Genomic DNA, 266,749 nt, shown 5'->3' with positions numbered 1-266,749 from the left:
TAACTGCAGTTTCCCAGTCCGCACTGGCCTAGATGTTCCTGAGGGCAGGTGTGGGTGCACTGAGATCTGCACAGCTTGCAAGGTGATCAGTGGCAGGAGAGATCTTGTTTTCCTGTGCCCTCCCCATGTCCACCTGTCCCAGGGGGAACAAAGGATCACTGGCTTTGTCTGTCTGGGCACCCTGGGATCTGGGGTCCCGCACTGCTTGACCCATGCTCCTGGGGCCTGCCTCTCCCAAAGGGAATGGGGTACAGCCACCTCCGTCTGTTGCCAGGCTCTGGGGTAAAGGCAGCTCTGCTAGGCGTACCTGCTCTTTTAGTGACTCCAGGAATTTTGAGGCATCACTGCCCCTCCTGCAATTCTGCCTGATCTCCCCACTAAGTACTTTCCCCATTTTATTTTAAATAGTTATTTAATGAACAAATGTGGTGACTGTTTTTATTTTATAGCACACCATACTGAAAGGATGTTACTAAAAGTTAGAAGAGGTTACCCTTGGTTGATGGACCAAACTATTCAGCGATTTTTATTTTCTTTTTAAAATACTGTTGCTTTTTCCTGAATTTCCACAGTAAGCACATATTACTCCTACATTCATAAAATGCCATTTCAAATTTGAAACATAAATAAAGTGGACCATAATTCTTTCAATAATATATATTACACAGCACCCATGAAGAATTTCCTCCCTATTCAACCTCAGCAAAAAAGCACATATACTATTAATAGCCATCTGTGCTACCATTGAGATATGTTGCATTTTTGATGTGGTTAATTGATATTTCTTTTCAGAAAAACAAATTAAAAGCAGAACAGTTTCCTCATTTAGAAGCTTGGTATCATGAAAAAGAATGTCTTCTTCCATCCCCATATGCTCACCCAAGAACCCAATCCCTCTACGTCCAACTTTGCGCAAGTTAGCTAACATTTCTACACATATGGTGGAGCCACTGTATGGGTTACTGGCTAACTGCCTCTTAGGACTAAGGCTTTCATATCTCTCTCTCTCTCTCTCTTGTTTCTTTAAGATTTTATTTATTCATGAGAAACACAGAGAGCGAGAGGCGGAGACACAGGAAGAGGGAGGAGAAGCAGGCTCCATGCAGGGAGCCCAATGTGGGACTCAGTCCCGGGACTCCAGGATGACGCCCTCGTCTGAAGGCAGACACTCAACCACTGAGCCACCCAGGTATCCCTAAGGCTCTCGTCTCTATTCTGCTCTGGGATGCTGAGTCTGGGACTTTAAAAACTACATATCCCAGATTCCTTGCCAGCTGGATTCCAATGAAGATTTGTCAGTAGGAGTCACTTGCTGGTGACTGGAAGGTCTCTAGGTTCTTTCAGCATCTGTGCCTAACCTGTATCTCCATTGTAGGTGACCCTCCAGCTCTAGCTTCTCTTAGCACCCCTCCCAGCACCAGGAACACTAAGACCATCCAAAACACCAGCCAGCTGCTTTGCATCAGGGATCCAAGCACTATGCAATGTGGGTCCCAGAGACATCAGCACGGGCCAGTCTGTGTACACCTTCTGCTATGTTCTCCTCCTGGAAGATCCAAGCACCACTGGTTCATGCTCTCACTTCAAAGGTCCAAGCACCAACTCTGGAGGGAGCAGGGATATCTCTCCTTTGAGCCCCTGTGTTCTAAGAACTTAACTCTGCCCTTCATTTCCCCAACCTGAATAACTGCTAATATATTTACATAGATAAGAAATACCCTTCCTCACTCATACTCCCAGTGGAAAATCACTCAGATTTGTGCCTCAGCAAACCATACATTTCTGATCCTTTGAATTGCTTGTGAGCAGTCCAAATGGCATGTTTTAAAGTCTATCATGTCAAGGGTATACTGTATTTCTGAAAATTGTTCATATGAGATTGATAATAAACCTAGCTGTATCTGCACATCTGCAAGTACGTTCCAAAATCTGTAATTTCCTACATCCCTTGAAAGAACAATTTTACTGCCAGGAAGTTCCAATTCCTAAGTGGATGAGTTCCCAGTTAATAAGAGAATTGATTTCCTACCCAAAAAGTGTTACTCCTTCCCCCAAATACTAACTGTTGGTTGACTCTTCACACTTTCATCCCATTTTCATCTTGGAGGAAAGGAGCCAAGAAACTATAGTAAGACAAATTATGTTATTTAAAAAGACCTCTATTTTAGCATTCCCTAGAGAGTTCCTTAAATCGTAAGAAATTCCCCTAAGATAATGATCAAAATACTAAGTTTCGGGATGCCTGGCTGGCTCAGTCAGTAAAATATGTGACTCTTTTTTATAAAAAAAAAAAAAAAAAAAAAAAAAGATTTATTTATTTATTTATTTATTCAGAGAGAGAAAGGGAGAGAGAGAGAGAGAGAGAGAGAGAGGCAGAGGGAGAAGCAGGCTCCATGCAGGGAGCCCGACAGGGGACTCCATCCCCCGTCTCCAGGATCACACCCCAGGGCTGCAGGTGGCGCTAAACCACTGTGCCACCGGAGCTGCCAAAATATGTGACTCTTAATCTCAGGGTTGTGAGTTGATGTACTGAGTGTAGAGATTCCTCAAAAATAAAATCCGTAAAAAAAATAAGATACTAAGTTTTCTGTGCATATAGCCAACTTTCATTTGTGACAGGACACTATACCCTCAGTGTCTGCTCAAAAACCTTGCCAGTCTTTCCAGGCAGGTTAGCAGCCTTTTGCTGTATCTTTCCCTATGGATTAGATTTTCAAGGCCCTTTGGTCATGTCTGCTACTTATTTCTAAACTCCTTCCAATTTTGCTTCTATCTCTCAGGTAATGAGACGGCCAAGACTGAACACATTACTCATCAGAGTAGGATGGAAGGAACATACTGCCTCCCCAAAGGATGGAATTCCTTGGGTTATGCTTTTAAATAACTTAAAAAAAATCCATCTCCCATTTAAGATTTGAAGTCTTTGTGTAAATTCCTATTTTTCTTGTGTAGGAATAACTTCAGTTGGATTTTTGTTCTCTGGGTTTATTTTTCTAGTTCAAAAGTTATTTGTGAAAATATTTCTCTGGATGGATTGGCTTCAGTTTTTAGAGAGTATCATATAATTTGTATCATTTCAATATTCTTAATTTTTCAATTTTCAAAAAGTCATTTTTTAATCTGAACGTGACCAAAATTTTGCATAAGTGAAAAAAAGTACTTTCTAAAAAGTGAATTCTTTTTAGGAATACCCTATTAGAAATCATCTTGTTTAGAGAATGCAAAATTTATTTACATAACAAATTCCTACAGATTACCTTTTAAAAACAGGATTGAAAGGCATTATAATTAACCTTTTGCTTTGACATAGCATTAAAATAACAAAGCGCTTTGCAATTTACATAGTCTTCAATTGTTTTGTTGGGAAAGAAGCTCTTAAGTGTATCATACCTAAGAGTGATTATTCTATTCCTGACAATTTGAATTATAGAATTTCATATACTTTTAGAATCTTTAGGCAATGTGAAATAATCATTAAAAATAATTTTACAAAGAATGTTATGAATTCCCAAGGGATATGTTCTTACTGACTTTTTTTTAAATAAGAAAGTACGTGTTGTAGTAAAAATGAAAAAGCCCATTGGTTCCATTAAAACAAACAAAAAACAAGCAAACAAATAAACATCTTCTTATCTATGCAGGCAGCAGAGACAGACATCAATCCACCAAAGACCAAAAGTTTTACCAGAAGAAGGAAACACAGTCATTAAAACCATAAAAAGAACTCTCAGAAACAAGAAGCCTGATGTGATAAGGAAAAGCTGTCAGTCACAGTTGAGCCTTAAAACATTTGCAAATGGTGTCTTTGGATAATAAACACGATATTTATCCACAGTGAATGAAGACTAAGGAATTATTCACAAAGGAGAAATTATATCAGAAAAATATCTATCTAAATAGATCTGGCAAGGAATATTTTTCCACTTAAAAAAAATAAGTCACAGGTCAGTCCCTGTCAAAGAGCAACATTGATTCATTTCATTTAACTGAAGCATTGATTCATTTTTTAGCCCAAAGATTTCACAATATTCTTTGTTCATTACCAAATAGATCAAGTATAACAAAAATGGATCATCACCAACCATCCTCCTAAGAAAGACTTGAGTATAAAGTAAATTAACTCCTGTGCCTTTGACAAAAAAGATATATACTGCAGTTAATTCATTCTTCCCATGGACGGTGTAAATAGCACTGTTTGTGTAAACAGTTGTTTACACAACTGTTACACTGTTGTGTAAATAAGTCACAATAAGTGACTTATTGTTGGCATTCTCACTAAAGAAGTTAGAAAGTATTTCTAGGTAGACATTAATCAATAATGTTCCATGTTGCTAGTCTCCAGTTTATTTAAATCTGGTTTTCTACCTTTTGGTGACTCATTTTGACTTGAGGACTAACCAGCATAAGAAAATTCCTAAATTTGTCTATGGAGTAAAGATGCTTTGGGGTTTTCCTCCCCACTCACTTCATATTCAATTAATGTAAGGCTGACCCCAGATATTGTTATTAACCAGGGATTTTAGTTGCGAGTGACAGAAGGTCAACTCAAATCAGTATGAGAGGAAAACAAAATGGCTCATATAGCTGAAAAAGCCAAGGCTGGAACAGGTTTAGGCATAGAAAGATCCAGAAGTTCAAGGTATCATCTGGCCTTAATCTCCCTTTTTCCTCTCTGAGTTTTACTTCCTTCTGTGTTAGCTTTGTTCACTGGCAAGGCCCTCTTCATTTAATAATCCCGGGCATTTCCAGCTTCTCTTTCTCCCTAGTTCCAAGGTAGAGTTGGTATCTATGTGATAAAACCCATTTTTCTTTTTCTTTGGCTGCCAAAAAGATGACACACATTCTTCTGTTATCATTTCAGTAATACTCTGGTAAGTGAAACCGTACAGCTAGCTCTTTTCTCTCTTCATGTGATATCTGACTTATCTTTTATATGTATATTTTACTTATCGAAAGCTTCAAATTACTGTTGGAGGCATAATGGGGCATATGTTACAACAAAATACAATATTAAAATGCTTTAGATATTTATAAATATCACACCAGAAAATGTTTTTCTAGACCCTACATCTTATTCCTTCTAGGCCTAGTCATTTCTATTACAGTGCAAGTTAGACCTTTCAGGAGTTTCTCTATATCAAGGAAGGTCAAGAAACAAATCCATGGTTCATAGAAGCTATTTTACCTCAAGAATATATATGTGTCAGGGGTGCCTGGTTGGCTCAGTTGGTGAAGCATGTGACTCTTGATCTCAGGATTGTAAATTCAAACCCCATGTTGGGTGTAGAGGTTACTTAAGAATAAAAATCTTATTTTTTAAAAAAGATTTTATTTATTTATTCATGAGACACACACACACACACACACACAGAGAGAGAGAGAGAGAGAGAGAGAGAGGCAGAGACGCAGGCAGAGGGAGAAGCAGGCTCCATACTGGGAGCCCGACGCGGGACTGTATCCTGGATCTCCAGGATCACGCCCTGGGCTGAAGGCGGCACTAAACCGCTGAGCCACCTGGGCTCCCCAAGAATAAAAAAAATCTTAAAAAAAAAGAATATGTGTCAAATTTTGATACAAAACCTCTACAAACTCCCTGTGACACAAAAGGAAGAAAGAACCAAAGGGCCGTTTCTTACCTAATGAGAACCTGAAATTTATGTTTCTCTCCATAGTATGCAAGGTAATCTGGTGAAATGGTCAGTGTCAGAGCTATTATCATTAGCATTCTTGGGTTTTGTTTATGAAAATTAAAGTATTGAGAGGCCCAGCAATTCATTCAAGGCCACAAATCTTTGAACCCACGGCCTGTCCAACCCCAGAGCTCCTTCTACTAAAAGACTGAGGCTTTCTCTAGCAGACTTCCAGGGGCTGCTGTAGCTCTGTGGGAAGACTGTGCTTTGTCTCAGATTTGTCATTACCTTAATGAAGAAATTCTGGTAAATCATGACTTCCCAAGGCTAAAAATCCTCTACCAACTAAACACAATGCCTGGAATTCATTAATGCATTCAATATTTATTTTGGAATGTCCACTCTAATGCATTCACATGCACAGGTTTACCTGGAAGACACAGAAAAAGCAAATGCAAACCCCTAAAGATGGGCTGTGAGGTTTTCGTCCCTCAGTTTATCATGATATGGGGCAGTTGACTTGGAAGACTAGAACCAGTCTCTTGCTGAAGATATTACTCTTTGCTGAACATTTTGTGGGGTTTTTTTTTTTTTTTTGGACTCATTCCCTTTGTAGTCATCATGAAAAATGCTGCTGTGTAAAAAATCATGCAGGGGAAAGAGGCATGCCCCCTTAGCAGTGAATGATCTTTTAACTCCAATAGGTGCCTCACATCATGCGGGTGAACTGAACACCAAGAGAAATGGAAAAGAAGGCCAGGGGAAGAAAGTCTCACCACGGGCCTGCCCAGAAATTTAGCATCATGGCATTTCTTCACATGCGCTCTTCTGAACACTTTGCTCTCCATGAAAAGAGAAGTCCTCGCTTCACAACCTAAGAGACACAAAGGAAACCCCAAAGAGCATCCCTCTGGAAAACGACCTGATACTCTAACTTTAGGCTTTGTATGAACTCCAAAGGAATCACTCTCAGGAACTCCTGTGATTTCTCTTTTTACTTCCAATTACCTTCTTTAGCCCCATCTCCCATCCACTCAAGACGTCCTCAAACCATAAATCTTCAAGGGGCCCTCTTAGGATGTTTAGCAAAGCAGAACAAAGCATTCTTCCCAAACTTGCAAACCTGTTTTAGAACATGTCCTACATTGGATGTGCCCAACTAGATCTGGTTTATTTGTCAACTCAGGAGTTTCCAAAAAAGGTTAAGTTCATATTTTTTTCATTTTTAAGCTGATTATTAAAAAGATTGCTAGCTACCCAAATAGAAATGAATGGTGTTATCAGTCCAAATAGACATATACATTACCCTCTATGGCACTGGAAAAATGTGTTATTTTCTGGGCCAGTCATGAGGTTTTTGTTTACTCTGATTGGGAACCCCTTTCTGTAGCTAACATATGATGTGAGGCTCCAGTCAGAATTTTCTGAAATCACCAATCTTTTCCTAAAACTGCTTATTTTAAATGCTAAAGCAGTTGCACTTAGTAGGAGACATAGACCAGAGAAACTAGCCAACATTCATATTTCTATAGGGTCCAACAAGATATATTTAAAATAAGGAAAAGTTACATTAATCATGGTTCTCCAAGGAAGCAGAACCAGTAGGAGATCTACACACACACACAGACACACACACACACACACACACACACAGACACACACACAGATTTACTATAAGGAATTGGCTCATATGCTTATGGAGGTTAACGAGTCCCAAGATCTGCAGAGTGAGCCAGCAAGCTGGAGACCCTGAAGAGCTGAAGGTATAGTTTCTGTCCAAAGGCCTACTATCCTGAGACCCAGAAGGAGCAAATATTTCAGTTGGGGTTCAAAGGCAGGAAAAAAGCCAATGTCCTAGTTCAAAAGCAGTAGGGTGGGAAGAATTCTCTCCTACTGGAGGATAGGTCAGCCTTTTTGTTCTATTCAGACCTTAACTGATTGCAGGAGACCAGCTTACCTTAGGGATAACAATCTGCCTCACTAGATCTACTGACTCAAATGTTACCCTAATCCCAAAATGACCTTACAAAAACACACCCAAAGTGTTTGACCAAATACCTGGATACCCCATGGCCCAGCCAGGTTCACACATAAAACTGAACATCACATTTACAAATATAACTATAACTTAAGCCACACTCCAATATTAATTGTTTGACAGAGGTTATGGAGCCAGAGGGTTGCTTTTCTCGTCAAATATTACTGCTACTTTGAGTCTGGACACATGGTTCCAGGACTTGTTTGGAAAGCATAAGCAGGACTATAGTTGTATTAGTTGCATTATTAACTTAGCTCTACATTATGTTTTGTTCCCTAATTGTCTTATGCACCTCTTAACCTTATGTACAATCAATCATCAACTATGCCTTTTCACCCCTACCGTCTGTTTACCTGGTTGTAGAAACCTACTAGGGACCAGACTATAACATCTGTCTTGAAATTATCTGTTGTATCTGATCGTACCAGGTCCAGAATAGAGCCTCACTGTCCAGAAGAACGCATACCTCCTAATTGTTTCAAGCTCCCCTACAAGATTTCAAGAAACCCCTTATCCCTCGCTCTTGTATGTGAATTGTCCCTCCACTCAATGGGACAAGGCAGCTTTCAGAGTGATCCCCTGTCCTTCTGATAATAAAGTTTTCTTTGCTTTAAAACCAGTGTCTCAGCTATTGGCTTACTGTGATTCAGGTGCATTGGACAGACAAGTTTGAGTTCAGTAACAACTTTTCTCAGGACATTTTCAGAGGGATAGGTGTGCTCTTCATAAATATTGGAAGTTCTATGTTATGATTATTTTTTTTTTGGTACAATCTGGATTATACCTCATGAAATTTTGTGCAACTAAGACTTATTAAGGTTATTTGAAATTGGGGATTCTCTTTATACTGTCCCTGACATTAAGAAACTTGTAAACTTTATGACGAACCAAACAGCCTGGGGCATCTGGGTGGGTCAGTTGGTTAAGCACCTGCCTTCAGCTCAAGTCATGATCTCAGAAATGAGCGATGCATCAGTAAGGAGTCTGTTTCTCCCTCTCCCTAGCCCCCTCCTCATTGTTTGTGTTCTCTCCCTCAAATAAATAAAAAATCTTTTTTTTTTTTAAAGAACCAAATAGCCTAGGTGTCCAGCCTCAGAATAAAAATTAGATAAAATGTTGGGGTGACTGGGTGGCTCAGTTAGTTAAGCATCCGACTCTTGATTTCCACATAGGTCATGATCTCAGGGTCATGGGATCAAGCCGTGCATGGGGCTCCATCTTAGCACAGAGTCCACTGGAGTTTCTCTCTCTCTCTGACCCTCCCCCTGTTCTCTCTCTAAAATAAGTACATAAAATCTTAAAAAAAAAAAAAAAGTAAAATATCAACCAGAAGCTTTGATTAAATAGTATTTTCTATTTCTATATTTCTTTTAGAAGAAGCAAAACACAGTTAATGAAGCACCAATCATGTCATTTAGTCAAAATGTCAACCACAAGAGAAGACAGATAACAGTTGATCTCTTGCACCTATACTGACATGTTTGAATGAGAATTCTGAGAGTGATGACTCTGAGTTACTATAACATCTTTAATCATTGTCAAACAACAAAACCCCCTGGATTATCTACCAATGAGTGTGCATTTACCAGACTGAGATGTCTAGAAATATCTTGTCAATAAATACTGAACTCAAAGGGTTTGGAGATGCAGCTTGAGTTTTAGAGTCAGATAGGCCTCAGTGATATCAAACATCAGGACATATGCAAGTGGAGCAAGCTATTTAGAAGGGTCTTCATGTTTAGCTGTTTCTCAAAAGACAAATGCCCATGGGATTTTTGCTTGGTCTCAGGCTCAGGAAGGGGAATAAAGCTGACTTTCCAAAAGAGGAAAGGACTCCATGGGCAGATGAAGGAAGAAATGTCCTCACCTAGGAAAGAGTAGGTCATCCCTTTATGTCCCAATTTGTGCAAGACTTTGGATGGGGATATGAAGGTGAGGAGCTTGTGGAGGGTGGCTATAGAGCCTTCAAGTGCTGTGGAAGCCTCTGGGTCTGAGCCTTTGATTTGTACAAAAGAAACGTAAGTAGGTTGTCTCCGCGGTAAACTCAGGTATGAAGTCCAAGAACACAGACCAAGAACCAAACCATGCAGCAGCATCTGTAATGGCCAAGGGTCAACTGACCTTAACCCAGCTTTCTGAAGCCACGCAAGTCCCTATAATTCCTCCACAGCCTTAGTAGAGACAAGGGATCCAGGAAACATAACTGAAATTGAACTTCTTAATTTCTTGACAAGTAGGAACATAAACATATTTAAGTTTTTTAACAGCTTTATGAGGCAAAATTGACACAATAAACTGCATTTGCAATTCCTCAATAGCCGATGAATTAGAGCATCTTTCCACATGTTTATTGGCAATCTATATATCTTTTTTGGTGAAATATAAATTCACATATTTTGTTCACTTTTTCAATGGAATTTTATTTCCTAATTATTGAATTTTGAGGGTTAATATATTTTAGACACAATTCCTTAATTAGATGTGTGATTTGCAAATATGTTCCCTCAGTCTATAGGCCTTTTTTTTTTTTCTCTTAACAATGTCTTTCAAAAAGTTCTTAATTCTTATGCAGTACAATTTGTAAATTTCTTTTATGGATCACACTTTTGGTACTTAATTTAGAAAATCTTTGACTGATCCAAGGTTACAAAGAATTTTTCCTATGTTTCTTTCTGGAACTTTAAAAATTTTAGGTTTTATATTTAGATCTAGAATCCACTTTGAGTTAATTTTTATATATAATGAAAGCTATGGATTAATTATTTTTGTTTTGTTTTGTATATAGGTATCCAACGGCTCTAGCACCATTTGTGGAAAAGACTTTCTCCAGCAAATAGCCTCTACACTTTGTTAAAAAGCAACAAACATATAACCACAAAAGTGTGGGTCTATTTCTGGAATTTCCAATCTGTTCCATTGGTAGATATGTCTATATTGACAGCACTACTAAAACATCTTGATTACTATAGATATATGAGAAGTCTTGAAGTCAAAGCGAATAAGACTATTAAGAGCAGCCATCCTTGCTTTGCTCCCAATCTTAGGGAGAATGAATTCAGTCTGTCACTACTAACTGTAATATTACTTGTAGCACTTTTGTAGATATTCTTTATCAAGCTGAGTTAAATTCCTCTCTATTCCTTTCTCTGACAGTTTTCATCATGAATGGACAATGAATTTTTTTCAAATGCTTTTTGTGCATTGTCCTTTCTCTACTGAATCAACTCCAATGGAATCAAAGTGGAATCAATAGCAGAAAGATAGTACAAAAATCTCTAAACACTTGGAAAACTAACCAACATACTTCTAAATAATTTTTATGTCAGAGAGGAATTCTCAAGGAAAATCAAAAGATAAATTGAACCAAATGAAAATGCATCGTATTGAAGCAAACAGAAAGAAGAAATAACAAAATAAGAGATCAATGAAATTGAAAATAGGAAAACAGAGTCAATGAAATAGAGCTGATTCTTTGCAAAGATCAGTAACATGGACAAACCTTAACACAAGAATTAAAAGTGAAAAAAGAATCGGGAATTAAATAATAGGTGTACTATAGACCCTGCAGACACCAAAGGTATTATAAGGGAAAGTTATAAAGAATTCCATACAAATAAATTTGACAGTTTACAAGAAATGAAGCAAATACTCAAAAACACAAACACAACTCATTTTGGAATAGATTATCAGAAAAAAAATAGATTATCGGAATAGACCTATAAATGTTAAGGAAATTGCATTTGTAATTTAAAATCTCCCAAAAAAGAAATCTCAAGGCCTAGATTGTTTCACTGGAATGAACACCAATTCTGAATGATCTTTTCCATAAAATGGAAGAGGACGAAATATTTCCTAACTCCTATAAAGTTATTATTATCCTGATATCAAAACTTTACAAAGTTTAAAAAAGAAAACTATAGACCAATACTTCTCATGAACATAGACATACAAAAATCCTTAAGAATATTAGCCAATAGGATAGAAGGGTGACATCTATCACCACACTGATCACCAGGATTGATATGGCTGATCTGGCTGGCTTAGCTGCTGTTCTCTACCTCCCTCACTGCTCCGTGGGCATCCCTCCTGAAGCTGCATGCTGGGTAGAAGAGGACGACCTTCCTTGATAGAGGAGGACTATTCTTTAGGTCAAGGGTATGTAAGTAGCTGCACTCCTCTCCTAGAACATTCAGAGAAGCCACCAAGAATATTAACAAATAGAATTCAATGATAGATGATGATGATGATGAAGATAGATAGATAGATAGATAGATAGATAGATAGATAGATAGATATAAAGAATTAGGCACCATGACAAAATAGGGTTTATTCCAGAAATAAATGGCTGATTCAGCATTTCAAAAGAAATCAGTGCAATGTACACATCCACAGGCTAAAGCAAAAATTACATGTGGGTTATGTTAATCTTACTAGTCAGAGGTACAATTACATTACAAACCTGGAAAGGCTCTAGGAATAGACATGTCAACACAAAGGCACTTTAGGGTTGAGTTTTGGTCTGCCTTGTAAGATTCCTAAGATACCGTAAGTGGTCAAGGCATTGAGGCTTGTGCTACCTATTTGCTCTATTGTAGGTTAAAATTATCAACTCATATAGTGACTAAGTCTATTAGAAAGCAAGCTAAAAGGAAAACAGAAAACAACACCCAATTAAGGGTTAATAATAATAATACCAACTTACTAGCTGATAAGGCTTGCTTTCAGAATAAATCCTAAAGCACCATTTTTTTTTAAAAAATCAAACTGCATAATGACTGTTGTAGAGCAAATGTGATGAGTCCTTCCTAACCTGTCATCTCCTTGAACTGGTGGTGTACTAGGCAGTTTGAAGAACACCTTGCCCCATGTAGCAGCTTCCATACTCTCATGCTGATGGAAAATATGGAGATTGCCTAAAACAAAGAGAAAGCCTACACAGGCTTAAGTTTAAAAGTGTTTATTATGTGACTCAGAAAAATGTTAACATATCTTAGAGACATCATAATGGCTCACTCATTTACTATAAAGGCACATTCTTCTTAGAGAAGTCTAGGAAATTGACACAAAGTCAGCTAAACTCATTACTATCCACCTGCAAGGCTGTGGAACATACAGCATCCCATACGTATTCAGCTGCACAGCCTGAAAGTGAGAGGCTGAGGTGATCAAAGTAGGAATCAAACCACACTTAGTGAGAAGGCAACTTGCCCAAGAGAGGTCAAAGATCTATTTCCAACTGCAGGTGATATTTGTACATATATCCTATATTCCAATTTGTCCTTCATCAACTCTATCCCCCCTTCTTTACAATCTGGATTCCACTTGCTCCAATGACAGTACAGCATAGGAGTGGACCTCGATTCTAAAGACATGCTCTATAAGGCTTATTCTGCTAAAGGCAGAGGCACCTAAGGAATTCTTGCTTTGCCTTGCTGACGGTTTCGTCCTTCAGGAAGGAACAAGGACCAGTGTACATGCACTACACAGCTGTAGGAGGCACTATTACCAGCATGATCCATTTGAGTGTTGCCCACTGCACTTGTGTAGGCACCACACACAGCCCTGGAGGCAGCGTTTTTATACTTCAAGAACTGATTAATAAAGTGGAGATGATGAAAATGCAGGAAGAACAGAACCAAATTCCTAGGATTCACAGTAGCACAGTCAAATACAGCTCCTGGGCAATAATAATAACTAATATATAATATCTCATGTTGGGCATTTTACTAAGAATTTTACATATTTTATCTCATTTAATCCTCCATAAAATGTGACATTATTCAATTATTCCAATTTTATGGATGAGGAAACTGAGGCACAGGAGGTTAAGTAACTTCTCTGGGTTCACCTAGCATGCTATACTCTGAAGCTGAGATGCTTAACTACTATTTTGTATACTGTCTCCCCTAAAACAGAGCAAGTGTGAGAAAATGGTCAGGAAAAGATATCACAGTCCTGTGTCCAGAGACTGAAAAGGAATCCAGCTCTAGAAAAATATTTTTAAAAAGAAAGGGAGAAAAAGAGAAAAGGAAAAAAAAGGAAAGAAAATCTGACTATGGAGTTCCTAGCAATCATTCTGAAGGAGACAGAGTTGTCTAAAGATGATTGGGTGCCTTCGCAAGAATATTCTCCTCATCTCATTGCAAAAAATAACGAAAGATGAAAAGAAAGGTAGGTGTATAACCAGAGTCAAATACAAGAGTGATATGGGGCCTTTCAGGAAGTTAAAGCATAGTATGACCTGAGATAAAAGAAACTTCAGGACAACTCTAAGGGTTTTTACATATGTGTTCCCAGGAGAAAGAAGGAGGGAAACATCACTGCTTGGAGCATATGGAGTAATATTAATTAGGTTTTTTTTTTTTTTAAAAGAATGTTCATTAGAGTGAGAAAGGGAAACACAAACATGATTAAGATAAATGGAAATCAAACAGAGGGCTGATGAAGGAAAGGGGGAGAAGGGATGGGGTAACTGGGTCATAGGCATTACGGAGGACACATGATTTAATGAGCACTGGGTGTTATATGCAACTGATGAATCACTGAATCCTACCTCTGAAACTAATAATATACTATAAGTTAATTAATTGAATTTGTTAAAAACAAGACAAATGGAAACCAGAGATGGATAATATTCCGAAGTACACAAACACCTAGAGATTTACATGAGTTCAAGCTTTTCTCCTGTGGTGAGAAAAGGAACAAGAATTAGCAGAAATTTAAGCACAATTATTTGAATGGTGGAGAGATGTCTGAAGTCTGGAATTTGGTAAATAATATTCTAATGTATCGAAAGAAATTAGGCTTCCCACATGATCATTTGGTGAGCTTACCATAGAATACTTGGCAGAATTCAAAAATAAAATATTAAAAATAGTTTGTGAGCACTTATGAAATTTAAAGGTTATCATCAAAAGCCTTTATGCGAGGCTTTTGTTGAGGACAGGAATATCACAATATTTTCACTTCCCATTTTGAAGGTGTTGCTAGTATTATATTCCCAAATTTCACAAAATTTCATATTACCTTATGGTCAAACTGGAAAAACATGGGGTAAGTGATTAAAGGTAGTGCGTTCATGGCTCTTATACACTTGTTCAGAGTTCTGATTACTGGAGCTGCCTTGTGCCAGGGCTGAGAGCTCTGTCCTTGGTTCTGTCCCACTCACATTCTTGTCCACCTGACTAAGGACCTACAAGAAATACTTCCTTGTCACTTGGTCAACAAAGTAAGACATGTTTCATGTTTTAAATGATAGAATCTGGAACCAAAAAATTCCAAATAGGTTGTAACAAGGTCCAAAGTAACAAAATAATATTTTTTAGATGAAAATTACATAAGATCTTAAATTGGCATTTAAAACAATCTACTGAAAAAAAAAATAAAAAAATAAAAAAATAAATAAATCTACTGTACAAATGCTAAAGAGGACAGGATTTTAACGGCACTGAATAAATTTAAGTTCTTTAGTTGGCTATAAGCTCAAAATGAGCTGACATTCTGCATCTGATCCGGTTATCATCAGTCAATGCAGATATTCATAGCATTAATGGAAAGGAGACAGACAGGTTTCTATGTTCTTCCTGGTTATAGGGTATAACAGAAGACAATGAGAGTACGTCCCATGGAGTGCAGTTTCAGATCCGGGAAGATGTCTGATGATCAGAGCTTGTGAAAAATTGAGTTATCTGTTGCTGGAAATTCTCACTTAGTAGCTAAGACTGAGGAGGAATGCTGTAAAAGTTATCCTCCTTTGTGAATACCAACAGGTTAGGACATCCCTAACTTTCCTACTGGAAGGTTGCACTAGGTAACCTCTAAGCTCCCTACTAGCTTTAAAACTATTAAGATTTTACTCTGGAAGCTTCTCAGCACTTTGTTTTCTTATTCCCTGGGGCTACATATTAAGATGCCTGCTGCTGAGTGCATATGCTGCCTCCAATATAGATTCACTGGATCCTAGGTGAACAGGATGTTACTGGACTTTGGGTTTACAGACTCCTGGACAGTTCCTGCCTACTTGTCACTCTCCCAAATCCATGAGATCCACTGTGGACTCCTCAAGTCACGGTGAAGAGATTAGCGTTTGTCTTTTTTCTGCATGCTCAATTGTTACCTGTTTTTACTAAAGTATTTTTGACTCTCCAACTCTACCTTGCCAGATGGACAATTCTAGTGTGATGCGGTCACTGTTAAATCTTCCTATTTCAAATTCTATAGTTCTGCCATTTATGCATTATTCCTGAAGCTTAGGGCACAGCAGCTCATCACACTAACTGGTCAATACTTGCCCACCTGGACCTCTGCACAAAGTCTTCTATGCCACCATCATTTTGATTACATCATGATGTCTTCCCAAAGTTCTCCTGAAGATGAAATCTAAGAGCTAAGAAAGCAAAAGAAGAGTCAAAGAAAAAAGAGGAGGATTCAACTTCTAACAAAAAACAAAACAAAACAAAAAAACCCAAGTCTATTTTGGCTTAAAATGAAAAAAAGCAGCCATCAAAGTGCCTTAAGCCGCAAGAGCCAAGTTCCCATTATTATGGTTAAATACTTGCCAAACAACACTTCAAATTGACAATATGTTGAAATCTGCTATAAAGTGCACATGGTAAGCAATGGAGCTTCACCTAGGAGGATCACCTTGGCTTTCCTCTACAAGATGCTTAGAAAAGCATTTAAACCGGCGTCCAACAAGTGAGTTTTTAAACATAAAGACAAAGTACTTATTGAGAAAAATATATCAGGTACTGCCAAATCTCAGTCCATGGTGTGCGCTAATTGTAATCCCATTTACAATTTTATTATTGACACACACTTAAGTCTCAGAAACAAAACTGCAGGTAGTTAGCTTGGAACAAGATTGTCTCAAAGATTAATGACTCAGAAGAGGTAACCAATGGACCTCAGCCCAAATAAAGTTTAAAACAACCATTCCATTATCTGAAGAAACAGATACCAGGTAGTACATTTGTTTGTTCAGTCGATGAAGATCGGGGTGCAGGGAGATCTGTGTGAACATATGAGCCCGGAGAGGAAAATATCTGGTCCTTGCATTTGTAAATTTACAACCGACAAATAAATCTACTAAGAGAACTGAGAGTACTTTCCTGGCAATCTTAAGATACTGATAAATGGCAAGGTTATACCTCTGGTAATGCCACTGTTGTTTTTCTGTGCTTCTGTTGCTTTTCTTTGGTTCTCACTAACATCCAAGTACCATTTTTCCTCCTTCAACCCTCAAAGAAGCTGAACTAATGAGTCTAAGGCACTCTTAATTTCAGTGTGAACAAAAATGTGCCCACTTATAGAACTACTTCTTCTGTTCCCCAACACTTGCTAAGACTGGGGCTAGAGAAAGAGGTTGCAATAGGGTGATTGGGATGAGAAAGGAAGAAATGCAGAACAAAGCAGAAAATGGTGAAAGGAATCCCGCACATGGGCAAGAGAGCAAAGAAGGGACTAAGTGCTGAGCTGCTCAGTGTGGACACTGCTATTACATGTGAGCCACCTACCACTACCACTTGAGAGCCCCAGACTTAAGACTTCCACATGGAGAAAACTTTCCCCACACCTGAGGTGGAACTGAATAGAAGACCTGGAATTTCCTAGAAGGTAATATGGCAGCACAAACACTACCACTGTCACATGAATCACACCTGAATTTCTTAAGAGTCAGAAGATCCCTTGGATGGTTTACCAGAAGAATGAATGAAGGAAAAGACTCCTGAGCAGGTGCCTGTCATAATGGCATAAATACTGATTCTCACTTCCCCAAGTCAAGACACATCATTCACCTGTAATAGGCTCTGCTATTAAATCTGGAAGCACTAAAAATGTAAGGAATTCTTTTTTTTTTTAAGATTTTATTTATTTATTCATGAGAGAGACAGAGAGAGAGAGGCAGAGACACAGGCAGAGAGAGAAGCAGGCTCCATGCAGGGAGTCTGATGTGGGACTGGATCCCAGACTTCTGACAGTCTTGCCCCAAAGAAACAAAGCAGCACTTTAGGACAGTTGAGAGGAATTTAGTTTGAAGGGGTGGGAGTATTTGCATTCCATTTGACCACTTGACCCATGATATAGTTTTGAGCTAAGTAAGAGTCGGGGCTAAGTGCTGTTAAGATATACAGGGGAACACACAGGTAGATAGATGTTCTGGGAAATTCCCTCCTCTATACAGATTTTCTTCTCCCCATAGCTGATTGGACCAGTGGAGGTCATTCATTCCTTTGGATGCAGAGATTAAAATTCTACAAAATTCTACTTGGAGTGTCTGAGAGTACAGACAGGCCCGCGTGGTCCCCATCTCAAAATGCCTGTCATGCATTATTGAATAAGATCTGCTGCTTTATTCATCCTTGTCTCCTGCTTGGCTACACAAACTAAGTTTGTCATAGTTCCTCGGTCTTCTCAGTGACCCTCTCCCTGCCCCTTGTGTGCCAACCACACTGCCTTTTCTGTTCCATCAGCCTCCTCCCCAACACCTGTTTTTTTTTCAGTCTCCACTGGAACATATATTCCTCTGTGTAGTCTTTCTTCCCATTCCAGAATTCTCCTTTGGAGTACTCCCCCGCATGGAATCCATTTGTCTTACATCTGTTTATCCTACTAGATTTAAACTCCTGAGGACAGGAACGATTTATCCAATCCACTAGAGCTTGGCTAGTGTGTGACACAAGACAGGACCCTGGTGCTCACTCTGGTTGCCTGAATGATGAGCTAGCTAGGAAAAGGGCTGCACCAGAACTTATCTTCCCCGAGGAGATGGCTTCTGCTTCCCAGCCAAATAACTATACTGTCCACAGGCCTCAGGTCACTAGGTGGCGAGTTGTTCTCACATTTGTTAACACAGCCCCACAGAAAATCTCTACATGCTCCCAGCCCTGTCTCACCTCTCACAGTGACAATGCCAAGGGGGTGAGAGTCAATGACTGCTCTTCTTGCTGTCCCAGGCTTGTGAGTTTCCCCAAGAAAGCATCTTCCTTAACCTGTTCTGTGTGATGTGGAAATTGTCCTAAGCTCCATTGCAATGCAGATGGCAACTCTAAAGGGACAAAACCTCTATGAACAATGCTTAACAAGATTCATGGGCCAAGTATGATTCCTGCTTCCTAAAGAAAGCTTTGGGTTTATGCTATATGCTGATAACTCCTACATCTACAGCTCTCCTCCAGACTCAGGTGCACAGCCACTTTGATACTTCCAATGGTCTCTCTTAAATTCAGCTGTCCACTGTTCTCTCAATCATCTTCACAAACCCAGTTCTCCCAAAGGCTTCCACTTCCTCATTAGAATCATCTTTAAGGGATCCCTGGGTGGCTCAGCAGTTTGGCACCTGCCTTTGGCCCAGGGTGTGATCCTGGAGACCCGGGATCAAGTCCCACATCAGGCTCCCTGCTTGAAGCCTGCTTCTCCCTCTGCCTGTGTCTCTGCCCCTCCCTCTCTCTCTGTGTCTCTCATGAATGAATAAATAAAATCTTAAAAAAAAAAATCATCTTCAATTCCTCTTTCCGCAAACATTACATCAACCAATCAAAAAACCCTGTTTCTAACTTTGAAACACATCTAGAATCTGATCACCACTCACCACATCCAGCAAAACTCCTGCAGTCTAAGTCTCCGTTACGCTGTTCTTGGCTTCCTATAATAAGTTGTCTCCTTGCTTCAATCCTTGTCCCCCTATAGCCTTTTCTCAAACACAAAAGAGCAATTTTGCAAAAACTTAAGTCAGAACTCAGGTATCCACTCTGCTCACAATCTTCCAAATGCTTTCTAACTGAAAGTAAAATCCAAAGTCCTTTCTGTGGTTCACAGGCCTTCACTCTGTGCGACTCCTCCTATCATATCCTTTCCACTCCTATTCTTTCCCACTGGCTGTGCCAGGCCACACTGGTCTCCTTACAGTTCTCAGAGCAGAAGCCTTCACCCTAAGCCTTCACCTTGTTTACTACTCCCTTAGCCTGCAACTCTCTACCTGAGATAACTGCATGGCTGGCCTCCTCATTTCATTCTAAGGGAGATATTTTGCAATCTTCCTTGTTAAAATTCTGTAACAACCACAACCACCACTCCCTGTCACTTCTTCCCTAGGGCACCTATTCCTGAGAAGGACAGGTTTCATGGAAAGTATAACATCTTGGTTGGGTTCTAAAGATGGAATTGTGATAGGAAGTAGGGATAACAGAAGTAAGATAACACAGGAGGCAGTCAGCAAAAATTGTCTTCTAATAGTTACCCGAGGGTGTAATTGCACTTCAGTGGAGGCTCCAGAAAGGACTTCTGCTGAAATGGAAACTCTGACTAAAATGTCTCTTCTGTCTAAGGCAAAGATTAGCATGCTATTTGTGGTGATTGGACCAAAGTACTCACAGTATGGAAATATCTTTTCTTCAAAACATAAATCCTTTTGGTTACTGGTAGTCAGAATAAGGAAACAAGGGATAGGGGAAGAAACAGATTAAAATATAGGTTGTAGACTTTTTTTTTTTTTTAGGTTGTAGACTTTTTAAAAAATTTCCTTTCTGGATTGAAAGATTCAGTTCAGTGTGAAAAACTCTGTAAAGAGCAAATCTGGAGACCCTCAGCAGGACGGAGTCTTCTCAGTCTTGAGATCCAGATGTAATCACCAAAAGTTCTTGGGCAGCCCCAATGGCACAGCAGTTTAGCGCCACCTGCAGCCCAGGGTGTGATCCTGGAGACCTGGGATCGAGTCGCACGTCGGGTTTCCTGCATGGAGCCTGCTTCTCCCTCTGCCTATGTCTCTGCCTCTCTCTCTCTCTCTCTGTGTGTGTGTGTGTCTCTCATGAATAAATAAATAAAATCTTTTAAAAAAACGGTTCTTGGGATCCCTGGGTGGCGCAGCGGTTTAGCGCCTGCCTTTGGCCCAGGGCGCGATCCTGGAGACTCTGGGATCGAATCCCACGTCGGGCTCCCAGTGCATGGAGCTTGCTTCTCCCTCTGCCTATGTCTCTGTCTCTCTCTCTCTCTCTCTCTCTCTCTGTGACTATCATAAATAAATAAAAGTTAAAAAAAAATAAACTCGATTTAAAAAAAAAAAAAAAGGTTCTTCATCAAAAACAAAAAGCAAAACAAAAAATGTTCTAGATAAATCATATCAGTAAAGTACCAAAATCCCAGAGAGAGATTAGTTATCCTTCTTTCCCAAATTCCTGCTCCTTCCCTCAACATCTCTAGAAATAAAAGAGAGATTTTATTTTTTTTTTTAAATTTTTATTTATTTATGATAGTCACACAAAGAGAGAGAGAGAGAGAGGCAGAGACATAAGCAGGCTCCATGCACCAGGAGCCCGACGTGGGATTTGATCCCGGGTCTCCAGGATCGCGCCCTGGGCCAAAGGCAGGCGCCAAACCGCTGCGCCACCCAGGGATCCCCAAAAGAGAGATTTTAATTACGGATTTGTTTTCAAACTGAAAAAATGATGCAAGTATCCTCAGCAGTATTCACAAAAGGATGCACCAATCAAAAAAATTATATCAGAGTTAATGGACTGTTTTCCCCCCATTATTTTTGAACCACTTAAGAATTCTCACGTATAAAATCTGACATTGGGAATGTTGTGCACTTTGGACGTTCTGATGGCCTTTAAAAATTTGTGGATGATAAGAATTGAGCAAATATTTTCCATAATACTAAAAAAGAAAATATGCAGAAAGCTGCAATGATCTTAATATTTATAAAGATCATACCAGAGTATTAATAATTTTCTGTCATTAAGCATTCTCAAGAGTTAAGTACCATTTGTTTTAACTACTAAGTCTGTATTAAAATTACCCATAAGAATTAATATAGAAATATAAATATTTTTCATCTGGACTTCTTGATTTTGCTCTGGGCACAATTTGTATTTCATCTTCAGGTCCAATTATTCATTACAAAAGATAACTATGCTTTCAAAGTGAATTGAATTACAAGTCTTTTTTTATGACTACATTTCAGTGAGCAGGTAAAGCAGCAGCTATTCAATCTAACTTAACGTTTCACCTTAGCACTCAGCTAAATAGAAATTTTCAAAGGAAATTATGCTTAAAGATATGATAAAATACCTTATGGTCCTGGCTTCAAGCAAAATACTGTTTCATTTTGTAAGTTGAGCAAATGAGCTTACTAGTCAGAGTGAACTTATAAGATCTCTGTGGGCTTTATAAACTGAAGCAAACTCATTCATATGATTACTATATATCTCCTTAGCATCTTTTAATGCAAGACAATGCATTTATAGAAATCATCATTCTTTTTCAGGGGATGCTATTTTACTATGCTCCCATATCAACTTAAAATCTTGAATTTCATAGGACACTTTCACATAAAATGTCAAAGTTAAGGAAAACTCAGGCACAAAAAAAAATTTTATAATAGTAAAGATTCTGGAACACAGGCAATTCCACTTATATTCTCAAGCTTTTCAATTCTATTTATCTTAAAATTAGTCTCACAAAATATTATACGGTTATAATTCATTATCACTGCATCATGTATCTGAGAAATGTCTGGTAACTCTTGTTATTACGTAATTTCACAACCCAAGTATCCTGTTACTGTTTTGATGTTAATGAGCACTTATTAAGCTACTTTGAAATGGGGAAAAAAATAAAAGCTTTTTCAAAAGTATTTATCAAAGCAGAGTAAGAGGTAAGTTAAAAGGTCTGTCAAACTGCATGGTTGATTCCCTAACAAGTAATTCTTTTCTATCAATTCCTATCATCCTGGAAAACACTCTACCGGGCAGGTGATTGCTGTTCATACTACCTAGGGCAAACCAAACTAGAAATTAAAGAAAGCCAACTATAACATCCATGTTAAAGAGAAGAAATAAGCAGCTCCTAATCAACTGAGAAATAAATGAGACTGATTGGCTCTTTGTGTCCAGCTGAATATGTCATTTAAGCACGGGGACCAAGCTTATTTCCTATTTGTTTTCTTCCAGTGGCTGCATATGGATAATGGCTACTGGCAAAATCTGCCTTATGAGTACACACTCTAATGCCACAAGCAGACCATTACAGCATCAAGCTCATATCTTTTTATGAGAAGGAAGTTTTTCTGACAATATTGACAGTAAATGAACTACAAAGTATGAGGCTGAAAACAAAATACTCATTGTACAGACACACACACTAACACCCACACAGAGATATATTTTAAAAGCCCTTTGCATTATATCATGCCAGTTATGAACATCTGCAGGGACTGGCAGACACTGAGTGGCAATCACCCCCTTATTCACCTCCGTGCTTGATCACATGCCACCCTTTGCCCTCCACTTCAGCATCTCAGTTCCTGTGATAGGAAGACTCACAGAGGACACAAGGCCTGTTTCTCATGAGATGATGCTTCAGAATTCTGTGAGCTATTCATGTTACAGGTCATACCCAGTAAACCTGTACCAATACCACACAAATTTAAGAGTCTTCTACCCTCCAGTAACAAAGAACATGCAAAAAATTCCTTATCAGACAGTTGGCAGGAGTGCATGGGAAACTGACTTTTATGTCATATATGTTGATAGATCTCTGGTTTCAAAGCAAAGTACACAGTTACTAAAAACTAATTAACTGAGTTCCAAAGTTTATTCCTTGCTAGCTCACATTATTTTACGTCTGTGATACAAAGCAGATATCTAAGTAAGGTGAATATATGATCATAAACTTATGCTTGACTATTATCAGTTCTTTCCCTAAGTCAGCTAAACCAGGTTTTCCTGTCCTAAGATAAAAGCAGAATTCAAAGAGAGCAACGCTTATGTGAAAAAATGTCCCACATTTTAAAAAGGAAGGAAGGAAGGAAGGAAGGAAGGAAGGAAGGAAGGAAGGAACTAAGAAAGAAAGGAGAAAGAAAGAAAAAAGAAAAGAGAAAAGAAAAAGGAAAAAAAAATCCTATAATCACTATTCTAGGTGCTACTCAGGCTCTGAAAAGATAGACGAAACTACTTTTCACCACTGGTACCAGGACATAAGATCATTAAAATTAGAACACAACAAAAAATTCCATTACAGTTTCATAAACTCTGCTTACTGTGGAAAAATATCAAAATTCAGTCTCACATAGGCAGATCATGTTAGAGTATAATATTTATTCAATTTCATCATTTATGATCACTGTTATAACCAAATTAACCCCAACATAAACTCTGACATTTAAAAACACAGAGAACATACTGATTTTTCAACTATTTTGCTTATGTATACTTTTCAATTCTCATGCAGAGCTCATAATTAAGAGATGCTATACATAAACCCTCTCATTTATATATTAAGAACCAAGTAGAGAGGGCAAAAAATATCAACATAAATTCATTCTCCAAAAACTGCCCATGGATGTATTATTATCACTAATCATATACTTACAGTATATTCCTCAGTAAAATGTGTAATTGTAGTCACAGAACAATAGTTATGACAAGGCAATAATATACTTTCAGAAAAATAATACAACAAATGAGACTTAAGAGTTGAAGAGAAGGACCAGAGCATATAAAAGTCATTTCAGAACACCACACAAATTTCAGTGTTTTCCACTTTCCAGTTGGAAAGTACATGCACAAAGATTTCTTAGCAGACAATAGTCAAGAGTGCATGAAAACTGGCTTTCATGTCATATGTGTTGAGAGAAGATCAATGCCATTGAGAAAGAAGAATGTATTCATTATCTTTTGGGTCTGTCTATATCATCTATAGCAGCGAGGAGTTTTTGTCTTGCTTTCTTATTGATATGAGATCCCAGGCAAACATTTACCAGATTGGTCAGCTGCTTCGTTGAATATTCCTATTCGAGGTACATTGGGGGGGGGGGGGGGCGAGGAGAGAAAAAAAAAAAGATCCGAATTTAGTACACTGAAAGACATATTTGACCAATGCACAGAAAAGAACAAGCAGATATTTAGTTTTCAGTGGACAGTGACTGAGCACTACAAGTCAGTGAAAAGCAGGGTAAATCATACTTTGAGACATGGAAGACAAATTGTTTACTGAGCTGTAATAAGGACACTGCAGGACACATTTGAAACAGAAAGGAGTAGAGTTTCTTCAATATGGCAAAATAATCTGCAGTGCCTATGCTTTTGTTACTTTTAAGACCAGACACTTTATGCTTGTTTCTGTGGCAGTCTTTATTAAGTTATTAAAATATACTGACCTCTCAAATTTTTAAAATGCTACTAAGTAATTATTTTCTGGCACTCTACATTTTGCAAACATTTCAGGCGAAAAGAAAAAAATCTCTAACCACAGAACAACTTTTCTAAGATATGACAAATGAGTAGAGTAACCAGGATCAGAAAGTTACTGGCTTTTAAACCCTCATGTTGCCATTGTAGCTAGTAAGTAAAATTAAGACTGTATGTCTTTTATGCTGTACAAATCTATTTGGTTTCCCAAATTTCAGATAACGAGTTGCTAGGGTAAGAATGAATAAGGATTTATCAGAAAGGTTTGCATATTGATCTGGTTCTGGAGGATGAACAACAAGGGTTCAGATATGGAAACGGAGTTCTATACTACCATCTAATAAGAAAAGTCACCTGTTGTCATTGGAGTTATAACCACTAAACGGACAATTTCAAAATATGAAAAAGAATTCATTTTAAAAACTCAGCAAGCTACTCAGTTTCTGTATCTGAGCTCTGAGAGCATCTGGTAACATCTAGTAAATTCTCTTAATCAGTCAGCATTTAACAAGTATCCACTGTCATCAAGCACTGGGCTAGACACTGTCTTAGAAGATGGGGGCAGTCGGCTCCCAAAAAAATTTCACTGAATTACAAATACCAGTTAAAGTTCTCATAAGATATTAAGCTAAAAATTTTGGTTCACTATATTAAGAGAAAAAACTCAAAAATGGGGATCATTCTTGCATCAAATAACATATGTCTAAGACCTATGCTTTAATCCCCTTGGTTACTTGTCCTCTTTCCCCCAGACCCCTTCCACAGGAGTGACTTCCAAGTGTTTACAGCTTACTTTACTAAATGGATTCCAGCAACATTCAGCAGTCCATCTGTTCCTGGTTTAGTATTCTGGCTTTCAAATGTCAAAAGTCAATGGGACTAAAAGGGATGACATTTTTCTCAATTCTGATGTACTAATAAAAATCATTGAAAATAATATGTACATTTCTACTTTGCTCCTAAGGATCTGGAACTGACCTACAGTGGGCACATTTACACAAAACTCAGGCTAATATTCATTTCATTTCTCTAGAGTATTAAAATCAGATAGGATGAGGCTGATAAGGCAAATATAAATAATGCCTTATTTCCTTACCCAGATGAAATAACAATCTACTTAGCTTTTACCCATGATGTTTACAGCATAAGTAAATGTGATCACTAGAGTTAGTGAAGGAATAAAACTAGGTGATAATTTTAATACTTGCCATATTTTCTTTTCTTTTTTTTTTTACTTGCCATATTTTCATTTTCTATCTCCACATATTGCCTTACCTAGACAAACAGTAGAACAATAATATAGGAAAGCTCCCCATATTGAGCATGCTCTGGTGAAATATGTTGCATTAAACTATGCCAAAAATTCAGCATCTTAAATAACACTTAATAAATAATATTTTTCTCTACTTATCTATATTATCTACACAGAAGAAAAATGACCCCATCTATACTCAAGGTAAAATCTAATGCAGGAAGAAGTTAAATTTAGTTATTTTAATATTAATACACTTAATCATCACTAATACATGTCAGTATGATGTCAATTCATTGTTGAGGACAATAAGATTTAAGTTATAGAATAGACATTAGCTTGTCAATCACAAGACAACGTTGCTGTCTTCAATTTGACTTGATGTTAACCAATGCCAGGCTTTTCCCACAACACAGCTGCAGGATAAACACAGCTAAAGTTCAGGATCTGGCTACCTTTTCAGATAATTACTGTTGCAGTTTGGAGAGGTCTCAAAAGGATTTGATTATGCAAAGGGCATTGCATAGACACAGTGCAAATATGGTAAAGAATCAGCTGTTGCTTTACACTGCACTCTCACAATTTTGAATTATATAATACAGCAGACAAGAACAGCACAGAGGAAAAGGAATAGAAATCCAACGGACTGCTTTCCAGCTCTCACCCTGTGCTCTTTGATCCAGCGTTCCATGTCATTCTCAGTTAGGTAGTAGGCTTTAATATATGTCTCCACAAATTCTTTATCAGGAATGGGTCTAATATCTGTTAGTTTTTCAAGTTTCATTAAAAACTGTTGAAAATCCAATTGCATCAGGGCACGACCCTCATTACTACACTTCTTGACGTTGGCATATCTAAGATATACAATAATAATAATTAAAAAAAACAGAAATGATAGGATGGAAAAAGAAATCTGTAGGTACTTAAACTCTATTTTAACCCATATCTCGATAGATTCTCCAGAAATGAGAGGATTATAGGAAAAAAGAGCACAGGAGTCTTGTGTTAGAAGGACTGGGTTCAGCTGGGGCCCCAGCACTCCACACTCATTTTACCAATGAGGCCTCAGCTTCCCCGTTTGCAAAGCAAAGAGATCCACTAACTGCTTAAGTTTTTGGCTGCTCTACAGTTCTCTCCCCCTGTCAATTAACATAATTATCTGTAAAAAAGTAAAACTGGTATTCCCGGAAATCTGGCTGCCAAGATTTATTTATAAGAACTAAGCTATGAACGCTCCAAAGTAATCTTAGTTTCATAAAACTGTTCAATATTGTAACTACTGGATGCAGAGGAAACAAATGCAGTAATTCCCCCAGGAACAGTCAGCTAAACCTAAGAAACGTGTGAGCATATAAGCAAAAAAAGGACATACATAACTTGTCATACACTTTATAGACTTATTCTGACACCCCACACTCCTGAAAACTGTGTGTTCCAGGATAGAGTAGTAATAAGAATGTATTAACCCTAAGAGTACGACATGTGATTACTCATAAGTCAGTGCCTCAATCCTTCAATAATACAAAACATGGAGAATCCAACCCTAAGAATTTGGCACTTCCCCTAAGGAAATTTGCAAGGAAGCTAAAGCACATATTATTTGAAGTGATCAGGCTTCTTCTTCTTCTTTGATAAAAAAGTGTTTTGCACAGAAATATAACATTATTCACTTTTCTACTTTATTAAACAAATTTATTAAAAATACTTTTCAGTCATGACTATTGACACTGAGCCATTCTGTGATTTACAGCGCTGTTGGTTTCAAAACAGAGTGCCAAAAGTGTTGGCAGCTTGTCACTGTTCACCTCCCCACTCTCTAATACCTTCTTCTTTATATCAAAGAAGAGCTTAAAAGAAATCAAATAAACAACAATGTGGAAATTCAACTGATGTGCAATTCCAGACCACTATGAACAGTCTTTGAGACTGCAGCTTGCTCTCCAGCAAGCTTTTATAAGCTTTCTTATATTCTAGATGTAAGCATAGTCTCTGAGTAAGTGGGAAAATTAGTACTGATAGATCTTTAAAGTCAACATATGAAAGATTTATACAGTTTAGAATGATATAATGATACCACTAACAGACAGTAGTTATGAAGCCTGATTTTGCCATCAGAAGTTCATAAACCTTCTTGGTGTAGGAAAACTATGTGAACTTAGACAAGTTATTTAACCTCCTTGATTTTCTGAAGCAAGGTTTTCTCCTTGAGAAAAACAGAGAATAATGGTTCCATCAAAGAGTTTATGTTAGGGTTCAGTGATAAAATCCTGTGAGGTATTTGATCCAGTAAATGACACGTGGTGCTCAATAAATGTCATGGATAATCATCATCATAATAATTATATTATTAGGTAATAATAACTATTATGAGTTTAATTTTCAGATAACCATGAGATGCTACTTTCTACACTGCTCTACTAGGTGGTTCTAGGTAACCACCTAGAAAAGAAAGCTCAGATGGAGAAGGCACACTGGGGTATAAGGGTTCTTCAATTATATTCTAAAGTCAAACCTCAGTTATTACAGGATTGTCTGCTATTTATGACTTTCTCTACCTATTCTCTCCAATAATGATAACATGCAATGTTTTCTATGTATTATGCTTGATCATTGAAGACTCAGATAATGCTTTCATGAAAACTTACCCTTCCACAATAGTTCTGTTGGCCAGCCGTATACAGTGTTCCCAAAGTATATTAGACACAGGCAGAGGTATCCGAACTCTCTTAGAAACCTCATTTAACCTCCTGTTAAATTGCTCAAATTCCTAAGAAGACAAAAATCATGGCCATATGTGAATATAATTATGTCACATTGCTTTCCAATCTTACCAGCAAACAAAAAGATTTAGAAAGACTCAGAATCAAACCAAGTAAAACAAAGAGAATGCAAAAGATAACTTGAACTTAGAATGAAGAGGGTTTTTTTTTAAGTATATCAAATTGAATAAACTATGTTGTGATACAGAGTACACTACATTTCATCTCAAAGGAGATATATATCATTAACAGATTAAACAATGCTAACATGTTCAAATGCTTCTTCATCTCAAATTTTTCCATGACTGTCGGCATGGATTAAAAGAGCTTAATAACCTAATATGTCTTTAAAATTATCTTCAAGAAACCCAGGTTAAAGAAATATTTTGATAAGCTTTCAACTCAGAGTGAATCATGAACCATTTGTAATTTGAGGCTATACTCCTCAGAGAACAATTGGATAAATTATCCTCTTTCCTAAACACTCTTTACAAGTAAATGTATTATTATATTCTGAATGATTTGAAAGTCATATAATAGCTGCAAATTTTAAATACAAAGGAAATAATAAAACAAAATACTTCCTGTTTCCTACAGGAAAACTGAGTATTTTTATTACTTATTAGTAACTTTTATGATACCACTCCACTAAAAATAAAAATATATGAAACTAACTTAGACAAATTCTAACAATTACATGAAAGCAGGGCAGCCCAGGTGGCTCAGCGATTTAGCGCTGCCTTCAACCCAGGGTGTGATCCTGGATACCAGGGATCAAGTCCCGTGTCGGGCTCCCTGCATGGAGCCTGCTTCTCTCTCTGCTTTTGTGTCTCTGCCTCTCTCTCTCTGAGTCTCTCCTGAATAAATAAATAAAATCTTAAAAAAAAAAAAAAAAAAGAAAGAAAGCAAATGGTTTACCCTTCAATAAACGTACTTCTAGTTTCTTTGGACTATTATCATCTAAATACATTCATTTACAAAAGTAAATGCTATTGACCCTTCCTTAACAATACATTTCAGGCAGCCCTGGTGGTGCAGTGGTTTGGTGCCGCCTGCAGCCTGGGGTGTGATCCTGGAGACCTGGGATTAAGTCCCGCATCGGGCTCCCTGCATGGAGCCTGCTTCTCCCTCTCCCTGTGTCTCTGCCTCTCTCTCTGTGTCTATGAATAAATAAGTAAAATCTTTAAAAAAAAAAAAAAGCTACATTTCAAATATATTTAATAGGTTTAAAAATGAGATTTTTTTCTTTAGTTTCCTCAGGACAGCAGCTACACAATGTTTAACAAGTCAAGACTGATATGTGTTCAAATTCTCTAATAACATACCAGAGGGAAAAAAATCTAATATAACCATCACCACTCAAGCTACCACATGATTACTTATTATCCTTCTGCTCTTTTGCTAATCACAATTTTTTGATGATTTATTTTTGACAGTTAATTGCTTTTAATTATATGAAAAAGTGAATTTTAAGTCCACTAAGCTTACTTTTGAAAACCAAAGTTAAATAAGTATCTTTATCCTCTTCATGTTATGAATCTAGTAGAACACTAGTATTTGCTATTGCATTTATGCTTCACTGCAGTAAACTCTGCTTTAGATTTCCAGTCACGATTCAGTATTTTCCACTAATATTTTAAAAATAAAGTTATATCCTGGACCATCTGGGTGGCTTAGTCACTTAAGTATCTGCCTTCTGCTCAGGTCAGGATCCCAGGGTCAGTGGGGAGCCTGCTTCTCTTTCTTCCTCTTCCCCTCCCTCTCACTCATGGTCTCACTTTCTCTTTCTCTGTCAAATAAATAAAATCTTTAAAAAATATAAAGTTATATGCTAACTGTAAACAATGTCATCCTACTCATTTCTAAATTAAATGTTCAAGAATGCTTGTTAAATGAACAATAAAAACACTTCATTTTACTTAAGATTTTTGGAGGCCAACAAATGCAGATTGCTTTTTACCTAAAGGTTTAGACTTGGAAAAGTAATAGCATGAATAGAAGTTATATAAAAGCTTTCTTAGGAAAGAAGGTTTGAAACTCCTAAAAACTGGGTTCATGTTAATAATCTGAATAACATTGGTTCTTTCTTACAATATTAATGTTTCTTATAATTAAAAATAACTAGGGGCACCTGGGTGGCTCAAATTGGTTCAGCATCTGACTTTTGGTTTTGGCTCAGTCATATCTCAGGGTCGTGGGATCAAGCTCCGTCCAGCTCAGTGTAGAATCTGCTCGAGATTCTTTCTCTCTCTCCATTTCCCCGCGTGCACACACACACACACACACACACTCTCTCTCTCTCTCAAGTAAATAAAATCTTAAAAAAAAAAAAAGAATAACCAAAGCAAGTAGGCTCCTTTAGAATACATATTCACTGAGTGCAGAAATCTTTCTTCTTGCATCCCTATGAGGACCATGGTTAGCATGCCATTAAAAAATGAAATCAACTTTTCAAAAACAAAATTGTTTTAAAAAAAAGATGCATGATTATTTATAAATTATATTTGTATCACATTCCAAATTAAAATTCCCAATTGAAATATCATGGGGGTCCTAGAAATCAAAGTTCTCCCAAGGTGGCAATTACAGAGCACCTTTGTCACTCACCCCTCAGACCTGACACCAACCCCTAGACACTGCTAACTGATCTTCCACCCTTAGTTCCCCAGTCCGGGGACGACCTCGCAGTCTCCATCACAGAGCTCAAAAAGGTACCAGGCAGAGAGATAAATTCCACTGCTGTTTTTTTTTTTCTTTTAAGATTTTATTTATTTATTCATGAGAGACACAGAGAGAGGCAGAGACATAGGCAGAGGGAGAAGCAGGGAGCCTGATGCAGGACTCAATCCCAAGACTCCGGGATCATGACCTGAGTCAAAGGCGGATACTTAACCACTGAGCCACCCAGGTGCCCCCTGATATCTGTTTTGATCTTTGGCTTTGCTTATTGGTTTGCAAGTGTCCCCAGCTACCATCTGTTGCCCTGGACTAAGCAAGTAAAAATGTTTGTGTGAACAAGATAAAAGTCAGGATCTTAAGAAGGGCCAATTTTCTTTTCACTGACAAATATGAAAAACAAGACTTTTCTGAAAGCAGTTTTCATCTCTTCAGATGCCCTTTCCTCACCTGACATACACATGGCTCATCTCCTGGCTTCCTTCGGGCCTCTACCCAACTCTCACTTTATCAGAATCCTTTTCTGACCACACGTAAATAAACAATATTGCCCCTAACCCACCCCCTGCCACTCTCTATCCCTCTTCTGCTGCTTATTTACTTGTTCACAGGACTATTCATTATCTGACATATTTTATCATAACTTGTTTCCCTAATGGCACATAAATTCCTTGAGGGCATGTAAGTTCCTTAATTCACAACTATGCTGTCAGCACCTAGATCAGTGTATTGCACGTGTCAGGTGATCGACAAATATCTCCTGATGCATAAATAATTAAAAAAATGTACAATTCTTCCCAGAAAACTTTTATTTTATTTTATTTTTTCCCAGAAAACTTTTAAATGTGAGTTTTAAATGCAAAAATTTTGCGTGACACGTTGCAAAAGTAATGTGATTTCTGGAAATAACAACAACAACACCGAATCATCAGGGGCCTGGTCTCTTGCTAATAAATCCATATAACTACAGATATAACTTCTAATAAATAGAAATATCTTCTTGTCATCATTGCCATCGTTATTGAAATTACTTAATATGAAAGTCAGCCAAGACATGCCAATCAAACTCTAATTCAAGACAGGAAATTAGTGAGCAAAAACAAAAAATTTCTTGGGTCTTAAAGAACACAAAATTCAAAAAGCAAATCTGTTCCAATTCAGGGGCTTTAATATCATGATGTTAGTGATGTAATAACTATAATCTTACTACTTGAGAGCAAGTACAATGACAGGAATAGTTTTCCTGGTAGACTCATCTTTAACAAAGGCCTTTCTCGCATACTTGCCTTTAGCAGTGCATCTACATAGATGTTGTGCTGTGACATAATTTCTTTTACATCCCACTTCACATTAGCCATTAGGAGCAGCATCTGTTCATAATCAATAGCTTTACCGGCTACGATCCAATAAATTGGTTTGCGTAGTTCACTGGCAGTTGAAACTGTCTGAAATAAATTTCACAGAAAGGAAGACGAATATTTTCTAAAAGTATCAAATTTATAAAAAATATTTTATGCCTATTTCTAGCATACATCACATCTTAAAATAAAATATATATACTATATATCTTGAGATTTAAATTATGAAAACACTTTCATTTCTAGGCAAAGGTCTCAAAAAACATAATTTTTAGACATACAATCAACTTGAGGCCACTGATAGCATAACAATAAAAGAACCGTGGATTTTTCAGAGACGAGCAAATATTTCTCATGTTTTTTTTTTTTTTTTTTTTTTTTTACTTCTCTCCATTTCCATTCCAGCTGCCCCATCTAAAGATTTTATCATCTCTCAACCATATTTCTGTAGGATCCTTCAAGCCGGTCTCCCTGCCTGGAGGCCTGCCATCTACTGCTGCCAACCACTCTTTCTAAAACACACTGTCACACCACTTAAACTGTTTCAGGTCCTCTGGGACCTTCCCAGTACTCTCAAAATAGAGTCCACCTCCTGGCTGAGAGCACCATGACCATGCGGCTCCTGCTTTATTACTCCAGCCATCTCTAGCACCACTAGCCCTCTTCCCTGCTGTGACAATCAGAGTTTTTTTCCCCTCAGCCACTTACATGCATCATGCTTTGGCTCACTGGCTGGTCTTCACAGAAGCCATTCCCTTAGTTTGGAATATATTACCAATGTAGCTGGCTGCCCGGTTTAAATATCCCTCCTCTAGACAGTCTTTCTAGGCAACCTTTTCCTGACTACACCTCCCTTCCTTCTCCAGCCAAGATTAAATACCCTGCTGCTGTTTCTTTCCTCTTATCATACTTTATTGTAAATAGTTTTTTTTTTATTGTAAATAGTTTTAATGGGTTTTCTCTCTCTCTCTCTCTCTCTCTCTCTCTCTCTCTCTCTCTCTCTCTTTCTCATTAGACTAAAAGTTATGCAAGGTACTCAGGAAGTATTTAATACAAGAATTCATGAGTGAATAAGCACATTCTAATCATTCTCCTGGAATTTGGAGACTGGTCATTAGTGAAAAAACCCAAGATAATGTGCTCACAACTGAAGTGACATCCAAGAGTATCTCTGACCTGAGAATAAAACTGCTGGAGAAAGGGCTTTTTGACTGCAGGCATCACAGCATCCAGATGAGGCTGAAGGAACTCAAACTGTTCAGCCAAGAATACCCTAAAGGGAATAAATAACCCACCATGAGAGCAAAGTGCAGGATCCACAGCCTGTCAATACTTTTATATAAGTAATCATTAAGATCTCTAAGCAAAAGTTCAACCATTACAGTTCTTTTCCACTTGAGTGAACTATCTGGTAGTAGCTCATTTACAACCTACAACGGAATGTGAGCAGAGGTGGAAGAAGGGTAACTTCCAATCAACTGCTCTGGGAACCACACGGTGCAGAGCTATGCTGTTCTGCAGGCAACACAGGGGCACAGACCACATGAAAGACTGAAGAAGAAATACAACAGTATTGTTTACAAAGATTTCCTGTAAAGGATCCCATTAAATTATAGAGAACAGATACTTGAATTCACAGATTTAACATCTGGCATTTCTTATAAGTAACCTCATGCAACCAACCGTAACTTGGCTGAGACATACATGTGAATTTCCGGTCAGGAGGCTGGTGTGCAAGAGTGTAAGTCATTTGCCCAGAGGACTGCCAGCAGCTGCCCTGTTTTTCCCTATGTTTTGTTATGTACACAAAAGCTCTTAAGTTTACTGGACTACATTTTATGGAAGATCATGCGCTTCACCCGTATTAAAAATTGGAGGATTTAATAAAGGTCAAGAAGCATTCTTGCTGATGTCAAGGGCTGACTATATTTAACACTAAACTGACAATGTAACTAGTTTCTTCAGAATCACAATTTAATAGGAAAATATAAAATATGCTATAGTGTGTTTTTTTCTTTTAACTTTTAACTTTAAAGCATGGATCATGTTGCCCAAGACTGAAACCTAAAAGATTTCCTTTCTTCCATATATGTAACTGAAAACCAACCATGCAGTTTTAAAAATCGATTGGTAATCTATTTTAGGACATACTCCTCAGAAATACATTAAGTGACACTCAGAAGTGGAGGATGGATAAAGCTAGAAATCTAGTTTTACAATGCTTACTTTTATAACTTTTCTTAAATACTTAAAGGCAAAACAACTGTTTTTAAGAACTTACAAGGATTCTGTGGCTACCACTCTTTCCGCCAGCCCATATAACGTATCCCCAGATGTCAAAACCACTAGGTGACTGAGGTGTGGGCTTGGTACCTTCTCTTTTCTCTCTTCTGCTGCGGTAAGGGTGGCGGTAGGATCAGCTGAAACTTCCTGAAAATACAACACACAGCCTGAAATCAAATCTAATAGCAATAAACCATGTGGTTTTGCAAAACTGGACCTATAATTAAAACACTTTTAGGCATACATGTTAATTACATTTAGTTTCTCTTTTTTCTTTTCCTTCTTTTATATTTTCTAACTGCTGGAAATTTTCTTTTTATACTAAGTGAAAACGATCCAGCTCCACGTGTTATTATCTGCACATGACCTAGAATTGGCCAACACAAGCCATCTTTATGAATTGGCAGATGTTTTATAGAAACAATAGTGAGATGCCCCTCAGGAACCTGAAAATGAGAAAAGAGAGACAGCCTCTGGAGGATTGAGCTGGTACATTCCAAAATTATGATGTGATTAACCATTTCACATCCACACTTTAATCAAGGTAACTTTGGTATAATCTCAAGAAGGCAGGACTGGAATGCACTTATAAACTGAAACTGACCTAACTGCATTGTAGGTGTCTGGGGCCACATTACTAATGGTTAATGAGAATAAAAGAAAGGGATGCCTGGAGAGCACAGTGCATTGAGCTTTAAAAGATCCTCCAAGAAAACTGTGGAACAAAAATTGGATACAGACAAATCTAAAAGTATACAAAATGTAAATCTAGATTATTTCTTAAATCAATTACATAGTCACACATCTCTAACACTTGCCTTATAAATGAAAAAGACATCAAATGCACAGGACTCTGGAAGCATAACAGGTTTATAAATTTAGCAAAATGGAATTAAAACATTGCAAAACTTCCAAGTTAGAAAATACTTTTATTCTTCTTTAGTTTTTTTATTTTTATATCCTATCTTCTACTAAGGATATTATTTCTCTTCAATCTCTAATTACTTAATTAGCATTTAAAAGTTTTTTGGGGAACTGTACTTTCTCTAAGGGAGAATCAAGATAAGGAAGCTATGCAAGTTAATCAATGTCACTGCTCCATTATTTACTTCCTTCTACTAAAACAGAAAATAATCACCCTCTACTGCATACACACACACACACACACACACACACACACACACACAATGTCACAAAATTTCATACTGTTTGGTACCAACTGGTTGCCTGTGCTATTTCATTTAATGCTGGTGGTTATGTAATCACTATCTACCACACCACCCAAGTTAGAAACCCTGGATCATTCATGCCTCCCCACCCTCATCATGCCTAAACACACACCTCTCCTTTGTTTCTTCCCCTGTCACTGGAGCATCAGGACCAAGGCCCCACAGCATTCTTAACAGGGCTAATAGTCCCTGAACTGAGACTTTTCCCTCTGGCTTTTCCTATTTCTACTTCACTCTGCACACAGTTCACTGGCTGATCTTTCTAGAACATCCAAGTGGTTCTTCTAAAATGAAGATATGATCACACCACTCCCCAGTTTAAGTCTCAATTAATTATCCATCCCTTATGGACAAAAGTCTAAACTTGTCACCATGATATTACTCCTCTACAGTGATACCAGCTACCCTGCCAGCTTCATTTCCAGACAATCTTCTATGCCCCTAGAGTCTAAATGCATTGGACTACTGTTATATCTATCTTACTGACACTCTTATCAGCTCTCTGCTCCTTGTCTGCCTAGCTCTCTACTCCTCGTTTTTTAAGTCTGAGGTCATATTCACCTCCTTTCTATAGCTTTCTCAGTCTCCCAAAAATTAGTATCTTACTTGTGTTAATGCGTTAATGCTACCTACACATGTACCTATGTCTTTATAGGGCATAAAGTGCACTTTGTCAGTTGCTTCCTGATCCCTCCACCTCTCTCTGAGTTCTTGGGAGGGTTGAGATCAATTTCATCATCTTTATACCTCAAGACTTAGGCATGCCTTCTGGCATTGGCAGGCCATCATATAGTTCAAATGATGGATATGATAAAAGAGTCTTTACTTTCCCCTATTAGTCTCTTTCAAGCACATTCCAGTCAGGCTTTCATCTGCCCTATTCCAAAGAAACATTTATCAAGGTCCTCAGTGGCATTCTATGGCCAAGTCCAATTGTTAATTCTGATTACCCATTTTATTTAACCTACTGTAGCATTCCACATGGCTATTCTCGAAAAACTTCCTTTGCTTAGTTTCCAGAGTACATACCCTCCTAGTTTTCTCCTACACCATGAGTCACCTCTTAGATTCCTTTGCTAGTTTGTCTGCCTCTCCCTGACCTTTAAACACTCGAGTGTCCTAGAGTTCAGTCCTCAGTCTTCTCACTCACATTTCACTCATTAAATGATTTCATTCCCCATTTTAAATAATAATATATAATATATTATAATATATTAATATATATTAATATAATTATTATATAATATTATTAATATATAATTATAATTAATATAATATTATTATATATAATATAATAAATATCCTCATGCCAAAAGCTCAAAATTTACATGCTAGCCCTGACCTCTCTCTTACACTCAGTTCATTTAACATATCTGAAAACTGAACTCAAATGTGTCCCTCCTAAAAGTCTTTTCCATATCATATCCAGCAATGGCACCTCCATTCTGCAGAAGTTAGGTGTCATCATTGACTCCTCACTTATGGATGGGTCTACCTTCGAAGCAGATATAGAATCTGACCATGTCTCACTACTACTTCCTCTAACACTGGTACAAGCCACCTTATCTCTTTCCTTAACTGTTATACAGTATAACCAAAATAATTCTATTTTACCTAATTAAGTCAGATCATGTCAACTCTTCTGCTTAAATAGCTTCTGGTCTTCTCAATACCTTCTGGTTTTCCTAAGAGTAAAGTTCAAAGGCCTTATATGGTCTAGGATCTGGCTACCTCTTTGATTTTATCTATCATTAACTGTCCTACTGGCTTCATTCTAATTATACTCACTTCTGTGCTGTTCCTGGAATAGGCCAAGCATGGTCCCATCTCAGGGCCTTTGCACTCCTTGTTCCCTCCACATGAAACACTTTTCCCTAAAATATTCCCTCTCTACTAGAAAACAAGTTGCACATAAGTAGGGAGTTTTGTCTGACTGCCCTCTCCTCACCAAAATTGTATCCTCAACTCCCAGACAGAGTCTAGCATCATATATAAAGTGTTCAATAAACAGACACTAAATAAATGTGAAATAAATGAATTCTTATTCAGGTGGCTTACTCCTATTTCTTCCTTCAGGGATTTACTTCAATGTCACCTTCCCAGAGAGGGCATGTGTGATCACCTAAACAAAATCGTACCCCTTCTCTCCTCTTCCTATCCTTTCCTAGTTCTTTGTAATTCCTGATGTGATCTGACATTAAATTGGATACTCATTTATTCCTTACCTGCCTCTTGTACCAGAAGGACCATTCACTGATCTTCTACAAAGTACTTCATCACTTAAGGTGTGTTTGTTGAATGAATTAATAATAAAGATAGCTATCTGTATCCCTTGAGTCTTATACTCTCTCCTCACATAGCTCCCTGCCTTCTATCTACTTCCAATACCTCCTATAATACTCTGTATTTTCTTCTTAGTTCAGAGTTATGCATATCCATCTCCGAGCACATCAATGGATAGTGAGGAAGAGAACTGAAACCCTGAAACAAGAAAAACTAATAAAGGAATTAGAGGAAGAGTTAACTCACTTGGGCATAATGGCTAAGCTCACCAAAGTGGTCCAATTTTGTAGGAATAGGAGTAACTCATAAAATCATAGAAGAAAACTTATCTATGCTCATTTAACCTTTACATTTTTTATACATTCTGAGTAGCTAGCTGTGAGCTTCAGATTGAACCTCTTTCCAATACAGAACTTATAATCCTTTCTGCCTTACACTTCTGCATGATAGAAAGTGCTTTGTTGTGATGCAGCCAAATCTACCTCTCTGAACTATTTTCTGAGTAGAGACTTAGAGAATTATGCTCTACAAGTATATATTAAGCATCAAACATACCCTCTTCTAAAATATTTTCTAACTGAGCACCTGAGTGGCTCAGTGGGTTAATCCCTGTCTTCAGCTCAGGTAATGATTATCACGCTCCGAGATCAAGCCCCACATCCATTCACTGGGTTCCCTGCTCGGCGGGGAGTCTGCTTCTCCCTCTCCTTCTGCCCCTCCTCCCCAACTCATGCTCCCTCTCTCACTTGTGCTCTCTCTTAAATAAATAAAATCTTTTTAAAAAATAAAATAAAATAAAAGTAAAAAAAAGTAAAAAAAAATATAGTAAAATAAAATATTTTGTGATTAAACTGACAAAAACTGGTGAACTTTCTGCCAATATTGCACTCAAAATAGCTCCAAGATAACCATGAATATTACACATTTATAATAGCAGAGTTACTTCTGAATTTCATTCTTTTATGATTAGTATCACTCTCTCTATATATACATTACATATAGATATAAAATTTATTTAAAAACTAAAAGATTCTGTGAATGCAGATACTAATTAATTTGGGATAGAAGAGGGAGGTGGTGCTAGAAGGTGGTAGAAGGCAAGGAGAGGTTCTATCTATAGCCTGAGAGAAATTAAGTTTATCTCTGGGTATGACAGGAAAGGCCACAAGCACTCACCCACTTCATTCGTCCTTACCTACTCCTTACCCGCCTCCAGAACAAATGTGCTGAATTCCTTCCTTACAGAGCTCTTTCATAAAACATTCTTGCAGTGATCACTGCAATTGCTGCCCCAACTTCAAAGGGTTTGCATTAGGATGCCATTCTTTGTTTCTAGTTAATACTGGCATTTTAGGCATAAAAATTATGGTAATTATCTGCTTAAAAGCTAAAGTCCTGTGTTTACATTAGGGAAATATGCTTGAAGAGAGTCACAAAAATGTCAAGCTGATATAAATAAACGGTATGGGCTTATGGCACACTTCAACAGAAAAGCTCCTAAACAGGATCAGTGTTTCAGATTATACCAGTACAATAAGGAAAAGATATAAAACCCTTTGAATACTTTGAGAAATAAAACCTCAATCAAAACCTTTAGTTTCACAGTGAAAGCCACAATGCTGCCACTAATAATTTGCTACTATAAAGAGAAGCCATTTTGTGGACTTTTCTGGGTTGATTTAAAATATTTTTTTATTATCAAAGATCTTAAGTTAGCCAAAGATCTTAAAGCAAAAAACTTAGCATCACCAAGTGATCACCAATTCTCAGTTCTGGTACCACTATGACTTACACCAGACTCCTGTTCTTGAACTTCTATTTGATGTGTCATATTTTCTTATTTACATTGAATATATACGATAAACGATTTCAGGTGGCATTAAGACCTGTAATGATTCCATGATACCTTTTACAACTTGAAAGGGAAGCAAAGCTTAGAAAATATATATTGAGAAAATGAAATCACCAGAAATGTGCTTATTAAACTTTTACCTAACACATAGGGGAAATAGAGGAGAAAGTACAACTTTCATCTAGTGGTTCCAGATTGATTAGCCTATAAATTACTTTAATGGCCAAAGAATGTATTGAGTAGCAAGAAACCAATTAATGTTCTCTGCCAACATAGATGCAAATTAATGAAATTAATGAAGTGAAGAAAAATTAATATACCAGCTTTACAAAAACCTGAGATCAAGGTCTAGCAAATGACAAATATATTTTCTTTTTTTTTTTTTTGACAAATATATTTTCTAAAATAATAAACCAATGCTTATCAGCATGAGTAATAACTGAACACATAAAACATAGGAAACCAAGAGAAAATTTGAGAAAAACTTCTGTATTGCTACAGAAGCAGTAAACACTCTGGAGAGACCCTGAAAAAAGGTCAGCACGCCTCACAAACTGGAGAAGGAAGGACTGCTCGCATACCCTTCCAATCCGAGATGCAATCTTGATTTCAGAGATGGTATGGATGAGGACTTGAAGAAAATATATCTTTAAAATACGAAGTGCCAAAGAAAAAAAGCAGGCATAGCTATCTTTCCATTTATTGGGGAGGGGTTTTTAAAACCATGTTTCTAAATCTAACTACCAGTTCTGGAAAAACTGTATCTAATAAACACAGAACTGGTCAGACAGATGCTATAGATACACTGTTACCCATTGATGGGCAGGAACTGGTTTGAATAACTAGTTTGGTCCCATTGTTTATTACATCATGATACTTCATTACACACCAGACAGCAAAACCTGAAGCATCAAATCCATGCCTTAAGGATCAAATTTGGAACTGCAGTTTGACAATCATTATAAGCTAGTAACTAGCTTATGATAATGAGAGTGAATGACCCTAGTGGTAAATTTTGACCAATCAATCTTTTTAACAGTAATATTATTATTTCATTATTAAGGAATCTACACATACAACTCTCAAGAAGCCCAGATTACGTTAAGAGTAATAGGTTCTAGAGGTAACTATACCCCACTCTGGACTTTCTGATTCAGTCCATCAATTTCAAGGCTTTCAGCCAGAAACAAGAAAAACTTAAGCTGTGGACTAAGATCTGGAAAACAAGATGTTATGTCAAGGTTATGCTAAGTATCAAACAAAGAAAACCAAAACTGAAACACGGATAATTTCCAAAGGGGTTGAAAGCCAACAGATTTTACAAAACAAAGACAAAAAACAAATACATAAGTGGCTGGGTCAAACAAGGAGTCTTAACGCTGAACATGAAGATCAGAATTAAATGGATAGCAAAGCCAAGAAAACAAGCCAGGTTAAGCCAGGAGACAAGAAACTCATAGATTGGATTTTCTTCATTTATTCTACAAACATTTACCATGAAATGCAGTTTACTAAGTTAGGTGCTATGAAAATATATATATAATATGTACTGGGCAGAAAGACCTCCAAATTATAAGGGAGATGGATGAGATGGATACTATGTGATTTTCTCTGTGTAAACAGTACTCACCTGAGACAGGAACCTATGCCTCTTTCATCTTATTCACATCTCTGCTCAGAGACCAGTGTTCTAATCACTCTGCTTCACTTTCTTCTTAGTGCTTCTCAGTATCTGACACTGTATTACAGATCTGCTTTTCTGTCTCTCTGCTTCAATAAAATGTAAGTTCCAAGACAGGAATTACCTGTCCTGTGCACTGATGAATGCCCAACACTACTACCACACCCAGCAAATAATTATTTCAGTAAGTATTTCTTAAAAGAATGATTACATTCTTTTATTAAAAACTTCAGTAGCAGAAGTATATACATAATGAGAAACGATGTAAATGACTGCTTGTTTGGGTAAGTGAAGAAATAAAAAGTCGAAGGGTTAATGTAGATGCAGAGGAATGTTCTGAACAACAAAAATCTCTGGCTACAGTAACACATCGCAGGAAAAAAACTGTTACTTTAAATGCTTATGTTAGCTTAAACACTACAAAGGCTCAGCCCTGTTTTGCTGCCTAATCAATTTTCTTAAAATATGTATTATATCATGCAACACAATATTCAAGAATCTGGACCCCTACTGCATAGCTGACTACATCCAAACCTCTTCCTTGAATTTCAAAGTCATTTATAAAATGGTCCTAAACTCTCTCTGTAATACGACTCTTCGGTATATAACCAGTATCCCAATCACAAAGATGACCGAACTTTGGGCCAGGCCTGCTCCCACCTCAAGACCCTTTCTCAGCTTCTGAACCTTAATTTGAATGTAGGTCTTTCTTTTTCCCACTAACCCCATTCCTGTTCTTCAGAAACTAGCACAAGTAAGTCTTACTTCTTTCTTAGTCATTCTCTGAAATTAAGTCTTCGCATAAACTTTTCCTCTCTTTGAGCCATACTGGATGTATAGCCAACATCATACTCTTCCATGTATGTAAGTTTTTTCTCTCCAAACAGACTGTAAGAAACTTCCATTTACTTCCTTACAAGCATATAGTGTAATACTGAGGACTCAGGAACTCAATATACATATAGACACACATTTATACATAGTTGATTAGGTGGCTGATTTTTATTTTCTATAACCCAAAAGAATTACTTCCAGTTCATTACTTACCATATCAATAAGGCTTTCTTGTATTCTGTTAAGAGTTGTTCTCAATCTACTACTACTAAGGCCTAGTCCTGTGGATTCCAGCTGAAAAAGAAAAAGAAAGGTATGCTACATCACTCTGAAGATAGGCTCAGTAAACATTTCACAGTATAGAATTCGCTTTACTGCATCAAAGCCGAAGCATTTATAAACATTCCCATGCAAGAACACAAATGAGAAGGGACTCTTGACTGTTAAAATGTGAAAGACTAGGGCGCCTGGGTCATGTAGTGGGTTAAGCATCAGACTCTTGGTTTCAGCTCAGGTCATGATCTCAGGGTCACGAGATCCAGAGCCTCACACTGGGCTCTGCATTCATCAAGGAATCTGCTTGTCCCTCTTCCTGCTTGTACTCACACTCTCTCTCAAATAAATAAATAAATAAAATCTTAAAAACACAAAAAACATGAAAAGCCAGTTAGTTGGCTCCTTCGGTGATGATTAAATTGATAAATATAAACTTAATTTAGAGGTAATCATAGATATATACAGACATCTGGAAAATTGTTAAAATGTTCTATATGAGCCAAAAAATGTAAAACATTCTGAACAGCAAACTATAAAATATATAGTCTCACCAATTCATTCATATATTCATAATATATATATTATATATACTTGTATATGGCATGAACACACATTTATTGTTCCTCACCCTTTCCTATCTGAGATAGGATGAGAACAAGGAATTACTTATACAACGTATGATAAGCTAAAATAGTTGTATGATGGTGTGGTGTAGTAAAACATGAACTCATTTTGCATGGTTATTTTATTTTATTTTTTAAAGATTTTATTTATTTATTCATGAGAGACACACAAAGAGAGAGACAGAGACATAGGCAGAGGGAAAAGCAGGTTCCCTGCAAGGAGCCCAATGTGAGACTCGATCCTGGACTGCAGGATCATGCCCTTAGCCGAAGGCAGGTGCTCAACTGCTGAGCCACCCAGGTGTCTCTTACATGGTAATTTTAAATATGCTTTACTTCCATTAGGTTTTATAAACTTTATTCCTTCATTTCCCCTCTTTTTTCATTAGGGTCTTATTTTTATGTAGTTAAATTCAGACACTGCAAGTAAAAATAGTTTGATGAAATTTGGTACTTGTATACAGTCTTATGACCAGTACCCCAATCAAGATACAGAATTTCCCTCACTTTTTAAAAATGTCATTTGTACTGATTACCTCCCTCCACCCTTAATCCCTGATCTTTCTGTCACTGCAGTTTTGCCTTTTCTAAAATGTCATATAAATGGACTCAAACACATGTAGTCTTTTGTGTTTGACTTCTTTCTTGCATTTAACATGCTTTTTGAGATTCATTCATGTTGTAAGCCTATTAGTAATTCATGCTCTTTCATTGTTTAATAGTATTCTATAACATGGATATATCACAATCTGTTTACTTATTCACCAGTTGATGAACGTTTGGGTTCCAGTTTCGGGCTACTTGAATAATATCACTACAAACATTCATGTATATGTCCTTGAGAAGATATACATTTTCTGTTTTTTTGGGTAAATATCTAAAAGTGTAATTTCTGGTTTATATAATAGGACTAATTTTAACTTTATAAGGTACTGCAACACTGTTTTCCAGTGGCTGTACCAATTTGCATTTCCATAAACAATGTATGTAAATTTTAGTTATTCTACTTATGGACTGAATATTTGTTGTTCCTTCAAAATTCATATGCTCAAGCCCTAGCCTCCAATGAGATGGTATCTGGAAATGGGGCCTTTAGGAGGTAATTAGGTTTAGATGAGGTCAGGGGAGTAGGGCTCCCATAGTAGGTTTGATGCCCTTTAAGAGGCATAGCACATAATTTACACTTCTTTTTCTAGTTTCTTAAGGTGGAAGCTTATCATTAACTTGAGACTTTCTTTTTTCTACTACAGGCATTTAAAGCTAGACACTTCCCTTTAAGCACTGATTTAGCTGCATTACTTGATATGCACTTGATATGTTGTTTTCATTATTTACTTTAAAATATTTTCTAATTTCTCTTATGTTTTCTTTAAACAAATCTTAGAAGTATGTTAATTTCCAAATACTTAGATTTTTCCTAGTTATCTCATTGTTACTGGTTTCTATATTAATTACATTGTTATCAGATAATATATTCTATATCATTTCAATCTCTTAAATTCACTAGAACATACTTAATAGCCCACAAAATATGTACTATCCTGATAAACATATCATGTGCCCTTGAAAAGAATATATATCCTGTTGTTGTTAGGTGTGTTGTCCCATAAATATCAATTAACTGAAAATGGTTGAAAGTGTTGCTCAAATCTTCTATGTATTTGCTGATTTTCTGTATACTTGTTATATTAGTTACAGTGGAGTTTTAAAATTTCCAGCTACAGCGGAATTTTGTTTTGTTTTGTTTTCTCTTGAATTCTGTTGATTATCGTCTTACGCATTTTAAAGCTGTTAAGCTGCTATCCCTTTCAACTGAATTGACCTTTAAATTATTATGAATGCCTCTGTCTCTGGTAATATATTTTGTTTTCTAATTTAATCTAATATTAACATAGCTATTGGAGCTTTTATAAAAAAGACTATTTGAGAGGGAGAGAGAGAAAGTGAGTAAGAGCAGGAGAGGGGCAAAAGGAGAGGGAAAAGCAGACTCCCCACTGAGCGGGAAGCCTGACTAGGGGACTTGATCCCACGGCCCCAGGGTCATGACCTGAGCCAAAGACAGACATTTAACTGAGCCACCCAGGCACCCCAACTACTGCAGCAAACACTGTTTACATGGCATATCTTTTCAATCCATTTGCTTTCAACCTTATTGTGTTTTTTATATTTAAAGTCTTTGGTTTTGTTTTAATCCATTCTGACAATCTCTGTCTTCTACTTTGAGTGTTTAGTCCATTAACATTTAATGTGATTATTGGCCAAATTTAAAGATACCATCCGTGATATCTCTTTTTTGTTCCTTGGTTCCTCTTTTCTTGTCTTTCCTGATTATATGAGTATTATTTTTTAGAATTCTAATTTCATTATCCTACTGGTAAAAGAGGTAAAGTCTTCAAAATTATTTTTCATTGTCTCATGAATTACAATATACATTCTTGATATTTCACAACCCATTTACTGTTTAACATATGTTTAACAGTTATTTTTAACATAATATGTTAAAACATAATATGTTAAACATATGTTTAGCAGTTATGTTTAACATAATATGTAGAAATCCTGACATATTATAGGTCCATATTCCCCTACATATCTTGTTATAGTTGTTACATGTAATACATTTACATACATTATGAACTCCAGAAAATATGATTTCACTTTTAAACAGCTGTATGATTTATACAGAAAGTAGAAAAAGAAACAAACTTTTGCATTTCCCCAAGTAGTTTCCATTATCAATGCTCTTGATTCTTTCTTGAGGATCCAAGTTTTTTGGTATCATTTTCCTTTAGCCTATAAAAAATTCCTTCAAGGAGTGCCTGTATGGCTCAGCAGTTGAGTGTCTGCCTTCAGCTCAGGTCATGATCCCGGGTCCAGGGATCGAGTCCCACATCAGGCTCCCTATGAGGAGTCTGCTTCTCCCTCTGCCTATGTCTCTGTCTCTCTTTCTGTGTCTTAAATCAATCAATCAATCAATCAATCAATCTTTAAAAAAAATTCCTTCAGCATTTCAGTATTACATATCTGTTGGTGACAAGTTCTCTTAGTTTTTTTTTTTCTTTTTATCTAAAAATGTCTTAATTTCATCTTGTTTTTTTATTTTTTCAAGACAGTTTCACCATGAGGTTGCACGCTATATGTTTCTTTATGCTTATTCTACTTGCTGTTCATTTAGTATCTTAAATCTACAAATCTTTGGCTAATGTTTCTTCAAACATTTTTTCTACCTCATTCTATCTTTCTTCTCCACCTGGTATTCCAGTTACACATATATTTGATCATTTTACACATATATCTGATCATTTTATATAACTTAACATGTCCCTAAGGCTTTAATCATTTTGTTTTCCAATTTTTTTTCTCTGTGTTCTTCATTTTGATTAATTTTATTAATTTATCTCCAAGTTCTTTCTTTCCTCTGCCATGTCTACTTGGCTATAAAGTACATTCAGTAATTTTTTTTTTTTTATATTCTGAAATTGTATTTTTCAGTTCTAGGATTTCCCTTTGTTTTTTATTACTGTTTCTACTAGAACTTCCTATTTCTCTACTGTGATATTCATACATTTAAAACATCTTTTGTTTTACTTTATTAAAGACTGTTCTAATAGTCTAAAATCCTTATCCCTTAGTTCCAACATCTTGGAGTCAAATTAAATTGACTTTCTTTTTGGGATTTCTGGGTAGCTCAGCGGCTGAGCATCTGCCTGAGGCTCAGAGCACGATCCTGGGGTCTGGGATCGAGTCCCATTCTGGGCTCCTTGCAGGGCGTCTGCTTCTCCCTCTGCCTATGTCTATGTCTCTCTGTCTCTCACGAATCAATAAATAAAATCTTTTAAAAAACTGACTTTCTTTTTACTTAAGGATATACTCCACTTTTTTGGTTCTATGTATGTAGTGTAAAGTTAGACTGCATCATCAATTTAATTCTGGAGACTTTGGATTGTTATTTTTTTTCTATTGGGTACTGTTTCCTTTGTTTTCCATATGCAATTTTCTTGGCTAGGCTTGAACTACAAACTGTCTCTTATGCAACAGCTTCATTCTCTTTGGCTGTAGTCTGTCTGTTTCATATAAACAGGTTACGGGTTAATAAAAAATGGGGATAAAAGAATTTGGGATCCCCTTTTTGCCTCTTTTTCTTCCGAACTTCCCCCTACTCTTTTCAGTATTCCCAGTTTCCTGGCTTTACTTTTCTGATTCCCCCATCCATAAAGACTGAAGGTTTTCCCATGCTTCCCTCCACCTTTGTGCTGTATGAACTGTATTTAATCCTGGGCTAAAAGGCCATGGAGATGGAATTTATTTTTATAACTCCCCTTTCCCCAACCTATACACTAACATGAACTGCGTCCCCACCACCCGAGTCATTATGCTTTGTGCACTCTCCAGTATCTATTGGTAGTTGCCTTTTGTATAACATTAACCTTTATAATTATTTTCTACAGGGAGTATCATTTAGTAAGATCTTAGTCTTCTAGCCAGAAGCAGAAGTTAATTCATTCTTAAAATTTTAAAAACTGAATCACAGACGCTCTATAAAAACAAACAAAAGTCTCATTAATGAAAGGTAACTTTAAATGATGCTCATAAACTGTTTTCAAGTAAGAACACTCATTAGATTTACTTGGATAAGAAATAATTAGGACATCAATACATATGTCCTAAGAACCTACTATATGCTTACTATTGTATTAAGGTAAGATACAGAATGGTCTTCATGAGAGAATATGAACAGGAAGAACCACAGAAAATATAGCTCAAGAGGTGAATAATGGAAGGCTGGGCAAGGCAAGATAAAGCAACACTAAAAGTAACATTATTATAATAGAACCAAATAAATTAGATTTATAATAGAGAGTGATATAGTAGGTTATAAACAGTTCAGTGAAGAGCAAGAGCTTCTGAAGGAATTAGTACAGACAGGAATAATTCCTTAGCCTACTGCATATAGTATGCCCCTCCCCCCACCCCAATGACTTTCTAGAAACCCTGAGAAACATATGCTTATTCTTCCACAGGCAGCGTCCATCTAAATTCACTTATACAAGTGTCTTTCTTCCCTCGGAGAGAAGCACGAACAACCATGTCCCACCATGTTCTTCCCATTCTACACATTACCTAATTAATCCTCCACTCCCACCACCTAAAACTCAACAGCTAACAGGGCAGTTTGGAGTATGTATGTATGTATGTATTTGAATATCAAAACTTCTAGGATTTCTGATGGATTGAAAGCTTATTTTCTTAGCAAATTAAAAGCTACCTCTTTGGGGCACCTGGGTGGCTCTGTGGCTGAGTGTCTGCTTTTGGCTCAGGTTGTGACCCCAGGATTCTGGGACTGAATTCCGCATCAGGCTCCCCCAAGGGTGCCTGCTTCTCCCTCTGCCTATTTCTCTGCCTCTCTCTGTGTCTCCCATGAATAAGTAAAATCTTTAAAAAAATTTTTAATTGAAAAAAAATTAAAGCTACCTCTTCAGTCTTATATGTTTGCATATACTTATTTATGCTCTTTATTTAGATTGTCTTACTCTAAAAGGAATTTAAAGTAGGTAATTAAGAATATAATCTTTCAAGGTAAAAAACCCCAAAACTTTAAATATATATAAAATTAAGCAAAACAAGGGGCGCCTTTGTGGCTCAGTCAGTTGAGCATCCTACTCTTGATTTTGGCTCAGGTCTTGATCTCAGGATGATGTGATGGAGCCATGCATTGGGCTCCATGCTTGGTGGGTAGTCTGCTTGAGATTCTCTCTCTCCCTCTCTCTCAGTCCCTCCTCTGACTCAAGCTCTCTCTAAAATAAACTAACCTTCAAAATTAAGCAAAGCAAAATACGAGTAGAAAGATGGAGTGTTTCCTTTTACAAATTTGTAAAACTCCCTTTTATAGAGATTCAGTTTTTGTTTTGCTTTAAATAGTGTTTCTTTCAGTTTTGCAGAATCAAAAATAGTAGGGTCCAAGTTATAAATCAAAAATAGTAGGGTTCTATTTGAGGAAGTGTATATTTTCAATATTCACACAGTAGATAAAAGCTAGTATTACTAAGCATACTCTAACAATAGGAAAAATCTTTCTTAAAAAGTACAAGAGTCAAAGTGCTATATTTATTCATACATACTCATAAGCACATTGTATTGGTTCGTATAATACAAAATGCTTCTAATATGACATATGGGTAGACACCCAGATTAAGGTCAGAAATGCTTAAAACTGACAGCTAATTATCTGATGAAATAGCTGTTACTGAGTCTTATAAGATTGAAAATGCCTTTAATACAAAATATAAAGTTAATGTGTTATTTAAAACATGGTATGTTTTAAATAAAATTTGCAGCACATTTTACAATAAGCACCTAACTATATACTTTGCTAACTTTCTCAGGTCCTAGTGAACTCCACTGTAAACAAATCTGTGCTAGTATATAATTAGCTAGAAAGTCATGTCCAAAAGCATTAGTTTCTAAAAGTCTCCAAAGGACCCTATTTTAACACATCTTATCAACAATGTGATCCACAAGTGTTCCATCCAATATGATAGTCATCAGCCACATGTGGGTATTTATATTTAGTGATAAATTAGCTAAAATTAAATACAATTAAAAATTCCATTCCTGGGGATCCCTGGGTGGCGCAGCGGTTTGGCGCCTGCCTTTGGCCCAGGGCGCGATCCTGGAGACCCGGGATCGAATCCCACGTCGGGCTCCCGGTGCATGGAGCCTGCTTCTCCCTCTGCCTGTATCTCTGCCTCTCTCTCTCTCTCTGTGACTATCATAAAAAAAAAAAAAAAAAAAAAAAAAAAATTCCATTCCTCAGATACACTAATCTATTGCAAGTATTCAATAGTCACATGTGGCTAATGGCTACCATATTTGATAGTACAAATTTAGAACATTTTCATGACTGCAAAACTTCTCTTGGATAGTGCTAGTCTGGGGGCTCAGCCCAAGAGAGAGAGTAAGTAAGGCCCATCTGGACGACTTCAATATTCTAACAATTAGCTAAAACTCTACAATGTCTTTTTTCTTTAATATTTATTTATTGACGTTTGAAATTCAGAGCAACAAATTAGTACATATTTTATAGTAACCTAAATTCTATAGCAACATTCTGTGTCTGATTTTATTAGTATTCTTTCTAAAATAGTTTAGAGGATTAAGAACAGAAAATTTAGATCTCATATTAAAAGATCATGTCTTTGGAGTGCCTCAGTGGCTCAGCTGGTTGGGCATCCACCTCTTGGTTTTGGCTTGGGTCATGATCTCTGGTCATAGGGTCAAGCCCTGTGTCAGGTTCCATACTCAGCATAGAGTCTGCTTGCCCTGGCCCCTACCCCTGCTCACACACATACACACACACACACACACGTGCACATACACACACACACATACACTCTCTCTCTCAAATAAATAAATAAAATCTTTAAAAAAAACGAATAAAAGATCATGTCTTTGATATAACTATAATCACAGCAAGGATATGAACATTTATGTGATGAATGTAGTTATCCATTAAAATTTACACGTTTTAAAAAAGATACAAAATATAGCATATGGAAAGTTAGTACCATTATATAGTCATAGGACCCAACAGTATGCTTTTACATAGAAATCTATCAAATTATTATGTGGCAAGGTGAGCCACATAATTACCAAATATCAAATAAGTCATCTGCCTAATATTATGTTGTGTTCTTTAAGAGTAGAAAAAGATAAAATCAATAAAAGCTTTAGAAACACAAAAAGGAAGTACAAGAAACAATTCTGTAGCAGACAGAAGATTTAGTTCAAAGGTTTTCCATTCTTTTAATAAATATTTGCCATTATCTTCTGCCTGCTAAGGTTTGTAAGCCAATATTTAAAATGTCTCATTTACTGTGTAGCAATTACACACTGGGCCAGATTTAAACAAGGCAACCCACACATTTTTCATTGCCAAAATATGTCAAGGTTAAAAACAGATGCTGTACTTTTTCTGCCAAAAATCTGAATAACATAAAATATGTTTAGCAGTTGAAAGCTTTAAAATTAATATATAAATAAGGTAATTAAGCAGACAAAAAGCTGACAGCAAAAATTTTTTTAGATTTGATGGATAATTTTCAAAATAATACTATTTGTGTATTTTATATAAAGAGAATGAAAAATTTTACATTTTAAAAATAAATAAATTTTAAAAGAAACAAACTTTCCCCTCAAAGGTGACTTACTGAATCATTCCGACCAAAAAAGGTATATATTGCATACAAGTAATAATCAAATAGCTGAGACATGAAATGGATAACATCAAAGGCAATTGGCTTAAGAATGTTCATCATCTGCATATATTTACCTGGAAAGAAAAAAAATCAAAATTAGAAAAAAATTACAGTCTCTTAGCCTGTCATTATAAAGAGATAATAAAAAAAACTCTTTACCAAAATACATATTTTTAATAAACTATTACATTCCTTAGTCCCACTAGCCATGTTTCAAAAACTCAATAGTCATTTGTGGCTAGTGGCTACTATATGGGACATAGATACAGAATATTTATATCATCTTGGAAAGTAATACTGGACAGCACTGATACACATACCTACAAAAATGTTTTTATATCATTATTATTTTACTGTTTGTCAAATATTCATGTAACATCTATACTCTTCTACAAATGACACTGCACAAACACATAACACAGTTCCATATTCCTGGAGATGTAAAATAATTTCTTCAAAAATGTTTAGGTATAAATAAATAAGACAATATATGTCAGGAAAAGCATTTTTTTTTCATAAGCTTATATAAACATAGCAAAAGTAAAAAAGCAAGAAGAAAAAAGGTACATGGAAGCGTCTTTCTATTCCCCTGAATCCTGGACCTGTGAAATCTTGTGTCAGAGGCCAAGAATATTTCTTTATCACTACATCACTCAAGAGCTCAATACTCTCAAAGTGCCAAGAAAATGTCCTCCTCATTCCTTCCTTTGGGAGATGTCAATATTACATTCTCTTTTCTCTAAACATATGATACAGTTATGGAAAAAAAATTAAAAACCAAAACTTCTGCATTTATAAACTTGTTAATGTATTTGAAGGGTACATGGGAGATGGGCTGAATCAAGAAACAAATAATAAGTCCCTAATTGTGTTTCTGTCTTAAGGGAAATAATAGGGAAAGGAGCACATCCATAAAAAATGCTATTCTGCAGAAGATGTTAAAACAGGCCATTTGCCTAATTTTCAAATGAGCAAATAATTCAGGTACTCACTCTACTTAATATAACTGTTATAAATTTTAAATTGGTACTACTAAAGACACCGTGACTCAAGAGAAACACATTAACTGCAGTAGAAAAAATGACAAATTTACTCTAATGGAAATGTCTACTATCTAAACCATTTCTTTATTATTTAAGAACTCAGTACAGTTGTCTTAATTTAAATGAAAGATGATTCTGAATAATATTCAGATAGTCAGGAAGAGAAACACACACCAAAAAGTAAACACCATTCAATTCAAATTCTATTCTTACTCTTATTTGCAAGTCTTTTGCTTCAGAATCATCTTTTATAACTATTTCACACAGGTATTTTTTTAAAAATCACAATTGAAAAATACTTGAAAATTATGCTCTTAGAACATTCTGAATCACTATGCAGATATTTTATCAACTGCAAACATGTAATTTTTAAACTGCAACTATTTATACATAAATTAATGTGACAATATGACAAAAAAAGGAAAAATACTGTTACTTTAACCTGTAAAAGAAAAAAAAACAGAGATAACAAGTAAAATGAGGTAGAATATAAATATCTGAGTTAATACATATCCAGAACACAAAGCTCCTCTCCAGTACTAATAATAAGATTAGCTACTGGTCATATAAATAATCTTAAGAATACATAAATGAATTATTAATACGTAAAAGCTATTTTTTAAGATTTTATTTATTTGACACACACACACACACACACACACACACACACACAGCACAATCTGGGGAAGCTGCAGAGGGAAAGGAAGAAGCAGGCTCCCTACCAAGCAAGGAGCCTGTCACTGTGATGTGGAGCTAGATCCCAGGACTCTGGGATCATGACCTTAGCCACAGAGACAGGGATGAAGACATAAAGGCGAGTAGGTATGATCATCAGAAAATGAGAAATCTCAAAAACTTTCTAAACCAAGAGTTGGCAAACCTTGGCATCCCAGTAAAAGCTATTTTAAATGTTGGATTCAAAAGAAAAAAAAAAACCTAGATAAAAACCCATCACTCTAAAAAACTTTTTAACATATTTATATTCATTTATTCATTCAATATTCAACAAACACTTTCTGAAGGCTTACTATGTCCTTGGCTTTGTGTTAAGACAAAGAATTAGAGTCCCTATCCTCACACCTTAAATGGTCATACAAGGAAGGTAGCAACTGGTAAGCAGGCTGCCAGCATATTAAAACATGTAAGAATATGTTATATTCCATAAGCTGTCTTTCCAGCTTACGATGGCATAGTAAGCCTTTGTAGGCATGAGGAGGCTTATGTACCTCCTCAGAATTACTGAATTAAAAGAATTTTACAGTGGATTAAGCCTGTACCTAAGAAGAGACAGGGATGAAGACATAAAGACGAGTAGGTATGATCATCAGAAAATGAGAAATCTCAAAAACTTTCTAAACCAAGAGTTGGCAAACCTTTCTTATAAGGAACAAAGAGTATACAAAGTTTTGGCTTTGCATTCCATGGCAACTACTCAGCTCTGCTGGTCTCAGTTTCAACTACTCACCTTGGTCTTTGCAGGACAAAAGCAACCACAGACAACATATAAACAAATGACAATGGTTGTATTCCAATAAAACTTTATTTTATAAAAATAGGTAGCCTAACTGATTTGACCTGCATGCTATCATGTCCCAAATCCTGCCTGGATAACATATAAGAGATGGGAGCAGGTTGATGGAAAAATGCAAAGATGATCACAAAGGAGGTGAAAGCTATTCCATAGGATAGTGGCTGCTTAGACATAGTGGGTAAAGCAAAAGGGCAGGAACAAGAAATGGAGCTGAAAAAGGATGGATTAATTGAAAGCCCATGTACGGGATGAACTACCAGTCAGCATGCCCTCCTCTCCCACTATCCCCCCACCAACATCAGAGCACTGGCTTTCAGAATGTTCCTGCAGACAAAAACAAAGGAAAGCAAAAACTTTAGGATTTCTCTCTAAAAGAAGGAAACAAACCAAACAACAACAAAAATTGAGCAAACTTTTAAAAATAATAAATTAGAAAGGTGAAGCCTTCTAGGTAGATGTTGAACCACAGATTAAAATCTACCTATTCTAGAAATTTGGGGATCTATTCCCCATTAAGTAAAGACTGGTAGTAAGTACACTCAGCCCTGCCCTGCTCTATACAAAGTTCCCAGTCAGGATTCCTACAAAGAGGGGCAGCAACAGCATAGCTCTCAATACTCACCAGGGGACACCCACAGCGGCTACTTAGGCCTTCTATTTTTGATACAAATAGGTCATAAAAACAAAACAAAACAAAACAAAACAAAACAAAACAAAACAAAAAAAAAAACAAGGCCCAGGAGGAAATCTCAGAAGAGCAAAGGAGAAAAAAAAAAAAAAAAAAAAAAGTGATCCCAGAGAAAATAATTAATTCAAGCTAAACAAATATAATAATTATGTAAAATCCTCTAACAGAAAAATATAGGGGGAGAAAGAGAATATGGAAGGGCTCTTAAAGATTTTTAAGGTGATTCTTAAAATTAAAAATTAAAGAAATTAAAAAAGAAGTCTCCTAGAAGGTACAGCAAAAAGACAAAAATATGTAAAACAGCAGAGAAGATATGGGAGACAGGCAGGGGCCAATCTATGGGACTAAACATTTGAGCTATGGGAAATCAAAGAAAAAGAAGGTAGAGAAAATGGGGAGGAGGAAATCATCAAATAAATAGTAGGAGGACAAGAGCTTTCAGACTGAAAGGGTCATGAACTACCCAACTCACTTAATGAAAAATAACTCACACCTAGACAGATCACTAGAGAATTCTGAAACATCAAGGGAATAAATACTAAAAGCTTTCAGAGTAAGAGAGAAAAGAAATTCCTCTACAATAAAATGAACAGAACACTAGAGTTTTCAACTTTCTGAGGAAAAATAATTTTTAATCTACAATTCTATACACAGCTAAATTGTCATTCAGTTGAAGGCCAAAATTCAGGCATATTCAGACAAGAATTCAAAAACATTTACCTCCCATCACCCTTTTCTGAGACATTACAACTAGGAGAAAAGACAAACAGAAACAGACCAAGAAATTGCCTATAGGCTGGTAGAAGGGAGACCTGGGGCGGGGCGGGGGGGTGCGGGGAGACTGCTGCTTTTCATCACAACCTCTTCTTTACTATTCACTGTGTAATGCTGAGAATACTAACTTAAAAACATAAAAGCATGGCTCTGAAGTTAACCTGCTTAGTTAAAAGAATGTGGTCAGTGGATCAAGATGTGGTTCAGATGCACTTCACCTTCCCCTTTCTTCCCTCTAGACTTCCCTACTACAGGTGTGCAGGAGTGGACACAGCATGCTTTGGCAACATGGAGGAAAGTTATTTAATACACAGCCCAGACTGAAGCCAGATTGGCCGACATCCCATCAGCGTGGGCCTCAGGTTCCTTGCTAAGAGGGCTCTTGGCTTCATGCGAGAAGGAATTCAAGAGCAGGCAATTTAGAGGGAGGGACAAAGATTTATTAAATGTAGAAGTAAGACAGGAACTACTTCATAGACAAGGTAGCAGTCTCTCCTCTCAGGTGAAGAAGATCCCCCTTTGCCTCTAACAAAGGATTTTATGTTTTATTTAAATTAGCTACTGTTATAGGGAAGGGCTTACTCTCTAACTTTGGGTTTATCATTCACATCAGGCAGTTAAGTTTTTCCATTGTCTTCAGGTTATGCAATTACCCTCAGAGAGCAATTTTAAGAATGTCCAGGCTGTGCGGCTTTATTGCCAAAGGGAACGGGTTCTGCAGTCCTCATGAGTCTGATCTTGTGACTCTTCATGACCTACTGACTTTTAGGTTAAGGGTCAGCCTAAAACCAAAATGGCTTCACTTTGGTGAACTTGTCTCCTAAGCCCTCCATCCCACCTGCCTCAAGATAACTAAGAAAAGCAGCTCTTCCCAAATGATCATCTGCAAGAAGTTCTTATTCTTTTTTTTATTTATTTTATTTATTTATTTATGATAGTCACAGAGAGAGAGAGAGAGAGGCAGAGACACAAGCAGGCTCCACGCACCGGGAGCCCGACGTGGGATTCGATCCCGGGCCTCCAGGATAGCGCCCTGGGCCAAAGGCAGGCGCCAAACCGCTGCGCCACCCAGGGATCCCAAGAAGTTCTTATTCTTATTTCCAATCTATACTGTAACCTCTCTGAACTCTGTCCAGGTAATAAGAATTAACATTCCCGATTTCCTCTACTGGTTGTGAAGCATGAAAAGAGCTTACTGGCTCTAGGATCATTCCGACAATCTGTCTGCTAATCTACCAGTTAGCAACTGTGTGACATAAGGCGAATTATTTAAATCGAGGCTTTAATTACTTGGTGTATAAAAAAGGTACTATGAAGAATTCCTGAAAAAATGCATGTAAAGAATTTACATACTCTAGAGCCTGTGACAAGGGAGCAAGAAATCTTAGCTATTGCTGTTATTTTAAAATAAGTATGCTTGTGATGAATGCAATAAGGGAGAAGGATAGAGTGCTATGTAAAAGAAACCCAATCTGATGAGGAAAGGCTTCACAGGGGAAGCACTGTTTAAACGATCGTCCTAAAATCTAGACTGTGAGTCCTGTACAGTCATGGGGAGAAGCCACAGAGGGATGTCGAGCAAAGAAACCAACCAAGGAACAGCATGGAGGAGAACAACCAAGAGGAAAAGTGGACCTGCCCTACACAGCTCATCAGCAGGGGGCACAGAGAGAGACATGCCACCTGAACAGTGGCCCTGGGGGAAACTCAAGTAGTGAGTCACACTCTTATGTAGTGGAGTAAATACGAGGGTACAGAGAAGGTGCTGAACGTGTGTTCTTCCACTGTGGATCAGGACAAGACAGGAGGAAAAAGTGTTTCTCCAACACTCAAGATTCTAAAAATTAAGGTTTGTCAGTCCAGTACATTGGGCACCTATAAAAGTGAAAAGTGCTCAGCTGGATACTCTATATGCTGTAAAGGTGACTCCAACTGTTTTCATCTGTAGGAGCTGACGATCTGATGAGGAATAGCAAGAGCAGAATCTGAGATGAAAAGATGTCAGTTATTGTTATTACAGCACACAAAGTTGAGACATCATCAATGGATATAAACAGCATATAAAAGCAACTGAAAATGCTATAAACGAGGCATAAAAGCAAGGAAGGAAAAGTCAGCTCAGCTCAAACAATTCAGAAGAACACATGGAATAATAAAGTGAGGACCAAAGTAATAAATTAGTAAGTGTGTTACCTAAGTCCCTAGCTGCTAGCTTTTATTCTTTTACTTTATTGTTGTTTATTTTTATTATTGTTTGCATATTCTATCTTAGCCCCCCAAATCTCCCAATATTTTTTTGTACATTGTACTGAAAGATGACACTTCTTGGATCTCTGTCTCAAAATATCATGTTGTATATACAGCTAGCAGCTCAGAAAGTGTTTTAAAATGGCTTAAAAATATTTCATATGAATAACAAATAAAATATAAGTATTTTTAGAGAAATAGATATATTGAAATGTATTCTACATTACACAATGATAAATTTTTTCCTTAATATGAAATTATTAAGTCTCTTAAAAAATAACTTTATTTTGGTTTCATGTTAAATCCGGACACATGATGTGTTGGTATGTTATTTTTTTCAGCTGCTAAAGTAATAATTTTGTCCCAAGGTCTGTAGCTCTCACAAGCATGAATTTGGCAACCTATCTTCTGCCCCTCTCAGACCTATCACACCTGCTCAAGTGAGAGCTGCCTCCAGGGGAGCCCCGGTTTAACGCTGCCTTTGGCCCAGGGTGTGATACTGGAGACCTGGGATCGAGTCCCACATCGGGCTCCCTGCATGGAACCTGCTTTTCTCTCTCTCTCTCTCTCTCTCTCTGTGTGTGTGTGTGTGTGTGTGTGTGTGTGTGTGTGTCTGTCATTAATAAATAAATGAAATCTTAAAAAAAAAAAAAAGCTGCCTCCAGGAGAGAGAATCTTTAATAGCTAGGCTATTTCAATGATGAGACACAGTCCTTAAAATTTCTCTGCTTCTGTCTGCGAGAAATTGTCAGGCTGACAGAATTTTCTCTTTACACAAGCAAGCATTCTGATTAGTTCTCCACACTTGTGAATGGCTCCCTGGGCCTTTCTAACAGATTTAGGTACCACCTGGGGGTGGGAAGCCCCATTAACACTTTTTTTGTTTAATCTCTCCTAAGTATCTGCCAAATAAATACTACTTGAAAAGGACATTTTAAATATGCCTTTAATGTTCTAAAATGTGCCTCCCAACTATTGAATAATTAGTTCCTTCATCCTCCCAGGCACCCAAAATTAATCAATCTTATTTACACAACTGTACTACTGGCTTTATAAGAAAAGACATTACCTTTGCCAGTTTATTATCTTCAAGCACCTCTATGCAATAATGGGGAATAGAATAGCATTTACTGGTTGGAGACCCCCTAGCGAGTGGTTCTCTTAAAGTTCTATTTTATGAATATATACAAACTGAAGATAAAGACATCCCAGGGAGAGAAAATGGTAGGCATAAAAGTCTACTGGAGGGAATAAATGACAGCACCTAATCCCAGGTCTCAATGGGAAGACATGAGAATTAAAATAGCATACTAGGCATTGTTTCTTAATTGCAATTCTAGTAAAAGATCTGGTGGTGGTGAAGGCTGAGTTTATAATGGTCAGATTCTCTTCACTGAGTGAAGATTTATTCGGGACTGTTCTGCTTTATAGGGTTGACCTACCAAAGGCCCATAAGAATGTAACTTTTCTCAGTTGCTTAAATCTACTATTAGAAAACAATGTCCACTATGTCAATCAGTAATCCTTAGATAAGAATTTGTTGTTACTGACCCTGAAGAATGAACTGTGGGCGCATGAGGAAAGGAAGGACAGTGTAACTACCACCCATGCCTGAAAAGTAATCACAGGGAAGAATAGGAGAAGAAAGTATAGACTGACTTACTCTTTTTTGCTTTTAAATGTAGAACTAAGGCCAACAGATAGAATTACAGAGAAAAAGAAATTCTGGTTTATCAGGAGGAAGAGATTTCTACCAATTAAATCAGTCTCATAGTAGAATGAGTGGTCTTGCCAAATAATATGTATCCAGTGACTGTGAGACATGAAACAAAGGCCAGTTGGCCACCAAAACTTAGGTGCATTAGATAAAGAAATCTTAAGTTTTATAGAAGTTTATACCAGATGACCTCTCAGAACCTTTCCAGTTCTAGTTCTATAAATTCCAGATAGTAACTCATGATGCTATGTTCAGTTAGCTCTCTTGGATAAAGAAGAAAAACTAATTTCCTTGGCAATGATCAGCCAAAAAACACTTTTTTAGAATTTGACATTTTTCTGTGTATCATGAAAATATACACTTTTTCTGTTCCTCCCAACTCATTACTTCTTTTCCACTATTTTTCCTAAAGAAAGTGGGGCTCCTACGAAACATTTTGTGTACTTTACCCTATTCATTAATGAAATTTAGAAATTATCTTCAATAACACAGACCATTTTATCAGAGCCAAGAGTAATCAAAGTAGGCAGCAGGCCATTATCATCTCCATATAAACAGAATACAGAGATTTTTTTTATAGAACACATTAAAATTCCTGACTGGTATAGATGACTTAATTAATTTGAGAAGACATCTCTATGACTTATTTGTCAAATGTACAGGCTTACTTGTGAGATATAAATGTTAAGATGGCATATAAAATACTGAAATACTGACATTAAAGATTCCACATCACCTTCAAACCTAAATATTTTAAATGGCATTTCTTCATGTTATTTGTTTCTATAAAATCATCAATAAAGGTCTTATCTGTAATAAGAACAACTCTTCCTATGGTGTGAACATTTAGCTTTTAGAACTCTTGTGTCTGAAAATGCCAGAGAATCACTATTCACTCTGCCTATCTGACAGGAAGATTGTGAAGATCAATGAAACAATTAAGCACAAAATATTGTGTAAATGTAAAATGGGTACTATCATTATCCTACACATACCTCTAACTCACATAGAGAATTTTTCATTACATTTCAATTAACTGGAATATTTTAGAAAAAGTAGAAGACACAAATACTATGAAGCTAACTGAAAAAGAACAACTAATAATAATATTAGTATTATATTATTTGGAATAATTATGATGAGAAAGCATTGACATATGACAATCTTTAAACCTCCCTCGTGATGAGCACTGGAATGTACAATGAAAACCTCAATAAAGTAACAAAAGTCAACGAATTTAACTAATAATGTTTTTTTAAAAAAAGTGGCTACTTACCAACAAGTCTTATTACATTCAATGTTGTATTGGTTAAGATGGGTGCATTCACTTTATTTAGACTATAATCTGATTTCTTCCTGCTTTTTAGAGTTTCTCTAGAAACGCTTAATACAGAAAAACAAAACAGAGTTGCAATTAGGGTTGTCAACTAGTAAATCAGTAAGTTATTGAGATTAGAATCTATCCTTCATTCACTAATCAGTTACTGAAAGTGTTACCCTATATCAGGTGGTGATATAGAGATGATCCTCCTGTCCTTATAGAGCTCACAGTCCAGAGAGGAAGAGAAATTCATAAGCAAAGAAATAAAGTACTATACTGTATTTCTTTGATCCTAAGACGTTAATTATCAACCATTAAAAGAAGTTATGTCACCTTAAAAAAACAGATGTTCCAGGGAGATTATATATCAAATGTACCAAGTATCCTGATTTCAGACTTATAAATATGAAAAATACCCTCCTTATAATCTAAATCTAATATCTAAAGTCTAAGGTAAGATGATAGAGTCTGGGGTAGGGGATGACATCAGGTTCAAAGAAAACGTCAAAGTTATATGGTAAGTACAAAAAAAGGGGGGGCAATGTGTAATAAGGTCAGAGGTAGAAGAAGTGAGTGTGCTTGGAGAAGCACAGAGTTCACAATGTTAGCATGGGGAACCAGTGGGCTGAGGGCAAAGTGACAAGAAAAAAGGTAAGGAGAGGCCAGACCACTGAAGGCAATCAAATGTAGAGAGTATGAACCTAAACTTGAAAGCAAATTTTAACCAGGGAAATGATATGAACTAATCTGTACATAATAATAAAAAAAATTAAAATTTGTATACAAGAGGGATTAGGAGGGGGCAACACTAGATAGAGACAGTGAGCCAGGGTAAGGGGGCTGATCCAATAATCTGGCAGAGATAATTTCTGCATGAGCCTGGATGGTAGCAGTGAAATATAAGATATTTTTATAAATTCAAGAGACCCTTTGAAGTTAGAACTGATATTGTTTGAATGCAGTTCATAGTTTATATTATTCATAGTTCTTAGTGGTAAGTTAGGACACTTTAGAAAGGTAACCACATAACCTTACCAAAAATGCAAATATATACACATATACTGGCAGACACTGTCTTATGTGTTCATTTCAGTTACAGCTTTTCTTTTAGCCAAAATATACCTGAAACCTCCAAGGAAGAAGTCTAACAGAACAGTTCTGTTCTGTTCATAATGGACCATAGATGGATTTAAACATCACACATACATAAAAACCAATGGAAACAATTTTTCCCAATTAAAATATCTACAATCACATGAGTTGCTCATTTTTGAGGAGACAGATTATATCAATCAGGGTTTCAAATTAAATAGGTACTAATTAGGTACTTTGGGGCAAAATATATTTAAATTTATCATTAAAAATTAAGTAAGTATACTAAATGTATGATAGTCATGAAGTTAACTCATTTACATATAAGAATCAGGCCATTTAATAGGGAGAAGGTGACAAAAAATTCTTATGTAATTATCACAGTTTTTGAAGAGGAGTTTATCACAGAAACAAAACAATGAAGGAACTTAATAGAAGGCCCAATCAATGAATGTAATTAACCTTGGAAAGGTGAGTGGAGACTTTCTGTATTTACTAGACTAAGGCAGGAATTCCACATACAAAACAAATAACTACTTCCCTCTTTGAGGTTTTCTAACCTACACAAAGCAGGAATTGCTCCAAATGGCAGTACTAATTTTATAAACCAGAAGTTTTCTGCAAAAACCACTACTCTCTAATTAGGAGTCCTCTGATGATGCTCAATCCAAAAAAAAAAAAAAAAAAACTACATTGTCAACCTTTCAGGAATCATTTTAAAGCATATTGATTTCTATCACCTGACATTATAACCTACAGAAATATTTGTTTTGACTGTTTTTTTCTAACCTTTAAATAAAATCCTCTATTTAAATGCACAACATAAAATATGAAATACCAGAATACCAGACAATCTAAGAACAATTACCTTTTCACAGGTGCATCACCCGTTTGCTCATCCACATAATCTCGTTTCAGTTCCTCAGGAACATCACTGTCGCTGTCATACTCCTGATAGGCACTTTTTTCTTGCTCATCAGATTCATACTGAAGAATACAGTATATTAAGTAATGGGCATGAACAGCCAACTTTTCTGGAGTCTTTTAACACACTAAGAGTAACCAATTTTTAAGAAGCAGTTTAGGGAAGAAAGTTCTAAATAACTTATCTCTAACTTTGCCATCAGGAATATTAACTTTTTATTTTCTCCTTCATCCATCTTAACCAGCTCAAAAGAAAAAAAAGGAACATGAAATACAAACATTTTATCTCCACAAAAGCTTCTAAATGTCTCCCAAAAAATCAAATCTCCATGTAAAGAAAACAAAAACAAACATCATGCTATGCCTTAGGAGAGGAAAAGCGTGTACAGTTGACTAAAAAAAAATTATTTTTTAAATCTCTTCTCTGCCTTCAAGTGTTTTCATCATACTTACTTCCATTTTGCTAATTCACTATAAAAAGGTTGAGTATACAATTTCTGGCACTGTGGAAATGTTAATTCAGCATAATAAACTCTTACAACACACATGCTAATTCTCATCTAATTCATTATGATCAGATTTAATTCCAAGGGAGCCTTAGAAAATTATATTGAGCACTGAGCAACTACTGAGAGCAAGGACAAAAATGGCGGATTTCCTCTTGAAAGGAAGGCTGCCTTCCTAACACTGTCATCATCTTTATGGCACCAAGGCCCTGTGCCAGCATGGGGAGGACAGTGGAATCCATGCACAGGAAAGAAAGCAGCAGCAGCATGATTGCTTAATAGTATAAATTAATATGACAGAATCATAGCTAGCATTTCTTGAATGTTAAGTATTAAGTGCTTTCATGAATTTCCCCACTGAATCTTCAGAACTATTCTATAACAAAGTTTTTACCCCATATGCCAGTTGAGGAGACCAGTATGAAGACAACATGAAAAGAAATTGGTCCCCTAATTCAATAACCAGTTTTTGAGAGCCTAAAGCAGTGTGACAGGCCATAGAAAGATGTGGACTCTGACCCTCAATGACTTACGTGATACCTGGAAAGATTAGGTTACACATTAATAACTGCAAATGAGCATTAGAGGCATTCTCACCCACATGTACACCATGTGATCCTGATAATATTCATAAAGGGGATCCACACAAACCAGGATCTCCTAGTTACAATGACAGAGCTTCATGATTCTCACAGTACCAGAGATCCTCATTTTTGAGGATTCTGTATTTGCAAATTTCCCTGCTTTCTAAATTTTATTTGTGACCCCAACATTAATACTTCGTGACACTTTCACAGTCATTCATGATTATGTACAGAGTACGCAGAAACTTTTGAGTTATCCTTATCTAAAATGCACATTCCTAGCTGAGCGCAAACAAGGTGATGCCCTCTGCCTTCTTGCTTCAGCTTTCCTACTTAAACAAATGTGTCCTTTTCATAATGTATTTAGTGTCACATTTTTAAAATATTTGTGCTTTTTGCTGGTGATTTCCTATTTAGAATGGCCCCTAAGTGTAGGACTAAAGTTCTGTCTAGTGTTCCAAAGTGCAAGACTGTAATATGCCTTATGGCAAAAATACATGGTTAAATAAGCTTCATTCAGGCAGGAATTCTAGTACTGTTGGCTCTGAGTTCAATGTTTAATACTATACATTGACTTAGAAGTCTTCAAACAAAGACACATATAAAACAAGGTTATACACCGATTGGTTAATGAAAATGTTGTGACCAAAGGCTCACAGGAACCTAACCCTGCATTTCACTTGGGAACGATGGTTCTGTATTTGCTAATTCAGTGTTCAGAGAAGACTTTATAGAACACCACTGCTTGGATAATGAGAATCAAATGCTATATGAGATTTAAATTAGCAAATTATCAGTACAGAGGGATATATTATTTCAAAAATACTGAAAAGACTTTTTCCTTTCAGTTTAGTCTACTTTAGAGAGGCAAAGTGTCACTAAGAATCACTAAATAATAATTATAAACATGGATTACTATGAAATAACTTCTACTTCACAATAAAATATGACAACGATATACTTCATGGGAATATTTTTTAAACTGTATCTTCACCAAACAAAAAAAGAAAATGTCAAAACTAAAATACATACAGAAATTCAACAGAATTTCATCAAATCTGAATAGTTTTCACTTCAGCTTCATCAAATATAAAATAAAAATCATACAGGGCCGCTCTAGAAATGATGCAGATCAGAAGGACCCATCCAAATTAAATACTGAAAAAACACAGGTAACTGTGAAGTAAACATTCACTCATTGTAAATACAGCAACACTGAGGCTCACAAAGTTAAAATAAGTTGCTGAGGGTCACACAGTTAATAAATAATAAAGGTCATATTCATTCATCTATCTTCAAATCCTTTCCATTAACTCACACAACCTCTGGTTTATATTATGTTTTCTGAACTGCTAAAGTATTAAAAAATTGTCTTCTAATCCTAAAAGCATCCCTGCTGGGTAACCAAGCAAGACAGTAACTACTCTTTCTCAGATAAAGGGAATTGAGCAAAATGATTCGGATGCCCAAGAGTGAAGCTGGGAAGTGCAGATGATCTATTCCCTCATCCATCTAACAACAAATCACAGAAATATGAGTGAAGAAACTATACTCCTGCCCGATTTAGTAATCTAGTAAGAACATACAGCAATCTAGTAAGAGCACAAAGTAAACGTAAAGGCAAAATGTATTGTTTAAAAGGACATTTTCAACAAAGCATGCTGTAAAGCCATTACTATATAAGTGTTATCACAGGTATTTAAGCATATAGGTAGGAAGGTGGGTAGCGAATGGATAAATAAATCTAGCTAAATTACCTTGCTCCTGGGTAGAACACTTTTCAATATGAAAATCTCACTTATGTTTCACAGTAGGTTTTAAAAACACTACATACCCCATTAGAAGCCAGGACATCTTCTGTTTCTTCATCTTTGTGGTTGGCCTGGATTTCAAAGGGATTCCCATCACTACAGTACTGCTCAAACAAGGTCACTGTTTTTGAGGAAGTTGAAGCTGGCTGTTTACTGGGTGAAACTGATGGGGAACGAGACTGTTCCATGAATTTAAATTCCTGGACATGAAAAAAGGAACCAGATACCTTTTAGCAACAACAATAAAATCCAAGTACATAACATAATTCCATCAATATAAATGTTGAATTAGTGAAAAAAAATTAATCTTGATTCTTCAGGTTATTCACTTTTAAATCTTGGAAGTTATCTGAAAGCAGAAATTTGAATATATGTGCTCAAAGGTTTCCCTAAAGACAACTCTGTTGCCGATATCACTTTTTAAAAGTGTTATCTGTATCAAGCTACTTTTGGCTTGGTTTATGAAACTGCACAGAAAATTTCTGAAAATAACTTAAATTTGAATAATTCTAAATATTTTAGCATAGCAGCAAAGACTAGCAGAAAATGGTTTTAAGCAATAAAAAGGTAACAATAAAAATTAATTGTTGTTAATAATAATTAACTATATGTTTTCACCAGTTAAGGTATTCTATAAAAATACATCAAAATGTTTATTATATTGATAAACTTTCTATAAACTGTCTATAAACTTTCATTTCTTTTTCTTCACATTGCAGACAACACAAATACACATGCTGAGGTCAGATGATATGTCATCTAGTCCTATAGTTTGCCATTAATCCATTATGTTCTATTAACTTCCTATGTAATGTTGGGAATGTCACCTGGCTTCTCTGTGCCTCAATTTCTTCAATAAAATGAGAGAGTCAAGCTACATACAGTAAGAGAATCACAATGCTAAAACTAAAGAGCTGTTTCCAGATGAGGAAACTGAGGTAGTCCAGATGAATTCAGGGCCAAGTTCAAGAGCACACTGCTCATTAGTGCAAGAGATGGAATAATCCCTAAAGTTCCTCTGAATTACAAAACTCCTGATGATTTTTCACAAAAATTTGGTATACATTTTTATTTTCTTAAAAAAAGATTTTATTTATCTATTTGAGAGAAAGAGAACATAGCAGGGGGGAAAGGCAGAGGGGAGAGGGAGAATCAGACTTCTCACTGAGCAAGGGGCCCAACATAGGGCTCGATCCTAGGACCTGAAGATTATGATCTGAGCTGAAGGCAGATGCTTAACAGACTGAGCCATCCAGGTGTCCCGGTATACATTTTCTTACACCTTTTAATCTTTTGAATATTAATCCCAAATTTAAAATCTTTCATATTCAAAGATAATCTTCATAAAAACTACGTTTGTTAAGTTTCAAATGATGTTTATTTTCTTTTTAAACTGCAGCTACACATTAAATCAGATCCATCATAATGCTCAAAAATTATGCCATTACTTTATAATTCTAAACATTATTTTACAACTTTATAAATTAATGAGTTGATTTTGTTTTTTAACTGACTCTACAGGAATACATGTGTCAAGAGAACAGTATCTCAGTTGTGAATAGTTTTCAAAGTAACTACTTTTTAAAACTATTGATAGAATACTTAATCTGAGATCTACTCTCTTTTTTTTAAAGATTTTATTTTTAAGTAACCTCTATACCCAGCATGGGGCTCGAACCCAAGATCAAGAGTTGCACACACCAGTGACTGAACCAGCCAGGAGCCTAAAGATCTACTCTCTTAAAAAAATTTTAAGTGAATAAGGTATTGTTAACTATAGGCAAAATCTTACACAGTAGATCTTTATCCACCTTGCATAACTGGAAATTCAAGGTAACTACTTTAAAGGAGATAATGCTTACTTGGGTGAAAATATTTCAAGTGTGTATCATTAAAAAATGTTTTGTAATTATATCAAGTATATGTGCTCATACACACAGATATAATTAGATGGTTAAACACAAATTCAAATAAAATTATTTAAACAGGAATTCTAAAATCAATGTTAGAATTCTAAATAATGTTAAGGAATCATTTTATTTAAGAATTCTAAAATAATGTTGGGGCACCTGCATGGCACAATTGGTTGAAGGTCCAATTCTTGGTTTAAGCTCCTGTCATGATCTCAGGATTGTGAGATTGAGCTCTATTATTAGGCTCCCAGCTCAGTATAGAGCTCCAAGCTCAGTCTGCTTGAGATTCTCTCTCCCTTTCCCTTTGCCTCTCCACCCACCCCAACCCACTGCAACACTGTGCACACTCTCTCTCAAATAAATAAATCTTAAAAAAAAAAAAAAAAGAATTCTAAAACAACGTTAAAATCAATTCTGTTGTCTTTAAAGCATTTATTAATTCACCGTATTTACTATTTCCACATTAGGAAAAGAATATGATAGAACAGATAAGTAAACTATTATATACAATATAAGCATGAAAACTATCCTTATTAAAAACTTTAAATCATGTATTCTTTACATGTATCTAGAATAAGAAAATTGCTTCTAAAAAAAGCCATTCCTTCCAAAAGCAAATCTAAGCATACTGGACCTTCTACACAGGGATCTAAGTTTATACATTGTGTTTTGACATTTGGTATTTGTAGGGCACCATCTATCGCACAAGGAGTGTTTATCTATGATGTGTTTCAACCAAGGGAAAACAAATCAGTTAATATTTTCACAGATTACATATTCTATGAGGATTCAAGGAACCAGTTAACTAATAAAAATGAGTTAAGGGTATCTTTTATAAGTACTTCTTTTATTTCTGAGGCATTGTCTTACTATTGGCACATTTATTAGCTGCAACATAAATTAAGAAGATACTAGTTCCTGTAAGAAATGACAAACAAACAAGAAATCACAAGCATCCTGAAAATAAAAGCTTTTCCATTAAAGACCATCAAAATACAACTGATTAATTTTTTTACAAAACTTAAAGCAGTAGATCTTCTTCTGAAACCAAAGGAAATGATCAGGCAAAAGAGTTTTCCTTAAGTATATAAAGTGAATTTATAAAAAGAGACAGATTTTGTCATCTTTACATAAAAGCATCACTCTTATAAGAGAGGCTGGCTATTAATCACTTTTAAGCAAGGAAGGAAAGGTGCTATTTCTTAATGATTTTATAAATGATTTTTTAGTAATATGTTGTTGTTTTTTTTTTAAAGACAACTAAATGAAAGATCCATTTGTTCCTAAGAAACACTTACATGAAGTTGCAGGATGCTGAAATTTGACTTAACAGGACAAAGCTCCCAGGTCTCATTCTCTAGAAACATTCTCAGTTCATCAAGCCGTGTTCTTAAAAAAAAGAAAAGAAACACTCCAAAAAGTTAGAGGAAGAATACACTACACACAAGAACTAGGAAAATAGAATACAGTTAGAGAATTATCATCATAATCATGATCAACTTTGAGAATCCATCCAACAACACAGCAAACACATTTACTTTTACGTGGTTGTTTTTTTTTTTTTAGGATTTTATTTTTAAAATAAAATAAGAAGAGAGAGAGAGGCAGAGACACAGGCAGAGGGAGAAGCAGGCTCCATGCAGGGAGCCTGATGTGGGACTCGATTCCGGGACGCCAGGATCACTCCCTGGGCCAAAGGCAGGCGCTAAACTGCTAAGCCACATAGGCATCCCTACTTCTACTTGTTAATATCATCTTTAAGAGAAAAAAATTCTCAAGCCTTTACTAAACTTCAAATCTCTCTACAATATTACAAAAATAATGAATTACAGGAAATGGTATTTTTATTAAGGGATGAAAAAAAAGCTACTCACCAATTCACGTACTTAAAATATCCCTAGCTAATCATATATCAATGCCAAAACACAGAGAAATAATTTACAAAGTTTATGAGATCATTAATACTAATAAAAGCTTTATGCTAAATAGCAAAGATCTTAATCATACTTACTAAGCCACAAGATTAAGATAATTATCACTCTCCAAATATATTTAGCTCAGTGCCTATCTCTACAAAGCATTTACAAATTAAATTACCAAATAAGGCACTAACATAGCCAGCACTGCACTAATCACTTACATCACATTGATCTCTTCTTTTTTAATGTTATTGTGGTTTACTGTCTATCCTGAATAATCAGTACATTATACAGACAGTTCAGAAAAATTACTTCCTTCCAGTTGACACAGGAAACAAAAGGGCAGGCCTGCCCTACTTTTCCCCTTCTTGTAACAGCTTCATTGTTATTACTAATCTGCTTTTTAAAAAAATCTAGGGGCAGCCTGGGTGGCTCAGCGGTTTAGTGCCACCTTCAGCCCAGGGCGTGATCCTGGAGACACAGGATCGAGTCCCACATCAGGCTCCCTGCACGGAGCCTGCTTCTCCCTCTGCCTGCGTCTCTGCCTCTCTCTCTCTCTCTCTATGTCTCTCATGAATAAATAAATAAAATCTTTTAAAAAAATAAAATAAATAAAAAAATAAAAAAATCTAGATTTCTTTTTTCTTAATTCACATCTGTAAAGTAAAGAGGCAATAAGTGGGCAAATCTGTAAAAAGCAAAAGCTGCTCCAAATATTAGAATTAACAGAAGGGGACTTTAAGATAACTATTATAATTAAGTTAAATAAAATAGAGAAAAAGATGTACAAAATGAATAGAAAGGAGAATTTCAAACAATTGCAATCATGAACACAAACAAAAACAGAATCCGACATCCTGTAACTGAAAAATACAATGACCTCAAATTAAAAACTCATGAAGTAGAAAAAGCAGAAGACAGGATTAAAGAACTCAATGACAGATCAATAGAAACTATATAAACTGAAGCACAAGTTGAAACAAAAATGGAAGCAACAGAAAAGATCATAAAAGATACATGAGACACAGTTAAAACATCTAGAATGCATGCAACTGAATGGAGAAGATGGGATGAACGGAAGCAATTCTGAAGAGGTAACGGCTGAGAATATTCTAAAAGTGACTGTGCCTGAACCTTACATATATAAAAATTAATGAAAATGGATCAGAGACCTAAAAACTAAAACTGCAGAAGTTTAAAACTCTTACAATTCAACAATAAAAGGACAAACAATCCAACTGAAGAATGGGCAAAGGCTTTAAACAGACATTTTTTGCAAAGATATACAAATGACCAATAAGCATGTAAAAAGATGCTGAATATCATTAGCCATTAAGGAAATGTAATAAAAAGATGCTGAATATCATTAGCCATTAAGGAAATGTAAGTCAAAAACATAACAAGACATCACGTCACATCCACTAGGATAGCTATAGTTAAAGACAGACAATAACAGGTGTTCATAAGGATTTAGAGAAATTAGAGCACTTATACAATGCTAGTAGAAATTTAAATCTTTTTTTTTTTAAGAATTTTATTTTATTTATGATAGTCACAGAGAGAGAGAGGCAGAGACACAGGCAGAGGGAGGAGAAGCAGGCTCCATGCACCGGGAGCCCGACGTGGGATTCGATCCCGGGTCTCCAGGATTGCGCCCTGGGCCAAGGAAGGCGCCAAACCGCTGCGCCACCCAGGGATCCCTGCTAGTAGAAATTTAAAATGGCAGAACCACTTTGGAAAACAGTGTGGTAGTTCCTCAAATTGTTAAATATAGAGCTACTACTTAACCCAACAATTCTACTTTGTATGGTTTCCTGTGGCTGCTTTAACAACCCACCAGAGAATGCCTGCCTGGGTGGCTCAGCAGTTGAGAGTCTGCCTTCAGCTCAGGGCATGATCCTGGGATCTGGGATCGAGTCCCACTTTGGGCTCCCTGCGAGGAGCCTGCTTCTCCTGCTGCCTATGTCTCTACCTCTCTCTGTGTGTCTCTCATGAATAAATAAAGATTTATTTATTTATTCATGAGAGACAGAGAGTGTGGGGGGCAGAGACACAGGCAGAGGGAGAAGCAGGCTCTATGCAGGGAGCCTGACGTGGGACTTGATCCCGGGGCTCCAGGATCAGGCCCTGGGCTGAAGGCGGCGTTGAACTGCTGAGCAACCTGGGCTGCCCAATAAATAAATCTTAAAAAACAAAAAACAAACAAACAAAAAAAACAACCCACCAGAAACTGAGTGACTTAAAACAACAACAAGAGAAATGTATTCTCTTACAGTTCTGGAGGCCAGAGTCTGAAACTAGTATCACTAGGCTGAAATCAAAGTATCAGCAGGGCTACACTCTCTCCAGGGAGCGCTGTACATCATCTACCAATCTGTTCCTTCCTCTTTCAGCTTATGGTAGTTACCACCATTCTGTGGCTTGTGGCCACAGCACTCGTCTCTGCCAATCTTCACATTACTTTCTCCTGTGTATGTCTCTGTGTCTGGGTCAAATACCCCTGTCTGTGTCAAAGCATGAGAAAACTTACGTGCCATTGTTGGCTTTTAAGATGGAAGTGGTCTGGGCAGCCCGGGTGGCCCAGCGGTTTAGCGCCACCTTCAGCCCAGGGCGTGATCCTGGAGACGGGATCAAGTCCCAGATCGGGCTCCCTGTGTGGAGCCTGCTTCTCCCTCTGCCTGTGTCTCTGCCTCTCTCTCTCTCTCTCTCTCTCTCTCTCTCTCTCTCACAGTCTCTAATAAATAAATAAAATCTTAAAAAAAAATTTAAGAAATAAGATGGAAGTGGTCTTGTGTAATGACTAGACAGCAGCTTCTAGAAGCTGAGAATGTTCCCTAGTCGACAGCCACCATGAAAATAGGGATCTCAGTCCTAAAAGCCACAAGAAATTGAATTCTATCACCATCCCGAATGTGCTCAGATGTGGATTCTTCCTCAAAACCTTCAAATCAGAGCCCCACCCTTCTGATACCTTGATTTTGCTCCTGTGAGAAACCTAAGAGCTGAGCATCTAGACAAGCTGATCCAGACTTCTAACCTCAGAACTGTGACATAATAAATGGATGCTGTTTTAAGCTGTTAAGCTCATGTCAATTTATTATAAAAAAATATAAAACTATTACAGTGATAAAGGTACCAGCTCCCCTGAGCTGGAGCCCTCCCATAAACTTCTCACAAAAGCAGCTTAGGGAACTCCCTACATAAACAGTATACAGGATATAAGATAGAAAGTAAAAGTATAGATAAGAACATATAAAAACACTAAATGCATAAGAGAAGATAAATGCAGTTACAAAGTTGGTTCTTGCACTATTCTGGAAGTATATTAACCTAAAGTCAACTATAACAAAATAGGGGTACATACTGAAATGACAGTAACTACTACAGAAATCTATTTTTTAAAAGCCGAGAAAAAAATAGTATTAAAATAAAAAATATGCATAATCAATCCAAAAGAAAGAAAGACAAAATATATATGGAAAAAGAATAACACTTTTAGAAATAAAACAGCAATATGATGGATTTAAACCCAACTATGCCAATAAATACATTAAATGGAAATAGAAAAAAAACCCAGTTCAAACAAAATATAAAAATCATCAGACTGGATTTAAAAACAAAACAAAACAAGATAACTATAAGCTGTTTACAAGAGACATACTTTAAATGTAAGGCTATAATTAGATCGAAAGTAAAAATTATACACAAACATGATTTCTTACAATTATGAAATAGGGTGGAATTTGTTTATCAAATTTTTTTCTTTACCTACTATGATGATTCTTATGGGATTTTTCCTATATTTTATAAATTAGTAAATTAAATTAATTTTAAATATTTAGCCAAACTTGTTCTCCTATAATATTACCTGTTTGTGATGTCATTATCCTTTTTAGATACCACTGAATGTGTTTTGTTAATATGTGTTTAGAATTTTTCCATCTATGTTCTTATGAGAAACTCCCCTGTAATTTTTCTTTTTTGTCATGTCCTTGTTATATTTTGGTATTAGTGTAATACTGGCTTCATAAAATAAGTTATGAAGCATTCTTTCTTTCTCTATTACCTAAAAGAGTTGGTGTTGATATTTCTTCCTTAAATGTTGGGTAGAATTTACCAGGGAAGGCAGCAGGTCTAGAGATGAAAATGTTTTTAAAAAGTACAGATTCAACTTCTTTAAAAGACACAGGTCTATTCAGATATTCTATATTTTATTTTGTCAGCCTATTAAGTTTGACTTTATAAGAAATTTGGTCAATTCATCTACATTGTCAACTTTTTTAGCATAAAGTTGTTCCTATCATTTTATTATGTATCTATATCGCTACCCATTTGTTGTATTCTTTTTCTTAAACTGAAGTATAGTTGATACACTATTATATTTTTAATGTCTAGGATCTACAGATACCCACTTTTATTTATTTATTATTTTTTAAAGATTTTTATTTATCTATTTATTCATGAGAGACATATATATACATATATATATAGAGAGAGAGAGAGGCAGGGACACAGGCAGAGAGAGAAGCAGGCTCCATGCAGGGAACCCGATGTGGGACTCGATCCCAGGACTTCAGGATCATGCCCTGGGCCAAAGGTAGGCGCCAAACCGCTGAGCCACCCAGGGATTCCCTAGATATCCTCTTTTAAACTGCTGGTATTGGTAATTTGTGTTTTTTTTTTTTTTTTTTTTTGCTCAGTCTTGTTAGAAGTCTTATAGAATTCTATTATACATTTGCTTTCTACTTCATTGCTTTCTACTCTTATCATTTTCCTCCCTCCGTTTTCTTTTGTTTAATTTGTTGTCATTTTTGCAACTTCTTGAAATGGAAGGTTATGGCACTGTTTTTCAAATATTCTTCTTTTCCAAAAAACTGCACTCATAGCTAGAAATTCTTCCCTCTGCTTTGGGTAAATCTCTCAATTTTGATGCCATGGTTTTTATCAGTATTCATTTAAAAAGATTTTGTAACCTTCAATATTATTTCTTCTTACACCACTGGAAATAGGTTGCTCAATTCCCAAAAACTGGTAGATTTTCTCATTATCTCTGCTATTTACTTCCTGTTTAATTTCACTGTGGTTAGAGAATATGAACTCTGATTTCAATCCTTTGACATTTTTAAAGAACTTGCTTTATGGCACAGTGGATGATCGATTTTGATAAACTTCTTGAGTGCTCTTGAAAAAATATGTACTCTCTAATTATTGTGTCTGTGTCTCTCTAACACGCACACAGACACACATACACACACACAAATGAGGCAAATGTTATAAAATGTTAGTCGAACACATATCCTGTGATTTTTTTTCTGCTTCCATTATCAATCACTAAAAGTGGCATACAAAAAACTCCTATGATTATAGACCTATTTCTCCTTCTAGTCTAAATATTTTGGGTTTTTTTGGAGTTACGTCAGAAGAGGCATACAAATTTAGGATTGTTATACCTTCCTAGTGAATACACTCTTATTATGAAAGTATTCTCCTTATTTTTAGCAATACTTTTTGACTTAAAGTATACTTCATCTCTTAGGAATTTCTTTAATATGAGATAAAGTACAAAAGCCAACCACACATATCATACCTAATGACAAAGCACTATACAATAAAGACACCCCTTGTCACCACTTCTATTCAAAATTCTACCAGAGGTCTTAACTAGTACAAAAAATAGAAATGAATACACAAAACCATCATTATTCACAAATGGCATAACTGTATACATAGAAAATTCAAAAGAATGACCCAATTACCAGGTCACAGGAATTTCAGGTCAACTAAATCAACATATTTATATATGTGTGTGTGTGTGTGTGTGTGTATAGGTATGTGTAATAAACGATTGGAAACTTTAAATAAAAAGCAAAACAATTCAGAATGGCATAAAATAATACTTATACAATGTTCAAAAGCAGGCAAGACTAATCAATAGTGATATAAGTCAGAATAGCGTTATATTCAGAATACGGCTCTGAATGAGAAAGGACACAAGAGATCCTTCGAGGGTGGTGGAAAATTCTGTATCTTAACCTGATTCATTTATGTGGTATACATATATTTAAAAATTTATGGAGTTGTATATTAAGATGTGTGTACTTTTATATTACACCATAATAAATTTTTTTCAAGAGAATAAAACCTTAATAATCCTCTCACTCCCCTAACTAAACTGTCTGCAATAAAGGCAGGCCTATTTTGAAAATATGGCTACAGAGAGCCTTAGGCAACATCAATCCACTTGTGATGGATCATAAGGTCATGACTAATAGACAGCAAAGAAAGGGCTCTGATTTCCAAATCTTGTTCTTTTCATTGCACCACTGTTGAAAAAACATAGTCAAAGGCAAACAGCTATTTATTTTGTGACTGTGAATGATAAATTGGTTAATATTATCCAAATTGATTCACTAGAGCTACAGAAAATTTCCTTTACATCTCTTTGCCCAAGAACATTTTTACACAAATTGGAAGATTTGCATTTTACTTTTTTCTATTTGACTCTACTAATACAGATAAAGAATGAAGTTATGATGCAAAAGCAGTAAGTACATAAACTACAAACTGCAATCAAATGCTGAATAACAGAAATGAATGCTGACATGTTATGTGGAAAGCAATCTTAATTATTACTATTTAAGCAGTTCAGGTGCCCCTATGTCTTTAAGAAACAAGACAAATAGGATACAAAGAAGCTCCTGTGGTGTACAAAAGAATAGGTACAATTAAAATAAAATTAAAAGATTTCCAAGGGCAAATAGAGTAAAAAAGACAATAACCAATCTAAGAGGCATCTCAAATACGCTGACCTTCAGATTAAAGGGGGAAAAATCTATGAATTAGAACTGTGTGAAATCTAGATCTTTTAATTAACCGACAAAAGACTTGATGCAATAAAAGGTAGGGTCCAAAAACAAATGATAAAATTAAGTACTTCAAGGAAGGTAAACATTCCACTACAAGCCTGTCTTATTTATTTATTTGTTTGTTTGTTTGTTTTAAAGATTTATTTATTTATTTACTCAGGATAGACAAACACACTCAGGATAGAGAGACAGGCAGAGACACAGGAGGAGGGAGAAGCAGGCTCCATGCTGGGAGCCCGACGCAGGACTCGATCCCAGGACTCCAGGATTGCGCCCTGGGCCAAAGGCAGGCACTAAACCGCTGAGCCACCCAGGGATCCCCAAGCCTTGGAAACTGATGTTCAGAGAAGAAAGAAAACCAAATTACAAAGATGATAAAGCTAGTAAGTAGAAAAGAGGTAGGAACCCAAGGCCACTGATAACACCACACTGCCCCAAACACTTTACCAACAGAAAGAAAACTCAAAATCAATAATAACGGTACAAACTAAGAAGAGTTAAATAGTGATCTACCCCCTATTATTATATACTATTGCAGAAGGAGTTAGTCTGATTTCAGATATACACCATGAAGACTTTGTTTTCATTTTAACCCCAAAATTTAACCCCTGTTTTATAGTTTAGATGTAAATGTTTCTACTTTCATATAATCTGGTTTACAATATTTTAAATATTAAAGATAACTTAATTATTGGCACCATTATAACCAAGTCCCAAGAACACTTGTTTACTAAAAAATATTTCTCTTACTTTCCCAAGGAATATAGCAAAGAGAGTTATAGCAATATCTCTTATCTCGCACACATTCTCTCCTACAACATGACCTCACCACCCCCACCCCCCATCAAATTTCCCTCCTTTCGAATCTGGGTAGTCTTATGACATGCTTGTATTCAGTGGAATATGGTGGAAAGACTGCATGACTTCTAAGCCTACATCAGAAAAGGCCATGAAGCTTCTGCCTGGGTCTTTTGGACAATTTAGTGCTGTGGGAAGCCAGCTACCATATAAGAAGTCCAAACACTCTGAGATCATCATGCTGGAAAAGCCATGTATAGGCACTCTGGCTAACAAACCCAAATGGGTAAATCCTTCTAGGCATCTCCATTAAGGTGCATGCAAACCAACTTGGATCCTCTAGACAAACCCTACCATCAGCTGAGTACTACTCAGTCACCTCAGCCAATCCTGCGAGGAGCAGAAGATTTATTCAGTTCATCTTTTCCTAAACCCCCAACTCATAGATTACATGAAATAAAGATAAAATGATGGTGGTTTTAAACCCTTACTTTTTAGGATAGTTTGTTACATAAAAACAGTAGTTAAAGCATAAGTTGGACATGGTAAATTTAAATCTATTTGTTAGATTGTTTCCTTAAAAAAAAAAAAACCCTTGAAATCTATCATAAAAAAAACTGATACTACTGATCACTTATTTACTACCCTCTCTGAAACCTTAACCAAAAGAGCTTATTTGGCAGAAAAATATATAGGGGGAGAAAAAGCAAGTGAATTCCAGAAAATATAAGGCCCAGTACTCAAAATACAAAGATTAAATCACTTGTTCCAGGTAGAAAACAAAGAGAAGTATATGGATAATAAACTTGATCCCAGAACACACATTTTAAAGATGCTTAAAAAAATAAACCTTTCTTACTCAGGAAATGGGAGTTAGGATAGGTGACTTCTCCCCTCTTTTCACACCTGTTGCTGGACCTTTAGGGATTTCTGCAACATCTGACAGAAGAATGATAGCTTTGGATGTATACAAACAGTGCTGAACATAAAGGAATTTGGGGAAATAAAACCTATATTTTTGTAAGATGAGAATTCACATTGATAGAGACTGTGCTCCCTCACAGTATCATATAATTTTGCCCTAGAAAAAGATGACTTTTATACAACTACCATAAGCAACATGACTATACTTTATAAATAGATGTTCCACCCAAAGAGTAAAATGTTTATATTTTCACCTTTTTAGTATGCCACCATCTTTATACCAATAGCCCAAGTGGACTCTAAGAATAATTCAGTCTAAGAATTTCTTCATTCTCAAGTGCTTTATTTGGCCATAGAGGACTATGGAACAAATTGTAAGCATATTTTAACACTTTCATTAACAAAACTAAAACCCAATTGATCTATATTTCATGTTTCACAGTGCTTTTAAACATTTATGTAGTATGATCTGGTGGAGATGATATTAAATTGGAATTTAATAGATTTAGATTCATCACTAGCTAATGTCAATTCAGTATTAGGTACATTGGCATCATTTCTAAACCACCTGTTAAGTTTATCTTGGTTTATAAAGAAAGAGATTACTTCAGAACATATTAATGGTTGGCACTAACTTTACGAAGTGATTTTTATCATAATTTGCCAAATGGCAGCTGTTGGAGAAATAATGACCATAGCCAGTATATAATAAGCTAGACTCATTTCGATACCGGGGATAGAGAAGAATACTTTGTAAAAAGTTAAGTCTTGGGGCAGCCGGGGTGGTTCAGTGGTTTAGCGCCGCCTTGGGTCCAGGTTGTGATCCTGGGGACTCGGGATCGGGTCCCGCGATGGGCTCCCTGAATGGGGCCTGCTTCTCCCTCTGCCCGTGTGTCTGCCTCTCTCTCTCTCTCTCTCTCTGTGTGTCTCTCATGAATAAATAAAAAATAAATAAAATCTTAAAAAAAAGAAAAGAAAAGAAAAGAAAAGTTAAGTCTTGGGCAGCCCCGGTGGCCCAGCAGTTTAGCGCCACCTTCCACCTTGGGTGTGATCCTGGAGACCTGGGATCAAGTCCCATGTCATGCTTGTTGCATGGAGCCTGCTTCTCCCTCTGCCTGTGTCTCTGCCTCTTTCTCTGTGTCTGTCATGAATAAATAAACAAAATTTTAAAAAAAGTTAAGTCTTTACTTTTTAACCTATTCTGATATTCTAATTTACAACACAGCAAGAAAAAAGGGCAAGATCTATAGGCAACATTTATGGAGACCTTTCTGTCTAGTCACCTCATTTCACAGTTGATAGAAACATAGCCCAGAGAGTTAAATGATTTGTCTAGTGTCAGAGAGCTTGCAAACACCAAATGTAGAATAAGAACCCAAGTCTACTACCTCTCAGTCCAGCTCTCCTTTAAAGAATACTGTACAGCCCCTTCAATGGGAAATGAATTTCATAAATATTTCTCAAGAGAAGTCCATTAAAATTTTGAGTGTTTTGGAAACATTTAATAATTCATTTCTATAATCTCTAATTTCACCAAGGTGAATTGTAGTGAGGAATCTCCATCATGGTCATGGTCTAGAAATGCCCAGACCTAGCTGCCATAGATGACAGACACCTTTTGACAAGTAAAATAGAATGCAGAATGGAGACTATTAAATAAATCAGGGTAGTTTTTATTTTTTCCACCGTATACATCGTGCAATCACTAAGAACACCAAAAGATCTCCTGGTTATCTTACTAAAAATAATCTTTGGGAAATGCACATCTGTCATGCTTTCATTCTAACAGGTAAGTGAGGCTTCTAGTTCCTTCATAGTTCCTTATCCTTTCCCATCTATGATTCACAAACTCTTCCTTTAGTACAGCAATGTGTAAAAGCCAAGCCATCTGTTTCAGCAGGGCTTAACTTTTAACAGGAAAAAAATATACAAATAAAGGCAGTGTTAGGGTTTCATGCTGTCCCCTTATCGCTGTTTTCCTGAGGTTTAATCAATTAAACTTTTTAAAAATTTTTTCTAAACATTCTTTTCAATTCAATTACAAAACTCAAAGGCTCTACTTTGCAACAGGATCAATTTAAATCTCTTCCAAAACATATTTAATAGTTCATAATAACACAGAACACTTGTACTTAAATTTATTTAATAATTAATTCATCAATGGTTTGATACCCAATAATCTCTCTTCTGACATGGCACCTATTACTGTGATCAGTTATTGACTCTTAACAAGGAGAAAAAGCAGAATTCAAAATATTTACTCTCCTTGGCACCAAATAACAACAACAAAATAAAAATTTAATTTTAAAAATTAAAATGCATGGGTGCCTGGGTGGCTCAATTGGCTAAGTGTCTGCCTTTGGCTCAGGTCATGATTCCTGAGTCTTGGGGTCAAGCCCCGAATGGCGCTCCTTGTTCAGCAGGGAGCCTGCTTCTCCCTCTCCCTCTGCCTGCTGCTCCCCCTCCTTGTGCTATGTCAAATAAATAAATAAATTCTGGAAAAAAAATAGAATAAAAAGTAAGATATAAATTAAAATGATAAAATATATATAAGGGATATAGTATACGTTCTACCTTATATCAGGAAAGGTCTAATATACAGCTCTCTCAATTTAATGCTGCTTTAAGCATACAATCATGTTGCTAATTAAACATTCTTTCTCACCTTCCTCCACTCCCAAAACCATTCCAAATCCCCCTTTCTAAAGTCAGTAATGACTGTTTTGCAATGTAATACATAATCTTGACTTTGTAACTAGATTCTCTATATCATGCCTTCTTTTAAAGCCTTCTTACTTTAAAATGCAGATGTTTGTTTTGTGCCAGTACCACACTGTCTTGATGACCACAGCTTTGTAGTACAACCTGAAATCTGGCATTGTGATGCCTCCAGCTATGGTTTTCTTTTTTAATATTCCCCTGGCTATTCGGGGTCTTTTCTGATTCCACACAAATATTAAGATGATTTGCTCCAACTCTCTGAAGAAAGTCCATGGTATTTGGATAGATCAATGGAACAGAATAGAGAATCCAGAAGTGGACCCCCAACTAATATTCGATAAAGCAGGAATGACTATCCACTGGAAAAAAGACAGTCTCTTCAATAAATGGTGCTGGGAAAATTGGACATCCACATGCAGAAGAATGAAACTGGACCATTCTCTTACACCAGACACAAAGATAAACTCAAAATGGATGAAAGATCTAAATGTGAGACAAGATTCTATCAAAATCCTAGAGGAGAATACAGGCAACACCCTTTTTGAACTTGGCCATAGCAACTTCTTGCAAGATACATCCATGAAGGCAAGAGAAACAAAAGCAAAAATGAATTATTGGGACTTCATCAAGATAAGCTTCTGCACAGCAAAAGAAACAGTCAACAAAACTAAAAGACAACCTACAGAATGGAAGAAGATATTTGCAAATGATGTATCAGATAAAGGGCTAGTATCCAAGATCTATAAAGAACTTATTAAACTCAACACCAAAGAAACAAACAGTCCAATCATGAAATGGGCAAAAGACATGAACAGAAATCTCACAGAGGAAGACATAGACATGGCCAACATGCACATGAGAAAATGCTCCGCATCACTTGCCATCAGGGAAATACAAATCAACACCACAATGAGATACCACCTCACACCAGTGAGAATGGGGAAAATGAACAAGACAGGAAACAACAAATGTTGGACAGGATGTGGAGAAAGGGGAACCCCTTTGCACTGCTGGTGGGAATGTGAACTGGTAGAGCCACTCTGGAAAACTATACGGTGGTTCCTCAAAGAGTTAAAAGCAGATCTGCCCTGCGACCCAGCAATTGCACTGCTGGGGATTTACCCCAAAGATACAGATACAGTGAAATGCCGGAACACCTGCACCCCAATGTTTATAGCAGCAATGTCCACAACAGCCAAAATGTGGAAGGAGCCTCAGTGTCCATCAAAAGATGAATGGATAAAGAAGATGTGGTATATGTATACAATGGAATATTACTCAGCCATTAGAAATGACAAATACCCACCATTTGCTTCAACATGGATGGAACTGGAGGGTATTATGCTGAGTGAAATAAGTCAATCAGAGAAGGACAAACATTATATGGTCTCATTCATTTGGGAAATATAATAATTAGTGAAAGGGAATAAAGGGAAAGGAGAAAAATGAGTGAAAATATCAGTGAGGATGACAAAACATGAGAGACACCTAACTCTGGGAAAAGAACAAGGGGTAGTGGAAAGAGAGGTGGGTGGGGGGTTAGGGTGACTGGGTGATGGGCACTGAGGGGGGCACTTGGTGGGATGAGCACTGGGTGTTATGCTAAATGTTGACAAATTGAACTCCAATAAAAAATTTTTTAAAGAAAAATTAAAAAATAAATAAATAAAATGCAGATGCTTTAAGTAATCCCTCAGTGAATGCTGCTTCTACTGATCTAACTTCCTTACTAGCCCACACCGTAGAGGATAGTGGCCAAATTCTTCTGGTGAACCCTGCAATAATAATCATCTTTCACCCTTAAAGAAATTGGTTCAATATTTAGTTCAACATTTTGAGACTCTCAAGATAAGCAACCTATCAAAATTTACAATAAATAAGGAGAATATCTTATAATATTTTTGGCAAAAAAAAAAAAAAAGTCCTTCACCATAGCAAAAAGAACTACAAAGTACAAATTCTTTCAAATTCAAAAGTAATTGTTTTAAACTAATTAATGCTATAAGGTTTAAGCATTAGACATAGTAAGTTTATTACCTAAGTAAATCTGTTCATATTTTATTAGAGTTCTTACCTATGGTAGTTCTTAAAATAATTGACACTTTGTTTTCTAATGGATTCTTGCAAAACTTCAGATTTGCTACCACAAAATTCTTCTCCAACTTGCATCAACCTAGGTGGATAAAAAGATTTATATAAATTTAGCAACATCCTTATTACAGAACAAAAGTAGTCCAGGTCATCTTTCTTCAAAGGTAACAAACCATAAAAATGGTTGTTTGGAGAAATTCTAAAGTTCACAAATTCACTATAGTTCACAGACATCTGAAGGGCAGAAATATTTAAACACACACACTCCCAGCAGAAATTTGATTATGAATGTTTAAATGTCTTCATATCCATGAAAAAGTTATACGTGATAACTCACTGATTCATGATTTCTTTGATTATTATGTTTGAATAAACCGAAGTAAAGAATAAAACAAGATCTCACATAGTACCTGCTGATTATATCCAAAACAAAGATGAAATCATCATATTTAAATATAGACAAATCTGTTCCAAGCAAGTAGGTTTTTACTTTTAGCTGAACATCCTATAAAACAAAACAAAAAAATATTTCAAGCTCAAATATAGAATGTAAGTTCCCAGAACCATTTATTCTACAGTTATACATTAAAATGAGACAGAAATACATTCTTAAGAATATACATTTAGGCAAATAACCAATATCCTTACAGTGATATCACAGAGACAATTCCATAACATCAAATATAAAAACAGTAATGGCGATAATCATTACTATTAATACATATACATATGCAAATAAAAATTATATCCTTGTGTTGGATATGAAGATAAAAATCATCATCATTTATGTGTGACTTGGTAGGCTAGAAACCTCAAAATAACCAAATCAAAAATAATTAAAATAATCAATTAAAAAATAATTAGAATTAATAACTCTGTGAAGTGATTATGTGCAATACATAAAAAATAAGTTTTCATGTACTTCTACTGTAGTATCTTAAAATAAAAGAGACTTCATTTAAAATGAATATTAAAAATATACTTAGGAATAATTTTAATAGGCAACATTAGGCCTAAATAACTAACAATTCTAACAGGATACAAAAGAAATTTCAATAAAATGAGAGTCAAGGGACTGAATCAGTGTAAACATGTCAACTTTTCCAAGTTAATGTAGGGGTTCAGTGAATTTCTAACCAAAATCACAAAAAACTTCTCCTATGAATAAGCATTCTAAAATTCACTGGAAATATAAATAAGGCAGGCATAACCTCTTTTTAAATTATAAAGCTTCAGAAAGACAAAATAAAAGTTATAAGTGATGTTGAAAGACTTTTTCTACCTGTATTAAATATATTAAAAACTTTTTTTTTAAAAGAAGAATACTATCAGTTCCCAAAGAATCAACAAAATAGGACAAACAACTCAGAAATAGTGCTAATATATATACAAGAGCTTAATAAACAGCAGTAAAAACTACTGCTTGCTGATTATTTACTCTTTGTCAGCATTATGCTAAGAACTTTACATATTATCTTTAATCCTAAAACAGCTCTGTTGAGCAGGCATTTACTATCCTCCTAAGAGAAGAAAAACCGCAAATAGGTCAAGTAATTGCCTAAATTCACATGCCTCATGAATGACAAGGATAAAACTGGAATCCGGATCTCCCTGCCTTCAGTCTCCTTTTCCCAAGGAGGCATCACACATAAAGACAAGAAAAAAGATTATTCAGAAAGTAGCAAAGGGAAAACCAACTAGATTTGGGGTAAAAACTCCTCTCTCCTTCCTTTATATCACATATCAAAAGACAGATAAATGGATTAAATGTTTTTGTATGTTTGTAAAACATTAAAAATTAATCCAATAAAGCAAAAATACTTTCCGAGTATTTATTAAATGTCCTACACAGTACTCTAGGTATTAGGGAGATAGCAATTAATAGAAAGCTTAGATAAACATCTATAATTACCAGATGAATATTGATCTGAGCTTTACATAGGAAAAAGTATTTTAAGAATAAATATATGGGACGCCTGGGTGGCTTAGCGGTTGAGCGTCTGCCTTCGGCCCAGGGCGTGATCCCGGAGTTCCGGGATCAGGTCCCACATCGGGCTCCCTGCATGGAGCCTGCTTCTCCCTCTGCCTGTCTCTGCCTCTTTCTCTGTGTCTTTCATTACAAAAATTAATAAATAAAATAAAATTTTAAAAAAAAAGAATAAATATAGCACAGATATTGAATTCAAATTGGAAGAGGTAAGTCTGGGCTCAAAACAGAAGTAAAACTGCTGCCCAGTCATGCCCCTCAGCCCAACTCCTGGGGAGTTGCCACCACTGCTGGGGAAGAAGGCCAAGATCCAAATGAACAGAGCAGTTGAGAAAACTGTTTGTTAGTGGTTTGAGTTTTGAAGCTACAGATGATAGTTTAAGAGAACATTCTAAAAAATGGAGCACACTTACAGATTGTGTGGTGATGAGAGACTTCCCCAAACAAAATGTTGTGGGGTTTTGGTTTTGTGACTTACTCTTGTGTTGAAGAGATGGATGCAGGATTGTGTGCTCAACTACACAAGGTTGATGGTCCTGTAGTCAAACCAAAGAGAGCTGTTTCTAGAGAGGATTCTGTAAAGCCTGGTGCCCATCTTACACTGAAGAAAATTGTCATTGATGGTATTAAAGAAGATACACAGAAGAATATAATTTGAGAGACTACTTTGAAATGTATGGCAGGATGGAAACCATCGAAGTTATAGAAGACAGGCAGAGTGGAAAAAAGAGGATTTGCTTTTGTAACTTTTGATGATCATGATAGAGCTGATCAAATTGTTCAGAAGTACCACACTATCAATGGGTATAACTGTGAAGTGAATTTCTTATTCTTTATAAATAAGAAATGCCATCTGCTGGATCACAAGACATCATGAAGGTGGATCTGGTAACATTATGGGTTGTAGTGGAAACTTCTATGGAAGAGGAGGCTATGGTGTCACGTAAAGGTGGTGGCAGCAGAGGTAGTTATGGAAGAGGTGATAGTGGATATAATGGATTTGGAGATGATGGTGATAACTATGATGGTGGTCCTGGTTATAGAAGTAGAGGAAGCTACGGTGGATATGAGCACCAAGGAGGTGGATATGGTGGCAGTGGTAGAAGATATGATGATTATAATGAAGAAGGAAATTTTGGAGGTAACTACATTGGTGGTGGGAATCATAATGATTTTGGAAATTATAATGGACAACAGTAATCAAATCATGGACCCATGAAGGGGGGCAATTTTGGTGGAAGAAGCTCAGGCAGTCTCTATGGTGGTAGTTATGGATCTGGTGGTGGAAGTGGTGGATACGGTAGCAGAAGGTTCTAAACAATTCAGAAAAATGGACTACGGATCTTAGCAGGAGAGAGAGTGAAGAGTTGTCAGGAAAGCTGCAGGTTACTTTGAGACAGTTGTCCCAAATACATTAGAGGAACTGTAAAAAATTGCCATAGAGGGAACAATGATCCATAGTCAGAAAAGTTACTACAGCTTTAACAGGAAAGCCTGCTGCTCAGGACTGCCACAGGTACAGTTTGCAAAAAGTGCAGCTATTGATTAATGCAATGTAGTGTCCATTAGATGTACATTTCTGAGCCCTTATACTGTTGTAGCTTTTTCTTTTTCTTTTCCTTTTCCTTTTTGTTACATCAAGTATATAGCCCTGTAAATTGTGGTAGCAGTACCAGGAAAAAAAATAAAGGAATTTTTAATTAAAAAAAAAAGAAACAAATTTACCATAAGTCACAAAGAATAAAGGTTATGGTTTGACCTCATAAAAATGGTGATCATCTGCACACTGAAAATATAATAAGTGAAAATATATGATTGCATACAAAAGATTACTCATTATCACATAGATCATTTAGAATTTATAAACAAAAAATGAGCAAATAATTCACCAATCAATAATTAAAGGATTTTTAAATGTTTAGCTTCTCTAACAAAGAAATATGAATTAAAACGCTAATAAAAAATAGTAATAAAATAGTAAAACACTAATAAAAATATAAACAGATTTAATTGCCCAATTAAAAGATAAAGTCTCTGTCTCAAAATAACATTTCTTTTACATTTATAGAGGATACAACTAAAACATGATCCAAAAGCATTTAAAATAAAGGGACAGTCAAAGAAAAAAAGGAACAAAATAAACACAGCAATGGTAATAATAAAGCAAACTAGAATTCACAGCAAAATGCCTCAGGACAAAGAACTATATGTTTTTTTTTTATATTAATGAAGGGAATTACATACAAAGAAGGTAGGTAAAGTGGTTATTAGCATAGCAGCATCAATCAACATAGCATCCAAGTATAAAAAGCAAAAGCCAATGTTAGAAATAAAACAAAAACCTGACAAAATTACAATCTTTCTGGAAGATTAAAACTCCTCCCTCAGAATTACACAGGCCAAAGAAACAAAGAAAAAATAAAGATACAGATTAGAATAATACAATTAATGATAAGCTTGCTTTAATATATACTTAGAAATTAACTCCCACCACAAAGAAGAAATACATGGTTATTTTCCAAATGCTCAAGCAAAAAATTTTAAAGTGGGTGGCATTCTAGGATGTAGAGAAAATCTCAAGTTCACCAAAAAAAAAAAAAAAAAAAAAAAAAAAGAATATTGCAACCCCAATTCTCTATAGTAAAAAGAAATAAGATGCATAAGAATAATATGACTAATTTCTTACATACATATCAAATGCTTAAAGATGAAAATGGAAATCTTGGAAGATCGAGACTTTCCATCTAGTTAGATCTGTAAGCTCCATAAGGTCAAGTACCATGGGTTCACCAGTGTTCTTAAATCCACAGTGTCTACCAAATGGTACAACTGATACAACTATTCTTCTTACAGATTTTCTATTGGAGTCAAAAATGCATGGAAAATAAAATTTTCATATAAAAAATCAGTCATTCTGATTTTGAGTTTAGTTTTTATGTCAAAAGGTTAAATATCTAATGCTTTTCAATCATTTTTCATTATCTCTATAATAAATTTATGATAAACGTATATAAATTGTCACATGCTCACTTGTGCTTTAGAATTCAAGATTTCAGATGTTAAAAATGTATTATGGCATATTATAGCATATACGTTTAACACCCTTTGGGGTCTAAGGCAGTATCTCAAAACAAAACACATTAATACTCTTGTGACATATAAATATTCACTTTAATGAGATAAATAAATACTACAAAAAAGCTTTATAACAATACTCTTCTGGTTCTACTGCTGAAAGAATCCAAATCTGGTCAGGCTTTGCCTGCTGAATGTGTTATGAAAGAAACATTTGTTTTTCAGAGCTTTTACTTTTTGCATTTGAATTGAGCTTTGTAATTTCAATTAACAAATACTCAAAAGAGTTCCTAAAGTATGCAAAATACTGTTTTAGAACTAGTTGAGAATGCGGGTGGGGGCCCAAAGAGACTTGGGAGTGGTAGAGATAAGATATTCTAAAGCTTGAAACCTACAACACAATAATCTATACTCAAAAGCATGATCACTTCCAAATGGCCAAATGCTTAAATAAGAACAGCTCTAAACTAAACCTCATATTTAACACATCAAGGAATATCAAGTTGCCAGACTGAATGAAAACTAGCTATATAAAATGCAAGGACAATATTTCAAAGGAACTGAATTACCAGAAATTCTATCATAGATACTACAATTTCAACTAAGTACAATTAGTGTCTATTAGTAGGAGACTAAATCAGGAGATTAAATAAGAAACAACTCATATCTGACCTTAGACATATACTCAATTAGTATGAGATTTCCCTTTCCAGTATACATAATATTCAGAAAAAAGTCAGCCCAAACCTACAATTAATGGTATATTAAAAAGTAGTTTAATATATAATAAAGGCCATATATGAAAAACCCACAGCTAACATCATACTCAATGGTAAAAAACTTTTCCTTTAAGATCAAGAAAAAGACAAATATGCCTACTCTTGCTACTTTTATTCAACACAGTACTAGATGTCCTAGCCATAGCAATCAGACAAGAAGAAGAAATAAGAAGCATTGATATTTGTAAGAAAGAATTTAAACTGTCACTGGATATTATTCATAGATATTATACAAAGACTAGACCAAAAAACTACTATAAGTAATAAATGAATTCAGTATAGTTGTAAGATACAAACTTATTACCTAGAAATTGGTAGTGTTCCTATAAACTATTAACAAAGTAGCAGAAAGAGAAATTAAGAAAATAATTCCACTTAACTATTGTGCCAAAAAGAATAAAATACCTAGGAATAAACTTAACCAAAAAGGTGAAAGATCTTTTTTCTGAAAACTATTAAACAATGATGAAAGAAACTGAAGACAAGACAAATGGAAGAATATTCCATGCTCATCAACCAGAAGAACTAATATTGTTAAAATGTCCTTACTATCCAAAGCAACCTGCAGATTTAATACAATCCCTATCAAAACACCAACAGAATTTTTCACAGAACTAGAATAAGTAAACCAAAATTTGTAAGGAAACACAAAAAAGACTCGGAATAGCCAAAACAATCTTGAGAAAAAACAACAAAGCTGGAGGTATCACAATTTCAGATTTCAAGATATGCTACAAAGCTATAGTAATCAAAACAGTATGGTACTGGCACAAAAATAGATACATATATCATGGAACAGAATAGCGAGCCCAGAAATAAATCTACATTTGTATGATAAATGATCATTTAATTGATCTACGATAAAGGAGGCAAGGATATATATACAAATGGGGGAAAGATAATCTCTTCAATAAATGATGCTAGGAAAACTGGACAGCTACATGCAAAAGAATGAAAGTGGACCACTTTCCTTTTTTTTTTTTTTTTTTTAAAGATTTACTTATTTATTTTACAGAGACAGAGAGGGAGCAGAGGGAGGACCAGAGAGAGGGTGAGAGAGAATCCCCAAGCAGACTCCTTGCTGAGTGCAGAGCCTGATGTAGGGCTCAATCTCACAACCCTGAGATCAGGACCTGAGCCAAAATCAAGGGTCAGGTGCTTAACCAACTGAGCCACCTAGTCGCCCCATAGACCACTTTCTTATACCATACACACAAACAAACTCAAAATAGGGTTGCCTGGGTGGTATACAGATATGTCTCCTCAGGCAAGGAAAACAAAAGCAAAAACTAGGTATTGGGACTACACCAAAATAAAAAACTTTATCACGGTGAAAAAACCATCAACAAAATGGAAAGGCAACCTACTGAATGGGAGAAGATATTTGCAAATGCATATCACTCCCTTCTGAAAATAAAAAAGGATACATTTTCAGATTTGTTTCACACATTTTTGTTTTCCAAAAAAAAATCATTTTAATTCTCATATATTGTAAGTTTATGTAAAATATTAAGGGGTTAATACCCAAAATATATAATTATTAAAACTCAACACCAAAAATTCCAAATAATCCAATTAAAAATGGGCAGAGGACCTAAGTAGACATTTTTCCAAAGAAGACCTATGGATAGCCAACAGACACATGAAAAGATGCTCAATGTCACTAATAATCAAGGAAATGCAAATCAAAACCACAGTGAGATACCACCTTAGAACTATTAGAATGGCTAAAATCAAAAAGACAAGAAATAACAAGTGTTGGTGTGGATGTGGAAAAAAGGAATTCTTATGCACTACTGGTGGGAATGTAAATCAGTGCAGCCATTGTGGAAAGCAGTATTGAGGTTCCTCAAAAAATTAAAAATAGAATTACCATATGATCCAAAAGAACAGTCCAAAAAGAACAAAAAAGTTATCTTCAAAGAAATCACACTTTTATCTAGGAAGCAATACATTTTAACAAATTAACAAATTTAATTATCTGATAACAACTATGCTATTAAACTGCCAAAAAAAAGTTAAGTAGATACATTCTGCCAATAAACATGTAAGATGACCTCAAGGGACAAAAATCATTGCCTGCGAAAATCTTTTTTCATTCTATACTAGATTCAGCCCAACTATGGGACCTATTTAGTTATCCTTTTCCTAAAAATAATAGAAAACACAAATAAATGAAATAAAAATAAAGAGTATCTCAACAAGAAAGCAGTTTCTTTAGGAAAGCATATATTTGCTAGGACACTAAAAGCAGAAATACAATCAAGGAATACACGTATATTTCCAATGGAGATTTTCAAATTAAAAGACTTATAGTCAAATACAATTGTGAACTTTAGTATAGAAATTGAATGATAGATTTAGTCCAAAGAAAAACTAACATAGAATTAACTCTATAAGGAATACAAATAACAGAAAATTCAAACACTGAATTTCTAAAACAACTTTGACATGAAACTTTCTATTGCATTTGTAAAAAAAAGATATAAAAAACCCAAACCTGCCATATTCGTGTAAGTCCATGTTCTAATTTCTTTTTTATGTAGCCACGATCAAAATTAGTCTCTTCAGTACCAATATTACTCCCTTCTGAAAATAAAAGAGAATACACGTTTTCAGATTTGCTTTACATTTTTTCCAAAAAAGTCATTTTAACTCTCATATATTGTAAGCCTATGTAAAATACAGAAAATATGTTTAATATTTATACAACCAAAACAATGTCTAAAACAGGTGTTAGGATTAGGGTGATCCCAGAGACAGGGTCCTCAATGATTTATATACTGCCTACTGCCAGGGCATTACAGGACTCATTAACCTAATTATCAGTTAACATCTATGTTGACAAGGGTACAGACTGCAGAACTGCTTGCACAGTAAGGTAATGATGCATATGGTTTACATTTTTCATGATCCAGAATAATCTTACCCATTCCAGATAATCTAACAATGCCCCACTTTACCAGGTAGACCTGTTTCAAAACAAATTTCCTCATAAAAGCAACTGAAATACAATTATATACATTTATATTAAAAAGATTATGCCCTTTTGAAGGCATGTGAACTGTATGGAATGAACTGTGTGGAACAACTGAGGATATTATTTCATCTCAGGCTAGCATAATGACCACTGGTAACCAGCAAAAGGCCCTTGCATTGGCCAGGTCCCATATTCATGACTAATGTACATCTGACCACTCTCCAACAGCTTAAGCCTTATTAACTGTATGGTTTGGCTATTAGGGACCCAGCAGCTCAGGACAGTTCACCTGGACAACAGTTTTAGAGTTTTACTTTAGAATGGTAAAATGTTAGGATACCAGTAGTATCACTATGGAGCTACAGCAGTTGACCTCTTAAGACCCTATCAGCTTTATGAAGTTCTGTGGAGAAAAATTTTCAAAGTACCGACTCCTATAATTATATTTCTTAATGTGAATATGAAAAAAATAATTTCAGGTGAACAAATGACTTTTTAGAGTTCTATATATTGTCACCTGTTAAGCTAATCAGAGTCCTGACCTTCTTAAGATATACAGAATCGGGTCAAGCAAGGAATTGTAGTGAAGAGGATTAAGTATATAAGGCTCAAACAGTGTTTTAAGTATGACTCTACACCCCAATGAAAATACATCCATATATACAACAATACACACAAACTATGAGCCTGAAGCAAAAAAGCAAACTTCACTATGATGAGTATGTGTTGTCCCCTAAACTCTCATCCTGTATCTGAAGTGTGTATTAATTTTGTTCCAAATTTTGTCTCTGGTTTCTCCTTAAATGATGTATTAGAAAAGAGAAAAGAGGTGCTGAAATGTCTTAAGAGTTTCTGCACCTAGAAAAAAATAAAAGTTGCTAAAAAAGGATAAACTTGTGAAGATCTGGAGTCCCAGCAAGCAATTCCCTAAGTCACCTGAGATTTAAAAAAAAAAGAAAAAAGGGTTTATGGACATTTCATCATCAACCATCATTATTAATATCATCTCTTGACCTATTTCCTTTGATATTAACAATCTACAGTGTAAGGACTTTACATTTTCCCTAAACTTTACAGCAAACCTACAGGTAGATGTGTTCCTGAGGTTTGTTTTGGTTTTTTTACCTACCATTTTAAGAAAGAAACTGAGGTCTCATTTCTCATCTTTGGAAAATAGCAGTAAAATCCGAAGCCAGGTATCTCTGACTGTAAAGCCCAGGCTCATAGAGGTAGTTACAGGGATGACAGCATAGGAGCTGGGTTAAAAACAGTCTGACCTAGAAACCTGACTCAATGCCCACCTCTTCTCTTGCTTTCCCCTCTTTCCCTTCCTTTATCATCACCCCCCCCCCCAGCAATATTTATAAAAGGATGAAAATGCTTCTATAAAATTTTCCTGTTATTTTTTGCTATCTATATTTATAAGCTTAAGAATCAAGACAAATATTAAACTTATGTCTTCTGTACTACCAGAATCCTACAATACTATTTGTATTCTTCCATCCACCCAAACATAGAAACCAAGACCTCAGAAATTAGAAGTTACTAAAATAATTTGATTAGCTACATTAAATTGTATGCAATACAAAAAACTTGTGCAGTATAATTTATTTTGCCCATATTAAACAGAACACGGATAAAAACATTTATTACTTTTAAAACTATTTTGAAAAAAAATAAAAAGAAAAAAATAAAACTATTTTGAATACTTAATCTATTGTTCAAGGATAACCACTTAAGATATATAATTATACAAATGAAGTAATTTAAATATATTGTCTAGTTAATATAATTTCTCAAATATTTGTTCTTTATATGTAGCTGACAATACCATAGTCATTTAAAGTGGTGTTTTCCATTCAAAGATTAATATTTTACAACCTTGCTTTTTATTAAATTTAAGTCCTGCTGTATTTTTTAAAGATTTTATTTATTTATTTGAGAGAGGAAGAGAACATGGTGGTGGGGGGAAAGGCGGAAAGAGAAGGAGGCTCCCCACTAAGTAGGGAGTCCGACATGGGGCTCAAACCCAGGACTCTGGGATGGTGACCTAAGGCAAAGGCTCACCCAACTGTGCCACCCAGGCACCCCAGAAAAATATAATTACTAATTCTTAGAATCTAGCTTTATTAGTACAACTTGAAAATTAGCAAATAGATTTCATATTAAACATTAGCATTAATCTTACAGCAAATTGGACAGACCTATGCCTTACGAAGTTTACAATTAATTTTTTTAAAAGCTCTTTGTTAATAATTTAGTCCTAAAGCTATCATTACATATTCCTGAAAACTGGTAATATCTGTACTTAAGAAGTCCTTTGGCCCAGTTAATCCCCAAAGGTAATGGAGCTTTTATAGAAGCTGAATGACTTTCTTCGGTGAGCATTTCACCTATGGTCACCTAAGTCCCTGAAATCCTAAAAGCATGGCTATCCCTTTTCTTTCTCCTTAGCCCAGCAATATGGCATATTTATAGTTGTCTTTAAATAAAATAATACCCTACCAGAAGCAGAAGTAGTATCCTCATTGTCATGCTTTTCATGCCATTCCATAGTCCTGTAATAGCTGAGCATAACTTCCCACAATGCTTTGCATAGGTCAGCAAGACATGGAATATAGCTGTCTGGTGTAACATGCTAAAGAAAATTTAAAAAGTCAACTTTAAAAATTATCACAACTTGCAAAAGGGAAATCAATCAATCATGTCATTTGTGAAAATTAAGTACCTTTGACAATCTCTAAATTCTAGAAATCACAAGGATATTATAGATATTCCATATCTATTAATAACATTTTAAATAATATTTTATATAACATGGCTATGTGGTCTCAAATCTCACTAATGAAAATAAGTAGAATTCCTCCCCCCCCATCCTTTGCATAAACTACCAGCTTGTCATTCTGCCCTTTTTTTTCTGCAGGTAGAGTGATGCCTCCAATCTATTTTGCTGGCTTTCTGGTTTTTTGGATGTTATAATGGAGCATTTGTCTCATCATTTAAGATTTCATAGCTTTTTTTCCTTTTTTAAATCAATCTACCACAACCAATCATGCTGATAAAGTACTGAAAGGCTAGTAAGACTGGTATATTAAGCCCTCCAAAGTAAATAGCTAGTAGAAATAAACTACATAGTAAATATAGCTATGGTGTGTTTGACGTTTAATATAGCACAGGTTGGTAGTGGTCCTCTCTCTTTCAAAATGCTTTTTCTCTCCGTAATGATCTTTCCCTCCTCTAAGCTCCTTGTTTATTAAAACATTCATCAAGCAACTAATAAAAATACTAACTTGTATGGCTCAGTTCACTTCTGTGCAAGCATGTCAAATCTCTGAAACTCAACTAGGAAGTTGTAAAATAAAGGAGTTGTTAAACTCCAGAGTCAGACTGTACAAGTTGGGCTTATGCCAAGAATGGCAGGATGGTTCAATCTTATGAAATTTATTAATATAATTCACCATATTAACAGTCTTACAAGAAAAACCAAATGATTATCCTAATAGATGCTGGAATAAACCTTTTGACAAAATTCAACAGCTGTTCCTAATAATAACTCCTAAAAAATAAAAATGGATATTTCCTTAAGATAAGGAAACTATGGCATAAGCACTGTGGTCAGGAACAAGATAAGGATGCCCACTATCCCCACCCCTATTTAACAATGTTCTGGAAGTATCTGTCAATGTGATTAGACTAGAGAAAAGAGTAAGAAGCAAATAAACAGGAAAACAAGAAATCAAACTATTTCTATCTGAAAATGACATGTTAATATATTTAGAATATAATTCGTAGAGAACCAATAATAAAACTAATCAAAAAATAAAATAATTCAGCTAGGTAGCAGGTTATAAAATTAATACAAAAAAATAACATGTATATATACAAATAATAACCCACTCCTCATACTATACATAAGAATAAGCTCCAAGTTATTAAGAGATTAAAATGTAAAAACTAAAACTCAACTAGCACTAGAAGAAAACTTAAGTCTTCTATCAGCTTGATACAGGGAAAGCTGTTTTAATTAGGACTCAAATATCAGAGATAATAAAATTTAAGATGTGATACATTTAATACATAAATTTTTTAAAAAGAATTTACATGGCAAAACAAAACACCATAAACAAAATCAAAAGACAAATGACAAACTTAAAAAGATATTCACAACATATATCATGACAAAGAATTAATATGCTGCATTTATAAAGAACTCTTAAAAGTTTTGGTGAAAAAGACCAAACATCCTATAGAAGAATGGAAAGAAGTCACAAGCAAACTGCACAAGTAGAGATACAAAAATGGCCATTGAACATATGAAAACACGTCCAATTTCACTCTTTAATAGGGCAAATGTACATTAAAATTAAAATAAGACACAAATTTTCATTCATCAGATTGGTGAGAGTTTTAAAGCTGACCATATCAAAGATTCTCTCCTTGACCAAACTCTAGCCAAGATCCTCTAAGCTCTCTTTTCAACTAGCCCTCATTCTTGGCCTATAAAGACTTGCATAAAATACTAACATCGGGGCACCTGGGTGGCTCAGTGGTTGAGCATCTGCCTTTGGCTCAGGTCGGGATCCTGGGATCGAGTCCCGCATCGGGCTCCCCACAGGGAGCCTGGTTCTCCCTCTGCCCCTCTCCATCTCTCATGAGTAAATAAATAATTTAAAAAAAAAAAAACAACAACAACAAACAAAAAACCACTAACATAGCTTCTAATAGCTCAAGGCTAGATCCCTAGGATGACCCTAGTTCCTGTTAAAGTACCTGCCTGAGAAAACTCAAGTCTGCCAAAAGAATTTACTGTCGTTTCAGCTAAGCCCTGAAGATAGGTCCCCTGTCTCCCAGCCTCTGAGGGAAAGAGGGGGCCTAACTTCAAGAAGCCACAGTTAGCAAACCCAGATGAGCTTCACAGGAACTAACCTCCACTTCCTGTTTTCTGTAAGTTTTCATTCTCTGACTCTGAGGCCCATCTCATCCCCCTCCCTTTAAAATGCCCTTGTCACCTCTGTACAAATGGAAGGTGAGCCTGTTTCACACCGGATTCTTTTCCCTGTTTCAACAGTAAACAATGGTTAAAATCTGTCCATACAACTTTAATTAGCATTTGGCTTTACTTATCTTTGACACTCTATATATTCTATTGTCAAGGCTGTGAAAAAGCACCCACTGTCATTCATTGCTGGTGGGAATGATAAATGATCTAACCCTATGGAGGGGAATTTGGCACTGTTTAACAAAATCACATATGTACAATTCCCCTTGACCCAGCAATCCCACTTCTAGGAATTTGTCCTGAAGATACACCTCAAACAATGCAAAAATACATATACACAAGGTTATTCATTGTGAAGGATTATTTATAACTGCAAAATACTGCAATCTATCTAAATGTCCAAACAGGAGACTGGTTGAATAAACTACTGTTCATACACACAAAAGAGCACTATGCAACTATGAAAAATAATAAGCTGATACATGCATACTTAAATTTTTTAATTAAAACAATTTCTCCTGGAAACCATCTGTTTGTTCTCTATACTTAACAACCTGTTTTTTAGTTTGTCTCTTTTCTTTCCTTTGCTCATTCTTTTTTGTTTCCTATTCCACATAAATTTCTTCTCTGATATATTTCACTTGGCATTATCTTCTCTAGCACCATCCAAGAGGGGAAGTGGGTGAGAGGATGGGTGAAATAGGTGAAGGGAACTAAAAGCACACTTATCTTGGGGCACCTGCGTGGCTCAGCTGGTTAAGCACCTGACTCTTGGTTTTGGCTCAGTTTATGAGATCGAGCCCTGCATCAGGCTCTGTGATGGGTGTAGAACCTGCTTAAGATTCTCTCCTCCTCTCTCCTTCTGCCCTCCCCTCTTCCCATGTATGCTCTCTCTCTCCCTCAAAAAAAAAAAAAAGAAAAGAAAAAGAAAAAAGAGTACACTTATCTTGATGAGCACTAATATATTGAATTGTTGAATCAACATACAATACACCTGAAACTAACATCACACTGTATGTTAACTCTATTGGAATTAAACTTTTTAAAAAAATTTCCCCTTTATACATACATACATGAGAAAGGGAAAAATTTTAACTTCTCTGTATAAGTTATATATATGTGATATATATAAAATATATTTAAAATTATAGACATAAGAAATAGGAAAAATTTAATGCACATATCTGATATAACAAAAATAAACATAGGGAAGATAAACAGGGAAAACACTGTAGTTAGTTACCTTTACAAGGTGGGGTCAGGGATGAAATAATGAAAGAAACATAGGAGGAAGTGACATTTCTCTAAATACACCACATTTGCTATAGGTACGTATTCACAGAAGTATTAGAATGACCATCCAGATTTACACATAGCTTGCAGAGGTTAATATAAAATACTTTTGCTTACTTATGCCATAATTTGAAGTGATTTTTTATGTCTACTTTCCATGTTTACTTTTGTAATTACCACCTATACAATGAACCAGTCTTGATTCTTTTCCCCCTTGGTTTATTTTTATCCCATCATTATGTATCTCTTAAAGCACACATGTAATAAAAAACTTGTTACTGATGCACAAGGTCAAGAAAAAGCTAAAGCAGAGAGGAAAAAAATTCACAAAAAAGTTCTGGGCTGCAACTCAGCAATCATTCACCTGAATAAAGGTATTCTTTTACAAGTCAATTTTTTTCATCTTCATAAACTCAACTTTACATAAATTTATATTTATATTATGCAAATAAATTTAATATAATTATATCCCAACATTCTTTTGGATAGATAAAAGGAAGACAGTGTTAGTCTTATTTCTTCCCAAAGAAAAATTATGACTATACAAATAATTGTTATAGTTCACCAATTAATTTTTATTATACTTGTCACAGTTTAACAAACCAGAAAATTGAATCTTAGAACTACTGCTACCTTCTATTTTCAACCCAGCCACTGTCTAGCTACATTATTTGCCTAGTTATTTGAGGGAAAGGAGGTTTTTTACTATGTTACCTCTTGATGATTTGCTGAAATTTAATGAGTTTGGAAGAGATACAAAGAGATGTATATGTAAATTCCTTTCCAAAAAAGTCAAAATTATTGAAGTTACAGAAAGCTTTTTCTCACCAAATAGTTCCAAGTGTAAAAATTCACAAATCTAGCTAAACCACTGCACATGCCTAAAAAGTCTTCCAAAAGAATCCAAATTTTATTATCTTCACAAATATGTTCATATGTACAAACCTAAGACTATGACATACTGAGCACCAAATAATAAGATGACTCTTGCCTAAATTTATACTCTAAAATATAAACAAATGTAGAGATTCATTGTACTACATACATATACAGTATATAGTTTAAGGAAAGAGGGCAAGGTAGAATAGATAAAAAGATATCATTTTTGGTGCATTTAAGCCTGGATATGTTAATTTCTGCATTTGAAGACAATGCTGGCAATAAGTTAAAAGTGTCATTTCATTTTAAAACTAGACTCCAAAACCGCTTTCCAGTATACCATATAACCAACTGGCATCAACTCTAATTGCAACAAATGATTGTTATGCTTTTAACACCTTATTACTAAAATCATTTCAACTAGTGTTCTCTCATTAATTTATGAAAATCACCTCTAAATTTCAAGTAGAGAATCTTATCACACAGACATAGGTGAATCACAACTATAACAAAAGAAATTTAAGGAAAACAGCAAATAAACAAATAACTGCATAAATAATCAAAAAATAAAAGGCAGGCCAAGAAGAGAATTTTGAGTGTCCTAATTAACAGCCCATCAAACTTCTACTCAGACATTTATTCTTCTTCACACCAGCAGGGCATAATAGAAAAAAGACTAGAGAAGAGCTGTCTGGTTCAGCCAGTACTAGTTCCACAACTTAGTGGTCATATGTCCTCAAACAACAAACCACTCAGGACTGAAGTTTCACCTTTCATAAAACAGTGTTAGAGATTACTGGCTCTGCCTACCTTGCCACTAGTTTAATCCATCCACCAGTCACTAAATACTAACATTTCATCACAGTTCAAGTCTCAATTAAGGGAGGATTCATTTAGAATAAGACCAGGAATACTGAAGGCAGAGGAGTGCCATATTGCAATTCCAGTTCCATGTTTGTATTACCTATCAGTAGTAGCAATGAAAGTCTTCAACTGGTCAATTTAGAAAATATTCACAAAGAGACATCCCAAAGAACTAAAATAACATGTCCTTAAATTGTTTTAAAAATTAAGAATATATTGAGAATATATAGGAAGTAGAAATTTAATTATCAAATATTACGGTGTTCTAGAGCTATTCTCCACTGCCATTCTTTGCTGAAAGCTAGTATCAATTTATTCAGCAAAAGTTGTGAAGTGAGGGGAAAAGAAAAAAAAAAGTACAGTGCTTTAGAAATATCTCAAAAAAATATGCAAAAAAGAAAGAATATTTTAAGTAATCTATTTTTTTTAATCCATAACCTCTATACAGATAACATATACATCTAGTAACCCTGAGGACTGTAAAAGGTAACAAATATCCTAAGGAGCAGGATTTGGAGGATATTCACAAATCTGGATGTTATAATGTAAAAAGTTCAACACTGCATTTCCATTATGCTTCACTATTCAAACATCAAAATAGGCTTCTTAATCAAATCCTAACACTTTCAAAAAATCCACAGATATGATAACCTATTTCATCACTGTCAGCTAAAAGTAACATTTTGCACCTTCCATTTCTGCTATTTAACCATCTCAACCTACCTACCTGGTCAAAATTTAAATCATAAAATCAGCTTAGTAAAACCAGCAACATCTTAGCCTTAATTATAAACAATAAGTAAGAATATAGAGGCTATTTTCAAAACATGTGAAATGAATACAAGCAGCCTTTCCCAATTTGAAGCACACAATGAAAAAAAAATGCCACCTTTTAAAAGTGGATTAAGTGCAAAGCTAAGTGGTTCATATGAAAAAAGGAGGCTACTAGATTTAGTTTTTTAATTCTTACTAATTTACTTTTACCCTGATCAGAAATCTCTATTACCAAATACCTAAAAAAATTTCAGGAAGATGATTTTTATGTTAAAACGTCAAAATAAAAATTCTTAGGAGTATCCTTAAGGTATTTTTCGTTCTTGCTTCACTTAGATTTAACACTCTAATCACATCCTGACAAACATAAAGGGAACAGATGTCTTGGCATCCACACAGAGATCCAAAACTCCCAGGGCTGCCATCCCCCATCCCCAACTTCATATACACACTGATAGATGGATTTCAAAAAACAACAAAGAGTTAGCAGTATCTTCAGATGAATGCTGTTAACACTGTGAGTGATGTAGAAGAAGCTGGTGGGGAGGACCACGGCTTGTCTGGGAGGCTTCAGGAAGCATGCTGCAGATCCAAACAGCACTAGGCCCAGGAGCTAGAAACATCTCTGGGGAGGCTGAACTCTGGACCTAAGAAAGTGGCTGAGCCAAGCAATTACAAGATCTCTCCAACCTCTAATTACGTCTATTAAAGGCCAAGCTGTATAAAATTGAACATCGTCAGTACTTTCTAGCCATTGGAAGCCAGAGACGTGCACAGTATAGTGGAGCAGATAGCACACGTTTGGGCTTAGGGCCCAACTTTGTGACTTACTTGGTCATGATGCTGTAATATCACTTCATTCATCTAGACACCCCTAGGGATGAAACAAATAACCTACATTCTCTCTGAAGCTTTAAACACTATGACTCTCCAAAGACAACAATTATACATATGCTATAGCACAACTTTCCTTGTACCAAACTGGATTCATTCATGGTATAAAAACACAAATATATCATGGTGAGAAAATAGTCACTCCCATCTCCAGGGCATTTTATCATTAATACTAAAATTGTATATACCCATTAAATCATATTTTCTGTATGATATAAATGATGCTAACTTGGAACCAAATAACTAGCATCTTTTAAATTGTAAAACAGAAGGGTTGCCTTTAAATGATTCTCAGGTTTTTCGAATTGCTGTTAAATATGGCCTGAATCAAATGAGACATCTTAATACAAATAAAACAAGCAAAGCAGGTATAATTAGAATACATAATTTATTTTTCAAAATTACAGGTGATAAAATGCTGTGAACCTCTAAGCTGAGATTGGCACCCAAAAAAGGGACAGTATTTAAATGTAAGAACACTATCAAATTAAAAATAGGGTTTCTTGACAGATCTCAAGAATGGCTTTCTATCAGTAAATTATTTTTTTGTTTCTGCTGGCAGTGCATGCCATGTCCTAAAAACAGGTTGGTTCTTTAACATCTATTCCCAACCCTCCCTCAACAACACACACACACACAATTCATCCAGGAGTCTACATTACATTGACAGATTCTTCGACTTGGACAGCCCAGAGGCCTCGCCACACAAGTGACCAGAAAACCCTTCCATTTCCAGCCAAAGAGGGAAGACTGGCTACCCAGATAACTACAGCCCAAAACGTGCACTCCAGAGGCACTCACAGTCCCAGATAACACTGTAAACAACTAAATCTTCAATACTGAAAATCCAGTTAAACCAAGCTGGACAACCTATGGTTGCTTTTGCCTGCTCTATGCTCTACTTTTCTCATGCCATTGCTCAGGATAGTACCTTACTATCCCCTGGACCCAGCCACATACATTGTGCCTATTGAAATCTAAGACCTAGCTCAAAACTTGCAACCTCCTATCTTATTGTTATAAGATAGTTTTACCTTCCTTAGATGCCTTAAAGAAAGGTGTTGAGCCCAATGACACTTTATGCTGTTTGAACTTTTCTTATCCTACCTCTGACCAAAATTAATGTTGACACCTTACTGGGTTATATATTCTGTAAAGCCGTATCTATACTTGTTGAACTGAACTGATACTTGATTAACAAAGCAGAGTAATGATAAGGAAACTGGTTTATACTTAGCAAGTCAGAGTATTAAGAAAATGGAGCGTTGTGTCTTATGCCTGCATCCATGAAAGGGTAACAGGCTAGCTTGTCAGTTTGTAAGTAGGATGAAATTTCAGAACCTTCATGGTTCTTGACAATTCAGAGAATAAACAGCATGGAACATTTTTCCTTACCTGTCTTTTGATCATTAAGTTTGAGTTTTTAAAAATTAGTAAAGCTTAGTTTTTATTTTATCTTAAATATATAGAAATCAATATATATTCATATGTAAGAAAATATAGGAGTCGTGATGGTACAAATATGTGATAATAAATCTGACAGCCTTATTCTTTGGAGTATTTTATTTTATTTTAATTTTTTTAAAATTTTTATTTATTTATGATAGTCACAGAGAGAGAGAGAGAGAGGCAGAGACACAGGCAGAGGGAGAAGCAGGCTCCATGCACCAGGAGCCCAATGTGGGATTCGATCCCGGGTCTCCAGGATCGCGCCCTGGGCCAAAGGCAGGCGCCAAACCGCTGCGCCACCCAGAGATCCCTCTTTGGAGTATTTTATAACAGATCTGCGGAAGCCACTCAAGGAAATGTATAATATTACTCTTCTAACTGAAAAGACTTCTCTCTTTGACCAAATGTTCAAATATGTAGTTTCCAATGAGAGAAATATCTACTCACCTATCCAACAAATCAACCAAATTAACCCCAACAATCAATTAAATATCCCAGTTTAATTTCGTCTACATCCTAAATATTCCTGTGTGATAAACAACATAAATTATTCTTGATATGCTACCTTCTGGTATCTGACAATTAAGCTAATAAATACAAAATAATCAGCATTCATGAGTACAGGGAAAGGATAAAAGCAGACATCACTGATGGGGAGTATAAATTGAAACACTTTCTAGAGGGCAACTTTGGAAAAAATGAACCAAAACCTTATAAATGCAAAGCCTTTGACAATGCAATTTCCTTTCTTCTCACTTACCCTCAATAATTAAAGATGTGTGCAAAGATTTAGCTTTAAGAATATTTACTACAGTGTTGTTCATAATGACAAAAGCTAGAAATAAAACAAATATCTAAGAATAGAAAATTGGTTAATTAATCCAGAAGATCTTACACTGAAATATTGTCAAGCTATTAAAAGTTATGCGGGTAGCATATTTACTTAAATGAAAAATTATTTATAACATAGAAAGTGGGGGAAAATGTTATAAAACTGTACAGCATAATCCTACTTTTAAAAGTTATTCACTTACATACACATTAAAAGAACCAGTTTTGCATGCATAAATATTAATTTTTATTTTCTTCTTTTTGCTTATGTATATTTTTCTACTATCAATGTTTTACTTCTATGATTTCAAATATGTATATTTTTTAAAGTAAACATCATGTTAATTAATGATTGCTTAATTTGAGCAACTACTTATATAATCTACATTCTAACTCTATAAAGACTCTAAGTAATGTAATAACATATAAATACCAGACTATTTTAAGTCAGAAAACAGTAAAAGAATAATGAGACAGTTACAGAGTTACACAGAAGCAAAAGCATGCTTAACTGATGAGAAAAAATATATTCTTCATAACATAAAATGTTCTGAGAATTTGGGAATAGAAACATGTTTTTTGCTAAAAAGAGGAATTTTCTTTAGGTTTCTATATGAACATCAAAATAAACGGTATGTTCAAAGATCTTACTAAAGATATTTACTAACCGTCAAAGAAACTGACGCTGAATTATAATTCAATATCGAGATATTATTTATAATAAATTTTTTATTTTTTTTAAATTTTTATTTATTTATGATAGTCACACAGAGAGAGAGAGAGAGAGGCAGAGACACAGGCAGAGGGAGAAGCAGGCTCCATGCATCGGGAGCCCAACGTGGGATTCGATCCCGGGTCTCCAGGATCGCGCCCTGGGCCAAAGGCAGGCGCCAAACTGCTGCGCCACCCAGGGATCCCTATAATAAAATTTTTAAAGCCTAGAAGAATGAAACATTAAACCAGCCTTCAGTTTGTCTTTCTATGATGTATGCATATAAACCATTTGCAAAAGTACATGGCAGAAGAGCACCTGGGTGGCTCAGTCGGTTAAGCATCTTTATTTCAGCTCAGGTCATGATCTCAGCGTTATGAGATGGAGCCAAGTGTTAGGCTCCATGCTCAGCTCAGTCTGCTTGAGAGTCTCTCTCTCTCTGCCTCTCCTACCCCACTCTCTCTCTCTCTCAAATAAATAAATAGAAACTTTAGAAAAAGTACACAGTACACAGAAGGTACACAATGTTGGTTCTCTTTCCCTCATACTTAACTTAAATTTGAATGTGTCAACATTATACCAATTAGTCTGAGACAAAGAGGACAATCCAATTTACTCAAGAAACATTTACTAAATACCTCCAGTGTGCCAGACTCTGAGAAAACACATACTGAAGGGCACCTCGGTGGCTCAGTGGTTAGCATCTGCCTTTGGCTCAAGTGGTGATCCCAAGATCCTGGGATCAAATCCCACATCAGGCTCCCCCTAGGGAGTCTGCTTCTCCCTCTGCCTATGTCTCTGCTTCTCTCTTTGTGTGTCTCTCATGAATAAATGAATCTTTAAAAAAAAAACACACACATACTGAAATTATTTCATAAAGTTTTTTAAAAAAAAAACAAAACTCAATTTTTCACCAAAGTATTACTACATTATCAATCAAGTTCATTTCAAAAACAGAACTCAAAACTCATTACGCTCATTTGGAAATGAAAAATTTTAAATGGTTGGGAAAATTTCAACCAGCTTTAGCCAGCTCTATTATCATAAATTTAATCAATAACATCCTAATTAACATCTTAGTATAAGCTTCCCAGGGAAATCCAACAGCCTGCCAAAGAAGGTTGTAAAAAAATTTTTTTAAATTGATGCGTAGTTCATAAACTTGCAAAAAATCTACAAAAAGTTTCTCTACAACATCACTAAATAAAGAGCATCCACTGTCTATAAATCTCTCCACAGACTGGTATAAACATTAAAGGTATATCTATGCAAATACTATCACAAACAAGGCTTAATTTTTTTCAGTAAATAAACCTTTACATCGGCCCTTTCCAGAAATGAATGAGGTTTGATTCTCATTTGAAAATTTTGCTAAGTATCAGAATTTGAGCTTCAAAATAATGTACACATTTTTAAAAGAGCCTAAATTACTGATCTAACAGCTGTAAGCCAATACATTCAAGAAAAACAGGAAAACCAGACTAAAAGATAAACTATAAAAAGAAAAATTGTGTTTCTAATTAAATCATTCAGAAAACATTGTTTGGTAAAGAAAGAAAAGTAAGTACATTCAATAACAAAATAATTTCAATAAGCTCAAAGCCAACTATGCTTTTAAACTCAGAGCAATGGCTGACAGGATACAAATGGCAGAAATGTCATAACAGGATAGGATGCTGATGGTCTTAAGAACTCTGAAGTTCTCCGTTTACCAGAGTAAATAGAAATAGAACCCTAATTTTGCCCCAGATTTCTTTGTAAAGGGATATCAAAAAATTTTAGTTCAATTTCATTCTAGCCCATTTAGTAATAGACAGATATGAGTGGTTTTTAAAAATACTATGAACAGGGACAAGCAGATGATTAGATCTCTTCATTTCCAATCTCTTTCCATTTAAAGGAAACACAACTGTTCCCTGTTTACAGGAACTCCATTCCTTTCAACTCTGATCAGTATATTATTTCATGTACTTCAGTTTTTAAAAATATTTTATTTATTTATTTGAGAGAGAAAGAAGAGCGCTTGAGAGCACATGCAGGGGAGCAGTGACAGAGAGAGAAGCAGTCTCCCTGCTGAGCTGGGAGCCCAACTCAGGGCTTGATCTCAGGATCCCAGGATCATGACCTGAGCCAAAGGCAGATGCTTAACCAACTGAGCCACCCAGGTGCCCCTTATGTATTTCATTTTTTAATGTTATATTGAAACTCTGTGATTAAGGACTTCCTTCAAAATACTACTATTATACAAGGAAAACCAACTGCTCAAATGCCTGAACTCTTTCTTCTCATTTCTAAGATCTACCAGTCAACACCTTATACACATCTCCAGAGGACTCTGTTGCTTCTTTCTTACCTGACATTCCATTGTCACATATACTCTTCCACTAGCACCACCTCAGTAAGTATTATCAATTATTTTAATCAGGGCTAAAATGATTCCCAATTGCTATGTATTGAAAAACCAAGAACCTTACATTCTAATTAAAGACTCCTTCACAAATCATCTCCCTTGCCTGAACTGTGCCATTCCAGATCCTTTATATGTGATCTCAACAGGAAAACATATTTAAATTTCCTTTCATTAGTTTATTAAATTTCTAAGGGTTGCTTCCATTTTTCCTCTCCTGAGATAGTTACCTCCATTTATAGAACTCAGTTACTAAAAGGCCACATCTTTTCATCAATCTGACAGATAGATAGATTTAGATAGATAGATAAATAGATAAGATGAGAAATAATTATTCCTAATTTTCCCTGGCTTAAACATGTCAAATTTGGGGCACCTGAGTGGCTCAGTGGTTGAGCGCCTGCGTTTGGCTCAGGTTGTGATCCTGGTATCCGGCGATAGAGTCCTACATCAGGTTCCTGCATGGAGCCTGCTTCTCCCTCTGCCTATGTCTCTGCCTCTATGTGTCTCTCATGAATAAATAAATAGAATCATAGATAGATAGATAGATAGATAGATAGATAGATAGATAGATAGATAGATCAAACAGAATTCAGTATTACAAAACAAATGAAAACTTGTTAGGTTTCAGAGTTATCCACATCCCTGTCTGCTTGTAGCAACACTGATGTAAATACTTCTAAGAGGCTCAGGGTAATTTCTGAACTTCTTTAATTTTTTATTGAGAATCATTCCAAAGAAAATGGGCCACCTTAAAATGTATCACATTCTTCATTTCATTATTGTACTCCTCTGAGTCTGTTCTTTCAACATAGTCTACCATACCTAATTCTGTTATATCCTTTCCTCAAATGAAATTCCTTCATGAAGCCATCAATATTTGCTACTATTCTTAGCACTTCAAAACTCCTTCAACACATATCTTAGCACAGCTTGAATGTAAACCAGAAGTGTACAACTATATTGGATGAATAATAACATATGTGCCAGCTGTTCGGGGGGGGCAAGGGTGTTCTATGACTAAGCTCTAATATACCAATAAATCACTTGTTTCCTTAATTTAATTATATATACCTCACCACTATCACACATAGATGGATAATATTATAAAGAATTACCAGATGTTTCTTGGAGTCCTTTTAACAAACATTAACTCAAAATAAAATTAAGAAAGATAAGCCCCTTGTTATCTGATAATTTAAATATACACAGCTACTTCAAAAGTCAACTTTGAGAAAAAGTGAAAAATTTTTTAAAAAGCTATGATGAACACTTTAAGCACAAAGTTTTGTTCATAAACATTTATAAGTTAAGTACAACTTTTAGTTTTGTGTTAAGTAAATGTATAGAGGATTTTCTCAAGAAGCAGAAGCACAAATATGTCTATGATTTTTAAAAATATATAAAAGTTTAATGGTAACCAAGTACACGATGCATATACACAAACACACACAAGATTTAACCAAAGACAACTGAAAGACACAAGCCTAATTAGTTTAAAATGTTTGTTTTAATTATTGAAAGTTATTTTCTGCTGTAACAGAGAAATCACTACCTTGTAATAAATTGCTTTACCATATAAATCATCTCTTCAGCACAACAAAACTAAAAGAATCAAAAAATGAAATTGATTGCTTGTATATTTAATTTAAATATGCTATCAACCTAAAAAAATATATGAATAACAAGATAAACAACACATTTCAAAATCACTGAAATTTAACAAATGATGGCTGTACTTAAAACTGGATATTTAAAAATGTAATTATGCAACTATATCACACATTAAGTTAACAATTATTGTATTTGTGACAGTCCTCAGGATTTATGAAATGATTTTTTAAAATTTTAGCTATATTAACAACCATCCACTGCCATTATTAACTTAATCCTTAATCTATCATATATAATCATATCCTCCTGGAATATTTGCTGTTGCTCAAATAAGATTTCTCCAGTTTCCAATGAACATGTAACTTTTTGATAAATTCACTAAAGAATGAAGATTAGCTTAATTTTATACTAACTCCTGGACATAATTACAGTAGAGAATAGATATCTACCTTCTAGAGCTGTTATTTTCCAAGTAGATTTTATAAATAATTCAAGAATCCTCCAGTGAGAGATACAAAACATTCTTGAACTAGAAGTAGAGACCAAGGTCAACAATGACCTTGGTCATTGTTGTCAATTCTATTATTGACACGTTGTCAATTCCTCCACGTTGTCAATTCTATTATATCACCTGCTACAAACTCTCAGAAACGTCTGACATAGGTTTACAGTCAATTCTTCTGGAAATACTGCCTTCTGTAGGCTGATCCACCACCTCTTAGTTTTTCTCCCACACAGCTAGCTATTCTTTCTCATATCCTTCTAACTGGTCTCTCCTCCCTACCTAATCTCTGAACATCACAAGGCCTAAGGGCCTAGAGGTCCTTTATCTACACTCAATCTTCTTACCAAATATCATGGCGTTAAGTACAATTAGATTCCGATGACTCTATAACTTCAGCTCTCATCTCCGTAAGTTCTTTTATCCAACTGCCTCCTGAACAAGTCCCCTTGAATGCTAATAGGTATGAAACAGAATTCATGCCTTTTCACTACAAATCAGTCTTCCTTGTAAATACAAATGACACCACTCACTGTTCTCCCAGTTGTTCATCATTCTCTTTTCCTCACACCCTCCATCAATCCATCAGCAGGACCAATTCTAAAACAGAGCCCAACTCAGTTCACTTCTCACCTGTGGTTATATTTCCTATAGACGCCTGTTTCTTTAAGGATGAAAAGAAATTGGTTACAGCACCTATACACACAGAAAGGCTGATTGAAAGTGTATACAGGAAACCAGCTAAGATGATTGCTTAGAAGTACCTTACATACAATCACAGAAGAGAATTAAAAACCTGAGAGAAAAGAGTAAAAGAAGATATGACAGAGTAAAGAGTCCATTTAGAAGTAACTGCACTCCATAAATCTGTACCATCTCATCTACCTTTACCATTTGTGTGACTGAATCTCCCATTATGAGAAAAAGAACAATATGGGAGAAAAAAATTTTTTGGCAAACATTTATTATTTTAGTAGCATCTTCAAATAGCATGTGCTATGAAAAATGGAATATGAATTTAAAAACTAAAAGAGAGGCAATATGAATAGAATTAAGTTGCTACATACTGTACAGAGATCCTTATACTGCAGCTTTTGGAATTTTGTATCTGTGTTTCCTGAACATAGCTCCACATAACCAAGAACAACTTGAAATACAGTATTATGAATGGCTTGAGTAAAGTGCATGTGAAGTTGATCCATTGCTGTCTGTGGAAAGAAAAAACACACACAACATAATTTCATGTTATTAAAATAGATAAATTTCAATGAATTTGAAAAATACAGGAAAAAATCTTTATCAATTATAGATATAGCACAAAGATCAATACTATTCATTAAATTATAATTGTACTGTTATTTGCAAATAATCCCTTCAAATAACCACATTATATCCCTAAAAATAAATCTTCATGGTGAACACTGGTCTGTTGCTTTGTGTTTATGACTGGTACCCATCCTGCCCTTTTCTAGACATGTCATGCATAATCACACCTTTGGAACCCCTCTGCCATCATTCCCTTACATTGTTCAGGATGCTTCTCAATGGTTACCTTCTCAGAGAACCCTTTCCTGACTATCCTATATAAATAAGTACTTTTTATGACTTGATCCACTTACCTGATATATATTTCTTTATAGCACTTATTGCAACCCAACCTCTTGTCCATTTCTTTTTTTTTTTTTTTAAGATTTTATTTACTTATTCATGAGAGAAACAGAGAGAGGCAGAGACACGGGCAGAGGGAGAAGCAGGCTCCATGTAGGAAGCCCAACGTGGGACTCGATCCCAGGTCTCCAGGATCACACCCTGGGCCAAAGGCGGTGTTAAACCACTGAGCCACCCTGGCTGCCCCATTTATTTCTTTAACGTTTGCTTCCCTTACTAGAAGATAAGATAGATGAGGGCCCATATTGAGGTGCCTGGAGCAAGGCACACATTAGGTGATAATAAATATTTAATAAGTATAAGAATTAGTTTAATAAAGGAAATTAGAAGTTACAATCATATTCTCAAGGGTCCTTAAACATGTCCAAAATGACCAAGAGTCTATCTTCTTGTAATTTTTCCAGGCACCAAATTTCTTTATTCAGTTTTTAAAAGTAAACGAAGTTTCAATGGTTTGGTAAATTCTTAGATCTCCTTCTAAGGTAGGAGACCATTTAAAGGAAGAAAACATTTACATCTATCCTGTTTAGCTGTTTTATAGATAAATGTATATCCTGCATATGCAGAAGGTATACTTAACTTTCAAACAATGACACTTGTGGCAAATTTTTCAAGGAAAGGAAGCCCTTGAGCAGTAAGAGTAGGTAAACCTATACAACATGGGAATAGTGGGGACATTTGGAGAGTGAGAGAATCCTTTGAAAAATCTGATAAATGAAATGGACCTTTTTTATAAATAAACATACACAATATACACAAGCTGACCTATCACTTTGAGGAAAACATGCTGGCCTATCTAGGAACCATGAAGCTTCAAATTAAGAAATTCTCACTGAGGACCAAGAGCTGAGGTAAAAACATACACATCCCTTCCAAAATGAATCCTCATCTAATACACTTAAAAAAAAAAAAAACCTACCTAAAATCGTGAAAATATTAAACCTGACAAACACTTCATAGCTCAAAACAAACTTCTGTAATGTGTCAATCACAGTCCATATACTGAGACTATGTGAATCTATATTAATATGGCATTAAAATGTACTTTGTTAAATGCAACTTTTTAAGGATGCTACATTAGTAATACTCAGATCTGAGCATTCATAAAGATCAACAGATTCCCAATTAAAAAAAAAGCAAACGGGATCCCTGCGTGGCTCAGCGGTTTAGCGCTTGCCTTTGGACCAGGGCGCGATCCTGGAGTCCCGGGATCGAGTCCCACATCAGGCTCCCGGGCGTGGAGCCTGCTTCTCCCTCCTCCTGTGTCTCTGCCTCTCTCTCTATGTCTATCATAAATAAATAAATAAATCTTTAAAAAAAAAAAAAAAGCAAACATTCTTTCAAAACTAACCTGTGTTTTTCCAAGAAGTCGATAAGCTTGTTGAACCTTAGTGTAATGGTTAATGTCAAAATTCTTACAGATTTTGGAAAGAGCTACATCCAACTGTTCCTATGGAATTAAGAGAGGAGGCAAGAGGCAGTTAAGGAATTATGTATTCAAGGCAATGAGAAGAAAGTGTTGAGACTAATTTGTCACTTTTAATTAATATCTAAAGACATTTACTCTTACACTAGACTTAACAGTCAAAAACAAATTTAAATAAAAATAGATTATAATTCTCATGTATTACCAACTATAATCAGATTTACTAAGATGTTATTAATATATGAGTATCTAAAGACCCATGCCTGTGTTTCAAGGGACAAAGAATAATAGTTACTAATGGAATTTTATTTTTTATTTTTACTTTATGTTTCCTCAAGCATCTGCTAAAATCTTACAACTATATTAACTGAATTTGTAGGACTACTAAAAAATAATAATAGCCCTTCTATAATCACTGAAAAGTAATTCACAATGATACTACATTGACCTTATATGTCTAAATGCACCAACTTTGTTTAAGGATTTCTATTTCAACTATTTCATTTCAAAATAATGATTCTCTACATAAGCACAGAATAATATTGTATATTGAGAATAAATAAATACTGAGCTTTCAAAAGAAAGTCTTCAATATTCAAGTGTTTATTTACTTAAGGGATTTTCAAAGCATTATCTTTATGAAATAAATTGTCATTCTCACAATCAGTAAATAATTGTGTTTATGATGAAAAACTACTTTCACAAAAGGTCATTTGAAAGTCCAACTTCAATTTTTATAAGTATTCTCATCTAGAAAATTATAAAATATCAGAAAATAACAAATAATTCTTATTACATTTATTAGAATTAATACCCTGCTTTGCAAAGATTGCCAAGGAAAGAGATGAATCGTGAATAAATGCAGGAGGAAAAGTAAGACTTCATGCTCATAATGACATATCTTTTCCTTTCCATTTATTAGAAGGTTTAGGAATTTAGGAAGGTTCATTGGTCAAGAATCATTTTTAAACAAATTAGCTCACTGAACTAAAAACGTTAATAATCAAAAAATAATCAATACATGGTAAATGTTTTGGCTATAATTTACATGAAAATATATGTATGACTAACAGTTTTGGGATCTTTCTGGATATGGTGTTTTTAGAAACAAAATGCCATTTTCAGATCGCATAACTCCAAAAGTATTACTGAGTTTATAAGTAGATTAACATTAACTTGACCATGCACAGATATCCCAAATAAAAAAACAATAAAGTGCTGTGATCTATAACACTGGTGATAACACAAAAATCAAAACATAAGACGCATATGCACTTTTCAAAAACCTCTGAAAAGAGAAAACCATTTTAACTTATGATGTAATTAATCCTTCTTACCTCAATTTGTTCTAAAGTATCTTGAAGCTTTGAATTCAATTCACTATCAAATAAAACAGAGTTAGATGTGACTATCTTTAAGGACAAACTAAGGGATATATATATATAAATATATATATACTAGCTGAATAAAAAATTCATAAATTCACAGTATGAACAGTAAAATATGCTGATCCTACAGACAGTGCAATAAAGCAAGAAAAATGAAAGGAAAAGAATTAGAAAAGAATAAGAGTCATTACTAGAAGCAACAGAACTGTATAGGTAGAAACTCTGAAAGAATCTATAGATAAAAACTAAGAATTCAAGAATTCAAAATTGATAGCAAGTTTTAAAGATTAAAAAGTATAATATAGATAAAAAGTACAATTTCAAAAGTAAAATCAATTTCTATATACTAAGAACAAAAAATTAGAGGACGAATATTTTTAAGATGCCATTTAAAAAAAAACAAATACCAAGAATAAATCTAATTTAAAATATACAATACAAAATTGAGCTAAAACAAGACATAAATACATGAAGATATATACCATTTAAACAAACTATAACCTGTAATATCATTTATATCAGTTCTCATCAAAATGATCTTCTAAAATAACTGAAATTTTAATTAAAATTCTGGCCAGTTTTGCTTTGTATGTGTATATGAAAACTGTCAAGCTGCTTCTAAAATTTATGTGGAAACTCAAATGGTTAAGAATAGGCAGGAATATCTGAAAAACAATGTTGGTGGACATATACTAAAATAGATAGCATGGTACAAACAGAAGAATACACAAACAGATCAACAGAACAAGAATAAAAATAAAACGCAAAATGCCTGAACAGATACTTGACAAAGGAGATATCTGATTGGCCAGTAAATATATACTAGGTACTCCAACTGGGCATTCAAAAAATGCAAACTGAAACTACAAGAAGACATAACAAACAATCAGAATGGCTAAAAATATTTTTTAAAAATTAAAAAAAAATGACTTCAACAAATGTTGGCAAGGATGCAGGACAAATGAAACACTGAATTCAATGTTGGAGGAAGGGGAAATTGATATAACCTCTGAAAAACTCTAACACTGAAACTCAATATATATTTATTCTACATTCCAGGAGTCTTAGATACATATCTTACAGAAATGCATACACAACTCTTGCAGCATTACTTGTAACAGGCAAAACTTAAAGAAACACAATTGTTTATGAACAATTAAAGTGTGACATAATTATATGATGAAATACTATAGCAATGAAAATGTATCACCTGAACCTCAAAAACATATTGGACAAAAGAAGTCTACTATATAGAAGTCAGTATATGATACCACTTATATGGTGTTCAAACCAGGCAAAACTAACTTAGTGACAGAAGCTACAACAGTGGTTATCTTGGAAGAAAAATGACTGGGATTGGGCACGAAGAAAGTTTCTGGGATAACAGAAATGTTCTATTTGCATTTCTGGGTTATAATTACACAACTATGTTCACTTTGAAAAATGTACTTAGTTGTTGAATCTGCCTTTGTTCCCTTTAATTTCCCTAGGTCAGTTAAAAAAATTTAAAACTAGAACCAATATTATTTGAATTATAGTATCTAATTACTAGAAAGGACCTGTGATAGCTAACAAAATAAATACAATCAAGAGAAAATATTCTAACAAAATTAAAACAAACTAAAACCAAATAGAACAAGTGAAAAGTATAATTTTATACAAGGTATTTTTTACAACTGTTTATAAATTTGACTCTCAAGGTCCTAGCAGCCAAAAAAACAGGAAGGGTCCAACATAATTCAGTATCCATAATATCAAAACATACCAGCACTCAAGGGATAAACAAAACAAAAAAGCCCAAGGAAACAAAAATCACTTTTGTTGGCATTGAAGTTCTGGGAGAATATTTTACCGGAGTCCTAGAAAAGGGTACAATGACCTTTTATCTCCTAATGCACAACACCCTTGACAATAGTCTTATAAAATATATAATGATGGATTCATGGATTCCTTGCATTTGCTTCTTACAAAACCTTTAATGCAAGCTAAGGAAATATCATCCCTCTGGTGTTATTTCATGTAGATACATGTAGATACAGATGTAGATACATAAAAAGCAATGTATCAGAAAAGTAAAACTAATAATACAAGTAATCCATTTTTTGATGGTCTCAGTGATATATGCCCAAACTATGTTGGAATTAGATAATTTGCTACAAATACTATTGATCATAAGCACACTTCTGATTAAGGTTGAGAATTGGAGACTACTCTAGTAAAAACTGAGAGTAAACAAAAGTATGAAGTTTGACAATCAACAGTATCGGGTTGCTATCTTATCGGAAAAATTAAGGTATCTCTGGGTTTATGCCTGAAAAATAGCCACAGCCACAGAGAGAGGTTAAGGGAATACTTGTAGGAAGAACTGAGATTTTCCTTTAAAAAATTTTTAAGGGATCCCTGGGTGGCGCAGCGGTTTGGCGCCTGCCTTTGGCCCAGGGCGCGATCCTGGAGACCCGGGATCGATTCCCACGTCGGGCTCCCAGTGCATGGAGCCTGCTTCTCCCTCTGCCTGTGTCTCTGCCTCTCTCTCTCTCTGTGACTATCATAAATAAATAAAAATTTAAAAAAATTTTTTTTAAAAAACCTAAAAAAGATTCTGGGATAATTTCTGTTCAAAGAACAATGGATGAATGATTGAAGAATGAGAATGAGACTTAAAGGCCCCAAAATAAAATACCAAAAATGATAGTCATGATAAGTACCTAGGCACTTAGAAAGAATTAAAACATTCCTCACCTCCACCTCTTCCCCCCGAAACAGTATCTTCGCCTGCGGTTGTTCTTTCTCCCACCTTCTCCCTGTTTTGATTCACATCATCACCACCCATTCAATATAAACTGGGAATCTCTATGTCATCTTTAATTCTTCCCTCTCTTTATGTGTTAACTGGTAATCAAATCTGAAAGTTCTACCCTTTCAGTATTTGTCATATCTACCTATGCTTCTCCTTTCTCAACTGTGTATCCTAACTCAAGCATTAGTACCTTTTGCTTGAATTATCTTAATGGCCTCCTAATGAATCTTGCACAACACCCACACCCACCCTTCAATCTCATCAGCCATTTATTTGACAAACACCATCAACCTACTATATACCAAGCATTGTGTAACATCTTCCAAAAAGCTCTCAGGGATAACTCTGAGCAGGGTCTTCATTTCAGATTGGATTTGGTCAATATTCTGTTTGACCTGGCAGACATAGTTTTCCCCAACTTATATGTGAAAGGCTTCAGTCAGGCCTGACTAGTTCTGTGGGTCTGACCATTTCCTGCTATCTAATATCTGTCAGCTTCATATAAGTTACCTGCCTGGTTCCTAAAGACATCTGAGTTTCCAGCTCCTAATGAAAGCAGAAATAAATTCGTATTAATCCACTGCTTTAAAACCTTTGGTGGTTCCCCCCAATAAACCAAAGGTAAAGCCCCAAATTAGTACAGCATCAAGATTCTTAACAATGACATGAAATACTACCTTCCAAGCAAAGGCAGACACTCAGCTGCTGAGCCACCGGTGTCCCTTTACATTAACTAATACATAGGGTACAGAATCATTTTAACCATAAATAATATAGGCAGTAAAACCATCCAGATTCATGATAATTTTATAAACAGTAAAACCTATTTTTTTCAATTGAGGAGTTGAAGAAATCATTACTCTCACCTGTGAGAGTGCCTACATTTTCGTCTCTAGACTAGGTGCAATTCCCCTAATAACCCCAGACCTCACAGGTCTGTTCTTGTATATAAGGTTCATGAGAACCAGAACATATTTTCTCCATTTCTTACTCACAAATGTCCATCTGTATTTTCAGGTCCATCCTAATGTCATCTTTTCTGGGAAGTCTTCCCCTGTAGACTGTTCCGCTCAGTTTCACAATGCTCTGTTTCCAGCATCCCAAATATCTGTGACCGTCTCCATAAGCAGAGACTGGCTTATTCTCCAAGATTCCCCAGGACTAACTAAACTCACTGTCTGACTCACTGCTGAGTCAAATTTGCACTTTAAACAAAAAGGGTAAAATTTTCCCATCACATTCCTTTAGCTCCTATTTTCTACCTCAATAAATAAAACTGCAGAAATAGAAAAAGAGAAAGAAGACTGTTTTAGAAGAAAAAGAACTTTCCTAAACTGGATCTACAGGTGGCTTAACAAGAGGAAAAGACAGTTAAGCAGAACTAAAGCAGTTCTACTCCTCTATCATATAGGGCTGAGAAGTTCACCGAAGGCTGAAGATAGAGATACAGATATAGAAAGGCAAGAAAACCTGGATTAATAAGTAAGTTAGAACTGGTAAGCATATTCCAACAGGAAGTATCTTGAGTTTGGTGAAAAAGACATATATCTAAGCTTACTCACAGTTGAGAGTAATGGTTTCTTCAACTCAATTGAAAAAAATAGGTTTTACTATTTATAAAATTATCACAAATCTGGATAGTTTTACTGCCTGTATTATTTATGGTTAAAATGATTCTATACCCTATGTATTAAGAGTTAATGTAAAGGGACACCGTGGCTCAGTGGCTGAGTGTCTGCCTTTGGCTTAGGACATGACCCCAGGGTCCAGTATTGAGTCCCACATCAGGCTCCTTGCAGAGAGCCTTCTTCTCCCTCTACCTATGGCTTTGCTTCTTTCTCTGTGTCTCTCATGAGTAAATAAATAAAATCTTTAAAAAAAAAAAAGTTAATGTAAACATGGCAATGTAAAGAGCATGTATGATACTTTAAATATAAAATCTATAAATCAAACATTTGGGCTTTAAAATGCTTTCAAGAGGCACCTGGGTGGCTCAGTTGGTTAAGTATTCCACTTTTGATCTTGGCTCAGGTCATGATTTCAGGGTTGTAAGATCAAGCCCTGTGTCAGACTCCACACTGGGTGTGGAGCCTGCTTATGATTCTCTCACCCTCTCCCAGTGCCCCTCCCCCACCTTTCTCCACCCTCCCACTACTAAAAAAAATGCTTTCAAAATCTACAACTGCATTTTGACGAGTTAATACTAATTGAAAATACATATATAAAAATTATATGATTAATCATATATATTATGATTATATATCATATATATATGACTATATCATATATATTATATATGACTATACTATACGTATATATATTGACTATACAGCCTTCAAAGAAACCTTTAGCCATCATTTAGAGCAACACGAATTCAAGGCATTTCAGTCAGTTAATCAAAGTATGCTAAAAGGATCTGTTCATAAACATTTGGATAAATAAAAGCTACATTACAGTCAAAGCTACATTACCAGTTCTAAGATGGAAGGCTAAAAGCTGCTAAAGGCTATTTGCAAACTGAATAGAATTAATCAAACAATTTTGGGGGGCATTTTTTTTAAAAGATTTTATTCATTTATTCATGAGAGACAGAGAGAGAGAGAAGCAAAGACACAGGAAGAGGGAGAAGTAGGCTCCATGCAGGAAGCCCGATGTGGGACTCGATCCCGAATCCAGGGATCACACCCTGAGCCAAAGGCAGAGGCTCAACCGCGGAGCCACCCAGGTGTCCCTGGGGGGCATTTTTAACATCACTATAGAAGATATTAAATATAATATATCCATAAATAACTAATATTCTTCTTTTAAATAGCTGATCTAGGACATATACACTCATAAAATGAGTCCTGGAAAGGTTGCATATAAATCAAAATTTTGTACAAATTTGACCATATAGGAAGACAACATGGTATAGAGATAATTAACATCTTAATGATCTTTCCCTGGTCTGTTATTAATGAGTCATGTGATTTAAGTCTCTTAATATTCCTGGGCATAAGTTTCCTATACAAAAGAGTGCTACAGGGATCCCTGGGTGGCGCAGCGGTTTGGCGCCTGCCTTTGGCCCAGGGCGCGATCCTGGAGACCCAGGATCGAATCCCATGTCGGGCTCCCGGTGCATGGAGCCTGCTTCTCCCTCCGCCTGTGTCTCTGCCTCTCTCTCTCTCTCTCTCTCTCTCTCTCTCTCTGTGACTATCATAAATAAATAAAAAATTAAAAATATATATATATAAAAATAAATAAATAAATAAATAAAACAAAAGAGTGCTAGATCCAAAGGGTCGCTTCCCACTCTAAATTTTCAAGATTCTATTATATGCTAAATATCAGTTACCCAATTACTACATCTTTGTATATGATTCAATAGAGTGCTAAAACTTATAAAATTATCTTAAGTAAAATTTATACTCCCAAGTTTATACTATATGTTAATTGACCCTGGATATTGCAGGTATTTAGATCAGAGATCTATTCCAGTGGTTTCAATCTAGGCACAGCTAGAAGAGAGTTTATTAACATACTTCAGAGAAAACCTGACTTTCAAACACTTTGAAGCTAGACCATCAACGGTGAGATACCATCAAGTGTCCACATGGCCCTTCTAACCACTAATAGACTATAAAAGAACTCCTAAGATCACTCTGAATCTACCCAGAGTTCTGTTCTTACTCTGTTCAGAAATCAGAGTCCACTACTTAATACTACAGATGTTCAAAACATTTTCAAACTTTATGAATTATAATTCAAGAGCAGAGTATCAGGCCCAGGAGCCAAATCTAGCCAACAGTCTATATCTCTAAATAAAGTTTTATTGGAACACAGCCACACAAACTTATTTATATTGTCTATGGCTGCTTTCAGGCTGCCAGGGAAGAGCTGAACAGTTGAAGGTGTTGAAGAACAGTTGAAGTAAGGGCACCTCACTGCCCACAAAGCTTAAGATATTTACTATTTGGCTCTTTAAAGACAGTTTGCCCACCCTGTGCTCAAGTTCAGCAGACATTTCAGTTGGTCAGTTAATCAGAGTTAAAACGAAAATATTTATACGTAGTGTGTGCATATCTGTTTACATGTATAGTGAATGTTTTAACTAAAATTGTATAATGGTACTTCATTTACCCATCTCTGATGTAGACCCAAAATCTTCTCATTTGAGTGGAGTTTTAACTTTTGGTTTTATGTGAGCCAAATCACACATAAATTGTCTAAAACTTCAAGTTTCAGTTTCTCTGTGATAAGGTAGGAACTTAAAGATAAATGCAAAACAATCCGTATATCAAATCACATTTAGTTACCTTCTATCCCCCAATTTTTATGAATTGTCTCATCTACTTTCAACAATCTATTTCATTTCATTAGTTTATTTACTTAACATAATTCCAGTAACAAATACAACTGGTAGAAAAAGGTTTGGGAAAAAAAATGCAATTAACTCAGCTACTAAAGCAGATTAATAAAAATTGGCCTCCTAAGGCAGAGCTTCTGAAGTACGTAATAGTTACTACATCATTGTATAGCGTAGTAGTGGTTAAAAGCAACAAGCTCTGCATTCCAAGAGACTTAAGTTTAAAACCTGGCTCTGCCACTTATTTTACAAAGCATCAATTTCCTCATCTATAAAACAGAGACAATAATAATACCTCTGTGGACTATTTTATCAATACCAAATAAGAAAAGGTAAGGGAAGTGATTAGTACAGTGCTTGACACAAAGAAAAGTTCAAAAAATGTTAAATATTACCACAACCATCAACACTATCACCACCATCAAGATTCAATTTTTAAAAGCTAAAAAATAAAAGCTTTAGTGAAAAAAAAAACCTAATTAAAACCTAATTTAGAATTACTGTACAGTCAGTCAATGCTGTCAAAGCTAACAGTGTCTCGCTGCTATTCACACTCTTATACGTGTCAATATTTCCATTCCTGTAGGAGTATAAGAAGCAAGCCATTCACAGCAGGAACACTTCTGATGGCCTTTTGTTTATATATTCTGTGCTCTTAACTGGCATATTATTCCACAGTCCTGCCTGTTAACTGACTGTTATTATAAGCTCCTAGAGAACAAATGCATTTCAAAAGCTCTTGGTATAACAAGTAACACAGCATCTCATGCAGATAAGGATTAAATAATACTTCATTCTTGTCTCATCATCTAGGAGTAAAGAGTCTGACACAGTTAACTTTCCTAAACAATTGGTGAAATTTCAGAACACCAAATAAAAAGAGAAAAATCCTTAAAATTTCTTAAAAAAAAAAAAAACACTATTTATAGAGAATAAGAATAGCATCTGACCCTGTCCTACAAGTGAAAGGCTAGAAAACAACTGAGCAATGCATTCCACTTTCTAAGGAAAAAATAACTTTTCCTTCAATCATAAGTATGGATTAAATTAACATCATTTCAAAATATGAAAATTGATCCCCCACATTTCCCATTTCAAAAAAAATTTTCAAAGAGATAACTGCAACAAAACCATAACAAACAAGACAAAGGAACATATTTTAAAAAAAGGAAACATTATAGAAATGACAGCAATTGAGTAGGACCTAAGAAAGGTGAAAAATGGGGCAGCCCAGGTGGCTCAGGGGTTTAGTGACGCCTTCAGCCCAGGGTGTGATCCTGGAGACCCGGGATCAAGTCCCATGTTGGACTTCCTGCATGGAGCCTGCTTCTCCCTCTGCCTGTGTCTCTGCCTCTCTCTCTCTCTCTCTCTCTCTCTCTCTCTCTCATGAAAAAATAAATAAAATCTTTATAAAAAGGTGAAAAATGTTCAATAAATTAAAACAAACACTAATGGATTTTGATTTTCATGTAGACAAAGGATTACTTTTCTTTTTTTATAAGTCCAATCACTCTACTTAGTCCTGCAGATAATATTTATATAATCATGATTTAGTAAATACAATTTCTATTAGGTTAATTTTTTTTAGAAGTAACCTACGGAGAAAACATCGAAGATTTAATTATAGCTGCAAAAAGAATATAAACGTTATAAACTTGACCAAGTAAAAATAAGTTTCACTAACATATCCTGGAAGACAGAAAAGTAAAAGAAAGTATACCAAATTCCTATCTCTTACTGGTATTTTAATATGAGGAGTAAACAGAGAATCAACAACTATCTACAAACTAATAAGCTGTGAAAGTGTTTTACTCCAGTGAGTAGGAAAGAGAATGGTAGGTAAGGCAGAAAGAAACTTCTTTTGTTTAAGACACTTTTGTTTAAATATTATGTTTTGCCATCAGTACATTTTACATTATTTCAAAATGGTGCCGCATGGGGGCAGGAGACATAGAAAAAAAATTAAAATAGAAGATAAGAAGTGCAGGCAGTTTGTGAATAGCATGCTGTCAATAATTTGGCTGATGCAAATGGCACAATAAGGACTCCAGATCTGCTTATGGGTCTAGCTAGCTGGGCCTGGTGACCCAGCCAAAACACTTAACCACTCAAACACTATCCCAGGCAAGGTTCCTAGGTTCCCTGAACCCAAATAAAGACAGAGCATGAGGTCTTACTAGAAAGGAATCAAGGGCAACAGAAGAAGTATACATAGTTCCTAGTATTGTATTTTTTTCCATAAAGCTGTGTTCACTATTTTATGATTCAAAGAAGTTCTATAACCTACAATTTTTATTCAACTGATAAATTCATATTCTGAGGGGGAAAAAAAGGTATTTTGAAGATCATGAGAAATTAAATTAAGTGTCTATGCTAAAGTATAGTACTCAACAGATATTCCAGCTCTGGTGGTATATAAACTTTTCAATGCATAATCCAGAATGCTCTCAGATTCCCTCAAGTAGTTTATTTCAAATGAGATGAAAAACAATAAAGTAGTTTTGACTTTAAAAAATAACTTTTCTTAAAACTAATTTAGATAAGTTTCAAGTGAAAAATAAATTAAACGCTTCATTCACAGACACACTTTAAATAAACACACGCTGATTCCTATTCCCAGTGAATCCCAAATATATGACTCTGTCAATCAACTCAAGAAATGTCAAATAATGTAAAAATGTTCCCTGTCAGTTATAAAAGTGAACAAAACTGGTGCTACAGTATCTTTTATTAAAGATGTTGAAACACTGTTATCTCAAGGAAAATACAAGGTACTGAAGAGGTACAAGTTTTCTTTCAGTTTTCAATCAACAGGGGGCATCATATTACTTGGTACTTTATGTATTAAACTACCCAGTCATATAACTTGAGACCTACAGTCAAGGGCTGTTTATAAAGAAGGAAATACATGAATTCTGTTTTCCCTGCTACTAGAATCTTAAAAGTCAGCTCTCAGTTGCCCCATGTAATCTACTCCTAAGACCACAGGATCTCTGCCATCTACCAAAACCCTTATTTCCAATAAAAGAACAATGTTACTAGCAAAGAAAAGAGGAACGTATGCTCTACATAGGAAAAATTAAGAAGTGGACAAGCAGGTACGTTGTGCACATGAACTTGCCTAAAAAAAAATTTTTTTAAGTTACACCAGAATCCAGAAATGCCCTGCATCAAGGATTGATCTCTTACAGACATTTCTAAAAGGAAAATACTTCATGATTCTCTAGTCATCATCAACAGAAATGAAAATAAATTTAAATGTTAAAGAAAATGAGAATATAAATATTTGGTAATTAATTACGATTCCTATGATGACCAGACTGTCCAATCATTTTTCACTCTGATTCACACAGGTCCAAGCAAAGATTAAATCTTGCCTTTGGTTAAATTCCACAGCTCTAGGTAAATTAAATGAATTTTTAAAGTGTTGATGAATCATGTCTCAACAGTCCGAACCAGAGAGCTCAAAAGCAGGTTCAGTATTGTACTTAGAAGACCAGAGGAAAAAGAGCAAAAGGGAAAATAAATGCACAAAACCTTAAAAGTACATTCAATTAATAAAAACAGAAAAGGAAGTCAGAATAGAATTCCTTTCACTTTTTGGGCTCAACCTGACCCACATGTCAACTAAGTCTATCACTATATCTTCTATCCCATTAAGTACAAGAAGTGAGCTAATTTCTCATGCTCTCCCAAGTAGGAATAAAAGCGTAAAATAAAACAATTATTACTTTAAGTCACCATTATAGATCTTTTCAATTTCTTTTTTTTTTAAAAGATTTTAAAAAATCTCCCAAGTAGGAATAAAAGCGTAAAATAAAACAATTATTACTTTAAGTCACCATTATAGATCTTTTCAATTTCTTTTTTTTTAAAAGATTTTATTTATTTACTCATGAGGGACAGAGAGAGAGAGAGAGAGAGAGAGGCAGAGACATAGGCAGAGGGAGAAGCAGGCTCCATGCAGGGAGCCCGATGTGGGACTCAATCCCAGGTCTCCAGGATCATGCCCTGGGCTGAATGAGGCGCTAGACTGCTGAGCCACTGGGGCTGCCCAGATCTTTTCAATTTCAATCTTTTCACCAGCTTAGATAACTGTAGTTACAGCTCTTCCACATATCTCTATATACATTAATGAGAAAGTACTTAGAAACCACTTCATGCTACCTTTAAAAAGCCCAAATAAAAATTTCATTAAAAAATATTTTGTATAGTTAACTATCATCAACTAAGATAATTACTTTAGCATAGCCAACATTTCTAATTATTGAGAAAAAACAAAGTGCCAACACATGTCACCCACTACCTCAATTCCCTGCCATCAAATTTCCACACTCATACTTTCCTATTATAATTGAGGGTGACCTTTTCAAAGTCAACTCTACCCCTACAAAGCCTTAGCATAACATTATATTCTCTATTGTATTTTCAACCTCTCATTTTCCCATAGATTTTCAAATATGCAGATTTCCCCCTCAATTCCACATCTCCCCTCTATAAAATTTCTTCATCCTATACTTAGATGAAATTTATCTCCAAACTGTAATTTAATGCCAAATGAAATACTTTTACTTCAAGTAAATCTGTCCCAAGAAAGTCAGCTATGATTTCTCTGTTACAAATCCAACAGAGATTTTCAGTCCTCATTTTGCTTGTTATTTTGCAACAAAGACTTCATCATGATACCCATTATCTCCTATCCACCACCCACCCTCATCCCTTATCTTAACTAACTCCTATGCCCCTCCTTCAAGTCCTTCTTAGTTCTGACCCTGAAAGTAGTTACATCCCAATACTTCCTCAACGCCCGTCTCCCTAAAGCTCCATCCCACCATCCCCTACGCTTTCTTCAATTCAAGCCCTTCTTGATAGATTACTTAGATTATCTAGAAAACCAAGGATTTTAACGATTACATTATGTATAGTTCATCACTATTCAACCAATTCCAAAGCAAAGCACCTGGAATATAATAAGCACTCAGTAATGTATAACTGCCTGAATTATGTTCACCTAGTCATATATAAGCTGTTCTCACTGTAACTGATTTATCACTACAAAACAAAATAAATGCGTGCTATGTTTCTTCAAGACCCAGAAGGCCCTTGTTAGAAATTTTCAAATGCATTCCACATATTAGTGCTAATTCTCTATTTATTCAATCTAAAAAATCTAAATAACATAATCAAGTCTTTAAATAGTGATAGTCACTCAGTGTTACAATGGATAAAAACAAAATATCGCTGGAATTATACAACTATGCATTTTCTAATCAAATAAAAAGTGTGTTCCTTCAGTATGCATGACCCTGAAGGAAAAAATATACCATAAATATTTAAATAGCATTCCTAGTGGGAAAATAGATATCTCTTATCCTACATCTTGCAGAGATCCATGATGTGAGAGTATATTAGAAAAAAAAATTTTATTAAAGCTGTATTAATGTTTTGGTCTACCCTAATTCTTTTATTTTTCAGATACTAATAATCAACATCTACAATAAGGGTGCATCATGCTCACTATCAGAATTTCCATACAGGAGAGATCGAGGAGCTATGTTCTAGGATAGGTATGAATTTCATTTGAAACTAGATTTTCTTGACAAGCACACGATTTTACTTAGGTTGTATGTTTACTTGAGATGGTTTTACAGGAATGATAGAAATTACACCTGGGGATTGAGCCTCCCCAAGGGACTAACACCAGTAATCCAAAACCTTCATTTGAAGCAGACCAAAAACCCACTAATAAAGAAAAACTAATAGCAAAGGCTGCCCTGGCCATTTTTACATTGTACATTTTATAAATAATTAAATAAAAGATATAACACATTAAATACATAATCACTTAAATATGACAAAGATGATTATTACATAAAATTAAACCACACTTAAATTTTCTTAAAGAATTCTTATCAGGGTAAGCCAAACACTTGAACCATCTGGTTCTGAAAAACAAACTGCAGTAACACTCTCAATATTTATAACCTGGCAGAGTTAAGGAGGAAAAATTCCCAAGAGATGCAAGAGAAACGTAAATAGATAAATTTATTCTTCTCTACTACTCTATAAATTGTAAGGAATATGAAAAGAAGAGTTTTAATGAGGTGAAAAGAAGGGGTATGATTATTAAAGTATCTGATCTTTCACGCCTTAAGAATTATTATTTATAACTTCATTGTACTGCCCATTTATGAACAAGAATGCTGAACTACAACACAGCACTTAACATTAATTTTCAATGTTCATTAACATTATGTTACACATCTCTTATGTTAAAAACTGACAACAGAGTCAGCTTTACAATTTTTATATTACCTTACCTTATGCAACTATAATGCTTAAAAGTGCTAGCGGCTTTCTGACATTCCAGGCACAACTGAATAGCTCCTGGATAGTCTTCCTCCTTAAGATAACAACAGAAGTCATTAGAAAGGAAACATTTTTCCTAAAGCCTCTAAAGAAACTGAATCTCCATTCATTCTCTATCCAAAAGTTCCAGAACCAGAAAATTTTAATTCCTCTTAAATAAAATTTAGGATACCAATGATAGATAAATAATGAAATATAAGGAGACCAAGCCTAAAACATATACATAGAAAAAATATTCTGTTCATTCATATACACAGTAACAGCCCTCTAAGACCATGACATGTGGAAAAAGCCTACACAAAATAATAAGCTGCTTCACAGAGAAGGTGTTCTTTAACTGTTAATATCTTTCAGTGATGTTTATATAAAAATGTTCCAAACCAGTATGAATTCCACTTGTAATCAACACTCAAGAGTTCTACCACCAAGAAATCAACAAATATTTTAAAATACAACCCTGCATGTGCCCATTCTCAACTGATCTTGGAAGTTAAGCAGGGTCAACCCTGGTTATTACTTGGATGGGAGAAAGTGAAATATTCATTAATGCCTTGGAATGTCTTTATCATCTAAGCTGTAATTTAATGCCAAATGAAATTTTTATTTGCATTTCTCAAATCTAAGTTTAGAGGTACACAGTGATTACTGAAAATCATAAAAGATTTTTCTTATGGCTCATCTCTATAATTGGACAAATGCACTTCACACCAGTGGGGATGCTGAGATGATGACAAAGTACCTACCTGAAGGACCTCAAGTATTATGGGAAATATTATATTATGCTTTATAAAACAAGTACATAGAGAATGTTAAGAAAGCATCAAAAAGAAAACAGATGGCTCACTCAGAAAACCAATTAATATATGAGAGACCAAACGTAACTCAAATATGACATATTCCTTAACTCACCCCTATTTGTTTGATACAAAAGATAATTTTATTACTATTTGGGTGCAAATACAATCAACATCCTGAAGTTAACATTCCCACGTTGCTACAAAGTAAATATTTCCCCAGATAAATTTTTCTAAATGAAATATTATGTCAACAGAAAAATGCTCTAGAGCAAATAGCCCTACATGGCTCAAAATGTTCTTTATACCATGTAGCAATTTGAAAAAATGCACTACTGACTGTTTTTCACTACAATTTTTCTATTTAATAGTACTAGGATCACAAAATTTCCAAACTTGGTTTTCTTACCTCAAGCATTTCACTTAAGCGCACATCGGTTCTTTGCTAGGGGGGGAAAAAAAAAAGGTAAAATCCGTTTCAACCATAAAATTAGGTTTTAAATTTTAAATAGTAACCTGTATATACCAATGTTTTTATAGTTCTCAGAGATTTCAGAAGTCCAATCAGCAACTGACGTTTCCTTTGATTTGCAAGAAGGCCTAAACTAGCTTGAGTGAAACCTTCCTTGGCAATATTCAAGTGTCTGCAAAAAAAACAGAAGAAATACTTAAATTTTTCTATTATATTAAGAACACTATTCACACAATTTAGGCAAGCGATGAGGTGGTGTCCTCAATTACTCTTAAAATCAGGGATTGTGACTACTATTTGACAAATTTATTCAACGGCTCAATCTCAACCAGCATTACTCAAAGCGTGGTGGGTGGACTGGTGCCAATCTTCAAACCATTACTGATCCATCACAAGAAAAGTAAGAAATTGATAATAAGTATTAAAAAACCACTTGGAGCAAAAAAATGACATAATAATTTTATGTTTGATGAGTTAATAAAAACAATTGAGACTATATTCTCTATGTCTTTGGTTATTTTTTATTTTCTTAGTATTGTTTTTATTGCATTTTACAAAAATAGTCTGTAGTAAGTTGGAACTTAAAAAGAATAAAATCTGATCCTTATACTTTGAGAACCACTAATCTAAACAATATAAAAACAGTAATGTTAAAGCCATAATTAGATTTGCAGACATTTCATTTCACACATACCTTCTTAGTGCAGTTTTTAAATCATAATATATGTTCAGTTAATGAACAATATTCTAGAAACCATAGTCATAATAAAAAATCCATTATCAATGACAGTTTCACAATTTTTCTTGAAATGTTTTCCAGCTTAAAAAAACAAAATATTCATCAAATGCAATACCTCCTCCCATTTGTGCAGATAACAGCAGCTAATTGAAGACCTGTCTGTAATGAGGTAACTCTTTCAAGTTCCTATGGAAAAATTGGGTATAAGTTATTGTTGGAGGCATTTTATTTTTATTATTCATATGATACTCTAACAAAAATTTCAGTGGGTTTCAAAGAAAAGCCTGCTTGGAAAACAAAGCAACAAAGATACCCCAAATTGAAAGCTGTTGGTATATCTTTCACAAAATAATTTAAAATGACTGCTTTCAAATGATTTCCACAATGACATATGATAAAATATTTATTCAGTATTGCTTATAAGGAAATCTAGACCCAACCTGCTTTATACAGGCATAAGCAAATACTAATAATATATCCATTAAAATGTTTCTACTCAACAGAACTTCAGAAGATAATCAAGGATATGACAAGTATGATTTCTGTTTGCTAAGATGCTTTGACAACAAACATCTTCATTTGAACACTGGCATGTATTTCAATAGATTTTGGAATCTCTGGTTTTCTGATGCAAAGACAGATTCAGCTATAAGATTCTAATTTTATTATATTTTAAATACAGATTGTTATACTGCTATTGAGCAGTCATTATTAATAACCTACATGTTATAAAGTACAAAGAAGCAATTTTCACTGGGCCTTCTAAAGTTTGGAAAAATCAAAAAGATTACTTTTTTAAAAAGATTTTATCTATTCATTTAAGAGAGAGAAAGAGCAGGAGAGAGAACACAAGCCAGGGGGAGCGGCAGAGGGAGAGGTAGTAGCAGACTCTTAACTGAGCAGTGAGCCTGATGCGGGGCTCAATCTGAGAATCCTGACCTGAGCCAAAGGCAGTCGCTTAACTGACTGAGCCACTCAGGCATCCCAAGATTACTTTAGAATCAATTCTAAAGCCTCACTTCTTCTGTTTGGTAAATTCCCCCAAATGAGAGAGAAAAACATTTTGTATAGCCCCACACACCCACATCCCAAATAGAGTCAATATGTTGCTATAGAACTATAGACAAGAGAATGAATTACTTCAACAGTTTCAAGTGTAAGTCATTCAGGCATTTTAAAAATTTTACTATTAGAAATGACAAATATCATCCTACCTTTACATAAGCAGGCTGTTTTTCAAGGATTAAATCTGCTACTTTTTTAGAGACCTATAAAAAATGCAGTCAAACAAAGGAAGTAAAAGAAAAAGCCACATACTTCCTATTCCATTTTATATTTTGAATTTTTATAAGAATATTCCATAGGCCTTTCAATAACTTCTACAGCAGATATTTGTATGCTCTGGGCTATGAACTTGGTAAAAGAGATACAACAGAGAGCATAATACTTGGTCCTTAATAGAAACTCAATAAATGGTCATTATTACTGTTAATAATATGAAAATCATTTACTAACATACACAAAAGTATAAGATCTTTAAGGGCACAAAATTTACTCTTAAAAGATGAACCTCTAAGATAAATAATTAGTGAACTTATGGAGACAGTATCTGGGAAACAGAACTTCCTATACCCCTTTACATCCTTTATACCACATACAAACAGTAATTTGGCCCTCTACTTTTGAAAACTTGAAAATGTGTTTCTTGGGGGGTTTTTCTGGAATGCTATGAACATACCTGAGGTTTCCTTGGTCAATTCCATGAAAAATATTAGTGTATGTAAGTTAGAATTGTAATGATTTTGAATATGAGGCTCTTACTTCACAGTTTCAGGGGCGCCTACTAGACTGCACTATGTGCCATCATGGCACATCCAAAGCATTTAGTGAATTTTTACTCAGGAAACTCAGTTAGTTGAGTTTCCCTTCCCCTTCCCCAAGCAACTGAGAACAAAGCAATACATACTATTCCATTAATCCTTCTATATTTTCTTAACTGCTTTGAATTTGTATAGATATGAATTTCATAGATGTATAGGCAGAAACTGATCTAATTTTACCAAAACTGGGTTTTCTACTTAAGTAGTCAATATAGTTGCTAGTCTGCACTGTGTCAGATAGTATACTAAGTGCTTTCCCTCCATTATCTCAATTAGTACTCCTGACAATCTATTAAAATGGGTGCCTCATTTCCCAGATGAATAATCTTACATACAGTAGTAACTGACCCACAGCCCCCACAGCAAGGCTGGGTTTCAAGTCCAGGCTTACCACATTCCAAAGGTCACTGTGCTATCTGGCCCGTGCGATGAGACTCATTCCCTAAAGTATACTACCACACATCAAGTACAGAGACAGATGGGTACATATGTAAACATGCTGAAACCAACAGAAGGCAAAAGATGCCATCATCCACCGAAATCTTGTTCTCCAAAAGCATGACAAACTTTTACCACACAACCCTCTATTGTGAAGTCCCTTCCCCACACCACTGCTGTTATGCCCAGAGAGATCCCAAGACCTACTGAGACCACTGAGTGTAATACAAAAGAAGAAGAAGTATATATTCCTTTATTTGTCAAATGTTTTATTAAAAGTTACATCTTAAATTCAAACAGATAAGCTACTACTTCTCCTTAAGTATTAAAAAAATTAACAAGATCACATACTAACATTATTTAATCTTCTAAAGTATAGTCTGAGTTTTATGAAAGGAGCTCAGCCTAATGCAAGGCAAATCACAGAATCACAGAATTTTACAGCATCTGAGAATATGCAGGCCTAACCCATCACTTCACAGATTTAGCAAAGCTAAGTGACTTTCCCAATGCCACACAATTAATCAGTGACTACATTTGAGACATTCTAAATCTTAGCTCTCTCTTCTCTTTGGGCCTATTTCAACTAGAAATGGCCTTTATTCTGAGATAAGAAACTAGAGAAGGGAAGTCATACATGCATGATAAGGAGCCTAAAGTTACCTAGCAATCTAAAAAAAAAAAAGTTCAAAAACCTTTGATCACATTCAGGATTCCAAAGAAAAAAACTCTAAGTTCTAGAAGCAAATCTATACCAAGGTAACATGAGGGAAACTGAAAAGGCATTCAATTCTTATATAAATGTATCGTTGAGTCTGAGTCACGTTAAATAATATTTGTTTAACATGTTAAGTTAAACCATAAAATCTGCAAACATTACACTTCCCCGCTGTTTCATTTATTTATGTCAGGAAGCAAGGTGTTTTTTACTTACTGCAGCTTGCTGTTGTTTCAATTTGTCTCTGTACTCCTCTAATTCTTGCAAGTTGAGGACGGGAGGGAGTTTCTAAAAATATCCATAAATGAAGAGTAGAAAATAGTTTACTTTGGTTTCATTTACCTGCACACCTCTGACTTATAAACTAGAATCTGTGCATGTAAAACAGGGTCACATCCCATTCCCACTCACTCCTTTTGGCCTCTCCACTTTCTCCACTAGACTTCAGACACAAAAGCTTACACATCTTTGTTACCTAACCTTCTGATGCTCAAGTTCCATCCCTCACCCAGCCCTAAAGTACAGGGAAATGAGATAAAGTCCCATACCCTAACATCTCCCTCTACAAGCCACAGGTATAGCCCTACTTGTCTACAACAGAACTCAAAACACATTTCCCCTCTGAAGTACTATGACTAGTAACTAAGCACTATAGAGTGACAGTGACAGTTGCTGGAGTACATTCTTTCCACATAAGCTTTCGGAAAATAGGATAGGAAACTAACAAAAGTGCATACCACTGTGTAAACTGGAAACTCCAAGTTTCAGTTAACAGACTGATGAAACTTCAGAATGAGTGGGGGCTGACTGTGTATGTACTGCATGTAAAATATGCGTGCATACTGTATTTGCTTTAATCTAAAACCAGATTTTACTACTTCTTTGAATTTCTTATAAATTTAAAATACCAACACTTTAAACATCATGGCATAGAGGTCTTCATCATGGGTAAATAATTATGTAATGATACATTCATGATTAAAAGTCTCAAAATTTCCCTAAACATATAGACAATTTAAAATAACACAGAGGCAGCATACCAATATACTATATGCTAACAGTTAAAAAAAATACATAAATGCTTTCTAGACCAATATTCTATAGTTGCACTTAATCTTATATTTTTTAGCAATAATTTCATGATTAAATAATATGAACAGCTTAATAAATCACTGTATGGTCATCATAAAGCAGTCCTAGTATTTTTTTAAAGCTATTTTCCAGGAAAGAAAGAAGGAAGGAATAAAAAAAGGAAGGATGGCAGGAATGAAGGACAAACACCCCAAAAAGCATTCAAATCTCATCCACAAATTCAGTCACTGAACAAGACAGAGTTTAAACAGGTTTTAATGAATTTTGTTTTACCTCCAGCTCATATTTAACAATATCAAATGAGTCCGTAGAAAAATATACTTGTTCAATACTATTAATTAGTTCTTGTTCAGCTTGAGGGTCACTAGGCTGTTCTCGAAGTTCTCGGAATTCCTCCTTAAAAAAAAAAAAATCACAACTATAGTACTTGTACATTTTATAATTAATTCTACCCGTGTGGAAATAAATAATCATTGTCTTAACCCTCACACATCTCCTGGGAATCATTCTGAGCTAGGAGATCAACTGACAGAAAACAGGAAAGTTCATGGAAAATTAGGACTACTAAAACACTAAAAACTACTCATCTGTTGGAGAAAAAAAACTAGCAGTTTGGAGATTCAGGTTTTATTTTCAATTCTATATGTGCCAACTGGTAGGTGAAAGAACTTAGAAGTTTAACAAAAGGAAAAAAAGAATTTAACAAAAGTTTAACAGTTATGTAATTAGCTATCATACATAATACATACTACATATATACATATTTTCATAATTTAACATTCTAAAATCTTCCTCAGCACAGATAACCAGGGAATATCTCAATGGCTTGTGGGTCACAATCAATACTGAGACCCTGAGCAGAGCAGACATCCATCCTTCCTTGTGCTAGAAATCTCACTGCTAGACTAAGAAATACTGGCTCCAGATATGATTCACAAGTTTAGCTCTGTAATCCTATGAGGCTTCCTTCAAAGTGTGCTGATACTGCAATTAATGATCTGATTATGAATCTAAAGCTCTGTATTTGATAAAATGTTTTCTTTCTAATGATACAGAATGGGGCTTCTATGGATTTACACAACTAAAAAGAGCTTGAGAGACAAATCCCTACCCTTAATGTCAGCATACTTATCCTATGTAATTTCACTGCATAATTGGATAAACCTTCAGTTAAATGGGAAATATCATTAATTCAGATTCTCTCTGCCATACTAATTAATCAACACATTATTATAGACATATAATAATTTAGTCCTTTGATTTTTTATTCATATTAATCTCAAATACATTTAAGAACACAAAAGAAATTCATATTTAAAATAATTTTACAGTGATTAAAATAATACTTAACAAAAATCCTTAATAAATCATTATTAATTAAATACTGCAAAATTATAATGTCAATTAGAGTACATTATTTTGCAAACAGAAATACTCTAGATTATTTTATTGCAGGACATAGGTTTTCATTTATAAAAAAGAAACTAGCTTATACATCTTTTAGACTTTAATTTATAACTTAAATATGTAAAATTATTAATTATAAGATTATCTCCTCTTAGATTCAAGCTAAAAGAAAATATTAGAGCAATAAATCTGAAACTCAAGAGAATAGTTAACTGTTTATATTTAAAATTCTAATAAATTTAAAAGAGAAAGCAAAGTCACACAAAAATGAAATCTGCATAAATAATTAAAATAGCATAGGAAAGAAAATGCCTCTTTTGTACCAGAACTCAACTTATAAAATATATTAACAACAACAAAAAAAAGTCTAAGATACAGTAATCAGTGATTTAGCATGCAATCCAAAAGAGTAAAGTAAGAAATCCAGCATCCTATAGTGGGAGCTGCATTCCTGTTGGGGGGCTGGCATGGTTATGGACAATACACATACTAATCTGCACCCTAGACAGTGGTACTGAGGAACAGACTTGGATTAAAACCACGCTACTTACAGAAAGGTTTTCAATGAGGCTACTCATGGGCAACCTCCAAGCATTTAATAAGAATTTGAAATGAGTGAGACACGGAAAACGAGATCAGAAATTCCTGGCAATCTCCCTCCCTAAGAGTCTACAGGCATCTGAAATAGCAGTTTCAGACTCTGCAAGCTGAGGCAGGGAAAGAGACCCAGATGAGGAGATGGCAATGTTGCCTCCCGAGGAATTTCACAGCACCACTAACAAACAAATATAGTTGGTACCGTTCAAAAAAAGAAAAAAATTGAAGATTCATAAAAATTGCTAAGACTGAAAATATCAAGGACAAAGTCAAGCAAAAAATTCAAATAGACTGCAATGAATGAACACTCCAATCTTAAATGTATAAATGCCAATGACATATAACTCCACACTGAGGTTTTTCATATACTACCTAATTAATTGATCTAAAGGTAAAGACCCTTAGGTTTTAGTTGTGACACTGGTATTAACACAGTCTCTCTGTGCCTCCTTTTTTTCACCTATAAAGGACATTTACACAAACACTGCCCCCACCATCATACACAAAATGACAGTGAAACAAATATCTAAAGTTATTAAGAATGTCAAAGGGAAAACATGATTTCATTTATAAATATCTCATAGGTGTACATTTCACAAAAGTAATGAATCTGTAAAAAGAGTACAATCTGTATATTTATATAAAAGGTCAAGTGCCATTCCTTCTTGGAGAACTAAGCAATTATATCAGAAAGCAGACTATCCCGTATAATTTCAAAGAATGGACACATAACACCTGACACTCTAAGTAACCTAGACTAAGAAGAAGGATAAAACCAAGAAAGGCAGAAAAAGAAACATAGCACACAAAGTAGAATTCAATCCAAAACAAATCCCCAAAACTATATCCCTATAAAATGCCCTCTCCTTCCAGACAACTTAGTGGCTTCCTGTGTGAAAATATGCATTTGAACTCATTCAGACAAACTTCATTCTAACTAGGTCCTGATCACCTTGTTCCTTTTACTCCCACTGCACCTGAAGGCTAGAAGACTCTGCTTGTACCTGATCATTCTCTGCATGTCTTGCTAATGTTAGCACGGCCTGCTCAATCCCATCACACACATTCTGAGAACTGAGATTTCTCCATAATTATGCGCTGTAGTGCCAAGGCACGTTGTAGATAACAATCACTGATCTAACTAAAAATTAATTTACACAGTGAACTGTATGAAAATAAGAACAAAAAAAAAGGAAAAGACCATATGTTGCCTTGATAGTCAAAACTTCCCACAAACTCTTAATAAAAGATCTTTCTTCTAACTAGAAATAACAACAAATGTTAAATAATTTTAGAGACATATTAAGCATGTAAATTAGAAAAATAAACAGAAAGTGCAAGACTGTATATTCTTACCACAATTACTCCATAATTTTGCCATTATATAAACTGGTTTCCTAGAATTGGAGATGGATAAAAATATGTAATTCTTCACCTAAAACCAACTTTGCAAGCCAATATATATGTATGAGGCAAAATTTTACATAAACAAAATGAACAAAAGATTTCCTGCAATAAAATTTAAAAGGCAAAATCAGGGGACCAGAATAACAAATGAAATTCCTTATACCATATTAAAATATGTGATTTCTTTTAAAGTTACAATAGTATTCGATAAGCTAAGTTTGAGAATAAAATATTTCAGTCTTACAGACTATTATAACAATTCTTTAAAGGATTTTATTTTATAGTACATTTTAAGTCACATAGTAACTCATAAATACATATTAGACTAGTATAAATGCTCTATAAAACTTGAAAATCCAGAGATTATATACCAAAACTATAGACCATCAAAATTCGCCACAACTTGCCCATTAGTGGTAATCAATTACATTTAAAGAACTACATTGCTCACTCCCAAATTAAAACTGAAGAAAAGGGCAGCCCTGGTGGCTCAGCGATTTAGCACCACCTTCAGCCCAGGGTGTGATCCTGGAGACCAGGAGTCCCACGTCAGGCTCCCTGCATGGAGCCTGCTTCTCCCTCTGATTCTCCCTCTCCTGTGTCTCTGCCTCTCTCTGTGTGTCTCTCATGAATAAATAAATAAAACCTTTAAATAAATAAATAAATAAATAAATAAATAAATAAATAAACTGAAGAAAAAATATAATTAAAGTAATGAACTTAACGGGAAAGGGGATAAGAAAATACAGTGGCAAAAAGGAACAAGTCCTTCTTCTATACTATCATTAGGAAATAACCTGCCTACTTTCAAAGTTCCATTACCATACCTTTCTCAATCAAGTCACGTATTTCAATTTAACATTTTTTTAAAAATTCCCACTACGTAAGAATTCCCTATACTAAGTCATACAGAAACAAAGCTAAGTAAAAAAAACAAACAAACTAGATGCTAAAGTAAGGAGAGATCAGATGCATAAGCAATCCCCTGGAAGGCGGCACATTCAGGAGAACACACAAATCCTAGGGCACCAAAGGGCACGGAGTTCACATTTGATGGAAAAGGTGCCATTTCGGGAAGAGACAGTATGTGAAATTTCAAGTCTTAGAAATTTGGGGAAATAAGGTAGCATATACAAAGCAAAACACAAATAAAAACTGTAGCAGGAAAGCACAGAACAGGTTAAATGGCAGAGGGTGGTTTCCCAGGGTGGAAAAATGTCAGGGGAGCATCTACATGTACGTCAAGAGGCAATAAAATCCAACAATTGAGATTTTTTTTTAATACAATATATTTTTATATATCCTAGAATATTTTGCCTTTACTAAAAATAAGATATCTTAACACATATCACTATGCCAGATGCTGTATCAAAAAAGTAAGCATAAATATTCAATATTTTCTTAACATAATAAACCGAGCAGGATTATTTTAGGAAAGGGGGAGAAAACAAAGAGGTTAGTCAATATTTTAGAGGCTGTCTTTTTCAGCAGTCACAATACACTGCAAGTTGCATCTAATTTTGCCTAGCCTATTTTCTTCCATTTTGATCATCTCTGGGATAAACCTATATGAACATAAATATCAAATGCACATCATAAATGTAACTTTATGAAAAATGAAGAAAAATAATCATAACAAAAAAAAAACAATCATAACAGAAATTTGAGTAAACATCTTTGTTTTAGCCAAGCCATCTGTCCTCTCAACATAACAAAAGGTTCATGAGAACTGGGGATTCAAGTTTATAAAACAATTGGAGCCCTCAAGTGTAAGGTGTTTTTTTTTTTAAGATTTTATTTATTTATTCATGAGAGTAACAGAGAGAGAGAGATTGGCAGAGACACAGGGAGAAGCAGGCCCCACACAGGGAACCCAACGTGGGACTCCATCCCGGGTCTCCAGGATCACACCCTGGGCAGAAGGCGGCACTAAACTGCTGAGCCACCTGGGCTGCCCAAGTGTAAGGTGTTATTAAACATTTCCAGTATATTTATGGTTTCTAAGGAACTAGGCTATAACTTTATACAGCTATTTCCCACTTAAGAGTTCATCTCTTAAGGGAATGTATTCAAGTTTAGAAGAAAAAAAAAGGCCTAGGAATTCTGCATTTGACTACTACTTTTAAATTATACAAAATAACACACAAATTAAAAATACCCGGGATCCCTGGGTGGCTCAGAGGTTTGGCACCTGCCTTGAGCCCAGGGCGTGATCCTGGAGTCCTGGGATTGAGTCCCACATCCGGCTTCCTGCATGGAGCCTGCTTCTCCCTCTGCCTGTGTCTGCCTCTCTCTCTCGCTCTCTCTCTCTGTGTCTCTCATGAATAAATAAATAAAATATTTTTTAAAAAATTAATGAATAAATAAATAAAATATTTTTTAAAAAATTAAAATATTAAAATATATTTTTAAAAATCTCTTTGTGTCTCTCATGAATAAATAATATTTTTTAATTATAAAATTAAAATTGAACCCACTCAAGTTCAAATTTTTTAATTCTATTCACTTTCATAAGCATGAAAAGTGAGTAATGACAACTTCACAGTTCTCCTTACCATTATGAAACTCAATTTTCTCTTTAATTTTGAAAAGCAATTTAACCTAATTTTTAAACTCACAAGAAAGCTTGGAAACATAATCTTCAGTAGTAGGCTTTTTAATCAAACAAAAAGATGAATGCAAAATCTCCATTTCACAGGTCAAGTTTTAAAACCTCACAAAAAAATGTATAGAAAAAATATGAAATGGAAATCAACTTCCATTTCTGTACTTAGTTTATTAGACTACGGTTCACATTAACATACCTGAATGGCAAAATGCATTGTGTTGAGAGGTAATGAGGAAGAAAAAAAAGAAATTTTATTCTTATAAAGCATGAATTGGGGTTTACTTACCAAGACAAATCTTATCAAAGGTTTTTTTTCTTACTGTTTGCATTTCTTCGTCAATCAACATAAAAAAGCTACTTTGTTATAATAAATTCTAAAAATAATTATAGTGTTATCAAAATTAATATTAGAGTTTTAAATGACAGCAAAAAATGTTTGGCTACCAAAATCTACACAGAGCTAGAAGGAAGAACAAAACCACAAAGTTTTCAATATCCAATCAGTATCATAAAAATCATAAATCACTGAACAAAAATAGGTTTTGTCTCCAAATGAAACAGGATTCAAGATCAGATACCCTAAAACCATACATATACCATATAAATTTTAATGAATTGCCAGATGTCGGATTATGTGGGGAAATGGTACATTTTCTTAAAATCCCATTAGAACAACAATAATGATCCATCAAAGCAGTCGGCTCATCATCCATTTGCGTTTGTGTATTTTAAATAAAACATAGCTTTTAAAGCCTACCTGGGGTTTCTGAGGGTTTTTTTCAGGCTTTCAGTGCCATCTAGTGGAATACTGGTGAGGTTACAATTTCAAGGGAGGTTTCTGTAAAGTGATTTATAGATTTTTCTAGAAGGTTATTAAAGTGGTATTATTTTAATCCAGCTTTATAAAACATTTAAGTGTTTGAAATAATGTATTTTAATGATTTTTTGCACAATAATAGCATTCCAAATACATACATATTTGTTTTTAAAGAAAAAGATCATAAGAATTGATTTTATTCAGAAATATAGCTATTAACATATATTAAAAACACAAAATTAAAAAGCTAACCTTTCATATGTGATACTCTGCCAGATATTTTTATTTACTTCTCTTACTCGTTACATATATATATTTTTTTTTTTTTTTAAGATTTTATTTATTTATTCATGAGAGACAGAGAGAGAAACAGGAAGACAGAGGAAGAAGTAGGCTCCCTGTGGGGAGCCTGATGCGAGACTTGATCCCAGGACCGTGGGATCATGCCCGGAGCCAAAGGCAGATGCCCAACTGCTGAGCCACCCAGATGTCCCTCAACAGTTTTATCTTTAATAGGTATTTTTCTAAATGTATTTCTATGAACAGGAAAACATTAAAGATAACAGCTTTAGAGACATCAGGTTTTTTTTTTTTTTAAGCTATCTTTAAAAATTTCTCAACTTCAGTGAACAACATCAAGCTGCCTGCCACATGCCTGCCCATTTGGAGGCTAATATTAAAGAAAAGACACATCACAAACTGAAGTAAAAATCGAGAAGTCCAGCGTATAATCTGGATTTTTTTCTATCAGTTTTAAAAACATTTCATCAGACCCATCCTCCAAAAGAAGAAATACTATCTATTCTGAGAAAAGACATCACAACACCTTCAATACCGTATCTAGAAACCAAAGTCTTTCCCATACCTTCACCTTCCACATGCAATAAAATCTTCAGTCCTAAATTCTGCTCTTAGTCTCTCAAATTTAACCCTTCTTCATTTCCTACACTTTGTGCTCTCATCTTCTCCTTAATCAGGGAATTAAGACAACTTCCCTTCATTAAGCTGACCTCAATGCTTGAACCTAGCTCTCTTGACTCTTATTCCAGCATACTTTTCTCATATCTTGGTAAAGTTCTGAAAACAAAAAGCTTGTAGTTAGTGTGTGCTTTTAGGATTCTTTTTCATGCAGGCTAAGAAGTGAAGCCAAATCCATTTATCTTCACATTAGTATTTTACAAGCAAGAAAATATTCTGCGAAAACTCCCAGAACATTGTATATGAAAAGATATTCAATAAATATGTGTAGAATGCATTAAGTATACAAACAAAATACCTTCTCATATTTAGACAAATATATTTTCCAGTTTTGACTGCAACAGAGATTTCTTTTGTTCCCTTGGCCTATATTTTTCTTTAGTGAAAAGAATCAAAGGCCTAGCTAAACCAATCATGTAATAGCAAACCTAGCTGAATTCAATTTGTATTTATGAGTTAGTCAAATCAGGGCCTTAAAAAACAAACAAAAACACTTTATCTTTAAAGAATAATATCAGAAGGCAGTAGTCCAGAAAAATTACGACATTAATATTAGTACTCTTTTTTATCAGTCTCTTTTCATGACATATAACCATTATGGAAGAACTATGGGAAAGTGTTTAAAGTCAAGATATAGATTTATAAGATTCTGATTACTGACATTTTAATCAGGATTCAACACATACTCTTTTGAGTGCAATCTTAATAAGTTCTGTGACTACTAACCCTGTAGTATTTTGTGATTATTATGTAGCTATTGTGATTATTATATATTATAATAAATTTTGGTTTCAAGTTTTCATAAGTCTTATAACCAATTATGTAAAATAAAAACCTTTCATATAATTCAAAAAGTATAAATTTCTTTACAAAGATAACAAATTTAGTCAGTAAATACTGTATAGATTAATTTCTTATATCCTTACCTCAGCATAGAAATCCAATTAATTTGAAATATAACAGAATCCATTACCCGGGAATGAAATTTTAGGTCATCACTAACTCTTTATTCTTTCCCACAAAAACTGGCAATAAAACTTCAGAAATTTTTTCTACAACAGTTCCTGTGGTTTCCCTTTCTCCATTCTTGTCATCACGACCTCCACTTGGCCAAAAGTTCCCAAACACTGCCCCACACTGGAATCATGTGGGGATCTCTAACCACTGCTTGCTGACACCTGGCTCCACCCCACAAACTGTGACTTAATTAGAATGGGGGAGGCCCTGGTTATTAGTGATTCTAATATGCAGCAAAGTTTGTACACCATTGATGTTGCCTCTGAACAATTTAAGCTAAGATTTTCAAACTCTCTCAGTTTCCTTTTCTATAGAAAGTTCAGGAGAAAATCCTAATTTTTATTCTTTCTATTTTCTCCACCAAAATTCCTAATTTCCAGTATATGGATTATTATTTGACTCACATCTCTTAAAATGGGATACAGTATCATCCTGTCCATAAAATGCAGAAATTGTACCAAGACAATTTCTAAGGTTTCTTCCCACTCAAAATTTATATAGTTCTTAAAAAAAAAATCAATCAATCAATAGTCCTTTCTGGATTCTCAAGCACACCTAACACCCTTCAGTTTTCCTTCATCATCTTCCTCTTTCTAGGAAGTCACATCACATGAAATTTTCCAATATTAGTTTATTTTTAACCTAAACAAACAGCCATTTCCCATAATTCATCCTAATATTTCCCTTCTATTTGTTCTTCATTATACCAGAACTTTAAAAAAAAAGATTTGTTTGAGAGAGAAAGCACACAGGTGGGGAGACTTAGAGGAAGAGAGAGATGGAGGTGGGGAGAGAAAGAGAAAGAAAGAGTATCTCCAAGAGACTTCCCACTAAGTGTGGAACCTGACTCAGGGCTCAATCCCATGACCCTGAGATCATGACCTGAGCTGAAATCAAGAGTCGGACACTTAACCAACTGAGCCATCCAGGCCCCCCATCCAGAACCTTTAACATAACACAACCCAAGCTAAACTATTTCCTTCTTGCAACATCCCTCCCCCCGAAATCTCAATTCCTTATTACAATGTAGACATTATGACAAGGGGAAAAAGAAATGGGTCCTTATCCTAAAGATCAAGGATGTCTTTTTTTATGTTCTATGTACATACACGTGAGTGAGGTAAAGCTATTAGATGAAGTTAACGCTTAAAAGTTTTGCTATAGGGCAGCCCGGGTGGCTCAGCGGTTTAGCGCCGCTTTCAGCCCTGGGCCAGATCCTGGAGTCCTGGGATCAAGTCCCACGTCAGGCTCCCTACATGGAGCCTGCTTCTCCTTCTGCCTGTGTCTCTGCTTCTCTCTCTCTCTCTCACTGTGTCTGTGTGTGTGTGTTTCTCATAAATAAATTTAAAAAATAAAAGTTTTGCTATACAAGTACTTACATTGACTACTTAAGTAGTATGAATTGGATTTGTTTCTTACTTTTTGCATTAGAATATCAGGGGAACCCAAACTAAGACAGTGATGCATTTTTTTTATTGAGAGGTACAAATGACATGCAACATTAATTAGTTTCAGATGCACAACATAATGATTCAATATTTCTATATACTGCAACATGATCATCACAATAAATCTAGTCAACATCCATCACCAGACATACAGAATTTTTCTTCTTACATGAGAACTTTATACAGAATTTTTCTTCTTACATGAGAACTTTTAAGATCTATTTTCTCAGGAACTTGAAAGTATGCAAAACAGTATTATTAACTACAGTCACCATGCTGTATATTATATCCCAACGACTTATTTACTTTGTAACTGGAAGTTTATACTTTCCCCTTCACACATTTTGCCCCACCTCTCCTCGCTCACCTCTGATCGCCACCAATCTACTCTCTGTATCTATGCACTTGTTTCTTTTTTGTCTTGTTTAGTTTTTAGATTCCACATATAAGTAAAATCATATCGTATTTGATCATATGGTCTTTCTCTGACTTATTTAGCAAAACACCCTCAAGATCCATCCATATTGTCAGAAATGGCAAGAATGTATTCTTTTTTTTTTTTTTTAAGATTTTATTTACTCATCAAAGACACAAAGAGAGAGGCAGAGACATAGGCAGAGAGAGAAGCAGGCTCCCTGTGGGGAGTTTGATGTGGGACTTAATCCCAGAACCACAGAATCATGAGCCAAAGGCAGATGCTCAACCACTTGAGCCACCCAGGTACTCCAGCAAGACTGTATTCCTGTGGCTGAGTAATATTACATTGTATGTATGTGTGTGCATGCCACATGCCCATATACACACACATTTTCTTTATCCATTCATCCATCTATGAACACTTAGGCTATCTCCATGTCTTGGCAGCTGTAAATAATGCTGCAATGAATGTGGGGGTGAATATACCTTTTCAACTTACTGTTTTCATTTTCTTTGTAAGTGGAATTGCTGGAACATACAGTAATTCTATTTTTTTTCTGTTAAACTGTACATATTATTATCTATTTTTAATTTTTTGAGGCACCTCCACGCTGTTTTCCAAGTGGCTATACCAATTTATATTCCACCAATAGCACACATGGGCTATTCCACATCCTCATTGACTTGTTATTCCTTGTCTTTTTGATAACAGACAATATGACAGGTATAAATCAAGTTCAAAAAATACCTATCCAAGCCAAACTATTGGGCAGCTTGCTTTTCAAACCTAATATTATACCATAAGCATTCTTTTCTGTACTAGATTTTACTAAGTTTAAAACCCAAGCTTCAGAATAATTTGTAGAACATATTGCCATTTTTGAAAAAGAAAAAACGGAGAAGAGAGGAACCTACACTGAGTAGTCCATGTGAAAGGGCCTCCAGCTTCAGGGTTTATCTCATCACCTTATTTCCTTCAAAGTATTTGTCATACTTCACAATCACCTTGCTTACTGCCTATCTTCCCTATACTTGAACTAAGCTCCCAGGCAACAGAGGAGTTTTGTTTTTCCACTGCTATATTCAGTCCCTACAGAATGTCTAACAGAAAACAGATGTTTAATAAATTTTTAAATATGCATAAGGAAAAGACCAAAAGGCAATGTTAACTTTGACTGTGTTGGTGATTTTTTAAAGATATTTTTTTCTGTTTACCATGTTTTCTGTTCACAGTATATATTACTTTTTTATTAAAGAAAAAGATAATTTTAAAATAATCACTTCAGGGCACCTGGGTGGCTCAGACAGTTTAGCACCTGACTCTTGATTTCAGCTCAGGTTATGATCTCAGGGTGGTGAGACCCAGCACTGCCCCCACACCATGCTTCAGCTCTGTGCTCAGTGGGGAGTCTGCTGGAGATTCTCTCTCCCTCCCCTCCAATCCCTGCTCATGTATGCATGAGCATTCTCTCTCAAATAATTTTTTAAAAAATAAAAATAAGGGCCATTTGGGTGGCTCAGTTGGTTAAGCATTTGCCTTCAACTGAGGTCATGATCTCAGGACCCTGGGATCAAGACTATATCTGGGTCCCTGCTCAGCAGGAAGTCTGCTTCTCCCTCTCCCTCTCCCCCTACTCATGCTCTCTCTCAAATAAATAAATAAATATTTTTTAAAAATAAAAATAATCATTTCAAATTAATGTTCTAGATTTTGTTGAAATACTTTCCATAACGTGGAAAACTCATTATAAAGGTCATTTTCTGAAGCCATAGAAGTTCAAGTGATCAAGAACTAGCCATGACATTAATTTTAAGGCAACTGTATAAAAAAACAAATCATCTAAAAATATATATCACCATTGCTCATCATTAGGGAAATGCAAATCACACTACAATGAGGTATCATTTCACATCTGTTAGAATGGTTATTATTAAAAAGAAAAGAGATACGAGTGCTAGCTAGGATGTGGAAAAAGGGAACTCTTGCACATGGTTGATGGGAATGTAAATTGGTGCAGCTACTGTGGAAATCAGAATGAAGGTTCCTCAATAAAATTAAAAATATAGCAATGTCATTTCTGGGTATATATCTAAAGGACAAGAAAACAGGATCTCAAAGAGATACATGTACTTCCATGTTTCCTGAAGCATTATAATATCCAAGATATGGAAACAACTTTTAAGTGTCAGTCAACAGTTGAATACATAACGAAGATGTAGTACATATATACAATGGAATATTATTTAGCCATAAGAAAGAAGGAAATCCTGCTATTTGTGATAACATGGATGGATCAGTAGGGGAATTATGCTAAGTTAAATTAGTCAGACAGAGATAGACAAATACGGTATGACATCACTTGTATGTTAAATCTTAAAAAGCCAAATTCATAGAAACAGAGACCAGAATGGTGGTTACCAGAGGCTACGGGGTGGGGTAAGTGGAGAGATGTTGGCCAAAGAGTATACACTTCAAGTGATAAGATGAAGTTCTGGTGATCTAATAAAAAAATTTTTTTTTAAGAAAACGTATCACCTAACTATAAAGTAACATCTAAATTATGAAACAGGGGAACCCTGGGTGGCGCAGCGGTTTAGCGCCTGCCTTTGGCCCAGGGTGCGATCCTGGAGACCCAGGATCGAATCCCACGTCGGGCTCCCAGTGCATGGAGCCTGCTTCTCCCTCTGCCTATGTCTCTGCCTCTCTCTCTCTGTGTGTGTAACTATCATAAATAAATAAAAATTTAAAATAAAATAAATTATGAAACATGCATTCAGCATTAAAGTTATATCATGCTATTCTGTGGGTAAGGGAATTTCCGAACAATGAGTCTCTTTAACTCTTCATTTCAATCCTGACTGGGAACTTAACCCATGTCAAACTTTGTGTACTGACTGGAGCTTTGCAATCTGGACCCAGCAACTCTTAAAATCTCAAAAATGCCCAGAATAGAAGGCAGCAGTCTGCTCACCCTATAGCACTTAAGATGTTTCAAGAGAATGCACAACGAGAACAAGGGGTTTATGAGCTTTCTTAGTGTGAAGCTACATTTAAGCTGATTGATTGCATTGATAACTTTTTCCATGAACTGTTCTACAGTTTTACTAACTTAGCTTCTTAGTGTATGTCAATCAGACCAATGCCCCAAGCTTAATCATCACCCAAAGCATTTACATTTGCTGACCTTGTGATCCCAGCCTGGCCTCTCTACCCAGAGCCAGTCATCTCAAATTACATACCACAGGCACCAGATGGGGCTAGGGTGGGGGGACAGTGAGAAGACTGGGTAATGAGATCATTATAAATTCACTACCTACCCCTACTGGAAAAACATCAAGGCGCATGGTTTAAAGACAAGCAAAGTTCCTGCAAGGTTTAAAAACAACAGAACATTCTTATGCAATAATGTATTTTTTAAAGAGGTTCTTATCAATTTTACACTGATTCTGAACCATCTAACTCACCCTAATTCAAGGCATGTTCCTAATGCATGATGGTTTGCTTGAGTCAAAGAAATAAAAAGAATTATTTTTCAATTAGGATTTATGGTTATGGCTTAGTTCCCAATTTCATCAGATGCAACAATCTTTTATAATATCATACAAAACTGTTCAAAATGCATCTGATGTTTTTGTCTGAGTCATTTAATACATATGGGCCAGTTAGAATTTTATCATATTTGTAGAATATGTTTGAGTCTGACCCAAAACAAAAGCTAAGCTATAAATACAAAATTCACATTAGGGGGTAAGGCTCCTCATAGGAATAGGATATCCCTCTCCTAAACAGCTGACAGTGAAGTGTCAGGAAAGGCCTTATGATTGCTGACCAAGAGAAACAAACCCTATGTATTAAGATGTCAGACACAGAAAACAAGTTATACTTTCAAATATGATCCTCAAATTGAAAATCACCAGAGCAGACATTCAGAAGAAGAAGCTTTGATGTGTGATGGAGCTGCTATTCACAAAGGCAGCTCCAAGTGGCAACACCCCGGAGTGAGAAACAGCGGGTATTTATTTATTTTTTTAAAATGGTTAATAATTCTTCTGAGGGAAAGCCAGCTAGCTTTCATATAACACTTATTAAATTTGTAAACTGAGAAGTTCACATGAATCGGAGGATTAAAATCTAAGATATCTACAATTTAGTATAAATTATGCTTTAGTTACCCTCTCAAAAATCTCTCCACCATAACAAAAACATAATTAACGATGATTTTTTGGTTCAGTGTTACAGCATAAAAAGTAATTTTTATTTTATTTCTCCAAATTACAGCGATAAATCGATAAGTTTCACATACATGTTTATATATATATATATAAAACAGCTTTCATGCTAAGAATTTGATACAATAATAAACTCTATTTATCAATTTTGCATTTTCTGCTTCACTATAATGAATCATACTGTATCTCAATGAGTAATGAAAGCAAAAACAAGCCCCAAGCCTACTATCCTATAAAAATTTACCTAGCTTTATCATAACTACTATCTGCCTGTGGGAAGGAAAAGCTTCTGTGAATCAATTATTACCCAAAGGCAATATTATTTTTTAAGGAAGTGAAAAGTCATGCTCACACATGTAGATCAATACCTTTCCAGGGACCCGGAGACTCTCAATGGCACCAAGATCACTAAGGCTCTCCGGAGGGCTTTTCAGACCCTTAAAAAAAAAATAAAATAATAAAATAAAAAAGAATTTTAATTATGCTGCAGAACTATAAAATAATAGAACATAATTATTAAAATAGAAATCTATTTTTTAAAAATAGAATTTTCCTGCTTTAAAATATATAGAACATACGCTGTAAAAACAACACTCACTACATATAGCACTATTATTAAATTAAGTAAAGACATACTTTTGGAAATTTAAAATAAAAGTATTATATGGCAACTTCACAACAATGGTTGAAGTCTAACTTAACCATGGTTTAAAAACTACCAAAAGAAAAGAAAATTGGATGACAAAAAGCATTCTATAAAAGCACTTATCTATTACTTATTACCAAATTCATCTGGTAAGAAGGACCAAGTATTATGATTTCCTGATACAATACACCAACCAGCTGAGCTCATCAAAGACTTTTAAATAATGCTAATCGCTTAATTAATACATAAATACCTTCATTATACCTGATTATCTCTCACCAATGCACCCAATTTATACTGCATAACTGAGACTTAACTCTCATTCATGTCTTGCTGCTTTCTACTGTTCTTTAGGTCGTTTCTATATTCACATCAAGTGAGGGATTCTGAAACTCTCACTTGTACCAGGGAAAGTTATCAAGACAGAAAGAAGCTTAGCAATCTCACTTTTCTTTGAAAGCTTCTTTTTTAAATACTGGCTATTCAAGGCAAATACCTAAAACTCCCTGTAATATTAGTCTGTAAGCAAAATTAGCTGGCACATAAATCTGAAGAGTGTTTTTGTCCTTTAGATGCCCTATATTGGCCCTCTGATGTCCTCAGTAAACAAAACATATGGTATACTTAGGTTGACTGAGACTACATCAGAACTTGCTTAATTTTAAATTACAGAGCCCTGTATTTTATCTTCCCTATTACAAAATATGACCAGTCATCACTACAGTTTTTTTATGACAAGGTGCTTTGCCTCACCCCCAAGTATTCCATTACTCCCAGAACACCCCACCAGCTTTCTCTCATTTTCATTCTCTCTTATATTCTCTCTCTCTCTCTCTCTCTCTCTCTGTCACACACACACACACACACACACACACACACACACACAAAGTGCCAAACTTCAAAATTTGATTCAAAATCATGACCATCCCGGGGCACTTGGGCAGCTGAGTCAGTTAAGCATATGCCTTCAGCCCAAGTCATGACCCCAACATCCTTGGATTGAGCCCCACATTGGAATCTGTTTCTCTTTCCTGCTGCTCTTGCTTTCTCTTTCTCTCTCCCTCTTTCCCTCTCTCCCGCCCCCACTCTCCCTCTTTCTCCCCCCCTCAAATAAATAAATAAAATCTTGTAAAAAAAATCATGACCATTCCAAAATACATTTTTTAAATATAACTGCCATGCCTTTTTTTAAAAAAAAGGATTTATCTATTTGAGAGAGAGAGTGAGTGCGCAAGCAGGCGGGCCAGAGCAGAGAGAAAGAGAAAGAATCAAGCAGACTCTGCATTGAGTGCAGAGCCTGAGGCAGGGCCCAATCTCAAGAAAGAAGAAAAGAAAAGAAAAGAAAAGAAAAGAAAAGAAAAGAAAAGAAAAGAAAAGAAAAGAAAAGAAAAGAAAAGAAAAGAAAAGAAAAGAAAAGAAAAGAAAAGAAAAGAAAAGAAAAGAAAAGAAAAGAGAAAAGGAGAGGAAAGGAGAGGGGAGGGGAGGGGAGGGGAGGGGAGGGGAGGAGAGGAAAAAGGAAAGAAAAGGAAAGAAAAAAAAGAAAAGAAAAGAAAAGAAAGAAAGAAAGAAAGAAAAAGGACTCAATCTCACAACCCAAGCTGAAACTAGAAGTCAGTCTCTTAAACTACTGTGCCACCCCGGAGCCCCTGCCATGCCTTTTTAAACAAACATTTTTATTTTTTTTTTTAACATTTTAAAAAATATAGATGTGTTTAACTAATCTAAGGAAATTCTTGGAGGAATATATCACATGTAATTTTCTTTTTCCGCAGAGCTAATGAGTAAAGAAATCAATACCTGAGCTGTAAAGAAGTGATGTATACTAATATATAGGAAAAGGCCTTACCTCCAAATTAGTCACCCCATACAATAATGATATGCTCCTAATATATGGCAACCCTCTACCAGATGTACAAAATAAAAGTAGTAAACACTGGAAACCCTATTATATGTTAGGAAGTAGGGGAGCTCAGTGATACACGGAATGGGCTCTGCGGTCTTGAACAACTTTTCTAACTTGCCTGTCTTTATGTTCTAATCAATGTAACAATAATGCAGAGGCCAATAATAAGGAGTAAAGGAGATAATGTGTGTGAGAGGCCAAAAACAGTGTCTGGAACATGGCAAGCATTCCTTACATGCTAGCCATTATTCTGAATATTATTACGATCTCACAGAGAAATGTTTTTCTTTGATCAAAACAGAAATGAAGAATTACATAAATGTCTCAGAGCACATCTGACACTCACGTGTATTTTAGGATTATACATCTTGAATCCTTTGATTAGCAACCTTATAAATTTCTATTGACAAAAATGAAGTCATGATTTTTATGCTCACTTTTCTAAAGCAGGAAGTCAGAGTTATAACAAAGCAGTACCTGGCTTTCAGAGTTATAACAAAGCAGTACCTGGCTTTTATGAAATTGAAACTGCCACTGTAATCTTTAACCATTATTTGATTTTCTTTTGCATTTGGTATTTGTTTTGATAAATTTCCCCCATTTAAATTTATACAAAATTCAGCATACATAATACCTGCCTCTGTACTTTATTTCTTTGGCCAAAGCAGATTAACACTTCAGACTACTTCTGTTACATCTACATCAATCTTCTATTTCCATTTACGAGACCAGCAACTTAATGTCCCAAAGATCAAAAATCAAGTGAGGTGATTTCTTCCTCCTCTTTTCAGTAAAATTCAACATAGAGGTTATACTTAGTCCTCGATTCCTCTCAAACCCACTCTAAACAGGCCTTCCTCCCCATCACTTCATGAAAAGTGCTGTTGTCAGGTACCTGATAACCTCTATGCTGCTCAGTCCAAAAGCTCATTCTCATCTTCTGTCATTCATCTTCAGCATTTAGCACAGATGATCACTCCCTCCTCTTTTAAATTCTTTACTTGGCTTCTGGACTTCACTCTACTTAGTTGTTCTTTTTATCCACCATGTATCCAACAAATATTTATTTAGGATCTGATATGGGACAGGTGAGGTGGTCTTTGAGATGCTGCAGTTTTACCTCACTGGCTGCTCCTCAATCTGCCTCACTAGATCCACCTTAACCTGCCTCTTCCCCTTATGTTTTTTTTTTTTTTTTAGATTTTATTTATTTATTCATGAGAGACAGAGAGAGGGAGAGGCAGAGACATAGGCAGAGGGAGAAGGAGGCTCCATGCAGAGAGCCCAATGTGGGACTTGATCCCAGGACCCCGGGATCATACCTGACCTGAAGGCAGACGCTTAACCACTGAGCAACCCAGGCATTCCTTCCCCTCATCTTTCAACATTGAAATCTCAAAAGCTCCAACTGTGGACTACTGTTTTATAACTACACTCATTCCATTGGTGATCTTAGCCAGTTCTACACCTTATATGCATTCATAAGTCCCAAATTTTTATCTATATCCCTGCGTTTGTCCTCAGAAATTCAGACTCTTAGCCAAGTGCCTACTTTATCTTGTCACTTAAATATTCAAAAGAGGCTTTCAAATGAGCAAGTCTAAAACCTTTCTGCATTCCCTGAATCTGTTCCTCCCTCGATCTTACCCACTTCGTTAAATGGCAATTCCAATTGCTGAGGCCAAGCCATCTGGAATCAACCCTGATGCTTCTCCTTCTCTCACAGCCCAAGTCCGATTTGTCAAGAAATCATGTTAACTCTATATCTACAGTGTACCACCATCAAGCTCTTCTCAACCCTTCTACCACTAACACTCTGGTTAAGGCCCATACTGTCTCTCATTTGGATTACTGCAATAGCATCCTTATTGTTCTCCCTGTTTTTGCTCTTTTTCCCTCTTCAATCTATTCTTTTAAAAGGCCAGAAAGATCTTTCTGAAGTCCATATACGTAAAATGACATCAATCTTCTGCTTGCTATTTCAATCAAAATAGAAGCATGGCTTTGCTTTTAGAAAAAGTAATAGGAGATGAGGTCAAGATGAGGTCCTGGGTGATCTGGCTTCCTGCCCTTAGCTCTCTGACCTCATCCATACCTCATCTCCTACTGTTTTCACTCACTTTATGTCAGCCACACTGGCCTCTGGCTGTTGCTTAGCCATGCTCCTGCCTGAAGGCCTCTGCATTTGCTCTTCCTTTCACCCAGAATGCTTCTTCACAAATATCCACATGGTTCACTTCCTCATGTCCTTCGGGTTTTTAACTCAAACGTCACCTTCTCAATGAGGCCTTTCATGGCCACACTATCTAAAATTATAAGTGATCCCAAACTGCCAACTCCCAGGCCTCCCTATCCTCTATTCCTCCCAAACATTAATCACTACGTCTGCCTGAGCACTTGTCTGTTTTGTTCACTGCTGCACCCCCAAACTTAGAATGGTGCCTGTCACATAGTGATCCGTAAACATTTGCTGAATGAATTGAAAGAACAGAGGCCAGCATAATAGAGAAAGCTGAACAACAGACCTCATCTAAATAAAGAGTGCTAACAAAACCCAGCCTCTCACTCTTTTCCAAACCCAAGATCCTTACAGCTGAAATGCCAAAATACCTAAGTTTCATAGACCCTTCATATCTCTTCACTTTAATGATACTATCAATATATTCTTTAGCCTCACAAAAAAGAAACATCTTTGTGTATATTTATTTGTAATACTACTATATTTAACCCAATGATAAACAGTACTAATTAAAAATCTCCAGTGTAACTTCAGGCAGCACCCTACTTTCATATCTCAAAGATTCATGAAACGTGTATTAGTTATGATTAAATATGTGGAAGTCAAGTCATAAATAATAAGGATGACTTTTAAAATCTGTGTAGGAAAATTAAAATAAAATAATAAAATAAATAAAATAAAATAAAATAAAATAAAATAAAATAAAATAAAATAAAATAAAATAAAATCTGTGTAGGGGCGTCTGGGTAGCTCAGTCAGTTAAGTGCCCAACTCTTTGTTTCGGCTCAGGTCATGATCTTGGGATCCTGAGAACAAGCCCGATGTCAGGCTCTACACTCAGCATGGAGTCTGCTTGAGATTCTTTCCCTCTTCCTCTGTTTTGCCCCCTGCTTGCGCTCTTGCTCTCGCATGCTCTCTCTCTAAATAAATAAATAAAATCTTTTCAAAAATCTGTATAAAACTCTTAATTTTACCTCACATTTTACACAATATAGTTCCAGCTTTTTGTATGTGTTCTTAGTTTTTTTCTATACCAATTAAGCAATGATTTGACCTGCTCAAGTCCAATAAGCAACGGATTGAGGCTGAAGAGTCACCATTTTCACAACAATTCCACTACATTTAGAAGATAAAAACGTATTATCACTGGTATCTGGACTTGTGTATTTTTTCTTACTGTTCATTATCACAAAATAAGGTTAAAAACAACAAAACACCAAAGTTGCTGTACAGTGATGATTACACAGAAATGCATAGTGTGCAACATGAGAGAAGACCAAACTTTACTGTTGTACAAAAGTCCAAATTCAGCATTCTAAAGTCAGGTTAGGGGGTAGTAGTGGTAAAATGTTCAAAAGTGTATATTGTTTTAAAAATCAAAAAGATGCCCCTCCAAATCAAACAGATACCAAAAGTCAGTCTGAAATCATCTATTGTTGTTACTGCAACAGCCTGCTTCCAGCTTTCCTGCTTTCCAGCATCCGCACAGCTGCTGAGATGACCTCTGTGATCAAGCACTTCCTTGATAAGACCCAGAAGATGTTTTACCTCCTATATCTCTTAATCTTCATCATATTATATGAACATCACCACCAGGCTGAACCCATGAGATACATGTTGTTATTCCTATTTTAAAGATGTGAAAACAAATGCTCTAAAAAGTTTGGTGACTTCCTCAAGGTCACATAGCTACTAAAATGAAGCAGGACCCAAATATTCTCAAGTAATAAGTGGTATGAACCATACATAACACCAGTACTCAACAAATGTGAGGGATCGCCACTTACTGAAATACTTTATCATTCATAGATCTGTAAAATTTTATTTTCATGACATTAACAATATCATTTAAAAGGAGTAAAACAATCATGTAGGACTCATGTATTCTTCACAAGATATCTACCATTTGTAACCTATTCATATTACCTTTCAAATAAGAGTTTAATTTGGAATTTGTAATCTCCTTCTAATCAACAACAACGAAACTCACAAATGAACCTTTCACTAAATGACTACTCTCCATATTCTCCAGAGTTCTCAAAATTCTCTGATTCAAAACTTTACATTCTACTTCTTTCATATAAAGATAATAAAGAATGGCCAATTCTGGTGAAATATTAGGGTTGAATAAATAATTGACTTCTAAAACCAACTTATAACCAATAAGAATGTAAAAGGAAATTCTGCCTCTTCTTCCTTGAAGGAAACTGAGACATTATTTGAAGTCCCTAACATATATGAATAATTAAATAAAAACAGCCAAAGCTTTTATTCATGAATTATCATTGTGACAAAAAAATAAATAAAAGGCCACTATTTTGCCATAACAAAGATTTTTTAAAGTATCATTTCACATGCATTAACTTACTTGTGACTGTCAGAACTGTAAGGTAAGGTTAACAAAAATAATTATTTCTCATGCTCACATCTGGAAATTTATGCTACAAGGTTTGGGAACTTGCCCAAAGTCATGAAGCTAGCAATTCTGTCTTCAACTCATCCGTTTTTTCCACTCTTTCCAGGTCATCTCTATTACACAGACCTCACCTCCCTACCCAGGCCATCTGCTCACAGACGACACACAGCTTAGATAAAGGGAGGCTTGCAGGGTCTGGGGCTGTCACCGGAAAGATGCCAAAAGGAAAGGAAGGGAGACAAAAGATAGCCCTCATTGAAACTCATTCATTGACCTTATCTAAAGGAACGCGACAGCCCGCCTGAGCAGGGCTCCAATCACGGTGACTCAGGAGAGTTTTCCAGGGTGCCCCCGACTTCCCAGTGCCCCTGACACCTGCCACCAAGCCATACCCTAGGTCTCCACCCGCCCCAGCCCAGAAACAGACTATCTAGGCTCCTCCACCAGCAGAGACGAAAGAGGCCTTTGTTTCAGCCTTCGAGACTTACCTGTCGGGTCATAAGAGATTTGATTTTTTGCATGTCGAAATCGTGAAAGTGGTACCCTACAGCAAAGAACTAACAAATCACGCCGAACCACCAGACAGCTGGCCAGGACACAAGGAAGCCATAGTGGGTGGTCACGTGGAGCTGCCAACCCGGGTCATCCTTTCCTGAGCTGAGCATGCTGGGAACTGTAGTCTTCCGGGTGCGACGGACACCGGCAATGAGGCGACGAGGACAGTTCAGGTACTACATTTCCCGAGATGCTTCAGTTAGCTTGCAAATCTTGTTGCTCTGACCACGGCGGCCGCCTGTCTTTACGGAGGTACTTGCTCTTGGTCACCCCGTTTCGGTAAGGCGAAACCCTAGCTCTTAGGTGGCCAGGCACTAAGCGACAGAAACAAGCATTGAAAAGACAGTATGTAAGGCGGCCTGACGTGACTTCCCGCTAAGAGTGTAGTGGAGGAAACCCAACCTAGTCTAGAGGGCGGGTGGGAGGACGCGAGAACTCTAGGAAAGGCGCCGTCTGTCCCAGAAGGGACCTGCGAAGCTGGGACTCTCCGTCCGGCTCTGGACTTCGGCCTGACGAAAGGCGTGGTCTAATAGGCAGCTGTCCAGGGTTAGGGCTGTTCTTCCTCAGTCTCGGGATCTCTGAAAAAAAAAAAAAAAAAAAACTCTAAAGCCCAAGGATTTAGCCCCCACCTATCGTTTCACTACCTGCCTAACAATAATGATAGTCGTCGTCTACATGCCACTTTGAAGTTCTCATTTCCACTTTTAGCCGTTTAAAGTGAGGAAAGTGATAGGAGAGATGTTCAGAGTTTAAAAGAAAGAACTGCCCCCCCCCCCCCAAAAGAGAAAGAACTTCCCAAAGGTGCCTGGCTGGCTCAGTTGGTGGAGCCTGTCACTCTGGATCTCAGGGTTGTGAGTTTGAGTTTCATGTGTAGAGGTTATTTAAAAAATAAAACCTCTAGAAAAAAAAGAAAATTATTTTACTATTCTTATTATCTTTTTAATCTATTCATGAGAAACACAGAGAGAGAGAGAGAGGCAGAGACACAGGCAGAGGGAGAAGCAGGCTCCATGCAGGGAGCCTAACGTGGGACTCCATCCCTGGTCTCCAGGATCACGCCCCGGGCTGCAGGCGGCGCTAAACCACTGAGCCACCCAGGCGTCCAGAGGAAGAATTTTCCGATTATGAGACTAATAGGGGACGGAAAGCAATCCAGAGCTAACAACAGGTAGCATTTATGAGCTTACCACATGTCAAGAACTCTGGGGCAGCCTGGGTGGCTCAGCGGTTTAGCGCCGCCTTCAGCCCAGGGTGTGATCCTGGAGACCCAGAATCGAGTCCCACGTTGGGCTCCCTGCATGGAGCCTGCTTCTCCTTCTGCCAAAAAGAACTCTGCTAATAGCTTTACATATATTACCCTAGTTATCCACATAAACATTCTATAGGGTTATACAATTATCCCCAATGTATTTTCTCTCTCTGCACTTATCTTCATTTTAAAGATGAGGAAACTAAGTAATGGAGAAACTAACTTGCCTAACATTACTGCAGACATGCAAACAAACTGAAGGACTGATTATCCAGATGTTGTTTTAAGTAAGAGTTTCATGTATGGTTTTGAAGAGTGAGTCCTGAAGTACCAATAATTTTTTTGAATTTACATTTAATTAATGTTTATTAGAAAGCCCATGATTTCAAAGATATTTCTTAGGACAACTGAAAAAGTGTTAAAGTGTGCCAAAGTAATCAAAAATATTAGGTAAACAATAATGAGTGGTGGTAAGATATAGCAAAATAATAAAAGTGGCTTGCAAAGGACTGAAATTTGGAAGCCACAATATAGAGGTTATTTCCAGATCTGAAATTCTGTCATTTGACCTCTGAGTTGTCGTTTGTCTTTGTCTCATTTTTTACAAATGAGGTTGTAATATTTGACCTAAGATTTTTGTAAGGGTAAATGAGGTGATGTAGGTGAATGCAATTTATAAATTGTTAAGCACCTTACAATTATGAAGAATTATGCTCACAAATCTGCCCAGTTCACTACTCCAACAGAATCATTTTGTACATACTTCTATCATTGGGCTTAACAATTGCTTTTGAAATTATGTTTGCCTATATGCTTCTCTGTTATTTCTAAGCCCATAAAAAAATTCCAGGCACTTTTGGGCAACTCTGGTTTAGTCCATTCCTTACCTACACTAGTCTTTATTGCCAGGCAGTTCTTATTAAGTGAAAATATTCAATATTTAGAAGTCCCTGAAGGGCCGCCTGGGTGGCTCAGTTAAGCATGGGGACTCTTGGTTATGGCTCAGGTCATGATGGCGGGGTCATGGGATCAAGCCCTATGTCAGGCTTCTCAATCAGTGCGGAGTGTGCTTGAAATTCTTTCCTCCTCCCTCTCTCTCTCTCCCTCTCTGCATCTCTCTCATAAATAAATAAATAAATAAATAAATAAATAAATAAATAAATAAATAAATAAATAAAATCTTTAAAATAATAAGTCCCTGAAAGCATCAAAAGAAACAGAAACTGCTGACTATATTAGCATGTAAAATGAAACCCAATTCAGTTTTTGATTGTTAAGCACTAGGCAACACTATATCCTAAGCATTTTAGTTAGTTAACATAGAGTTTTGGTCCTCAAGGAGTTTATAATTTAGTTGAAAAGCATATAGTTCTCAAACCTGACCATTCAAATGCACCTGAAGAGAATGCCATTGTTATTGTTTTCTTTTAGGTTCTTTGTTTCAGATCTTCAGTGATTCTTACAGGCAACCAGCTCTAGCATTTCAAATCCATTCTTAAGAAATAAGAAAATTGATACATGTATGATTTCAAGGTCACACATCTTAAAATCAGAGCTTGAATCAGAACTGCAACCCAGATCCAAACCCAAAATTTCCCCCTCATACAATACATGAAATTACAAGTGACAAAACAAAAATCTTTTTTATTCCATGTATACTTTGTCTTTTTCTATCACCCTAATTGGGAAAATTAATATTTTATGTGTCTATTTGACACTTAAAAGTCAAGAAAGCATTAAAACTTTGTTTTACTCTAATATTCTAAGTTTTAGCTTATTTATTATAACCTAAAAATAGATAAACAATCCAGTCTGCTAAAAGTTCAAATTATAATATTGAAAACATGTAAATCAGTGCTGTTGTCTAAAAAACTTGATTTTCTAATCCAATATATCCTGACATTATAGAAAATAATGGAGACATACAGGATGCATTTTTAACTTCCTAAATTAAACTAAAAAACAAACAACAGCAACAACAAAATCCTATAGCCCTAAAGAATACTTTTTAAAAGGGAAGCATGTTATTTCATTTCCATTTTTCAAAAATGCATGTAAGGCTTATTTATGACTTTTACATTTGCAAAGGTTGTTATTGATAGGCCAGGGCAACTAGCAGAAAGTTTGGATGGCCTGCCAACAAGTCTTGAGGAAAGCTTACTGCATGATAGGCCCTTGGTAAAGGAGTGCCAGCCCCTATTTTTGCAGATTGGAACATCAAGGCTGAGTTTCAGTTATTCTGATTCAAGGCAGCAGCATTAGCAGTAAAGTAGGATAAGGGCATATTCCTGATGGCCCAAACCAGAAGAGCCTTTGGAAACTTAAATAAAAGCTGGTTTGATTAAGAAGATATATTTCACATCATCCTATAAATAAATAAATACCAAAGCAGGACAAAGTTGTGGCCTCTCCAGGATTAGGTAACTACACTTACTAAGCAAGCAGTAGCAGAAAACAAACAGTTGATGAAGGTAAATCGGTGACCTGGAGAGGAGCCCAGGAAGGAAGGCTGCTGCATAGCTATTTAGCAGCCACATCAGTAAATCCAGGCTTCTGAGAGGCAGCACTGTAGATGTAACTGTAAAGGAGTGAATACCAGCAGAGGCATAGGACCATGAGATGGTCCTCTAGCGGCCAACTCTTCCCGGTAACCTGTAAACTATAACCTTTCCTAGGATCTATCTAATTATGACATAAGACAGTGCTTTCTTTCCCCCATTCTTAGTCTCCACTATTCTACATTGACCTTGGCACTGGCATTTTACCACCTTTCCAATTCTTACCGTTCCAAAATATTCATATCTACCAACAAATAATGAATGCAGGTGTTTAAAATGCATGTAGCTGGGGGCCTGGGTGGCTCAGTTAGTTAAGCATATGCCTTTGGCTCAGGTCATAATCCTGTGTCCTGGGATGGAGCCCCACATCTGACTCTGCAGAGCAGAGAGCCTGCTTCCTCTCTCCCTGCCTGCCTCTCCCCCTGCTTGTGTTCTCTCTCTCCCTCTGTCAAATAAATAAATAAAATCTTAAAATAAAATAAAATGTGTGTAGTGACTGCTTGCCTTACAAAATGAGACCAACCTTACAATTTAAACAAACTAGATAAATAAATAATAAGTAACAAAATAAATAAAAACTTTGAAGTGACAAAAAAGCCCACCCCCAAGAAAACTAGCCCCCCCCACACACACACACACAGCAGCTCCTTTCATTGCCTGAAATTTAATCACCATGGATATGGATTGCTTAAATTAATCAGACTTTTCACTTTAAATGTAAATATAACTAACATTAATAAACAGGCCCCTGAACAGTATTGTAGAGCAGAACCCCTCTGTAGGCTACAAGTCAGATGTGAGATATTGATGGTGGGAAATTTCTCATATAATAGTAAAACATTTAAATCATTTTAAGCAATCATGTAAAAACTGACAACAGTTGAAGTTCTATTTTAGCGTTACCTTCTATGGCTTCCTGTGTAAACATCCTGAATTCAGAAATTGCTCTGGCAGGTAAGACTTTATGCCTACCACCTGCCACTAGAGGGGGCTTTGTCGAGCCACGTAGCACTTTCCCAAGGCGTTTGGTACAAGTATTGTCATTTTTAATGTTTGCCGTGACATGAAAAGATCACAACTATGATTCACTTTGGCATTTATTTATGTAGTGGCTGTTATCAACCATGTCATAAAATAAAGGACATTTTAAAATATAACACGAAAGAAAACAAAAAAAAATCTTAAAATAAAAATCAGTCCTTTAATTTGAGTAAACCTAGCATTAAGAAAAACTCACTACGTTGTCTTTACTTCTCTCATTTGCCTACGAGCCAAAAAGCTTCATCATTAGTCAGCATTGCGTTTGAAAAAAAAACCCTGGAAAGAGCTTATTTTAAATAAGGCAATTAGAAATTAATATTGATTTAAAAGATGTGAGGAGAATCTATGTGGTATCTGTAGAACGTCTGTATTTCCGAATTGTATTTTGTGCAAACCAATATGCATTTCTTAACATCAACTGAGAATCAGAAGACAGTGGCCAAGGAGCATTTGGGGTTTGTTTCAAGGGGAACAACTTAACAAAAATACTAGTTACGCACCAGCAAGGTGCTAAGCATCCATAATTAATTAAAATGGTTTCTGTATTTGAGTTGCCCAGAGTAAAATAAACATGCAGCAAAATTAATGAGGTTAATGAGATAAGTGCTACAGTAGATGTATGTCCAAGATTTAGAGATAGCACAGAGAAATTTGTGATATAATCACCTGGGAGGAAGCTCTTGCTGTTTTTCTGAATCGTGGAGAAATTATAAAATGAACTCTGAAGAGGCCTCAGGTTTTCCAAGTCACTCACTCTCTTTACCTATAGGAGCACTTCTGGAAAAGTTGGGAGCCTTAATGCAAAAACTGTTTGCAAACTTAGATTATAAAATAACTATCATTCCTTTTTTTTTTTACCTTTATATACTTGAGGAATAGTCTTTTTTCCTATTATCATTGAACTCCTATAGTGAGCCTTTACTGTTAAAAATGATTTATGCAAAGAATTTTGCTTGATTTCATGCAAATTTGGTTACATACTTTATGTTACATGCTTCATGTTACATACGTTTGCTATATACTTTATGTAGTGGAACCTTTAGACTAGAGCCTTCTTGCAATAAATGAAATTAAATGGGAGTTAACTTATAACTTAGTAAATTAAGTGAAAGTGCTAAGACTTCCTGCTCCCATGGCAATGAAGAAGTCAGGCTGAAAAGCTGTAGCCCAGACACCTCAGTAGAGACAAGAGCTTCTCTGGGCCATTGGTTTACTTCCTCTATGCTTTAGCTGTGAAAATGTGGCTTCAGATATTATCTGTTTTCATTATAATTATGCATGGTCCATGATTCACTGTCACTTGGAAACACACCTGCGGTTTGCTTTTAAAAATAGCATGAATCCATAGATTGAATAAAACCATGCCAGATGTTTATAATGGAAAACAATACATTAAAAAATACATTTTAAAAGAATACTCAGGTGCTCTGTTTTGACACTTTGGTATAACTTTTACATGTTACTCAATGACATCATGATGATTTATAATACCTTAGGAGATACATGAAATACTTCAATGTTCACAGAAAAAGAATTTTAATTTAAAAATAATGGCACAATTTTGCATGATAGGAAACCAATTTACCTTTTCCAGGAAATTTCACAATATGCTCTCATTATGAAAGCATACAGTTTTTCAGTAAAGTCACCCAAAAGGATATTTTCCTTCACGTGATTAATAACCAAGAATGATTCACGACATATACTGACAATTACTGATAGTCTGATAACCGCTAAGAAGCTGTTCTAAAGTCATAAGCCTCTATTCTTGCAGAGCATGTAACAGGTGTTCCCACTCCCTGTGTCCTTTGTATACACATTCATTCTGTATTCAAATCACAGAAGCAAGAGACAGGATAGGGTCTGTTACCTCACTGCTAATTTCCCTAGCAAATAAACCAGCAGCTGCTGGTCCATGAAACACGTTGCCACCAGGAACAGGGCATTATATGCAGGGACAGGATGCTTTCATGGAGTCCTTCAGCAGCACAGTTGGGGGCTTTCCTTCTCTTAGGTAAGGCACTGCATGAATTGTGTTTCAGCTTGTTGTTTGTTTTGTTTTGTTTTTAATTGTGAGCATAAGGTAAATATTTGCTCTAAGCTGTAGATTCACTCAGATAATTGAAGAACAGCTCAGAACCTTTTAAACAATAACACACTTTGTTCCAGCAAAGAGCAAGAACATTTAGGAGAAATGAGGTTTGATAAACAGATGATTGTGGTTTTCTTAGAACAGCAATTATTGTCAACAGCACTCATTAAGACCTTCTAAAAACCTAGTGAGGGGGATCCCTGGGAGACTCAGGGGTTTAGCCCAGGGTGTGATCCTGGGGTCCTGGGATCGAGTCCTGCAACAGGCTCCCTGCATGGAGACTGCTTCTTCCTCTGCCTGTGTCTCTGTGTCTCTCATGAATGAATAAATAAAATCCTTTAAAAAAAAAAACTAATGAATTTCTTCTTTTTACAAACTTTACATATAGATTTCATAGCCTCTAATGCATTTTATTTTGGCAAATATTCACATAGGTCATGAATTTGTGACCGTTTTTAGTGAAACTCATAACAATTTATAAAAATGATTTTAATTAAAGTTATTATGATAAACTGCTTCATTTTAAATTACCTATCATGAAATGTGAGGAAAGGTGAGGTTTCAAAGTTACAAAAAACATTTTATACACAATAGGGAGAAAATGTGTTAAAATATTATTTCTCCAAAATATCGTTAGCCTTTCTCTTTGCCCAGTGGCTAGTCCTATTAACTATTTTTTTCTTAACTTTACTGTTTTCCTTTTATTCGTCTTTTCATTCTTAGAGTTTAAGAGTCTTTCTCTAACATTCCCATTGTTTTAATGTCATCTTTTTTTTTCACCAGGTGTTCCCTTTCTCATTCTTCTTATTGATCAGTTTTAAAAATCAAGTTCCTTTCTTGCTTTGTCTATAGTCAACAGATAGGGACTCAAAAAAGACTTTATTCTTTAAATTTTAAGAATGGATTAACTAAGCAATTTGTCTTAGCCTTTTGCAGTTTAGAGCCTCGCTTTCACTATCTTTTGTTATAGTTTTCATTGTAAATGCGATTATTATTCAAATTATATGTAACTATATATCCCACGTATTTTGAGGTGTTCAGTTTGTAAATTTTTCTAGAAAGTGTTTGAGTTTCCCATAGTTATGATTGCCCCAGAGTTGATGTTGTCAAATTCAAACCTATATAGATTTTTAGTTTTTGAGCTTTTAGAAAAAATCAACAATCACCATAACTGATGTTTTATCTTTGAGCATTTTTCTGGGCTCTGAAAGTATTCTGTGTGTCAGTGTCCCCACTTATTTTTAATTTTATAACAACGGGAATGCTGTCATTTAATAAGTAATATTTTTGAAATTGGCTTTAAGAAGAACTTTAAGACAATTTATTTGAGGAATTTGACTAAAATAAAATGTACAAAAGTACATAGAAATAGCATGTTCCTTAAGTTATCCCTTAAGTCTTTCTTACGCAAATTCGCTTTTCTCCATTGATAGTATGTTGTAAAGACCATATGTGATGTGGAAATCTTTTTGTCTTTAGAATATTAGAAACCTGACTGTTTTTCTTTTTTTTGAAAAAAATCTTAAAATTTTTGAAGCCCAAAATATAGCTTTTAAAGTGTATTCAAAGCACAACATAATTTCTATTTTCCCTAAGGATACAGGAGTTTATTTTCAGTCAACAATAGTTGTGTTATGCTTGCTAATATCATACATGATAAAGGGGAAGTAAATGCCAACTATCTTGAGGTACAGCTAGAGGTCACTTTGTGAAGTTTGATGTTTATATTCAATACAGTGAAACTGGTCTAGGGAGTCTTTTGTTGCTGGAATATAGATAAATTTTACAATATGACTTCAAGTGTTTCCTAACACCAGACATTCCTTTATAGTGCTATTGTTAAACAGTTTAAGGAAGTCTCTAAAAGGGAGATTATTGCTATAATGTTGTACGTCAGATTATTAATGTTCCTGCAAGTTAACATAATGCCTTATATGCAAAAAGTCTATAAGGGTTTTTCTTTTTTGGGGAGGGGGTTCTTTTTTATATTTAAAAAGTAGGTGTTAGTGAATCTAATAATAAAATTGAATTTTATTTGAGTCCAATTATTTGGAATATCAAAAAGAAATTAAATTTCATCCATTTTTGATCATTTATTTTCCTAAGGTTTATTTGTTCATTCAGAGGTTGACTTTCTAAAATCAATAGCTTTAGTTCTTTAGGTTTTCTCATACAGCTAGAAAAGAAAGCTTGAAAAATTCTCAAAATGAAGGTAATTTTTTTAAGTTAATACACTACTGTATGACAGCATAGCTTCATCACATCAATAGTGCAAAATACAGCAATGGCAAAAGAGTGTGTTCTTAAGATGTACAGAAGGTATCCAATTATCTGTTTATTCACTAAAGTTCACTACAAGTAAGGATTACATCATATCAATAGGTTCTTTCCTACAAAATGAAAATATTTTAGTAGCTGAGATAAGACACTGTATAAAGAAAATTACATTCTTTGCTGATATTCTTATAACTTGCTATCTATAATTTATCTGATAAAATGGTATAGGCAATCTAAGGAAAAAGCTATTGTAATAGCTGCACTATCTCTGTCATATGTATATTTGAAAAACTACATATATTTGAAAAAATTAAATGATATGATTTCATATGATTTGATGTCATATATATTGAATGCATTCAGAGATATTGGTAGTGGTGTATTATTTAAGGCACAATTACATGACACAATTTCTAAAATAGCCCAAAGAACTAGTTCACACCCCGTAGACAATTATTATGACATATAAAATGTTATTTTCTTCTAAAATAGTTTCATTATTCCTGGGCTGCCATATTTGTATTGTATTTAACCATTTATTAAATAAAATTAGCTTCCCATAACTTCAGTCATAGACTCTCCAATTAGTCTTTTCATACTTAAGACTCAGTATTCTGATTCAAGATCCCAAAGTCACCAACATTTTCTATTCTAGTCGTGCTAGCCCCCCATAGTAGTAAAGAGCCTCCCAACAATTTTCTGACTAATAAAATCTCAGTTATACTTTAAACTACAACTACAAAAAAAAAAAAGAGTAGAGGAAAAACAGTTCTTCCCCTTTTCCAAAAAACAAAGCAAAATAAAAGGGGGGGGGAAAGACATAAATAAGGACTTCTGACTTTCCCAAACAAGAACTGATTGGCCAGAATTGCATTCAGGCGATATATAACTACAACTCACTGTCAAAGTCAACTACTGAGTTTTAAGGCAGCAGCCATGCAGCTTTTTCCAGTGCATTCTCAAGACAATGATGTGGATTCCCACCATCCCTCAGAGTTCCTGAGCAAAAAAAACACCTTACTAAAGGACATCCAGGGATTGTAACGTAAGCAGACCAAAACCTGAGAGTCAATACTTCAAAATTCTCTGGGCCCTCTCAATTAAAAATGGGTCCTTCACCTTCAAATGTAAGATAGCTGCTACCCTGAGAAAAGCATCTAAGGATGTCAAGAACAAAATGTAAAGAGTAGGAAGACACTTAGACCTCATCTAATATTACCCTCCTTTCACACATGAGAAAACTGAGGTCCAGAGAATTAAAATGACTTATCTAAGGCCATTTACCTGGCCAATTGCTATTTTATCCCTGGTGTGTAAACTTTTACTAAGACCTTGCATTTCAGCTGATTTTTAACTTTATCAAAGTGTCAAATACAGAAATTTCTCTGCAAATTTAAAGATTAGGTTCCTAAAATCTCTTATTTCAAAGCAATTTGCAAGTGATGAATTTATGACTGAATGTTGAGAGTAGGACAAGGAAGTCCAAACCCAAGAGTGAACCATGAAACCTCATAAATACTTTCATATTCACTGGTATAAAAGGAGACAGCAACACACTTTATAAGTACAGTGAAAATTACATTTGATGTATCTCAAGTTACTGATCCTGGGTATTAAAAAAATGTTTTTGTTTCTCGCTTACCAGGATTATGTCAGGCACTTCCTACCCCCAACTTCAATGAAAAACATATAGATGCATGTTGTTTTGTACAGGTAACACATATGTTAAGAGGAATATTTTCCTTTTCTGGTCCCCCATCTAAATGCCCAGTGTCTTTCTCAATCTGTGACTTGAAGAACTTCACTTTCTTCTATTGGTCCCTATTTCACATATCACAGGCATTACTAGGTCTAGGTCCTAGATTTACTTTCTCTTTTTTTCTCTTAATGATTTCCTTGCAGAAACCACTACTCGTTTTCATAATCCACTTTCCCTCCTCTTTAGAATTCCCAGCACCAGTTCCTTCTTTTTCTAATGATTCAAACTAGGACCAACTACAAATATAACATTCTTACACTTGCCAGAAAAGAAAACAGAAGTAAATCCTCATACCTTTGTAACTCCTTTGTTATGGACCAAATCACTAAAATGAATGTGCAGGTACAACCCATTATCAGAAAAAAAATTATAAAATCCATCACAAATACAGAGTCCAAGGAGACTATAAGGCACATATTCATTTTGCCCATAGAGTTACCTAATTCTCAATTCATATAGTCAGTCTCAGGTTAGCACCTGGGAGTTCCTTCTCCTACTCACTTCCTGTGATCTTCATCTTTGTGCTTTCTCCTAAGTTTTCTAACTTGTCTGCCAGACCCAGGTCTCACTCTCTACCGACAGCTAACTGAGGACCAAAATGATGGAAATCTTTACCCTCATCTCCACCCTGGGAAGTAAGAGAGAGATTTACTTTTGGTAGAACTTGGTTCCTCATAGTAGCAGACCTACCTCTTTTAGTTTCTCCAAAGAAATCATTCACATAGACTTTTTTACCTTTCCTTTCCTAATATTGATGGACTTTTTTTCCCCTAAGATTTTTATTTATTTATTTGAGAGAGAGAGAGAGAGAGAGCACGCGCACAAGCAGGAGGAGCTGCAGAGGGAGAGGGAGAAGCAGGCTCCTCACTGAGCAGGGAGCCTACAGACATGGGGCTCCCTCCCAGGACCCTGAGATCCTGACCTGAGGACCCTGGGATTATAACCTGAGCCGAAGGCAGACACTTAACTGACTGAGCCACCCAGACACCCCTATTGATGGCCTTTTATAACATCACTTAGACAAAGCTTAAAGACCTTCTTTCTAGTAGGGATGAAAAGGAAAAGCAATCAAAGAAAATAACCATTTTTATATGGGAAAATTGAAATTGTAAGATATCTCTATTTATGCCCAAATCTCTTTTCTTATCTAGGATTTTATTCCATATTCAGCTTCATCAAGTTTTCTCTTTCTAGTGGATCATTTTAGTAGCTACAAACATAATGTTCAGCATCCATCCAAAGGAACAGAGAAGAAAGAAAAGAACATTTTGGGATGCCTAGGTGGCTCAACAGTTGAGCATCTGCCTTCGGCTCAGGGCATGATCTTGGAGTCCCGGGATTGAGTCCCACATCAGGCTCCCTGCATGGAGCCTCCTTCACCCTCTGCCTATGTCTCTGCCTCTCTCTCTCTCTCTCTCTCTCTCTCTCTCTCTCTCTGTGTGTGTGTGTGTGTATGTGTCTCTTATGAATAAATAAATGAAGTTTAAAAAAAAGAAAAGAACATTTTTCTAGTTCCCATTTACAACAAAACTTCCCAGAAGAATTATCAATACTCACTGAATATAGTTTCTGTTCTTTCTTTTTTCCCTCACTGTTCAAAATACTTCACATTTAAATTCCTGCCATTCTTTCCTTCACTATTTCAAATGTTCATATGCTGTCAGTAGTATATTGCTCCCTTTTAAAATGAAGATATCAAAACACATAGCTTTTAATTTAGGATTCCAGCAACATGGTAGTCTGAACTAAGGAAGATCCTCTTCTTAATTGCAAATACTAGAAGTGCTAAATAAAATTTTAATATATGTATCATGGCTCAAGGTAAAAGTGTGGAAATCTCCAGGGGCCAGAGAATAAGAAGAAACCTGCATACATAGCAGTGACTACATGGGCCCAAACAACACAGGTAGGTAGGAGGCTGGGAGCCAGGGCCATGCTTTGAGCAGAGCTCTATGCCCTAAGGCCCTCCTGGCTCTCATTCTCTCCTAAACCCACATTAATCAGGCTTTCATCCCCAGTATATCTTTTCAATATTACCTCTTTGATGTCAAATGGGCACTCAAATGAACATGTCCAAAATTAACTCCTACTCTGCCTCACAAAAATATATTGTTCCCAGGCTTCCCCATGGTTAATTTCTTAGTTGGCATCCATTCTTCCAGTTGATCACGTTAACAACCTTGGAATCATTCTTGACTCTTCTTTGATTCTTGTATTTCACGTGAGTGTGTCATCAAATCCTATTAGCATCTCAGCCTTTCTCATAATATCTTTACTACCACACTGGTCTATAGTACAAACATCTCTTGCCTACTTTACTGCAGTCACCTCCTCAGTGGTCTCCCTGCTCCTGCTTTTGTCCCTAAGTTCTATTCTCACAGGTGCTAGATTATACCAAAAAAAAAAAAAATTAAGAAGAAAGATTATATCCCTCTCTGATCACAAAACTCCAGTTTCACCCCCCATCTCACTCAGTGTAAAACTGCCAAAAGATTTGCCATGATCCTAAGATATTGCCTCATCTCTCCCCAGCCACCTTGCTGACCTCATGTCTTACCACTCTCTTCCCCCTCCTCCCCTCTGCTCCCTCTACTTCTGCCTCTTGCTATTCCTCAAACACACCAACCAGATTCACGTTTCTGGGCAAGAATGACTGATCATGAATCCTAATGATCTAATGCCACTCTCCTTGGGATATTTCCATGTGACAAGCCTTTGGCTAAAGGGGAAAACTTCTAATAATGGACTAGTAAGCCATTGCAGAAGACTTTGGAGGGATATTCTGAAGAGGAAGTAACTTCTCAAGTGTTTCTAGAATCACAGAGTTTAATTAGGATACGATATGATTCAAACACAATTTCATAATTTTTAGGTTTCATTGGACTTTAGAACTAATAATCTTTCCCAGTTCTCCTTTTCCCATTATTCTTTAACAGTCATAGATAATAACTTCTGCTTTTCCTTTTCATCTTGACTTTAAAGAAGCCATTGAATCAACATAGTCTTTGGGTGGAGTTTTTAAAATACAGAAGGTTTCAGAGACAAATATTTGCCTGTACAGGTCCTAGAATGGTCAGTACCTAGAAGCCTCTCTTCTTTGCAAGCATTATCGCCAAATCAAATTCTGTCTTTATTGCCCCTTAGGTTATGAAATGTGGCTCAGGGTCATTATGACTTTCCTTTCCTTCATAGCAGGTGCTTGCTCAGGGCTGAAAGTGGCAGTGCCCTCACACACCGTTCATGGTATCAGGGGTCAGGCCCTCTACCTTCCCGTGCACTATGGATTCCACACTCCAGCATCAGACATCCAGATCATATGGCTGTTTGAGAGAACCCACACGATGCCCAAATACTTACTGAGCTCCGTGAACAAGTCTGTGGTTCCTGATTTGGAATACCAACACAAGTTCACCATGATGCCACCCAATGCATCTCTGCTCATCAACCCTCTGCAGTTCACTGATGAAGGCAATTACATTGTGAAGGTCAACATTCAGGGAAATGGAACTCTATCAGCTAGCCAGAAGATCCAAGTGACCGTTGATGGTGAGTCCACTATAAGTGACATGGGCAGCTGGGTAGCATGGCAATTAGTAACAGCTTAGGAGATTAAACCACCTGGGCTTTAGGTCCTGGCTCTGTAACTTTGGGCAGATTAACTAACCCAAAGCCTAAGTGTCTCATGGCACAAATTACATTATCTATCTCATGAGGCTTTCTGAAGATTAAATAATACACACATGTAAAGTATATGCATAGTAAAAAAAAAAGTATATGCATAGTGCCCAACTAAAGATAATCAAGCAATAAAGCAGAACTTATTATTTGTTTTCCTGGAAACTATCAAGGATAAAGTTGCTGATACAATAAGATAGAAGAAATTTTATTTTCTCAATATCAGAACATACCTTGGGAAGAGCCCTGTTTTTGTCACATGAATACTTTTATTTTGATACACCGTTTGGGGGAGGATGAGACTTGCTCCAGGACTGTACTGAAGGAGCCATGGATGTTGCTGGAAATGTCCTCTGGGGGAATATGGAGTCAGCTGAATTTCATACATTTATTTTCCTTATTGAGGTATATAAGTAGCATTCCTGCAATGTATTATGTCCAAATCCCAACATCTGATTTTTCCCCTAAAGCCTGACTATTTAACAGATTGTTACTTAAAATTTCCTCTAATTTAGCAGATACCAACTCCATTCCATCAGTTGCTCAGGGCAAAACTTTGCCATTACCATTGACCCTCTCTCACACCCCATCCAGTCCACAAGTTATCACTGTCAGCTTTACCTTCAAAATGCAGAGTTCAGGCACTTCTTTCCACTCCCTCTACTGCCCGTCTCAACCCTACCACCAGCTCTGGCCTGGACTATCCCTAGTAGCCACCAATGACCTCCCTGCTTCTACTCCTGCCTCCCGCAGCCTTAAATTCTGCGATTGCTTTCTATCCCATTTAGTACTCTGTTAGCCAGAGTACTAACAATGTCCTACAAGGCCCCACATGATCCCTTTCAGCATATCCAGCATCTGTCTGACTCCGTTTCCTACCTCCCTTCCCCCTCACTCATTCTGTTCTGACCATACTGCCCTCCTAGCTTTTCCTACAACAGATCAAACACACTTATACCTCAGGGCCTTTGATTCAATCTACCTAGACTCCTTTTCTCCTAGATAGTAGCATTGTTTCCTCCCCTATTTCCTTTAGGTCTCAGACAAAATGTCACTTTATCTACCAAAGTCTTCCTGATTGCCTTATAAAGTATAACCTCAATCCCCCAAAAACAGAGAGAGAGAGAAAGGGAGAGAGAGAGAGAGAGAGAGAGAGAGAGAGAGAGAGAGAGATGGAGAGAGAGATTCCCCCAAACAGAAAGAGAGAGAGAGAGGAAAAAAAAAAGAGAGTTACTATCTATCTTGAGTTCTGCTTTATTCTTTTCACAGCACTTATTTCCACCAAGGTATCATATATTTTTATTTGATTATTTTTTCTCTCCCCTACTTAGAATAAGAGTTTCGTGGGAGCAGGGACTTTGTATTGTTTACTGCTTTGTCCTCAGCACTTAAAAGCTGATGCTGGACTTTAGTAGGCATTCAGTGTGTGTGTGGAGTAAATGAGTAGACAGCAGAAAGACTGAGAGGAGCAAAGGCACAGGATGTGGAAGCAGATGCCTACACAGCAACTATGAAAAGAGAAAAGGAGAAAATGTTAATGAATTTCTCCCAGGTAGTATCCTACCTCTCCCCAAAACTAACTGGAATATTCCATTGCAGGTTAATATATCGTAAAATTGGATCTGTTTGGGGAAATGCAACTAAAATGTTTTAATAGGGGTTTAGGGCCTATGCAAAATATCTTCCTGGGAAACTTCCACATGTGAGTCACACTGTTTAAGGCAGCCTGTTCTAATTGGTTCTCCCCATAGAAGACCTTTGACATTACTTATTTGACTTATCTCATACCACATCTGTTTCTACACAGAGATATTTGAAACATAAGCTTTTCCTGTGTAATAAATGTACACAACTTATTTTTCTTTTTAAATCACAATAATATACACAAAAGCTACACATCCTTTGTTCTTGCCAGGGACTCTAAAGGATTAAATTGAATGGACAAGTTGATTATAACCATCTTAAGAAAAAACTGGAGGCTTCAGAACTACTTAGGTCCCTTGCAAATTATTTCAGTTTACTTTCTCCTTACTTTTCATTCTCTTCTATAGTCTCTGGGCTGAAGGACTGGATCTGTTTATTTCCCAATGCACATATTTCCATGTGAGAAAATGTGTGCATGAGTCAAGAGGAATTTACCTCAGAGAAGCATCAACCCCAATTTAAAGCTCAATAGGAAAAAAAAAAAAAAATAAAGCTCAATAGGAAATTGAAATCTAAATATTGGAACCAATCATTTCTCACTTATATATCATCTCACCCTCTCTGAGTCCTGTGAAGATGCATAGAAGATTATTAAACATATATCTCTCCAAAATGCAGCAGAGAAACATTGCTAGATATAAAGCCCTCTTCATTTTATCACTGACTGCTGTGTAACTCTTTATCAAACAAAGCCAAGAACTTCAAAGATTAATGAAGTTTCCTGAAAATATTTGTGGATACTTATATAATTCCAACTACGACCCAATAATTTTACATTTAAGGCTCAGGGAAGAAATATTTACTCATTCTTGTAAATTTGTTCATTTGACAGATAACATCATGTACCAGATTCATGACATAAAACTATTTTTCCATGACTTGAAGTTCCAACAGGAATTACTACTGGATTTGTCTTTTATATCTCCAATGGGATAAAGCTGCAATGACACATTTTATCCTGTTTTGAAATTGAGTCAGTGTTGAAATGTAGACCTTGGTTTGTAAAGTGACTAACATAATGTTGCATGGCAATTGAAACATATCACTAGTTCATTTATATAGAAAAAGAAATGTAAGTGGTGAAAATGTGATTATCTAAAACTTTCCCTTAATATTTCCTGAGTATAATATATATGAGCTATATATTTTACATATGGTGGATAAAAATTTAGGTCATCTAACCCAAACAGCTATTCTTGGGACATTAAAACAAATCAAGAGAGGGGAATACCATGTAAACTTTGCCCGTGAGCATATACCTTTATGGTGTGGGAGAAAGTACAATAAACAGGAAATAAGATAATACACTAACTGCATTATCTATAAACTAAAGGTTTTCATTAGAAAATCCTTGAAGAATACATTCTAGAATATAAATGATATTTTTATATTTTGTTATTTTGCATTTTCCATTAATTATTTTTTATTGATATTTAATTATTTTCTGAACTGTCTACATCTATAAAAATGTAAAATTTTAGAGTCATTTCCCCAGGTTTTGATATGTGAAAGACCACACAGACTTGTATTATAATTCCATGGTAGCAAAAATCATTTCTATCTCTTTTGATATTGCAGATCCTGTCACAAAACCAGTGGTACAGACTCAGCCTTCCTCTGGAGCTGTGGAGTATGTGGGGAACATGACCCTGACATGCCTCGTGGAAGGAGGGACCCGGCTGGTTTATCAGTGGCTAAAAAATGAAAGGCCTGTCCACTCCAGCTCCACCACCTCTTTTTCTCTGCAAAACAATACCCTTCATATTGCTCCAGTGACCAAAGAAGACATAGGGAATTACAGTTGCCTGGTGAAGAATCCTGTCAGTGAGATGGAAAGTGACATCATTATGCCTACCATATATTGTAAGTTTTTAAAATATATATATTCATGAATTTTGTTCTGGGAAATTTACACAAGGGTGTTCACAGATAATATCAACACAAACTCATTTGTTTTTACATTGTTGTAGTACAGTATTAGTTGCAATTATGCTTCCTACACACTATCTTTGTCATGAAATGTAACTAGTAGCACAATCCTATTTCTTGAAGAATAAGTTGAAATACCAGCCATGGGCCTTTTAGGATACATCTTCTGACTTGGTCAGATGTGTGACCTTATATCCAGTGGAAAGTAGGAACCTCAATTTTAAGAACCCAGAACCATGCAAAGGCACTAACCTTTCATTGAATCTTGAAACTAGAAGCTATTCTATAGTTAAACAGAAGTGAGAATATGTGCACAATAAAATGTATGAAATACAATGTCATAAATACCATAGGGAAGTGAACAAAGGACCATAGTGGCTAGGAACAAGAATTCCAGAGCCAGGGGGGCCTGGGTTCAAATCTTACCTCTCTGTGCCTCGGTTTTTCCATCCATATAGTGGTTATAATACCATTATAATACCAGATAATACCTACTTCATAGAGTTACTGTGAGGAGTAAATCTGTTACTACATGTAAATTGCCCAGAACAGTGACTGACCCATAGTAAGTACTCTATAACTGTTTGCCATTATTATCACTATAATGTTATAAAGCTATGGAAATTCAGAGAAGGAAAACATTACTTCTTGCATTATTGCAGAAAGTAATATTTGAGATGAATCTTGAACAATGAGTATTATTGGGGCAAGTAGCAATGTCCAGAAAAACCATTTCAGGCAATAGGGACAGCAGGAACCCAAACACAAAGCAGAGGTCAAAGTTTAGGCCAACGGTCCAGTTTAGTTAGAGTGTAGGATACAGCAAGGGATGTGGTAGACTAGATGGTCAGATAGATACATTTGAGGTGAATCATGGAGAACTTTAAACGCCAAGCATTATGTGGTAAACAATGAGGAAAAATTGTTTTTTTAAACAAAAGTTCAAATAAAAAAGTCTAGTCTTTTATAAGCTAATACTTGTACACACATAGTCTAGGCTAAATCAAAAAAATGTTTGTCAAGAGAGCACGTTTTCAAGATAGATCACAAACGTCATACAGATATAGAAATGGTATATATAAGAGAGGGAAAAAGGGAAGTAATATTTATTTTATTAACCAACAATACAGAAAGGAAAAGTCACCAATTTTGAACTATATACAGTGATTAAACATATTTAAGAGCAATTTGAGAATATTTTGTTCTGAAAAGTAATCTTCCACATAAAAAAGACTTCATATGTTGTATAATTCATTTTTTGGTGTAGGGGAACCAAAGAGGATTAATTCCTAGTCCAATGTAGTCCAGAATTCATTGTCTCAGAGATGAACCATTCCCTTCATGTAGAAACAGAAGAAATTATATGAAAAAGTGCCATAGAAGGAGGAAATTACAGTTTTTCACCAAGAAACACCAAAAACATCACACACTGCAAGAAATTTACTTGAGATTTCTTACAGTCATTAATTACACTGTGTTTAACAATGTCATTATTTTTATAGCAGAATTTTTAGCTATATTTTTATAGTTTAATGTAATTTTATATTCAGATGACATTATGAAAATACTGCCTTAATGCACAGACTGAGAAACAGATTCACGAAGAGAGTATAAACTGTGTCTATCTGCATGACTAACATTGTATTGGAGTGAAATATTCAGATTTGGTGCAGTCTTTTTATAAGTGTAGTTATCTTCTTGACTGAATAAGTTTATTCTGACATGAATTAACACTTCCATTCAACTGCAAGTAGCACAAGACCTAAGCATTGAAGTTATTGAAACAGTGAAAAAAAAAAAATGAGCAGGCAAAGTGAATCAAACCTAGGGCTATGTAGATACATCTTTACGTTATTCTTTATTACTTGGTCTAAATGGTTTACGTTCACATAGAAGGGACAAAACGCAAAACAAGGTATTAAAGCAGCCGGATATCATCTCCTGAATATTAAGCCAAAGGAACCATCATTCAGTATGGTGAGAGACAGCAGGAAGGGAGCTTGTGCTGGAGCATGCCTTATTAAGTGATGATCTTTTGTTTTAACAACATTAAATTCTAGTTAATATCATGTCATTTGGGGAATGCAGTGGAGAGCACAGTGGTTATTAGCCTGAGTTGAAAATTGAGACTGCCTGAGCTAAAGCTTTGGTTCTGCCTTTAGCAGTATATGCAAGAGACCCCCTTTTTGTGCATCAATGTCGTCATCTCCTTATCTCCACTGTCCTTGGTATAAGGTTCATGCCTGTCTCAAGAGGGCTGGGCAGGGGCTCCCTGGGTGGCTCAGTGGTTTAGGGCCTGCCTTCAGCCCAGGGCGTGATCCTGGGGTTCTGGGATCGAGTCCCACATCGGGCTCCCTGCATGGAGCCTGCTTCTCCCTCTGTGTCTCTCATGAATAAATAAATAAAATATTTTTTAAAAAAAGAGCCCTGGGGAGGATTAGGTGAGATTTATGAATAAAGAAGCCAGTGAGTGGCACATAGGAAGAACTCAATGATCTTAGTTCTTCCCTCCCCCGCCATACACCTTTTTTTTTTTTTCTTGCTTGCTTTTTTTCCTGTGAGCCAAATCTAGACTGATATAATTGGGAATATGGCAGCAAGAAATTATGGAGAGCCTGGATCATTTAGAAGATGACTGCAAAATGAAAACTGAAAGAATGCCTTGAGAAGAACATTTTACTTCCCGAACACAATCAGTAGTTAACATACTTTATTTTGTTTACTTGAAAATACTTTCTTTACATGAATTCTTTTTTATATCTATCTGTCTCTACATCTATTTGCCTATCTTTAAACTCTAGCCATAGATTTAAACAAAAAATTCCTGGGGGAAATTGCATGAACAAATACAGGTACATGAGAGTATCATTTGCATCTTTAAATATACTTTTATTTGGCTATATAGTTTATTTTAATTGGACAAAGTGAGAATAAGACTTTTCTCTCTTTCTTCCTTTCTCTTTATGCCTTTCTTTTTTCTCTTTCTTTCTTTCTTTCTTTCTTTTTAGAGAGAGAGAGCGTGTATGCATGTGTGTGTGCACAAGAGGGAGGGGGAGGGGCAGAGGGACAGGGGGAGGGAGAATCTTAAGCAGACTCCATGCCTAGCACAGAGCCTGACTAGGGGCTCAGTGTCACAACCCCGAGAACATGACCTGAGCTTAAGTCAAGTTAAACACTTAACTGACTGAGCCACCTAGGCACCCCTAATTTTTCTTTTAACATGCACAAGTTCAAGCCCCAATATCATTATTATCATAGAATGTGGTGATACACAGTATGTAAAGAATAAAAATGAGGGAAAAAACCATAACCACACCTATAAATGTTAAATAATATAAATGTTAAATGTTAAACCTTTAAATTCCTAAGTCTTCTTTCTTATCCAGTGTTATTTTAAAGAATGAAAATATCCTCATCTGAATAAATTCAGATTTCACAGAATATGTCTTCTATCATCGACTAAACATTTTTCTTTACATTCTTTTAGACATAGTCTATGGCAGTCTTACAGAGAAACATCAGTCATGAGTAAAGACTAATGGTAGATAGTAGGAAGAAGAACATTTAGAAAATTTACAAATTTATGTTCCATTTACTCATTGTAAAGATGAATTATGTAGACAGTTTAACAACGACTGTTACTCTTACAAAGTGGTAATTGTGAATATAGTATTAATTTACATTCTTGACTATTTTTACATTCAAATGCAAAGCTTTTAGTCAACAATCTTATCTTACCTTCATTCATTCACTTATTCACTCATAGTTTATTTGATTCAAAAATCAAACATCATGGTCTGGTTTGTGCTAAACAATTATTTATCACATAGCATACAGAAGCATAACCCAGACTCATTAAGTTTTTTCAGACTCATTGATTTTTACATTTTTCATTCTATTGCTATTTTAGCCCTGTTGTTTGTTCTTGGTTTGGGTTTGGGTTTGGGTTTGGGTTTGGTTTAATTTGGGGTTATAATAATTAAATAAAATATATAATGTGAAAATTGGTCATTTATCCTATGATGTGGCATCAGCATTTTTGCAATCTTTATCATTCTATACAAATTGGGCATTTGTGCCTTGGTTGATGTTCCCACTTCTCTTTCTTCACCTGGCAACACCCTCCTCTTCCTTCATAGTATCATCTTCTCCAGGAAGCTTATCTATCCCTACCTTGTCTCAGCTCTTCAGTATGACTAAGAGGTTTGCTGTGCTCCTATATACCTTCTTTCCTAGTACTATCTGCACTAGAGTCTTTCTACTCATAAGCATCTCAACCCCAAATTGAAGCTCTACATCATTCATCTTTGTATCCCTAGAGCAATACTTGACACGGATTAAGAGTTCAATACAGGTTTCTTGAACTTGACTAAAATGGAACAGATGATCTTCATATCCCTTTCAGATTCCAGTGTTACTTAGTGATGCTATAGTGATGTTAAATTCCTATTATAAGATGACAGTTTCTTAATTATAGTACTTTGTCCTTTAGTTTTATTTTTTGTTTTTGTTTTAGTTTCTGCTCTTTAGCAGAGTTCCTCAATAAAAATGTCATATTCCAATATTCCTCCATGGAGGTCCACATCATAATTTAGAATTTCAGCATAAATCAACAATTCTGTTTTCCTAAGGCACTGTTTCTGTGATAGCTTCCTTCATGAAAGCAGGAATTATTTTTTTTTTTATTTTGGCAGAAAAAGTTTAACAGAATCTATCAAGACTGGTCATGTATGTTTGAGGTTATGATGTCATAACCTAGTTATGGACTTGTTTGGAATATAACATCAAGTTGGTAATTCAGACAAATTCCTACTTATAATCCATGAAATGTATATGCCTTCTAGCTCCGTTGTAAATAATAACCCAGTAACCACTGCATTTTGTGTGCAACATATGGTACTGCTGCAGGGAAGTACTCTAAGTGATAAAAATTAAAGAAAAAAAAAGGTCATTCACAGTAAATACTTACCATCTGCTCCCAAGCAGGGTGGCAAGCAGCATCATGATGGAAATTTCGGTACTGTTCCCGCCCAGCCATAAATTGTTAAAGAGAACAGATGATATGTGATTTTACAAGTCACATAGTAAACAGCCATTTCTGAGGCAAAGGGTTTATTTCAATTGGGAGTTTTCTTACCACAGGAAAGAAACTGGACCAAAATCCAAAGTTAAAGTAGAAACATCCTTCTGCTTTCATTTTTAATGTAAGAGGCCACACTAGTGAATCACTCCAAATGTCTTCAATTGGATTGCCCATTCTCATGAATAACGCGTTAGGCTGCACCTCAAAGTAAAAGAGGGTCCGACTGGATTGCTACAAAGGAAACATCATAGTGTAGTAAGAAAAAAAAAACATTGTAAGCAGTAGAGAGAGAGAGAGAGGGAAAATAGAAATAAAGGAAAGAAGGAGATAGATGTGTGTGAGAGGAAGAGAGTAGTATAGAAAATTGAAAGACCATATACTGAAATACAGATATTCAGTTCTTCAAATGGTAAAAATACAAGAGTTTTCTTTCCATCTTCGTGATTCTCTAAATTTCATGGTTTCCTGCAATGAACATGTATTTCTTACATAATCAGATAAAGTGTGTTACATTTTAAGAAATCATATCAGAAGCGAGGAACTTAAATGCTTTAAGGTGTTAGGCTCCAAGACCTGGAAGAAATGTTTCCCACAGAGGCTGTGAAAGTTTGAGGGATATTGAGGCTAACTCTGAAGAGCCAGATTTCCACATAATTAAGATGGAGGAGAAAAGTTTATGCCCATTATGAAACTCAACAAATAGGGAAGTAGCAAAATCAAAATATGCATACATATAGGGAAGATAAGCTAAGACTCCTTTCTTTAGAAGCACGTTTTATTTTTAACAAGAGCAATATTACTAACTTAGGTAATCAACCTTATTCACCAAGCTTGGCTGTGACTGTGGGCTTACTTTAAAAATTCCAAAATGGAAGAATTACTACTTTTGAGAATACTCCATTATGTTGCAGGGTCCTAAGTCAATTCCAATTGAGGAGTTCTCAAAAAGTTTTGAATAAGGTCAGCAGACTGAAAAGAATATTACTTATTTTAATATGTATCAAATTATCAAGCAATTTGTTTTTATAGTCACATTCTGTAAATCCAGTAAAAGACAGAGACTTAAACTGAATGACTGTATTTTTATGACCACACTTCTCTTGTTTATCACTACTTGCAGAAAAGCTCTCTCAGACTTTAATTTTTGTGCACAGACTCAGATCTCTTGTTGTTCCAAACTTCAGTTGATTCCTTCTTTTGGTTTCCCACTGTGTGAACCATAACTTGTACCTGGCAGTTGGTGGTCTTTGCTTCCTTAAATGTTCTGTCAGCTTCTGTCAATGCTGACAACTTGAAAGGACCCCACTGCTCCCTGGGAGAACAGCCACAGAAATCATGTCTATGACACTCGGATTCCCTCATGATGCCTAGAACACTATTTTGCACACAGTAACATCTCAGTATTGATTTTGGTTGGCTTAGTGGAATTCAGAATAAGAGGGTTCCAAGTAGCACACAACTCTGAAAGAGTGGTTTTTCCCAGAGAATGTATCATAGCCTGGAATGAGAGAGCCATATGACAGGGTTCTAGTACAGCTAATAAAGTGCTGGATAGGGCATTTATTTCACTTTAATCTTCTATCTCCTGTTCTTGAATACTTCAAATTTGAAGGTACTAACTTCTATATTTGCCTTCTGAAATCAGGATCATCTCCTGTATACATATTAATGTAAATATATAGGTTTCCTGTAGATGTTTGTGTCTTTAGGAAGCAAATATGCGTAATGTTCATGTTCCCTTGTTAAATATCATTTATTGTTTTGTATCTCAGTTTCTGCTTCATCTTAGGAAATGTGTTTCCGCAATGGTAGATTAGTCAGAAAATGCTGACATAAAAGAAAACTCTGGGAACAAATTTAAGGTTGGCTTGCCAGTATCCAAAATAGCTTTAGCATGGCATCAATCTTTCAAACGTATTTCAAAGGGAGAAAGAACTTTGGCAACCATTCCTGTGGTCAACCTTTTTATAGTAAAGGTGAGGAAAGTGAGACCTAAAAGTTTGAATGACTTCTGAAGAACACTTGGCTAATTACTGACAAAATCAGGATTTAATGTAGTTATAACTGATAATGACTACTATGTAATCATTACATCTTATTATTCCATATAATGAACAATGAATTATCAGTACTTTTATTTTTTTTTATTTTTTTAAGATTTTATTTATTTATTTATGAGAGACACACAGAGAAAGGCAGAGACATAGGCAGATGGAGAAGCAGACTCCCTGCAGGGAGCCTGATACAGGACTCCATCCCAGGACCCTGGGATCACAACTTAAGCCAAAGTTAGAAACTCAACCACTGAGCCACCCAGGTGCCCCTCATCAGTACTTTAAAAAGAAAATCAGAACCTTTGAGATCAGGTTATTACTGAGCAAATCATCCATAGCCTTTTCCATTTTATTAATTCCTTGAGAGGAGGAACTGTATCTTACACATTTTTCGCTCATATTAAGTATATTGTCTAATAGTATCTCTCAAACAAGAATTTTTTTATTTATTACTTGACTGAGTACAGAATTAATATATAATTAGACAATTTTATTGTAGAGCTAATACTATAGTTACACAATAAGGAACTATTCTAATATAGAAAATTATACCACATACATTTTGGGGGAGGTAATTAGAATGATCAAATGCATGTATTATAGAGTTCCAACTCTGCTATATAAAAGCTATGGACCATGGGAAAACTAATTTTTTAAATGTTTTTCCTTCATCTTATAATGGAAATAATAGCATTTACCTCATGTGGTTGCTTTAAAGATTAAATGTGGTTGTCTGTGTAAGCACTTAAAGTGACTTCATATAGAAAGTAGCCAATTGATGTTGGTTGATGATGATCAGTTGAAAACTGAACACAATCTTGTCTAACATGATTGGAGATTTATCAATACATTAATTACTCAAAAGCTTAACACACAGTTAATAGTGTCTCTAAAATTATATACTAAGTTTCAAGGCTTTCACTATCTCAGATAAGCTCAATCACATCTCAGATAATTTCCATTGTCATGGATATCAGAATAACACATTTTTAGGTCCTCATGATTTATTGGGAATCTAAATGAGGACCTGTTTGCCAAGGTTTAACATGAAGACTTTCATAGAAAATAAAATGCTGCCAAGCTTTCCCAAACTCTGTAACTGTGTTGTGATTATTTATGCCACCTCTTTATTTCTTTTTTTTTTAATTAATGCAGATGGACCTTATGGACTTCGAGTTAATTCTGACAAAGGGCTTAAAGTAGGAGAAGTGTTTACTGTTGATATTGGAGAGGCCATCTTGTTTTATTGCTCTGCTGATTCTTATCCCCCCAACACCTACTCCTGGATCCAGAGGACTGACAATACAACATATGTCATTAAGCACGGGCCTCACTTGGAAGTTGCATCAGAAAAAGTAGCCCAGAAGACAACTGATTATGTGTGCTGTGCTTACAACAATGTAACTGGACGGCGAGATGAAGCTCATTTCACAGTCATCATCACCTCTGTAGGTAAGTATGACATAAAAGGCGAGGATCCCAAGGAAATACAAACACAAGCTGTCCTAGCCCTATTTTACACTTATGTGAAAAGAAAACTACTGTGGATTGTTATAAGCTCTAAGAAACTCTTTCCTGAGTTAACTAATCCATGGCTTCTATGAGTCAAAGAAAGAAAGCTCAAAACAAAATGGAGGGAGAATTCAATTGCTAACTCTGAGGGACTATGAAGAAAAAGACAATTCAATAAATGATTTCTAAATATGTGTTTATATTTTCCTGATTTTAAAATCAGGAATATAATAGAAACATGCTACTCATTTAAACTGGTTTATATCTGCTATTACATTAGTTCAGGTGAATAAATCTCTATAAGTTGGAAATCTGGTTTTCCTATTATCTAATTTGACTCCTAACTGTCCTTCATGGACCTTTCTTCCTCTTTCATCATTTAAACACGTAAAATCTGGAAGTTCTCAACAGGAGTCTCAACATCTTGGAAACTACAACATTTTGTAAGTCTGTGAACTTTGACATTCTCTAGAAATCATCTGATTTTTCGCAAAGCTCATCAATCCACAGAAAGTTAAATATCACTACCTAAAAATGTATTTCTGCCAAATTCCCATCCTTTTGAGCTTTCTCTTCTGTCTATATAGTATAACTTTACTTTCCTATATGATTTCATTCACTCCCATGGTTTCATTTTAACACTGGTGTCTCCCAAATCTCTATCTTTAAAGCTCTAAAACTGTATATCCAGTTACCTTCTGGATATCTCCAATTTGAAATGCCAGAGCCAGCATATAAATCAAACATATCAAAACTGAACCATCTCTTTTCCCCCTTACTATTCCTTCTGTATTCCCTATTTAAGTGAATGACCGCCCTACTATCTACCAACCTGAACCAGATAGCTAAATGCTACTCTACACCTCTTTCTCTTACTTATTGCCCTAACATCCAATCACCAAATTTATCCATTGTACTTCATTCCTACCTCTCAAACCCTTTCTTTTCTCCTTCTTCTCCTTCTTTCTTAAATTTCTTCTCCTCTCCCTCTCCTTTCCCCTCTCCCCGTCCTCTTCCTCATCCCCCTCTTCCACCTTGTCCTCACCCTCCACCTTTTTCTCCTTTTGCTTCTTCCTCTACTACTACTTCTACTGCTAATATCAAGTCCTTCCTGGACACAACTTTACACATAAAGACAAGCCAGTATCCACCTGGGGTACACCCAAGAGCAGGTTTGGACAGGGAGTGGTGTCTGGTGTTGTTTGTAGCAACAAGTGTGCAAAAAGTACCACCCATCAATACTTTCTCTGTTGATATCTTCTCTTTCTCTATCTTTACAGCCCTTATACCTAGATTAGGGCTCATAATATAGAAAGGGTCAATACATTTTGTTGAGTAAATGAAACAAGAAAATAATCCTTCCAATTCTTAGGCTAAATTTTTTAATATGTGGCCCTTGGGCCATGTGCATCAAAATCATCTGGATAGGCCTAATAATGTATTTTTATTAAGACCTCTCAGACCGGTTGAGTCAGATCTTCAAGGTAGGATCTAGAAATCTGAATATTTAACATGCACAAGTATGATAATTATGTGTTTAAGTTTTTTTCCCTCTATAGTCTTTTGAACTTATTAAAAAGCCACCAAGAATTCTTAAGACCATAACAAACTACAAATTGATGAAGAAATATATAGTGGATAGAATCCTTCCAGAATTCCTTAAAGTTGAGAGTATTCATATTTGTGAAATCATATGAATTTATATATTGGCACTCTGAGGTGCTTTTTTTATATGAAGAAAATATCACACTTTCTAGAAAAGTGCTATCTAGGGGCATCTGGGTGGCTCAGTTAGTTAAACATCTGTGTTTAGCTCAGGTCATAATTCCAGGGTCTTTGAATTGAGCCCTGTGTCGGGCTCCCTGCTTAGCCAGGAGCCTGCTACCCCTCTCCTTCTCCCTCTGCCCCCTATTCATGCTCAATTTCTCTCTCTCTCTCTCAAATAAATAAATTTTTTAAAAAAATTTTTAAAGAAAAGTGCTATCCAACAGAATTTTTTTCAATGAAGGAAATATTTGATATCTGCACTAGCCAGTATGGTAACCACTGCCTTCATCTGGCTTTTGAACATTTAAATTTAGCTATGCAACTGTGGTACTGAATTTATTTTATTCATTATAACTTAAATAGCCATATGTGTCTGGTAGCTACCATATTGGACAGTGCAATTCTAGAATTTTTACTTGAATTATGTGTCATTTGGGCAATGGATATTTCCCTTATAGTTCCCCAAAGCATATATGTGTTTAGAGTGCTATAAATCATAAACTCATTTATTCATTATTTAGCACCTGTTATGGGCCAAATAATGTGGTAAGCATTGAGAATGCCAATTAAAAAAAAAATCCCTGCTAACAAAATGACCACAACCTAATATGAATAGCAAGCATATAAACAGCTAAGGTGCATCCTTTGCTTTCTATTTTACTAAACTTTTAATATGCTTACCCAGATTTTTACCTCAGTAGATAACCAAAGCATAATTTTAAAGCAAGCTGTAATTAAGCATATTAAATCGTTTAATAGCAAACTGGTTGTCATCTTAGCCTTCTTCCTCATTCTCATTGCAAGTGAAAACATGATTACAATATGTAGTTGTATACTGCATTGAAACCTTTCACACTGCCTGAACTTTCTCCATTAATATTTAGCCAAAGTATTTTCATAATATCAGGAGCCCCCAATATTTGATTAAGATCTTATTACCAAAGCCCAAAGACAGCTACAGTCTTTATATCAAATAATTGCCTTTTGCAAAATATAAAAAAAAAAAACCTGTTTGACCTGTACAAAGACCAGGTATTTGTTATTACAGTAAATAAGAAGAGCAGGTGCTTATTTTTTAGAGGGATTCAGAGCTGTCAACATTAGTGACCTCTTTTTGGTTTTTAGAGCTATTTTTCAACCCCCATATGTCCACAGAACTTTAACTCAGACGGCAGCAAATGGCAAAGTAAGTGAGTAGTATTGATATGTTTTAAATATTTGATTTTTAAAAAGGTTTTCCAAATTAACAAATCTCTGCAATAAAGTGTATACTAACCTGAAGTGAAAAAAATGAACATCATTTGTAGCTACCAATTGATCCCTGACTCACCATCCACTGTGATAAGCAATCTATGTTAAGATCAGTGGAAATGGGGCACCTGGGTAGCTCAATTGATTAAGCATCTGTCTTCAGTTCAGGTCATGATCCCAGGGTCCTGGGATTGAGCCCCATGTCGTCTCTCCGCTCAATGGGGAAATCTGCTCCTCCCTCTGCCTCTCTCCACCCCCCACCCACTCACTTGTGTGCTCTCTCTCTCTCTTTCAAATAAATAAATAAAATGTTTTTTTTAAAAAAGGATCGGTGGAGAATTCGAAATAATTTTAACGGATAAGATACTAGCCTCTGAAATATTTTCAGAACCAAGTTGTATTTGGTACAACCAGAGGCCAGTAGTAAAAAATAGATGATCTGCTTTGTTTTTACTGAGGCAAATAATGTGGCCAAACAGAAAGTCTCAGCAATGAGCCATAGAGGGCAACAAAGGAGTTAGAAATGACTCCAAGACCACAAATATGGAAAGGAAATAACAGGGTTAGGAAATAATCAAAAGTTTTATTAGGTTCTTTTAGTTGGAAAGAGGAAACCTGGAGAACATGATGATGGGCTCCATGTTTCTTGTCTGGGTAGGACTTGACTAGATGGTGCCTTCCACCTCATGGGCTATGATTCACATCTAATTTGAAATACTAATTGACCTTTCTGTCTCAGTGGAGGTACACTAAAGAAAACAGGAGCAATGGCCAAAGTTGCACAGCTAGTAAGTGATAAAATATCTGAATTCACATCCCTTGTTTTAATCACTATATAAACTGCCTCCCTTGACATTCTCGACTAAGAATATCAATAAGACTATGGTCTTTCTAAAAGATAAATCACAAAAAATAAAAATAAAAAAATAGAAAATAGATCACATATATGGGATAGTGTGTATTTTCTCATTCCCTTAACTAATTTTGTGCCATATAAAAAGAGATACTCTAGTTTGTTCATGGCATGTGTATGCTTCATATTAATGGGAAATTATGAAAACCTATGACTGAAAATCATATCTAGAATATAAGTTTCAAGGGAAGAATAGTAATTAGAATAATAAATTACTTGGGGATCCCTGGGTGGCTCAGCAGTTTAGCGCCTGCCCTTGGCCCAGGGCGTGATCCTGGAGTCTCGGGATTGAGTTCCGCATCAGGCTCCATGCATGGAGTCTGCTTCTCCTTCTGCCTGTGTCTCTGCCTCTCTCTCTCTCTCTCTCTCTCTCTCTCTCTCTTTTTCTCTCTGTCTCTGTCTCTCATGAATAAATAAATAAAATCGTTTTAAAAAATGAAAATAAAAAAATAAAATTACCACTTGTATTTTGAAAAAAATCAATGATTTTTTTTGATTAAGGACTTCTTTAGAATGAAGATGTTTATGATCAAAATTCAAATGTTCTAAATTTAATGAAGACATTTAATGAAGACATTCAAATATATAAATTACTGGAGTTCCTAAGAGCCATGTGGCTGTAGATTGAGATTTAGGTATAACAGAAATGTCTCAAATTTGCATGTGATTCTGAGAAGTTTATCATTTTTGTATTTATTTCTATTGTACGTTTTTTAATATAGAAGGAAAAAAAGGATCCAAAACAGTAAAATGAATTGACCGATTTTTTTCTGTCTAGAAATTTCTCATGTTAAGATCTTAAGGAGATGTATTTCACTTTGGGCCGCTGGAGAAAATGGCTGAGAAAGAACTACAACCCTGACATCCATACAGCTACCATAATCAGCAAACAGATTGGATGAGAGAGATCTCAGAATTCCATTCTGATCTAGGAATAGACATGCAGACTGGGAGCATATGGCTGTCCTGTTCTGGGTGCAGTCTCTCAAACAGCAGGGCTGTGATACCATGGATACCACACCTCTTGCCCATATTTGCACTTAATATGTTATTTCATTTTATGTGTTTGCCTAAGGAGGGGGCAAATAGCATTTGCACTAGGGCTTTGGTAAATGAGTCAGTCACATTTAAATAGTGAAGAGAATGGTATGCTATAAGCCGAACAGTAGAAAACTCTCTGGAAGAAAAAATGAGGCTCCTGTGAGTGTCCAGAATTGCATTCAGAATTCCTGTACATTCTCTGTAGCAATAGAATCAGAATTTCCCTGCTGCCTTATTTTCAAGTTGGGGTCTGGAAGTCCATCTCTCCAAAACACACTTGCCTGGAGCTGAGACTGTAGCAACTGTGCCCCTTGGTTTGATCCTTGACATATTTGGCATTTTTTATTTTATGAAAGGGAGCAAATTTCATGTTCTGGGACAGAGAATCTTGAGAGGAGAGACTTAGGATGCTCTAGAGAAGAAGGGGGCCTACAGGGAAGATCATTTGTTTTGAGAATAAGTACTATCCCTATTCCTCATTCTCCAGGAAAATGATGGTTGGCCTTTGCTATAGCAAAGGTTTTGGGGTACAGACACTGGTCACTACAGGGTAGTTCTCCAATGTAGGACTAACAGGGGCCAATCTTGAGAGGGAAAAACAACTGAGACTATACCAAAATGTCTTTCTGCAATTTTTCTCATGGTAAACACATAGCAGAAACCTGACAAGAATAAATTAGAATTCAATACTTTTGTGAGGGGTTAGGGAAATTTTGGTGAAGGCAGTCTGTCAAGAAGTGAGAGAGCTGAAACACATCAAGTATGGTGTTAGAAAAGATTAGAGGTAAAGCCAAATATATAGGAGCCTACCTGCATTACAAAACCATTCTTTGACTATGGAAAAAATTAGGACTATGTTCCAGTCTTAGTTCTATGACTTATTGACTATGGAAAATATTGTAGTTTCTCTGAGACTATTTCTTTGCCTATATGCTAATAATTATTACTTCAAGTACTTCTCATTCTAATGGTGAAGTTACATTCTTGCATACATCAGCTCTTTGCCGGGTACTTCCGTGATCCTGAAGCTTGACAGTTAGTTTAACATGCAGATTGGACATGTTATATTTAAATAAGACATCTTCTTGCATCTCCTTCGTTTTTAACTTTTTGTTCCTTTTAATTTGTTTCCTAAAATGATTGAATTTGCATATTCTATCCTACAGAGGATCCCACTTGTTACTTTTACCATCGCTTCCTATTCTCTTTTATCTCTTTAATTAATTAACTTATTTATTTTTAAGTAATCTCCACATCTAAGATGAGGCTCAAAACCATGATCCTGAGATCAAGAGTTCCAGGCTCCACCAACTCAGCCAGCTAGGCACTTCTACTTCCTTATCTCTTCAGACTCCTTCCTTATTGCTCTCTTGCCTCTTTTCCCCCTTGGCCCCTGTTAGCCCCTGTTAGCTCCTGCAGTCTCAGCTTTCTCATCTTTTATATGGAACTTATTCTCATATTTTGGAGGCCAGTGGAAGTGGTAAGCAGTGAAAGTATTAGTTTTGGTTAACTTTTTTTAATCTTCAAAGTCTAAGAGACAAAGAAAAATGTACAACTAACAAGTAACTAGACAAGAAAAGAGGAATAAAATGAAATCCTGATTAATCCAAATTAAGACAAGAAAAGAGACATAAAAAGGGGGGAAATATATAAAAAGTAATAAGATTGTAGATCTAAGCCAAATATATTAGTAATTCCATTAAATGTACTAAATATTCCAACTAAAAGACAAATATGGTCAAACTGGTTTAAAAAATACTATTTGATACAAAAAATACAATTGGATGCTTATAAAAATATACATCTTATGTGTAAGTATACTGAAAGACTGAAAGTAAAAGGCCGAACAGATAAACCATACAAATAGCCAAAAGAAAGCTTATATAAGGGATCCCTGGATGGCTCAGCAGTTTAGCGCCTGCCTTTGGCCCAGGGCATGATCCTGGAGTCCCAGGATCGAGTCCCAGGATCGAGTCAGTCCCACATAGGGCTCCTGCGTGGGGCCTGCTTCTCCCTCTGCCTGTGTCTCTGCCTCCGTGTGTGTGTGTGTCTGTGTCTCTCATGAATAAATAAATAAAATCTTTTTTAAAAAAGGCAAGAAAGCTTATATAGCTACTCTAATATCAGGCAAATTAGATAAGAATTAGATAATTTTTTAAGATAAGTATTACTTTAGGGATCCCTGGGTGGCTCAGCAGTTTAGCGCCCACCATCGGCCCAGGGCGTGATCCTGAAGACCCAGGATCGAGTCCCACATCGGGCTCCCTGCATGGAGCCTTCTTCTCCCTCTGCCTGTGTCTCTCTGCCTCTCTCTCTTTCTCTGTGTCTCTCATGAATAAATAAAATCTTTAAAAAAAAGGAAAAGAAAGATAAGTATTACTTTAGATAAAAAATGGACATTTCATAAGATTAAAGTGGTCTATCCAGCAGGAGGATTTAAAAATTCTGAATCTGTATGTATCTACTAGCATTGCTTCAAAGTGTATGTAATAGCAAATATTAATGAAGTAGAAAAATCCATAATCAGAGTGAGAGATTTTAGCATATCTCTCTTGGTAACTGATAGAACAAATAGACAAAAACTTAGTAGGAATAGAGAAAAATAATCTGACCTAATTGAAATAATAAAGAATATAACATGCAACAATTCTAGAACATACTCTGTGTTCATATAACCATGTGTATGGTCATTTTTCTAAAATCTTGGCATTCAAAGGATCAAAATCAAACAGAGTCTACACTCTAGAGTGGACTTCAACTTTTCAAAAATCAACAACAGAATACAAAACTAGAAAGCTCCCGGACTTAAAGGAAGTTAAGCAGCATGCTTCTAAATAGCCCATAGGTCAAATAAGAAATCTCAATGAAAATTATAAAATATTTTGAACTTAATTATCATGAAAATACTACTTTTAAAAACTCACAGGATGCTGTTCTATAGTAAAATTGTCTACACTTAAAGTGATGGAGAAAATAATACAGATCAAATTTAAAAGTATATTGTGCCCCTAGCCATTACATTATGTATGGCACAAAAATTGAGGACATATTCATCCAGCATCAAAAATTATTATTCAGCTTCCTCATCTATAAGAGGTGGATAATAATAACACTTCCTTATTGATCACTGTGAATATTCAATGGGTTAATATATATCATATACTCTTAGAACAGAGCCTGATGTATTATAAGCACTCAGCAGATGTTACCTACTACCCCATATTTTACATAGGAATATTAATAAAAGGAATGACTTGCAAAACAAAGTGAATCTTAGTTACAATGTGAGACTTCAAATATTTTATTGACAATCACATAGATTCTATTTTAGGAATTAAAATTTCTTTATTGATCAAAAATTAGTAGAGTGTATTTGAAATACACACCTCCCCTCTGGCCCTTTAATCACACACCACCTGCCTAGAAAATCCATGTACCCTAATTATACTGAAAGAGTGAGATGGAAGGAAAGAGAACAACTCAGTATCTGCGGATGTTTTATACAATGAGGTCAAACAGATCTAAGTTAATGGCAGTGAACACAGTAAACCCTACTGGAAAGTATGGCATAAGCTATTTGCTACATCTAGTCCAACACATCCATATTATCCTAGGCAGTTTACCACATTTCCAATCACAAATATTCTTAGAGAGTTTAGGCCATTGTGGCCAAATGGCTGTGTACTCTAAAATTCCTTCTGCTTGGACTTTATCATTCTCACTTGCTTGCTAATGCACTCTCTCTCTCTCTCTCTCTTTCTCTCTCAATCTCTCTCTATCTCTCTCTATATATACATATATATGTGTATATATATATGTAGAAACATACATACACACAAGAAATAATATATAAGTGCAGTAATGTCCCCAGATAAAGCATAAACAACTCAAATTATATAGTAATTTATTATTGATCTTTAATAAAATTATTTAAAGTATGTCTTTTTTATTTAGGACTGGAGAAGCTTGCACAGAAAGGGAAATCATTGTCCCCTTTAGCAAGTATAACAGGAGTATCACTCTTTTTGATTATATCCATGTGTCTTCTCTTCCTATGGAAAAAATATCAACCCTACAAAGGTAGGTTAAAATTAGAAAGAAAATTTACAAATTGTTGTATATATGTATGACAAAGTACCTTACTATGTTTTTTTCTCTCTTGATTTTAGTTATAAAACAGAAGCTAGAAGGCAGGTAATGCATATGTTTCTACAAAAATAATTTTTTCTTGAATTATTTTTCCTCAATTATTATTACTAACAGAAACATCAATTTGTCTTTTCAGGCCAGAAACAGAATACCGAAAAGCTCAAACACTTTCAGGTAATGGCCATGCTGAAAGGGACTACTATCAATGTTAATGTATATTAATTCATATGACTGATATTCATTATTATATATAATCTACTGTTAATATAATAGAATTCACATAAGCTAAGATTAATATAATACTAACAATCCCTTGCCTTTGAATAGTGCCTTCACTTTACAAAGTGCTATCCCTTGTATTATTGGTTTTATGAAAGTCATGCAAATCTGTAAAATAAGCCTGAAAGGCACTCAACTCTGTTTTAGAGGCAAGAGAACCAAGGCTCAGATATTAAGTCACTTGTCCACTGTCACTGAGTTCTTTTGAATCCTAATCCATTGATCCTTGCATTATTTTGAAAATGCCCAGGGCCCTCTCAATTTATTCATTCTTAAAGCAGATAAATGCTGGCAGCTCCATTCCAGGGAGAGGAGGAAAGGGAGATTTGACTGGCTTTCAGCTTCTTGTCCCTAGCATTGGCCCTCATTGCCATTCTCTACTGATTCCCTGCAGAGTTGTTATAAGTTAGCAATAGGGCTTTAGCTCAGGCCTTGGAGTCACATGGAGCTGGGTTTCAGTGCCATATATGCCACTTTTCCCCAATGTCACCTTGAGAAAATTAATTTTTCTTGACCTCGACTTCCTCATTTATATGAAAGAGATAATAACTCCCCCATCCACACCTCCCCCCCACCACACACACACCAGGGTTGCTATGAGAATTAAATACAATGATGTAGGTAGAGTACCTAATATGCCTGGACGCTTAGTGAATGTGGGTCTACTTCCCCTTATCAAGCCCCAGAGACCATCTGGCTCCTCCCAACCACCCCATTCACACCATTTTATAGATGATAGTTTGGGTGATTTTGATATTGCCTTGTATTATATTTTGGACACATGGGCAGCTCTATTTAAGTATATATTCTTATTAGTTTTAATGGTCTCTGTTTTAGATCTGGCAGGGTGTAGTACATATTATGTGTAAATTATGCTATGACTCCCAGGTTGAAACCTTGGTGTGCTCTTTGATATCTGAGAGTTACAGAGGACAAGCCTGCCCATATGTTCATTTGAATATAGAATACACAACTCCCACATCAAGCTTTAAGAATAATCGTCCCAATTCAGCTTCAGAAGGAATGACTTCCAACACTGCTTAGCAGCAATGTGACGGTAGGGGATTAGGAAACCTTACATTGGTTTTATACACACAGCACTTGAAACAAACAATAAAGGTAAGTTAAGACTTTAAAAAAAAAAAAACTACAATACCAATTTGAGGTGTTTGGTTTGTAAGTAGTATTTGTTTTACATTTCAGGCCATGAAGATGCTCTGGATGACTTTGGAATATATGAATTTGTTGCTTTTCCAGATGCTTCCGGTGTTCCCAGGGTTGGTTTTCCTAGTGGCTGATTAACCACAGGTGTAAGCAGCATTCAGTTAAGCACTCAGGCAGTGTGGTCAAATGGCTGTGCTACTCTCAGCAGAGTTTACTCGTTCTATAATGAATGATGTTGCCAGATCTGAGGAGCTAACGCATCTTTCTTGGCCTTTATAAGTAAGGCTAACACCAATTAGGAAGTTACACTAATTCGTAAACATTCTTTCTCTGGTAAGCTCAGTGAAAAGAGAACTAGGTTGATGTTCAAGAAACTAAACAAATAGTGGATCAGGGGACCTTGATTTAAAACATTCTGCATCACCTCGATGGTTTACAGACTGTAATGTCACTGAATTCCCTCTGTGTTCCTCAGCTTCCCCTTCCTTTCCCCTCATAGCTTGCAAAGACAATCATACCCTTCTGCTCTTCAGAAGAAAGGTACCATATAAACCCAAAGTATGCAAGTGCACATCTTTATTTTTTACCCTAAAGGTGCCTGAGATGTGAGAAGAGGAGCTTTTACATCACTGAAACATTTTTTTCAGTCTGCAAAGACAAGGTCTTTTAAAACAATCCGTTTTGTTTAACAGACATAAAGAATGTTCTCTGAGCTAATCAGCTTGTTAGCATCTTTATAGATTCCTGTAGGGCCAGTTTTACTTCTGCTTCCTTTTCCCCTCTGACAGTTCACTTAGGGAAGGGGCCATAAACAGACTGCTTGCTTCAAGGCATTTTCATTTCCTTTTTTTTTTTTTTAAGGAACTATCTGTCCTTAGGGATAGGTTACCTCATCTGTTAGTGAATTCTGTCCATGTGTAAGATTCATCCAGTAATTTTCCTAGATACAGACTTTACTTTGCAAATGCTATGTGAGTAAAAGAAGATGCTTGTCTCGGCAGTGCATATACTAAAAAAAATAAATAAAGTAATAGAGGGAGACTGATTGGATTTCATCCTCCTAAGGGCAAGTGGGTAACACCATCATCACAAATGAAGGGCGAGACTGCATTGCAAAGCTTTCCACTGCCCTATTCAGTCTCAGACAGCATTGGCTCACCTTTCACTTCTACAACCAAAAAGACAAAAATAAATATTTGTAGATCTATTGTTTCAAGTAGCTTCTCACCACAGCAGAAAGCCTCCTCTCAAGTGTGGCTTTTAAACAGAAAAGCAGGAAACTGAAGAGCCAGTAAAACTTAGTATTGAGTTTTTGAAGCTGGGGGTTTCTTTTTTTAAAATAATGCAGTTTTTGTTCTTAGGAATTCATTAGAAAGGAGTGAGATCTATGTAATAAACTTTAAATTTAGCCTTGTGATTAATTAGCACTCAGTTTCAAAATGTTTTGGGAGGGACTGTATTTGTGCAAAATGCTATAATCCCCAAGAACTTGGGGCAGAGAAATGAACGCTTTAATTATAGATCAGAAGCCCCACTTATTTCTGTCATAAGTAGAATAACTTAATTTGGATCCATGTCCATATTCAAAGCTGAAAAACCCTGAGGAGTCAGCTAAGGTTCTTCATTGATAGTGACAGGTGCTTCTGGAAGGAGTGAGAAATCAATACCAACAATGGAAGGAAAAGGATGAGGAACAGGATATGTGTAGGATAATCTGCGTTAGAAGCCAGCGTGGCAGTTATGTGTAAAGATTAGCAGCCAAATGCAATGACTTTGAGAAGAAAAGGAAAAATAATAATAAAACCAAGATCTCAAAATGGAAGAGGGAAATACATTAAATTACTAACTTTTTGAGTTTTTAAAAATCAGAATCATCTCTCAGCTTGTGATACATGGACATGTGGAATCCTCCTCTCTCTACTTGTTGTACATTTTCATTTTACTGTCCATTTAGCACCTCTTTGTGGAATTGGACAGAAAGCAATGGCATGAAATGAACAAATTTATTACTGATCACTAGCTCCAATATGAGCCTAGGTCAATATGTTAGTTATTACCTATAGATTGCTTTTATCATAGCTCTTGACACCCCCATACCAAAGAAACTCACAGTTGATCTCAAATACACTTGACCCTAGAACAACATGGGAATAAGGGATGCTAACACTACCAAGTCAAAAATCTGCCTGTAACTTTTGACTCCTCCAAAACTTAACTACAATTAGCCTACTGATGGAGGCCAAAGTCTACCAATAACATTAACGGTTAGCTAATGCATATTTGTATTATACATTATATTCTTACAATAAAGTAAGCTAGAGAAAAGAAAATGCTAAGAAAAGCATAAGGAAGAGAAGATACATTTATAGTATTGTCCTTTATTTATCAAAAAATATCCATGTATAAGTGGAACTGTGCAGTTCAAACCCAATTTGTTCAAGAGTCAACTGTACAAACTGTAAACCAAAATCTCCTTGGCACACAGATTTCAGGTTGTACTACAAAGCTGTGGTCATCAAGACAGTGTGGTACTGGCACAAAAACAGACACATAGATCAATGGAACAGAATAGAGAATCCAGAAGTGGACCTTCAACTTTATGGTCAACTAATATTCAACAAAAGAGGAAAGGCTATCCACTGGAAAAAAGACAATCTCTTCAATAAATGGTGCTGGGAAAATTGGACATCCACATGCAGAAGAATGAAACTGGACCCTCTCTTACACCATACACAAAGATAAACTCAAAATGGATGAAAGATCTAAATGTGAGACAAGATTCCATCAAAATCCTAGAGGAGAACACAGGAAACACCCTTTTTGAACTCGGCTACAGTAACTTCTTGCAAGATACTTCCACAAAGGCAAAAGAAACAAAAGCAAAAATGAACTATTAGGACTTCATCAAGATAAGAAGCTTTTGCACAGCAAAGGACACAGTCAACAAAACTAAAAGACAACCTACAGAATGGGAGAGGATATTTGCAAATGACATATCAGATAAAGGGCTAGTATCCAAGATCTATAAAGAACTTATTAAACTCAACACCAAAGAAACAAACAATCCAATCATGAAATGGGCAAAAGACATGAACAGAAATCTCACAGAGGAAGACATAGACATGGCCAACACGCACATGAGAAAATGCTCTACATCACTTACCATCAGGGAAATACAAATCAAAACCACAACGAGATACCACCTCACACCAGTGAGAATGGGGAAAATTAACAAGACAGGAAACCACAAATGTTGGAGAGGATGTGGAGAAAGGGGAACCCTCCTGCACTGTTGGTGGGAATGTGAACTGGTGCAGCCACTCTGGAAAACTGTGTGGAGGTTCCTCAAAGAGTTAAAAATAGATCTGCCCTATGATCCAGCAATTGCACTGCTGGGGATTTACACCAAAGATACAGATTCAATGAAACGCCAGGACACCTGCACCCCGATGTTTCTAGGAGCAATGTCCACAATAGTCAAACTGTGGAAGGAGCCTCGGTGTCCATCGAAAGATGAATGGATAAAGAAGATGTGGTCTATGTATACAATGGAATATTCCTCAGCCATTAGAAATGACAAATACCCACGATTTGCTTCGACGTGGATGGAACTGGAGAGTATTATGCTGAGTGAAATAAGTCAATCGGAGAAGGACAATCATTATATGGTCTCATTCATTTGGGGAATATAAAAACTAGTGAAAGGGAATAAATGGGAAAGGAGAAAAAAAGAGTGAGAAATATCAGAGAAGGAGACAGAACATGAGAGACTCCTAACTCTGGGAAACGAACAACGGGGTAGTGTAAAGGGAGTTGGGCGGGGGGTAGGGGGTGACTGGGTGATGGGCACTAAGGGGGGACTTGATGGGATGTGCACTGGGTGTTATGCTATATGTTGGTAAATTGAACTCCAAAAAATAATAATAATTATAATAAATTTAAAATTTTTTTAAATTAAAAAAAATCTCCATCGCACAAAAATGCAAGGATGAATTACATATTCTAAGGCTGCACGTGAGAACTTTTGCAAATGGAATGGAAATAGTTTTCAAAGAAAACACAAAGCTAAGATATTCCAATACAACATAGCATATTAAATTGGAATGAGATAACAAACTCTTCAGATGATTTATTAAGGACAAAGAGTTCTCTAGGTGATGCTCTATAAATATAAAGGACTGAAAGTGATCCATTGGAAGTGTGATGAAAATTGGAAGAGCTTGGGATGAGAAGGGGAACCAGACTTCAGTTAACTAATTGGAAAGCAGTGTTTCTGGAAGAAGAAAATGATCAGATATAAGGAATGGGAGTTAATAAAACATGAGTGCCAGTTTCAGTAAAACACATGTTGGTTTTTACCAGGCAGAAATATACTGCAGTACTTCCACACTCTTCCAAGCCTTCTGTTAGAGCCCGTGACTGCATTCAATCCAAAACATATCTCTTCATGTGTTCTGTATTTTTGGGTACACTCTGTATCAACTTGCAGTGTGATGAGGGCTTTTATCTATACGTTATTCTTTCTTCTCAACCATCTTTGCACATATAATTGGCAAATAATGTCAAAAAGCTAATTGAGAAGTAATATAAAAGATAATAGTATATGCTCTGATTCTAAACTGTCCTGATATCTACTCTTTTGCTATTTTTCTTTCTATTATAGTTCCTTTACAGTACTGCCAGCTTTTTTCTTAAATGAAGAAAAAAAAAGTGATAGTATTGTCAAGCAAGTCCTCTTCTGACTTCATAGCTATGCTGCTGCACAAACTACCATAGGGTAAGTGCAGGAAACCATAGCAAGGAGAAAATGGATATCATAGGGAAGATAAACAGATCTACTTCTCTAATCATCGCTACTTCCAGTTGTTTTCAGCTATGCAGCAGAGTAGTCATACTATTTATTAGTCTGCTAATTTTTTGTGTGTGCCACATTTTCTAGATGCCAAGTAGGTCTGTTCCAGCCTCTGATGGTGTATCAGGACAAGATTTTCACAGTACAATATATGAAGTTATTCAGCACATCCCTGCCCAACAGCACGACCATCCAGAGTAAGTATGAACCTGCACTTGGTGATGCTACTTTGCTTTCCCCAAAATGTATTGGAAGGCTCAGAAGAAAAATATTAAAACAGGAAATTATAGCTCCTATACATTTGAACACACTTCCCCACTAGAAAATAATTTTAGAGAAAAAATAGACAAACACAAAAGTATTTTCTAGAGTTACATACTTGGGCCACTGGTCTAGAATGCAGAGCTTTGGAATCCAGCATTTCCCCCAATGAGTCTGGGTATGAAAGAGATTTTCAGGCCAGTTCTCAAGCCATCTTGGTCATCTTGATGATTTTCCAATGACTGTGGTGGTTTTAGAGCCCATGATCTGTCATTACAATTGGGACCAGGAAAAAAAAAAAACGACAAAATATGCAGAGCACTGTTATCATCAAATGCCCAGCCTATTACAGATTCAAAGCAGTCTACTCTACTCTCAAATGAACAAAATCACTGGCCTCACACCCAGAGAGGATAAAATCTGAGCTGAGGCCAAAGCCAGGAAACTACTTACCAGTTAACCCCAGGGCTGACACTAAGGATTTGCCCTCCCTTCTTGGCCATGGAGAAATTAAGCCTACAGCCTTTTGAAATAATGAAATGAACTTCCCCTTTTCATGCTGTTCCTGCAGGCATAACTGCCACAAATCATCTTCCATCATTTCTTTATTTGTCATTTATTGACTTTGAAAAGAACATCAATAACCACACACAGGAACTTCCCCTCTGGCAAAAGAAACAGTTCTAGCGAAGTAATTCATGCACACCTCTGGATAAATACCAAAAATAACAGCCAGCAGTGGATGAGTGCATGGGAAATTATTGTAGGGGAATGAGACCCAGTCCTGGGGGGTGGGGACAGTAGACTATGCAGTCATTTAAGGGCTAAGTGGCAGGATACCTTAGAGGACCCCATCACTGCATTGCTTCTTGACCCAGGGAACTGTGAGAAAAGGAGCAGACCTTGACAGAGCTAGGAACTTCTGGCTTGAAAAGAAAAGAAAATGTTTATATTACTGGGCACCTGGGCGCCTAAATCAGTTTAGTGTCCTACTGTTGATTTTGGCTCAGGTCACGATTTCAGGGTCTTAGGAAGGAGCCCCAGGTAGGGCTCCCTGCTCATCGTGTCTCTGAGTCTGCTTGTCTCTCTCCCTCCCCTTCTTTGTCCTTCTCCCCTTTGTGCCTCTCTGTCTCTCTTTCTCTCACAAATGAATAAACCTCTTCTCAAATGACACCTGACTCTCTTTACTTCTGGAATAGAAAATTAAGGGATTTGTTTTTGTTGTTAAATGTAAAGAACAGAAAGAATTTTGAGAGTGTGTCTGCTTCCCAATTTTAAGATTGTATCCAATTAAGATTTTTATCCTACTTAAATTCACGTGGTTTTCTATATGTCCTTTGTTCTGCATTATCTATTTTTTATTTAGAATGCAAACAAACCAGATGAAAACTTTAGGTTTATGTTTTAAAGCTCCCAATAATAAAATGTGTTGATTTGTTTATAAAGTTGTAGAATATAGCAGCTACAATTTCAGAACACAGAGTGATCAGGTTGGTTTCACTTGTTAAAAAAGAAAACCATGATTCTCTAAGCTAAAAAAGAAAATCACTCTCTGAAACTAGAGTGCTCTCAGACATAAGCAATATCTTTAGAGTTTCTTGGGAATACAAAACTCTATTTTAGAAGTAAACTTGGAAGGTTGAAAGTAAAGCAGAAATGTTCTTTTTCAAGTCCATAAAGGACTATTCAAAACTGCTATTCAGGACATGCTCCCTCTAGGGGTAACAACCCCAGTTCACACTCCCAGTCCTCTGTCTCCATGGACTGGGCTCACCTCCTTTCCTGTCTTTCTAGTCTTTCTTTGCTTCTCTTTGTGTATCTTTATCTTCCAAGGATTCTCTCTTCTTTTACCTCCATCCTTTGATATCTGACCTCTCTGAATCTTCCCTTCTTTCTTCTCTCTCTTAAAATTTTCCTTCTCTCTCTCTCTCTCTCTCTCTCTCTCTCTCCCCCCAACTCATCCTAAAGGAGAGCCAACATTTTTTAAAGTGGAATTTTCCTTGAATACAGATTTATTTTACCTAAATTTAAAAAATGAACAAGTAGAGTGCTCGCTTTGGCAGCACATATACTAAAAATGAACAAGTAGAGTATTTTATTTTCTTCAGAAAGTGTTTTACACTTATTTTATTTACAGTCAGTCTACAAACATTTCCAGAACATTATCTGCTAGGGATAGAGGTTAAGAAAGCCTGAGTCTTTTAAGGACCCCATAGTTTGGTGTGTTCTTGTTTGCTATTGTAACAAAGACTAGCAGCAGTCCTTAATAGAATAAATATTCCTCAATAAAATAAATATTCCCTAAACATGCAAAGGCCATATTACCCTCCTGATTGCCCATGGCTTTATTCTTTAAGTCCAATTAAACTCAAAGATCAATTTTATGAATAATGCAGTATTACAGGTGGCTGGTGAATCTCTTTCCTCCCTCCTTCCCAAAGTGAATGTGGGAGCTCTGGGTAAAGAATAATAACTTTCTGCCTTCTTGTAATCCTGTTTGACTGTTGCTTCTGAGATAGGAAAGACAGCCAAAAAATTCTTTTCTTTGGCTCTTAGACTATTCTAGCAGTGTTGTTTTCACTGCTGCATGTGTCTGTTACCTAATTGGACTGGTGTTTAATAAATAGGTAAGTCAACCTGTTTTCATATTTTAGTACTCTACCCAGTTATTTGCTTATTGAACTTATGGCTACATTCATTTAAATGCCATCTGTTGACCTTATTAAATGCTCCTGGCACTGTTTGTTTTAAACCCTTGGCTGGCTGTTAGTATTTTAAAATCCGGACATTTGAGTAAGTAAACCTCTCCTTTCAAAAGGAAAATTTCTACAAAATTTACTGATTGCTTACTCCTTATACTTATTTGTTTGTAAATGTAATTTTCTTGACTAGTTCAAAACATTCTTATTGCAGCTATTGAAAAGAATAAAAGATTTTAAGGTTCTTCTACCTGTGGAACTGGAAATCTGTAGAATATTTTATATATCTTGTAACATCTCTTTGCCAGGTGAGCATTCATGGGTAAAGCAGTGCATTGGAGTGAAATAATGAAGGAACATTTTGAGGAAAAACAGTGGAAATGTATATTCATCTGGAATCAGTGAAGAAACCAAGCCTAATACCTCTTACTCATTATTCCTTTTAAATGCAGAATAGTCATTTATAAAAATTGTACTGAACGTTTTCCAGCATATACACAATGCATTGTGCTACGGAGAAACATGGTGGGGAAATAGTCCTCAGTGGACAGTTTATCATAGTGACTGAGAGAAGAAAAAGGATGGGACTTTCCACTTACTCTTTTCATATCAAGTTTCTCTAAAAAGCTCAATTACTTCTAATCTATACTTTCACTTTCATCAACACTGACACTTCTATCTAATTTCCAAATGTGGAAACTTTATATTTGTAAAATTTCCAACAGGCTTTGTTTTATTAATTCTCATTACTGTTAAATTACTATATTAATTTTTATAATTTTATTCCCAGACTTCCTTCCTGCTATTTGTACCACACAATAAGGATGGCTGTCACAACAGCAAGACTTCCCTTCTCCTAGGTTGTCAATTACTAATAACTTTTTTTGAAAGATGTAAAACACTGAAGGAAATGATATACTAAAGTCTTATTTTTATTTTTGTTCATGGAAAGATAGATTCAAATAAATTATTCTGGTTTTGATTTTCATATGGCCTTGACTCTTTGTCAAAAATTTTACAGAAAAGTCAAATTGTACAATTAGATTTTTTATCCTTATTTCCCAGTGTGCAATTAAGTGTAGATTACAGAGAACTACTAAAAATAAGAATCTTGCTCTTTCATGGCTATTTTTTTTCAGGCTTAAAATTTTTACTTGACTGAATTGCTGATTCTGGAAATGGTCTCCCTCCTTGTATATTGCTGTATTTTTAAAAAATCAGTTAGAGACCAAGTGGTAGAATTAGAAAATTCCATTTTATAACCTCTAAGTGAAATAACTGATTCAGATAACAATCATCATTAGCCAAGACTTCTAAATAAATGGTACCAGATAAAACAAGATGACCAAGGATCAAGTTGCAGAAAGTCTGTGAAAGGAAGGTGGTCAGAGACCTAGAAAGAAGCAGGTATACAAAGTAGCACAAGGCAATTGTGTAGGACACAAGAGGCCCAGGGAGTGGGGACAGAATGATCATCTGAGTGTTGTAGATCTTCAAAATGAAAGATGAATATGTATAATTACATTGGCTACAAACACTCTGACCTGACAGTGCTATACTGTAAGATTTCATTTTGGCCAAATAAAAGTAGAAACAACCCAAATATTCAACAGTAGGGGAATTTTAAATGACATTAGATCCATACAGTGGTTGCACTGCAACTATTAAAAAAAAAAAGATACACACCTGTATTTACTGACTTTAAACTATGTCTCATGACTTGTTATTTTATACACAAGGAAGAAATTGAAAGAATAGCATTTCTTTTTCAGTGTTTCAAATGAACCACTGTATTTACATTGTTTCTTCCCATCTTTTCACAGAAGCACATGGTGAAAGGAAAATTAAGTCCCACAGCCCCTTTCTGGTTTCTTTCTCTACCACCTTATGTATTTTTCTGCTAGAAAAGTCCACCAGTCCTACCACAAACATTTTCTTCTTTTTTTTTCACAAACATTTTCTTTTGCATTTGGTAAAATATATGTACATAGTCTAATTTGAAAAGGAATTAATACCCTCTGTAAATAAATATATGATATGCGTACCTACATACTCGGAAATGCATAAGGCTAACCATAAGATAGTTAAAATCACCTGTAGAGAGTAGATCTTAAGGATTCTTACAACAGCAAAACAGAAAATTGCAATCATGTGAGGTGATGGTTGTGCTAACCTTATTGTGGTAAATTATTTTACAGTATGTACATGTACCAAATCATCACACCTTAAACTTACACAATGTTATATGTCAATTATATCTCATAAGGCTAGAAAAATAATACAAAATCACTTGTATTCTAACCTCCACAGAAATAATATGTTAACGTTTCCCTAGGTTAGTTATGCATGTAATCTTCATACACCTTCTAGTTCCAGAAAGAATTTATGGTAGCTCACATAAATGCATAATATAACAAGATAAAATACGCCCAAAAAATAAAGTTGATAAAACAAGATGAAGGAACAATGAGTTTACGAAGACAAGTTGAAAGCAGAAATGAGGTTAATAACCAGTATGATGAATTCCCCTTCACCTCTCAGTATTGTTTTATAACACCGAGATCACACGGCATATACAGGTGGATGTCTAAGGAGGAACTTCTAAACTGAATGCAATTTGTAACTGTCAGAGCCAAAGAAAGGTTGCAGTCCCATCACAGGGCTGGAAGAGAACCGGTCAGCTTTCCCAGGCACCACTTGCCCAAGTTCCATCTGCCTCTCCTCCCCTTCAATCCAAATTCCCTCCCTAATGCCCTTGCATTTCTTACTTGAGAGCAGATTAACCACAATAAGCTTTAGCTGTATCTCTGTGTCCCCACCCCCCTTACAAGACCCAACCCTGGAACACTTTAAATCACAGACAATATTATACAGCCTTTTCATGAACAGGTAATAATGCATTCACATGGTTCACAAATTTAAATCCTGTAAAGAGTATATATCAGGACAAACGTCATATTAGTTTTTGGTTTGCGTTTTTGGTTTGGCTAATTGTGTGTATCCCTCCAGAGTATCTTATCACAAACCAAAGGAAATACAAACACATATTTTCATTTTTTCAGAATCACTTTCCAATCACTTGTAATTCTTCTCATTTCTGTATTGCTCTCTCACACATAGATACACTCTTGGAGCATGGTTCCTCTCAAAGCAACAAGGAATTGCTAAAGGGAGAAATGTGAAAGGATCTAGAATCCCATTAACTTGCTGTCAATGGTGTGTAACACCGGATAACTCACTGCTTTTTTAGTATACGGGGATGAAAATCTCATAAATTAATCAAGGTTGCCAAGGGAATGAACGATGAACCAAACCCAGATGCTTATCTAATAAACAAATTAATCTTTAAAAACCACCCTAAAATTTTTTCCTTATTAACTAAACATAATCTTAGCTGAGCTCTTGTTAAAATTTTTAACTTTCTATTGCTGCTTCTAATTTGGAATAGAATTGTATTCCTAGCGTTGATTAAAGAATATATCCTACTGATAAGACTTTTAAACAAAAATAAAATACTTGTGAATAAAAGAGTTTCCCTTCTTTTTCTAACATTTGTGCTCTCGTGTTAATAAGACAATTTCAGTTAAAACAAACTGCATACATACATTCAAAGATAGTCCATGTGATCACTCAGTTTTACAAGATCATAGCACCTTATAAAGTTTTGTTAAAATAATAAAATCTGAGAGAAGTGGTGCCTGACGGTGATGGTGGTTCAGACAAGACTGAGGACCAGAAAGGGAATGTGACACCCCCAAAGTCACATAGTAATTCGTAGAGCTGGACAAGAACCTAAGCCTGTAACTGAAGAGACCAGAGGTCTTTATGTTACATTCTTGGGAAGCAGACGATCTTTGCAAATTATCTCGTGAGAAAAATGCCTAAAGTCAAAAGAAGCCGGAAAGCTCCCCCAGATGGTTGGGAGTTGATGGAGCCAACACTGGATGAATTAGATGAAAAGATGAGAGAAGCTGAAACAGAACCTCATGAGGGAAAGAGGAAAGTGGAATCTCAGCCTATCTTCAGGATCTACCACCAGAAAACCCGCTATATTTTTGACTTCTTTTATAAGCGGAAAGCCTTAAGCAGAGAACTGTATGAATATTGTATTAAAGAAGGCTATGCTGATAAAAACCTGATTGCAAAAAAAAAAAGAAAAAAAAGCAGGGGTATGAGAATTTATGCTGTCTGCACTGCATTCAGACATGGGACACCAATTTTGGGATGAACTGCATTTACTGGGTCCCCAAAAGCAAGCTGGAAGTGGGCTGGATCATCAAGTGCACACACTGCAGCTGCCAGGGCTGCTCTGGCTGAGGTCCTCAGGCCCTGACCCCTCTTCACCCTGAACTTTGGACTTCTTGGGTTTCTGACCATGGTGCCACCCTCTTTCCTAGGAGCAGCTCTTCCTGCAGAGCAGTGCTCCTGGCCTGAGTTGGAGCATGGTCTCTATATGTAAAGGCTTTAGTGTTTACCAGTGATTTGTAGAAATAAAGCTTTAAACCTTTAATAATAATAATAATAATTAATAATAATAATAATGATAATAAAATTGAGTGGGAACACAGCACATGACATATGGGTAATAGTTTATATTATTAAAGATTTAATTTATTTTTAGAAAGTTTTTATTTTCTATTTCTGTATTGCTGTATATCCCTGTGAATTCTTATGTAATTCTTATATATTCCTCTAAAGTTCATGTTCAAAAATATGTGAATGTGTACATTTTAGTTTCATAAGGCAGTAAGAAAACAAAGGTTTCTTCTCATGAGCAGACATGGAAATCAAACATAGCACTTGGATTTTATACTGTTACTCTCCTTCCTCCTCATGTCCAAGATAGTGTTTATTAGCATTATCATGTTAACCTTGAGGTTTACACTTTCTTATCCATTGCTGACTTTCGCGAGAACCTTGTGACTAAAACAAGCATGCCCATTTTATAGATGAAGAAACAGACTCAGAAGTGAAAAGACTGAAAATCACCAAACCAATGAGTGGCAGAGCAGATCCCCAACTGCACTTCTGGCTCCAAGTCCAGGGTCTATTCCAAGGTATCACATGATTTCTCTGAACAGGGCAGCATCCTAGAGTGGAGTACACACCAATTTTCTTGTTAGCCCTCCTATAAGAACTTCATTAGTTTCAAATACCATTGGGCCTCCAGCAAACAGGTTATTTGTTTTTTATGTCTGAGAACTTTCTCACTTGAATATGCTCCTAAGAAAGATGACAGTTCAATTGCTTGCTATACAATAGGGCATAAACTCACAGATTGCTTCTTCCCTGCAGCAGAATTCCCCCTTAGTTTAATGACAAAAGGTTTCTGAAGCTTCAGAGCAGTCAGTTCTTTAAATTCTACATAAAGCAGTTATCCCAGGAGGTGAGGATTTCAGAGACACCCATGATAGCATGCTCTTCTGAGTATGCCCTAAGGCATCCATCCCAGTGTATATACTTTGGAACACCAACAATAAATGTTTTTTGAACTGTACTCAATTAGATTAACTGCCCATTGTATATTTAATGAAGACTACATTTATTAGAGGCAAATAAATTACTGTGTTTCCAATAACCAAGTTCCTCTAAGACTGATTCTCATGGGTATTGATAACTTTGGGAGCTATTTTTCCTGCAGTTCACTAAAACCTTATCAAACTGTTCTTCAGAAAGGAGAATTATCAGGGTCTGACTGTATCTACAAAATTTTATCATAATCACTCATAAAATAACTAGTTTGTGACCCACAGATCACTTGTCAGGACTAGTTTAAGATTCCAAATAGAAATGCCTGATAAACAGCTGTATATCCAACATGAGAACTTTAAGGAGAGGCCTGGGTTTAAGAAATAAATTTGAAAAAAAAAAAAAAGAAATAAATTTGAATCATTTTTATATACTTATAATGTCTTTTGTAGCAAATAACAGAAAACTCTGAATAAAACTGACTTAGAATAATTTATTATATCCCAAGTGATTGAAAGTTCAAATGCAAGGTAGACTCCAGGATTGGTTAATTTAACGACTCAACAATATCATCAAAAACCCAAGTTCTCTTCCATTTCTCCACTCTGCCTTCATGGTTATAGATGGCTGCATCAATTACGGAAATTACATCTAGACACCACAAAATCAAGAACATGGAAAAACCACCTTTTTCCTAGATTGTTTTCTTATGTGTAAGGAAACCTTTCCTAGCAGCCTCCACCAGAATTCCAGTAGCGTTTCCTTGGCTATACCACATGTCCTCTCCTAAAGGAATTACTAACAAGAGATATGAGATTAGATTGATACAATACTCAGAATTCACTCCCCTGGAGATGGAGATGAAGTCAACACTCCCAGAAGCACATGGTTGTGTGGAAGAAGAGTGGACATCTGAATAAAATTGAAGTTTTTAAATAGAAATGAGAAACAAGTGGAAATGGATGCAAGAGAGTGAGATAGAGAGCAAACAAAGAGGGAAACATTTTGAAACATCAACTTTAGGAAATTAGAGAGAAGCCAAGGAAGGTTAAGAAGCAAGAGAACTTGGAAAGAAACTTTAAGGATAATCTGGGCACATTTTAAAAAGGCAGCAAGAGAGAGAAATTGAACACAAATGTTATCATTGTGTATCCATAAATATCTAAGAAAGAGGGTGGTCCTATATATTTTTGTCCCTAGTGAAGACGGTTCCTGGGTTTACAATGATGACCACCTAAAACCACATTTTCTCAGACAGTTCTATTTTAGTGAAATATTACTAGTCTAATTAACATATAACTTAATATGTTTTTAAATTTTTTTACTTTATGATTTTTCATATTAAGAAATTTACTAACTGGGAGTTCTGATTCCTAGTTTCAAGCCCTCAGTAGAAGACACTAACCTGCCAAGTAGTCATAATTGGGTATTGATAGACAAAGACACTCGCTTGATTCCATATCCATCAATTAATTTCTAACCTTGATTTATTTTTCCATATCATGAAGGAGATTATTCATCAACACCCCACTGTTCCAACGTACACACTTAAAACTACATTGTTTTAAGCCATCTACTCTCAAAAATGTCCCAGTTGGAACAATAAAATACATCATGACTGTATATAGAAAACCTCCATGATCTGTCTCCTTGTCCTTCTGGAAATTCTTGTTTACTTTTCAAAATTATCAGTGCCAATATTACCTCTGCTATGCAGCCACCCCAATAACATCCAAGACTCTTATGTAAGCCCATAGTGCTACCCACAAAACTCTGTTGGAGCCCTGTCATGTCTATTTACCCCTACAAGACAATGGATGAAATAATTAAATAAATGAAATAACATTTAGTTACTAGGTTACAAACCTAGGCATGATATTATCAAAATACTAGTGTATATATCCACGCAAAACTAAACACCATTTTCTTGTGCCCAGCCACAGTTGTCTAATCTGTAATGTAAGAGGGTAGGACCAAACAAGCTCTTTAATTTCTTTAAATTCCATAGCCTAGGTTTTTATTAACTTACTAAAAATATCTATATCTTCTTAGCAGACACATATTGTCAGATCCAAATCTTAACCAAGCTCTACCTTTGCTTAAATAACTGAACCAGGAACTAGATAAAAGGTTTGCTTTCTTATTTGAGAACTCAGCATGTCACCTCACTTATACCCTTATCATTTTTATGCAGCACTAACTTAGTGGAAGCACTGATAAGTTATTGTACACACTATAGTGTTACCAAAAACTTACTATGTCAATAAAATATTCACACAGTTTCTAGAACATTTCTGGATTTTTTTCTCTTTTTTAAATTATTTATTTAAAGGAAGAGAACAAAAAACCAGCCTAGATACTTATCAACGGGTGACCAGGTAAATACTGGTCAAAGAGAGTTAGGGCACTCTGTGACTATTAAAAGGCAAGAGATAAATCTGTATGTAATCCATGGGAGAAAGTCCTGTACTTATTATTAGCTGAAAAACAACATGTCACAGGTCAGTTTTATGCTATGGTTCTTTATATGAATGAAAATTTTTTCTTGCATTGTGATGCCCCCAGCTTTGGGGTTTTTTTTAATTCCCCTGGCTATTCGGGGTCTTTTCTGATTCCACACAAATCTTAAAATAATTTGTTCTAACTCTCTGAAGAAAGTCCATGGTATTTTGATAGGGATTGCATTAAACGTGTAAATTGCCCTGGGTAACATTGATATTTTCACAATATTAATTCTGCCAATCCATGAGCATGGAATATTTTTCCATCTCTTTGTGTCTTCCTCAATTTCTTTCAGAAGTGTTCCATAGTTTTTAGGGTAAAAATCCTTTACCTCTGTGGTTAGGTTTATTCCTAGGTATCTTATGCTTTTGGGTGCAATTAAAATGGGATTGACTCCTTAATTTCTCTTTCTTCAGTCTCGTTGTTAGTGTATAGAAATGCCACTGACTTCTGGGCATTAATTTTGTATCCTGCCACACTGCCAGATTGCTGTATGAGTTCTAGCAATCTTGGGGTGGAGTCTTTTGGGTTTTCTATGTAGAGTATCATGTCATCGGCGAAGAGGGAGAGTTTGACTTCTTCTTTGCCAATTTGAATGCCTTTAATGTCTTTTTGTTGTCTGATTGCTGAGGCTAGGACTTCTAGTACTATGTTGAATAGCAGTGGTGAGAGATTTCAGGTTGTACTACAAAGCTGTGGTCATCAAAACAGTGTGGTACTGGAACAAAAACAGACACATAGATCAATGGAACAGAATAGAGAATCCAGAAGTGGACCCTCAACTTACGGTCAACTAATATTCGATAAAGGAGGAAAGACTATCCACTGGAAGAAAGACAGCTCTTCAATAAATGGTGCTGGGAAAATTGGACATCCACATGCAGAAGAATGAAACTGGACCCTCTCTTACACCATACACAAAGATCAACTCAAAATGGATGAAAGGCCTAAGCGTGAGACAGGAATCCATCAAAATCCTAGAGGAGAACACAGGAAACACCCTTTTTGAACTCGGCCACAGTAACTTCTTGCAAGATACTTCCACAAAGGCAAAAGAAACAAAAGCAAAAATGAACTATTGGGACTTCATCAAGATAAGAAGCTTTTGTACAGCAAAGGATACAGTCAACAAAACTAAAAGACAACCTACAGAATGGGAGAAGAGATTTGCAAATGACGTATCAGATAAAGGGCTAGTTTCCAAGATCTATAAAGAACTTATTAAACTCAACACCAAAGAAACAAACAATCCAATCATGAAATGGGCAAAAGACATGAACAGAAATCTCATAGAAGAAGACATAGACATGGCCAACACGCACATGAGAAAATGCTCTGCATCACTTGCCATCAGGGAAATACAAATCAAAACCACAATGAGATACCACCTCACACCAGTGAGAATGGGGAAAATGAACAAGGCAGGAAACCACAAATGTTGGAGAGGATGCGGAGAAAAGGGAACCCTCTTACACTGTTGGTGGGAATGTGAACTGGTGCAGCCGCTCTGGAAAACTGTGTGGAGGTTCCTCAAAGAGTTAAAAATAGACCTGCCCTATGACCCAGCAATTGCACTGCTGGGGATTTACCTCAAAGATACAGATGCAATGAAACACCGGGACACCTGCACCCCGATGTTTCTAGCAGCAATGTCCACAATAGCCAAACTGTGGAAGGAGCCTTGGTGTCCATTGAAAGATGAATGGATAAAGAAGATGTGGTTTATGTATACAATGGACTATTACTCAGCCATTAGAAGTGACAAATGCCCACCATTTGCTTCAACGTGGATGGAACTGGATAGTATTATGCTGAGTGAATTAAATCAATCGGAGAAGGACAAACATTATATGGTCTCATTCATTTGGGGAATATAAATAATAGTGAAAGGGAATAGAAGGGACGGGAGAAGAAATGGGTAGGAAATATCAGAAAGGGAGACAGAACATGAAGACTCCTAACTCTGGGAAACGAACTAGGGGTGGTGGTAGGGGAGGAGGGCAGGGGGTGAGGGTGAATGGGTGATGGGCACTGAGGGGGGCACTTGACAGGATGAGCACTGGGTGTTATTCTGTATGTTGGCAAATTGAACACCAAAAAAATAAATTTATTATTAAAAAAAGAAAATTTTTTCTTTATGCAAAAAGAATATTCAGTAGGAAACATACTAAACTATGAATGGTTAGCAACCACTGGAAAGAAGGAAGAAGTAGTGGGTGGAAAGGCTTACATTTGTTTTTTACTTTACATAAATTTGTACTACTTGATATATATGTTTACGATAATAACATTAAAGACAAATACATTTATATAGGGATAACATAACACTCCAAATTATATATCTGACTAAAATTTCATTTGTTCAACATTGTTATGTCCTTTCTTTTAACTTCTTTTCTTTTTCTCCATCTTCCTTGTCATTTTCTTTCTGGTTTTCTGGCTTGTTGTTGTTGTTGTTTCTTGGTTTGTTTGTTTTCTGATTTTGTTTCTCCTTGTTTTAATTCCTGCCTTTAATTCCTTTCTCCCTGACCCTAAACTGGATCCCAGAAAGGTAGAAACCAGAGAGTGTGAATAAGGGACACTTGTGTCAGCTGGTGGCTCTGGGCATGGAGAGATCCGCAAATGGATTCTGAACTATGTGGTTCTCCACCTGATAGGAGCTGTGCCCAAGACAGAGAAGGGCATCAAGATTCAGAGCACAGCAATAAGCCATTTAAAACAAAATTTTATTGATGAAACCCAGAATTTTCTTTCTTCATCAGAGTGTATAGATATTTGTATAGTAAAGAAGCCTCTGTCAACAAGAGAGTATGGGCTGTTGGCTACCATGGCAACGGCAAGGTTAGTCAGAGGGTTAGTGAAAGATAAAAAAAACACTGTGGTCTTGCTTCTTATGGAAAAAAGTTTATGTTATTGAAATGAATTGAACTGAATTGAATTGGAATTGAACTGAAACACATTGAATTGGAACCCACAAGACAATCTGAGGAAGAAACCTTTCATAGATCCATTTAATTTATTGGTACAATAGATGCCAACCTCTACTAGGTACTTACAATATATTCACACACACCCCAATTCAAATCAAAATCACAGTGAGATATCACCTCATACCTGTCAGAATGGCTAGTATCAGAGAGATAAGAAATAACAAGTGTTGGAGATGATGTGGAGCAAAAGGAACCCTCATGCCCTATTGGTAAGAATGTAAATTGGTGCAGCCCACTGTGGAAATCAGTAGTGATTTACCGAAAGAAAATGAAAACACTATAAAATATATGTATCCCTATGTTTATTTCCTGTTGGTAAGAATGTAAATTGGTGCAGCCACTGTGGAAATCAGTAGGTAATTTACCCAAAGAAAATGAAAACACTACAAGATATATGTATCCCTATATTTTGCAGCATTATTTATAATAGCAAAGATATGGAAACAACCTATAGATGAATGGATAAAGTGTCCATCTGTAGATGAATGGATAAAAAAGACATGGGGCATGTGTGTGTCTGTGTATATACATATGTATGTGTGTGTTATATATAGTGTATATATTTATATAGGTATGTATATGTATATTATTCAGTTGAAAAAGAATGAGATCCTGCAATTTGCAACAAAATGGATGGACCTACAGGGTATTATGGTAAGTGAAATAACAAAAAAAAAGACAAATTCTATATGATTTCACTTATATGTAAAATCTAAAAACCAAAATGAATGAACAAACAAAGCTGAAGCTTTTTTGGGAGAGAGGATGGGCAAAAAGAAGTGAAGGGGAATGAATAAGTCACAAGAGTGAAAGGCACAGCATAAGGAAAAGAGTCAATGATATTGCAATAGTGTTATATGGTGACAGATGGTAGCTACACTTGTGGTGAGCACAGCATAACCTACAGAGTTGTCAAATCACTATGTTGTATACCTGAAAGAAACTAATACAACATTGTGTGTCGATAATACTTCAATTTTAAGAAGGCAAATATATATGTTATATATTATGTAATATATATTTTTAAACATATAAGTTTTCTCCCTTAATCAACAGAATAACTTCTTGAAGTATTATTTCTACTTTTTAGATGAACAAACTGAGTTTCAGAGAAGTTAGGTCACCCATCCAATGGCATTAACTGATGAGTAAATGTCTATTGTGTCTCTCTCAGCCAATCCAGCAAAGACTGCTTTGTAAAATTGTATGAGAGGTTTCATGAAGCCATGTGTTTAATTTACAATGTCCCCAGCTAAAGCCTCTAAGCCCTCTGGAATTAAACAGTTCCACAACCATTTAATCATCTGTTTAATTTGTTCAGTGCTCAGGTTTTCATTTTTCAGAAGGAAACTAGATAAAGTGGAAAATTTTTAGAGCAGAATCAGCAAACTATAATCAAAAGCAGTATGTCTCTCTTGCTATGTATATAATACATACACATACATACATATAAATATATTTATTTTTATACATCTAAACATCTATGTACATATTTATATGTATTCAGGCAATGTTCCCATTACAGTGAAGCAGACCTGTAAACTACTTTATCTGCAGAAAGAAAAAGATAAGGCAGTGTTCCTGAAAGTTCTAGAATTGGGTACCTAGAATTTTAACTCGTATCTATGATACTGAGCTGCTCCCAGAATATTGTAAGATCTTTATTTGTATAGAAACAAGAAGGCCCAGCTAAAGGATATGTGTTTGTGTGTATGTGCGTGTGTATTTAATGTGATTCTGGAAGATCTCTTAAGCAGTGTATAATTGTTTAAACTAGTATAAAGTAGTTTTAATGGATAGACTCAGTTCCTGTGTCCTCTGAATCTAATGTATTCTTGTAAGTGGCAAGGTAGTAAGGATTAGCATTTTGTGACATTATCTTCCGAAAGGAACTAACACAAATGCTTCCTGCTGCTTCTCTTCCCTTCCTATCTTCCAACCATAATTTAGGGATGATAAAACCATTTTCTACTGTCGTTGCTGAAGGAAGTTACTGAGAGAGAAAGCCAACTACCAGATTTTCATTTCAAACTAAGTCAAGGCTAGCTGTATTTAATGTATGCTCTGTCTGTATCAGTAGGAGCCATTTGGTTTTGTAAGAAAAGCAGGTGCTCTGCAAGCCTGTTTGCTTCTCAGTCATTAGCTTATTGAAATCTAGAATGTGTTGGGTCAGAACTCACATGGATGGCGAGAATAGCTGAGAGTAGCTACCAGTATAAACAGTGGACAGTGGGAACACGCAAAAAACCATTTCTACCAGAACACATGCATTTGGTATTTATATGTTTTGTTTAAAACACAATTTTCACATGCAAAACTAGGAGGCTACTATACAATTTAGCAAATTAAATACGTCACTTGAAGTCACGTTCACAGTGATAGAGTGCTAACCTTTATGATCAGATCATGTGAGATTTCTTTGCTTTTCTGACCCATGACCTATCTTTTCTTCTTGGAAAAAAACAAAAGTTATAGAAGTAGAAGACTGAAAAGTTCTGCATAAGACAATTGGTATTTTAAGGAATAGTTTGCAAATAGCATGGTGAAGTGTATTCCACAGCTTAGTGGAAGAGATACACGCCAATAGGCTTATATTATTATGGAGTCTCAAGTATGCCACTTAAAACTAAAAGTATAAGATTAGGAGGTGGTTTTTAGATAGTGTTAAGAACAGAAAGAATTCTTTTTCTAGAAATATAGCTTGCCTCCTATAAAAGAGTGGCTGGGATGTTCATTCATAATCTCTGCCAATTTAGGATTCTGGAAGTGGTTCTATTCCTTGATGCTTTAGTGCCACCTATGGTTCCAAGTTAGAAAGTGTTCGTTTAAAACATAAATTCTAGAAACTATAAACAGACCTGGTTTTAAATTAGCATACTTATCACTCAATTGCATTTTGCCTTTTGGGTTTGACTAAATGAACTGAATATCTTTCTGGAGGGTAATTTGACAATATTCATAATGAGATTTTAAAATGTTTAGACTCTAACAGTAATTTCATGTTTGGGAAATGATGAGAGACAAAGACACACATATAAGAATATTTATTATGGCATTTATTTAAGAGAAATTAATGTTCAAATGATTATAATGCATATATAAGATGGAACATGAGGCAGCCACTTAAAAATATGCCAAAAAATCACCCTTAGTTTTATAATTAGTTTATAATTTATATTAGTTTATAATTTTATAATTAGTTTTTAATAATTAGTTTTATATTAGTTTATAATTTTCTCCTTATAGAAAGATTTTAGGTCTTGCATAAACTATTAAAAGCCTAAAGAGGTACGTAACTCTACAGTGTGTGATAGTATCCCCAAAATAATATAATCCATAACCCACAAAACTAAACTACTATTTACCTAAAAAAGTTGAATGCTGGGAAATATTATTTTATTATACATATACACCAGTCAAGATAAATGAGGCAAAGTCTCTACTTTGTAGAAAAACAGACGTCACCAGATGGGAAACTTCTCCAGCTTTCTAAAATAAAAATACATACCTACCTTGTGTTTCTGTCCTGGGCTGCATCTCTCCAGTTATCTTAGAGGAACCTAATCTCTCCAACTCTTCTTTCCCCTCTCCTACTCAAAAACTTTACACTATCCATGATCCCTTTTATTATAATTAGTACAGTTAACCTCTTCTTTCAATTGAATGTTTTCGTTTTCCCCCAGCATTAAAGTATACACAAGTGTCTGTTATTTAAAATAATAATTCCTCACTCAAACTCATCTCTTCTACCTCACAATTTCTAGCAAACTACAGTCTTCTCTCTCTGACTTCACAGTGGTCTTAATTTTCTATTTCTGTTTTCACAATTTTCACACTTTCTGCTTAACCCTAAACTCATTCCAGTTTGGCATATGACCCCATCATTCCATTAAAACACCTGTTAAGCCACTAATGGCCTCTATGTTGCCAAACTCATGGCTTTTTTCAGTGTTCATTGCAGTATCTTACCATACTCAATACTCTTGACCACTGTGTTGGTCACACATTCACTACCCCTGATTTTCTCCTCTTTTCTAGCCACTCCTCTGTCTCCTTCATTCCACCTCCCCTTCCCATTGGTCATTAAATATCATGGTTCAGTCTTTAGCCTTCTTCTCAATCTATAATGTCTTCTAGGCAATTTCTTCTTATTCATTGTTTCAATTACCATTTATACACAAATGATTCAAACTCTAATTTCTAGTCCAGTGCTTCTCTGAACTCCAGAAACACATATAAAAGCACATATGTTTCTTCACTTCTTAGAATTCTTTAAGGCATCTCAGTCTCTCTTTGACAAAACCTAGCTCATGGGCAGCCCCAGCGGCGCAGCAGTTTAGCGCCGCCAGTAGCCCAGGGCGTGATCCTGGAGACCCTGGATTGGGTCCCACATCAGGCTCCTCTGTCTGATGCCTGCTTCTCCCTCTGCCTGTGTCTCTTTCTCTCTCTCTCTCTCTCTCTCTCTCTCTCTCTCTCTCTGAATAAATAAAATCTATATAAAAAAAACCCTAACTCATGATTTTCCTTCCAAATTTCCTCTTTCAGATCTATAAATGGCCCCACCACGGATCTAGCTATGCAAACCAAATTCTAAAAGTCATCCTTGGGGATCCCTGGGTGGCTCAGTGGTTTGGCGCCTGCCTTCAGCCCAGGGTGTGATCCTGGAGTCCCGGGATCAAGTCCTGCATCGGGCTCCCTGCATGGAGCCTGCTTCTCCCTCTGCCTGTGTCTCTACCTCTCTCTCTCTCTCTCTCTCTCTCTGTGTGTGTGTGTCTCTCATGAATAAATAAAATCTTTAAAAAAAATAAAAAAATAAAAAATAAAAGTCATCCTTGATGCTTCTACCTCCCTCACCATGCACACTTAATCTATCTTTAATCTCCTTCACTTCTATTTCCTACCTCTTAAATCTATTTTCTTCTCTCCATCTTTACTACATATAGATTCAGGTCACCAATACTTCTTATCTGAATTACTCCAATAGTTTTATTAGTTTTAATGATCTTCATAGTTTTATTTCCTTATTCTCAATCGGTACATTTGTTTTCGTCTAAATGCACTATTTAGGGCTTCTAGTACAATGTCAAGTAGGAGTGGTAAGAAAGAACATCTTCGCCTTTGCCTTGTTCTGATCTCAGAGGAAAAGCATCTAGTTTCTCACCATAAAGTATGATGTTAGTTGTAGATGTTTTACTGTATCAGTTGATATGATTGTATGATTTCTCTTTTCTAGCTCATTGATGTGGTGGATTACATTAATTATTTTTCAAATGTTGAAACAGCCTTCCATACTTCCATACCTGGAATAATTCCACTTGGTTCAGATGTATGACTCTTTAAATACTCTTTGATTTGATTTGCAAATACCTTGTTGAGAATTTTTGCATGTATGTTCATGAAAGATAGTGATCTGTAATTTTCTTTTCTAATGATGTCTTTTTTAGGTTTTGATATTAGAGTGACGCTACTAGCCTCATAGAATGAGTTAGGATGTGTTCCCTCAACCTCTGTTTTCTGGAAAAGATTGCATTACCACCAGTATTGTTTCTTTTTTAAATGTCTAGTAGAGATCACCAGTAAACCCACCTAGATCTGGTGCTTTCTTTTTTGGAAGATTATTAATCATTGATTTGATATCTTAAAAAATATAAGCTTATTCTGATTATCTAATTTTCCTTGTGTGAGTTTTGATAGTTTGTATCTTGCAAGAAATTGGTCCATTTCATTAAAGATCCCAAATTTGTAACAAGAGTTGTTCACGGTATTCTTCTATTAGCTTTTTAATGTCAGTGGAATAAGTTGTGATGACTTCTTTCTTTTTTGTTGTTGTTCACTGTTCTTTTTTTCTTTATTTATTTTTAAACTTTTATTTTAATTCCAGTTAGTTAACACAGTGTATGATGACCTCTCTTTTATTTCTGATATTATCAATTTATGTTTTCTTTATTATTTTGTTAGTCTGTGTAATAGGTTGAATTGTGTACCTCCAAAATTCATATGTTTAAGTCCTAATTCCTAGTATGTAGGAATGTTACCTCTTTGGATATAAGATCATTGCAGATATAATTTGTTAAGATGAGTGGGCTTCTAATCCAATATGATTGGTGACCTCGTGAGGAGGGAGAGACACATAGAGGGAAGACTATGTGAAGACACAAGAAGAACTCCATGTACAAACCAAGGAACACCTGAAGCCACAGAAGTTAGATGGGAGGCATGGAACAGATTTCTCCTCACAGCCCTCAAAAGAAACCAACCCTGCCAACACTCCCATCTTGGACCTCTGGCCTCCAGAACTGTGCGATAATAAGTTTCTGTTGTTTATAAGACACCCAGTTTGTAGTAATTTGTTTCAGTGGCCCAGATATACTGGGCCCTGGAAATGCATAAACTATAGATTTCAAAGACTTTAAATTCCCCTAGTATCCTTGATTTTGTATCCTCCTTAAATTACGTCTGTATTTTGAAGTTCTTTTAGCTATAATCCACAGTCATTATACTAGAGTCCTGTTAATGGGTGCTAAGGTGTGGGGGAGGGAAAAAGTTCTATAATTCTGTAATTAAATCTCAGGCTTTTAGTGAGTCTGTGTTCCTTGGCTGTGATCTTCACAACTATTTCTTAACTTCTCCCTCTTACTTAAGGCAAAGTGAGCTGGAGCTGGGTAAAGGCCCTTCTTAGTGGGTGGAGTAAAACACTGGGTAATTCTTTCCCACTAGAGAGTAGGCCTTTGTTACGAAGAATGCTCTAGGTATATTTCAAAATGGTTACTTTTCTTCTCCCCTGGCCAGAGCTGGGAGACAGAATTTTCTTGGCTCTTTACCTAGAGGTAAAACCTATGAAAATGTAGGTCCCTCCTAAGACTAAGAGTTTCTCATTCTCATGTTAGTCCACACTCAGCCTCCAGCAATTCATCAAAATCACCACTTGAGTGTCCTCATCATTTTATGACTTCATTGGCTTCTGCTCCAGGTAAGCAGATCTCAACTACGATTCTCCACGTTTGCCTGTGTGTCCAGATTTCAGTTTAGCAATTTGTCTTATGGCCTCAGTTCTTTGAGGGGTCCAAGAAAAAAATCACTGATTTTTATTTCATTCAACACACTTTTTTATTATAAGGGTGGGAACAACTACTTTAGAGCCTTATACATGTGGATACTAAACCAGGAGTCAGAGTTACTTTTTAAAAAATATATAACACCTAAATTTTTTTTTTTGAGTAGGCTCCATGCTATGCATGGAGCCCAACATTGGGCTTGAACTCACAATCCTGATATTGAGACCAAAGTTAAATGCTTAACCAACTGAGCCATCCAGGCACCCCACCTAAAATTTCTTTTACATTCATTTAAAATTATAATGTTAAAAAGAAAACCGCAGATTCAAAATGGTGTCTCTTAGGCTGAGTCCTCAAACTGGGGCTTAATAGTTAATCTGATTTCAATTTCAGCCTCCCCCCAAAATCTAGTCTTAAATGGTCAGTCAGAAATTTTCAGATGGTGCCAATGAGTTTATCACATGGGCCTTTTCATTCCCCAAAGGAAGATGAAGTAATCTGCATGATAAGACCCTCCCCCTTACTTGCTAGATGGGATACTGCCTGATTCATGCATGAATCAACTAATAAAGCCAAGTATATACTTAAAATTTATTCAGTTGGATTTTTGTTACTTGACAGTAATCATAAGCAATTTATATTGGTTTTCAAGTTTTAAAATTTTAAATAAATGGTGCCATATTATAGATACTTTCCAACTCACTTTTATCATGAATTAATAAATTTTGGAGATTTATTCATGCTGATACAGGTAGGCCTAGTTCATCCATCTTAATTGTTGTGTAATATTAAATTGCATGAAATCTTGCATAATTGCATAGAAATCTTCAGCTTCTGTAATACTAATTGCTCCCCTTACAATTTGTATTCCTACCAAGAACCTATGAGTGTTTTGTTGCACCAACTCTTCATATTATTTTCCCTATATAAGAATATGAAATAGTTTTGATATATATTTCCCTGATTACTAGTGAGGATGAAATCTTTTCTTATGTTTATTGGCCATTCAGATTTTCTTTTTTTCACATCTTTTGTCTGTTTTTCTAGTAAGTTGTCATTTTTATTGATTTGCAGAAGGTTTTTGCATACTGGATATTAATCCTTTCTTGATTTTGTAATCCTATTTTGGTTATATGACTCGTGTTTTTTGTCTTATATGATATTTTTTTACCTAGTATGCGGTGGGAAGTTACTCAAATAAGAGGGCTGAAAACTTTAAGCAGAAGAAAGAGGAAGGGACAAGAGAATGGAAGGACTGTGTTTTGTTTTGCAGAACCAATAGTTGCAGCAGAGGAGACCTCAACTAGGTGTTTCATCTGATCACCCCTTGCTAGGTATGCATCCCCCATAGCCCCTTACATAAGCCAGTTTGAGCCAGATTGGAGCTTAGGACCTGTGCAGAAGCCTTACTGAGTTGTCCTGAAGTTACCTTTAGTTTATCATAATACTAAGATCTCCTCCTGTGGGCAGAGTTTTCTGCCATTTTTTTTAAATATGCAATGTTGACATGCTAGGCATGCACAGTTAAACCGAAGTGCTTGTGCAAACTCCCTACACCTACCATCTAATACACTAAATAAAAACTCCCAGTACTAATCCCATGGGAGACAGTACTTTGAGAGCTAGCTCCCTGTCCCCTTACTTGTAATAAGTACTAAAAAATTTCTTTACTTTCAGTAGTTTTTTCAAGTAGTGTTCAATTTAGTGCACCCCAAGTGGTGAACTCTTGAGTTTGGTTATTTCTTCTGTTACAACAATGCTTTTTTAATGTAAAAATATGTAATATTTTCCTTTATACTTTGTGTTTTTGTGCCTTGTGACAAAAGTCCTTTTTCAAGTCTCAGGTTTTCAATATTTCTCTGGAATCTTTTTCATGTCATGTTTAGGTTTTTAATTCAACTACATTGTGTCTTGTTAATTTCACCATGTAATTTAGTTTTTGCTTTATATGTTTCAAGCATTTATGTTTTTAAATGCCCTCAAATTCATTCTTATATTTTCTTGGTAGAATGTCCTTCATTCTTATCAAAGTCTTTTGTCTTATATCCTGTTTTATTTGATTTGATATTAACATTGATATATCCTTTGATTAATTGCTTGGTATACTTGTAAGTACTTTGTTTTCAATCTGTGTGATTTTTATTTTAGTTGAGTCTCTTGTAAGCTGCAGATAGTTAACATGACAGACTGAATTTCACTAAGTGAGGTTAATCCACTTATTTTCACTGTGATCAGTATATATGTGCATTTTCTCTTGAGACCAGTATATATTTTCATTTTCTCTTCATATTTTGTTTTCTGTTTATCATCCTTTCTCTTGTTTCTTTTTTGTTTGTTTGTTTTCCTGTCGCCCATTAAATTGATAAAGTTTTCTACATTACTTATATCTTCTACTCTCATAGTTGCTGTAGACTGTATTTCTCTTTCTTTAGTGGTCCTTATATTTTTTCAATCACTTTTTTAAAAATTGAAGTTAATCCATATCTTTATAGCCTTCCCTGAAAAATACAATGCTTTAATATTCCTTCACAAATACACACATACATACACATCCTTTTATTGATGCTTAGAGTTTTAGTTAGAGAATTAAGTTTTGGGGATATTTCATTAATTTGTGTGCCTCCATATTTTTCTCAAGGTCCTATGTGTCTCCAATTTTTTAAGTCATGTGTGTTCCCTCTAGGTTTACTTCTACTGCTATTACAATTCACCATGTAATCATTTTTTTCAAGAAGAATTAATTGGTGACATTTCCTCCAGAAATTTTATGTCTGAAAAATCTCTTAATTTCATTTTTCTTTTGATTTATGGTTTACCCGAGTGTGCATTTCCAGCCTGATGTCTACTTTCTCTCAAAATATTGAATATGTTACCCCATTGTCTTTTCTCATCAGATGTTTCTGTTGATGGTTCTGTCCCCAGTCTTTTATAGGTTATTTAGGACTTTTCCTTTTCCTTTCCTTAAATTCCCTTGGGAATTTAAGTTTTTTGTATCTAAACTTAATGTTTTTTAGTTTTTTTATGTTATGTCCAGCTATGGATTTATTTTTGTTTCTTCTGCTTTTATTTGTTATTTCTCTTTCCTTTTCAACCAAAGATTTCAATTTTTTCTCCAAACCTGGAAAGTATCTACCATTATCTCAATAAATATTACGTTGTCATTATTTTCTCTCTTCACTATTTCTGGAATCATTAGACATATGTTGAAGTCTCTCCCCAACTATTCACCATGTATTTAATGGTTCTTTCATATATTTTTGTTTTCTCTGTGCTTAATTTGAAGAAATTTCTCAAAAGTATCTTTCAATGCGCAAACTTTCTCTTTTTGTATAATCATAATTTATCATGTTTATTGAATATATACATATATATACATAATATACATATTAAATGTATGTGCATATTCGATTATGCCTAATACATACATAACATATGCATAGATCATGTATAGCATACCTATGCAACAAAATTTACATATGTTTTGCATTTATGTATTTACTTATATAATATGTAAGTATTAATATATATGTGTGTGTACAATTTACAAGATTTTCTTTTTTTAATTTTTTTAAAGATTTTATTTATTTATGCATGAGAGACCCAGAGAGAGAGAGAGAGGGAGAGACAGAGACACAGGCAGAGGGAGAAGCAGGCTCCACGCAGAGAGCCCAATGTGGACTCGATGCCTGGACTCCAGGACCACGCCCTGGGCCGAAGACAGGCTCTAAACCACTGAGCCACCCAGGATCCCCTCAAGATTTTCAATTAACTATTTCCTCTCTATCTTTTTCATAATTTCTTGTTGCATTTATGGGCAGTATTTCTACATTTATCTCTTTAACAATCCTAAAGATGCTCATCAAAATTGTAGTTACTTTGAAATGAATTCATAATCAAATTTGTGGTCTATTTTTTTGACTTAGCTGCTTGGGTTTGTGAACTCATTTCAAGTGGACTCATTCTCTTTCTCCCTTGTTCTGAATATTTCTTCTCTCCTCACTAGTTTATCAGTCTCAGTTTGCCAGATTTGCAGTTGCCTACACTGGGCATTCAAGATTCCCATTGTGGGGCAGCCCGGGTGGCTCAGCGGTTTAGTGCCGCCTTCAGTCCAGGGCCTGATCCTGGAGATCTGGGATTGAGTCCCACGTCAGGGTCCCTGCATGGAGCCTGCTTCTTCCTCTGCCTGTGTCTCTGCCTCTCTCTGTCTTTCTCTCTCTCTGTCTCTCATGAATAAATAAATTAAAAAAAAAAAAAAAAAAGATTCCCATGTGGTGTTATTGAAGTTGTCACTGCTAGAGTCCTAAGCCAGTTGTGTTGGTTCAGTTTCTGGTTGGTTTCCGCTTGTGAGATGATGTCTGGATTCTCTGTAGTCCCTCAATAGCCCCAGCTTCACAGAAAGACTGACCACATCCCTGCCTAATGTGCTGTGACTGTCCAATGATTGTGGCCTGTTCTTGCTGCGTGGGTGACTCTCAGTGTTGGCTTATGAGTGGCCCATGGATTTCTTCATAGCTTCCTGGTGAAACTGATTCAGAGCATTACAGATACTCCTCCTTCTCCCTCAAAGAGCAATTTGAACTCATGCCCCAATGCCATCCCTTAATTTACCAAATCACCTCGTGGTGCTGACATAACGGAACCCTTTGCCAGCTCACTTTACAACTCTTGAAATTATGATCCTTGGGGGACTGGAGCCTATTCCTGCCTGGTTATCAATCGTTATGCCCTGTGCCCACCCCTATTGTTCTAGTGAGTGGAAAGGAGCTTCTCACTGCTCTTTACTCACTCTACTGTGAGTATATCAGGCTCTTTCCTCCCATCACTTCACTTCCTTCTCCCACCAAACTCCTAGACATCCTTGATCCCAGAGCAGGGTAATTTTTAAGGATAGTTTGATCTGACCCCATCTTTTTCAAATTCTCAAGGATCTGCATTGTCCTTCAAGATATGACACAGGAAAATTGAACTTTCTTAAATATTTAAAGTAAAGTGAGTAGTACCTACTAATTGCTGAGTTCTAATAACCACTCTCCCCAACATATGCCCACAGAAAACAGTGACAATGAATCCCCTTTTCTCCACAGATAATAATTTGGCTGGGATGATGCAAGGAATAAAAATACAGCAGAACATTTTATTTTTCTAGCTATTTGCTTCTGCATAGTTGTTCTCTGCCATTTAAATAAAATCTACACAGAAGCTTATGTGAAAAGCTTAATATATATCTAACCAAACATTTTTCTGCTCAATATGTTCAAGAATAATTCAGGAAGAGGAACCATGTATGACTACTGATGACAGCTGCAAAGCTGAGGGGTATGGTCATAAGGAGCCTCTGGTGCTCACAGACTGTCCTTTGGAAGATCTGGCTCAGATCCCCCAGAAGTATCACTTTCTGTACAACCTGAATAAGGCATAACTTCAACTATGAACACTAATTCTCATGGGTTTGTGACTCAGCCAACCAACTTCAAGCTCCAAAATTCTTATATCCCTGGGAAAGTTTATATTTACAACAGAAAGAGAAAGCCTCAAAGATAGTTCTTTTGAAGGAAACTGGACAGAGTTCAGGTATTCAGAGAAAACAAAAGGAGCACATCAACTTGGAATGATTACTATACATAAAACTTCCCTGAGAAAACAAAGCAAAAAGCTGCCTCCACCTGGAATCTGTTCCTGAATGCTAGAAGAAACCACAGGGTCTCAGGGCCATAGGAACTGCTGCAGGCACATTTCCTTCCCCTACCAGATGGCAAATCCTGTAACATGTAATACCACTTCCCTCACAAGCTCCCCCTATAGACCACAGCTCCACATCCAGAATGCATTCCTATCATTATACCTGATGGTATCTGAAGGGCTTTTTTACACATTGCCTCATCTTGCATGATCTTAACAAGATCCCTGTCATCCTCATCTTAAAATATGAATAAACTGAGACAAAAAGAGATTAAATAACTTGGCCAAGATCACAGAGCTAGTATATTGTTGGGTCAGAACTTCCCAGGTCTTTCCAGGTCAATAAATTCCTTTGTCTTAAAATGGATCTCTTGAGTTTGATGCATTTTTGTATGGAATTCCCATGTCGGTAAATCCATGCATTTTGTAACCACTCTGATGGTATGATCTCCAGAGGCACTTTAGTCAGGAAGACAAACATGTATGCAAAGTAATGTCAATATCAGTAAGGATAAATTAGTCCAGGGTGGAAAGGGCCCTGATTTTTTTTCAAGGTTACATTGAGTGTAGCTGTAGAGTGGTGTCAGTCTATTTTTTATTAGCACCAATATATTGAGCCAACTCATTTGTGAACCGAGCCTTACTCTCTACCTTTTTTCTCAGTTTGTCACATGGAATCCCCCATGATATCCTAAAAATAATTAAGGGGAGAGGCAACAATACAATTGAGATGATGTGGAATTCTGGTCCTGTTTCTGACACTGATACATCTGTTTATGTAATTACTTGTGACCTCTAGACTTACTCTGGTATGATCTAAATGTACCATTCTATTATTTGACAGAGTGCTGTTTCATTAGTTTGACCACATGATCTCCTGGATCTGATAGTATATATCTTCTGTTGTGAAACTCTGGTCACATAATCACTCAATATCCTGTGGTCAGGCACTCATTCTCTTCCAGGGCTCTTTTTCAAATATCAAGTACTTCTTTGCTACAAAAGTCCTGCCATTAACCCACAACCCTGGAGAATCTAAAATGCATCTCTCATATTAGGCCTTTTTAGGGACTCTGTGAAGCATTTTTATCTACAATCAATAGCTCTAGCATCATTGGATCTCTTGGGCTACATGACTTATTTTTTTAAAGATTTTATTTATTTATTTATGAGAGACACACAGAGAGAGAGGCAGAGACATAGGCAGAAAGAGAAGCAGGCTCCATGCAGGGAGCTCAATGTGGGACTCGATCCCAGGACTCCAGGATCATGCCCTGGGCCAAAGGCAGACACTTAACCACTGAGCCACCCAGGCATCCCTGGGCCACATGACTTAGACAGCAGAACAGCTCACACCACAGTTTGGATCTTCGGCAGAACTCCTTCTTCTTCTTCTACACTAAATAGACCATATAATCCCTTAAAAATGTTGATGTGACAGGGCTCTGAATTTGTGTATTATATCTTCCACCTCTGGCATGTATTTGTCTTACTAAGAAATCCAGAATACTTGCTATTTACCATACACTAAGTCTAAATAGCATGATGTTACCAACATAGTGGACAAATGTGATGTTCTATGAAATAGCAGCATGATCTGGGTTCTTGCAGGCCATATTAAAATAATATTAAGAGACTTACTGTAACCCTGGAGCAACTGCAAAGATATGTACTGCTCTTGTTCCAGTGTAAAAGCAAACTAGTTTTGATTGTCATTACTGATAGAAATCTAAATAAATACATTAACCAGATCAATAGTTGTATATCAAGTCACAGAGATTGTGTTGATCCATTGCAGTAAAGATACCAAATCTGGCAGAGCAGCTATGGTTGGGACTACCATTTAGTTAAACTTATAATAGTCCACCACCATATGCTTGATTTATCAACTTTCGAAAAAGGTCATATAGGATATTTGAATGGAGAAATGAGGACTGCTACTCATTCTTTCATTAAGTTTTTTATACGAGTGCTAATCTCTGCAACTCTCCTCAGGATGACATATTGCTTCTACACTGTCTTCGCAGGAGGATACATGGGCAATTTTAGGAGCTTCGACTTGATCCATTCTTTTTTTTTTTAAGATTGATTTATTTATTCATGAGATACACAGACTGAGAGAGAGAGAGGCAGAGACATAGGCAGAGGGAGAAGCAGGCTCCTCAGAGGGAGCCTGATGTGGGACTCGATCCCTGATCCCAGGATCATGACCTGAGCCAAAAGCAGGCATCCAACTGCTGAGCCACCCAGGCATCCCATGACTTAGTCCATTCTACTGTAATGGCTCTTGTACAATAGGTCATGAAACCAATGTAAGACTTTTGCGAGCTGATAAGAATATTTATCAAAGTTATGTACTTGGTTACTGGAGAAATAACTGGTGTGAGTTTGCAAATGCATTGGACCCATCTGTGAGATGGACTTGTCCCATGACTCTTTTAATCTGTTTTCTCCATAAGCCCCCCGTCTAACCAGAGTACCACAATGACGTTTAGGATCTTTGGAATCAGTGTCAGCTCAGAATTGATAACCAACAATCCTCAAGAAGACTATGTAATCTCCCCTTCTTCACTGCACTTTCAGGTAAATGTGTGCAGGTCCCTGTGGGGAGAACTGAGGAAATATTTATCATGCTTATTTGCTGTAGTATTGCAGGGCCTTTATGAAGAGAAAGTTTATTTAGGTCTCAAAACTGGCTCTAAGAATATAATTATCCAATATGGTGACTGACATCTGTGCTCCAGCTGCTAATCCTCTGGATTATGCAAGTCTGGTTATATTTGTCATAGTTTTCATAGTTTTGGGTTGCTCATATGTCTTCTTCCTAGGAACACACTGTGATCTCTTAAACAAACAACAGACCCTAGTTACCCTCCTATTTTTGCTGCTTGCTATTATTTTTTCCACCTTGCCTCTCCATATAAGTGCTGCCCCTAGGACACTGCCATTCCAGAACACCATCATCCTTCTTGAGCCTAGTTCTATGGCTGTATCTCCTCCTATCAGTGCTGGCTTTCAGCAGACAGCAGGCAGCAGAAGCAGGCTCCATGCGGGGAGCTCAATGTGGGACTCGATCCCAGGACTCCCAGTTTCTTAAGATGCTGGTTCCACTTTTATCAGTGCATTCCATATTGCCTTAAGCAAAGGAGTGTCCTCTGGCAAGTTGCCAGGGAAAATAAACAAATAGTGGGTTCTATGGGATCATATAATAAATGTATTTCCTCCATGAGCTTTGTGATCTCTTTTTCAATATTCCTCTAAGGTAATTCCATCATTTCTACTTGTTTTACTACAGTGTAACTTAACGTTGTATCTTAGCCAGGACATTAAATCTAGAGTCAGGAAAGTGTCCCCTTGGCAATGAATTTCCCCAGTCAGGCTTACATTCTGCCATTCTCACACCACTATGCAATGCCCTTAAGATCTATTATCACATGTGTTACCCTAGTTTCTGATGGTAAATAGGACAGATATTTTGGGGGGGTATATATTCCCAAACTCTAATTTTCCTGCTCAATGTGTATTCAGACTTGACTCTAGCTATTGGTCCTCAGTGTACTGTATTATTAGGTCTGAGTTTGGCCCATCATAATGTGAAATGTTAAAAACATTCTCTTGATAGTTGTGTTGTATGGTGATAGATGGTGGCTACACTTATGGTGAACATAGCAAAATGTATAGACTTGTTGAACCACTATGGTGTATATCTGAAACTAATGCAACATTGTGTATCAAGGATACTTGAATAACAAAAGTTAAAAATTTTTTTTACACATACATTTTGTCCAAACTTTCCTCTTCACAGAAGCCATCAGCACTTCTGTTCTCTTATATATTTCCACATGCTAAAATACTTCATTGTACAAACCTCAACTCCTGTTTCATGTGTTCTTATTTTCTCAGGCCACTTTTTACTGTGCCGGACAATTATATTGGACCTTAAAACTCTGAAATATATGGAAGGTCATTTTCATAGATTTCAATTCCACTTAAGGAAATAAATGTAACTTAGGAGTCAGAGGGTTGTGAACAGACATCTGTGGAAGACATGGATAATTGTCTATTCTCCCTTGATATATAGCAATAGAATATTGAGCTGCATTGCTAGTTGTGACCCTGTTTCTGCACTTCTGTATTATGCTCTCAAAATACAGTAGTGCCTGACATTCCCCTATCCCCCCCTACCACACAGGTAGGCTGTAACACAGACATTATAGCAGCAGTCAAAGCAGCTACCTTGGGTCCCACAATGAAAGCCATGTGTTGAGGATGATAGAATAAAAAGATGGGAAAAGAAGTGAAAAGAAGCTTGTGTGGTTTCCATACCAGCCTTAGTCCATCTACTTAGATTTTTACATGAAAAAAAAATAAATTTCTATCCTTATTAAGCCTCTGCTACTTTGGGTCACAGTTTGAGCAAATGAACTAATGATCTATCTGATCCAATAGCATTAATGTACACTGTCAATAATAAATTCTTTTTTTTTTTTTTTTTTTTTTTTTTTGCAATTAGCAAGAGGGTTTATTGGACGTTTGCGCAAACGGGCTCTCCGCCTCCGAAGAGGAAGAGAGCCCCGATTAGCAATTACAGGCATCTTTTAAAGGCAAAAGGAAAAAAAAAAAACCGCTTAAAGACAAAAGAACCTCGGGAGTCGCATAGCATTCAGGTTATTGATTTCACAGAGGGTCAACATGAACCTATTCAGGGACATTCCAATCAGGGTGTGGGGGGAAATGGTTTTCTTATTGTAAACAGAATGCTTTTAGTTGCTAAAATTTCAGGAAGACGCCTGGATGGGCTGCCTCTGGATTAGGGCTGGCCCTACTTACAAGGGGGGAGGTTTCTTCATTCCCTCCTCTTGTTTGGGCTGATTTTAACCTTAAAATCTTAGGGAACATTTATTTCTTCAGTTTGGAGGGCCCGACATTGCTGAGTTAATACCAGAGCTTGGGTAATAGACAATCTTTCTCGGACGAACTGGAGTGGCCAGTTGAGGACTCAGGGGCCGAAAGTTAGCAGCAGGAGCAGGATAACTAGAGGGCCCATAATGGTAGAGATTAGGGTGGTCAACCAGGGAGACTGATTAAACCAGCTTTCAAACCAGCCCTGCTGGGCCTCCCGGTCCCTTTGTCTTTTATTTAACCTTTCCCTGAGTTTGGCCATGGAGTCTCTGATGACTCCAGAATGGCCTGCATAGAAACAGCATTCCTCTCCCAGGGCCGCACACAGTCCTCCCTCTTTCAGGAGTAGTAAATCCAAGCCTCTCCTGTTTTGAAGTCCTACTTCTGAAAGTGAGGTGAGGGACTGTTCTAACTTAGAAACGGACTGCTCTAGTGCCAGTAGATCCTCATCTACAGCTGTTTGGAATTCTAAATAACGTCATGAGCCCTGGATCAGAGCAGCTGCGCCAGTACCCACCCCACTAGCGACCCCTAGTCCCAACATAACGGCTAGGGTTAGGGAGACAGGTTCGCGCCAAAAACGGGTGGGATGTTCATTATACTGATTTTCTAGAGTTTCAGCAGGGTGATAGAACACCCTGGGTATGATCTGCACCATGACACAGAAGTCGTTTGAGCTATTTAGAACCTTAGCTGACACACAGGGGGTGAGGACTTTGTTGCATGCCCACCAAGTTCCCGGCTGGGGCTCCAGGTAAGAGTCAGTCCCTAAAATCGGGGCGGTAGTATTGCAGAGGTCCTGGTAGCCCCGGGGGGTGTAGTTAGCCTTGACAGTGATGTAATCCCAGGAGGAGGAGGGCCTCTCATCCTGTGTCTCCCTAGTCTCGCACCCCCAATTTTTACAATAGAAGTATTCCCCTCCACAGGTGGGATTTAGCCTGCGATCTCTGTGGTTCAATAATAAATTCTAAGGCTAAAATTAACAACTCAGGAAGAAACAGGTGTTGGTGAGGATGCAGAGAAAGGGAAACCCTCTTACACTGTTGGTGGGAATGCAAACTGGCACAGCTACTGTGGAAAACAATATGGAGTTTCTTCAAAAAGTTCAAAATAGAGCTACCCTACCATCCAGCAATTGAACTACTAGGTATTTATACAAACATAGTGATCCTAAGGGGCACATACACCCCAATGTTTATAGCAGCAATGTCCACAATAGCCAAACTATGGAAAGAGCCCAGATGTCTATTGACAGATGAATGGATGAAGAAGATTGTGGTATATATATATTTCTCACCCATCAAAAAGAATGAAATCTTGCCATTTGCAATGACATGGATGGAACTAGAGGATATTATGCTAAGCAAAATAAGTCAGAGAAAAATATTATATGATTTCATTCATTTCTGGAATTTAAAAAACAAAACATGAACATGGGGGAAGGGAAGGAAAAATAAAATAAGATGAAATCAGAGAAGGAAACAAACCATATGAGACTCTTAACTAAAGGAAACAAACTAAGGGTTGCTGGAGGAGAGGTGGGTAAGAAGATGGGGTAACTGGGCTATGGGCATTAAGGAGGGGACTTGATGTAATGAGCACTGGATGTTATATGCAACTGATGAATCACTAAACTCTACCTCTGAAACTAGTAATATACTATATGTTAATTGATTTTAAATAAATAAAATAACAAAAATAAATAAATAATAAATTCTATACTCTGTCACAAAATGTGGGCAAGAAGCTTCACAATTTATTTCCCTTGCACCACTGCTATGAAGATGAGTTTAAGGATAGATTTTTCACTAGGGAACATTACATATGAAAGAAGCAACAGGCTTAAAATAAACTTGAATCTTAACTCATAATCCTGACACCCCAGCATGCTTTTCTCCTGTGTTCCCTTGATTTGTTGGACCACCATTCAACCTGTTTCTCAAATTTAAAAATTTAGAAATGATCAAGACTTCTTCCTCTTTCCACACATGTATATCTGTATCATACATTCTAACAAGTCTAAATTTTTCATAAATAAATAAAATATAAATAAAAGTAATACATGACATGGAAAAAAAATAAAACAGAACAGAAAAAAATAAAAGTAAATCTCAGGGCACCTGGGTGGCTCAGTCAATTAGGCCTCTGACTCTTGATTTCAGCTCAGGTCATGACCTCAGGGTCATGAGATCTAGCCATGCATAGGGCTCTGTGCTCAACATGGAATTAGCTTGAAATTCTGTCTTTCCCTCTGCTCCTCCCCCTGCTCATGTGAGGGCGCTCTCTCTCTCTCCCAAATAATTTATATTAAAAAAAAAGTCTATTATTATCCTTAAGTACCAATCTCTTTCCTCAGATATAACCATGTAACTTCCTGCTAACTTTCAAAAGGGTTTATGCATATACCAGCTTATACGTAGATGTGTGTATGTAGAATCTATGTTTATATACTGTTACATTCTTCAAAAAAAATTTTTTACACGAATGGGAATATACAATAGATTCTATTCTCCTGAATTATTTCCCTTGGATTCTGGAAATCATTACATTTCAATAGAGATGTATTAAAATTATTTTTAATGGCTATAGTTCAGTTGTACCACTTGCTATACTACCAATTCCTATTTATGGCTAGTTAGGTTATTGCCAATTTTTCTTTGGTATTACCAAAATGCTTCAGTAAACATCTTACAATTTTTAATAAAGTCTTAGCTGGAAAATCACTGTAAATTTTCTAGTATGAATTGATATAAGTAAAACATCCTAAAACAAATAAGAAAAACATGACAATCTGATAGAAAAATATGCAAAGGAAATGAATGAGAATTTCATAGAAGAGGAAACATGAACAGCCTTAAACATAATGAAAAAAATTTCAAAATTGAAAGTGTGGCTTTAACTGAATGCATATCACTTTTGGACCATTGTAAAAATTTTCAACTTCATTATCAACGAAGGAAATGGAAATTAAAACCACAACAAGATATGATATCACATGGATTTGAATGACAAAAATTAGAAAGTGTCTTAATACCAAGAGTTAGCAAGGATGTAGAGTAAGGAAAACTGGGGCAGCCCCGGTGGGGCTCAGTGGTTTAGCGCCACCTTCGGCCCAGGGTATGATCCTGGAGACTCGGGCTTGAGTCCCACATCGGGCTCCCTGCATGGAGCCTGCTTCTCCCTCTGCCTGTGTCTCTGCCTCTCTCTCTCTCTCTCTCTCTGTTTGTGTGTGTGTGTCTCATGAATAAATAAATAAAATCATTAAAATAAAAAAAAAGAATAAGGAAAACTTTTAACCTACTACCTAATGAAGTATAAACTGATATGACAACTTTGAGAAACACTTTGGCTTATAGATGGTTCATATGGTCTTTTCTGTTTCTGTGTATTTGTGTCCTAATTTCTTCTTACAAAGACACCAGACATGTTAGATTAGAGCCCACTCTAGCAACCTGCTTTTAACTTAACTATCTCTTTAAAGACCCTTCTCCGAATACAGTCTTGTTCTGTTAGGACTTCAACGTATAAATTTTGGAGGAACACAATTCATCCCATAACACGCATTTAGATCACATTGAGATTTTAATGTTCTCCCCTGTATTTATTTTTTTCTGTAAGTGTTCTTTCACTGCAATTTCATAACTTTTATGACTTAAAATTCTGTCTGATGAACAGTTTCTAAGCAATGGTTCAATTTTTTAATAATTTTCTGTGATGTTAACTTTTTGATATTTCACATCCTTCCAAATCCAAATAAACCACTCTTAAGCAAAACTGAAACTCTCTACATTTCTACTTCCTCCTTCTGCTTCTTCACTGTAGATTTTACACACCCTCAGAGGAGTCTGAGTCTCAGGAGACTAGAGAACTCCACAACTTATTGCTTAGTTTTTCAAAAGGACCTTACAATCTTTTGTCTCCTGGCCATTAGGAAAGGATTGAGAAAACGATGGTTAAAATCAACTGCTTCAAGTTCCTGATATAAAAAGAAGGAAGTTTTCCAAAAAACCCTGGTAAGTTATTACATCATTAAACTTTTATATTTTCTGCCTGTGGGATAGCTATTTCTAAACTCTAGCTGTACTTTTATATAAATACATGTGTTCATATATAAATGATTGTAAATTTGTTGAAAGTAATTAGAAATATCAATGGATTAAATACATATTGACATATTTAACTGAGGCTAACTTTGTAAATGCTCTTCTAAAAAGAAATGTACCAAAAAAATAAATAAAAAGAAAAAGAAATGTACCATTAAATGTACCATTAAATGAGTGGTGAGAAGTTTTCTGGTCATATTAAGGCAGTGGGAAAGGCAACAGAGAAACAATGCAAAGTTCGGGAATGTAAACATTAAAGATTGTAAAGGAAGTTGTGGTCATGAGCAATAATGTAAAATTCTGTCTTTTTTAACTTAAGATGTCATTAGAAGTTTTACCTTTAATCAAAGATAACACTCTTCATCCAAAGTGTTATTTTTCTTTGTAAGAATTCTCTTCACATTCTTTTTTTTAGAGCAATCTGGTTAAAAACTGAAATAGAAACTTAACTTCAGGAAATGAAACTTAACTTGCTCGTATGTGGTTTCATTTTGTCAGAACTGCAGGCGGGGTATGTGTAGCCCTCCCAGACTAGCATCAGTGTTCTACAGTATCTCTCCTCCCAAGTCCTGCAGAACAGAACTCCTCAGGGCATAGGCATCTGCGGTGCTCTGAGAACCCTGTGAGACGAGGGTGGGTGGGCACCAGAGCTTGACCCTAAAGGCTCTGATGATTTGGTCTTCTTGTTCAATACCTAAAGAGAGAAAACTGGAGTAGTTGCTGGAGAATGGCATCCTATAGCTCCTTTACCAGTAATTAGCATTATTACTGATAAGATTTGTGTTCATAATTGTTTCAAAACAAGAAGATGAGAGCCCCTAGGAAGCCAAGAATTATGTCAAGTCAGTCTCAAAATTTGTCCACACCAGTCATTTTGATCTTTACTTAGCTCCAACAACATATATATGCAGATGCTCTTATAACTGATAGAGTATAAACTATTTTAAAAGTATTATTGTGGGGATCCCTGGGTGGCTCAGTGGTTTAGTGCCTGCCTTTGGCCCAGGGTGTGACCCTGGAGTCCCAGGATCAAGTCCCATGTCGTGTTCCCTGCATGGAGCCTGCTTCTCCCTCTGCCGGTGTCTCTGCCTCTCTCTCTTTCTGTCTCTCTGTGTCTATGATGAATAAATAAGTAAAATCTTTTTAAAAATGTATTATTGAATATGATAGGTTCAAATCATCATATGTTTACAATTGCTTTCATGAGAGAAGAAGGGGGTTGAGAAACCTGTGACATTATAATAAGTTCAAGAATATTATTAAAGAGTTTAATATATCATTTTAAGACAATGTATTGCTGATTTTTCCATTACACCAAAGAAGACTCCATATTTGGGGAATAAATGTCTGTAGACCTTATCTGAGAAGAGGGCTTCTGTCTCCCTGGTATCTATTGTCAGAATCTGAACAAAAAGAAGAGAGAGGAAGCGGTCATCTACTAGGTGGCACAAAATTCCCCCTCACAGTGAGTCACTGGGTGTGTATAGACCTAAAAGCTGTAAGAAAAAGGGACATACTGCAGAAGGAAATTCCTGATGTGCTGCTTCATTTCTAGAATGTTGAGCCTTGAAAAAAGAAAATAAATTTTCAAAAGAATTTTAAAAAGGCTCCTGGCTGGCTCAGTCAGAAAAGCATTTGACTCTTGATCTTGGGGTCATGAGTTGGAGCCCCATGTTGGGTATAGAGCTTACTAAAAAAATTTTTTTAATTGTGGAATATTAGGCCTTATTGGAATTGTGATACTCACCGTCTAAAACAAAAGAGAAAATCTGGAGTCTGTCTTCTCAGTATTTAGGATATCCAGAGAGTGGGGTAGATAATTCAATTACTAAAAGAGGACTCTGGCTAAGAGAAGGTATTGCAGCAGATCTGAAGACCATGTCTGTGGAAGAGGGTAAGACCCTCCTCAGGAGATCAGCTCTCCAGAGCACAGGTAGCAAATGAGAGCAGCAGAGGTATGGAGGAGCCCCAACATGAAGGACCCAGAAGAGATGCCTTAGGCCAGTATGAGAAATTACCTTATTTGGGGAGCTGTAAGTGACATAGCAGAAATGATACAGGATGTTATGAAACTGAGTTACCTAGAAGGACTGGGAGCAGAAAACATACTTATTAAGTTTTCTTTCCTTTGACAAATTTCCTTTCCCTTCTTTGTGACCAGATGATTGGAGCTAGAGTTAGTTCTGCCCTAATGAGCGACACAGTAAACATATTTTTAGATTTCTGTCTGGGATTCAAGCCAAGAGGAATAATTGCCCTAGTGAAATGAGCAAAGGCCTTTGGTCCTTTGACTCACAAGACATTGCTAACTCAAGAGCTTTCAAAAATTCATTATTTTAACCTACCATGAGACAATGTTATTCATTCAACAAATTTTTGTTAAGAAGCTTACTCTGTGCTAGGCACTATAAAATAGTGAACAAAATGTACAAAATCTTTGTCTTCATAAAATAGAATAATGGGTGGAGACAGAAAAATAAACAAGATAAATGAGTATGAGTATATGGGAGTATACAGTTTATTTTATTGTGATAAATTCTAAATATATATATATATATATATATATATATATATATATATATATGGAAAAAGATAGAAAGAAACCAGGAGAGGGATCAGAAATACTGGAGATGGAATGAAGTTTTCTGCAGCCTGGACAAGCATGCCTCAATGAGAAGACAGGAGATGATAGGCCTGAGAGAAGGGAGGGAGGGAGCTCTGCAGGTACCTAGGGATCTCCCTGGGAGACCAACTGAGCACAAGGCCAGAAGTAGAAGCAGGTTCTGCCTGCAAGAAACAACAAGGGGGCTAGACCAGATTTAGAAAGGGAAATGAAAATAAGATGTCATATCTGAGGGGTAGCAGAGTGTCAGGTCATGTGAGGCCTTATAGTTTATAATAAGGAACTGGGCTTTCACTCTGAGTCAAATGGAAAATGGAAAGCCACTGGAGGGATTGAACAGAATACTGGCGTGTTATTTACATTTGCACAGGGTGAGTCTTGCTGCTATTTTGAAGAAGTCCCCAGCAGGATCAATAATAGCAAGAAGGAAATAAGTATCATCCAGAAGAGAGGTGGGGGCTTGCACAGGTTAATAGTGGTGGAGGTAGTAGTCGGTGATCAGATATGGGATGTGGTTTGAAGAGACCACCTACAGGATTTGCTTCACATCAAATGTGGAATGTGGGAGGAGATAAAATGCCTGCAACATATTTTTGGATGTTTATCTAATTTATAAAAGTATTTAAATACAGGAAGAGACACCATCTCTGTGGAGGATGTTCTTTTCATTACTCTTTCAAATCTTCTATATGTTTGAAATTTTTCACAGTAGAAACTTGGATATGTTGGCAATTCGAACTCCAATAAAAAAAAAATACAAAAAAAAACAAACAAATAGAAACTTGCAAGGGGATCTGTCTCATGAACACTTTCTAAGCAGCAGTCCAATCAACTGAATTTTAATTTTCTCTGATTATCATTTTTTTTGATGTAACAGATTCTCAACAAAAGGCAAAACTGGAAAAGGAACAGATCTGTTCTGCCTATACCTCTACTTCCTCATACATAGGTGATTTCCTGGACATGACTTGCAAATTTTTTTTTTTAGATTTTTTAAATGTATTTATTCATGAAAGCCAGAGTGGGGGGGGGGAGAGAGAGAGAGAGAGAGAGAGAGAGAGGCAGAGACACAGGCAGAAGGAGAAGCAGGCTTCATGCAGGGAGCCTGATGTGGGACTCGATCCCGGGTCTCCAGGATCAGGCCCCTGGGCTGAAGGCAGGCGCTAAACCGCTGAGCCACCAGGGCTGCCTGACTTGCAAATTTTTAAGAAAAGGCAACTAATCTAACAGATTGAGACCAAAGAACCTCATAAAGATTTATTTCAAGTTGTTGATATAAAAAGGAAGTTTTCAAAAAAAAAAAAAAAGGAAGTTTTCAGAAAAGTCCTGGTAAGTTTCTAATCATTAAAGATATCTGCTTCATCAACTTTCTTTAAAAACTAATTCTAAAAACTAAAGCAGAGCTTTGAAAGTGAATATATTTTCAAGTGTACATGAGCTATTTTCTAATGAATCAATTCTAAAAGAAAGGAGAAATTTTGCTGTTTTCACATATGTATATCACTAGATGTAATTTTCACTGACTGCAAAATTCTTTAAAAATAAATTTTCCAGTAGCGCATGGGTGGCTCAGTCAGTTGGGCATCTGACTCTTGATTTCAGCTCAGGTTGTGATCTGGGGGTTGGGGTCATCATGCGGAGTCAAGCTCTGAGTTCAGCAGGGAGTCTGTTTCTCTCCCCTCTCTGTCCCTCTGCCTCCCCCCCTCTCTAAAATGAATAAATAAATCTTTAAAAGAAAAAAAAGACACCTTCTAGCGAGTATGGTGCAGAGTGTTTCTAGAGGTAGAAGACTCTGGAGATGAGGCTAAAAAGACCTAAATAGAATGTAGATCAGAGATCAGGACTTGAAACATACGAACCTGTTTAGAAAATTGCAACCATGTGCAGCTATGCCAAACTCTGTCCTATTGAACTCAAGATGATATCAAAAGTTAAAGATCAATCATTTTCTTTAAGGCTTTCCTTCACAACTAGTTTGTACAAAGTCTATGGGAAGAAATATATCATTGTAACATGCATTTTCAGAAAATGTAACTACCTTGCTTGGCAGTTTCAGTTCTGAAGAACATTACAACAAGGCATAGGCTGGCTGGTCTCTGATTGTGAGCATTCTTTCCAAGAGGTAAAGATATCTGTGGAGCGTGGAGGTCCAGCTTCCTGGAGATGGGAGTGAGCACCAATGCTTGCCCTAAAAGCAGGTAGTTTGATCCTTCTTGATCAGCCCCAAAGAGAGGAGATAAAAGTCCTTAAGGAATGGGTCCTGAAATCAAGTACTCATAAGGAGAATTCCAGGTTTCAAAAATTTTCCACAACAGAATAAAGGAGTTAAGGTAGAAGTCTTCTCCCCAGCTCCAAATAGAGCAACACCCTTATCCATTTTAGACATAGAGGTTTCATGTGCTTTACTTTTGAAAAATCAAAACAAAAGCAAACACCAACCAAGACAACACTGGTTCTAATGTCATGCTCCTATACAATAAAAACAGGTTGGCTAAAAGGAGACACATTTCATCAAGAAATTGTTTCCCTGGTCATGGCCCCTTCCCCCTTTATTTACACTATGCAGCTTCTTGCCAAACTTAAATGTCCCTCATGTTTAAAAAATATGCCAACACTCCAGATGTAAATCTAATCAAACGTTCATAAAAGGACTTTGTAAGCCTCAGAACAGTGAAATACATTAAAGTTCTATATAAAAATTAACAAATCATCACCCAAAACAAGGTTGAAAACACTGGGCCACAGAGATATACCAAAGCATTAGAAAAATGTTTTTGCACATGTCATGGTCACCTTGAATTAAATACATGGCTCCAACCAAATATGTTTCATAGACTATATAAGATGCTGGTATTATTGACAGAATGCAAAATTCATGTGAAAGTGTTGCCAAATATATAGTAAATTCAGATCATTATGTATCTTCTCAGCTCCCACCACAGCAGTGAGCAGTGAGAAATTTTTTGATGTTATAGAAAGTCTTCATCTTTGAGCAATGGGGGAGCCTGTGAGATAAAGTAGAGATAAAAAATACAGATTTAATGCTATTCCAAATTCAGAAGAATGCTCCCATCTTCCTGTGGTTCCTGACACAATTCAAACAATAAAGAAGAAAATGAGGGGGATGCAGTGTCTCTGGGAGATATAACAAGGATGAGTCCTTCCACCTTCCCCACATTAGACATACATATACACACATGTGTCTTTGGGCATGTAGTAGCTGATAAGCAGGAAATCCTTCATATGCTGCTTCTTGGAGAGTGCTGGAGTCTAATGGAACTGCCATTATCACTGGCTAAATCAGGAAAGAAAATCTACAGCTTTTCCTTTGGGGTGACCAGAGGAAAAGGTGAGAAAGGACTCTAAGAGAAGATAGTGTCACAGACCTGGACAAAGCAAGTCTGATGAGAGCATCTCCGGAGGAGATGTCCAGAGATGTGCAGATCTCCTCTCCAGAGCAAGAGGTTTGGAAAGTCCATTCAGAGAACAGAGACTAAAATAGAATGTATGGACCTAGTAACAGAAGAAAAGTCCAGAACCAGGAAGGTGGTAAATATGGTTTTAAGAACTCAGGGAAGCTTTCTTCTGATTGCTTCAGTTTCCCAGTTGCAATAAGAAGCAGGGTTACAGTGGACAGAGACAATGGTGAGGAGATGTTGGAGATTTGATGAGAGAGGAGAATGTGTGCAAGAGCCATTTAGGACAGTGAGAGAGTAAATACATCAGGGAAACAACATGGTAACTCAGAGCATTAACAGCCCACTGGAGGACAGTGGTCATGACTTTAAAGTGAGACCAGTCAAGTTCTGGAGGGTCATTGTCCAGCCATGTCCCACTGAGCTGACATAGGCAGAGTACAAGAGGAAGGAGGAGAAAACATATTATTATATTGAATGAACAAAAAAAAATCAAGCTAGTTACGAGGGAGAGATAGTGAGGAGATGTGAGGGTATGGGGCCAGGAGTGAGGAAGTAATAGAATCTCTCAAACCGGTGAGTTGTAGGTCTTGGTATTAAAGAAATACTAGAGTTTGAGCACTAAAGGTAATGAGTCTAGAGGTTCCTGGATGGCTCAGTGGTTAAGCGTCCAACTCTTGTTTTTTGGCAGGGACTCTGCTTGAGATTCTCTCCCTCTCCCACTGCCCCTCCTTTCTGTTTCTCTCTCTCTCTGTCTCTGTCTCTCTGTCTTTCTCTCTGTCTCTCTCTCTCCTTCTCAAATAAATAAATAAATAAAATCTTTTTTTAAAAAATAAATAAGGGTAGCGAGTCTAAAGGGCAGGAGATCTTGGGGAGAGGGAGATATTTGAACCTGAGATGTTGAAAGGCCTGTAGCCATTGGTGATTCTGTTAGTTTACTGGGGCTGCTATAACAAAGTATCACAAACTGCCTGCCTCAAACCACAGAAATCTGCTGTCTCACAGTTCTGGAGGCTGGGAGTCTTCAAGATCAAGATGTTGGTGGGGTCGGATCCTTCTGTGGGCTGTGAAAGAGAATGAATTCCCTGACTCTCCCTTAGCTTCTGGTGATTTTCTGGGAATCTCTGGCATTCCTTGGTTTATAGATCACCCCAATTTCTGCCTTCTGCATGTAGCATTCTCACTGTGTGTGCCTCAGTGTCTAAATTTCCCCTTCCTATAAAGATATTGAATTAGGGCCCACTTTAACGGCTTTTTCATGTTAACATTTGCAATGACTCTATGTCCAAAAAGGTCACACTCCAAGGTACTGGGGCTAGGACTTTGTCACATCAACCTAAACTTGTCAGGAGGCAATAATTAAGCAAGAGTGTTTATTTGGAATCAAAGAATTGCAATTTTCAGTACACAGATTTGTGTAGCAACCCAAATAGTGTCCCACTAAGCAAAAGTCAGGGGTTTTTCAGGCAAAAGAAAATGCCTATGTATATTGCTTACAAAGAATTTTTTTATTGGTATTGGTGGTAGAAAGCTAATCTTGATTGAATAGACTTGATTGCTAAGGATATCACTAAGTAAAACCTCTTCCTAGCAAGCAGCAAATTTAAATGTTAGGACTGAGTCCTTAAAATATTTTCTATTGACCCAATTTAAAAGCTCATGATTCCACAGTGAGGACATGCAAAAGGCCCATCTACCTTAATGGGCTCTTGGCTCTATTTTAAAACCCCTTGACATAAATGACCCCATTTTACCTATCACAAACACATGAATTTGGGGTGTTGGTCACAGTTCAATCCATGACAGTTGTGCAAAGGTAAATGGTGTGACCATAAGAATGGAATTGGGGGGAGGTCAAGATCATTGGATGAGAGGCAGTCAAGAGGGAGAAAGGCCAATATAGTGAAGGATCATCTAGGTATCTATGGAGCCACCAAAAATTGTGATGAGAATAGTGTCTGAGGGCATGAGTGCCTCTTCCCTTCGGCAGCCAATAAAAAAGGGGTCAAAATACATTAAAATATATAAAAAGCAAGTATTCAGCAAATTCTTAAAGTATGAGACATTTTAAGACTAAATTTAAAAATAATATACTAGTCACTTTTTATTCAGCCTTTTCTCCAAAGTGACTTCAAAAAACCTTTCATTAGGGGAACCCACGTGGTTCAGTGAGTTAAGTGTCTGTCTTTGGCTCAGGTCATAATCCCGAGGTCCTGGAATTGAGCCCTGCATTGGGGTCCCGGTTCAACAGGAAAGATTTAAAGATTTTATTTTATTCATGAGAGATACACAGAGAGAGGCAGAGACGCAGGCAAAGGGAGAAGCAGGCTCCTTGAGGGGAGCCCGATGTGGGACTCCATCTGGTGTCCCCAGGACCACGCCCCGAGCAGAAGGCAGACGCCCAACCACTGAGCCACCCAGGCGTCCCAGGAATATACTTATTAATAACTGCTTATACTATCAGCTCCATATAGTGCTTATAAACAGGTAAGGTAGAAACGCTCCCTTAGTTCTTATCTGTGATGACACTTAAGGATTCTGCAGAGAAGACGGGAGGATCAGGGATGAGCCTGCAGGTTCCCGGGTTCAAAATCCAGGATTTTCTAGTCAGTCATTCCCTGGTCAGTAACTCCCTCTGCCCAGGAATTCTCTTTGGCAGGCCCAGCATCTGGCTGTGGGTACAGAAGCTCAGACAGCCCACTGCAGAGCATCACCATACCCACCTTCTTGGACCCACTAGATAGGCCTTCGGAAATCCCACAAGGCAGACTATTCCTTACTCCCTTCACTCTGTTCCCCTGACTTGCTCCTACCCTACTCCAGAGCTCTGCTTTCACTTCACCTGCCCAGTGTCCCCCTTTCCTCCTAGTGATACTCCTCTCCTCACAGATCCCAGTCCTTTGCCCCTTATTGTGTCTTACACAAAGCACTATCACAATTTATCATGATAAACTGTTTCGTATGTTTCAGTGTATGGTTCTTTCTTTTTAAAAATTTCTCTATTGAACTCTAAATACTATGAAAGAACTTCACATACCTTTTGGTCACCACTAGTTTTCTTGAGCCTGATGCCTTATAGGTGCTCAATAAATATTTGTCGAGTGAATAAACAAATGATATTAATCTCTGGTTGTGATATGTATGCTAATTCTAAGATCTCTTCCGTCTACACTATAAGTGAATGGAATTGATTATCTGAAATACGTTTATGATGTTCATTGTGCCAGTTGCTCATAGTTCGCTAATTGGCTCAGGACTAAGTGTGTCTTTAGAATGAAGCCAGAGTGACTAAGAGGATTCAGGACTCTAAGGCACCAGGAGGAGTTTTATGCAAGCAAGCAGAAGCTGCTATGCCCAGCGGTTGCCTATAGACAGGGTAAATTATTCTAGTGTGCTTATGATCTTCACACCATGAATGACTAGTATGCATTTTTACTCTAGCTGGTCATAAGGTTATCGGCTAAGGCCTCAGTTTAGCTCATTCTTCACATATAACCTCAAGAAGATCTTCTGGAAAAGTTTTTACAAGAAACCCCCAAAACAGATGGGTCAAATTCACAATGTGGCTAGACTTTGTGACTTGGTAAATAAAAACCTAGGATCTTTAAATCTTTCATTCAAAAAATTACAAATCTTTTTAAATGTTTGTATTTTCTCTTTATAGTTTAATATTTTTGTTTTGTTTGATAATGCTTTTAATCCACTTACCCGTATAATATTCTCACTTTCTTGTTTTCCCTTTTTTTTATAATAAATTTATTTCTTATTGGTGTTCAATTTGCCAACATACAGAATAACACCCAGTGCTCATCCCGTCAAGTGCCCCCCTCAGTGCCCGTCACCCATTCACCCCCACCCCCTGCCCTCCTCCCCTTCCACCACCCCTAGTTCATTTCCCAGAGTTAGGAGTCTTTATGTTCTGTCTCCCTTTCTGATACTTCCCACACATTTCTTCTCCCTTCCCTTATATTCCCTTTCACTATTATTTATATTCCCCAAATGAATGAGACCATATAATGTTTGTCCTTCTCTGATTGACTTATTTCACTCAGCATAATACCCTCCAGTTCCATCCACGTTGAAGCAAATGGTGGGTATTTGTCGTTTCTAATGGCTGAGTAATATTCCATTGTATACATAGACCACATCTTCTTTATCCATTCATCTTTCGATGGACACCGAGGCTCCTTCCACAGTTTGGCTATTGTGGACACTGCTGCTAGAAACATCGGGGTGCAGGTGTCCCGGCGTTTCACTGCATCTGTATCTTTGGGGTAAATCCCCAACAGTGCAATTGCTGGGTCATAGTTCTACTTTTAACTCTTTGAGGAACCTCCACACAGTTTTCCAGAGTGGCTGCACCATTTCACATTGCCAGCAAGAAGTCACTTTATTTTCCCTTTTAAATTCTGATTCACTACGTCTAGGCTGGGACCTGACATTTCTACCAAGCTCCCAAGAGCTGCTGATCTAGAGATTACATTTTGAGAACTGCTCTCAAACTCATCTGCACAACAGAATGACACTGACAAATTTTTTAAAAACACTAATGCTTGAACTCCACTCCCATTCCCTCAACCAATTAGAATCTCAGAATGTGAAGCCCCAGGTGATTCTAATGCTCAGCCAAAGTTGAGAATCCCTGCTCTAGGGTGTTCCGGGATATTGAGTTCTTGCAATTCAGCAAAATATGTAACTTCATTAGTCTCACATAAATAATTTAGGGTGAAATTGTTTGTCTTTAAATTTTAATTTAAGGGATCCCTGGGTGGCGCAGCGGTTTGGCGCCTGCCTTTGGCCCAGGGCGCGATCCTGGAGACCCGGGATCGAATCCCACGTCGGGCTCCCGGTGCATGGAGCCTGCTTCTCTCTCTGTCTCTCTCTCTCTCTCTGTGACTATCATAAATAAATAAATAAATAATTTTTTAAAAATAAATTTTAATTTAATTACAGTATAATTTTAATTCCAGCATACTTAACAGAGTATTATATTAGTTTCAGGTGTACAATATAGTGATTCAACAATTTTGTACATCACTCAGTGCTCATAATGATAATTGTACTCTTAATCCTCACCACCTATTTCACCCATCCCCACCCACCTCCCCTCTAGTAACCATGAATTTTCTATAGTTAAGAGTCTGTTATTTGGTTTGTCTCTTTTTCCCTTTGTTCTTTTGTTTTTTTTTCTTTAATTCCACATGAGTGAAATCATATGGTATTTGTTTTTCTTTGATTTATATCACTTAGCATTATACCTTCTAGATTTATCCATCTTGTTGCAAATGGCAAGATCTCATTATTTTTTGTGACTGAATAATATTCCATTTTATATATATCACATCTTTATCCATTCATCTATCAATGGACACTTGGGTTGCTTCCGTAATTTGTTATTAATAATACTGCAATAAACATTGGGGTGCATATATCTTTTCAAATTAGTATTTTCATATTCTTTGGATAAATACCCAGTAGTGGGATTACTAGATCATATAGTAATTCTATTTTTAATTTTTTGAGGAAACTCCTTACTGTTTTCTACAGTGGCTGCAGCAGTTTGCATTCCCACTAACATTATTAGAGGGTTCCCCTTTCTCCATATCCTCACCAACACCTGTTGTTTCCTGTATTGCTGAGTTTAGCCATTCTGAGAGGTGTGACATGATATCTCATTGGTTTTTTAAAGTTTTTATTTTAATTCCAGTTACTGTACACTGTTATCTTAGTTTCAGGTATACAATATAGTAATTTAACACTTCCATACATCACCTGGTTCTCATCACAACAAGTGCACTCCTTAATCCCCATCACCTATTTCACCCATCCCCTCACTCACCTCCTCTCTGGTAACCATCAATTTTTTTCTCTAAAATTAAGAATCTGTTTCTTGATTTGCCTTTCTCTCTCTTTTTCCTCCCTCTTTGCTCATTTGTTTTCTTTCTCAAATTCCATATATGAATGAAATCATATGGTACTTGTCTTTCTCTGACTAACTTGTTTCACTTAACATAATACTCTCTAGCTCTATCCATGTTGTTGCATATGGCAAGATTTCAATCTCTTTGATGACAGCTATATTTCATTTTATATATATGAATATATATATTATATATATAAGAACATTACCAAATTGAGAATAACATTCCTATAGGGTAGGGGAAAGAGATTGGGATCACAGATATGATAAAAAGAGATTTTAGTCTTATCTGAAATGTTCTTTTTTAACATGGAGAACATATTAAGTCAAAATTAATTTTCAGAAATGTTAAGAGAACACCATATATATATATGTGTGTGTGTGTGTGTATGTATATATACATATGTATGTATACACCACTTATTTTATCCATTCATCAGTCAATGTATACTTGGGCTGCTTCAATAGCTTGGCTATTATAGATAATGTTGTTATAAATATTAGGATGCATATATCCCTTTGAATTAGTATTTTTGTATTCTTTTGGTAAATACCTAGTAATGCAATCTCTGGATTGCAATCTACTGGATCTCAGTAGGTTGTCTTTTAGTTTTGTTGATTGTTTCCTTCACTGTGTGAAAGCTTTGTATTTTGATAAAGTCCCAATAGTTTATTTTTACTTTTGTTTCCTTTGCCTGAGGAGACATATCTAGAAAGAAGTTGCCACAGCTGATGTCAAGGAGGTTACAGCCTGTGTTCTCCTGAAGGATTTTTGTGGTTTCAGGTCTCATATTTAGGTCTTTAATCCATTTTGAATTTATTTTTGTTTGGTAAGAATGTGACCCAATTTCATTCTTTTACATGTGGCTATCCAATTCTCCCAGCACCATTTGTTTAAGAGACTTTTCCCACTGGATATTCTTTCCTGCTTTTTTGGAGATTAACTGACTCTATAGTTGTGGGTTCATTTCTGGGTTTTCTATTCTGTTCCATTGATCTGTGTGTCTATTTTTGTGACAGTACCATACTATACTGATCACTACAGTTTTGTAATATAACTTGAAGTCCAGAATTGTGATGCCTCCAACTTTGTTTTTCTTTTGCAAGGTTTCTTTGACTATTGGGGGTCTTTTGTGGTTCCATACAAATTTTAGGATCATTTATTCCAGTTCTGTGAAAAATGCTGTTGTTATTTTGATAGGGATTGCATTAAATGTGTAGATTGCTTTGGGTAGTGTCAACATTTTAACAATCTTTGTTTTTCCAATCCATGAGCATGGAATGTCTTTCCATTTCTTTGTATCACCTTTGGTTTCTTTCATTAGCATTTTATTCTTTTCAGAGTAACAGATTTTTCACCTCTTTGGTTAGGTTTATTCCTATGTATCTTATTGTTTTAGTTGTAAATGGGATTAGTTCCTTACTTTCTCTTTCTGCTGTTTCATTATGCTGTATAGAAATGCAACAAATTTCTGTATGTTGATTTTGTATCCTGCAACTCTACTGAATTCATTTATTCTAGCAGGGGTTTTTTGGTGAAATTTTTCAAGTTTTCTATAGAGAATATCATGTCATCTGCAGATAGTGAAAGTCTTACTGCTTTCTTACAGATTTGAATCCCTTTTATTTCTTTGTGTTGTCTGATTGCTGGGGTTAGGACTTTCAGTATATGTTAAATAATAGTGGTGAGAGTGGATATCCCCCCATTGTTCTTGACCATGTTATAAAAGCTCTCAGTTTTTCTGCATTGAAGATGATGTTAGTTGTGGGTTTTTCATATATGGCCTTTATTATATTGAGAGGTAGCTTCCCTCTAAACTTACTTTGTTGAGAGTTTCTATCATGAATGAATGTTGTACCTTGTCAAATGCTTTTATTTATTTATTTTTTTGCATCTATTGAAATGATCATATGGTACGTAGACATTCTTTGCTTTTTGGGGGAGGAGAGGGACAGAGGGAGAGAGTCTTAAGCCAGGCTCCATACCCAACTCAGAGCCCTATGTGGGGCTGGATCTCACAACCCTGAGATCATGACCTAAGCCAAGATTAAAAGTCAGACACTTAACCAACTGAGTGACACAGGTACCCCAGTTATTTATTCTTTTGTTAATGTGACGTATCATGCTGATTGATTTGCAAATATTGAACCCAGGTCAATAAATCTCATTTGATCATGGTAAATGATTTGGGTCCTTTCTGTTTTCTTTTTGATAAGTCTGGCTAAATGTTTATTTTATTCATTAATTTTATTAGTTTTTTTTTTTTCAAAGAACCAGCTCCTGGTTTCATTGATCTATTCTACTGTGTTTTTAGTTTCTGTATCGTTTATTGCAGCTCTAATCTTTATTATGTCCTTCCTTCTGTTGGCTTTTAGGCTTTGTTTGTTGTTCTCTTTCTAGCTCTTTTAGGTGTAAAGTTAGATTGTTTATTTGAGATTATTCTTGCTTTTTAAGGTAAGCCTGTATTGCTGTATACTTCCCTCCTAGGACTACTTTTGCTGCATCTAGAAGGTTTTGGAGGGTTGTGTTTTTATTTTCATTTTTTGCTATGTACTTTTTAATTTCTTCTTTGATTTCTTGGTTAACACATTCATTGTTTAGTAGCATGTTGTTTAACCTCCATGTTTTTGTGATCTTTCCAATTTTTTTTGGCTTCTAGCTTCATAGTGTTATGGTCAGAAAAGGAATATGGTATGATTCCAATCTTTTTGTATTTGTTGAGGCCTGTTTTATGACCTAGTAGGAGATTTATCCTGGAGAATGTTGTGTGCATTTGAAAAAAAAATGTGTATTCTGGTGTTTTAGGTTGATTTCTGGAGTATTTAGGATAATTTGATATTATCCAATTGTGTTTGTGGGATGTGACAAACCTAGGGTCCTCCTACTCTGCTGCTATCTTCATTTTATTTCTCATTGTAGTTTTGATTTACATTTCCTGATAATGAGTGATGACAAGCATATTTTCATGTGTCTGTTGGCCATCTGTATGTCTTCTTTGGAAAAATGTCTAGTCATGTCTTCTGCCCATTTTTAATTAGATTATTTGTTTTTTTGTAATGTATAAGTTCTATAAAAAATTTTTAAAATATCAAGTAATTTTAAGAGTCAGCCTTGAACAGTATTTTATATATGTTGTTTATATCAAACTACATAAGTGGCTACGTGATTTCAATGATAAAGTATAATACTAAAACACTTATTGTATTACTTTTTCCAAGGAAGAAAACTGCAAGCTGAAATGAATGAGGAAGTAAATCTACCTGAAGTGGTCGATGACTGGACCAAAGAGCATGTGAAACAATGGGTGACCAAAGACCTTAAGATTGATGAAAAATATGGGCAGATTCTGCTCAGTGAAGAGGTAACTGGATTAGTCCTGCAGGAATTAACTGAGAAGGACCTTAGAGAAATGGGGCTACCACGGGGTTCAGCACTTTTGATAAAACGTAAATATAACAAATTGAATAACAGTTCCTCTGAAAGTAACAATCAGGATTCTGGACAATTAGATCATACAAAACCCTCCAAAAAAGAACACCCAAAAAAGCCACAACAGATGAAAAAGGAAGAGGAAAAATCAGTGTTATCCAATATTGATCATGATCTCAGAGAGGCCAGAGATACAAAAGAGCAAGAATCAATTCTTATGAAAGAAGATCCATTAAATGAGGGAGCGACCGCTGAAGACCAAAATGAGGATAAGCTAGAAACTAAACAGTTGACTTGTATGCCATATCCTTTTGATCAGTTCTGTAACAGCCATTGTTACATAGAAAATAGTGTTCTACAACCTGAAACTGGCCCACTCAATCTCATAGACCCAATACATGAGTTCAAAGCCCTCACAAATACAGAAGCAGCCACAGAAAAGGACATTAAAATGAAATTTAGCAATGAAGTCTTCCGATTTGCATCAGCTTGTATGAATTCTCGCACCAATGGCACTATCCATTTTGGAGTCAAGAACAGACCTCACGGACAAATTGTTGGTGTGAAAGTCGCCCATAAGGATGCCTTCATTGACCACTTCAATATAATGATCAGACAATATTTTGAAGAAAGAGAGATCAATGAAGTCAAGAAGTGCATTCGGGAGCCAAGGTTTGTGGAAGTCCTACTGCAGAACAATACACTGTCTGACAGATTTGTCATTGAAGTAGATGTTATTCCAAAACATTCTGTGTGTGAAAAAAAGTATTTCTTAATTAGAATGCAAAATTGTAAAAGTGAAACATGGAAACCAAACCAAGATCTTTCACTGTTTGTGAGAGATGGGCCCAGCACTAAGGATATCCTGGCCAATGTCAAGCAACGAGAATTAACTTTTAAAGCATTTTTACAAAATCTAAAGTCAGTAGTAGCATCTAGAAAAGAGGCTGAAGAAGAATATGAGATGAAGGCAGATAGGAAGGAGAGTGAAGGACAAAAGTTGGTTAAACTCCTCATAGGCAACCGAGACTCACTGGATAATTCCTACTACAAATGGTACATTCTTGTGACAAATAAATGCCATCCAAATCAAACAAAGAACTTAGATTTTCTAAAGGAAATGGAATTGTTTGCTGTGCTGGAGTTTGATCCTGAATCTGTAAGCAAGGGGGTGGTCAAAGCTTACAAAAAAAGCCGAATAGCAAACCTTCACTTTCCAAATCAGTTTGAAGAAAAGACAAACAACATAAGGGAGAAAATTTCTAGTTTGAATCTTTACCAGCAGACCAGCTGGATCTTCTGCAATGGCAGGTCAGACTTGAAAAATGAGAGCTATAAGCCTCTAGAACCACATTTATGGCACAGAGAAAGAGCTTCTGAAGTCAGGAAGCTGATTTTATTTCTCACAGATGAAAATATAATGACAAGAGGGAAATTTTTGGTTGTGTTTCTATTGCTCTCTCCAGTGGAAAGCCCAGGAGATCCCCTCATAGAAACTTTCTGTGCTTTCTACCAAGCTCTCAAAGGAATGGAAAATATACTGTGTATCTGTGTAAACTCACATATTTATCAACGATGGAAAGATCTGCTACAAACCAGACTGACAATAGCAGATGAATTAACAAACCACAGTATTTCCACTTTAAATTTAGAACTGATAAACAGTACTATCCTTAAACTAAAACCAGTGACTCAGTCTCTAAGAAGATTTTTGCCCTCCCATGGATTTTCTTCGATTATCTTAGAGAAAAAGGAAGAGGATATCTTGACTGCACTGGAAATCCTCTGTGAAAATGAATGTAAAGACACAGACATAGAGAAAGATAAATCTAAATTCCAAGAATTTAAGAAATTAAAAGAGGAACACTTTTATCGAGGTGGCAAAGTATCCTGGTGGAACTTCTATTTTTCTTCTGAAAACTATTCTTCAGCTTTTGTCAAAAGGGATAGTTATGAAAAGCTTAAAGTTCTGATAAAGTGCTGGGCAGAGTCTCCTAAGCCAGAATTTGCAAAAATCATCAATCTTTATCACCATCCAGGCTGTGGAGGTACTACATTGGCCATGAATGTTCTCTGGGACCTAAAGAAAAACTTTAGATGTGCTGTGTTAAAAAACAAAACAACTAATTTCGAAGAAATTGTAGAACAAGTGACCAAATTGATTACCTATAAAGCCACCAGCCATGAAGATTACTTTCCGGTACTTCTCCTTGTGGATGATTTTGAAGACCAGGAAAATGTTTACGTGCTACAGAATGCCATCGATTCCATTTTGGGAGAGAAGGGTTTGAGATATGAAAAAACACTGGTAATTATCTTAAACTGCATGAGATCCCAGAATCCTGATGAAACTGCAAAATTAGCAGACAGTGTTGCACTAACCTACCAACTCTCTTCCAAGGAACAAAGAGCTTTTGAGGCCAAACTGGAAGAAATTGAAAAGCAACACAAGAACTGTGAAAACTTTTATTCCTTCATGATCATGAAAAGCAGTTTTAATAAAATGTATATAGAAAAGGTAGTCAGGAATATCCTAAAAGGACAGAATGTTGACAGCAAGGAAGGACAACTCATTTCTTTCCTGGCTCTACTCAACTCTTATGTCACTGAGTCTACAATTTCAGTATCACAGTGTGAAATATTTTTGGGAATCATATACACCAGTATGCCCTGGGAACCCGAAAGCCTAGAGGACAAGATGGGAGCCTATTCTACACTTCTGATAAACACAGAAGTCACAGAATATGGGAGATACACAGGTGTGCGCATCATTCATCCTTTGATTGCCATTTCCTGTCTGAAAGAACTGGAAGAAAGCTATAACTTGAACAAGTGCCAAATTGCATTGAAGATCTTAAATGAGAATTTATTCTATGTTTCTGGAATAGGAAGAGAAAAATTTCAACATGATGTGCAAACTCTTCTGCTTACGAGACAGCGCAGGGAATATGGAGATGAAACAGACACTTTGTTTGCCCCATTAATTGAAGCTTTACAGAACGAAGACATTGAAAAGGTCTTGATAGCTGGGGCTACTCGATTCCCACAAAATGCATTCATTTGTCAGGCCTTAGCAAGATATTTTTACATTAAAGAGAAGAATTTTGGCACTGCTCTGGAATGGGCAAACCAGGCCAAAAAGAAAGCACCTAAAAATTCCTATATTTCAGATACGCTTGGTCAAGTCTACAAAAGTCAAATCAAATGGTGGTTGGATGAAAATAAAAACTCCACAGATATTACAGTTAATGATCTAATATGCCTCTTGGAAGCTGCTGAAAATGCCTCAAAAGCTTTCAAAAAATCCCAAGAACAAACTGAGCGGAAAGGCTATGAAACCTGGGCAGAGACCTGGGCAAAACAAACGTTGCAAAGAAAATATGACACATACAACACAGCTGGCTTTTTTGGTGAAATAGAAGTTGGTCTCTATACTATTCAGATTCTCCAGCTCACACCCTGTTTCCTCAAACAAAATGAATTATCTAAAAAAGCTATGGTAGAATTTTTATCAGGAAAGGGAATGATTCCCACAAATCCAAAATGTGAATATTATTTGGCTCTTAACAAGTTCACATCCTACTTAGAAAATTTACAATCAGATTTGAAAAGGTGCTTTGACTTTTTTGATGATTACCTTGTTATTTTGAAAATGAAGAACACCCAAAAAGAAACAGGAGAAATCACATTAAGCAAGAAAATTACCCGTTGTTTCAAGAAATATGTGGAACTTTTCTGCCATTTGGATTCGGGTCCACTGCACAGCAAAGAGAGCCAGTTACTCCAAGAGGAGAATTGCAGGAAAGCTCTAGAAGCTTTGAAAGCAGATAGGTTTTCTGGACTCCTGGAATATCTTAACCCAAATCACAGAGAGGCTGCAACCAACATGGAAAATATAGTGACCAAATATAATTTCCTGTTGCAGCAAAACCCAAAAAAGCAAATGACAAAGGAGAAACAGAATTTCATTTTAGCCAATATTATTCTTAATTGTCTAAAACCCCATTCTAAGTTCATTCAACCACTTCCCATACTAAAAAAACAGCTCCGAGAAGTGTTACTATCCATAGGACCAAGTCATCAATATCCAAACCCTTACTTTTTAGCCTGCCTTCTGTTCTGGCCACAAAATCAAGAACTAGATGAAGATTCCAAATTCATGGAAAAGTATGTTTCATCCTTAAACAGAACCTTCAAGAGACAATATAGGAGCATGTGCAGGTCTAAGCAGGCAAGCACACTTTTTTATCTGGGGAAGCAGAAGGGGCTCCATAGTCTTGTTTGCAAGGCTGAGATAGAGCAATACTTCAATAGACCACAAAATACAAGTTCCCTCTCACAGAGTGCAGATGTGTGCAAAAAAAAAGTCAAAGACCTCCTGTGTCGTCTAACTGGTCAGGCTGAAGGCAAGCTGGTCTCTATGGAATACGGAACAGAGAAAAAAGTTAAAATACCAGTGATACCTGTTTATTCGGGTCCCCTCAGGAGTGGTGGCAACATAGAAAGAGTGTCCTTCTACCTAGGATTTTCCATGGAAGGCCCTCAAGCATATGAGATAGAAATAATTTAAGAAGCTATATTAATTCAAATACGTTTATTCATATCTTGCTATGATTTTATTCCCTCTCTGTATTCCCATGGCATTTTGATAACATTACTTGCTTACTTGTAAAACACAGATTTTGCTTCTGTCTCCCTAAATGAATCATAAGGCTTTTTGAGGGCATGAAATGTATCTACACACAGAGTTTGGCACAAAGTAGAGTTGACTGTTTTATGTTTTAAATATGCATTTTCAGGCTAACATGTTCATTTGGTATCCACCGGTCACATCATAACTGGTTATCTAGGTCAATAAAATCTGTTTTCATTCTATTGCTCTTATGAATATTCTGAATTATTTCTTTACCATGAAAGCAGAGATTTAAATAAGATGAATGTGGAGAAAAGCCCCTCCTCAGTTTTTGGAAATCAGACCAAGGGAGCTGCACCAGTGTGCCACTTACTTCAACCTGGTATCAACAAAAATGTATGGAAGGTAAACATTCTGTTCTCATCCTCCATCCACCCCTCCACCTATACATATACACATGCAATTCCTTTTACTCCTTGCCCTTCTCACAACTTGCTCCAGGAGGAGAAGAGAACAGAAAATAAAGTAGTCACAAGCTTGAAATCCCTCTGCCCTCTTCCTCCCATTTACAGATAAATCCATTTCTTTGGCCATTCTTGCTTCCTGTCAACATGGTCTTATCTCCACCTGTTCTTTATAGCCCATCTCCCCATCTTCTGTTTTCCACTGCCATCTTTTCTCTTTTTCAATTCTCAACCTGTGCTACATGCATGCTATTCTGTCAACTATTCCCTTATTTTCATCCAATGCTTTCCATATGGCTTTTCTGTTTTGTTCAACACAACTTAGTTTGAATAGGCTCTACCAGAAAGTATTCCCTGACCCTGATACCCTCTGCCTTATTAGATGACTTCCTCGTAGCAGTATGCGTTCCCAACTTTCCAGTGCCAGGAATGCCATCCCAGAAACTTGGCACTAGACTTGAACTAGCTAGAACAGCCTCAAACAGCACTCCAGTGCTTGGATTTTAAGAGATAACCATTGCCTATAAAGTGAAATACATGCTAACATAGATTATATCAAATACTTCACAAATACATGTTTATTTATCTACTTCTTCATATCTCATTATAAGTAACTTAGATAGCCCAGGTTTCTTTTTTTAATAAGATTTTATTTATTCATGATAGACACAGAGAGAGAGAGAAAGAGAGAGAGAGAGAGAGAGAGGCAGAGACACAGGCAGAGGGAGAAGTAGGCTCCATGCAGGGAGCCTGATGCGGGACTCAAGCCCGGAACTCCAGGATCACGCCCTGAGCGGAAGGCAGAGGCTCAACCAATGAGCCACCCAGGCATCCCGATAGTCCAGGTTTCAAACCCACTTTCTCTTGTCATCAAGATGTCTATTCTCTATCAGGGTTCTTTTCACGAGTATTTCTATGACTCTTTGGGGAATGCTCACGTGGTCCATGAGCATGTCTCTGTTGCTAGAAGCCACATCTGCTGCTAATCTTGCTCCACACTGTTGTCTCCCTCTTCCACAGCTCACCTGTCCATCTGGTAATAGTCTGTCCCAGGTGGCCACACTGCCTTGGACACAGGCCCAACCCTTAACCTTCACAACTCAGCTAAGACTGAACTACAACATTTAGCAAGACTTAACCAATGGCTTGACATAAAAGAAAAAAGTTATAATAGGAGAGGAAAAATTATTAAATATCCCTGTTATCCATAAATAACCTCCTAGTTCACAGGCCCAGCTTCTCTACAAGATTTTTTAGAGGGCTTCTCTGTACTCAATCCCCTTTCAACAGCCATGTCGTAGGGTGGCCTTTGCTTAGATTTCCTACATGAGACAACCTCTAAACATGAGACATTGACTTAGAGATTAGGCTATCAACCCTCTGAGGTCCCTGGAAAGAATTATGTTTTTTCTGAAAAAAACTATAATATGCAAAGATGTCATGCACCCACAAGGAGACAGTTTGACACTATTTTGTAGAGAAGTTCAACTCCCAATTTCAGAACAGATACTTTGCTTTACTCTTCTAGAATCAAAGAGGTCATTAAAATGCCTTTCCCAAAATAAATACCTAGTCTTCCTTCAAAGGTGAATTTGAGTCCTACCTATAGAAAGTCATGAAAATTTATACTAGCCTTAAATTCCAGCTTATCCCACATCTGCCACCTATGTTTCAAATATATTGGAATCCAACTTTTGCTCAGGGAAGTCTCCTGAAAAAACAAAAACGATAATTTTTAGCGTATTCTTCTCTTCAAACATCCTCCTTTTTTTTTCTCTTTTTTCTAAGTTGCCATCAGGGAAAACTGAGAAAAACAAAATATTGTTGGATTGAGTACTTATCAGCTTGTGATGCTGCATGTTTCCTCATGTCATCTGCCTGTTCAGGATTCCAGATAGTTCATAAATCACTAACCCTACCCACTTAGGTAAACTAACTCACCACTAATAGCAGTGCAACAAGTGATTGCCCCAGTAGGTCTATCACTTGGAAGGATGATAGCAAGACATCCAGTGATGTTCCAGGACAGCCAACATGAGAAGCTCACATTTAGAAAGTAGACAGGCTTTCATTGCAAGCCTCGCAGTGCCAGTCATTCCTCAAGTTAGTGTATACAAGTGAGTCAGAACCTGTTTTCTCATGTGTTCATTTATTTTTTTTTTAGTTGATACAGATATATTTAATTAAAGTGAAGCAGAATTTTCTTTTGAAGGTTTATCCATTTATTTTTGAGAGAGAGCGTCAGAGGGGACAGGGGTGAAGGGAGAGGGAGAGAGAGAAAATCCTCAAGCAGACTCCCTGCTGAGTATGAAACTGACATGGGGGCTCAACCCCAGGACCCCAGGATGAAATCAAGAGTTAGCCACTCAACTGACTGAGCCACCCAAGTGCCCCTACATGAAGCAGAATTGTAAACAAGGTAATCAAAATTCTGAGTTATAAACTTAGAAACTATGTTTCAATCCCTAGGTTTATATCTATTTTTGCTATGAATTTGTGGTTTGTCTAAATCAAGTTATCTGCTATTTTTAATCTCAATATGCCAACTTCCAAGTTTACTTTGCTAGGGTCTTATGAAAATTTTGTAAAGATTTCAGGTTATAATTTTTTCTACAGGTGTGCTTATATTTCTTTTATAACTATAATTCTACATGTAATACAAATGACCAATAAGTAAAATGAAAAGTAAAGAAAATAACAATTATTGTTAAACTAACCCAATACTTATAACTTAATTCAAACTTGAAGTGAATAAAACTAAGTCATTTGTGCTTTCCATATACAATTAAACAAGGGTAACTTTCTGTTCCTCTGGAAGATACCTGTTTCTCAAACCAATACCTGGATGCTTAATTGACTGAGCCACCCAGGCACCCTTGGCCTTGGAAAGTTGTTTCACATCCCTTCACTTTTCTTATTTGCAGTGTCTTTATTTTTCATGAGTGTTATTTTGTTTTATCATTTTATTTTATATATTTTTTCATCATGATGAGTATTCTGTTAATCCCCATCCCCTATTTCCCCCCATCCCCCCCCACTCACCTCCCCTCTGATCACCATCAGTTTGTTCTCTATAGTTAAGAGTCTGTTTCTTGGTTTGCCTCTCTCTTTCTCTCTTTCTCTCTCTTTTTCCTTTGCTCATTTATTTTGTTTCCTGGTTTCCTCCTTTGTAAGGTGAGAAAAATCAACTTTGTCTGCAAGCATCTGATGAGGATTAAATTGGATAGCATAAGTCATATGTCTGGCACATAGTACACTCTTATTAGGAGACAAATTTAAACAATTTTATTAAGATAATTCACATACCACAAAATTCTATTTAAAGTATACAATTCAATGGTTTTTAGTATATTCTCATCGTGCAACCATCAGCACAACCAATTTTAGATCATTCTCATCACTCCCAAAGAAACCTTGTACTCAGTAGCAATCACCATCCACCCCTCCCCCAGCAATTGACAACCACTTAACTTCTCTCTGTCTCTATGGATTTGCATATTCTGGACATTTCATATAAATGGAGTAAGTTATTCTTTGAGTATGTGAATGGCTTCTTCCACTTTGCGTTTTCAAGTTTCGTCCATGTCGTGTCATGTGTCATTACTTTGTTTCTTTTTAGAGTCAAATAAAATTACATTGTGTAGATATATGACATTTTGTTTATCTAGTCACAAAAGGCCATTTATTTTTATGAATCACTAAATGAGTGATGTTTAATTGATCTAAGATGAGTACGTTTTACCAAGTTTGCATTATTTTTTTCCCTTTGTTTTTCCTTTACAGAAGGCATGTGTGTGCACACACATGCTTGAGGGTAGGGAGGGAGAAGGAGGGGGAGAGGCAGAGAATCTCAAGCAGACTCCATGCCTAGCACAGAGCCCAACACAAGACTTGGTCTCACAACCTTGAGATAACGACCTGAGCTGAAACCAAGAGCTGGATGCTTAATCAACCAAGCCACCCAGACACCCTTGGCCTTCTTGAATTTAAATACTAGCCATCTTTGTCACTCTGTGTCAGTCTTTCTTTAAAGAAGCTTACCCAATCACACTCTAATTGAAGCCCTTCCCCCTAATCATACAACCTGAGTGTTCTCACACTGTATTGTTTACTTCTTTTCCAATACTCATCTTTACAAGTAGGTACATTGCAGGACATCAGTTTATGATTTTAAATAAAAACATTTCCCCAATAGTTGAAAAACTGTCACACTGAGGACAAGGAACTGAACAGTTACATGAAAAAAAAAACATAAAACAAAAAACCCATAGTTCATTACTCATACCCAAGTTGAGTAAGAACTGAAAAATAATATACCCTAAGATGCTTCTTCAGACTATTTAAAATGTTTTATTTTTGCATCCTTATTTAAAGAAAGAAAATATTATTCCTGAGTATCAAATACATAAGAGTTATCTGAGAGGCAGAATGTCTTTAAACACAGTTGGCTTGTACTGAGTACTGTGAAGCCACATTACACTATTTCATGGAGGGTGGATAAATGCTGACCCTTCAGATCACCAAATCCCTTGGAGAACAATCATGTTATTTTCCAGTATTAGTAATACTTTCCATATTTCCTCAGAACTCATGACTTGATTAAAAAAAAGACCGGATTAAAGAGAATTTAGGTTAAGCTCAGTATCACTCTGAAGGGATTACCGGTATATTAGTTCAGAAACATATATGATATGAAATACACAACCAATGTGGGATTTATCATGTGAAGAGTACTTAACATACTTAACAAAGACTCTTAACAAAGAGGAACGTAAAAAGCAGGAAGAAATTTTTAAAGAGAAGTCAAAGGTCAAAGTTTTCTGCTTAAAGCCGAATAACCCTTGGGTAAATAAAAGCATACCTATATGCTCTGGGTCTAATTAATCATTTTTTCAACATTCTGTGAAATAGAGACTCTGTTGTCCAAACACGTCTTGTCTCTGTAGGAAACTTGGGCCCTCCAGGGGGACAGTTAGCAATGCTGCATCTGACTGTCACAGGGCACAAGCCAGTTCCTAAAGGGAGTAAGCTCTTTGAGGAGCCTCATGTGTCTGAAAAGACTGAAGATGTGCCTTGGCCATAAATAGCTACAGGAAGATTCATTTTGTTCTTAAAGTCTTAGAAAAAGTGAAAAGCAACATTACAAATGAGTCATGGCATACAATTTACAGTTCCATCTAGAAAGAATAATTAATGATAGCTAGAGAATTAATAGGCAATATCCATGTGGCCCGCTATTATTTAAAAAGCATTAACTGGGGTAGCCCTGGTGGCGCAGCGGTTTAGCGCCACCTGCAGCCCATGGTGTGATCCTGGAGATCCAGAATCAAGTCCCACGTCGGGGTCCCTGCATGGAGCCTGCTTCTGCTCTGCCTGTGTCTCTGCCTCTGTGTGTGTGTGTGTGTCATTCATGAATGAATAAATAAAATCTTTAAAAAAAAATAATTAACTGTGTGCAAAGGAACAATATCTGCTCGTAGGATACAATATCTATATGTGACCTTATAACACTACTTTACCTTGTTCTTTCAACCAACTGTATTGAATTTCTAACTGCCCACTCAACATGTTTAAAGCACATTCATTTAACAAGCTCATCTTGGGAGTTCTGAAATGATGTTCACCACAGATATTGTAAAAATATGAACATTTGCTAATAGGTGCCACATCTTACCACTCCTAAGATGGCAAGAACATAAGAGACAGTTCTAATATCGGGCCAGGTAATACAGGTACCAATTAAACTAAAACATCTGTTATTCACAGATGTGGTGGGGCAAAACTGTGATGTTTGGCAGCCCCGGACTCTTGATATGGATGTGCTGAATATCATTATTTCTTTATTGCTAAACTTGTCAGGTGAGATGACATCAGTTCCTTGTTTCATTTTGACTTATACAAAAGACTGATACAAAGACACCATGTCTTAAAGAGTACTGCTTCTGTGACAAAGGCTTGACAGTTTCTTATAAATTTAGACAAAGTCTCAACAATTTCATAAAAAGTTAAACATGTGCCTATTTCATCCAGCAATCCCATGCCATGGTATTTACATAAGAGAATGAAGACATATGTCCACAAAAAGACTTGTACAAAAATAGTCACAGCAGGATTATGCATGACTGCCAAAAATGGAAATAACTCAAATGTCTATTTAAAGGAAAGTGGATAAACAGATTATGATATATTGACAAAACAGAATACTATCACCAATAAGAAAGAGCCAACTACTGATGCATGCAACAGTAGGACCAATCACAATGACATTATATTGAATAAAAGAAACCAGTCACAGAAAACTTCATACTATATGATTCCATATATATGAACACCTGGAAACTAGTGTATGGTGAAAAAAATCAGAAGAGTAGTTTCCTCTCCTGGGGGTTAGGAGTAACTGGGGAAAGACATGTCATTACAGATATGTTATATACCTAGATTGGCGTGTCAGTTACTCCAGTTTCTCAAGCCGTTTGCCATAATTTTACATTTAGTAAACATGCACTCCAATTTCACCTCAGTAGAGCTATAACTAAACAGGAGTAGAAGAACGTTAAAGAGGTGGGGGGGAGTAGCAGAATATTAATGGCTTTGAAGCTGAGTGATATACATAAGGGGGTGCATTATGCTGTTTTCTTTACTTTGCTTATATTTGAAATTTTCCAAGGAAAAGGTTTTTAAATTATGCTATAAAAGTATATTTAAAGGTGTAAGAAAATTGAAACTATATTTTGCTGAGTAGAAAAACACAATATTGAACAGCCCATGCTTCTACTACTGGGCGAATATTTGCCTACCCATAAAAAACCGGGAGATTTTATACCAAAAGTGTTAACAATTTTGAATGGGAAATGGGATCCAGGTATCTTATGTTTTTCTTTCTTTCTAGTTGTTTCTGATTTTTTTAATTGAACACATACTGGTTTTTTTTATTTAGAAAATACACCATAAATTTTACTTAAAAAAAAAAAAACGAGAACATAGGGTAAGAGGTTTCTTGGTATTGTAATTTGTCAACACTTCCTTCATCAAAGAGAAAGAAGAACATGATAAAATGCAAAATCTTTGATGGTTCTATCCCTAAGATAAATTTCATGTAAAAACAAGAGAAAGGAATAAAAGCAAGAGATATCCTACAACATATTTCTAGGTCATGAAAAAATTTTCTGGGCTTGCTATTTTATAATTTTATCAGAGAATAGAGGAAACACCTCCTTAGATCCCCCCACCCCAGAACCATCAGTAAATTAAAAGTAAAAACTGACCAGATGGTATCCAGGGACCTAAACTTTAAACAATCTTCTCTTAAGAAAGGGACCTCACTGTCTGGGTTATGAAAATAATTTCTAAAAGATAACATACACCCCAATGTTTATAGCAGCATTATTTACAGTAGTCAACTTATGAAAGCAGCTTCATGTCCATTGATAGATGAGTGGATAAAGAAGTGGTATACAGGGACTGCTGAGTGGCTCAGTTGGTTAAGTATCCGACTATTGATTTTGGATCAGGTCATAATCTCAGGGTCATGAGAATGAGCCCTGCATCAGGCTCCAAGCTAAGCATGTAACCTGCTTGGCATTCTCTCTCTCTCTCAAAAAAAAAAAGTGGAATATATATATATATATATATATATATATATATATATATATATATACAATGGAATATTACTTAGCCATAAAAAAGAATGAAATCATGCCATTTTCAACAATGTGGATGGAGCTAGAAAGTATAAAGCTAAGCAAAATAATCAGAAAAAGACAAATACCATATGATTTCACTCATTTGTGGAATTTAAGAAACAAAACAAATGAACATGGGTGGTGAGGAAGAGAGAGGCAAACCAAGAAACAGACTCTTAACTTAGAGAACAATAGAGGGTTACCAGAGGGAAGAAGGGAGGAAGGATGGGTGAAGTAAGTGATGGGGATTAAGGAGTACACCTGTGAAAAACACAGGATGATGTCTGGAAGTGTTGAATCACTACATTTTACACCTGAAACTGATATAACACTGTATGTAACTATACTAGAATTTAAATAAAAACTTTAAAAAAAAAGGATAAAATCTCATTTCAACAAATCTTTTACAAGAAGGCCTGGAAAAGGGAAAGAACTTCCCCTGATCTTTAGCAGAGAATTCCCCTCAAACACAGAGCATGACCACTAGTAACCCAAGCCACACCCCCAAATTAATCAGAGGCTTACTCAAAGTGGGAAAGAGCTTGATGTGTGGAGGGACAGTGAGGTGAGATCACCTCAGAAATCAACAGCAAGGGAAGGCATAACTGTCATTGACGCCAAATGAACAAACTTCAGAATTCCTAAATAAAAGGAAGAGAGTTTTACTTAAACCCTAGTTAGGACAGCTACCTGGGATACACAATCTTCACAAAGAGAGTGCTCTGGTAAAGGAACATTTAGTGTAGGTGTAGGTTACATACATTTTTACATAAAGGTTGAAAATCATTAGACAAAGGACATTTCAGAAAGTTGCAGTTCTTAAGTTTCTAGTATTCTGGGCTGTATGACTTTAATCCTAAAGGAATGAGGAAGATTTATTTCTTTTTCTTATCTTTTGTGTTCAGAATATTCCTTTTTGGTTATTTTCTTTAACAAAGCAGATGTTCATCGTGTGCTCGGGGCAGATTTAAGAGCCCATGCTTTGAGGTTTTGCTGAGTCATTTTGACCTTGGTAAATGTTAAAGTATAATTTCCCTGGAAGCCCAGAGCAGGGCCCCAAACATTAAAAGTTTGAACATGTTCTTTATCACTGGTTTCCATTTTCTGCAGGATTGTCTCAGCAAACAATTGCCCCAAGAAATTCATATGCAATACCAGGACTGAGCCATCAGAGTGGATGAAATAATAAGAAACCTCAACAGTTGATAGATGCAGGTCTAGGTCATGCATTCTCAGCTGGGGCTATATCATCTTCAAGCAGTGAACTTTAGTTCCTGGAAGCACAAAAGAATATCGTTCCTTTTTTTAATAGATTTTTTCTTGTTAGTATAGTTGACACACAATGTTGCATTAGTTTCTAGCATACAACATAGTAATTCAACAACTCTATACGTTATGCTATGTTCGCAAGAGTCACCACCCTCTGTTACCATGTAATGAATGTTATTACTATACCACTGACTACATTCTCTATGCTGTGCCTTTTATTCCTGCAGCGTATTCATTCCATAACTGGAAGCCTTATCTCTTACTTCCCTTTGCCCATTTTGCACATCCTCACACTCCTTCCCCTCTGGCAACCTCAGTTTGTTCTTTGTATTTATAGATCTGATTCTGCCTTTTGTTTGTTAATTTAAAAATGGGCAGAGGGCCTGAATAGACATTGTCCCCAAAAAAAGACATACAGAGGGCAGCCCGGGTGTCTCAGCGGTTTAGTGCCGCCTTCAGCCCGGGCCTGATTCTGGAGACCCTTAATCAAGTTCCACGTCGGGCTCCCTGAATGGAGCCTGCTTCTCCTTCTGCCTGTGTCTCTGCTTCTGTGTGTGTGTGTGTGTGTGTGTGTGTGTCTCATGAATAAATAAGTAAATCCTTTAAAAAAAAAACTCAGTTATGGAGAGCAGAGCAAATGTTAATTTTTATAGTCTTGATTGTATTAAGGTTCTTGAGAAAAACAGAACCCATAGGATATATAAATATAGATATAAGTGGATATAGACATGTAAATACATAAACATTTAAGTATATATATATATATACTTAATTTATATATATATATATATATATAGAGAGAGAGAGAGAGAGAGAAAGTCACATTACTTAATGTCTCTGTGCTTCAGTTTCTTCTGCTATAAAATGGAGATAAGGGATTCCTGGGTGGCTCAGCAGTTTAGCACCCGCCTTCAGCCCAGGGCATGATCCTGGAGTCCTGGGATCAAGTCCCACGTCAGGCTTCCTGCATGGAGCCTGCTTCTCCCTCTGCCTGTGTCTCTGCCTCTCTCTCTCTCTCATGAATAAATAAAATCTTATAAATAATAAATAAATAAATAAATAAATAAATAAATAAATAAATGGAGATAATAGCAGCAGGATTGTTGTGAACGGCGGATAAGTTAATATAAAACACCTGGCACAGTCCCTGGTACATAGTAAGTGCAAGAAAAATGTTTAAAAACCATATAAAACCAGTGTGAATCAACAGTGGAATGTGGAAACCAAAAGTTAACTGAGCACACACAATATATGATAGCACCTGATGTTAACTTTTAAAAGTTGACTAGTTTTGCCGCTCTCACTCAGGCCATTCTCTACCTGGCCCCGAGACAGACCTTAAAAGATAAATCCCTGCAATGTGGCCATCTAACCCTGGTCTGCCCTATGGAACTAACACAGAGGGCTTTAGCATTTATAGGGACCTCAAAGAGTCCTTGAAAGCATTCCTTTACACTTAAAAACAGAGGTGAGTCCACTCTGGAAAGCCAAGGATATACCAACATCTGCTCTTCCCTACCCAAAGCCCCACAGGCTCCCAATGGCAAGGAAAATCATTATTGCAAAGGAATCCACTCAGAATATCTGGGAGTTTGTCTGCAGCCAAGACAATACAGCTCTCTGCAGCTCTTGAAACTCCCAAGTAAAGAAGAGGTTTTAAACCCTTGGATGCTGATCAAACAGACCAGACTGTGACAGAGTAATTAATGACTTACTAAAAAAGCATTTCATAGAGTAAAGTCACTTCTATAAACTCAGACTGAGGAAAACAAAACTGAAATCAGTCCTGCCAGGCTTCCTTCCCCCCACCTGCCAGGTTTCAACACACTCATTCTGAGACACACCCTATAGTTTCTAAGCCAAGTGAAGTAGAAGCAGAGATTAAATAAACTTTCCTAAAAACTAGAATGAAGAAAATATTTTGCTCTAACATTGAGAGAGGACGAAAACAGATGTTTAGATGTTTCCTGCACCGAAATACCTAATTTCCCCTTTTTTTATGCAGAAAGAATTTGCAAGACAATCTGGATGAGTATATCTATGATTAGTATTATTGTTACTATTACAGCATTTCATTAAATAGGAAGGAATCTATTTCTCAATTAGAAGATTGAAATATACCACAAAACAAAAAATAATATTTTAAGCCTAGAAATTCTAGACTATTCATTACTGTGACAGGCGTCTGCTTTGCATTAGTTGAAAAATGAGTCATAGAAAACATTCTATAAAAGATGTCATTGAAAACTAGAGGCACTTTTATTGATGAAATCCCCCAAGGCATTAGCAGCATCTTCAGAAAGAACATATGATGAAAATTTTAAGATGCCCTTCACATTGATCAAATGTATCTTTCGCCATCTATTCTAAGGAGTAGGGAGATGCCAGAAAATAAAACTCCCCATAACTTCTCAGAAGTTAGTGTCAGATGATATATAGAGAGGGACAGACAGACGAAGACAGAGACAAAAAGAGATACAGACAGACTACCTCGGAAAGTCCTTGAAACTATGGCAGTTTTCTGTTCTTAGTAAAAATCCTAGGCTTGTGTCTAACTTCCCCCAAAGCAAGGAACAAAGTGATGCAAGGAGAGGATTACATTTCTGAATAAAGGCCTGATCTTCAACTGTCTATAGAAAAGCGAGCAAACCCTACAGTTAACACTAGGGCTAAAAAATGTATGGGGATTCAGTTGTGTATATAACAAATTGTGTTTCCTTTTTTATTATGGTTGCTGAGCTCAGACCCAAAATTTCAGGCCACTTCTC

The 266,749-nt window shown here is 36.0% G+C and overlaps 3 protein-coding genes and 1 pseudogene across 6 annotated transcripts; 3 read left to right on the top strand and 1 right to left on the bottom strand.

Annotated features, from left to right (window-relative positions):
• Positions 1-23,742: 23,742 nt before the first annotated feature.
• On the bottom strand, positions 23,743-156,723 carry VPS50 (VPS50 subunit of EARP/GARPII complex). 2 transcript variants are annotated; one of them, XM_041727498.1, is made up of 28 exons: positions 156,469-156,723; positions 149,145-149,213; positions 134,124-134,243; positions 132,975-133,046; positions 130,937-130,990; positions 129,838-129,908; positions 129,038-129,155; positions 128,921-128,956; positions 127,669-127,751; positions 114,156-114,198; positions 112,744-112,842; positions 110,792-110,932; positions 95,012-95,144; positions 92,027-92,115; positions 84,096-84,190; positions 83,669-83,767; positions 69,665-69,755; positions 66,477-66,653; positions 63,497-63,615; positions 61,492-61,598; positions 52,168-52,289; positions 43,275-43,355; positions 35,181-35,329; positions 34,076-34,172; positions 32,828-32,986; positions 28,752-28,873; positions 26,771-26,960; positions 23,743-24,454 (listed from the first exon to the last, which is right to left on the bottom strand). In XM_041727498.1, the coding sequence occupies exons 1-28, from the start codon at positions 156,499-156,501 to the stop codon at positions 24,335-24,337; spliced, it is 2,889 nt and encodes a 962-aa protein (XP_041583432.1). In that variant the 5' UTR covers positions 156,502-156,723; the 3' UTR covers positions 23,743-24,334. The 2 variants fall into 2 exon arrangements, with proteins under 2 accessions (XP_041583432.1, XP_041583431.1); XM_041727497.1 differs by having other exon boundaries at positions 134,124-134,246; positions 156,469-156,714.
• A 6,530-nt stretch (positions 156,724-163,253) lies between these two features.
• Positions 163,254-202,131, top strand: HEPACAM2 (HEPACAM family member 2). Of its 2 annotated transcripts, none has more exons than XM_041727499.1 (9): positions 163,254-163,397; positions 170,704-171,057; positions 174,469-174,753; positions 183,112-183,408; positions 192,395-192,520; positions 192,610-192,634; positions 192,726-192,763; positions 194,072-194,145; positions 198,972-199,085. In XM_041727499.1, the coding sequence occupies exons 1-9, from the start codon at positions 163,346-163,348 to the stop codon at positions 199,083-199,085; spliced, it is 1,365 nt and encodes a 454-aa protein (XP_041583433.1). In that variant the 5' UTR covers positions 163,254-163,345. The 2 variants fall into 2 exon arrangements, with proteins under 2 accessions (XP_041583433.1, XP_041583434.1); XM_041727500.1 differs by lacking the exon at positions 163,254-163,397 and adding an exon at positions 201,702-202,131 and having other exon boundaries at positions 170,664-171,057; positions 198,972-199,081.
• On the top strand, positions 198,972-207,384 carry LOC121474554 (annotated as a pseudogene).
• Positions 207,385-234,181: 26,797 nt separating this feature from the next.
• LOC121474550 (sterile alpha motif domain-containing protein 9-like) lies at positions 234,182-254,808 on the top strand. Of its 2 annotated transcripts, none has more exons than XM_041727496.1 (2): positions 234,182-234,454; positions 249,727-254,808. In XM_041727496.1, the coding sequence occupies exon 2, from the start codon at positions 249,743-249,745 to the stop codon at positions 254,501-254,503; it is 4,761 nt and encodes a 1,586-aa protein (XP_041583430.1). In that variant the 5' UTR covers positions 234,182-234,454; positions 249,727-249,742; the 3' UTR covers positions 254,504-254,808. The 2 variants fall into 2 exon arrangements, with proteins under 2 accessions (XP_041583430.1, XP_041583429.1); XM_041727495.1 differs by having other exon boundaries at positions 234,183-234,454; positions 249,723-254,808.
• The last annotated feature ends 11,941 nt before the right edge of the window (positions 254,809-266,749 follow it).

This window comes from Vulpes lagopus, chromosome 13 (genome assembly GCF_018345385.1).
Source record: "Vulpes lagopus strain Blue_001 chromosome 13, ASM1834538v1, whole genome shotgun sequence".
NCBI classification, from domain to species: domain Eukaryota; kingdom Metazoa; phylum Chordata; class Mammalia; order Carnivora; family Canidae; genus Vulpes; species Vulpes lagopus.
This window is presented reverse-complemented; position numbering and strand designations above follow the sequence as displayed.

Excerpts from the sequence above, each read along its gene's own strand:
- VPS50 (XM_041727497.1), bottom strand. The coding sequence starts at position 156,501 with ATGCAAAAAATCAAATCTCTTATGACCCGACAG. Across the intron at positions 84,191-92,026 it reads GACTTACACGAATATGGCAG|GATGTTCAGCTAAAAGTAAA; the intron begins GTTTGGGTTTTT and ends TTTGTTTTATAG. Across the intron at positions 26,961-28,751 it reads AACAGAACTATTGTGGAAGG|ATATGCCAACGTCAAGAAGT; the intron begins GTAAGTTTTCAT and ends TGTATATCTTAG.
- LOC121474550 (XM_041727496.1), top strand. The coding sequence starts at position 249,743 with ATGAATGAGGAAGTAAATCTACCTGAAGTGGTCGATGACTGGACCAAA.
- HEPACAM2 (XM_041727499.1), top strand. The coding sequence starts at position 163,346 with ATGCTTTCATGGAGTCCTTCAGCAGCACAGTTGGGGGCTTTCCTTCTC. Across the intron at positions 183,409-192,394 it reads AGTCATCATCACCTCTGTAG|GACTGGAGAAGCTTGCACAG; the intron begins GTAAGTATGACA and ends TTTTTTATTTAG. Across the intron at positions 194,146-198,971 it reads ATGCTTCCGGTGTTCCCAGG|ATGCCAAGTAGGTCTGTTCC; the intron begins GTTGGTTTTCCT and ends CACATTTTCTAG.